Here is a 288,358-nt window from a genome sequence, read left to right as displayed (position 1 = left end):
TCGTTCACAGACATGAGCATTCTTGCCACAGACCTTCAATCAACATCTGTCTCCTTATGAATCTGTTGTTACATCTTCAAATGAACAAAGGAAAAAACGATAAACATATCAGCTGAAAGCAGCAAAAGTATGTGACCAGTATATGGAAAATGCAAGATGAAAACATGAAGGAGAACAACATACAGGCAGGTCACATAATTTGCCAAAGTGCTTCCAACTACCAGCAGCTACATGGGGATCACTGTTGCATAGCTCCACGTCGGATCTCTTCTACTTTTCAGCAATTGTAGTTAATTCTCTTTTGTCTACTTGTTTCCTTTATTTCCTGACATAATTGTTTTTTTGTCTCATGTTTTAAGTTCTGCTATAGCTTCTAATATTTATTTCACTCTTTCCATATTTTGTTTCCTCCGTTACAAGATTTTCAATGCAGCTAAGATTTACTTTTTAATGTTAAATATTTTTCAGAGAGGAAAATGATTTATATAGGCCACCGTCCATTTTTTCAAAAGTAGCTTTTCAAAATGCCTTTTAAATGGCCATCTGTCTAATATAGTTGGCCCTTCTTCAATTAAACCCATGTCTGTAGCTGAACAAGTAGAGATTTGAATACAAAACATCACCAGAACAGAAGAAAGTAGTGTATCAACTTTGGTAAACAATAGAAAATACTTGAAGGCCAAGTATTTAAAATGTTCTAACAGAGTTACATTTTTATGATCTAGGGAATATGTTTACAAAAATGAGAGACCTAAATGAATGATGGACCAATAAATCATAATCTGCCATTCTGCCTAAATTCATTTCAGTAAAATTGCTGAGCAGTGACATGGGATTGGTCAGGCCCATGAAAAAAGCTTAAAATAGATACTACTTTTTTTGATATATTGGATACATTAATTAAGATTATCTATTGCTTTTAATTATGGTACTTGAATTCTTCTAGGCAAATAATTGACTTTTTTACTGTAGAAATCACTTTATTGTAATTCGATATTTTCTTGTAGAAATTATTGTATAAATTACTTTATCTTCAACTCAAAAGCAGCTATCTAAAATACACCTAGAAAAGAAGCATACAAAATATCTGAATATGTCTTTTTATCCTACTTTCATGCAAGACTATAATTTGAGTGGTAAAAAGTGTGATTTGTCACCTGATTTCTTCAGATAGGTAATAGAACGTTGGCTGATGGTTACCTTAAGTGTGTAAATTGACATCGCTTTACTTGTGGAATGTAAAAAAAGAAGTAATGGACATGAGGCACAGTACAGGAGGATTTGCTTTAATGTAAGGAAAAGATCTCTACAATAATGGTGCTCAACACTGGAATAGCAACCTAGAGAAGCTGTGAAGCTCCATCCTTGGAGATACTCAGTACAGCTGGACAAGGCCTAATGTAACCTTGGCCCAATCTGTCTTTGAGGCTGGACCTGCTTTCAATAGCAGGCTGAACCAGATGACCTTCTGAGATGTCTTCCAAAATAAATCATTCTATGAATTGTGGTCTCAGTCCAATCAACAAAAGCCTTTCCTGTAAGCAGGATATTTACCACTTTCAGTATGGATTTTCAACAATTATTACTAGCATATGATGCATTTGCAGAAAAGTGCCATATCACAAATACAGTCCTTTTGCCACTCTCTGCACATTTTGCCACACTCTGCATGCCACACATGCAGAAAGCAAGTTTTGAATCAATAACCAATGACCAGACATCTTGGTGGGTTTGCAAAGCCCTTAACTCATCAGGCTATGATTTTCATACTAAATATTTGTGTTCTTCCATGAGATTCAATAACAGAATCTACACCACCATATTAAAAGCAATGTCAATGGCCATGTTGTCCTAACAGTTGCCTATTCATAATTGTCTACTGTTATGTGGAGTTCATCTATAAATATGATCAGTCATTCCCATGTTAGAAAATATCTGAACTGAGTTTCTAAAATATGAGTGAAAAAGATGCTTTGATTAAAGCTTGCAGCTTGTAGCATACTCCTAAGGATGTTGTCTGGAAAAGATGCGGGTATACATATATACAGGCTGGAGAAATGGGCTGACAGAAGCCTCATGTAGTTCAAAAAAGGGAAACACAAAATTCTTTGGAAGGAACAACCCCATGCACCAATATATGCTGGGGATGGCCCAGCTGTAAAGCAGCTTGGCCCAAAAGCACCTGGGCACCCTGGTGGATACCAAGTTGAACGCAAGCCAGCACTGTGTCCTTGCAGCACTAATAGCATCCTCAGCTGCGTTGGCCAAAGTATTGCTGGCAGGTCAAGGAAGGTGATCCTTCCCCTCTGCTCAGCACTGGTGAGAGCACCCCTGGAATGCTGTGTGAAGCTCTGAGCTTCTCAGTACAAGAGGCATTTGTTCATCTCAAGAAACAAGGATTGACTCTGTTTTGTTCTGTATCAACGTAGGCAATATGTTTATTGAAGAGGCATTAAGGGAATTCCAGATAACAGTTTGAACAAAACACTATGAGGCTGTACAAAGTTTTGGAAAGATTCACAAATCTTGATCTCCATCAGTACATAATTGTGATGTCTGTGTGCATCTACCAGGTGCTATTGCATTTGGTTATCATTCTAAATTGACTTCAAAAGGTCAAATGAAAAGTGACTTTTTACTTTCTTTCAGGAAGGAGTGAAAGGTTTTTTTTCTTTAAGTTTAGAAACAAAATGTGTGCATTGCACCAAATTCTTTAGCTTAATATTTCACTTCTGGTTACTGTTCAAATAATAATGCAAAACAGCAGGTAATAAGATGTGGAGTTTGAAATATTTCGGAATAGAAAGTCCAAAATTAATTTTCTAATATTTATAATCTATCTTACAGTATCTGCAATTTACTTTAATGTCAATAGTATGATGTTTCTTTGTTAGACTGACAACGATCAATGCATCTGGCGTTCTTAATACATTCACAGTGTGTGCTGTATTGACTGGGATGCAAGAAAGTGTGTGGATTGTTGTATTATAATTCTGTTTGATGTGCTGTTCAATCTTTTGTTATCAATCAAGCATTCTACTTTATCTAGTCTTGGCATCACTGAAATAACAGTAAATCAGGATGTTTTGATGTGTTATTGTGAAAGGCAGGAGGTATCCTTTATATTAGATTTTTTTTTTATCATTGCAGAGAGAATTAATGAGAATATATATTTGCGGATGTGTGTGTGTGTGTTGCTGAGAGAAGGTTAAGTGCAACCATACTGTTTGTTGTTGATTCTTGTTACATCTTTGATGGTTCATTTTTGTTTCCAGACAGAACTTCCTTGAGGGAAGAGTTAAACTGGCCAGTAGTGGACCATGGCAAGTGATTCTTGAGGTTTGACTAATTGTCCAATTAGAAAATACTGTGTTTTGTTGGTGGGTTAATAAAGGTGGACATGTAGAAAGGAGTGAGGGAGGCAATGACTATTACTTAATGGATTCCATTGCTAGCTGCTGCTAGCTACACAACTTGAAGCCTACATTTGAGGTGGAATTTATCTGGTAAAATATAGGTGTCAAAATGTCAGCATGGACCTCTGAGCAGGTCCTCATTATAATCACCTTTACAATCAATGGACAACCTGCTTTCAGTTAAAAAAAAATAATAATAAAAAAAAAAGCATATCCTATATCTTGACTCATCTATTCTCAAAGTAGATGTTCCCATGTGGTCAGATCAACTGATTCCTAAATTCCATTGACAATGTTGACTGCATCTTCATCAGCTGCCTCTGATACAGCTGAGTCTTCATAGTCAACTAGGACGAGTTTGATGCCTCAGGCTTGCCAGGAGATCCAGAAGAAGCCAGGGGACCTGGTAAGTGTGTTGAGCCCAGGCCAGGGTATAGCTGGATTTCACTCCATTACCTTGTTTGTCCTCAGCCACAAGCACATGGCATAAGCCAAAATCAGTTACCATCAAATTTATTTCATACCATGGTATAAAGGTGATGAAACATAGCCAATGATCACCGTTTAATTGGACCTTGGCTTGTACTGCACATGATCTTTCACTGAGTGGAAAATGAGAGCCAATATCCTTATAAAAGATAAAATATCCACATAGGTGAGATCTCTGCTGTAATGACTGAAACAAAAGGAGCAGTAAAACTGTCACACGTTGCATTCTCCTCATTATGCTACAGAAACAGCCCACATTCCTCTATAAAAGATATATTTGGAAAGCTGTTGAGTCAGGCTTACAATTTAATTAAGGCAGAGACTAAATGAAAGGAGAACTATAATAAAGTATTAGCGACAAGGTATATACTCCTACTTCTTAATCACATTGCCAGATTTGAAACACCACCATGCGACAGTGTTAAGAAGTAAAGCAGTGCTAATGATGGAAAATGGAGGAAGATCCTCTCTTATCCTGAATTAATGAGCATCTAGATAGGTCAATGGTTTATCTTCATGAGACTTCCCAACAAATAGGCCATAATATTCCAGTTCACTTAGAAACTACTTATAAGCATCTCAGCATACCTACTCAGCCTTAATTAATAATTAATTAAAGGTTTATGGAACATTCTAGACTTCTCTTGTGATTTTGCCTGTCTGGTAAATGTTTACCTAGCAATGAAAAGCTGCTAATGAAAGAAAAGCTTTAAAATGTCAAGGCCCTTGAAGCTATACTGAATTTTAAGTTATTGCCATTTTCCTCTTGATCTTCTTTGGAAGTAATATTTTATTTGCAATAGTCCCTTCCAGAGGGTGAGGAGAAAGCAGAGGTTTGCATTCTGAAGTGCCCTGACCAAGAAATAAAGTTTATCAGTGTTGTCAGGACTCCTGCACATACTCATTTGATATTTTTAATAGCTCTGGTTCATAGAATCAAGGACTCATAGAATATCACATTGGAAGGGACCTCAGGGATCATCTGGTCCAACCTTTCTTTGCAAAAGCACAGTCTACACAAGATGGCACAGCAGTTTGTCCATCTGAATCTGAAGTGCCCAGTGTTGGAGAATCCAGCACTTCCCTGGGGAGATTATTCCAATGGCTGGCTGTTCTCATTGTGAAAAAATTTCCTCTTGTGTCCAATTGGAATCTCCACAGAAGTAACTTCTGCCCATTAGCCTTTGTCTTTTCCAAGTGACTCCTTGTAAAAAGGGAGTCTCTGTCTTCTTTGTAACCACCCCTTAAATACTGGAACATGGTGATAAGTCTCCTCTAAGCCTTCTTTTCTGAAGGTTGAACAAACCCTGTTCTCTCAGCCTTTTGTCATATGGCAGGCTTTCTAGTCCTTTGATCATCTTTGCGGCCCTTCTCTGGCCCCTCTCCAGCCTCTCCATATTTTTTTTGTATAGTGGGGACCAAAGCCGAACACAGTATTCCAGACCTGGCTGGTCAAGTGCTGAGTAGAGTGGGTTAATGATAATAACTTCTTTCTCGCTGCTGGAGATCCCCTTGTTGATACAACCCAGCATCCTGTTGTCTTTCTTTGCTGCAGCAAAATATTCACTCATATTGAGCCACTTGTGCACCAGGACACTCAGATCCCTTTCCATAGAGCTGCTCCCCAGCCAGGTAGATCCCAGCCTGTGCTGCATTCCTGGATTATATTTTTCCGGGTGCAAGACCTTACATCTGTATTTGGTAAACTTCATATAGTTCCTGTTAGCCCACTCTTCCAGCCTATCCAGGTCTTCCTGAAAATTATCAGAAATTATGCACAAGCAAAGTGAACAGTATGATGAAAGCACATTTCATGTTATCCAACCCAACTAGAACCGGTTAGAAGATACATTTAAATAGTTGCAAATTTGTTTTCAGCCTCAACTGTATCAACTGTAATTAATAGGTAAGTGTGTGTGTGTATGTGTACGTGTGTCTATTAAAGAACATGCAATTAAAATATGCTTTGGAAATGTCAAAACATGTTGTTCCAGCATGGTCTGACATTGATCAGCTTCCTTGACAGCTGGAGGACCTCACAGGAGTTTCCATTTTAATGTTTTACAACACTGATGAGCTTCCTTGACAGGTGGAGAGCCTCACAGGAGTTTCAGTTTTAATGCTTCAGGCTCCTAATCTCTCATGTGGATTTGACTTTCCAGATGGACAATTCCAGGATATGCTATAATCTTATTGCTCCAGGGTTCAAATAAAGCAGGTCAGTGTACTGTAGTGTACTGTGAATTTGATTCAGGCCAAGTCTCTCACCTACAGTAGAAATTGAGGATAAGAGGCAGTGACCTTCAACTTCCATGAAGGTGGACATCCAGAAGGCTGCACTTTAATACTGAGATGACACAGAATATTTCAGCTCAGTGTGACAAGCCAAATGTGTCAATTCAAGTTGACACAATCCAAAACAGAGACAGGACAAAAATATCAAAATTCAGATTTTCAGTGGAATGGACAACAATTTCTATCCAAAAACAACCAATCATTCACCACAAGATTCCTCAGCATCAGTTTTTTCTGTGCTGTGGTTTCTGAGAAACCACAAATTCAGTGGTTTCTCAGGCATCACTTTTTCAGGTGTTCTGGACAGCTGGCAGAAAAAGGCAGCAAACTGCCTGACTCAGCGAGTCTTTCAAACCTTGAACCAATCTTGCAAAAATAGGAGCTTTAAACTTCCTAGCTGTGAATATTTATATGTTTTCCTGATCTTTTTCACCTTTCCTGGCTTCCTCACTATCTCTTGTTGACACAGACATTCACTTACATTCCCACCTTTTCATGTTGGAGACCTTCTTGTGCTCTCTCCAGTCTCATGCTTTCTTTCTTGCTTTCAAGCAGAGATTCACACACACACACACACACACATGCACACAATCCTCTACATAAAGTAGTTTCTGTCCTTTTCTTTAATCTCTCTTTCTCTTAATGATAGCTAAATCCTGTAAGATAAAAGATGATCTTTCTGGGTACAACTGAAATGAGGAATAACATGTTTGCATCTCATATCTCTCCTTCATTCATACATACTGGAGAAGATTAGGATTGTGGCAATTGTGTTGTTTCCCCTGAAAGCAAAAGGACGTATAAAGCTATAACTGCTTGTTCTTTTCATTTAAACTTCATTTCCCAAGACTGAACCCAATTCAAATGTGATGACTTATGAAGCATTCTTGTCATTATTTTACACCTCTTCATACTTCCAGTGCAGACTTCTTGGGATGTCAGGGTTTAAATTTTTTTTGAGCTCTGCCTGCCCTCTGTTTTGTTTATGCTTACCAAAGTCAAGTGAACACAAAGTGCACTCTATTTATACAAAACTGAACTGTTGAATCTACACTTTCCAGAAAGCAAACAAGGCCAGTGCCCTCCCTGTCTGGTTCCAGGGATGCTCTAGCAAACATCTTGGTTGGTGTTTCAAGTATACCTGTCTCACGATGTGCCCTCCAAGACTCTCACTGATGGGGTGGCAGGAAATTACACACACTTACTAGTCTTCCAGATCTTACTTCAAGATGCAGAGCTCAAATTGCTGTGTCCGTATGACACACCTGGGCTCTCCTAAATGTTCACAACAGGCAGGATCTAATCCATCATCTCCTTGGCAGTACCAGCCTATCCTGCAACTCAGGACGACTGCCATCTCCAGAATCCAAAGCATCACATTGCACTCTCACTATAGCAACACTGTTCATAACATTTATAGCAGATGCTAACTGATGTCATCAACAGGTCTACCATACCTACAGCCTGCCTTACCACCATAGTTCTGAGCCAAGCATCATCCACATCTACTAATGCTGCTGCAGCATCCAGCTCTGCAGGACAGTGCCCTCTCTCATTGTGGGCTCTAACTCCAACACTGCCATCTGGTTAAAAAAGTGCATATTGGCAGAGAGCCATAGTCTTTCCCCAAACCATCTATATATGAGTAGGCTTTGAATAGCCACAAGCATGCTGAGAGCTTATGAGTAAGAATAAGAGACTGAGGCCACAAACGGAACCTTGTGGCTGGTGTTTACTACCATCTGCCTAATCAAGAGGAGCCAACTGATGAAGCCTTCTTACTCTAGTTACAGGAGGCATCACACTCACAGGCTGTCATCCTGCTGGGGGACTTCAACAACCCCAGCATTTTCTGGAAAAGTAACCTAATGAGCTGTAGGTGATCCAGGAGACTCCTAGACTGCATTGAGGATGACTTCTCAAGCCAGGTAATAGACAACCCCACCAGAGGGGATGCAATACTGGACCTGGTAGTCACCAGCATGAGAGCTAATCAGTGACATCAAGACTGGAAGCATCTTGGGCTGCAGTGATCACACACTGATGGAGTGTGCAGTCCTGAAGGATATGGGAGAGGTGAAGAGTTAAGTCAGGACCCTGAATTTTAGGAAGGTAAAATTCCAGCTCTTCAAGGAGTTAGTCAAGAGGAGCCCCTGAGATACTGCCCTCAGGGGCAAGGGAGCAGAAAAGAGTTGGCAGCTTTTTAATGGTGCTTTCCATAGAGTGCAAAAGCTCTCCATCCCCAAGGGTAAGAAGTCAAACAAGGAAGACAAGAAACCAGAATAGCTGAGTCGAGACCTGTTGGTCAAACTAAAGGACAAGAAGGAAATTCAGGGCAGTGGAAGCAGGGACAGGTATTCTGGGGAGAGTTTAGGAATGCTGCCTAGTTGTGTAGGAATGGGGTCAGGAAGGCCAAGGCACAGCTGGAGCTGAACTTGGCAAGGGTTGCAAAGAATAAAAAGAATGGGAATGTCGGCCAGAAAAGGAAGTTCAAGGAAAGTGTACCATCTGATGAACAAGACTGGCAAACCGGTATCAGTGGATGAGGAGAAGGCTCAACCACTTTGCCTCAGTCTTCACTGGCAACCTCTCTTCCCAAACCTCTCAAGTGGATGGACTGGAAGGCAGGGACCTGATGAGATGCATCCCTGATATATCAGAGTCCTGAGAGAACTGCCTGATGTAGTCACCAAGCCACTCTCCATGATATTTGAAGAGTTGTGGTAGCCAGGTGAAGTCCCTGGTGACTAGAAAAAGGGAAACATCGCACCCATTTTTAAAAGGGTAGAAAGAAGGACACTGGGAACTAGCAACTTCAGCCTCACCTCTGTGCCTGGGAAGATAATGCAATAGATCCTCCTAGAAGCTATGCTAAGGGACATTGAGGACAGGGAGGTGATTCAATACAGCTGGCATGGCTTCACCAGCAAATCTTGCCTGGCCAGCCTAGTGGCCTCCTATGATGGAGTGACTACATCAGTGGACAAGGGAAGAGCTATGGATGTCATCTATCTGGACTTCTGTAAAGGCCTTTGACATGGTCCCCCACAACATCTTTCTCTCTAAATTGGAGAGTTTTGTATTTGATGGGTGGACTGTTTCCGGTTTGATGGTCAGATCCAGAGGGTAGTGCTCAATGGCTTGATGTACAGGTGGAGATCAGTGAAAAGTGGTGTCCCTCGGGGGTCCCTATTGGGATCAGTACTGTTTAACATCTTCATCAATGACATAGTGGGATCAAGGGCAGGCTCAACAAGTATGCCAACAATACCAAGCTGAGCGATGCAGTTGACATGTCTGAGGGATGGGATGCCATCCAAAGGCACCTGAACAAGCTGGAGAAGTGAACCCGTGCAAAACTCATGAGGTTCAACAAGGCCAAGTGCAAGGTCCTGCACCTGGGTCAGGGCAACCCCTGTTATAAACACAGGCTGGACAATGAAGGAGTTGAAAGTAGCCCTGTGGAGAAGGACTTGGAGGTACTGGTGGGTGAAAAACTGAAAATGACCCAACAATGTGCACTCGCAGCCCAGAAAGCCAACTGTGTCCTGAGCTGCATCAAAAGATGTCAGCAGGTTGAGGGAGGTGATTCTGCCCCTCTGCTCTGGTGAGACCCCACCTGGAGTATTGCACCCATCTCTGGAGCCCTTAGCACAGGAAAGACATGGACTTGGAGCAGGTCCAGAGGAGGGCCATGAAAATAGTCAGAGGGCTGGAGCACCTCTCCTGTGAGGGAAGGCTGAGAGAGTTGGGGTTGCTCAGCCTGAAGAAGAGAAGGCTCCAGGGAGACCTTATTGAGCCTTTCAATACTTAAAGGGAGCCTATAAGAAAGATAGGGACAAACTTCTTAGCAGGGTCTGTTGCGATAGGACAAAGGGGAATAGCCTAAAAGTTCCTTCAGGGGAGAAGCTGAGCTATATCAAGGAAATAATAGAGAAAGTTTGCAAAGAATATACCACTGTGCCCTGGTCCCTACATTCTGGAATGGACTAGGAGATCTGTCATACATAGAAAGCCAACAGGTTTTAAACTTAATACTATATAGAAAGAATGCATGGTCATTTGGAATAGGTGAGAGCTCAGAGGGCAAATTAACTGCTAGGCAAGTTTATTGAAATAACCCCCACTGTTTTTTACAGCAAGGCAACACCATATTATTTTGGTGTCAGCTACACCTGCTGTTTGGAAGTGCACATCTTTTGTCACCATGAACTATGGATTTTAACTTTGACTCAATTTTACCCATATATGGGGGGGGGGGGGGGGGGGGGGGCGGGATGGGGGATGTGTGGGGTGTGGCAGGGGCTGTGGCAGGGGGTTTGGGTTGGGTTGTTTCGTTTGTTTCTGCATCTTTCCTACTCTTTCATTTTCCGGTTGATGCTGTTTGTTGGAACAATGCCATGAAATACTGACACACTGTGGAGACAGCAGCTCTGAAGAGACAGACATGGAACCATTCTGGTGCCCACTGGTGGGTGTTCCCTGGTGCTAAGCTCGGTACAGACCCATTCCTGAAGCTATTTTTTCCTCTAATAAACAGTTAAGATTTTAGACCATAGAAAACCTCAGCATATCAGCATCACACAGTCTATATCCTCATCACTGGAGAACACAGCTATTCTTACAGTGTGAAGGAAATTTCTTTCTTTTCTTCCTACTCTGTTCCATTCTTGAATAATGCACCAAATTTTCAAGTTCTCCTGTTTCATACTGGGAATCGTTGCCTCAGTAAGAAGTAAATTACAAACCCCAACTCATTTCAGATAGTTTCCCAATATTGATTTATAGAGGATCACAGAGAGATAAAGGTAAAAACTATAGAGCTCTTTATGCCATTACAAAGGTCTCCCATTTCTCCTTTTGCTATCATAAACTTCTATAGAATGACTTAAATAATTTATATAGCTTACTCGTTATTTAGCTTTGCTTTTGTCCTCCAAATACACTAAACATGTCTGTCCTCTTCCTTTTATATCCCTCTTTTTACAGTCCTGTAGGGTGCTTTACACAGAAGAAATAACCGTAAAGCAGTGATGTTAAGAAGTTTGCCAACGACACATAAATATTTATATGTACTCCATACTGAAGACTTTCCATTGAGTCCAAATACATGTATAACTCAGACAGTTATATGTAATTTTTATATAAAAAGCCCAATAGAGATGAGACAGTTTCATACTCTCTTTCATTTAATACACTGAGCTTGAAGGTCAATGTTCTTTTACTTTGCCTTTGAAGCTTTGTATTTGTGTTGGCTTTTTGTCTTGTATAGGGCTCGGTTGTAAAGATGCTTTAAAGCACCAGCCTTCTACCTCAGGGTACCTGGTTCCAGTCCTAATCTAGATCAAACACAGAGAGGTTAGTGGTCTCCACATGCTCTCTAGTGGCTGCTTCTTTGCTGAGCATCTGCCATGCTCCAGGGAGGGCAAGTTGACAAAAATAAAGCTGGCTAACAAATCTGGTGTGGGGTTTTTCTGTTATTTACCTGAACCTTTTCTAAAATTGCAATGAAAAGAGCTATTGAGGTTAGTGGGAAAGGCCTGGCTGACTTCAGTAGGCTTTGAACCATGAGGCCAAACATACTTCTGGTTCTCACTGGCACTAAATTTCATGAGTTTGCAAATTGGTATGGGGCCCTTCCAAGGACAGTTTTTTTTCATGCATTTTAGAACTACAGATTTGCCGCTGAGCAAATCCTTGAATTACAGAACTAATCCATGGAAGTTTATAAGGAAATCAGATTTGCAACCTTTAAAAATCTCAGAGAAAGCTCTGGTTCAAGTTCTGAGTGACAAAATTCTCAGTGAGAATTATTTTCAAAATAAAAAAAAAATATGCAGTGGCATGAATCTGAGATTCAGCAAAAACAAATTAATCACTCTTTTGATCATACCTGTAGCAGAAAGAAAGTAAACAGGCTTAAGGAGACTACAATTTTGCTTTTCAGGGTTACTTCAGTTTAGCGCTAAAATACCATGTTAGCAATATGGAGCGGTATCCTGATAGAGTTGTGACTCTAGTCCTGGACAGTGGCGTGACCCCACTTCTCCTATGTGCTGGAGCAGTCCATTCACGCACTTCTTTCATTTCTCTGACACCAATACCCTTCAACTACCCACCCTCCACTATTTCCACTGCATGGGGCTGCTGGGAACGCACCCCTTCTCTGCATGCTGTGACTGAATGGGCTTGCTGACTTTCTTCCCCCAAGGGTGGGGGTGATACTGTGGGGGCTTAAGAGAGAAAAATAAAAGTGATGCTTTCCATTTGTGGGATGTAGGTGGTCAAGAGAAACAAAAGCCCTTGTAGAAGTTTTACACGAGATACACAGATGGCTTCGGGGGTGTGGCAGACTCTGTTGATGTTAGAAGGATGAAGGAAGCCAAAAAAGACTTGTGACAGATGCTTTCGAGCTATGGAGTATTTAAAGAAGATTGCATTAACTTTATAAATGTTAGAAATGTTTCCTAACTAACTTCAAGCTTTTGTTAGTAGCTGTGTTCCCAGATAAATAAGACATGAGATGTTTCCTTCAAGACAAAAAAGATGTAGAGAGGTAATTAATACTGTTTTCAACTTTTCAACAAATTCAAGTGGAATATGTTTGAAGCTCGCTCTCCAAGGGAGCTACCACACAGACTGCTAAGGCCTAAAGGCAAACCAAAGGAAGCTTCAACCATTTTTACAAATAATAGTCCTGACTGGGGACAGAGATGTCTTCTGAAGACTCACTATGACTACTAACAAGGACAAATGCTTCAGAGGCCTAAATGTACATAAAGCCTGAATGGGTAACTGTGTTGGAAGATGGATAACCACTGAGTGGGTGCGTTGGGTGGCTGTTGTTTTGAGACATTTCCTATTAAATGATTTTGTTCTGTATAAATAGTTCAGAACTTTGGGATATCTAGAGAGCTTGGACAAAAGTGGAAGAGCAGCTACTTGCTTTGAGTTAGAGCTACTAAGAGTTGCAGGGTGGGGTAGCTAAGGCCCAGTTAAGAGAGCATGTGCTATGGGATCCTACCTCAGGAGATCTGATAAGCTGGGATATCACAAGGGAACTGCAAGTGTGGTTACCTTAGAAACTGGAATAAGAACTTCACTAAATTATTAACACATCTGAAAATTAAGAAAAGACAATATTTCCAGGTTTTAGCAAACTAGGCTAAAAGATCCCTTTTCTGAAACAAGGACAGGTTTAGTAATGAGCCAACCAAGATTTTTTTTTTCTTTTTCTTTACCATAAAAAGGGGAGGGTTCCAAGAAGGACCGAAACAGCAGTTAGATAATTTTCTTTTTCTTTAAATTGACACAAGCTAAATGTGTTTTCTTCCTACATAGACTTCTTTTTTTACTGACCTGCCGGATTTTGCCTCCCTATCTTTCTTCCTTCGATATAGTTTTCTTGGGATGGGTTCTTACAGTTTTGGTTATAGGCAGGATTTCCGGTGTCATTGAACCAGGGACAAACTGCAGTCCTCTTGGCCTTTGGCTTGGGTGATTCTTCTCCAGCAAGGTGCTTTGCGCAGCAGTTCTGCCTTGGAGGGTACTTGCTGCAAAACAAGGAGACCAAACAGGAGGGTATTACTCTTCTTGGAGATAGTTTGTAACTGGAAAACTTGATATGTCATCGATCATTAGTCTAAAAAAATTCCAGAAGATTTGCACTGTGGAAAATCTAAATGTTCATTACTGTGGAATTACCTGCAGTTTTTCCCTCTCAAGACCAAATATTCAAAGACTTAGGCAAGGTAATTATGTCTGTTTGAAGACCCAGCCTGATGACTACCTACCTCACTGGCAAAGCTAAAAATAATAGGATTGATAGAACAGTACTTCCGAGCTAGATGTACAGGACTGAGATTCCTAGGGGGAAAAAAATAGGACAGAGGAAGCATGTTTCTGCCTGAGAATCATTGGGCTGATCATCAACAAAGAAGTCCAAATATTTGCTTGGAAATATTTTCACAGCTTGAGAATGTCATGCTGGAAATTCCACACTCTGAGTCTCTCTATCCAAAAGCAGACTTGCTGCATGAGTGTGCATCTTGCTGCCAGTGAGTCACCTGGAAGATCTGTCGCTCGGTTAGATTATCGAGGAAAGGGGCGATTGCAGTTTATACTGTGCAGGATTCCTTTAATGCAATCATTTCAGCAAATACTTCAAAATGTTGTGCCTGAAGCAGTGGATTGCTACATTGCTCACTGGTTATTTCTATTGCTTACTTGCCTGCTGGATGCATGTTTACAAAAGCTAATTAGAGTGGACTATGTTATTTACTGTGTTAGATGTTAAAAGGAGAAAGTTTACTGTATAATCTCTTTGCCTCAAGTGTGTTTGAGCAAAGATTACTTTAGGGGATCTGAAAGGAGCCAGCAGGAACAAACTCAGTGATTATTTTGATGCTGTCAAGCATTCTTATATCCTAAGTGCCAGTATAAGGTATTTCCATGCTGGTTACCTAGTACAGGATTATACAGAGCGGAGATTTCTTTCTGTATGTATTTTATCACTTCGGTCTACAGTATATAACAGAAATCAGAACTAGAAAAGGTCACAGTTTTTCCTTCTTGTCCTTTCTAGCCCTTTCCATTTAAAGTTTAGGAAACAATTCCTCTCCCACAGCAACTTTTTAAACTGCTTTTGTGGTTTCATATGATTTCTGCCAAGGTTGGTAAGAGGTGAATCAAACCTGGGAAAGTTAAAACCTTTCCTTTTTTTTTATGCTACAAAGGCAAGAAGCTGCAATCCAAATAATTTCTTTGGTGGAAAAGAAGCCCTGGAGAACATAAAGCTCTCTATCATATTCACCAGGAGAAGATTTTGTTTAGCACCCCTAAGTTTTCACTCAAGGAACCATTGGCAGTGAAGGGAGTCAAGAAATATTAGAAGTAGATTCAGTCCTACTTTGCACACAGTTCAATTAGTGTTTCATGTCGTGAAGTTTCAGAAACTTCAGCTGGGTCTCTTCAATACATGCCAGCTACACTGCTACTCATGCCTAAACCCTAGTGAAGTTGGTGGAGAGCTTTATGTTTTCCAGAAAGGTCTTTCATGAAATAATAGCACACATTTTTCACCAGGGCCTTCACAGGGAGGCACAGAAACAATGAAAAGAAGTTGGAAGGATTTGGCAACAGTGCTGGCACTACTGCTGCAGCCTCAGTGGAAATCCAGTTGGATCTAAACAATAATAAAGAACTGGAACCGTATAAAGCAATTTAGAATATTCTGATTTCCAGCCCACATGTTCAGTCCCAAATTCAAATACCATAGATTGCACTCAGCACAAGGAGGAGAGTCTGAGCAGGGAGGTAGGGATAAAATCACTTCCCTTTTTCCCTTCATTTGGATAATCCAGATTTCTGTTCCAAATTTACTCTTTGCTGCAGAGGTTGTAGCACAGAATGACATATCAAAGGAAGGGAACAAAATTTACCAGCAAGACCATGCAAGAGAGGGAAGCTAGACTTTGATAAATAGGAATTTGCTCATGTTTGGGCTTTCAGCACTGTACTCTGGTGAGTTCAGCATCACGAGAGCCTGTTTTATCAAGTTCTCACATTCTGCTTGGTGATATTAGGTGTGTGTAGGTGGATGAACAGAAAATTTTGGATGCTTTTCATTTTGAGCTGTTGTGGAAGCCAGTTAAGCCACTTTTGTTGATTAAGATTCAGGTTTTGGGGGGTTTTTGGGTGTTGTTTTTTTTTTTTTTTAAGGATTTAATTTGTTTTACTTGGTCTGCTTTTATATCAACATATTTGTTAGGCTATGCAAACCATTCTGGAGCAGCTTTCAATGTATGTAATACTGATTTGCCACAGTAAGGTTAATAATTTCTTAACATTCATTTAGTTGTCCCAGAACATTTGATGGGCTTGATTAAGAGAATATTCTGGAGACATCTTGCTTGCCTTCCCCGGTTCTGGAGAGCTTCCTTTTAAACATGAACTGGGGCAGCTGACTGTGCAGAAAAAAATGGGGTAAAGCAAGAATCACATGCCAGGCTGTAGAAACACTCCCACTAACAAATATGTTATGTAATGTATAGGGTTTTTATATGTGTGTATATATATATTTAGGAAACAGTCTTAGATACTTTTTACAATACACTGTACCCAGCCACTGTATATGACAGAGGGTATCAGAGCCTTGCCTGATGTGTTAAAAACAAGTTGGAGTACCATTCATTTACTTCTTGCACTGATGTGCTACAAACATTGCAGTAATGTGTGTCTATGTGGAAACTTCTGAGTATGGGTCCAATTTAATGAAGAAGTAACAAAAAGAACTGCTCCTTTGAGGACTATTCCCCTATCCAATACATACCAGAGAAAGCAAAACTTCTAAATCAGGATAAGTTGTCAAGTTTGGCTACACCTGGAGACCCTGTGTGAATTTCAGATCTACTTGAACCATGCCAGAGTTCATAGACTTGAAGTCCACACTCTCCCAGCTGTTGCTCTGTGGACACTGTTTGTTGGGTATTCCTCAGCCTTGCTTGAGTATTCACACAACTGTAACTTCCTGCAGCCTCCAAAGCTTCTTTCTCAGATATTTCTGTGGGTTATTTTCAGTGGCTGTCCAGCTCTGACACAGCCATCGAGCGTGACACATGTTGTTGTTTGCAGCAGTGTAATTAATGCTCCAGTGACAGCCACCCTGTGACAGAAATGCCTTTGCAAGTCAGGACGCTCGGAGACTCATAAGCCTAGGGAAAGCACAGCCTGGTGAGAGAGAGCTGTGGCAAGCCAAGAAAGGCAAGGACAACTGGAAAACCTGACATGAAACATCAAAGGAGAAATATGAAGCTGAGATTTGAAAAGGTAAATTTCAAAGCCGTTTCCATCTGGCTGCACTGATTGCACTGGAGCAGAGCAAATTGAGGGCAAGCTGTTTCCAAAGGGTAATGAGACTTGCAAAGGCACGAGACAGGCCAGGGACACGGTGCCAATTTGCTGGGAGTGCAGAGCCCTGCCTGAAATCCTTGCCCAGGAGGAAGATAAGGAGGCTGGGGTATTAAGAACGTTAAATACACACATGCATAATTCCACTGTCAGCTAATTGCCATACTCCTTCCAGAATCTCATAGCCAGAGGTACACGGATGCAGAGTCCCCCGCCCAACAGGAAAGAAGGTAAATGTACATCTCTGGAGTGTGGGTTGTGCCTTAGAGTAAGGGATTAGTCCTCTGCTTCTCTGTATGTCAGCTCTGAACCTAACTAACTTTTCTTAAGGTTTGAACTTACTATCCCAACTCAGAGCCATTTTGGAAATTATCTGTGTCTCTAGGCTCTTACCAAGCTTAGCAGTTGAACGGAAAGTTTCCCTTCATATCTACAACACGTGGCTGATGATGCTGGCTTCAACGGTGGCAACACCACAATGTTGGCAGAGCTTTGCCTTTGGTATAGATTTGGGATTTTGGGGTCCTTCAGGAAAGAAACCTCCATCCTGATGGTGTATCCAGACAAAAGAATATGTTTTTCAGGCTGTTTCTGCCCACTGCTGAAGAGCTCTATATCAAACCTCTAAGCATGGGAGGTAGCAACTTTAAAATGGGTGAAAAGACTGCTTATTCTCCAAAATCTGTTTTTATTACTGTTTGGCATTTTCCTTGACGAAGCTCTAAAGGTATTCATACATGTTTGAACAATGTCTGTCATACTAAGGGCACTGTCAGGAGAGGGGAGGTAGGTAACAGATGGGGATAATGATGCCTGCAGAAAAAAGAAATTGAATGCAGCAATATTGAAAGCCAAGAGCTAACAAATGAAAAGACATCTTCAGGATCTGCAGTGAAAACTGAGCTGTCAGTGATTTAGCACCTGAGTGGAAGAGCTTGGATATCACAGGCATGCAGCCAGTGGAAATAAACTGTGCAATTTACATTGGGAAAGCTGCAATTTAAGTTTAGTTTATAGTCTCAGGACTACAACTTAGAAGCTTTCAGAGAAAACCAGGAGTGATGCAAAGGGTTTATAACCTTTTTTTCTTTTTATATAGAACAATTTTAACTGGATGTGAGGAGCTCCATGGTGGCTGACAAGGTAATCAACAAACAGGCAGAGATCAGCCCTTTTTCCCAATAGAGAGTCTCCTGTTTTCCTTCTGGGGGAAAAAGGCTGTCCCATCTCCTTCTCAGGACTGCACCAAAGCAATTCTGTGCTAGCCCTACACTATGAGCTCCTTAGTGCAGGGATTTGTCTTCTATATGTCAAAATCATTCCAATCCTCAAATTAATTTTTTAATAGTCAAACCCCAGAGTCAGGCCAAACTCTAGCATTCATCCCTTTCTGTGTAGACTACATGAAAGACTTGTATAAAATGGGATAGAGGCATCTTTTAATATTTCCAAAAGCAGAGTTGATAACTGAAACCATAAGTATTAGAAGCTAAAGAAACAGAAAAAAGGTAGCTGTCCTCATAACATGGCAGAGGCTGCTTTTGATTCAGCCCTGTACATCAAAACCATCCTTAAACATAGGTTTTTTCCATGCTTTAATCAGAGACTTTTTGTACTCCTTTAAAGCACTAAAGCCGCAGTCCCCATACAAGCCCTTCCATTTTCAGTAGTAGCATTTTTGTGATGCTTGTCAAATTTTGCTGAACACCAGAGGCAATGACCACTCTGTTCAGCTATTTTCCCGTGTAGTGCTCTCCATGCAATTCTGGATTCCCTCCATTTAGCCCTCTTCCCTAGTGAAATGAAGGCAGTGATTCAGACATGACTTCCCCAAAAGACATCAGTACACGGAGCCTCAAAAGGAGCTGCAAGCCCATTGACCTTTAGAAGCTATAAGGCAGTATGACAGCACCTCCTCCCCCCAGCAACTTGCGCTGGGGACAGATCCAGTGGAAAAGGGATTTTGTAAGCAGAAGGGTTTATAAATATGAGGATTCATGTTTGTTGACTTGTAAAAAATCAGCGTCAGCACTGCAGACTACTGAGTTGCTGAGGATAAACCCTCTATTTTAAAATGTTGCTTGTCCTCTTGAAGTGTGGTGGGGTTTTTTTCCCTAATTTTTGCTGAACAAGAGGTCAGCACATTCTGTTGACTCACTATATCAATAGAGGGAAGACCCCCACCTCCTTAAGGAATTCTGCTGACTCATTGGAGTAGGGAAGGAGGACGATGCAAGTCCCAGAGGAAGCTGTAGAGGCAGCCAAGCTCAGGGTAGAGAGAATAATTGACAGTTTTTACTTTGCTGTCGTTTTTTGCCCAGTATATACAACCACATCACAGGAAAGGGATATGTTTTAAGCCAACATGGCTAGACTGCAATAGGGTTTTAGCTTGTTTGCAAAGCTGGCTTTGATTATAGACCTGTGATGTGATGTGTTGTCTGTTGAGCTTCTCCTTGATATCCAGATCCTAAGCTAGAATTAAATCCTCCATTTTTGTTTCTTTGGATCCTGAGACTGGGCCAAGCTACGCAGGAGGAGATACAGCATTTATATGTGGGCTGGGGCTCTATAATTTGCTGCCTTTTGTTCTCTGCAGGCTCCTTAGTTGGCATTTCCACTATAGCATACAACTTCCTTGATAGAAACAGCCTCCTCTGATGTAACACTGCATTGTTCAACGACTTCCTTGACCTCATACGAAAATTCTTGTGATCTGTTGTGTTGGCTGCTGTACCTATTTAAGGAAGAAGTTTTGGCTTTGAGAATTCAGCAGTTACAGCAAATAGAAAACTTACCTACACTGTAAGGAGCAAACACTCTAGATATAACCATGTATAGATTTGTGTGTGTATCTACAGATATACACACTTATATGTTGTATATATGCATATGCAATTTGTATATAAATTGTATTCATGTTGTATGCACTGATACTTATATGAAGTTAAGATTACATATAAAAGATTATAACTAGATCTGTCAGGTATGTGCGTCTTACATATATAACATCGTGAAATGAACACAAAGAGCAGCGTATTTTTAAAATGTACAAGTACAACATTGCTAGCAATAAGACAGTCTGGACAGTTGTGTCAGCAACATACGCAAGTGAGCAAACCAGCAGCAAAGGGGGGGATATTTTGTGGATCACTGAGAGCTTTAGCTCTTGCAGAGTTGCAGAGAGAAAAAAATCCAATGGCTAGTAAAAAAAATATATTCTTTCATACAGTATTTCTGGTTGCTTCTTTCAGAATCAAAGGCAGTCAGCTATAGCTGCCCTCACTATCAATCATGGCAGCAGGAGCAGAACTGTTAAAAATGAACCCAGGAAAACACAGGTGATAGGTGGACAAGCCAGGTAGAAAGTAATAGGTTCTGACAGGGGTGCCCACAGCTGTCTTCACAGTTACCTAAAGGCCATGTGTAGAGGAATGAAGGCAGGTTAATTAGCATTGATAATATACAGCTGTGGGCTGGCTTCAGGGGTGGTGGGTTGGCTGATGTGGACAAAGTGCAGGTGTGGCTGGTTCTGTGAAGTGGTTGGGCAGCCAATGAAGAGGGAGCAGCTGAGGGAGAGAGAGGAGGAAGAAGCAGAGAGAAGAAAGAGAGAACATGTGCCCTGAATGAGGTGAGACCAGGAGAAGGCAGCAGAGGGACTGGCATGAAGAGTATGTTGGTATGAGATGGTAAAAGACCTTGTTGCAGCTGGCTAGTTTGGAGAGTGCTGTGATAGTCATGTACCTTCCCTTCAACTTGCACTGTGCTTTTTCTCCTGGCAATAGCCTTGTTCAATGTCAGACTGCAGGAGATAGCCTCTGGACCACTGGTCTTGCTTTATAATAAAGTAGATGTGGGAAATTGGTTATTCCTAGACTGCAGGTGAGGAATGAAGCAGGACTTTTGTTGATTTTCTATAGCTTAGTAACAAGGTGAAATGTGTATTCCTGCGCTTACAAACAGACACTGTCTCCTCTGTCTTTCAGACATGGACTGAACTGAAAGAAGCGGGGTGCTGTGGTCTTTGTGTAGCTTTTTCTTCACGGAGAGAGAGGGGTTTCTGAATTAAAACCTTTAAAAGAAGGGGTTGATCCCTTAACTGTGTTGTACTTCTTTCTGTCCTTCCCCTCCATAGCACTGAGGCTCACAAATATTAAGAGCATTATGTAATTAGTAGCTCATAACAGTCTTCACCAAGTAGTCCTTTCATCAGTCTTTGGTCTTGTGGTTCATTTCATGTTATGTAAAATATCATTTGAAGGAAAAAAGTTCATGCAGTATTAATGTTTAGAGTCTGATTGACTGCAGGATTTCAAAGGGCTTTTGGAGTATCCAAGGGAAGAAATGAATGCTCGGTTTCTAAAACTTATTCCCACCAAGTCAACCAGAGCTCTCAACCTCCTGCAGGCTGTGCTTAGCAGTTTGCAGTATTGGCCCCCATTTCTACGGTTTTATAGTATCTGGGAACAGGAGGAGGGTTAAACAAGAAGTTCTCAGAAATTCTACTTATGAATAAAACATTAGAAGTTATTCTTCTGCACTTAAAATAAAACAGCATTTTTTTCCTTCATCTGTGTAAAATTTTTCTATTAATGTCTGGCTTTGTATTTTCTGGAGACTATTTCAGTGCATCTATTATAAATATTTATGTGATGAGAAAAAATGTTGGAACTCCTTCAAGGAAATTAGATGAGAATGCGTCCACACATTTCAAAAATAAATGTATAAAGTGTTCAAACTATGCTATTATTAAATCACTATATCCAGTGAGCTTAGTGGGAGATTATTGCGGTAAGAATGGATTAGTATGGTTACCTGGATGTGAGTCCAAAATTAGATTCCATCAACAAAACGGTTTTAAGTGAAAAAGCAACACTAAGAGTAGTCTCTCAGGTACATTTATAAATCTATCAGTAAGGCATCTTATAAATAGCATGGTTAGTTTAAAAGACTAGCTTTGCATTCAATAAAATATAATCTCCAGAAGGCACATGATGATCTCTCAATTTAAACTGCTATCTTTAAAGATGTTTTGCATAACACACTGCACACAGCAGTTAATGGAACTGTTTAAAAGAACAAAATTAAGATGGTTTCAAAAAAGTAAAAATTCCTCCCAAAAAATCAGGTATACGTGGACTATTTTATGTAAGTAAACTTTATTTTGTGTTTTATTTGTGTCAAAATCTTGTTAGTTTAGCTAGAGGAAAATAGATGAGAGTAGTCCATAAATAATTTCTTTGAATTATTTTGTTGTCCCTGCACTCTGTTCTCTGTAAATAAAATAAAGACAAATCTGGATTCAAAGAGCCAAAGCTCGCCTTCAGATGTGGGTGTGCATCTCACTTAAATGTCAGGTAGAGTCAGGTGCTCAGATCGGAGGAAAGAATTTAGCACCATGATGAGAGAAACATTGGGGATAAGAGGCTTGCGGGGGATAAAGGTCTGTGGGTATTTTTAAGGGAGTAATTTATAAACCAGATTTGAAGCTGCAAAACACTAAAAAACCCTTCTATTTCAAGGAATTGTCCAGTCTGTAGCTTTTCTTCTGTTTTTTTTTTTTAATTATTTGCTTATCAAGACCAAGCAACTATCCCAGAAACAGTTCAAGCAAGCCAAACCAGTATCAATGAGATTAATGGCAATTCTACTTCAGGAAGTAGATGATCCCCTCTATATTGCTTGATTTCCTAATTTCCTCTAAGGTTCTTTCTCCTGCTGTCAGCTTCAAACCCCATGGACATGTCAATGCAAAACCATTGACTCAACCTGGCCTGTGATACAGTGATATCTATTCTGTTTGGTTTAACCTCCCGTATTCACATCACGGAAAGCTTAACAGGTTATTACCAGCTGATGTTAATTGTCAAGGACATTTAAGTATAAATGAGTGCCAGAACAACTAGAGTCTTGAAACTGAATGTTCTTGAATCTTCATTTTGTCTCAGAAAGCGACCTCTTGGGACTGGTGTGGTCTGTTGCCCTGGATAACTGGCTAATACTAGTCCAGCTGGATTGTCTCCATCTGAGCGACCGAACAAGCCCTCTTCAATGTTTCATATAGTTTATATATTATTGTGATCTTAACTTTGACAGTCACAAAGCAGAGGTTACTGCGGTGGTATTCACAGCTGAGAGAAAGAGGATCAACTGTTTATTTTAAGCAGTTTAAAAGAGCTCATTCTCACAGCTGCTTAAATTAAGAGTTTCTGCATAATGCCTGCTCAACATATCTGGATATACACGTACTCCATACACCTCAATTAATTTGATTTCATAATGCCTCTCTTAGAGAGGCAATGTTCTCCCCACTAACAGGTAGGGAGACTTGATGAACAAGATGTCTCAGTTGTGCCAAAAGATCATGGCAAAAAAAAGTGTGGTATCCAGAGGGCTCCGGTGCTGCCCCACGGCTCAGCTCAAGGTCTCTGCAGTCGGGTCTCTTGGCGGTGGGGGGGGGGGGGGCAGGGGGACGAAGTTTAAGGCTGAGCAATATTCAGTCTGGGCATTTTACCTGCAATGAGTATAAAGCAGCACAAGGAATTCTTGCATGTTTCTGTGTTTTGGCAAGTTTATTTTGTAGCCATGGGTATCCATTATCATATGGATGATGAAAGGCTTCAAATGCAGTCTCAGAACCCAGGTGCATATTTCAAGTACTGGGGGGAAAAAAAAAAAAAAAAGGAAAAATCCTTAACACTGCTATTAGAGGGTGACCACATGCAATGTGATAATTTTTGAGGTAATTGCCTTGCATCTGTAGCTATGTACCATTTCTTTCCTGAGTACCTGCTAGCTTCTGCTGCACAGAAGGCAAATGTACATTTTTATGGAATTGTACAATCAATTTTAAAAAACAGGACATGCTAGATTTTGGATGTTGGGCATGAATTGGTACTTTATCTAATTTTTGGTTACTGAATTGCAACTGTTTCATCCCTTGCTTTCTGCCCATTTGAGATGATGCCACAATGGAGCCTGTTTAACGACCTGGGGAGAGTGGACTGCTACACTGTGAGACGGCCTCTTGCTGTTAGTGGGAGAATCAGCGGAAAAGTGAACTAACAGAGGGTCACTCACAGAGCTAACTCTGCATCGAAATAGGTGATGTAAAGTTCTCCAGCATTACAAAGCACTTGCAGCAAGATTAATGAGGGTTTGGGTTCCCCAGCTTCAGAAGAGATGAAGTGAAAGTAAAAAGCTTTTTTTGAAAGATTTAACTGGAGCTTGGGACCCAGGAGATGATCAGGGATAAGGATGGATGGAAATTCCCATTTGCTTTTCAACACCACCTTAATTTGTCCAAGGATGTTTGCTATCAACTGTCTTTGACTGAACCAAGAGAAAACAATGTTTCCATTTTCATAGATATTTAACTTTTGAAACCTGATAAGATGATATATTCATAGGAACACATGACTGGAAATAGCCTTATCAAGTACTAGTAGATATCCCTCCCAGGACAGGGTGGGATCCACTGTTGCAGTTAGTCAGGTTGTACAATCTCATTCACAAAAAGGTTCAAAGTGACTAGGTTTTGGGTGCTGTGCAGCTTTTTCATCCACATTCTTACTAATACATTTTAGTCAGATTTTCTGTATAATACAGACTGAAGAACATCTCTGAATAAAATGTCCATCAAGTTGTATTACAATCTGGTGTTTCTTAGAGGCAGGTATCCAATTCTGATTTAAAGAGATCCAGAATGATAAAGAGTTTGCCCCTTTCCTGAACAAACATTTTCAAAGGTTAATTACAAAAACCAACCAACCACAAACAAAACCCTGTATGCCTGATTTCTTGCCTCATTTCATCTCACTCAGTTTCCAGCCTTGGGATTTCCTCTTGCCATTTTTGAGTGCCAGAGTTGTGTAGCATCAGAAATCTCTTCACTCTGAGGTACTTACGCACAGTGCTCAGGTCACATCTTAATCATCTTTTCAAGTAAATAATGGATTTAATTGCTTGAATTACCCGCAAAAAGTGTTATTTCCATATCTATAGTCATTATTTCACATTTATAGTGCTTTCCAAAGTATTTGCGGACTTCCCTTTTCTCATGGTTCTTCTTAAAAGCACATTCTAGATTTATCTAGAATAGATAGTTATGTAAACACCACTATTTAGAGATGAAATAATTCCCTCTTTCTTTCTACATAAATTAGGAAACTTGCAGAAGAGTGCCAATTTCACAGTCCCCTGCACTCCCAGTGTCTCAGATTGCCGGCACATGTGAACAGACCCTCTTACATAAGATGACAGCCAAGTTGATTTGTTGCAAATATAAAGTGCCAGAGACATCCTCCATGTCAGAAAACATTTTGTGTAGAACACTGTATAGAAGAACCAAAGAAAGGAAAACAATAGGATTACATAAAGCAAAGGTAAGGTTTGACCTTCAGACCCTTCCAAAAGAAGCTCGCCATACTGTTACAGAAGAAAACATGCCATATGAAATCTACCTTTAGCTATCATAAACTTGTTTGGAAGTAAGATTCTTCAGAAAACAAACCATCAATACCCTGGGTTAAGAGGTTTTTTGTTTCCAGACATGAAAATGTGAATATTCTTTCTCTAGTGCAGCCTAATGGTAGCGACGCTTGCTGTACTTGTGTTATGTCCTCTGAGTTTTATGTGACAAGGTAGCAGTTCAGCTGATAGATTGCTACAGCAAAGAGATGGTTGCCCTGAAAAATTAAACTTAGAACGTTAACGTGGACTGTTAATACAAGACCTTTCTCCAGCTGTAACTTTGTTCCTTCTTTTGATGTGCACCTCACATACTATACAAGAAGGTTTACTGATTTTTGTAAATACAGAAAGTAGCATCTGTGATTGTTATAAATGCTTGCAGTGAGATGTTTGATGTCAAATTCACTTTGCCTGATTGCAAGTGTTTGTAATGCAGGTCTATCTGAGCTGGTCATACAGGGATCACTTCATAGTCAATGCAAGAAACTTTCATTCTTAGCGTACATCTAACCCATTTCCATTGTTTAGGCTAGAATAAGTGCTGATACCTCTCCACTGACTTTAGATTTTTGAATGTGGTCAGATGCTGTGACTGATGATTAGGAATTTGTGCCAATGGATTTGGGGGTCACACCTTCCTCATGTTGGTGTTTAGCTTCTTATTAACTTAGGAAGACAAAACTCAGGTGAACCGTTACCTCATTCTCCTAGAGAGTGCCATCACTGCAGACTTCACACCTCCTCCCTGCTGGCTGTCTGGTTTGAGGCCTTCAGGTCAGAGTCATACTGGTATGACTTTTGCTGTTATTTCTTGAGGAGCCTGAGGACATGCCTATGTGACCACCAGCTGTTGTGACAGCAGCTGCTGTCTTCCTTGCCACCTGTGTCTAGGTATGGTGACAAACTGATCAAGGCCACTTTTGGTTTGATTCTGTTGCCAAGGTCACTTCCTCAAGCTAGAAGTGCAGAAGACAAAATTTTACTCTTCACAGCCATTCAAAGTACACAGGTTGACCAAAATGATGTGAACATAATGATGTGTCACCCTGCTTTCCCCTGAAATAGCCTTTAGGCCCTACAGCTGATTTTCATCATGCCAAATCTTGCTATCGAGCTGAACTTTGTATCTGTGCCATGGGACTTAGAAGTCTTTGTTTTTCAGGAACACATCAGATTAAATTTGGTTTCTTTGCAGTGGCAGAAGTTGGTTGCTCCTTGGTCTGTGTGGGCATTTTTTCCTGCCCCTTACTACCTAAATAATACAGGGAGTATGTGCCGGCCACGCAAGGCATTTCACTAAGTGCAGTTGCTCTGGGTAGTTATAATGGCTACATACTAACAAACCCTATAAATAGAACTGTTTTTCAGCCAGGGAAGACTGATTGAGAAAGGTCACTAAATGCTTCCTTGCTGGAGTGTGAAATCAATGAAAAGTTTAATCTGATATGATCTGGCAATTTGTCAGGTTTAGAAGATGTAGGACACAGCAATGAGATGAGAAGAAAAGAAAGAAACCATGGACTCAGAAACCAAAAGCCACCAATCCCAGGCTTGAAGCAAAGAAGAGGGAGGCTGAACGACCTGTTCAGTTAAAAAAATAGCTATTTGGTTTTTTTCCTCCACTATCATATTTCTTTTTTATGTCTTCTGCTTACTCATGTCTTCAGAGCAGTTAGGCATGATGGACTAAAATCACTGAGATGGATATTTTGCTTCTTGCCTGCTTTCTTCTGGATGGCAGGTAGGCTGGGATTTACAAGCCACAGGGGCTTACCCAGGGATGCACAGACTTGAAGACTGTGAGGAGTTCTGAAAAGTTTTAAAAATAGGGAAAAGCCTTTATCCTCCAGTGGGATCTATTTCAGCTGACTCCTGAAAGGCACAAGTCACCAATGAAGGAATAAAAAAATTATACTTCCAGAGCTGGTGCCACACATTAGAATGGGGATGCCCAGATAGCAGCCAGGTTATGTGAACCAGAATTGGGTACTGCCTTTGAGATATTTATCACCTCTTAACATTTGGTGGGATCTGTGGAGTCAGTGAGTTGAGAAGTTATTAAACAACCAGACTGACACACAGAGGTGTGTACACAACAAAAGCTTTGCTTGCAGTTTCTTAATGTTAAAGCTAAGCCAAGCAGCAAAGAATGATGTTACACACTGCAAGCCGTTAGTGTGATGGAAGCTGATGACAAAATTTGATGCAAAAATATCCTAAAAAAAAATTACTTCTAACTTTAACACTAAAAAAAGATTTTACTTATGGTAAAATTACTTTTCTCTAGTAGATTTTAAGTTCTTTGGGGAATACTTTTAGTCTGGTTTTTTTCCTTAAAAATTTGACTATAAATTTCTCAGTCTGTATATGTGAATGCTTGTCTGTTATCCCCAAATAACATTTGAACTACTTAGCCAACTTCAATGAAGTTGACAGAGACATAAAAATCCCACAGAAAATTGAGTTCTTGTGACTTTTATGAAAATAGGCCACCAGGCTGAGAGCAGATCCTTGTTAAGTGCTTTATCTGAGAGAAATCCTGCATCAATATTAGGCCCCCGAGACTTAGCATGGGAGAGAGAAAAGACCTTATAAATATTCCACCTACTAAGAAAACTTCAAATGGACCTTGAAATGAGCCATGAGACATACATATCATATAGGCTTATAAGTTCCAGCACACACAGCAGTATTTATCTTTTTTTTAAAATTATTACTCATAAAGGACACAGGGTATCCATGTCTTAGTCTAGGATGGGCTGTTAAATAACTCTGACTTACTGGATGTGGGCAGATAAGCTGATTCTAAGACATCTGATGAGTTGTGTTTGGAGTAAGTTTTCACCTTACCTAACCATATCTATTTCTTGCACTGTACATTTCAATTACAGGTTCATACTCTGCTTAATTCTGGTTTTAGAAATACCATATAATTTTATTTACTGTGACTTGAAAGTAATAACATCTCATAGGAGATTCATTTACACTTAATTTTTTTGTAAATGGTATAACTTCAGCACTACACAGCTAAGCAGGGTCTTTGAGGAGATTAGTTTTACATTAAGGGGGTTTATTTGGAAGTGGAATGAGAACTGATAGTCTGAGACATTCTGTGGATTTGCTAATCTGTTCTCCACCAAAATTAACAAAAAGCCTCCCATTATCCTCATTGGCCTTGGGATCAGGCCCTCAGACAGTGGTATACACAACATGAGTCTGTTTTTTGTTGTGTTGGGTTTTTTTCAGAAATTTAGCCAAGATGCACTTTTTGCCACCTGCCAAACTAAATGACCAGACATCATGAACTGTTTATATAAAGTTTTCTTACAAATTGAAAATGTCACAGTAGAACTGTCCACCTACTTCCTGACCTGTTAGTGTAAAAAACCCCAGAACACATGCTTTATTAAAGCCCATGCATTTTCAATAGTAGCTTTTAAAAGCATTGCTCTCATACAATTTTTCTGTTGTATGAACAGGGAAACTTTCAGTAAATTGGATATAACACTGCAACAACAGCTAGCATGCTATGATTTTAAATAATGATAATGCTGACATAGTACCATTACAGAGTACGTTCATTGAAAGCTATCTAAATTTCTTTTGAGGACTATTTAATTCAGTATCATGTAATTGGGTTTGGTAATAAAAGCACAGAGAGACGATTAATGTTTAGATGTTATTGTTTGAACACGGAAGAGTCATGAACTTCCTTTTCACACAATTCCAGGCTTAATTTGCCTATTTAAATGCTTTTCTTGAATTAGAGCAATGCAAATGACCTTCCATTGGTCCAAGAATTGAATGGCAGTAAATATATCACTGAGAAAACAGCTAAAAGCAGCAGCACTGGAAATAAAAATATGCAAGTTTTGGTTTTGGGGTCATTCCGAGATCTTTTCACTAGTATTTTAATATGTTTGCTGAAATTAATTCACTATTATTTCATAATGCCACCTACCAGCCAGAAGTCATTATATTCCCCTTGAAATTATTCGCCTTTTATTTTGCCTTTATTTGTCTTTTGTTTTGTAAAGATGCCCAAGTACTTCACTGGAAATTGGCATACTAGAAAAAAATTGTGGTGATATACCCATTACTGATGTATGCAAATCTTGCTTTTGAAACGCTTTTAAAATTGTAACTACACCAACAGAACATAAAACCTGATTGTGGACAAATTTTTCTAAGAAACTGCTTTTGCATTCAGGAACACATAACTGCATTTTATAGTATCAATAAGAATTGTTTCTTTTTGAAACTATTGAAAATAATTAGTCCTATTTGACTGTAAGCACAATTTTGCTGAAAAGTACACTAAAGAACTTAAGTTGCTTGGACAGTACTTAAGAATGGAAAAAATGAATAGATAAACGCTTAATGTTTTTTTCATTAAAAAAATTTAATGAAAACTCTAGTCTTACATCTAGTCTATTACACAGACAAATGTAATAGCGTTTCTTTTTTTTCCAGTCATTTGAAGAAAGATGCCACATAGTAGGTACTTAGTGAATAGGAAAAGAGTAGCAAAAGTAAGGATCGGTTACCCAAAGTGGAGAGCATTTATTCAACAACTTTACTCCAAAATCGTTGTGCTCCATGAGTAAACAGTGCTTCATTACAAAATTGTTAAAATATGTGTTCACAAGAATTATAACATACAGAACAACAAATTATTGTGTCTACAACTAATCCCTTTAATGCTGTTTATCAGCAATAGCCAATGAATCAGCCACACTTCCAAAACACCCAAAATGGCTTTCTCAATGGAAGCTGAAAGTTATCGCTTTTACACTGTACCAGGTCAAGGGAAAGAAGGGAGTTCTTCAGTCCAGTGATGTGAGACGGGTCATCTGGAACCACAGAGCAATCTGGACCAAATTTCCCTACAAACTCTGGTGCTAGTACTGATGCACCATGACAGATTCCTTTCAGCAAAAGTGTCCAGAGGCAGAAATATTTAATCAACAGACTACAGTCTTCAATTATTATTTTTTTTCCTATTACCAGAGTCTTCAGTCCTGCCCCAATAAATGTCTCAATGTTTGTGTCACAGTCTGGCCAAGCACCACTATGTGCCCAGTGCATTATTGTGAATGGAGCCACTTCCCCGGGTACCATCAGCTTCTGAGTTGGTCTAGGAGGAAAGCTGTCACTGAGGCTAGCTCCAAGCCTATAGAACATATGTGTAAGTTTAGATCAGCTTTCTGGCAGCTTTCTCTAGAGTATCAACGTACACAGCCACCCTGACTAACTCTGAGCTCCTAACCTTTCTCCACGGTCTCCAGTACATCTTTCTCCAAAGTGCCAGTGAGGTCTTCAGTTGAACTGCTTCAGGCGAAACATAAGGAAAAATTAAGACACACAGAGATATTTGGGAAATTTCTTAACTGTGGTCATTCTATTCTTAAAGATACGCCTATTAATCATAAAAATGTTCAATTATCCTTGATTTTTTTAAGAAATCCTTTCTCCATATATGATTCTACGGTAAGTGGGAGACCTAGATTTTTCAGTATCTAAAGCAAAGTTGAGTCTCTCCTCTCCGTTTTCTCTTGCAGTCTTGGACACAGCAGTTGCCTGCAGCTTTAACCTTCCTTCCTTCCCTACACTAAGTATAGCACATGAATCTTTAAGAGAGGATCTTTCTTGCCATCTCTTGGACTTCTCCAGAAGTATCAGAGCAATATCTTGGCAATGGACTGTGGGTAATAATCCATTTTCTAGAATGAGCTAACTGTTTTGGGGGGAATTCAACTTACTTTTAAATTTATATGTTCACTATTAAGTCTGAATTAACAAAGTATTTTCCCTCAAGAGCCCAATGAGATGGCTCTGTGGTGACAGCCACCACCAGCAGGTCAGGCATTTCATCTTGGATCTAAAATGAATGATATGAACCTGTGGAAGGACTTGTCAGAGTCCATGTACCTGTGTTGATTTTCAGTAAGGTGACAAGCACCCTCTCTAAACAATCCATCTTCCTTCATGAAAGTAAGAAATACTTATGATAAATTATCCAGGTTCACTATTTCATATAGATCCACCTCTGCACTCTGACAAGGACTTCTGAAGTTGCAACAAGCTACTGAAACAGGGTAATTATATATATATATATAATTATATATATATGTATATGTATCTCAATATATATTCACTTTCCCTCTCTTTTCTAACAAGGAGGAACCCTGACTGAGATTTGTAAAAGTGCCGATTCATTTTCACATATATGTTCCCTTTTGGACGTGATTGGAACTGGAAGTCCAAGTTAGAAAAAATTACGTTGTGGTTATCTGCTCAAACAGAAGGGAGATACTGTTATTTTTCAGCACAATTCTATGGTCAATAAGATGAAAACATACAGTACTTATTGGTTTTTTACAAACTAAATATTTTGATTTTTGATACAGTTAGCAATGTAGTGGACATACCACATCATAGTGTGTTTTAATGACTGTGTGTGCTGATGAGCTTAAGATCAGAAAGTAGATAACTAATGGGATCTGGCTACCTCTATTCCTCTCTAGAAAAAGAATACTGGACCAACCACAGCATGAATGCCTCTACCTCAAAACCCATGGAAGAAGGATAACTTGAGCACTTTATTTATACTGAAAATTATATAAATGTAATTCATACACAATTCGTGTGTTGTTTCCACAGCTGGAGGAGTATAGAAGGGCTTTAGTGTAAATGACAAGTAAGGATCTTGTCGTTTAAAAGATGATTTAAGGAAGATAATGAGTTCTTTGCTGTCATTGTTTAAAGTATTTTATAATGTGTATATCATTAAATTTTTTATTACAGCCTAACTCTAAAAGTGAATAATAAAGTTAACAATAGAGTCCTAAAGCAAAATTACATCGATTATACAGCTAGGGGAACTTGAGTCTAAACCACAGAGACTTAATCGAATCCAGGTTTTCTAGAACTCCTCCTAAGGATTCCCATAAGTAAGATTTCTAGTTTTTTCTTTTCTGAATATAAGATCATGAAAATAATTTTTAACTAACTGGCACTGCAAGAACAGCAGCACAGTGATGGAGGACAGGCAGGTCAAGCACTAGTATTTAACTGGTCTGAGCCTTCCTTTGCATTGGGCTCATACTGCCCACATGAAACCAGCAGAACTAGGCCACATGCCTCAACAAGACAGCCTGAACACTTCTAGAAGCTGCAGAAACACTTAATGTCATGTGAAGATTTTTAAGTTACATTTAATATATACAGATATAATGGAATATGCTTCTAGTGTCATTCTGTTTTCTGTTAGGCCATTTCTCTGTTGCAAGTGAAAGTGCTAAAACATGATGACAAAGAGCTGCAGATGCAGATCACATCTTCAAAATCTAAGATCTTGATGTATAAGCAAAGAGCCCAAAGTCTCAGTTTATGGTGCAACTGCAATAGACTTTACACAGGCTGCACAATGGGTTTCCATGCAGCCCTAGGGAAGAAGTGGCTCTCCTTTTCAGCAAGCAAGTACTGCAATGCCAAATGTAAAACCTAGACATCACGCAACATAAATGCAGAATGTAGAAAGATGCTGACCCAGAATGGACATCATCATTTGGCCTTGTTCCACTTAATAAAACCCAGGGAGCCGCAGGAGCTGAATGACAACTTTGCAGACCTCAGTATGTATCCTTTCCTCAGTGCTGGTATTTCTTCTCCGTATCACATCTGCAGGATTCTTCCCCAGCTGCAGATGACCCCCATTTTTACCTTGCCCCAGGGAGAAGGCAATGTTGTGTTTTACTGGAACTTTCATATTTGGGACTTCAAAGTCCTTTAGAAATAAAGGCATTTAGCCTCACGTTTTTCTCTGAGGGTGAAACTTACTCCTACAAGGATTTGCTGATTGTGATTCAGCCCTAGCAACAAACCGGTAGGGAATAGGAGGGTGTGAAAAGGGCAGGATTCACTGCAAAATGTAACACAAACAGCAGACAAACATTTCTCAGGCCTAGGCAGTCACGAGAAGCCTTGCATGTCATTTCTTTTATCTCCAGACTTCAGAAAGCAGATCTTTCTCTGAAAATAGCTGAAGGTGTTGGACTTTGGGGTTTCTCTCCCAGGATGAATGGGAAAGCAACACATTAGGAGGCAGGCTTATAATGCATTTTTCTCTGTTACAGAGCCTTTTTTCTATAAGGTTTTCCTTTCAAAATCTGCAGACGCTTTCTGCTACACTCCTGAAAGGATCTGAATCCATGTCCATTCCTGCTTTGCAGAGACATACCTGGTAGCCAACAGGTACAGGCAGCTGCCTGTCCTGCCTGTTGATAGGCACAGGATCTCTCTGATCACTGCAGCCTGTGATTCTGCCAGCACAAAGAGGCACCAAGTGTTAGACACCTAAAAAGGTCAAGGTCACAACATCACTCCTTCCCTGTGTCCCTTGGAGCCTATCTCCTACCTGTGTCTGTGTGAGGCTCACAAACAAAGCACATGTGGGCACAAGGTGAGCATCCAAAGCTGCATCCACTGCAGATGCTGCAACCAAATTTTTACCTGATAATCTAAGTTCCACTTGAATCCAAATGACAAAGTAAATCCTCTGAACTTGCTTAAATATGTATTAGCAGTAACAAATCTCCCAAATGGCTTCTCTCTATGCTAGAAATTGTACTCATATTTTTCAGATTTTTGTATATAAAGGTATTTTGGAGGATCTGTTTATGACAGAAGTACTTGATCCAAATAGCTACTGGCCTGAGTGGAGAGACTCTTGTTGCTTTCAGTAGTCTTTTCATCAAACCTGTGGAGGCACACTCATTCAGCAATTTCTTCAGAGTAATCTGAATATTACCTCTGAGTACAGCTGTTGCACTTGACCATGTACTATCAATCATGGAGATACAAACTGTGAAATAGATTGACACCTACAAGGACTTTTGTGGTGTTCGCAAAGCCTGAAATTCCTCTAAATTCTACACCAAACACCAGGTAGCCTGAAAGGGAGAGGCTCAGCATCAGGTCTTGGGCTGAAACCATTGCTTCCACTCTCAACTGGGCACAAATGGAAAGTAGTAATTAAATTGGTTAGCCACACAACTGAGGAATGGGACTATTTATGTCAGAGTGCCTAACTAATCATAAAATATTTTGTGCCCCTTTTGTTTAAGAAAATAATCTATGTTCAGATGAGATGGAGTGGTCAAAAGGATTATCTAGCACCATGGATTATGGCTCTGGTCCACTGTGACTGGAGTCTTTTCTCTGTTCCTTTTCCTTGCCACTAATTCTAGAATGCTTTGTACCACACATTTATCACTGGTTACTCTTCCATTGCATCCCATATTGAGCATTCCCTATTACTCTGACCTGTCTTAATGCACACAAATAACAAACTGCTGGTTGATATGCTGTTTTTTAGAGTAGCTGCTGGGCAGAGATCCACCATAATGCTATGAAGCTGTTAAAGTAAGATCAATGACTAAGTAGACCAAAAAACCCCTCCCAACGAAACGCACAGAAAGCATATGATAAAGTGCGGGTGTAAATGTGGGGCCAAGTATGGAGAGTACTTTCTTTTTTTTAACTGTTTTTACTCAGGCAAATCCATTGAGCTATTTGGAGTAGCTGTTTTTAGCCTGTCATCAAATGCCATGTTTCTTTCTTCATCTGATTTCATATAAAAAAAATTCACTGTGAGTTTTCGTAATAGAATTTTATTTTTCAACAACAGGAAGCAGCCCCCGACTACCACCTGCAACATTCAGATTTTTGCATGAAAAAAGCTTTCCTTAGATAGAAAATACAGCAGATCACAGATACGCTTTTCCATGGCATTTAACTCTTGCTTGTATAATAGTACTGCTCAGTAATTTGCAATTAATTTATGAAGGATGCTCTGGGAATGCTACCTATTATTGGTGCTTCACTGCAAGTGGACAGTCACCCTTATTCCAGCTAATTGTTGATGCACTGAATATTCCCCTGCAGTTTGTGTTGGGGAAGTCTCCCCTGTTTCTTTTATTTCAGTTATTTTTTCTCCTCCTTCCAAAGTGAATAGTAACCCTCTGTGTTTATGGCATTTTCGGAAACAATGGAAAACTGGCTTGCTTTGCTGTCAGCCTTCAGACTTCCAGAAGGAGGTGTTACCCACCCCATGGCCTTTTCTTCTACTAATAGGTAGAACAGCACTTTCTGTTCTGCACAGGTGGAGCAGAATAATAGCCTGTAGGAGAAGGAACAATGTGGTAAACACTGTGTGAAACAACTCTGCAAAGCTGTTGCTATTACAGTAGTTTTCTTTAGGAGAAACTTTTAACTTTCTCAAGCAAAGATGGGTCAGACTAGCTTCCTGTGCAGCAAAGGTGCACCATATTGCTGCCACACACTCCAATTTCATTATAAAGACAGCAAAATTGAGGTGTGAATTGGAAACTTCTAGAATTACTTCAGTCAGCTGCACTGTCCTCAGCAATACAAGGGCAACAGTACAGGGTTGGGCATTTTTCTTTAAAATGCTTTCCCCCTCACCATACACCATCATCATTGCCTTTGTCAATGTGGCCCATTAGGGCTCTGAAGGCAAGCATGAGATCCTGAAAGTAGGAAGTACCAAGACTGTCTTATGGATTTCTTCTCTTGCTTTGATCAAAATAGCAAACCTGTTCACCGTTGAACTCTCTTCTTTAAAAGTATTTTTGCCAGCACTGGCCTCTGAATGGGATAACGAGCAGGAAGTTAATCTGGTGAAACACAAATGTCTGAGAAACCTTCTTAAAATGCTTGCTTGATGTCACTAGAAATTATCTGTTAAAATCTGTGGAGGTGGTGCATAGGTACACAGAATGGAGATGGCAATTTCAAAACACATAGCAAAAAACGCTTGTGGAGAACTTCTCTTATGTCCCTGTTGAAGCCAGCAGACAGTGGGCATGTGTTCCTGAACATGTTACCTTGTCCAGCACAGAATCAACAGGTACATATAATGTGCAGCATTTTGGACATCAGTGATGAATTTCTCTGGCAAATAAACTTCTGGTTTCTGGTGTGTGGAGTTAATAGGAGACCTGATGCGCTCTCTCCATATGTTGCTGTTGAAATGGATAATTTGCATTTGTAATGCCAAACTTTTCTCCCATCTAATTAATATTAGATTTTAAATGTTCACCTGTTTAGCTGACAGTAGCTATTTTTGCAATCTGTTGCAAAAAGGAGTCAAAGTATCAGCTTTTAAATGCTGTTTCCAGCTAGACTGTCTCAAAACAGTGAAAGTGTTAGGCTGGAAACTTACTTATACTTCAGGGTATGTTCAAAAGCTGTAAATGTAGAGATTCACATGGGCAGCTACAACAGCTGTAGCTAATTCCCTCTTCTTTTTAAGGGACTAAAAAAAGCAGAATTAGCTTAATGCCAAAAGTAACAGAAAGTGATAAATGTCAGCAGCTTCTACTCTTACATCATAATCCACAGGGGCCAAAGAGAGGATGTCTGAAGGCTGGTTGATACCTGGCACAACCACATAGCCCTGTGGGATGTCGCTATAACTTACCGTTAGATTCCATCAATATTTCTGTCTCCCTAGAACATGTTTCCTAGCAGAAAATCTTCAGACAAGTCTTGCTGAAATCATTCTTTTCTAGGGGTTCACACATTGCACAGAACATAATATCCTGAAGTTTAAATCGATGTGTACCCATCAGATCTTTAATTTATTCTGGCTTCATGTGTCTCACCTCTCATCTAGGGTTAAAATAATTCCATAAGTTAAGGTTGCCTAAAGCTTATCTGTAATTTTTAAAGCTGTGCTTTGCTCACCTATAATAACAATAAAAACAAGATTAACAAACAGAACAGGGATGAATAGTTAGGGAAATGAGGAATTTATTTTTAAATGGATTAAAAGAACACAATTGGGGCAATCTGGAAAAATGAGGACTGAGAGGCAGATGCTTACATTTGGGGCTTAATAATAGGAAGTAATACAAAGTCAAAGAACTATGATATGGGAATAAATCTTTCTAAACTGAAAATTAGAAATTGTTTCACAACAAGGGAAGTTCTGTAAGGTGGTCCCAGATTGTCATGGATATGAGGAACTTTAATTATTTCACTGGAAGGCATTAATTCATGGAAACTTGGAGTGGGATTTCTTCAAGAGGAGATTGTAGGATAGGAAAATGATGAGATAGGAGCTTGAAATTAAATTGTGTGGTATGAGGATAAAATAATTTGTTTGGCTTCCCAAAAAGGGAATGAAAAGAGACAGATCATGGTGAGTTTGTTATGCCCTGTTCATAACGGTATTTAATTAGAACACTGCATACTTCCTGGGTCTACTGTTGCCTGTAGGCAGTGGAAAGAAATATTATTTTCTTGCTTGATGTCTAACTTTGCTTTTGGGAGACAGAGAAAATAGGTTTTTTTCTGAAAATTCAGGGCTTAGCTACAGCTGGAAAAGGTCCCCTGGGCAGAGTATTTTATTGCATCAGTGACAGCCAGAAGCTTTTCAATGCCCTGTTAGTAGTGTCTCACTCACATGTTCATCATTAAATGGACCTCTCAGCTTGAGGTTGGAAAAAAACTTACCTCTGACCAGAATGACAAGGACCTTAGGGTTGGTTTTTTTTGCTTTCTTCTGTGCTCAGGGCGTGATCTACTTTCTGAGATTCTCTGCCATTTACAGCTGTCATGCAGCTGCGAAGACCTGGGATGTTGTTGATTATCCTGTTCTTTCCCTGGGGCACAGTGGGGCTTTCGGTCTCAGGTTTGTCAGGGGGGTGGAGAAACTATCTGTGGTTTATGGTAGGCAGAGGTCTGGGAGTAGTTCATGTGGACCTCTTGAAAGTTACTGGCTATTACATGGTATCTCATAGCTGTGTGGATGGGTCTCTGGGTCCTTGATGGTCTCACCCAGATCTGTGGTCCAAAGTTATTCACCTGCACAAGTTCATTCGGGATGAGTGTTCAGGATCAGACTTAGGTCACATACAACTTCAGAGTGGTGATGAATTCAATCAATCATGCACAGATCCTGCAAAGACTTTTATTTGTATCGATACAGAAAAAGGCCTTGTCTACTTTTTCGATTGTAGGAAAGTGGGACCTTGATGAGATGCATATGGGACAAAAGGCAAGAGGCTTCTTGATCTTCTGATAAGGAAAGGTAGTAGGTTTGTGGGTGTTCTGGGGTGTTTGTGTTTGGTGTATTGTGTTTTTTCTTTCACTCTTCTTTCACAGAATTTTCTCCCGAAATCACAGTTACAATATTTTCTCCTTGTCATTAAAAAATCATTATCCTCTCATTGATGGATTTAATACTAGCAAACAAATAATGAAAGAAGTGGATATCTTTCTGTGTTTCCAGCTGGTTTGCAATACCAAATACAAATTCTCTTATACAAGAATATTTGGGTTCATCTCTCTTTTCCACTGACCATGACATTAAATTTGCAGGGAGCAAATATTTTCAGTTTACTTTTGCATCCTTGATACAGGAGATAAAAGTGAAACAGAATGCATGACTAATTTGCCAGATGCAAAGTCCTTTGTCCTCTATGACCTACCAAAAAGTTCATGCCACCTACAGCAAGGAAACAAGAAACTTTTGATGTGTTTTCATCTTAAGACAGGCATACCCAGACTTACATTTTAGGATGGTTGAATTGCCATCTTCTCTCCATTAACTATGTGGGGAATGAAACGTGACTTCCTGAATGGTGAGATTCCTCACCGAATGCCCAAAGTCCTAGCTGTGGGCTGTCAGTCTTCATCAGCTCCCTGTATCCCCAATCTAAACAGTGTAAACTATTCAGGGTCAAAAAATGTCACTTCTTTTGGGTTTCTGGTGGATCAGGTATGATAAGTAGCGACCTCAGTGGGATTTTTTCCATGATCATAATCTCACCCTTCCTTTTGGGCCACACCAGAATTACTCTTAATTTCAAAATTCAAAGCATTCATGGGTGGTGCTTGGATTGTCTCTTTAGCTTTACTGCACACATCTGTTCTCTGTGGGATAATAAGAAGATAGGTCTATGCATACTCATAGGCATTAATAGGCCTTGACACTCAAAAAACCAGAAATCTAACAGCATATTTTACGGTGCTACAGCCTGCAGTTGAGACAAATTCACAGTGATCTAACAAATTGAAAAAAAATAGCAGTTATAATTAACTCTTATTTTAAATGTAACCAGCATGACATTTTCGCTTAAATAAATCTCATGAGACAGAATGTGTTATATTGAATTAACACCTTTACAGGCTATGTGCTTTTTAAAGCAAGTACATAAATTAACAATATTCCAAAGGACCAAATACTGCCTTTCTTGAATGCACAATCTGAAATCTTATTTTCCAAGTTTTCCATGGTGCCAGTGATTATATTTTATTTTATTTTATTTTATCCGAGAGGGGTTGAATTTCATATCCCTTGTCCATGAAGGAAAAAGCCCTCAGACACATCAGTGGGTCATCCCATTTCTGTGGTTGCCTTTGGAGGCTCTTACTTTTGCTGATGTCCATTGCCTCTGCTGAAAGCATCCTGCAAGGGTCAGGCTCCGTGACCACTAGGCTGCAAGGCCATCAGTCGTTTGAAAATTTGTCATGAGCAAGATGAGAATTATGTCAGTTCATCTGATTGCCATATCTGATGTCACTAGACTTTGTATAGTGTATCCTAGTACCTGGGCATATGCAGGTGGATATGACAAACATACTCATGAGGCGAGGGAATAATGGCTTAAAAGCCAGAAAAAAAACAACTGTGGTTACTATAGAAACACAACTTTCTTGGGCCTTCTGCATACCAACACAAAGTTTCCTTCTGAGATCTTTGTAGATCTGATCTTCTTTTCCTGTTACTGTAAGGCAGGAGTGGTTTCATTCACAGTATATAACAATTTAGCTGGCACCAATAAAGATGTCATCCACAGTCCATCTTCTATTGATGTTGTTAACCCATACTGTTTGCAACCTGAGTGATGTTGATTTTAAGGAGGTGCAGGTAGATTTCAGGGACTGTAACCGATCAGACAAAAAACTCATACGATGCAAGGGTATGTCAAGTATTGTGAAACTGGCTGTTTCTGGGAGTTATGGATTATTATTCTGTTTACTTTACAAAACTTTTGGAATTTTAAAGGTTAAACACAAAGAAAGAAAAATGAATCTTTCATTATTTTATTATTTTATTCATTACCAAAGAAACTGGAACCAGCACTTTGCTATGAGATTTAAAAGTCTCATTATACTTGCTTAGCCATTCTCTGTTATCTTTTCTTCTTTTGATGTTAATCACATGCAGCCAGAACCAGAAGATAATGAAGAATTAAAAGACTAGAGATAAAGAAGGTTACATATTAAAAACAAAGTCCAGGAGCAAAGAAACCACAATGACTGAGATAATGAGAGTAGGAATACAATTCCTCTTCAGCTAGCCAGAAGATAGAAAAATATCCCCATGGCACTCCCATACAGTAGGAGATAGTGCTGCTTACCTCTGGTGGGACAAAAATAGCATCTAAGCTGTACTGAAGAGTTAAGAAATTAAGTTGAACTATATTAGGTAGAACTCAGTGATGTTCTCCACAGTCTCCTGTGGGGTGTTTACTGAGAAGAAAAAGAGACTTAAAGGTCTCAAAACAAGTGACAGACTACCACAGCATCTAAAGATCTTGAGTATGAACAAGTCCCACTGATAAAATTTGGGGTGCTAGAGTCCCCTGGATCTTTAGCTGTATTAAAGTTAATAGACCTAAATGTATACCTGTAAATGGATGAACCATGAGTGAAAGGAAGAAGTTTAGGATTAATAGTTCAGATGCAGACAACCAGAGAGTGACTTAGGTGCTCAAGTATTAGATCCCACTTCCATTTTAGAAGCTCTGTGTTATCCCATGTGGTTTTCTACCACATCCTTAGAAAGGCATTGGTCTTCTATGCATTTGGCATCATAGCTGCCAGCTCTGTCCATGTCTCAGATACTTCAAAGCATCCACAGTAACACCAAATGTTTAGACAAGGAGGAATGCGAAGGCCCAAAACACTGGTGAGCTGAATCCCACTATAGAGCAGAATGGTCCATTGTCACTGTGGGAAAAGCAGTTCCCTGGCCCCAGAGGCTCAGCCTCCTTGTATGTCGGATGTTAATGCTTGGCATCTCAGTAAGGAGCTTTCTGCACTTCAGGCACAAACTGTTAGCATGGGAGTAATAACAAAGCTGCACCTCAGCATCTGAAAACACAAGTATGAAGGTCAGAATCCTTCCCTATGTGTTCAAGCATCAGAGAGCATAATCATTTCTAAAGCTCACTTTGGGTCACTTTTGGAGTATTTTTTTCAGCAACTATACAAATGAGTACAAGGTCAATAAAATGGGCAAAAATATTCATTGTCTGATAGTGACTTTTAAAAAATTTTTTTGGTATAGCCTAGGGTGAGTATTGAAATAAACCTTTTGAGCAATACATTTTTTAATCTGCCTCTTATATTTCTCCCATTTTTTGATACTCTGAGCTTGGTGTGCACAGACAGTCCTTTCATTTCAGGCTTGTTCGTATGTTGGATCTATTGCATTGTAGTGGCAATAAATCATGCCAAATCAACCTTAGAAATGTGCCTCTCTTTCTAACCACTGTTTTCACTGGGAAAAACAAAGGCAGACAAAAAGATCATGGACAATCTTGTCCTTCCTGATGGAAGGGCCAAGAAGGCAGCATTTGTGGTGTTCAGTCATGAAGCTGCTGGTTGAGTGACTGATGATCGTACCCCCTCCCTCACTGTTTAGCAAAGAGTAGTAATTTCGGTAGTGACGACGATTATGCTTCTCTTCTGTGTAAGAGGATACTTTTGAGTCTGACAAGTTCTGGGAAAATGTGTGGAATAAAACTTTAAAAGATATCTACTTGCTGTTACTGGTATTTCTACTTGGCAATTTTCCACTTCATAAACAGACAAGTTTTTCCAAAAGAATAGCTATTCAACAATAGTAGCGTTTTTCATTTCCACCACGTATAATGCAGAGATCTTACTGTGAAAGTTTGTGTGCTGTATTCCGTTAGCAATCATCTGTACCATCCAGACCATGCAATAACTTCTGTTGTTGCTGCTCTTGAGTGACATTTTTAATCTCAACTTCAAGCCAGAAATAACATTTTGGAGCCTCTTGAGTACATGAAGGATTTCTGGTACAAGTGTTGGAAAAAATAGACCTAATCAGCAGAAATTATTTGTAGAGGTCTTTCAGTCTATGAAATAATGAAAATTTTGTTGCAGTCATTGTTTAAACTTTGGAAGTTCAAAACTGGCCTGACAGCAATATTCAAAATTTGACGCTCCTATAAAGATTTGAATGTTTCACCAATATTTACAAGATTTCATTAACCTTCAGTGTTTCCTTCATCTAGTAAGCTGTACTCTTGCCACAGTACTACTGAACACATATTTTTAAGTCCCTTTGACTACACTGGATTTCAGGGTATTATAAATCTTTCAGAACTGATTTATTGCCAGTCTATTTTGAGAATTGCCAAACAGTTTAAAAAAAAGAAACAAACCACAAAGCAACCAAAAAACCCAAATAAGAAGAAAGAAAAGGAAGAGGTATGACCTCAGAAAATCCAAAGGGTCAGCAATATAGTTTAGATACAGTCCAACCATGGTGATGTCCATCACCAGTGTTACAAAGGCAAGTCACGGAATGGTACCAGGTAGGGCTTATCAGTACAATGAATGTCTTTTCTCAATTATTATACACTGGATGCATCAAATCTCTTCTCTTTCTATGCAGAGAGAACACCTACTGAGTATGGTTACTGTGGTATTTTCTTGTCTCAGAAAGGAGAGTATTAAACTCCCATTTTTTATGTTGGAATTATTTTCTTCTTTTGGCTGATATAATCAGCTGTTTGAGATCTGATTCAAAGACAAGACACAGTCAGTAGGTGTTCTTGCTCAGAGATCCTAGTGAGGACACTAATTAGGCTATCTGCTTTGAAATATTTTTTGTGTGCTCTCCATTATCCACTGAAATTGCCATTAGCAGCTCTGCTAACCACAGGATGGTGACTGCATGTGTTAAATGACTTTCAAATGACTTTTATTTAGGAGAATGATTTTTAACTTTTTTATTACTTTTTAATCATGTAAGTATGGCAGGAAGATAACATCTGATTTTAGAAAAAGATGTTTACAGTAAGTATCAGATTCTCAGAGGTCTTTTATCTTAATCCATCATATGAAATCAGAAGTACCTCACCAGTCTCCACTTCTGAAAATCAAGCTGGCTTCATATTTTCCTTGGTTTGGTGTGTTTAAATGTGCACCCCTTAGAAAGTCAAACTCTTTTGACCTTTAATGAAAAAGCCTTGCTCAGAAAAGCTGTTCAGGGGTATCACTCATATTTAAATCATCAAATTAAGTGAATACAGTTAAAACTTACGGTTAAATTTGGATCCAAGATTGCTACTTTGTTATTTTGGGGGTTTCATTTTTGGTTTTTGGTGTTTTTTAAAATTGATAATAACATGGAAAGATTAAAGGTATTGTGCAGAGTAACACTGGGACAATTAATCTTTTTCATTATTCTTAGAGATTTTAAAGTTTATCATTGCTTCCAAACATTTAGCCAGTTTATGGAATATATATACATTTTTATTATTATTTTTTTTTTTTAATGAAATGGACCCATAATCTACAGAAAATTACTTCCCCCTGCAGTGGATATGCCCTTCAGGGAAAAAACAGCTTTTGCTGAAAGAAAGAATAACTAGGGTGCAGAGAGATGAGTATCGAAAATGCACAAGAGACATTTTAATGAGATTCCATAGCAGATACACATTTGTAAAGCAGTAATTACTTACATTTCTGTGTAAAGACAAACATGGAAGAGACATAATGACTTTGAGGGTTTTTCAGTGACAGTTCCTAAAAATAATATGAGAGCCATAAACACAACCTACAAGCAGCCTTCTTCATCAGTCTGGCAATTTGCAAACTCCCAAGGGATTTCTGATAATATTATGCCCCAAGCTGTTGATCAGCATCCTGGTATGAGTGGGATCAGCTAATTAGAAAAGGCCCATAATCTTGGTGTGTGTAGGGGTGGGGGTGGTGGTGGGGGGGGGGGTGGGGCGCGGTGCAGGAACAATAACATGGGACAACACACCAAAATGTAGAATATGATAATTTATTTTGACAGTAATATAGAAATTACAGCTATGTTGTTACAATGATGTCAACAAAACCTCCTTCCATCTGAAGCAAGGCAACAGGAGGTTATTTGATTTTTTGTCAAGAATAGCTTGATTTGCTAAAAAGGTAGTCTTAGAATTACAGGGAAAAAGTAGTAATTCTATTCAAATTAGGCAGAGAAATCTGAGCAAGATAAGATATATTTATTTTATTTCCACATATTTTAGTAGAAAAAGTTTGACCTTTCATTTTGAAAGAGCATGTATTCTTAAAATGCAGCTTAACTTTATTTTTTTAAGTATATAAAAAAACCCTTAAAAATTAAGACATTCTCTAACTTTGTCCATAATTGATTGCTTGAGGGGATTTTTTTGTTTAAAAGGGGGGGGAAGAATATTTAATTTTGAAGCAATAGGGAGTTTGTTTGTGGTGGTTGGTTGGGGTTTTTTTTCTCAGCTTCTTCAGTTCACCTGACAAATCAACCTCTTACTCATGAATATCATGTTCTGTGCTGGGGAATGTTACAGAATTCCACCTTGATTTCCCATTTTTAAGAAGGTGGTATACATGTAGACTGGCTCAGATAAAGGCAAGTCTAGTACTTTTAGCAGATCGTTCCTGATTTGCAATAGTTTATAGAGATAGAACAGTCATGTTTTGTTCTTGTTTTGTTTTGTTTTAATACAGTTCATTTAGGTAAAATTAACAGTTGCTATCATGGCTAAAAATGGGAGGGAAACTGTAAATCACTAAAGCTGAACATATGCCCCTAACCTTGAGCTGAATTTTCTAATCACAGGTTATGAATGATGCTTAGTATTTATAGAATTAAATGGAATGTAGATGCCAAACAGCTATTCTTTTCTCACTCCTGGTGTAACAGACTCCTATTTTTCTCTCATCAGAGCAAAGAGAGAACTGATAATATGTCAGTGGTTAATGAAAAGATCCTGATAATGAATAATTTACTGTTCTTGGAGATGTTTATGAAAATTAAGTCTCATGAAGGGTATAAGTCTACAGCAGCTTAAGTGAATCAGAAAACACACTGCTGTAAGTAGTTTCAAAATTTGTCTCAGAGCAATGAGAACTTTCTTTCTGGTTGACAATTTGTTCTAACATAGCTGAAGGTTGTTGTTTGTGTTGTTTTGAATTTGAATACAGTTGAGCTAAATGGCACTACAGACAGGGAGACAGACAAGACAACACCTCCATTATTGGGGAGGTAAAACGTGTTTAAGAACTCATGAGTCCACAACAGAGATCTCCAAAAATGCCTAGTGATTTTGGACACCTTGTTTACCAAGCACTCCACTTCCAGAAAAATTGGCTGCAGGAAAAGTCAAATTTCCCTTAACTTTTCAGGAAAAGTAGGCCCTTGCAGATCAGGCACGTTCAAGATATGTCAAATTGGAACTCCAGTCAGGTGCTGAAAATAGCCACATACTTTTGGAAGCACTTAACTTGGACAGAAGTGGGTCAAATGGAGAGCATGCCCACCTGCCTGCTAGCCAAGAGCGCAGATATATCTTGGCACTACTAGCTATTGCTGCGTGCCTGCCCAGAAATGAGAGGCTGCAAGCCTGTGGTACCCAAAGAAGCAGGCAAGTGGTGATGGAGAAAGTGAGAAAAGCCCAGGTCGCCAAGCCTTGCAGGACATGCTGTCAGCAGGGACTCACTGCTAGGAGTCAATTCAGAGCTCAGAGACTCGCTGCAGGTGTGGGAGGTGGTAATTCTCCACTGCTTCTGACCCAGTCTCAGTCTGTATATAACACATCAAGAAACCGCAGCCCAACAACAAGTAATACTTCTTCCTGATGCAGCCAGAGGTGAGCGAAGGTGAGTGAGGCAGCATTCAGCAAGGACCCTGCAATTACTTAAACCCCTGTTCCTGCTCTGTGAAGCAGTTTAAATGCAAGTGCTGCTCCACCAAACAGCCTCTTAAAAAAAACAGCTGGCCAGTTTCACAGCCATTTCTCTCTTTTCCGTTGCTTGTAACTTCAGTCTATACAACTTGATATTTGTTGCACAGGCATCTGATCCCTCCCTGCTTACGTGCAGCTAATGTTGTAACCATGATTGCAAGCAACCTGCTGTGTTCCTTCTCACCAGCTTCTGCACTGTTATGGATTTATATTTTTTTTTTCTATGCTGAAACAACAGTTCTTACCTGTTTGACTTTAAGCCTTTGCCATTAATTCTCCACCTATTTTTTTGTCCTTAAGATCCCTTCCTTTGCATGACCGTGTTGAAAGTTGGGGGTCCCGGAGTCTGGAAGATGAATGAACTGTATTATATAAAACTGACAGCTTCAAGGTTTTTCTGATGTTGTGCAGCTGTACATGTCGCCTAGAGCAAGGAGTGTAAAAACAGTCACCTAAAGGGATAGCTTGGCCATCTCACTGTAGAGCTGAAACTGCCCAGTTCATGTTTCCTAATCCATGAGCACCAACATTCACTCACAGCAATTTACAGTCTCTTTCCTATTTCTCTAAAACACATTGCTGTACTATAAACCTGAATTACTTACAACTATTACTGTTCCTGTCAAAAAAATAAAAACCTCCAGCCAGATTTATTAATGTCATATGAAGCATCATAAATACTCTCAAATCAACTGTATTCTGCATTTCCTTACTGTGCCTGAATCATAACTATTCAGAAATGCTTTACTTTCATTTTTTAAAATTGTGTTCCCTTCCAGTCATAAGATCTTTAGACTAAAAAGCCTCAGATCTGATTCATTTTCTTTTTGTAGGAATTAAAATCCAAGGCATGACCTTAGAGGACTGAAAATTGCTTCCTGATTTCATCTTTAAATCTGCATTCTACTTTTTTAATCCTCTGGGTAATAGCTAAAATAGTATGACAGTTGAAAACATTAATAATATGGGTGTTACTGCCATACCCTGGCTTGGAAAAGGTTTTGCTTTTTAACACAGAAGAGTACAATCTGTCACAACAACAACAGTTGCAAGAAGCCGAGGGAAAAAGCTTCCTTGTAGTGTAAGCAATGGACAGCCTTATCTTCTGTCTCACACAGCACAAAAACTGTTGTCTAGTCACTGTGCAGGTCTTCAGTCAAGGAAGAGCAGATGTTAGGTCTGAAATGAAGAGAACTGTTTCATCCCAGATGAATATGTGGCATCTACTCCAAGCGGAAAAGCCTCAGAGATCAGTAACAACACCACTAAAAAAGGGAAACATCTCCACCTTCCCCTCCCCCGGCCCCCTTTTTCTCTCTCACACACACTGACACAAGCTCTGAACGGTATCTCAGACAACTAAGAGCTTTGACAAAGTTGAATGTAACGTGGGTGCTGGGCTAGCTTCAATGAAAATTGCAAATATCTTATGGTTAGGGGATACAAATTCTGCCTAAATTAACTGATGGGATTCATGCAACACTTGGGAACACCAAGTCCCTTTGCAGTTCCAGGAATGACCCAGGTTTCTCAGGAGAAGATAAGAGAGTAGTTAAACTAAGCCCAGAACTACTGAGATGCCCTGGTAGGGGATGTTAACCCAGAGTATAAACCCTGGGCTCTGATTGTTACTGCAAAGATAACTAGCATCGGGATTTTTTCTTCCAATAGCTCTTTAATGTAAAATATCCACAAGTTCTTCTCAGCAGAGGTACAACCCTAGACTTCTCCTTTCCCAGTTTGGTACCCTAGCCACCAGGAGTCTTAGCCTGTCTCCTTACAAAGACACACAGAGCCCTGTTATCTCAACAGTTACCTGGGCTCTGGCAAATAGTGAGCCAAGCACAACTCTCTTTGGCTAGCAGAGAGAATTGTTGCACAAAAAAAAATTAACCTGATCACCACTGAGAAAGTAGATCATGTATTCATGTAAGCAAGAATGTACAGAGTCAGATCTGTACAGTGTGTATAAAAAGCAAGACCCATGGGAGAATAAAAACCCTTTTGGCACAATGTGTGAGATGGAATATTCTAGTCAGCTTAGAGACGTTTTTGAACAACACAGGTGTCACAAAGACCATATCTGATGGTGATGGAGAACTTCAGCTTTTTTCAGGAAAATTTTACAGCAGTATAATCACTTTATCAGGTTCTGAAATGTACTAAAACCTTTTCTTTTTCCTTTTTTTTTTTCCATAAGGGGTTAATGAATTCAACTAGAAGAATGACTATTTCACCTTTATTTCCAGCTAATTAGGAGGAATTGACTGAGGATCCAAAGGTAAATAGTAATTTGGGAGAAAATGACTGTGAAGAAACATTCACTACTCTAAGAAATGGGTGAAAAGCATCAGTTGAGTGAGATAGGGAAGAACTTGTTCACCTGGTAGGCAAGAAGGTAGGTAGGATCTCTAGGGAAGATAGTCCAGTTCAAAGCAGGCAGGTGATCTGTTATAGATTGTATCACATACTGAGAAGTAAACTCTTCTAATGCAAAGAATAGGTAGGTAGCGAAGCACAGTGTGAAGTGGTTATGGCAGAATGGAGAGCCCTTAAAACTTTTGCAAACAGTGTTAAAAAATTGTACAAAATGTAAAAGTAAAACCAGATGACTTGGGATGAACGTAAATGGATAGTACATTGTGAGAAGAAAAAACCCCAGAAAAATATACAAAATAAGTTATTCCTAGTGTATAAACATTTTGAAGCAAGACTGAAAAAAAAACCCTACAGGGAAAATAAAAGTTCATTACCAGACAGGAAAGGAAATCCTGCAAAAGGCTAGTGACACACAGAAGGAAGGCTTCAGTGGTCTTTGCCTTCTCTTTTAAGGCGTCATTAAAAAGGTGACATATGACCCAAAGTCAGAATGAAGTTCAACAAAGACAGAGTGAAGAAGCAAAGAAAAAAATATTTAAAAGGACTGTTTAAGGAAGACTGGTATATAAACAACTCAGCAGTTCATCTGAAATTTGCTCTGCAGTACTTATGGGAGTAGATGGCTAGTCGCCACATCATTTGTTTGTATCTTTGGTACCACTTGAGGGATGGGTGGTAGTAAGAACTAAAGAGAGGCAAACATCTGATCCATCTTTAAAAAGAGAGAAGGATCTCACAGAGAAGTTAAGGTGGCTCAGCCTCACTCAGGCTGTTGGAATGAAACTCCAATACATCGCTACTGCATAAGCATTAATAATAATAATGTGGTAAGAATGAGCCAGCATGGAGTTTTCAAAACAAATCAGATCAAACCATTCTAATTTGTTGTTGTGGGAGGAAGGCGAAGGAGTTGCAGATAGTCTAGATAATTTGCATTGCAGATAACTTTTAAACTTGAATGTTTAAGGATTTGACGCTGTCTCCCTTTATATTCCTACAAACCAGCCAGGGAAAAATGTTCTAGATAAGATCATTATATTTGCACAAGTGATTGGTGAAAAGCACTTGAAGAGTATTTTACTGGGAGGTTACAGCAAACTGGAAGAGTACTTTACTCCATTTCTTCCTCTTTGTGGCATTTTAATTAATAAGTGCTGGAATCAAGCACGTAGTGATGAAATATTAGGATGACCTCCCAGTGAAATGAAAGTTAAACTGTGCACATCACCTTACATTGCAAATTTTATGTCAGCCAACACAGATACACTGGCACAGAAAGGGTGAGTGTATCTCTGTGTGGCATTAACAGCTGTATTGCATGTGAGAAAAGGGGTAAATATGATTTTATGAGGCCCAACTGTAGTACTGGGAAACCTCAGTGTAAAGAAAGAAAGAGAGGTATGTTTTTTGAAGGAAAGTTAACACACCTGGGCCTGTTAGTCAAGAAAAGGGAAAAGGGAGGCAGATGCAGAGCTGTAGAGCTGAATCCGCCCTCCTTGCTTTGCCTAAGGCAGGCTATATCTGTCTTCTTGTTTCTTAAAGATTAATATTGATAAAAATTCCGCTGCTTCCCCAAGGCATTTATTACAGCTCCCCATTATTTCTAATGTTGTATTTTCTCTTAATCCCCCTTATCTTTAAGTTAGACCCCATTTTTCTCTCTTCTCTTGCAGGCTTTTTTTAGATCTGTGATAATTTGTTTTGCTCTTCCTCGAGTTCTGTGCAACTTCTCTAAGCACATTGCCCAGCCCTGATTGTTCTCTTTAATGTAGCTCTTTTAAAGAACTGCCAGTTCTTTTTAACACTTATTGTGTAGACTAGCCTCCCACAAGCCCTAATCTGCCAATTCTCTAAATGTATTGAAGTCTGCTCTCTTCCACTCTATTGTTTTATCTCTTTTTGTTGTTCATCCTTTGCAGTCTAAGGGTTGTGAAACCTGTCATTTCACTGGCTCTCTTAAGCTTTCCATTCTTCAATCATTATTCCTTATTAGAAATAGATCTGGTAAAGCCTCTAACAATTTGCTCTGAAGTTTCCCTACTGAAAACAAACCCCATTTCTTAGTGCATTGCAAGGACTGGATGAACAGATTTCTCTTTCCAGATGTCCCCTAGGGAGTGAAAGTTTGGGTTTTTCAGACAGGCCAAGCCCCATTTTCTGGAGTACTTCACCAGTTTCTCTCAAGGAGTCTGATCCACCTGGGCTTCACAGTTTGATGTTCTTTACGAGATGCCCTCTATGACAGCCACAATGTTCTCCTTCCTTAATTACTAAGACATTTTCAGCAGTTCTAACCCACTAGATTTCTGATCTATACTTCCGATTATATAAGAATGCAATCAAAACATAAGAATATGTGGCTTCTCCTAACAGGTAGAGATGTGAAAATTTTTGCCACAAGATTTAGCCTTGATGAAAGTAACTGTGAAGAAAGCATCTCCATTTTGCCTTAGTTTCTAGGCTGTCAGTCAGAGCACCATTTTCTTTTATTTACCCTTTGAACTTTTCATGGCTACACATATCTACTCTTTTCATATCGACATACCCTATTGGGAAACTCTTCTCCAACTTCAAGCCTTTGCTTTCTTTCTGACTTTCATCCCATGACATACTTGATTTTAATTAAAAGGTTAACAGGCTAACCATCTGGGGCTTGATGAAGCAGAAGTGTCAGCCATCTTCCAGTATAAGGAGGACAATGATATATTATTCTATGTCTTCAGTAGAGGAGGACAAAAAATATTTGGGTCAGTTTTTCAGCAAAAGACACAATACAAATTAGAAAAAGTTTCCAGGTTTAAGACAGATGAAACATAGGGGTGGATTTTGTGGAATATGCTTCAGTAAGAGGTTTAAAAAAATGGGTTAGATAAACATCTGTTGGCAGTCATTTAGATCTATTTGAAAGATTAATATCATTGTGACCTATGAACGCAGAGCTATACAAAGTTCTTGGAGACCATTACAAAGTCCTGTAAATATAGATATAATTAATGGCTTCATGTCATGCCATCTCAAAAAGTAAATAGCCTGCATAAATAGAGAAGACATTGTGTCTTCAGCATAAAAAATATTGAAAGAAAAAAAGAACCTTTTTAACATTCAAAAGAGATTTCACTGTTGTGATAAAGAGATATCACAAAGAGTAATAAAGAAAATGTGAAATGTCAATAAAATAAAATGTTCCTTAGACTCTTCACAAGATCCTGATTGAGTTTGAGCTCATTATATAAACAGGACCTTCAGCAGAAGGCAGGAGCTTGCACAGAAAATCAAAGTAAAAGAACGTTCTGCTGGTATTAATAACTCTAGAGGGCAAGATCAGCATTGTACTTGAATATAAAATTCAAACCTCTCAAATTTCATGCTTAAAAAATAAATGGCTGAAAAAGTGTTTCTTTGGCTTATTTGAAATTTCAATTTTTATATATTGGGAAAACACATTCTAAGACCTGAAAAAATAGATGTTGAAAGACTGTTGTGGATATGTGGCTAGGCTAGAAATAAAGCCTATCGTCTCTTATCTTGTACTCTGCTATTGCCACAGGTAGCAAATATGTATCAGTGTGTTATAGCAGGTTTAGCAAACGACTTATCAGTTTGCATGATGCCCTTTTTTTTCCACACAGCTGGTACAGTAAGAATAGGGTGATACCAAAATACTTGGAACTATATGAAAAAATATAATGAATTGTAAAAAACAGTGCTTTTTTTTTTCAGCTTCTGGACTTAAAGCAACTGATCCATTAAAGTAGTAGGACCCTGTCAGGTGATTTAATTTGGCTGAAAAGAGTCCTGTTTTCCTTAGATGTTTTTCCTCAAGCTTTTTGATGCCAGCCATTACCATCAGATGGATCTTCAGACTGCAAATCAAAAGTCCTGAGTATAAAATCTGAATTGTAACCAGAAAAAAATAGGCTGTCAAACCTGTCTCTTTTTTTAGTAGCGTTTAACAACATTTGTTTACTTTTATTTGCTCAAATGAATTTGCTCAAATTTGCTACAAAATGAAGATCTGTTATTAACAATCCCTAGCGATCTGGGATGGAAATCATCATCAGCTGAACCATAGGCATTAGCTAGTAGCTGTTCTCCAAGCTCTAGTGAAGACATGACAATTTGCCACTGAAGCATGGTCCTTCCTTCATGACTAAACAAATTACCCATTTTGTTCTTCACATTTTTTGGCACTTTCTTACTCTTCTAATGTAGTAATATAAAGGCATATATAATACAGGCATGCAAGTATACAGGCACATGGTATAGATATGTGTAGATATGTACATATGTACATGGCATCCCATCCCTCAGGCATGTCAACTGCAGTACTCATCTTGGTGTCATCAGAAAACTTGCCAAGGATGCACTCAATCCCACTGTCCATGTTACTGGCAAAGATGTTAAACAGCACTGATCCCAGCACAGACCCCTGAGGAACACCACTCATCCCCAGACTCCAGCTGGACCTTGACTCATTGACCGCAGCTCTTTGAGTGTGACCATCCAGCCAGATCCTTATTCACCAAGTGGTCCATCCATCTAATCCATGTCTCTCCAGTTTAGAGACGAGGATATCGTGTGTGACAGTGTCAAATGCTTTACACAAGTCCAGGTAGATGACAGTGATATTCCATTTATACACATCGGTTATAGCATATCAGCATTGACTTCAGCACCATTAATCTACTTTTACTGCAATGTTACAAAAGGTGTGATTGAAGTTGTACCTCTGTAAGAGTCAATCCCATCATCAGGAAATGGTTCATTAATAGGACCTTTAGGAACAGATGATGTTAAATGCTTGGTTATAACTGCATGAAAATAACTTATTTTATTATTACTTTAGCTAGGGATCTTTTGGGGAATACTTAATGAGAGAAATACAATCTTATTTCCGAAGAGTTGCAAAGTATTTTAAAATCTCTTCACAAAAAAAAAAAAGGGCCAAAACACTGGGTTCTCAATGTGTATCTATTTTTCTATCCAGCCTTTTGCTTTTCAGAGCCAACATTTAAATCATCTTCTTGATTACATGGAATAATGTGTGCACTAAATTGAATGTTAATGTTGTTTTCTGTGCTTTACTAGGAAGAAATGGTTCGAGACACCTGTTTTATTTTCTCCAGACACATCTGGGAAATGGTATCATTTGTGGAATTGTGCTCAGAAACTGATAAAAAAGCCTTTGGTTAAAAGGCATTTTAGCTTAGACTTGATAAAGTAAATGAAATGGTTGTCGAATCTGGTAAGGTTGTTTCTGTTTCTTCAGGGTTTTTTCGTTTGTTAGGTTGTTGTTGGGGTTCTTTTGTTGGTTTTTTTGTAAGAAACAAGCAAGCATGTAATTTAAAATGCTTTTTGTTTCAGAGAAGGTGAACAGCAACAGCAAAAGACAAAATGAAACCACCCTGACCTCCCTACGTGACTGAGAGCTGCTAATTCTAAGAGTCGCTCAAATACCAGACATTGCTACAGACTGCTAAAGTGCATGGCAGAATTCTTGGAAAATCAAGTATGCGGGTCTCCTGCAAATAAGAACACATCAGTTAATACCCATATACATGTATATCACACAGAAAGCATTTACCTTCTAATCCCTACTCATAGACATTGACCTTCTGGAGAAATATGTGCAAACTTGTATTACAGCTTGTGGTAGCAGTAGCACTTCGGTAGGTAGTCTCTATGGCCACACTGCATGCTTCTTTGGTGAGAATATAAGAATAATAAAGCATAAAGGTCCCTGATGATTGTGGAGGTTCTCCGAAGCAACAGTTACATCCCATATTCAAGCACAGTTGGTCGCTTTGTGCACACCAAGAAGGTCTGAGAACGCTTCTGAGGAGAGTATCTCTTAATGTGGGTGCACAAATAGTTCAAGTGACATCCTGAATAAAAATCAATAAGGTGACAAAGAAAAGTATCAACATGAACATGACATTTCTTTCCTGTTTACTGAGTAGCTCTGAGCTCTTGAATGCATCTGTTGCTTGAAATATGAGCTATTTATGCAGAAACAATAAATATTTGCATTTATACATTCAGTATATGATTTCCACTAATGAAACAAATAGATAACCTAGAGCTGTCTTAGTCAGAAACACAGGTAGTTTAAATAAATAAAAATCTACACTACAGACATTTTCACATATTTCAGTTAATATTACTGGCATTTGCAGTAAACAGAGGAGAAAAATTTATTTCAAAATGCACCTGACTTTAACTGTTCTTCCTCTCATCCCCTTTCTCTCTGAATAGAAGACAGCTGTGCAGATATTGAATGGTAATTTCTTTCTGGATTTCTCCACTGCTGATGTTTTATTTATGTAATTTTATTTTTTTATATTACAACTTGCTTGAATTCAATAGTTTTACAGCAAGCTGTACTCAGTAAACTATTTGGAAATAAAATTCCAACTTATTCCAATTCAATTTATATGATGAAAAACTGAATATTAACTGAAAGTATTTATTGCACCTTTGCTAATGCAGCACATCTTATCACTGTCATAGATAATTTGAAGCGATCTGATGCAGTGTAATAGAAGATGAACATTTTGAGGGGGGTCAAATTTTATCTTCACTAATTGGGTGCAAATGTGTGTAGAAAGTGATCCTTACAGTGAGCACTAGCAACTAGTGTAGTCCTCCTGAAGTGTGACAGCAGATGTTATTAGTCCCATTAGGTAGTACTAGTTTGGATAAGACTAAGGTGTGGGTTTTTTTATTTGATGGAAAAGCAAAAGGACATTAGATTCCATTTTGAAGGATTTGCCAAACTAAAAGATACTACAAATACAAAGGACAAAAATAAATTCCTGAAAGTTTAATAAAATAAACAGAAATCAATAAAAACAACAGTCTCAATGCAAGAAAGACAAGGTTAGAAAGGAATTATAGCTAAGAAATCTCAGTGCAACAGGCTATAGGAAATATGATGTGCAGTAATGGGCCATGGTGGTTAGGCAGACATTATTGGACTAAAAAGATAGTTTTGCAGTTTCTTTTGAAATCTGTTCAGAAAACAGATTGCTGTTCAGATGGCAGGTGTCCAAGGGCAGCCCTAGAAGACCTCAGGGTGTCTCATACAGTCTCAGGACACTTGTGTCCAAACAGCTCAGGATTACTTTGGATATGAAATTGTAAAATGCTTTCTTTTTATGCAGCACTACTGAGATTGCAGTTTGATTTCAGCCTGCTGTCAAATGTAGGACTGGTCATTAAAGATATATGGTTTCAGACAAGACACAAGAAAAGACACAACTAGAGAAGAGGAACAGGCAAAGTGGGTTTCCAGAGCTAACTGGCCAAGCTTAGTTAAAACCTTACAGAAAATGTAGTGCTACATATTCACAGAAAGAGATGCTGTTGTAAACCTATGATTGCAGTCTCATGCAATTGATAGGAGCTTATTTTATGTGAAAGAAACTGGTTTGATTGCCATTTGAGGTTCAAAATCGATGTGGGAATAAAGACAATGGAGGTGCAAAATGTTCCTACTGGGTGTACTGTAAGCTTGAGTTTCCTTTCTCATTCAAAAGAATAGCATACAAAAAAACCCCACAAACCAACCAACAAAAACCCATTCAAACCAGCTGATTCCCTTTATCATAGAATCATGGAATTATTTGGGTTGGAAGGGACTTTAAAGATCATCTAGTTCCCAGCCCCCTGCCATGGGCAGGGACATTTTCCACTAGGTCAGGTTGCTCAAAGCCCCGTCCAACCTGGCCGTGAACACTTTCACGGACGGGGCATCCACAGCTTCTCTGGGCAACCTGGTCCAGTGCCTCACCACCCTCACAGTAAAAAATTTCTTCCTCATGTCTAATCTAAATCTACCCTCTTTCAGCTTAAAACCCTCCCCCCTTGTCCTATCACTACAGGCCCTTGTAAAAAGTCTGTCCCCATCTTTCTTATAAGACCCCTTCAAGTACTGAAAGTCTGCAATAAGGTTTCTCCAGAACCTTCCCTTCTCTGGGCTGAACAACCCCAACTCTCTCTGCCTGTCTTCATAGCAGATCATCTTCATGGCCCTCCTCTGGACTCGTTCCAACAGCTCCATCTCCTTCTTATGTTGGGGGCCCCAGAGCTGAGCACAGTGCTCCAGGTGGGATCTTGCAAAAGCAGAGTAGAGGGAGAGGATCACCTTCAGGTTGGTGGTCACGCTTCTTTTGATGCAGCACAGGACACAGTTGGCTTTCTGGGCTTCAAGTGCACGTTGTTGGGCCATGTTGAGCTTTTGGTCCACCAGCACCCACAAGTCCTTCTCCTCAGGGCAGCTCTCAATCCATTCTCCACCCAGCCTGTATTGATCCTGGGAACTGATCCAACCCACATGCGGGACCTTGCATCTGGTCTCATTGAACTTCATGAGGTTCACACAGGCCCACCCCTCAAGCCTGTCCAGGTCCCTCTGGATGGCATCCCATCCCTCAGGCATGTCAACTGCAGTACTCACCTTGGTGTCATCAGAAAACTTGCCAAGGATGCACTCAATCCCACTGTCCATGTTACTGGCAAAGATGTTAAACAGCACTGATCCCAGTACAGACCCCTGAGGAACACCACTCATCCCCAGACTCCAGCTGGACCTTGACTCATTGACCGCAGCTCTTTGAGTGTGACCATCCAGCCAGATCCTTATTCACCAAGTGGTCCATCCATCTAATCCATGTCTCTCCAGTTTAGAGACGAGGATATCGTGTGTGACAGTGTCAAATGCTTTACACAAGTCCAGGTAAATTATACCAGTTGCTCTTCCCTCATCTGCCAGCCCTGAAACCCTGTTGTAGAAGGCCATCAAATTAGTCAGGCATGATTTGTCCTTAGTGAAGCAATGCAGGCTTTCACCAATTACCTCCTTATTCTCCATGTGCCTTAGCACAGTTTCCAGGAAGATCTGCTACATGATTTTGTTGGGCAGAGGTGAGACTGACTGGCCTGTAGTTCCCCAGTTCTTCCTTTTTCCTTTTTTAAAAATGAGTGTTAAGTTTCCCCTTTTCCATTCTGTGGGAACTTCACTGAATTGCCACAGCTTCTTAAAGATGATGGATAGTGGCTTAGCCACTTCAGCCACCAGTTCCTTCAGGACCTGCGGATGCATCTGATCAGGTCCCATGGACTTGTGTACCTTTAGTTTCCTCAGATATTCTTGAACCTGGTCTTCTCCATCAGTGGGCAGTTCTTCATTCTCTCAATCCCTGTCTTTATTTACTATGACTTGGGCAGTGTGGCTGGAATACCTGCTGGTGACCAAGGCAAAAAAGTCAGAGTACCACTGCCTTCTCCAGATTAGGGGTATCCAGGTCACCCAGTTCCTTCCAGAGACAGCCCATTTTTCCCCAGTCTTCCTTTTACTATCATGGTACCTATAGAAGCTCTTCTTGTTGCCCTTGACATGCCTGGCTAGCTTTAATTCTATCAGGGCTTTACCTTTCCTAAGCTGGTCCTTGGCTGCTCGGACAATTTCTCTGTATCCCTCCCAGGCTACCTGACCTTGCTTCCACCCTCCGTAGCCTTCCTTTTTCTGTTTGATTTTATCATCATCCCCTTCTCTTCATGAAATGATTACTCTTTTTTTATTATTATTTTGAGTTCAGGAAATAATTAAGCTGACCTTAAATACATAGTGAAAGTTTAATTTGCATGCAGACTCAGACAGACACGCTGATCACTTTCCATCCGGCACCTCCTTTCTTCCAGTTAAGAAAGGACACAGATTTGGGTTTTTTTCTGAGAACCTCTGTCTGTCCTGCAGGCATTGTCAGGCCTGAGTCCTGTTTCTCTTGCAGCATTACAGCCTGGGGATGGTGCACAACACACATTATCTAGGAATGGCACCAATGAAATGGTAACTCCATAGGAAATGAGCAACTTGTGCCTTTTGTTCTCGGGATGGTTCTATCTGGTTGCTGTGCCCTGGCACTGGTGGCAGAGCACTGGGGTGGACTCTGCGGGGGGGGGCCGGGGCTGCCCCGGGCTGGGCCAAATGGGCCCCCGCAGGGCACAGCTGAGCCCCTCAGCCGAGCCGGGGGCGCCGGGGAGGGGGAAACAGGTTTGGGCAAGGGCCAGAGGCGGCCCAGGCAGAGGAGGAGGCAGCCGAGGGGGGAGCAGCAGCAGAGGCAGCCCCAGGCCGCAGCAGGAGGAGGGCAGGAGGTGCCGCAGGCCCGGAGCAGGGCTCCCCTGCAGCCCTGGCGAGCCCCCGCCGGGGCAGAGCCCCAGCCCGCAGCCCGGGGAGGGCCCCAGGCCGCAGCTGGGGGCTCTTTCCTGCAGGAGCTGCGGCCCTGGCGAGCCCCGGCGGGAGCAGGGGGTCCCTGAAGGGCTGCAGCCCGGGGCAGGGCCCGCGCTGGCGCAGGGAGACGGGGCAGGAGGCGGGAGCGGGGCTGAGGGGCTCACACGGGCTGGCGCACGGCCCACACCAACCCGGCCTCCAGGGGAGACGGGAGCCAAGGGAAGCACCTGGGAATGCGAAGAGTCAGGAGGTGTATAGGTTTTGTCTTTGTTTCTCACCATCCAGCTCTGTTTTTGTAGACAATACATTAAATTATCCCCACATCAGGCCTGGTTTGCCCAGGATGGTAGCTGTTGAGCGATGTCTCTATATATTGACCCATGAGCTTTTCCGTCCTTTTTTCTCCTGGTCTTGTTGAGCAGGGAAGGGATTGAGCAGCTGGGTGGGCAGCTGGCAGCTGGCCAAGGTCAACCCACCACAGCAGTTAATGAAAGCTGAAAGATTTAAGAAAAGTAGCTGCCTCAGCACTGGCAGATATGCTGCTGACACCTGCAAATTCAGTAGTTACCGTGTTAGTATTAATCATGGAAAACGTCAATGATTTCATCATTTTGAATGCTGTCACCACTCATTCTTCCTCTCCTTTTTGGTAATAATTGACAAACGTCAAATTTGTTAGTTGAAATGTAAGGTTTGTTGTGGGACTCGAGAAATCTTGCCAAAATGGCATGGAAAAGAAAGAAATGCGTTCAGGTATTCCTCTGTAGATTCCCCTCTTGATTTTATTGCCTTGAAGATGTGGGAGCCACCTTTGAATTGTAGTATTTTTTATGAAATAGGCTATTAACTAATACGTTTCAGCAGGAAAAAAAAAAAAAAAAACAACCAAGAAAACAAGCATTCACTCTGCGGTAAGCTTCCAATGGACTGATTCTTGTCTAAATAGTGTCCAATTAAGTCTTTGTTTTCCTGTAACTATTTAGCGGCAGAAGAAAAGAAAAAAAAACCAAAAAACCAACCAACCTACAACCCCATCAAACCTATACAAGGCAGAGGTAAAGGAAAAACTAAAGTGTAGATGATGTAATTCAATGTATATGATGGCCACAGGTATGCATGAGACTCAGTTTATTGCAGATTGAAGCTAGGTTCTGTCATTTTCACCCTTTATAATATCTATCAGAAATCATAGCAAGGAGATTATTAAATCCTGAGCTAATATCTTAAGTGATGTTACAAAAGCACCACTGACGTAAGAAAAAAAAAAGCCAAGCAGAATTTAGAGGTCTCCTGTATTAGCAAAATAGTTGGATAACTTTATTCAATTACTATTTAACCTGTCTAATATTCATCATTAACTTTGTTTTTATATTGATTTCCCTCCCTATGTTTATTATTACATTTGCAGTGTAGGTACAAACACAGCAATCATCTACCATATTGCAGTAAAAAAGGGTTTAATCTCATCTTAACTAATGTGTCTCCAGTGCTGATAACCTTGTCTGTCATAGCTGTCTAGGCTTCTCTTCTAGTAAACACAGACTGAATAAATGGTATTAATGGTGTATCAGGTGTGTTTCATCACACAAAATGTAAGTAATAGCGCATGCTTTATGATAAGAAAATAGTGTTCTGAACTTCCCTGCTTAATTTGACAAGCTGTCTGTATTGACTAGAGGGGCTTTGAGTCAAATGCTCAAATGTATTTTGTATTGGGATATTAAATGTCATCTCATGGTCAGCTGTGAGTTTCAAGCATAATTTTTGAAGTATTTTTGGACAAGTGAACAACTGCTTTATGTGTAGTTGGTACTTGCTTCCTTTTCTTTGCAGGGTAGCTGTACAGGCAGGAGTTGGTTTCAGTTCTCCAATCTATGTCTTACCCAAATAAAATGTCTGAATTAAAGTAATTTTTCATAGTGTCAAGGTTCTGAAAGTGACCGTCTGTGTCTAGGAAAAGGGTAACTGATCTCCCTTGCGTTAACCTTCAAAGTTAAAGAAGATATGTCAGAACAAAACTAAAAAAGGTTACTGCAAAAATCAGTAAGTTCTTCTTCAGATTCTTCCTCTTCAATCTAAGTATTTAAGAATTGGAGAGACCTTTCCTCCCTTGTAAGCTGTAACTTGCTAACTAAAAAAATCTTTGTCTTAGTATGAGAAGCCTGTGTATCTTCAATAAATCAAGAATTGGGGAAACACATCAGTTCTCCAAGTCATGCTTGCTCGAAATTTATAAGTACAAAACTTCTGTTTTCACCTCTGCCTGTTGTGCAGTCTGCTCAGAAAGTACTTTTCCACATTGCAGCACAATATAAGCACTGATATGGCCAACAAAGACAATAAGCAAGGTAGGTAGGTAAAAGCTTCTCTTTCTCTGATTCAGTTTTTAGCACCTTCCCATAAGATGGCTATGAATAAAATAATGTGAAGTTGGAATAACAGTTGAGCATCACATGTGGATACAAGAAGATTTTTTTTTCAGAAAATACGTGAAGAAATTGTTCTAAATGTATTATGACAGTTCTTTTTGTATTTTTGAGACAACAATGGCTTTTTCATTCTCTACAAAAAAAATCTCTGCTAAAGATACCTAAATCATTCCAGATACGAACTTCTTATGCTCAAATTCTGTTAAGAATTGACTATTCTTAACCATTGACCATTCTTCCTAACTTTGATCTCATCACCCTCTTGGTTTTGCAATGGGTTCCATTTGTCAGCTCATAGCACTGTAAAATTCAAATAATACAGATCTCTGAGTGCATAACACAGAATATTTCTTTTAAAGATATAATTTTTATTATATTCTACATGTTTTTGGGTAATAGAATTTCTCTTTCCAACAACTTAAATCAGTAGAGTTCTATCTTATGGTCAAATGACATAAACCTGTTCTCTTTCTCCTACAAGGTCAATAGCATAGGACCGTCCTTTGACTAAGTATTCTCTTTTATAATAAAGAAATCTTGAAAACAGTGGAATCATTTTTTCCCCCTTCAAAAGGAATCCAGAATGAAATAAATTAAAAAGATCTCTCTTGTTTTTATAAACAAGAATATGTTTAATTCTTTTACTTAAATTGAAGTTTTTATTTAAAGTTAAATCCATTTCAATATCTTGTATATGCCCTTTCCATGTTCTCCTTTACAGTGATTATTAGTTACTCTTCTCAGCACTCCAAATTAGCTCTTTAACGTTAAACTGGGCATCCTTCTCCTAACTCAGCAAAAAAGTTATCTTATAGAAAACAAATTATTAAGTGAGTGTTAGCAAGGCTGTATTCTTCAGGTATTCATAATTTAGATTTTGATGGAGGATGCATAAACATAGCTGACTAGCATTCAAAAAGCTTCAGTACTGTGGTTTAAGCCACATTCCCGCAGTGAGTACCAGCTGTAGAATCTGAACTGCCAGCACTTTAAAATACAGGATCAATAAACAGTGATGTATTAGAGTGAAATCATGAAGACTAGAGTTTCACTAACCAATAAATTGGTCCACAAATACCTACAAAGAGATTTAGACCATGTGCAAGGAAAATTGAATATAAGGAACAGTTGCTAGTATATGAAAGGAAATGTCAAAATGAAGCAACAGAAAATATACAACACAAATGAAGAAGATTTACTTAAGGCAGAGAGCAGATGCAGCCTCTGTGCTGTGGTTACACAGTATTTAAGGAAACAAATCTTAAACATGGCAAAAAGTAACAAAGCAGGCTAGAAATGCAGCTCACAAATCTGTTTTCAGTGTATATTCAAAATCATATCATCTTTATTAAAACAAGTGGTTTTCAATAGTCTTGAATTTGGTATCACTGCAGCTCTAAGAGAATGAGTTAGAGTCTTGTCTGGCTCAATTGTCATGGAAACAATTATTTACTTGATCATTATGGACCTTTGAAAAAAAAGGAAGACACATTGCCTAGATCCTACTACACTTACATTAATAAGACAATTGTGTTTAACACAAATTTTAAAAAGATAAATGTCAGACCAGCCCTTTATTTTCTGGATCTCTTTTCAGGTGCAGATCCTGCTGTCATTCTGATTTAGGATTACTCTGATTTGATGGCAAGACCTACTGCAACATTGAGGTTATCTCTACTTTAATGAACCTAGCACTGTATGAGAATCAGAAGTCACCTGAATCCAGAAGCCTATCGATGCATTTGGTTAAGACATGTGACATTTTCTAACCAACAGCAAAGGAGAGAATGGCTGGGAAAATTTATAGCTAGGTCCTGTAGGGATAGTCTTCAGCAGGAGTCAAAAGCGAAGTTCATACATATGCTCCTGAACCATAACAAGAAACCTTTCTGTATAAGAAAACTCTCACAACTAGCTGGCCATCTCCAGCAGCAACATTGCATAAGGAACCATTGTGTGAGTTGTGATGCATCACACTTGGACAGGGAAGTCATTTAGTTAGCAGTGCAATGAACACGCTTAATCTGGAACTCATTGAGTCATCTCATTAAAACCTATGTTGTCATTTTTGCAAGTTGATTTGTCAGACTAGACCTCCACTTCAAAGAAGCATCATTTTAAACCCTTAAGTGAAACACATTACGCTTATCTCTGTGTAAGATTGTTTGTTATGGGCTGACATGTAGGGGATTAAGGAAAAGTGAATGCTATGTTTATGTCATTAGAGAATGATATTGCAAGAGTCGTTTATTGACTGAACAGTCTTATCGGGGAATAATTTGATTCTGGGAAGTGTTCTTATTAATTTCTGTTGTAAGTCAACCATCTGGATCAATGATTGTTTAATTCAACTCTACTCCAATTGAAGTAAGGCTGCTAATTCCCTGTGCTGGTGGGTAAATATGGATTGGTATTTTCCAAAACATAAGGTAAACACAATTTTCATTCATTTAAAAACCAACCAAACAAACAAATTGAAAGGCTGGTAATGGAAGAGAATGACAAAAAGAATTTGTTCTTTAATTATTTCATAAGCGAATGAAGGGTTGCCTGAAGGTGCTGAATGCAGATATTGAGTCCAGGCCCTTGCAGCGCACAGGCTTGAAGGGTCTTCAGTCCACCTGCTGACTTGGATCTGCAAGACAGAAGGAGTGCACTGCTGTTTGACCACCAATTCAGAAACAACATTTTATGTTTCCATTTTATGGCTGTTCAGCAGATGCCATGAGTTAAAGTATCAGTGAGGTGCCGTTCAGGTCCTAAAGGCTGAAAATGCACTGCAAAAGCCCCTGAGCTGAAATGTTCCCTAAAATAAGAGCTATTGAGGTAGACCTGTGTGCTGGAAAAGTCTTGATATAGAATGGACCATCCATTCACTGATATTATTTGCAACACCAAAAGCCAAGTGAAGGTCTCAGTGATACACTAAAGGCAATCAGGGTCATACTTACAGTATAGTAAATCTGGTTCAAGAGGAGTACAGGCATATACACATTCGTATTTGCCACAGTCTGTAAAGTGGCACACTGATCACTCCAAAATATCTAAAGACAAAGCATAGCACAAATAGATGGTTTTTTGAGTGGCCATCTCCACAACAAGAAGCCAAAGTAGTTTAAAATAGCCACTGCTTCATGGAAATGTGTTTGGTTGCAGCATTTACCAGACGTCATAATTTATCACGTAAGGAGGAAAGAGCCTGAGGTTGGAGGCTGAATTATCAGGTAATAGTCACTTGCAAGGTGTTTTAGAGAGGGCAGCTGAAAGCAAAGACATTGCAGCATCTCAAGTGTACCTGAATGCCAGCACAGTGTTCCAGGCAGAAGGAGTGGACTGACCTATAATACGAAGTAGAATAATAAAACTTGTGCAAAAATTACCAAGGACACAAAATCTTGATGTCTATTAATAGACCTGGAAAAGATCAGCTTTAGCCTTGCACATAGCTAAAAAGAGGACCTATGACCCTGATGGTCATTAGCTAGTATGTAGGAACTTTCTACAAAACCCACAAAATCATCAGGTCACGGAATATTAACATTTTTCATCATGTTTTTTCCTCAGTCATTTGCAACTGGCAAGCTTACCTGCTCCAGGTTACAGATTTTTGGTATATGGTATAAATTCTTGAATATTGTTCTGGTTCCCTCACTCCACAAGGGAATTGGCAGTCAGACATAACATACTGCATTTATGACACAATTTTTCATAACGAGAGCAACTCTATGGGTTAAAAGTCTGAATTCTAGAACTTCCAGCCAAGAATATTATTACTTTCTCCATGTGCATGTGTTCCAATATTTTTAATGTGACTTCTTTCACACTTCACATAGTTCTGAAAGCTAGGAAAGGGACAGAAATTGTGTTGCAGCACCATGATGCTGATTCCCCTTTCATGATCCCTTTATTTTCTATGAAATCAACACATCAAGGACAATGGCCAAATTACATTTTGTATAATTCACCATGGTTACGGGATTCCTATGAAGTACTATAGTGTTTCACAAGCAGAGATTGTCTCAGATGAGGTTGTCTTCATCAAGGACAATGCTGACCAAAACATCCAATCTGTTAATTTTACAAGACATTAAGATTACAAGGATATAGATTTTAATTAGTTTCATACTAGAAGAAAACTTTTAATACAGGTTTTGTTTATTGGTGGGAAGGGGCTCAAAAAAATATTTTGCCAAACACACTTGACTGCTGAAAGAGCACAGTCCATCAAACCCCCCTAGAAAAACATTCTCATTATATATATGTCATTCTACTTATACTGGCTTTTGCTGTGTTAAAATTTAATGTGCTCAAAGGAACAAGTCATATATTTTTGTGACTTATAATAGAATTCACTATATATCCTGAGCTATAACGCAAACTTTTAGTTTTGAACAGCTGCAGGTTGGATGTAGATGATGTAGAGCAGATTTTAAATGAAAATAACATCCTTGACACAGAGCTCCTAATGGGAAGTAATGTGGCCCCTGTTATAAATGCATAAGCTTTTTAATATTTGAGGTGCAACTCCCCATTTCAGACAATGGGGATATACAAGAGTTAGCATTTGCAAATACTCAGGTGTGTGCAGAAGTGAGCTAGGAGGACCGGCTGAAGCTCACATGGTTTGATCATCTAGGATCGTGTATCATCTGAGTGCAAGTCCACCTCAGTTTTGTTTCCCAGCAATGCCCAGGACCCATAGGAAGACGTTGTTAGCTCCTGCTTGTGTGCTACTCCCAGAATTCTTCTCTGGATTAAAACTGAAATGTCTGGGTATGACCACAAGCTGTCAGTTAGAAAGACTTTGTTGTGTGTCTTCTGGTAGTAACAAAATGGGCACTGCTAAATAGACAACCAAAATCTATCATGGCCCCAAAATGTGATTGTTGGCTTTGCTAAAACAGATTGAACACTTCAGAAACCAGACAGGGACTCTGGGATACTATACTATCTAAATGGTCATAAACTTGGTGAAAAAAAATTGCTGAGAACCGCAGTGAAAAAGCCTACTAATAAGGAAATAGCCTAGATTTAGTTTTCAGATTCACTAAATGTGACTGGTATTAAAAGCACCAGAAATGCCATACTGAGTTGCAGTTAGATTGCATTGCTCTGGTATCTTGTTTCCAGCTGGATAAGTTTGGGGAAGGTTGTAAGAACTTGCAGTAGCTGAGTTTATAGCATAGTAACCTAGAAATCAGAATACGATTCACAGATTAGGTCAAGGCTGGAAGCAAGAGATTTACATCCCTCTCAGTCTTTGCTGTAAATGTAATGAATTATGATTTTCATAGCCAGAATTATTACCAGTCCTTTTCTAAAACCTCTTCACTTCCAGCCTGCCATTGCTTCCTGAAGCAAAGAGTTCTGTCAGATAATTACAGGAGGAAAATGCACTTATTCCTTCTTTACAATTTTTACTTTGTCACATTTCAACTTCCTTTAACATCCTCACATTCATTTGAGAACAGAATTTCTTGTCTGACTTTTTCCAGATATTTCAATATATGTACACTTTTTTCTTTTGACTTAATTTACTTATTTCTCTTCCGTTCTAAACAACCCTGTTGTTTTCACTTCTTTAGTTTGTTAGTTATTCCAGGTTAATGGACCCTTGTTGGCACTTCTCAGGTCATATAGCTGTGTTCCAATACCTTCATTAAGGTGAAACGAGGAACAACATATTCCGTTCAAGATTAGGTCACTTGTTACATAGAGAGTTTATGATATCCTCATTCTCTGTTTTCATTTTTTTTTTTTTTTATTTTGGGTTTGGGTTTTTGTCCTGGACCTGAGATTGAAAGTAAAACAAGGATTTCTACTGAATTTTCATATCAATTTAGTATATAACTACTTCTATTTTATTCCTATATTATTCACTACTTTGCATTTATCAACAGTTGGTTGCATTCAGAATTTTCTTGATTGCTAAAGCAGCTTGTTTTCTAGTTTCTTTCAGTCAGCTCTGGATTTGACTAACCTATCAATTTTTTCTCATCTGTGAGGCATTCTGTGTTCTTACTATATAATTCTAAACGAAAGGTTTTCATAACACTTACTGGAAAGTGGAAAGCCTAAACTTTACATTTCGTTAGATAATTGCAACATCAAAATAAGATTCATCACTGGTGCAATTGCAGTGACACAGCATTTTACCTAGGATGCCTTTAGCCTAACTCTAATGTTAGATATGTTTGTACATAAACCCGAAGACAATAGTGACTGACTTGGATCCTGATTCAGGATGCCATTTGAAGTGAACAGCTTCTGAACATTTTCAAATGTCTTACTGAAGAAAGACCAAAAGATTAATAATTGCTTTGAGATGCTTATCCCATGCAGTACTTTCCTGGTCCCAAATACCAAATGCCATGTTCTTATTAAACATGAAAAATGATGCTACACAGAGAATTACAATTACATATACCAGAAACAAAAAACAACCAAAAGTTCTCCTTCACTTTTCAGATGGCAGGCAAAAGAAATGTAATAATTTTAATAAATATTTGAGATCAAAAAATAAAGCTTCTATCCTCCACCAAAATCATTGACAGGATTAGTCTAACAGGTTTTCTTCTGTAAATTGTTCAAGTGTCTGCGTGTCGATTTGTTGCACTGGTTCCTTAAAGAGATGAGAGAAGTGTGGTGGAATTCATGTTTTATAAAAGAGCAGCTTTTAACCTTGGGGTTAGGAAGCACTTGGAGATTTTTTATCGCGGATCAGTATCATAAAACAGCAGTACGTCACATGGAAATCACATTCGACGTAACTGTGAGCCATAAGTGAACGTTGGTTTAATGTGCTGCAGTTTTGAATCTTATGATGCAAACTGGAGACCTGTATTATTCAGGTAGGACAGCTTTATTAATAAAGACTTAACATTAAATAAATTTCAGCCTCCAACATGGTCATACGTCAGAATTGAGACACTCAGACTTGCTCAGGAGAGGTTTTTGCCTACCACAAAGATTTTTTTCATTACATGGCAATTAATTAATCATGTCTTGGGAGATTTGCAGACTCCAAGCCTGGAAATCCTTGCAATCAGGTATAAAATCCTCATGACATAGTAGTTACAACATAAAGGATAGTCCTAAACTTCAACCCAAAGCTGACACATGTCCTTTTCATTTAGCAATACTTCTGGCTGTCAGATTTCAGCAGACTGCAGAAAGCAGGTGAAGCTTGTATGTTACGCAAAGAACATTTTCTTTTCAGTGTGCATCCCCCCACTTTTCTACAGTTCCTAATAGTTTTATTTTTCAAACAATGACAATTTCTCCATTACCTACAGGTACCTGGGGACTGCTTCCAGCTCTTTATTTCAAGATGCCCAGAGGGAGACAGCACAAGTGGTAGTTCTCCTGCCTCTGTGACTTTCTCAGGGAGCAGATTCAGCTGGTGTTTGGCACACGCCTGCTTTCTTCTAGTCTGTTATTTCTCAAATGTCTTGTTTTCACCGAGACTGAGAGCATTAGAACAAAATAGGAGCTATTTCTGCTGTAAATCCTTTTCAGACATAAGTGCCGCTTTTAGAATGTTTCTGCTTCTTTGACAGAGCAGAGTAACCAAAGGCAAGGACCCTGGTCACTCCTAGCAACTGAAGGTCCAAAAATCTTGTCAGAGTAAAGGTTACAGAACGTCCTCCAGAACTTAACATAGCTGTGGTCCTAGCTGGACCTCAGACATTCATCTGGAGGAGAGTAGGAGTTTCACTTCTTTAAGGACCTTGAAGCAAGCACTTCACTGCAGAGAAGAGGTGGAATCCACTGACCAAGAAAGCGACTCACATCTTCATCACTGACATCATTAACCCACTTGATGGGGCTTTAAAAATGTTCACAGGAGAGTGGGGCTACAGCCCACAGGTAGGAGAAGACACTTGTTAAGTCTCTGGGGCAACATCATAGAAGAAAGGTGCTGCTGGAGGAAGATCATCAGCTTATGGGTTTCTCTGACCGTAAAGAGCACATCCCACAGTTTATATTGCCTGGCACAGTCCAGAGGATTTGTACCCATAGTCCTGTTTTTGGTTGCATGAGCATCAGGGAAACCATTTCTGGCTACACAAATGCATGGTGGGCCTTCTTTCTCTGGCGCTCTTTTTCATTATCACCTGCCCCAAATGGCTTATAGTAAGATGCTAAAGGGGAGAGAGCACCTCACTTGTTTGAACACAGAGAGGCATGGAATAGTTCTCCCCGAATGAAAAGCCCACACAGCACTCCTAAGAAAAGCACAAATATTTTTGCTAGATAAAATTTTGAGATAAGCATTCAACAGCATCCTGAGCCTGAAGTCTCTCTTTGCTACCATTTCCTTGGGGCCTTCATCACTCAGTCCCTCTCTCTCTCTCAGCTTGGACACTATAAACACTATTCACCCTATTTTAGGAAATCCACTGGCAGGCACAGCTGTTGTGGGGATTATATCTGTCTGTTGATCTCTGAAAAAAGAATTATAAATGCTTGTATACCCTTGAAGTATTAACAATCTAATTTATGCAAGCAACCTCTCTACAACACCCAGAATACCTAACACCAAATGCTGCTAACAGAATCAAGCAGATACTGTTCCTTCTCTCAATCTACCCAATGTTTAAAGATAAACTGTTGCAATCTAATACTCCTACAGTCTAAACCACCAGTGACTGAACAAAAAAGCAAGGGAAAAAACAGTTTAATAAGTGGTCTATACAATGCGTAGGTTGTGGGCTGGTGGAATGTGAGTTGGTTTGCTTTTAGCAATAACATTTAGATCTGATTTAAAATATGAAATACTCCATAAATCTTAAATTTTATTCTTCGGGAAGCTGTGATGGGAGGCATCAGATGAAATTTGAATCTCTAACAATACGCACCTAAACCAACACAGGCTCCTCTGACAGAAGCAGAGATCTATTTGTCTAGTCCTGAAGTAGGATTTGGTCATTTGATTCATATCCACTACCGATTTATTGACTATAGGGAGATCCCAGCATCTTAAGCTAGGTGACAAAAAAGACCCACACTGATATTCTGCACTTGTACAGAACAGAGCCGTTTCAGAATTTCTAAGGAACTTACAGAGGAAATCTCAAATATTCATAAAACTGTACGTATCATTTGGGGTAGCTGAAAATTCAGTAAAAAAGCATTTAATGTAGTATCACAAGAATTAGCTAAGCTGGAAAGCAGGGAGAGCTAAATGTTAGAACTCCCAAGAAAAAGGAAAGTGATAATGTATCATGTTGAAGCATCAGGCTAAGGGGAGTCTGAACACAAAATCAACAACACTGTGGAGCACCTCCACAACATCTTCATTTATAATTTAGTAAATAGAAGAGAGTATTTGCAGAGGAGGTCAACCTAAGAGACATTATCAATACAGTTAAATTGAGAATTACATAAAATACAATGATCTAGAGCAATAGTGCAATAGAAATTGGATCAAGTCTTATGTTAACAAATGCAAGATCAGGTAACTCAGGACTATAAAATCTGCAGCTATGAGCTAAACAAGGTTAACTGAAAATTACCAAGGAGAAGAAAAAGAAAGAAAAAAAAAAAGAGATAAAATTAAAATGTATTTTGTAGCAGCAGATCCAACATGACAATGTTTGACGTTTTATCTAAGATCTAGATCTCCAATATTTGTGTTTCATTACATGTCACACATTTTAGAGCATAGAATACTATGAAACCAAGAAAGTCCTTGAGTCTTTTTGTCAGAGTGTTAGAGCAGACCTACTAAACATTCAGATCACACTGAGCTAGGTCTATCAGTCAAACAAAAGGGCAGAGAAAGGACATGTGTTAGCTGGAGCTTTATGAAAGACTTATGGCTTTCAGTAAGATTCTCCAAAGTTGTTTTCTGCAGCATATTTCAAATATATTCAGAGGTGGATCTGACCTCCACAGGTTGATGATGCTTCCACTTGGCAGCTGATTGGCGCATCATTTTTACTCTCTCGAGCAGAATGGGGAAGACTGTACTGTTGCATAGAAAGATTTTTAATCAGGATGTGCCATCATCCATCTTAATCTGTAATATGCTGGATCAGCTCTTGACTTATGAAGAACTGTACTGGCAAAAAAAAGTGGTTTCTCCAGAACAGAATAGAGGACACTTCCTTTTTAATCAGGTTGTCTACCAAAAGAAATTCACCTTCAAGCATGACAGGAAACTTCATGTTCAAAAAATCAGTGGTTTCTTTGCTAGTACCAGTTTTCAAACACATACCAGAAAGGTTTATGCCTCTCTTGCTGTAACATTGATCACATTGGTTTCCAGAGTTGTTCTGCATTTCTTGGCCAATGCATATGGACCTTTCTAAGCCCCTTCTTATGATGGGGAGGAAGAGCAGGGAAGGAGCAGTAATAGGCTAAGAACTAAACAGAAATGTCAGGCTGATGGATATGGTCAACTGAAGAAGAGGGATTTCCACAGGTAAGATCTTGATCCTATTTGAGAAAAGTGGAAAAAATTGTCCATTCAGACTTTATTTTCAAATATTGCCATATTTTGCATGAGTTGCAGAAATCTGTTCAAACAGGATGAACAAGTTCCCATGAGCCTTTTTAAAGGATCCAGCACAAAAATGCCCTTAGGATCCTATGACACACAGAGCTGGAAAGCACTTTCCCTCCTTCTGAAAATATTCATCATTAAATTTAAAGCAAAATTTGCAGCCACGAAGATTTTAAACAAATTTTAAATTTAACCAAAACATGATAAAACTCAGAAATTTTACCATAGCTATTTCTTCTGTGATGCATATACTTTTTAGTAGCTGGTAAAGCATCTGGGGGGGGGGGGGGGGAGTTTGTCTGAACAAGAGCTGGAGAACTTGTGGAGGGTCACAGCTGCTCAAGGCTCTATTCACAGCGGCAGACAGTGAGCAAAGCAGGGGAGGCATTTTTGAATTAGACTTCATGAAGCCCCTTGCCACCACTAGAAGCTGTTGAAGACAGAAATGCTGTAACACTTATGGAGTAATAAACATAAAGCTGTAAATAACGTCCCCCTGGGTGTCACTTTCTAGAATTCATGCATTATTGATGGTAGAAAAGATAATTTCTGCATCCTCTTTAGGGACTGGTTTCCTAAATACTTCACAGTAAATTAAATATACTATTTCAAAAGAAATCAGCCTTTTATAGCTGTGTTATCTACAGAAAAGCAGCTACAGTTGAACAAGCTATGGTACAGAACAGAAAGACCAGTCTCTTTCATTCTATTCCAGTTGTTTTCAATCTCCAGTCTTCCCCTGGAAATCCACTGACTGCTTTTGGAAAACCCACAAAAGATGAAAAAGAAAACTGTATTTTCAGGCCGTCTATACCAGCCCAGAGTCACCAGAGATGGAAGTTCACACATCTCTCCGGCCAGCACTGTTCCAGTGTCTGAGTACTGTCTATGTGAAGATTCTTTTCCCTTCTACTTAATGAAAAATGCAGTTTCTGTGCATTGCCTCTTGTGCCTATCACTGTGCAACTCCAAAAGTATGGCTTCATCTTCCCTGTAAAAATCCATTAGGTAGCTGTAGAACCAAATAAGGTTTCTTCTCAATCTCAATTTATTAATAAAAATACATGAAATGTATTTGAGTAGACATAAAATCCATGAATGAAGTTTAAAAAACATGGTCACTATTACAATGACAGAAAACTGTGCTTTATTTACTCATTTATTACATTCTTAGTCACTGCAACATTGCTTGTGCACACTATACCAACCAAGTCAATTCTACTGCGTATTCCTACCTGCTGCCCCAGATCCGTGTGGTGTGTTAGTTCAGCTCCAACATATCTTGTGAAAGTATTCTGCCACCTAAAGGAGACATTTGAGACAATGCCTCCTAAAAATAGTTGTTTTGCCGTGATGAATTGAGGTTATATATAGTTTACCCAATTTTATTTTTATGATTAAAAAGATTCAGTTTTCACACCCTGAAACTCTTTCTCCTCAAAACAGTTAGTCCTTTACTGAACTTCTTTCAGTTCAGTAGACTTCATGGCCTCAGCCTGTCGTTATCGCATTTCCCCATTTGTTAAATGTAAATGTCCTAGAATTAAAACAGTATTTTAGGGTTTTGTCAATGACTCCTATGTCTTCAGAAATGACTGCCATTTTTTCAAGCTCCCACTGAAAATTAACTCCTTCCATAGCATTTAAAACAAACATCTTCATGTCCTTTGGCATTCTAAAGAATTACTGTTGTAGAGTTAATTCAAATATGTAGAAATTCTGAGAAGGTGGCTGAAGAGATGAGAAAAGGCATACTTAAAATACTCAGGACCCTGACCCTAGATATGTATGTAGATATAGAGATGTACAGATAGAGATATAGAAAACTCTTCAGTTCCTTGACATATGAAGTAGTTCATTAAACCAGCTAACTGATAACAGATTCCTTATTCATGCTTTCACCTAATGAGCCAAATATGCTTCGCATTAATTCTGTTACCAGAGCTTCCTTAGTCTGAACAGAAAGCAGTGACATCCAAACCAATGCTGAACCTGAACATCCTCAAAGCTTAATGTTCAGATACAGCCCTGAGGTAACCAAGTTTTTACTTACCAGGTGAGTCCCAATTATGTTAAGAGAAAGGATTTGGGAGTGGGGAGAAAGTGGGTGGTCATACAAACAGAAGAACATATTTGTATTATCTAACAGCTTTGCATAATTTTTTTTTCCATATCTTCAGACTGGTTGAATTCAACAGTAATTCTTACTGGAATCCAATCGTAAAATAAATGTATGTTTGGGTACACTAGGTTACTATCATTATAGGCAAATATTTATCAATATAATGCTCATTTCTTATATTTTGTCAATTTTGTATACATTTGCAAAATACATGATTAAAACTTTCTCAGAAAGAACTGGGTTTTGTTCAATATGTAACATACATTGTAATTCAGAAGTAAAATTGGATTCAATCATTCCTTTTTTTTTTTGATTAAACACTGGAGTACCTATTTAGACTTTTGCACTGGGGCATTAAGCAATTGCTTGTAATGAGATCCAATGTTCATGCTTGCAAAGAAATAAAATCAAAGCCTTCCCTTAGTTTTATGTATATTTCAATAATCAGAGTTCTAAATAAATCTGTGCAATGGCTAAGTGATTGCAAGAATATTTAGCTGTGTGTAACTAATTTTCTTTCTTCTGGAATCAGTCATCAGTGGTTACATCATCCTTGTGGTCCTAGGAGGCATTGCTTTTGCAGTTTTTCAGGTTTTTTCTCTGTTGTCTTCAGTGAGGCAAAATGCATTCATTTACCTATAAGATACCTGTAAGAAAACCAATTCATTCTTGCCCCAATTTTTATGAAAAAAACCTGAGTGAGTGTTCCATATTCATAAACATTACAGGTTTCTGAGTTTCTTCTTCAGCAAATCACTTAGGTTATTTCTTTTTTTCTTTTGTACATTTTTGCAGTGCAGGGATAAAACTCAGTATTTTCTGATGATCAAAGCAAAATGTGTAAATTTAACATTTTGTATTAGTATCAACACTTCATTTTTCAAAAGCTTATCAACACTTTCTATTAGTAAACTAATCCCATTTCATCTAGACGTGGCGAAGTTTTTCTTAAAACTGTAACAAAGTTACTCAGTTCCATTAATAATTTATGCTGGGACAACTATTCTTTGTACTTATATGTCTGTGCATTTCATTTTCATGGTGTCATCCACTTAACACGAGGGGAGAGGCTACTTTCTCCTTTTTTGGGGGCATACATGTATGTTCAAGGAAAACAGACCCAGCACTTTGCATAGCCTTTTTTTTGGCCATCTTCATGTAGTTGCTTTAACCTTCTTTGATTACAAAGAGGAGTCAGGCAGGAACATAGAGAAATCAAGATCCTCCTAAAACTGCTTATGTGTCATACTGAATCCCAAGAAAATCAATGAGCCAGAACAATTTTTGCAAAAACATGGAAGTGCTTGGTAGCAATATCATCCCCATGCAGACATCCAAACAGATTTTTTTTGTTTATTTTGCACACAATTTGCATACAGTTCAGAAAAGAACATTAGTTTCGCTGATGCCAGCTTAATCTTCAGACTTCAATGTGACATCGGCTGCTATCTGAGATGATAAATGTTTGTAATGCTCAACAAATGCAAAGGATCTCCTGAGGAAGTGTCAACAAATATGCAATGTAATTATAATTGATAGGTACAAGTTTCTGGGGCAGCCTGAATTCTTTCAGAACATCTTTTAGCTAAAGCCTGAAAGCTGAGGTATTGCTCTAGATCATCATATCAGCTTTTAAAAGCAAGATTTCTACATTTTCTGCTTACACAGAGAATGGCACAGAGGAGTCCTGACAGGAGCAGGCTCATTAGCAGTTAAATAGTTATGGACTATGCCAATCAGCTATTTCTTCCTGATGAGGTTGAAATCTTTGGGAAAATTTTTCTTTGAGAACTGAAATATTTTTGCTCTATATTTATCAATATTAGTAGTTAAAATAATAATAAAAAACCAACCAACCTTTTGAGTTCCCTTATTTATATTTGGGATCCTGTTTTCATGTCTTTTAAAACTACTTTCTATATCTGCTCTGGTGGAGAATCTTTTTACACAGCTGCATTTGTAAGATGTTAAAGATTACTGGAAGTGCTGTAGGGAAACCAAGCAAAGGAAGCACAAAGCTGACTACCAGGGAACTCTCCCCATCAGTAAGGGTGAATGAGGAGCTGTGTATAAACAATAAGGGAATAGGGGAAGTTTCATTACAAAACATGGTGAAAAGAGGAAAGGACGAAACCATGGAACTGTGGAAAATCACCCTGTATTTCAAGAGTGAGGGATCACTTAGCTCTTTTGTTTTTCTACAAGCCAAATATTGATACCTTTTAAGGTAAATGCCATGCTGTTATCTGTGGGAGTCTTACTTGTGTAAGGGCATCTAGGTTTTACCTTATGATTTTACATACCTAATTCAGTCTGGGCATGAATGAGCATAATCACTGTTGACATCAATGAGATGAGACTTAACACAGTGCATGGCTTAATTGGATGATAGGATTTGCATTTCCCATGTGTGCAAGCACTGCTCGGGGGCACACAAGTGTGCTTAGAATATTATCAAGTATTAACCTTCGGTTTGTCTGTCTATTGCCTACAGTGTCTAGAATAAATGGTTGTACATTCATAACTAAAGTAAGAGCAAGCTTGAATATTGATGCTGCTTGCTTTTTTTGCCTTTTCTTTCCCCCTTCCACATTCCTGCAAGGACAGGAAGAATATTTATCTATTAGGAGTCCTGTACCACATACTGAACAAGCACCCTCGGCCCTCAGGTCTATGAATATCCTAAGATATCTAGGAGTATCTTAAAATCTCACAGTCCTCTTAAGTTCTGCTTTGGATATCTCTGATTACTTAAATTCCATCAAATCCCAGTAGGAACCGTAGAAAGAAGCACAAGAAATCTGCATTGCTCAGCCTTGAAGAGTGCAGCTTAACTGCGTAGATAGAAATATTTGCAAGTCATAGTTGCCAGCTTCACTAGAAGGCACAGCTGTCCGCTTAACGCATCATAGCAGAGATTGCAAGACTGTGACTATATAAAAAAGACAATGTAAAAATAACTATGTTTCTTCTAGCAAAAAAATCACTGTGGCATAAAGAACACAGCACAGTCAAAGAGATGGATAATTGCTCAGGTCACTGCATTTCTGCTCATTATAAATCAAAGCCAAGAGGCAGCCTTGTTTGGCCAGCCTGTGCAGTCCATGGCTGTGCATATTAGGCTTTGTGTCTCCTTTGTGTTGCCTCTATTCCTGTGCAAACAATTCAAGTTATAACACAGCAGAGTCCAGGAAGTACTAGGCCAGCAGCAGAAGAGCTAGGCTCCTAGCTAGGATAAAATCATAAAACATGTCTTTGCAGCTCTTGCTCTCTGCCAGCTGTTGTGAAGATTGATTGCCCATTCACCTTCTGAGCTGCTATTTCACAACTCCGACAAAGCTGTGCACACTGGTGTTATGATATTGCATTTTGTCACATAAATTGGTATGTAAAGAAGGACTGATAGCTGTAGAGTTGTAGAGATAGGAAGATCAGCTGAAAGGCAAGACCAATGCAGATTGAGCTCTGATTAGCCAACATATACTTACAGTCTCTAACAGCATCCCTCTGAGAGAGGAGATCAGCTATTATTGGTCCCCTCCATATGCCTTTCCAACATGACCTGAAGAATGAGATCAGGAAGTCCCTGAAAATTATATCCCTTCCAGTCAGTAACTGTGGAAGCTGGATTTTTCTGTCATGGGCACAGCATTTTAGTGTCACCTGCTAATCACAGCTGTTCTGGATGCTCCTTGGCATCTAGAATGTCTCAGACGGCTCTGAGAAATGTGCATATATGAAAGCATGACCCTTATTGAGCAAGCAACTGAAAAAGAAATGTAGATGTTCTCTTCCAGGTCCCTGGGCTTCTCAACTGGGATTGTTTCACCTGCCTCCTGAGTTTGATGGTGGCCAGGTTTATGGCAGAGTCCCTCTGAGCTGAGCCTACTGCAAGCTGCTGGTGAGAGTCCTAGCTCAGGGAACCAAGACAGTCATGATGGAAAGCAGCGCAGAGAAGTCTGTGAATATTCACAAGCATCACAGAATTAAGTAATTTGCCCATGCTCAGGTAGAAAGTTTGGGGCAGAGCTGGGTGGGATCCAGGACTGCTCCATCCTGGTCCACAGTCTGCCAGTGTGACTGTCCTTTGCTCTGCTGAATGCACCAAAGCAGGATAATCTGTTATCCTGACTTCTGGGGCTGTCAATGTCGGGTGGTAACAGTAACAGCAATAGTTAAAATGTCATCCTCTGGGACGTCCACTTTACTTTTCCATGCAGGAGCTGATCTATGATCAGGGGATATAAAATTCTTGAAAGAGAAGCCTGCTAAGTGCAGAATCATTGTCCTTTGCTGGAGTTCTGTATGTCATTGTATGACTGCTAAGCACAGTTAAGAGAAAAACAGTGGATCTATTTCCTGGTAATGCAGTCACCCTGAACCTGAAACTCACAAAAATACGTTTAATTTCCAGTTTAAGTAAGTATTATGAATGCTTTTGTATTTCAGTAGTACCCCAAAATGACCAGGTACCTTCATGAGCCCTAAGAAACAGCCCCATTGTGCAGGCTGTTGGCAGACTTTTACAGACATTCAGCTCCTATTGATTGCACTGGTGATTTAGCACTTGGCAGGGGGCTGGGGGCGTGTTCGTGGGTCCTGGGTGAGGACTACTAGCTCTTGTACTGCTATTTCAGAACAGTTAAGTGCCTAAGCTCAGTCATGTAATCTGAGACAAAAGCAAACAAACAGCAATGACAAAACACAGATGTGAAAGGGAGAAACACGGGATCTGTTATAAATCTTTTATGCCTAGGTATCTTTCTGAACCTATGTTACTTTTTATTTAATAAGGACACATTCATGCTCACATGACTGAAATTATGGTGGTGCTGTTAAAAAAAATGCCTATCTTGTAGCAGTTGTGTTTGTAACCATTCTTCTTCCTTAAGGGTGACAGTTGGTTATTTTGATATCCTCATCATGATGTTTTCTTAACAAGGTTGCAAACAGACTTCTTATGGAGCATTTCAGAAAGTTTAATTTTCTATTGTCCTTTCTGTGAAGTCAAAAAATCCTGCAAAACCAAAATTTTGCATGATTATAAAATTCCACCATCCCTTTAATGCCTTTTAGGTTTTGGAGAGACCAATTTTCTAATTTCTCTGTTGTAAACCTGCTTTCAGTTCCTGCTTTCTATTGATATCATTGTAGTATAAACTGAGCAATGACTGTAATCAAAGTTTCAGTGTTTTCATCAGAATGCAGCAGGTTGCTATGTGGGTGGCAGCAGGGCAAGGAAAGTCTGCAGGAATGCTTTTTTGGGGACTTACTGTTGTCAGCAAAAATTGTATCTGGGGGCTGTATGGATGGAAAAAGAAGCTGGACACAATAAATTGAAGTGACCTGTATTTTCACAAGCTACTCTCTGTTGGTCACAGTGAATTTCATGCTAAATAACCACTGTTAACAGGTCACTGAGCTCGACAGCACCTGTTATTGCTTCTTCTTGTATCCTATTTAAATCCATTGAATAAGAACCTTGTGGAGGCCATTTAACCCTTTCTGCAGGAGGTCTCCTCTCAATTACAAATATGTTTCCCTTTACACTAGTGAAGTTGAGTTAGCATGTCTTTAATGGTTTTGATGTCATTTTAACTCCCACAGACCTGGATGAATATGTTATTTTGATAACTCAGAATCAAGCCATTTAGGATTCACAAGTCCCAGAAGTTGCAATATTTTGAACAGACTAAGACTCACTGACAAAATAATAACCAGATACTTCATTTTATTTAATAACATATGCAACTCAGCAAGCTTATTTCTTCACCACTAACCTGCCAGAGTTCTCCCTGCTAGTTTGAGCCTAAGTTTTAAAAAATATATGCAGTATTATGACAGCCTAATACCTTTTAAGTGTTCCATGATGCTGACAGAAATCTCCCATTTCCTATACAACGCTGAGTATGTGTCCCAGATTTACGACTAATGAGTGTTTACTGTTCAGTATCGAAGGTAAAGTTTTCACTCCCTGTTTCCAGTCTGTAAAAGCAGTACCTACATTACATGTCAGACATGAAATCAGACCCTCACCTGAGTCCAAGCACATTCAATGGCCATGCTGCACCTCTCAGGCTCTGGATTTCATGGATCCATCTCCAATGATGCCTTGGCACAGGCGTATACATATGCTTAGAGTGCTTTGTACTGCAGGAGACCAACTTTACTGCACAAGCTGTATAGGCAGTGATTATACTAGTAAATTAGATAGAGCTGGGGAATGTTCTTGGTCATGGAAATGTGACGGACTGTACTACCAAGCTGTTTGAACAGTCCCTGGTGCAATTTTAGCCTGTGACTATTAGCAGTTTCCCAAAAGCTCCAGAGCACTGTCTGCAAGTTAGAGGAGTCCAGGGACTGTTCCCAATATGCAATGTGTATGGAGCCACTCTGCTTTGGAGGCTGAGAGTTTATTAAAACACATGCCAGTTGGCTTTAGTGCCTATGGATGTTCCCAGGCACATTCAGCTTTAAAGGTTGCTAGAGGATATCTTCAGTAGGCACAGATCAACTGCAAAGAACACGTATATGGCTCTAGACATTCCATGCACTGTTTCAAACTGGCCACCTCAACCAGGGCTCAGAAAGACGGGGCTTTCTGTCTTCATTGCCTCTTCTGGGCATGTCCTGGCCAACTTCTAGATACCTATGAAGTCTTTGCAATGCCTTCTTACGGCCATGGAAGTCATCCCCAAAGGGCTTGCTCACAAAGACTAATGCAAACAGGACCAGTAAGAATCCTAAATTATTATCATTCAACAGAAGGCAACATGGCACATATAAACAAGCTGGGCTGGATTTACAACTTCCTAGCCCAACACCTTAGCATCAAATAGGGTGAAATCTCAGTGGCAGCAAACCAAACTGAAGCCCGAGCAAGAAGCCTCATGGTGACTGGTATCAATGGTCTCAATGCTCAGCATAAAGTGTCTGTGTGATGGCTGAAGGAAGAGGAAACATCTGTGTTGTCACAGAAGCTGCAAAGTTCAACAACTTGCAATGGTTCACACAAGAGAAAAAAGCCTTCTTAAGGAAACAGAAGCAGAAACTTCTGATTCATTCTGGCAATTAAATCCAATTTGTGAATTTGCGCTATTATCAATTCTTTTCACAAGCCAGTAGATTTCTCAGTTAAACATAGCATAATTTCCCTCTGCCTTACTTATTTTCTCCCTAATTATTTCTAAAGAAAGAAACTGCAACGCATATAAAAATAAAGTTAAAGCATGCATGCAAATGGCAAGACCTGGCCTGAGGTTAATCCTGCAAAGTAAAAGTATGAGAAATTTTTTACCACAGTAAGCAGTGGAAGGGGAAAAGCAAGTGGCCCATGCCAAACTGCAGTTAAACTAATAAAACAATAATGGACAACCTAGAACATAAAAGGTATGAAATGAGTATTAGGAACTCCAGTGACTGAAAAATTATAAAAGCTACTAAAATGAGGGTACTGGCTTACCAGCAATCACTCACAAAAGCCAAGATTATCATATAAATCAGAGCCCATAGGAAAACCGTAATGCAGGAGTGGGCTATTCATTTGCAAGGGGAAAAGGGGGGGAAAGCAGAATGTAAGGTAGAGCAAGCAATGCGGTCATGGTTGGTTGAGGAGTCCCTGTTGAGCAGTGTGGCATCTGATCCCTGCAGCAGAGAGAGAAGTAAAGCTCTGTTCTCCCGTACCGTATGTATCTGCCTTGTTTCCTCAGTCAGGGGCACCTGGGGTGCTTTCCTTAACATATATTGAGGGATACTGTGGAGATGATGGAGGACAGACCAAACATCCAATGTCTAAGCAATCAGCTAGGTGCAAGGACTAGCACAATGTTACTCAGAAATTTTGGGCAGAACTCAATGCAACAAGCAGAACTGAACTGTGGTGTCATTTACTTAACATTACTGGGGATAAAGCTGACCTGGGTTTAGCAGATCAGGTTTTTTAAAACAGTTTTGATTTTCTGTGGGAAGAGAAACATAGGCAAAGAAAAGTAGGAGATTGCCTATCTAGGCCCAATAAAAGGCAAGGTAAAGCCTAAATGGAACATTCTCCCTTCTGGTAAATAAGATTGTAGTTACAGAGTACACACTTCTTGCTGCATCAAAAGCTGTTCCGGAATAGAAAGTACACAAGTGCACTGAAGTGAAATCTTCGATTTGAGTTGTTTTACTGCTGCAGGCTATGAAATTTGGAACTGTGCCATATAATTCAGTGCACAAACACTAAACCTGAGGTATTAGCTGATAGAAAAAGGAGCTGGGAAAGACTTTGCAGATCCATCTCAGAACAAGTCATTACCCACATTATCCCAGGAAGACAACCCCACTCCACAAACCAAACACAGCACCAAGGAGCACTGTCATCCAAGATTCATTTTTTTTCTCTCAACAAGCTTAATATTGGGCCTTTGTTAATTCCACACTACAAGTGAGCCAGGGTCATGATTTTCCACTGTCTGCATCTGACACGAATGATGGGATTTGGTTTGCGATTAACATAAGTGACTTTAGGTACCAGCTTGCAGGTGTGTGCTGCTTGAGTATGGCCAGTGGAGATGAAAGGTTCAGTGCCAGAGCATGAATTTTCATTGCCCATGGAGGTGCTGCAGGCTGTGCTGGCTGGCCTCCAGCTGTTGCTCCAGAAGAGCACAGATCTCCTATAGATCCAATATCATATCTGCCATCTCCATATGGATGTGTCTGGCATCCTCAGGCATTTCAGCTGTCAGCAGACACATGCCAGGGTAGGTAGATTCTGCACCAAATGTCTACCTGAAGGTGACCTGAACAGCTTTAGGGACTGGATCTCCATTGGAGCCTAGAGCCTAGGTCACAGGCAGGCACATACAGCGCTTTTTTTTTTTTTTTTTTTTTTTTTTGCCAAACAATAGACACCAAGTGACATCTAAAACACCCTCAGATAGCCAAGACATCCACATGGGGATTAGATCTTCCCTAAGACCTATAGGTGACTCAAGCTTTCTTGGAGCTGAGACATCCTACAGAATCCCAAAGGACACGAGAAGCCTATATTTGGGCAACTCTGTTGAACTTGCCTATACCATTGCCTACAATGAGATGTTTGAATTGGAACAAGAGGAGATGTGTGTTGCTCCCAGCTGTATTGCAGATGTCCTGTAAATCTTCAGTCAGGCATTTTTAATTTCTGGGTTTTCATTTCCCAATGTATAAGGTTCATAGGAATCCTTTTCAGACTTAGCTGAAGAAGATGAGACAGAAGTTAAATCATTAATATTTAGAAGGTTTTATGACATTTTCATATACTACATTGCTGAGGAGGTAATTGTTAGCCTTGAGGCCTTAAACATCTTTAGCTCTTTTATAACCTATTTGGAGACTAGTAACAATTTTCAGAATTCTCTTCCATTATTGTCCTGACTTGTAGCAATGAAATGTTCAAGCTCTACTCTAGAAAAAAGAAATATGAAAGAAAAATAAAAAATAAATGACTGATGACAACTTCTCATGCATCTTCTGGACAGTTTCGGGGTGGGGGTGTGGGGGTGTGGCGGGGGGTGGGGTGTCTATTTATTTTATTTTATAATGATACTTACACTCTTTCCCACTATTGTTTCACCTATTCCATCCATATCAACCCATTCCATTAAGTAATTAAGTGTTGTCCAAACAGTCTCCATTTTTCTTAATGCAGCTGTGATTTGGAGATAGAAATGGAGGTAAAGGCAGTTGTAAAAAGTGCTTTTACTGATTTTTAAAATGGCTGATCCAGTGGCTTTGGATAGACTATTGGTATTAGAGATTTAATTTTGACCTTTTTTTTAGAAAATATGCATTATATATATCTAAACTAGCAACTAAGGCAAAAAAGAATTTCAGCTGTCTGTGGGTTAGCTACTGTTAGTACTGAAAAAGCACAATGTGTGCAAGGGGCAGATCATGTGTTTGTATTCATAGGCTCATTATGAAGTTTTGTGTCTATTTGTAATGCAAGGTACCTGTCACAAGAAAAAGATACTGTCTTGCCATTGGCAGTCTCAACGTGTCTTCCTGACATAACTTATGTACATATGTGTGTACGTATATGCATATGTACCATAAAACTTTGAAACACAGTTTCAAGACCAGACTCCAATAATCACCACGGCTCAGAAGCAATCAATCTACCTTGTATAAAAATACAAGTTCTGTAGGACCCATCAGCTGGCAAAAATTCTACCCAAAAAAGCCCACCAGCCCCAGAACGCATCCTGGCATTACAGATCAGACGTTTCCTCCTAGTATCTTCCTGAACACATGTAGAAACAAGCAATTAAATGTGAAGTGGCATATTTTAAATCAGCATCACTAAAACAAAGGAAAAATATAGCTTAGCTCTACCATTATTAAGAATAAAACAGAAGTCCAGCACTGTGATGTGAAGTTAAATAGTCACAATTTAATGGACTAAAGCAGATAAAACATGAAGATGTTTAGAAAAGCTGAGAAGCCTGACATCACTTCTTCAGCACTAATATTTGGTAAGACATACATGGAATTTGACACTAACCTAAATGGAAGTTTATCAAGGAAATCTGAATGAATGGCTAAAAACTGTATCCGATGAAGGGGTTCTGACGTGCCTGCAAAAACAGAGAAAGTGTTTACAGAGCTCTGTGAAGAGTGCAATGGATGTGACATCCAAAGCAACATGAGACAAATATAATGGCTTCCAAATAAGAAATGTACTGTAAGTTGGATTGAGACGAATTAATGCAGAATTGTAATAGGAACTTTAGAAGGTGACAGCAGTGGAGTACAGACACTCGGTCAGAAAGGGGTCTGCTCTGCGCTTGTATGAATGTGGCACATTTGTGTGTGTGTGTGTGTGCATACATGCCTCTGACTAAGACTGTGCCTGATGGAATGCTAAATCTTCTCACCCCTCACTCAAGGCTGCTTAGAGCTGGTCCCTCTCTGGACCAAGTCCAATGTGAATCATTGCTCTAAATTACCGCAGCTGCAGAGAGGCAGATGCAGTTTGACAGCCATTTGTTACAGCTCCAGTTAAAGTCAGGTATTGGGTTTGTCATCACGGAGGCTGCTAATACAAGGTATTATCCCGGAAGACTAAGGTAAATAAAAGCAGTACAGGCAGCGCTGGCTCAGGTCTAAGAGCAAGTCAGTGCAGCATGGTGATACAGACAAAGCAGCGGGTCCTGTTCTTCATCAGAACTAATTATTTCAGACACGGAGACAGGCTGATTAGTTTATACAGCTTCCTGTCCTAAAGGTAGTGCTGGCATCTCTGCATCATTTTCCACCACATGGAGAAGACATTGCCTCTAGTGACTCTACTCAAGGCAAACCAGCTCAAGCAAGGGCGTTCAGAGTAGAATATAGAAAGAACTCTCATGAAGAGATTAGATCTGCACCCAGATAAAAGGGTGGATGTAACCAGTGTCTGTATTTGCGGTGCTGCATCCCGTTGCCATACCCAGCACACCAGCCAGAATGACTTGAGCTTCAGTTCACCAGCAGCAGCTCGGGGAGTCAGGCAGCATCACCCGAGTGCATCTACGCTATGGTAGGTGTGACTGTAGCATGGCAGGTTACTTCAGTTGACCTCAAACTTACCAGCTGACAGCAGAGCACTTAAGGTTCTACTGATCCCCAGGCAGCAAGGGGCTATGGTGTTTACCCTTCTTCTTGGGTGTATTTTCAGTTTGTATCTACACACCTCCAGTAGTACTTGATGTAACTATGAGGACTTCTGCGATATACATGTTCCCAAGAGTCGTGACTTGCAGGACTAGAATCAAAACCTGAAATACACTCCAAGCTCAAAATATTACAAGACAAACCCCTTCTAGTAATTTGCACCCTTCAGGAAAGATCTGAAACAAGCTGCTAATTCTCCTGGACATTAATAAACTAATTCTTTTCTTCTGTAGTGAGATGGACTTGGTTTCCTGAAGAAAACCATCCCCCATCTGTCCTTAACTATTAGCTGAAATAATGGATCTGACAGCAGATGGAATTTGTGCCTAGGAGACGTGCTGACCCTTTCTTGAGAAATGAATAAATCTTCCGTTTACCAAGCAGACTTTATATAAATAGAATGGCAGTCAGTAAAAAGGAGGCAGTCTCCTGGGAAGACAAATAACTGGTTGTGTTCCTGAGAGTAGGAATACAGTTCAGAGAACGGTACTTTAATTTATTTCACTTATAACAAAGGGGAAGTATTACCATGGAAAGCTGTTTTCTGAAGTGTTGTCTGTCTGCCTTGGCCTAGTCCATCTGGAAATAAAATTCTAAAATGAGCAATGGCCCAGATGATATTTATTTGCATTGTAAAACATGGCCCTACACAATTTCAGACAAAGTAGGACCTGATTCACTTCTTGTGAGGCAGTACACCTATTTGTAGTGATTTCCATGGGTTTGCTCTGTATTTTCCCCAATTCTAACGGCCATCATCCCTATAGCATTAGTGCTGACAGAGGCTCAGTACTGAAAATTAAACAGCCCAGACATTAAACAATTTGTGCTTGGCTTTGCTTTACTTTCTCTGCTTTATCTGAGGTTTTCCAGATCAACATGAACTGTCTGAACATGTCAATGTTCTCAACCTCTTAGATGCAGAGACTACCATCAAACAAAATTGAGCTTAAGCCAGCTGGGGTCATATAACAGCATTCTCAGTTGCAAAAGGGTTTAGATAAACTCAAAGACTTGCCTGGTGGCATTCAAGTTTGTTTCAAGCATGACTAAATAGTATTGCACTTGAGTCAACCTATTGCTAATCATTCCTCTGAGCTTTGATTTATAAGAAAAACAAATGAAATTTTGCTATTCTGGGGTATAGTTATAATTCTGCCACACGTCTCAGATGGATTCTCAGTTAATTATATAAACACAGTTCCTCCTCAGTTAATACAGCCTTTGCTTTGTTGTGGGTTGTTTGTTTGTTTGTGGGGTTTTTTTGGGGGGGTTGCCTGGATTCCAGTAACATAACTTTAAGTTAAATTAGCCCTGAACTTCACTCTATGAAAATCAGTCAAATAAGAGGAAGAATGATTTTGGTCTTCTATCTTTCTGTATGGATATATTGCTCAATATTTTGATTTGGCGTTAACAATTACAATCTCATCCAGCTTTATTTTATCCTCCCCTTTCCATTAATCTAGACTTTCAACTAAAACTCCCACTGGTTTCATTAGGAGTATTTCAGTGAGCACATAAAGAGTAGTGATAATTTTAGAAATGAGCTAACTCTCTTCACATTACGTACAGTGCACTGAAACTTAATCTCATCCTAAACTGTTAATAAATTCAGCCCATTTTCTTAGAATCTCCTTGATTTGCATTTGCTTTCCCAGGCCATGCAGACTAATAACTGAAATACTAAAACAGTACACAGCAGTTTTCTTTAGCCAACTCTGATTCTGATAAAAGGACATTTCTTCCTCCAAAAAATACCGAGCAATCCCATACGTGGTACAACTCATCTAAGTTCTTGACAGCTGCTCTGGTCATAACATGCTTTTTCTGGACTTTCTTTTACTCAGAAAATGTAGCTCTGAATTTCACCATTTCTGATGACACTTACCAGTTAGCTGATTGCCAGAATGTTCAAGGCTGACTTTTGGTGAGGAAGAATGTGAGGCAGACATAAGCATCTTGCTGTAGTCCAAAAAGGATGGACAGAAGTTGGAGTTCTATGGAATTAATTACCCTCAAAAGGAGGAGAAGCATGGTCTGAGGTTTAGGATTGTGTTTTTCAATCTCTGTTTAATTAGAGTTTCTTCCCATCTAATGCTATATTACAGCCTATGAGAAGAAGCTAAAACTGGCCTGATTCCTCCTTTGTGGTGAACGTGAAACCCAGATAAGTTCACAGTGCACTGACTATAGAAGTGGTATTAAAAAATAATCCCAACAATTCCTCAGGCAAGGAGGAGAGCAGCAGAACTGCTACCTGCTTCTGTTCCCTGAGGCATTCTCCAGTGTGGCAGTCTTTATCAGACAGAAGTCTGGAGTGCCAAGCAGGGCAGTTGCTCTGTCAGCATTTTGTTGCTTTTCCTCACATTACAAAACAGAGCACAGGTTTAGAGAGAGAGGGAAAAGAACAGGACTAATAGGAAACTAAATGAAACGTGACAGGCCATGCACTAGATGTGAACACACAAAGCTTATTCCCAGTTGGTTCCCTTTAGGAATACTTTGTTGAATCGTTTTAGAAACTCTGATATTTCCCAGAGCTGCTTATGCTATACTGAGTCTGTCTTAGGAAGGCCTGCACAATGTAAAAAGTTAAAATTGATAAAACTTCCTTGTTGCAGTTTCCATTTTAAATGTCCGTTGTCCTGTGACAGCAAATGATTTCTGTAAATATCTGAGGTTTCATATGGACCTAAAGAGGCTGAACTAAATGGAAATAGCCTCATTGCCATCTCCTATAAATGGATAGTTAGAAAATAGAGGGAGGTTGTTGGTCTCCAGGATCACTGATGTAGGTATGTCTTGTTTAGGGGACTTACTCAGATTTTCCTGCTGCAGTTCTGTCCATTCCAAATGTCTTTCTTGACACTCAGGGGTGCTGGGGCTTGTATCAGCTAGAGATGAATGGGTGAATGCTGCTGCGTAGAGATTTCCCCTCCTTTCTTCCCTTTGCATGGGGAACTTTTACTGTGATATTGCATAGTTAGAATTGATTTTTCTGTTGACTGCTATGGAGTCATATCAAGGATACTGCACAGTGTCCTATCTGACAACTTTTGCAGGTTTCTTGGTTAGATAATTATTAGCTGAAAGCTTCTTGACATTCCTTCCTGCAATGCTACTTTGGTAGAATAGATATCCATGTAATCTTTTAGTCAAACCTCTATTTTTTTCAAGCTTTTATTTGCAAAATTCTTAATATTTTATTTAATTATCCTTTCCACAGCTTATGCTTTTGTTCCTGCCGTAAAAAAGGTTGTTGTAATGAAAATCCTCTGAGGACTTCAGTCTGGAAAGACTTATTTATGTAAGAACTCCCTTCATGCTCAGGTGACTTCAGTGAACATCGGCAAATCTATGAGAACGGGTATGGATTAGCCCATGTAGGCAGGGCATCGTCCTCTCCCTTGTCACAGGCATTGAAAATTGTCCTGGTTTCAGCTGGGATAGAGTTAATTTTCTTCTTAGTAGCTTGTACAGTGCTGTGTTGTGCATTTAGTAGGAGAGTAATTTTGATAGCGCACTGATGTTTTAGTTGTTGCTAAGTAGTGCTTACTCTTAAGTCAAGGACTTTTCAGTTTCCCATGCTCTGCCAGTGAGCAAGTGCTCAAGAAGCCGGGAGTGAGCACAGCCAGGACAGCTGACCTGAACTAGCCACAGGGACGTCATGCTCAGTGTAAAAACTGGGGAGAATTGGCTGGGGGCTTCCCATTGCAGTCCCATTGCTGCTCAGGGACTGGCTAGGCATCAGTCAGCAGGTGGTGAGCAACTGTACTGTGCATCACTTGGGGTTTTTTTCCCTTGGGGTTTTATTCCCCTCTCTCCCTCTCCTTTTTATTACAATTATTATTGTTGTTGTTGTTGTATGATTACTTTATTTCAATTAATAACCTGTTCTTATCTCAATGCACAGGTTTTACCTTTTTCTGAATCTCCTCCCTATCCCACAGCCAGGGGAGGGGGAAGTGAGCGAGCAACTCAGTGGTACTTCGTTGTCGGCTGGGGTTAAACCACAAGTATGCTCAGGGATGGTAAACTCATTCTTCCAGTGTCTAGGAGAACAGCCGAAAGATCTAGATATTCAGCCGAGTTGCTAAGAAACCTAAAGAATTTTAAAGTATGCAGGGGAACAAGGCTAATCTAAAGTTAGACTAATACTGTGTAGCATCTCCATGGCAACCAGGAGTGAACGGCATGTGAGGTGAAAGTAGAGGGAAAGATAGAATAATAATCAGCAATAAATAAACCTTGACAGGGTTTAGTGTGATTATGTTGTCAATGAATTAAAGAATGCTGCTGCCTTGCTGTAGTTCAGCCACATTGCTGGAGGTCTTCTTGCAGATCCAGAGGAAACGATGGGTGGCATTTGAAAAGTAACACTATAACGGCCAGCTCTGTGGCTGCTAACTCCTGAAAGGCTCAAATGAAGGAGACAAGGTGACCTGCACACATGCCATGTACCAAAACACTTCATTACTTAATATCCAGAAACAAATTTCCACTGCAGGTCTAATAGCGTGCCCCCCACACACCCCTTTCAAGCTCTGGCAGTCCTCATCTGTTTGCTGTTATCTCCTCTAAAGTACACTGTACATAATATTGTCAGCACTTAAACTATTTTGCATATGTGAACTGCCTCTAAAGCATAACCTGGGTACAGAAGTCAGTTCAAAAAAATCAACTTTTTTCCAATTATTCTCTTACAGCACTGGATTTTATCTGTTAATGTTCATTCTCCCCTGTAGCCAAGGGGCAAGACCCCTGGCTGAGCAGGTGTTGTCTAAATGCCCTATGGACCAGGGGGTCAGCGACTTCAAACTTCATAGCCAACACCAAGGCGCAGCAGCAGAGCTAACATTTTCTATCCTCAGCCTCATGATTCAGACACTAGCGTACATGAGCTAGTACAATGTTTCTTGACACACTGAATGTCATGAGCAAAATTCTCCTGAGCGGTCAATAAAAAAAAAAAAAAAAAAAAAAAAAAAGAAAAAAGCAATGACCCACTCCTGAGGTTCATTTATTCTGAAAAGGTCTCATTTTGTGCTTTTTGAACTCAAGAGAAGTTTTTTAATTCATTCTGTTGTACTGAATAGTACATCAAAACACTCTGAAAGCACTTTTCAGTCCTAGGTAATGCTGACCCTAAGACTTCACCCGAAATCTTCTTCTCTTCACAATGACTCCTTGAGAAGGTAACACTGATAAATTTGAGGTTAGTACTGTTCACTGCAAAGATACTAAGGTGAGTTTCTTAGTCAGCCATCGTCAGTCATATGCTTCTGAAATCTGGATTTACACAAATAGAAAACAGAGACTAGCTGACACTCTCAGCTGGACCAACTTGGATGTCTGCACGTGCATATAGTTACATGAATTTTCTTTGGGTCTAGCCCAGCAGAGTTTATTTGTGTTTCATAGCTGAGTGCCACTACAGAGTGGAGATCTGAGTTCTTGTCTGTCTTGTTCCTTCTCACAGGTCACAGACATGGGCCCTGCATAGCAATCTACATGGAAACACTTTCTATCCGTTCTACCTGAGCTGTAGTGCTTAATGTGTTTAATCCTCATTTTCTATGCTTTTCTGCTAAGCATTATGAAGAGAAGTAGAACAGGTACAGTATAGTAATCACCTGTTCTTAAATGCCCTCTGTGAGAGTGATGGGTACCAAAAGCTGGCACCCCTGAGCATCTGAGACACTGAGACTCCTATTTCCTGGTTGTGAAACAGTGGCCCATATAAGCACAGCAAAAGACCCTTTCCAGGTACCTGTTGCAGCATAACATCAGGGCATCTTAGAAATTGAGTTCTGATTAAACATGGATGTTTCCAGTGCAGGCATCTACACCTGACCCAATCACTTGAAATTCCCATTCAAAGTCATTGCAGGGTGAACCTTTCATCTTAAAGCAGGTGCATACAGCTGGTCAAATAAATCACATCCTTGACTTCACTGACCATACTCACTGTATCTCCATCAAGTGTAATGAAAGGCTCCCAAATACTCCCCTCACAGAGTGACAGTGTAATTCTTTTCACTGTACCCATCCAAAAGATAGAGATACCATTTTATCTAGAGAACAGGATTTAGAGAATACTCTATTTTCTGTTTTTGAAAATAGAGAATTTAGCTATCAACTCCATATGGGGGTAACCCTGGACATTTTTGGCAACCTGGCACGTAAGCAGGTTGGGTATGGAAGCTTAAAAGAAGTAACAAGTGATCTGTTTGTACGACAGTAAATTACTTGCTTAAGGTTACACAGTAACACTGAGGCAGAGCAGAGATCTTAATTCAGTTTCCTACAGCCTGTAGATGTCCCGCAACCGCTCTATCCTTTTCTTTACTGTGTTTGTCCCTCCTCAATCCAGTGACCACAATATCGCTCCTGTTCATTGGGAAAACTGCTTCCTGACAGATGACCATTTCACTGGCTCCTACTGACCTAGAGCCTCATTAGGAGCAGGGAAAAAAAACCCACCGTGAAAATATTGAGCTCAACTCAAAGCTCATAGGAGTCAATAAAAGTCTTTCAACGAGTTTCAGTGAGCTATGGATCAAGTCCACAATGTTCAGGAAATAAAACACTCTGGCATTCTCATTAGATAGTCAACGGTCCATGATGCCACATGTGGAAGTTCTCTTAACACTGTAGAATTAATCTGTTCCATGATGATAGTCAAATATTTGTTATAACCAGACAATCAAGGATGCGTGACTTTTTAATGCTTCAATCTTAAGTGCTTTCCCTGAAATTATTTATATTTTTTATGTTATACCCTAGTTTTCCCATACTTCCCACCTAACACATTTCATATGCTATTAATGCTGACTTGTAGAAATACCTAAGGAAAAAATCATCCATGAAATCATTAATCAAAGTAAAAAGAATAAAATAAAAATTGAATTGAGTTATTCAAAAAGCTCTTATTTTAATGTAATTGAGTAATTATTGCTATGTTAAGTAAACAAATTACTTAGAAAAGAACCTAATTACATTTGCTGATTATAAATCTAAATCCAGAGAAGTTGTCATTATAATATTACTGCATAATTGCATTATTATTTCGAGACTTGGGAAAAAAAAAAAACAAAAACCAAAACCAAACACCACAGAACTTCATTTGAAGTGTGAGGAAATAATCCATTGACTTTCTTGAGTTTTCAGACAAACCCTACTGCTACAGGTTGTGAGGCAGGATACTCTGGGACTCATACTACAAGCTAAAAATAGATGATTTATTACCCTTAAAGGAATCTGCTTCAAAATTTGGTGGAAGAGCAGGATGCTTTTTAAAAAAGTGGTTAGCTTTAAAGTATTTCCAGCCTGGAAGATTCATTGCCTGAAGTTCTAATATGTGATACACAGAGCTGGCTTATTAGGGGAAGAAACAACCTGCTATTTTAAGCCTGTGAGGGTAGTTATCAAAACATTTCCAGCCCTTAATTGGCTCTCAGCATTTTAAGCTTGCAATGATTTTCTAACTAAAAAGAAAAGCTTAATTTCTAAAATTCAGTTCTGCTTTGAGGTTTTTTTTCCTTTTTAAAATGTTTCCTTTCAATATATTAATTTCTCCAAAGTAACCACAAGCCATTATCAGGAGAGATGTCATTCCCTCTGCCTGGTAATGTCCTCTGCCTTTGCAAAAGGCTTTTCACAGATTAATTATCTGCCCATGATTCTGTTTCCAGTGTACTTTACTAAATCTGGGTTTAAGGGTTATTTTTCTCTCCTGTTTTTTTAAAGAGATTTCTTCTTAATTTGGAAGCTGCTGCTGCCACAAGCCATTCTTTCACTCAGCTGCACTTCCCAGGTCTGAAATTCATCCTGGCATCTGTTCCCTGAAACCCAAGCAGACGGAAGAGTCCAGGAGGGAGTACTTGTGCCAGCATAAGGTAGTTTTATCTTTCTGTGGTAAATGTTCTCCAACAGTAAAATTCAGCCCCAGATAAACTCGTAGAAAAGCTACAGCAGTTCAGAGAAGGGTTTTACAAGTGCATACAGTAGGATATACAATGCATCTTGTGGAGAAAAATAAATAAGTTAATATTAGCTAAACTACAAAGCAAAACTGTATTTTCAAATACATTTGTGGCAGTATTGAGTCATCTTCTTTTAACTCTTTTGTAATTACCCAGCTGGTAACCTGAAGTTCGTTGCAGATGCCTTTACATGTCTCCTGAGTAAGAGCAGAGTGGATTTTCTATACACATTTTCAGGCAAATACAAGTAAAATAGGCAGTTGTCCTATATATTTAAGAATTTAAGGACAACTCAGTGCAAACATATGCAAGGACACAGTACACCCTGTAAGATGGACAGAAAGGAAATTCATGATTTTATCTGCTTCTTTGCTCCTTGCAAGGCAACCCAGTAATCCTGAGAAACCCCAAAGAAATATGAATCTTCTCTGCACCAGATACTTGGGTGGTGAATCACGTCTTCTAAGGCACAGTATCTTCTGAGGGTCCCTTTAGGATGAACTAGCCCCATACCACTAAAAACGTGGTTCTGTGCTTTTTTAATTCATTAAATATGAATCTGTATTGCCTAAGAGTCCAAGAAAAACTCATTAGTTAGGGAGAGGCTTGGCTGCTGGCTGCTGAGATGAGCAGAATGAGGGACATTAATTTTGCATGGAGGCACTGCTAAAGGAATAGATAGTAGCTTTAGCTACATATTATTACATTTCAGCTGTCCAAGTTTCCCTTGTTTCTTTTGGATGGAGTACAATACTAACCTTCACAGGGAGACCAGTACCGAACCCTGGGAGTGCAGAGCTTGATGAAAGGGATCTGTCTAATTGACGAGGGCATTCCCACTTTAAACTCTCTCAAGAGTACATTTATTTTAATGGTTATTGTTCCAATTGTGCAAACAGAAAAAAAATATTGATTTTACTTCATGTACAATACAGCATAAGAAAACATCAACAAACATCTCCCATAAAGCACAATAGCTCCATTTTATGACTGAACCACTGACAACAGAATTCGTCAGGAATCAATTCCCCTCATTACGTATTCCTTGTATTTCTTCACCTTTTAACATCTTGCATTTACAGTTTTTACAGATTTTTCCTGTCCTTGTTGCATCGTGATACAAGCATACATGCCAACTTTTTATTGACTAAATACCCTTCTGTCTCACTTGACTGGTGGTTCGTGCTTAAGCCATAGTACCCTCTGAAGGAAGAAGTGCTGATCCGAACACTGTGAGTTATACTCTATGATGTAGAGGCCAAGATACAGTACAACACTTGAGAAACATTTGTTGATACTCTCTTAAGACTTGTGCTTCTTAGAAGTCATCTGCAATCTTAAAAATAATATGAATTGGCATATTTTGATCAGCAAGAGCCCAATTACTAGGGATGTTTTGGGAAAGAGAAAAAGAAGAAGGTTTATGTTATCAAAGAGCTAAAATTACCCCATTCCATTAACAGGGTTTTGTTATTAAACTAATAGTTATTCAGAGACTTTTTGCATTCATACCTGAGCAATTAGACCAGTATTCTTGAAGTTGTGTTCTAGCTGAGCTGTAGTGTTGACTTGCTTTGGGAGTTCAGACAAATCATCAACATTTTGGTGTAAACAAGAGAAGATAAAAAGTTTGGTGGAAGCACTAGGATTTCCATATTTCCTATGAGCATCCAAGAGAATTATAATGAACCTGTGTTCCTATTTTTTGACTGGTCACATTGAGATAATCACAAGTCATTTTCCGCCTGGATTTGTCCAGCTGTCTGCATTTATTCAGGCTATGATAAAATGTGACACCTTTTATTCATCCTTATTTAATAGTGACAGATATGAGTAGATTTAAGAATACAAGGTGTTTCCCTTACACTGTCTGAATAATGAGAGATTATTCTGTCTGCTAAATTTCAGAACCTCTAGCACTCCAAACCAAAGGATGTTATTTTACTACTTTCTAAATGACACTTAGAATTTTTGCTTAAAAACTTGATCCAATAAATTATTGAAGAAACCTTATTCTTACAATTCTCATCTAATAGGAAGATACCATTCCCATGCCACCTTCCACTTACCCATCTACTAGTTATTGCTGGAAAGGTGAAAATACACCTTTCATGGCCATCCACCTAATGAAGGATGAAAATAACTGTCCACATGGGATCACAGTGAAGAATAATCTTCAGTGATATGAACAATTTTTTTCTGACTTCAACAAGTCTTAAAGTCCTGTAAGGTTCATTTCATCATGGTTGCCTTCATGCTTCCAGTCCATTGCACTACGGCATGATTAGCCATCACAAATTTACCAAAGGCAAATGATGCCAGACAAACTTGGTCACCTTCAACAACAAAACTCTGTCTTCTGTTGACATGGGGAGAGCAGTGGTTATTGTTTACCCGGTCTTCAGCAAAGCATTTGACACCTTCTTCCACAGCCTCCTCCTAAACAAATTAACAAGATACAGAGTGGGTAGGAAACTGATTCAGAGGGTGGTGAGCAATGGTTGGCAGCCTGTCAAAAGTGGGTGCCCCAGGGATCAATACTGAACTCTGCACTGTTCAACATCTTCACAAATGACCACGATGACAGGATTCAAAGTACCCTCACCAGGTTTATTGATGAACTGGGTGATGAGGTGGACGTATCAGAAGGAAGAGCCATCTTACAGAGAGACCTAAACAAACTGGAAGAGTGGGATAGCAAAAAATGTATGAAATTTAACAAAGACAAGTGCAAAGTCCTGCACCTGGGATGACATAACTGAAGAGCCCAGTACAGGCTAGGCTCTGTGTGAATTGGGAGCAGCCTTGTGGAAAGGGACCCAGGCATACTGCTGAACAAGCTGCGCCACGGCAGCAATGAAGGCAAGTTGGATCCTGTGCTGCATCCACAGCCCATTGCTAGCAGAGATACAAGTATGGCCATCCCACTCGGCTCTTGTCAGGCCTGGAGTACTGTCCAGTTCTTGTCCCCACAGTTAAAAAAAAAAAAAAGACATGGACAGACTGGAGAGGGTCCAAAGGTAGGCAATGAAGATGATCAAAGGGCTGGAGAACCTGCCCTATGAAGAAAGACTGAAGGAGTTAGGTCTTTTTACCCTGCAGAATAGACGTCTTAGAGACGACCTCATCACAGTATTCTGATACTTAAAAGGGCAACTACAAAGAGGATGGAGGCTCTTTCTTCACAAGGAGCCACAAGGAGAGGTCAAAGGACAATGAATATTATGAGGAGCAGCTGAGGGAACTGGGGTTGTTCAGCCTGGAGAAAAGGAGGTTCAAGGGGGGACATTACTGCTGCCCATAACTACCTGAACGGAAGTTGTAGTGAGGTGGGTGTCCGTCTCTTCTCCCAAGTAACAAGTGATACAAGAGGAAATGGCCCCATATTGCGCCAGGGGAAGTTTGGGTCGGATATTAGGAAAAATTTCTTCACAGAAAGGGTTGTCAAGCACTAGAACAGGCTGTCCAGGAAAGTAGTTGAGTCACCACCCCTGGAGGTAAAAGACATGTAGATGTGGTACTTAAGGGACATGGTTTAGTGATGGACTTGGCAGTGCTAGGTTAATGGTTGGACTTGATGATCTTAAAGGTTTTTTTCAATCTAAACAATTCTATGATTCTATAATGATTCTATGATTCCGTACAAGTTGCACTGTTTTCATCTCTACATAAGAAGTAAATGTTTTACAGTGAGAGCAAGCAATCACTGGAACAACCTTCACAGGGATGTGGTAGAGTCCACATTGCTGACTATACAGGGTGCTAGATAATCTCATCTAGGTTCTTTTTTCCATGAAAGGTTGGACCAGTTGATCTTTCAAGGTCTCTTCCAACGTGGGCTATTCTATGATTCTATATCGCTTTGCTTCAGTCCCTCGCAGTGGTGATTTAAAACAAAATTCTGACTTACTGCTGTAGAGTATAGGCATACCCAGTTAGGAAGTCACACCTCAGCTGATGATCAACAGTAATACACCACACCTCAACCTTAGCTAAAACTTGCGTGGCTGTAGGACAGATCCAGAAATCCTTAATGAATTTTGCCAGATTATTTTTCTAAAAAACAGTGGCTGTTTACCTGAGTCATTTCATTTAGTGGGAGTAAGGGCTCCAATGAAATTTCTGAAGATGGATTAAAACATTTGGCCAAATAAAAGGAGAAGGATCACATTCCTCTAACCATCCCACAGCTGAACAGGGTCTATAGTGCTGATATTAACAGAAAAAAACAGAGATAACAGAAACAGATCCTTGAAAAAGGATGCCTATAGTAATTTTCCCACTTAATTTTAATGTAAGCAAGAATCTCATCTGCATGAGGAGCAGCTGAGTGATTCTCAGCAGACATAGGCATGGGCAGACAGGGAACTCAATCTGTGTTTTGTGTTACATATGGCTCCTGCAATTTTTACTATTTGAAACATTAAATTTTCCTATGTCCCTGAGCCTCCAGGGTCCTAAATATGTTTGGGAGTTTTTTATTTGTTTATTTAACAGACATTATTTTCTCCTCCATTTAACTAGTGGAATAAGGTCTTCAACCAGGAGCTCTGCGAAGCTGAATAAATTTGTGTCTGTGGAGAACTCTGAAGCACTGTGGGGAGACATGTCTTAAAACTGCAAAGTATTTTTGCTGTTACAGTCAAACTCTCAGCGGAGTGATCTGAAAAGAATGTTAAGTGTGAACAAACCTGCAGTTTGTGAATGATGCAGACATTTACTGACTATGGCAAGCAAACGCTGGAGGTCTGCCTCATCCACTCAGCTACAGAAACAGTCACTCAGCAGTAATTACAGCTTTTCTCCTCGGCAAACAGGTGTGCTGTGCCCTTCTTAAAACTGGGGAAAGACGGTGGCAGTTTATTGCTTTGGTGCTGATACGTCACTGCATTGGATTTCACAAGGTAATGACATACTGTGAAATAATTAAGTGGAAATTGGCATGTTTGCTTCTGCTCCTCTGTTTTCTGCTTTGAGTAAATGCAGTTTCCCAGTTTTTCCCATTTCCCTGGGTCACTTTTTAGTCAAGGCTTGAAGCAAAAACTCCTGCAAGGTTTTATTGGCTTTAGCAGGCTTTGGTCCAGCTTTTCAGTACCAGGTCAAGGACAACATTGGCTGTAGTGCCCGGTATCTGCTTCCAGAGCTAGGTCAGGATTTGTGCGCAGGTAATGCTCGGTCTTTCTTCACAAACAGAAACCAAGAAAAGATGCTCAAAGAGAAAAATCTGATACAGAGATTGGTCATCTGTAAGCGAGGCCAAAGACATTAATGCCTCACCTACAAGCAATGATACTTTAGCCATCAGGGGTGTAGAAGGCTTCAGGATATTCATCCCGAAGTGCTTTTGCTCATAAAGAGATTGGTATTAAGCATTTAATTACCCTGAACTGCCTGATAAGCCCTATGCAGGTGTGACATTGGGTACTGGGGAATCTCAGGGTTAGATGGCTACACTCGGGATCATTCCAGTTTGACCAGCCAGGAGGTGTTAAGTATGCAGGAACCCCTCTGTCCACAGCCTATTGTGTTCACAAGGGAATGGCTCTCCTCCTTAATAATCCTCTTTGGCACCAGTGACTCTAATTGTGTGGTCCCCAAGCCCTTGTTATCAGGGGACTGCAGAGATGACTCCATGACATGCTTTCACAGGCTCCTTACAAAACTGAGAAAAGCAAGTTTATGGTAATTTGGAACAAATTCCTTATGTAGAGGTCTGCACTAAAACACTTTTAGGGTTATGCAAGTGAAAAATAAGTGATAACGTGATCTGTAAATACTCCCACCTTTACTTACAGAAGAAATGAGCCTAAGTTGCTCCCTTTAATGAAGGCGGTGTTATTTATCTTACTAGAGAGCTCTCTGTGGCTGGACATTTTCCTAAAACACAATAGGGTGGCAAATGTAAGGTTAGTGATCACAGATTTTGTAAGTGGGCTGGAAACTGCCGCTGAACTAATGACTCATTTTCTCTAGCTGCAGAACATAGACAGAAACAGCAGGTGTTTATTTGTTGGTGTTGGTTGTTTGTTTTTTTTCTTTCTGCTGCTGTATCATCTAGGAAGAAATATGTGTTGAGAGAATGAGAAAATAATGAAAAGATAAAATCTTTGGACATGACACAGCTAACTTATGATAAACTGGCGAAGACCAACAAAAGCATCAAAACTTTCAGAGCAAAGTTTACAAAGCAGTTAAAAAGAGAGAAAGCTTGTCTTTCACATTCTTTAACTACAGTAAATATCATCACCCACCACCCTCCCAAAATGATTCTGCCATTTGCCTTACAACTGAGAAAGAATGACAGAAATCCTAGATGAGACAGAGGATAAAAGCAAAGCACAAAAGATTAAGTGACTCATGCAAGATCACTCAGGAAATCTGGCAGAGATGCTGCAGGGTTCCCAAGTTCTATCCCATCCACATCAGTGCAGGAGTTTTATACATCCAAGCAGGGTACTACACAAAACTGTTTGGAAATGTTCAGGCAAAATATTTTTGTTGAAAAATTACCATTCATTGCAACTTTTCATATGACTACAAGAGTTTTAAACAAAACTTTGGCCAGAAGAGATTCTTCAGATCCAAGATGGAAATTCTAGCCAAAACCAGAGTATGAAACAGCAGCTAGCCAGTGTCTCAGAGTCTCACAGTGCCTTAAGATGGAAAATCAGACCAAATCCCTGATTCAATTAATATTCCACTACTTAGGAAGGATGAGACAGCGGTAAGAGGAGAACCCAAGACAGCCTGGAGGGTAAGATATTAAGTATGAGTACAGATTTTCATATCACAGGTTCTTGCACTTAGCCATCAGCTAAAGACTGTCCTGAAAGGCTTTCACTGTTGGTTGCTGTAGCTGATCAGTTAGTTGGATTCTTTAGGGTTTTAGTTTAATATTGTTCTTTAGATGGGGAAAAAATATTGTCATCCTGAAATACCATAGAACTTCCTTATTTTCAGCTTTAAAAAATGTTCCACATGGAGAGACAGCTGTATCCTACTTTTCTTCCCCAGGTTTACTGTTAACAATATGTTTAGAGTTACACATGAAAGAAGGTATACTGGGCACAAAGAGTGTGCATGCTTTAAAAGTTCAACCTACTGCATGTTGCAAACAAGCCCTGTCCACACACAGTAAAAATGTCTATGCCTTGCACGCTTCGGGCAGCCCATTTTGCAGATATAGTTGTTATGTACAGCTTTTGACTACTCAGCCCTCAGCAAGCGGTGCCTGTACAACTTCACTGCTCCTGCAGAGAGCTTGGATAAATTTCCCTTCCTTTCAAATGTGCTTCTGGGTCATGGTGGTTTACACTGTTTCCAGTCTCTACATAGTGATTTTTTTCCTTAGATGGAAAAACTTCAGTGCTTAAACTGACAGATGTGTTGTTTGTTGCTGTTGTGGTTGCTGTTACCTTTTGTTTATGAGCTGGGATGCCGAAATTCCAACCTCATTTCTCTCGTGCATTTTCCGCATCATTAACTGTTTAAATTTCCTGTGCTTGGACCGCTGTTACTTCTCACTATCAATTCCTTCCAACATGGTTGTGTTAAAATGCAGAAACTGTTATACAGTCAGAACAGGAAGAAGACCAGATGGCATCAGTAACTTCTAATATACCCCCATGTTTATGCTCCAGCATGTGTCTGATAGATGGGATAAGTGCTAGCCAGTGGTATTCTGTTCGTGTCATTGTCGAGTTTGTTTTTTAATTAACCACATGCTGCCAAGCAAACCTTGAAATCTTGAGGACATTTCACATGGTTCCCCAAAATATACCTGGAATGTACCTTAGAAATGGAAAGATTTTTACAACACAAACCCTTTTTCTTTGTAAAGAGGAAGTATGTCCCATGAAAAGAAACTGAACTAGTTTCTCTCCTGAGTTTCTATTCCTGCTTCTTCCCAACTGCTTTCTAATGAAGAGATATCAGTTCACCTGTTTATTGGTCTCTAAGCTGCACAGTCTCCAGAGCTGTGGTTATGGTATACATTTTCTTTTTATCCAAACACCAGAAGAAATGTTAATATGACCAAACAATAGTTGGCATCACTTTCATTGTTGCATCTCCTAAGACACCTAAGACTCTTAAGACACCTCTTAGATGATTGTGAAAGCAATGCAGGATTCAGACTGTCACACACTGACTCTCTGTGCAGTCAATGAAGAGAACCAGTCACGTCCCTGAAATCTGGGATCTGTAGTGAACGACTAAATATGCCATCCTAGTTCTGCCTTTCCACCATTCATGCAGTCAGCTTCCATCTGGCAGCCTTAGGTAGCAGGCTGCTGGACTTGTCCCACGGTCTCGCCACTCTACCGTGCTCTCACATGTGCTCAAAGCGGAGAGGTCGTAGTCATGGTAGAGGGATTGTTTCTGTGGTCTGTGACTACAGATCATTCTTAGAGGGAAGGGACATCTTGTCATGGCAAAGGGGAAGGTAATTTTAGCCAGGTTTTATTGGTATTTGTTTGATTCTAACAACAGGGTTAGAGCAGCCTGGTTTCAGTGGGCTTAATGGGGATCTGAAAGCATGTTATTTGTATTCCCTTGTGGCTTTTAGGGCAGGGTTTGTATTTCCTAGCTTCCCAAAACTTCCTTAACTAAATTACCAGCAATGTAATCATTGACATCTGACCAAGTTTCTTGTGTTCCTATTATAATTAATAGAAAACAAGTCCACAGAGTCAATGAAGCATAGGGTGAGTCATTTAACCAAATGTAGGTATCTACTTTAGGATGACATGAATCACACCCTACGCTTCATTGATTATCTAGAAACCCAAGGGCAACTTATAAAGATGCTGATGCCACCTTACATTGTCTCATATGGTAGCTTAATTAGTGTGCTTTGCCTCCCACCTTAGTTCTTTGACTTGTGAAAGAGAGATCATACAATCAGCCACCCAGTTTGTGAGAGATGCAGATAATGAGTTCATGTTTGTAGAGTGCTGAGGAAATATTAAATCCAACAAGCTGTGCCTTAACGATATAGTCTTAAACCATACTGATGAAGACATACTGTTTACATGTAGACAGCAAGAGAGCCATAAGCTCTAATTATGCTAGCAGCCCTTCAAGGTCTCTACATGGCTTTCAACATTAGGCAAATAGGAACGTTAGGGCAAATCTGTTGGAAAACTTGCCTAGAGTAAAGCAGAAGTTTAGCAGCTGAGCTGGGGTAGTGAATTTTTGTGTATAGCTCCTGTGACAATTGCTAATTGTCAGCTATAATGTAACTCTGCCTTCAGCAACCCGAGATTCCCTCATTTACTCCTGAGGGAACACAGCTGACTTTTATGTCTCATTTTCTGTGTTGGCTACTGAATGTCTAAGACATGTCTTCAAATCTTTCAGGATTAAAAGAGCTAGATAAATATTATTAATTATCGTTGCAAGTCAGGTAATTTGTGCCAAAATTTCTGCAGTGTTCATGTATCTAATGAGTCAGGGTGTTTCATAACTCATCAGTCTTCAGCTGATGTTTTATGGCTTTCCTGTGTCAGAAGGAATAATTGATTATGGTTGTTAAAAGCACAGCTCAGTACAGAATTATAGCTATCATCTATATATTATACAAATATCTTAAAACAAATCTTGGCTATAATATATCATCAAGGCAACTGAGTACAGTAAATCAGTGTCTGCAGTAATAGTTGAAATTTGTGGTATCGGGCCACCAAAATTGTTCACTTATTCTCCCTGACAAAATTTTCAACAGCAGATAAATTTCCATGTCCTTGAAGGTGGGGTAAGATACTGTAGACATGAGATAATCTCTGAAGTGATAAAGTCAAATGATAAAACTTTTCATTACAGCCATGTACATAAAAGATGACCGGACAGGATAATCGCTTTAGGAGAGTAACATTACCCACATAGACCTAATCTATTCAGGAACAGCCTGATTTGCCCTTCTCCTCCCCAAAGTAATCGTGAAAATTACAGTCAGAAAACCTAAACTGCACAACCACATACAGCTGTAATGGAATTTAAAAAAGGCAATCGGGATAGCTTGTACAAACACATCAGGAGTAAAAGCAACAGCAACAAAGGGAAATGTACGTCTATTTCTGAGCTTGAAAAACCAATAATAGCAGAACAAGAAAGTAAAATTAATCTTCAGTCTTCAAAACCAGTAAAGTGAAATGGAAGTATTACATCTATTCTATTTAAGAAGAGGGTAAGAGTTCAAGTTAGAATAAGAAAGAACAGACTAAGGAAATTTTGAGTAAATTAGGTGTATTCAACATAACAGTATATTCAACACCCAGTAATGACTAGTGTCCCTCAAGAATCCGTATTGGGACCAGTACTGTTTATTATCTGCATCAGTGACATAGACAGTGGGATCAAGTGCACCCTCAGCAAGTATGCCAACAACACCAAGCTGAGTGGTGCAGTTCTTCATCCAGAGGTACCTTGACAGGCTTGAGGAATCGGACCATGTGACCCTCAGGAGGTTCAATGAGGCCAAGCGCAAGGTTCTGTACCTGAGTCGGGGCAATTCCCCATACCAATACAGACTGGAGGATGAATGGTTTGAGAGCAGCCCTGCTGAGAAGGACTTGGGCACACTGGTGGGTGAAAAATTGGACATGAACTGGCAACATGCTCTCACAACCTAGAAAGTCAACCCTATCCTGGGCTGCATGAAATGAAGTGTGGCCAGCTCGTCGAGGGAGGTGATTCTGTCCCTCTACTCTGCTCTGGCAGCACCCCCAGCTGGAGTACTACATCCAGCTCTGGAGTTGTCAACACAGGAAAAACAGACTTGTTGAAACAAGTCCAGAGGAGGACGACGCAAATGGTCAGAGGGCTAGACCACCTCTCCTACGAGGAAAGGCTGAGAGAGTTGGGGCTGTTCAGCCTGAAGAAGAGAAGGCTCCAGGGAGAATTTGTTGTGGCCTTTCAATATACAAAGGATGCTTATAAGAAAGATCAAGAAAGACTTTTTGCCAAGGCCTGTAGAAACAGGACAAAGGACAAAGGTTTTAAACTGAAAAAGGGTAGGTTTAGCTTGGACATAAAATTTTTATGATGAGGATGGTGAGACACTGGGAACAGTTGCCCAGAGAAATTGTGTATGCCCCATCCCTGGAAGTGTTGAAGGTCATGTTGGAAGGGGCTTTGAGCAACCTGGTCTAGTGAAAGATGCCAGGGGGGAACTGAAACTAGATGATCTTTGAAGGTCCGTTCTAACCCAAATAATTCTATGATTCTATGATTCTATGACTCCAGTGTTGATTCCTGCTACAAAAAGCAAATTTATTTTTTAAATTATCTTCCACGTATAACATATGTACAACATCAGTCATCATTATTCCACTCTTAGTAGTAGTAGGAGAGGCTGAGCTAGAATTCAGTGATTACCTCTGGGCAACATGTTTCTGAAAAAACTGAGAGAGTGCAGAAAGTAAAAAAAAAAAAAAAACCAAAAAAAAAACCCCAAGATAACAACCAATGTGGTAAGCATGATCTATGAAAGAGTCAGAAAAAAGTAAGATTAGAGGAAATTATGACAACAGTCTTCGAACATGCAAAAAATTAGTATTTCATGTTCTCAGTGAAAAGAACAAGAGGAAATCAGTAATAATTTGAAGCAAAGATGACTTCAGCTACAGAATGCCATGTGTGAGGATGGTGACACCGAGTGATAAAGTATGCTGCAGACTCGTTCACTGGATGGCTCTAAAAATGGATCAGACAAGGTCAGCTTATCTAAACAAGGAGATTGTCTAAACAATCACTCAAAGTCCCAGACAGTTACAGTTCTATTCCCCAAATATATTCTCACTCTTTTCTGTAGAGAGAGGATAGAGGGCAAAGGCTGACAGACAGACTCTGCTCATAAGAAGCTGCAACTGCACCTACACAGATTATCTGAGTTGTACAAATGGACCATTTTCAAAGTACTCATTGCACTGTTCGCAGGGGAGCTAATATGGAAGATGTCAAAGATAGCATTCTCGTATGAAAGGCACTAACAAAGAGAGGCTGGATTAGCCTGGGTTTGGAGCATCCCTTCAGTTGCTATCCAGAGGCTTTTCTTACAGCACATAGAACAAGAAAGTATCATGAATACATTCTGTCTGTAAGTAGGAATCATCAACTGAAGAAGTTTGCTCATTCAGACTGTTTTGTAAAGGCAGGTTTCCATAGATATTATTGTAAATTTGACATCCAGTTGCATTAATTTCCAGTAGAACTTGGTGATTTGCCATGGAAATACATTTATCTTGTTTTAATTGAAGGCCACTGGGGAAGGTATATCCTCAGCTAATATCTCAGCCCCGGGTTCCCCTCCAAGCAGTCTGCTCCATCTCAAAGCCTGTACCCACCTGCTTGCATCTCCTTAGAATTTTCTTCAAGTTGCCACCTATTAATAGATTCCCTTGAATGGTGCAGCACCCTCCTCACCAGAGCCTATTCCTGCTCACCCCTTCCCTGGTTCACCTCTTTAGTCTACTTCACTGCCTTTAAGCCTAAACAAACATCAACTACAACTATCCTTTTCTCGTTGTCTTCCAGCCTCCAGAAACCAGGGACGCAGAAGTGGCTAATTGTATATGGCATCTTGCTGGACTTGAATGGCATTGAGGAAAAGCAAGTGTGATTAAGCTAAGGGCTGTTTGGGTATGTCAGCAGTTATGAAAACCCCACTTGGACAGTACAGGAGTGTGAAATGATGCTTCTTTTAGGAAAAGTGTGAGGCCCTTGAGGTTATTTGTTTAGCTACATGCTCATTAAGCGCAGTGTTGCCCTGAAGCTGTTTTGCTTTCAAGCCTCTGAACAGAACAAGGTCAGTCTCTACGTTTGCTTCCCTGCTAAAGGAATTTGTTAATCTTGTAATATTTATGGTGTTTTAACAGCATTGCTTCTTTTGAGCTTGCTTCTTTTGTGACACAATATTTCTTGTGCTTTATGTGAGGTAGGTACTTTGGGACAAACCAGCTGTGGATCTGGCTACTTGGCAGGAGAACACAGGGTATCAAATCTCTGCTTCCCTCATCCTTACAGAAGGCTGCTTCCAATTTTCCACCCATACTACCTTCTACCTAAAACCATCAATAGAATCTCTTCCCATGTACTTCCCAGTAGACTATATCTGATTTAAATAAATTATATTAAATAATTTACACCTTGTAAAGAGATGCAAGCCCAGTCTACTTTCTAGCGTGCTTTCATCTGAAACAGAGCATACTTCTATCGAGCAAAGACCCTTCAAACTGCAAAAAACCTTTTTCTACCAAACAGACTTACACAGGAATTTGAAGAAGTGAAAAACAGACTGGATGCAGTAAAATCCTGCCTCATCTCCTTAGGAGAGGATAGAAAAAAAAAATAGAAAAAAAAAATACTATACTGTTCAGTGGCAGCTCCTTGAGGAAGCTGGAGATATGTTTTGGAAGGATGTGTGGAAAGAGACAGTGTAAAAAACTGTGGAAGACAGGTTATATGAATAAAAAGAGTAATCAAAGTCAATTTTTGACACATATCTTATGAAGTTCAGTAATGCAGTGGCTTTCAAGTAGCCCAAGAACGGACTGTCATATTGACCGGTCTCAAATGGTCAGCTTGACAAACTCCTTCATGTCTACTTACCTACCACATGTATGTGGTATCAGATCCATATCAGACCCAGTTACTTATTTTATGAAGTATTTATTGCCTTTCTATTGAAGACTAGTGCAGCAGCTTCCTAATTTCCATTTTTATTCCTAGCTGAGGAACTCAGAGCACTTGACACTAACCAATTAAGCTTCTCCTTTGCCTAAAGCAACATATATCATTAAATAGACTAGGCAAGAGACCCGCTCAAAGTTGTGCAGTGGTTTTGTGACTTGAAGTTACAGCTTTTAACAGCTGGGTAAGGTTTAATCATCAAGCAAGACCTTATTACATGAACTCATCGGTAAGACAGTTGCAGATCTCGGGCAGAAACTTTTAAAAGGCCCTTTAATTAAGATGTAAAGAATGATTGACCTAATCAACAGAGACTGTGGGCATTTCTCCTAACATAATCAGCAGCCACTGCCAAATCAGGATACACTTTCCTGCACCGTGTTTCCCCTTTCAGGGTGTTGTTTTGTGAAGAACTTATGAGAAGCAAAACATCTCTTAGGAGCACCTCCACATTGCCTAATTACACATTCTGCAATAGCACACACTAACACAGTCTCCTCTCCTGGCTGGAGATACACAAGCATACGTAAATGAATACCCCTGCCTGAGCAAACTACTCATCTCAGAACCAAACCTCCTCACAAGAAAATCAGCTGAGTGATTCCAGGCTAGTTCAGACCCTAAGGATGAAGTCCTGGCTTAAATAAAATCAAGGATAAAAGCCACACCAGAATCTGTAGCCTGTTTGAAGTAAACAGGAAACTTTCTATGGATTTCAGTAGGCCATGATTAAATCGAGAAAGCAAGCCTTCTCAGGTAGATAGTAAATATAGGTGTTGAATAGGAAGACAGCCTATCAGTCACAACCAGGTGTTTTAGCACAGAGCAGCTGCATGCACTAATGACTGCTCAGCACAGCTGTCCAAAGCTCTTCCATGAAACTATATGAAAGGGACAAGGCAGAAGTTCAAGTGTTCTGAGGCAGGAAAAAGGGGAGCTGCTTTCTGCAAGAGAAGAGAAAGGACAATGTCCTATCGTCTTCAATTACACATGGACAAAGCAGCTGAATGCCTACTGAAAGATTAAACCTTTAGAAAATGGTCTGCTCTCTTCATACATCCATTTTATCTTTTACCTACTGTTTCCAGGACCTGGATAGAGATGTTTGTTGAGAAACATCTTTCAACGTACTGATGTGGTCCAAAGCCAGATTATGGGGATGAGTCCTCTGCACCAAGCCTTGTCAGACATCTCTACAATCTCCTGGCAGCAAACTCTGCCGCAGTTGTATTTCCTCTGCTCACCTCCAGTTACTTGTCTCCCATTGCTGGTGAGTGACCGACTGAAGTCCTCTTCCCTCTGCTGCTGTGATGTGCCATGCAGTAGAGGGTAGCGCTGGCTGCATGAGGTCAGCGATGAGCAATGTGCGGTTAATGTGAAGGAGTTGGGCATGGAGCACACAGGGCACGCAGAGTACTCACCATCTCAGAGAAACCCAAAGCTCATCAGACACCATCCATCTTGTCCAGGCTAACTGGAGAATATGCTAATGTCCAGACGGCAGGCAGCCAAACACACACAGGAAAAACTGCTGAAAAAAAGCAATTGCTTCACGTGGAAGGCAGGCTGATCTGGCATTTTGCACAGTTTGTGCACCCAAACCAAACAGTGCAATTGTTTCTACTTTAATCTGGGGGAAAGAATGAGCCAAGAACATTATTTTTTTACCAAAGTTACCTCTAGCTGATTACCTGTCATCCCCGCTCATTCCTTTGTTTTCTCAGCCTTCACCTTTCTGTCCTCACCTGTACTGGAAACGTTCTCATCTGAGACCTCCTCTTCAGTTGCCCATAGGATACTGTGTACTTTACAGCCCAGATTTCTCTCACACTGAGCTTTAATTTAACACACATGATTAATCTTACTCTTCCCATCAATTCTCAAGGGAGTCTAAAATTTGCAGGTTTATTTAAAAAATAAATAAAAAATAAAAAAAGAAAGAAAGAAAGAAGAAAAAACAACATAACCACAACTTTTCATGGCCCAGAGCTGAAAAGATGATTGCTCCTGGGATAGCATTCTACCGAGAAGGCTGAAAATTAGCAAAAGGCCAGGGGATCACAAGCAATTGTGTTATAGCAATTTAATGAGCTCCCAGTCACCTGCCAAATCACAGTAACTTTTAATAATTATTTTCATACACTATCCCACCTGCTGCATAACATACAGTCTCTAAAATCAGTTTGACTTGTTAGACTGCTTGTAGTCAGTTGTTAACGCTCTGAGGATGTTTATTTACAATCAGGACTGTCCTCATTTAACATGCATATATGAAAAGCAATAACAAAACATTAATAGATGATTCATGTTGTTTCTCTCTGTTTTGCATGAAGGTCTTGATGAATAACAGAATAAATTATCAGTAAATATCCCCTATGATTTTGAAATTAACCCATTTCTTCTTTACTGATGCAAGTTTCATTCTCCTTTGTGCAAATATGCAAGTAATTGCTTTTTCCTGTCCATGGAAAGTGAACTTAAGAGATGCAGTTTGCACATGACATTATTTGTGCTGGCAATGATTGTGTATGTTCAGGAGCACTTTGGGAAAGAGGTGTGAGTTATCTGAGACAGCAGCACAGCTCAGACTTTGAATATACCAAATCAGTCTGTAAAGCTAAATATTAGTAAAAATAGTCATTAATTAAGTTCTCACAGCAAGTTCATTTGAGAAAGTGAGAATCTGTTTTCCAATGTTCTAAAAACACTTTAAAAGGCTAAATTAACATATTATTCACATGCACATCTCTTCAGATCTAATTACTGCTCTCTTTACATGTCTTATATGCAGGAGGATCTAATGACTATGAATAAATAATATGCTTTTGGGGGAATGGTTACATGGTTTCAGATTCCACTTCCTTGAGTGAAGAAAGAGGTGGCAGATTAAACTTCATGAGCTGTTGTTACTCCACCCTGTCTGGGGCAACAGTTTAATATTAGGCATTTTCCCATGTACTAGTAGCAAAGGCACAGCCTGGGAGAGACATTTGCTTCCAGATAAGAATTCATGCAAAGTGCAGTGGCATTTCTGAGAGGGGCAAGTCAGATCACATCCGCTATCACACTTTCTTGGTCTCAGGAGAGAGAGGCACTATGGTTTGACAAGGGCTGTGCAGGAGTTACGTGCAAATTACATGTGAGCCATTTCAATACGTCACCTCTACTCCTCATCTCACCTGCTTTCACCAAGTTACATGGCCTGACAGTTCCTCTGAAGTGCATTTGCCTCGCTGAGTACTGAATTCCCTGGACAGTAGTTTACCTACACACACTAAAAAAAAACACAAAAGAGAAAGTAATTCTAGAAGGATATTATTACTCACGGAACATCATTACAATTTTGTCATCAGGAAATTACTGACCTACATAATTTATACTCAGAAGTGTAAGTGATATTGTAGACAACCTATCTCCCATTAGATCCCTGCATGGCAGCCTGGCATCTTTTTAACTGATACATTCGTATGTGTTAGATTCAGACAGCCATCTGAAATTACTAGCCATGATGAGTATAATTAATTATCTACCATTAGGTGCGCCCATATTTTGGTAGGACCCTTTCAGAGAGTGAGCTAATTAGATGTATTAGCTGAAAAACATCCGGACAGTTTATATCTAAAATTATTAGGAGGTAATAAGACACATTTCCTGCTTTCACAAATAATTCTGTATGTGAGGTTGTAGAAAAACAATGAAGTTTACAAGTAATAAATCAGGGCATTGTTAAAGCTGTTGATAATTACACTACAAATAGAACTTGGAAAAATGTTCTGGCAAAGAGTTTGTCATTGCTGAACAATACAGCTGTGAGGACTGACCCTATTCACAAATTCAGGCAATGGTTTGATCAAAGGAAGAGGTGATCCTTTGGTGGAGATGACAGAATATTACACACTGATGCTTTATTTCTGAAAATGGCTTTTTGTTTAAAAAGTGAATAAGTAACTTGAAAAGGCTAACTAAACCCAAATCAAAATTACCTTTCCTTTGTGATCACTCTCTTCTCTTTGTGACATAAAAAGGGGAAAAAAAGTGGGTTTGTTCAAATAAAAGACTGTCAACTCCAAACCCAAATATTTTTCTCTTTTTTTCTTTTTCAAGGAAAAAAAATCATATATCTAAAATAAATTGCTTCCTCTCATGCTTTTTTTTTTAATGTTCAGATGAACAACAACAATTCTTTGCTCTGCCTTAGGCGTGACCCCAATAGAAATTTTTTACACTTCAACACAATGTGTAAGCTGCGTTTTATATTCCAATAAGAAGCATTTCAGACAGAACAACGGTTTCTCCATCGGACTGTAAATTTCACCAGCCTCTGCTGTGCTGCTCATTGAAACCCATCTGTGAAAAAGAGGAGGCAAGGCATGAAGGTATTACTGGATAAACACAAGTAAGAGATGCACAAAGGTTATGCTGTCCTTATGAGCAATGCAATAATGGCAATATACTTATATTAATAACTATATGATGACAGAACTAGGTCAAAACACACTACAATTTCATAGTTGCAATCACACCATGAAATGATGAAGCCATACCTCACTTGATACTGTCTCCACACTGTACAGTACCATAGGGCAAGGTACTGGCTCAGGCCTGAGACCTATTTACAACATCCATGTGACTACTGACAGCTCTGATGTTTTTTAGCTGGTGGGGATCTCAACAAAATGATGTAGCAGAACTGAGTCTGTGTGCATGTGTATAACACAACGTAGGCTTAAGAAAATGATATCGTACAAAGCAAGAACAGTAAAAGTTATCCTTTGGCAAGATACAACTAACAAGACAAGAATATTCATTTCTTATAGATTGGAAAGCTGAGAACATGGCCGTTACCTGTAAAGTACCTTATAACTTCCTCCTGCAAACCCATTTTTGCCCAGTTTGTCTCGATGCACCTCATGATAGCTGGCAAAATCCCCTCTGAGGGTTATTGTGCTGGCACACAGATGCACAAGAGCTCTGCAACATGTTGAAGCCTTCATTAAAGATATATGAGTATGTAGGTATATGGACATTGGTTACATGTTGTAACAAGCTGCTGTATGTCTTCAGTTTTGCTGGCCCCATCCAAACTCACAGAAGATGAGAATGTAACAACAGACTGAGCTCAAGAAAGGATGTGTAGGATGAAGCTGTAAAGTCCTTTACAAAGTATTGGAACTTTTTTCCCTCTCAACACATAACAATGTAATATTCTCAACTTGTTAGTATTATCTTGACAATTAATAGTATCTATTGCTGCTGCTTTGTACAAAACCGTTCTCCTAAATCTTTGTTGTGTTTTGCCACTGCTGCATGCCATTGTTGAGGCAGAAAACAAGGAAAGACTTTTGTGAGGTTTATAAAGTTCTGGTGGGTATGAGCCCTGCTGTCACTGAGGTCAGAGCCACCCCTGCATGTGACAACATGCTAAGGCTAATTCTGGCTTTGAGTGGCTCACTGTGTGCTAAGGGCATTACGTCATTGCACAATTGGGATCATCACTCGAAGTATGACAGGCTGCTGCTCATATTAAACCAGGCTATTTGGGGTCAGACTATCTAGCAGAGTATCCTGTCTCCAACGAGGGTCAGCAAGCGGATACAAAGGAAGGAGCATAAGAAAAAGGCAGACATGCAGTGATTGCTCTCCAGCCTCCAAATCACATATGACACAGGTTTCATAGAGGCTTGTCTTTGCTTTTAACAGCCTCCAGGAGATCTGGACTCTATGAAGTTGCCCAGTCACTGCATGTAAACTTTTAGTACCCACAGCATCTTAAGATGGGGAGTTCCCTGTTCACTGTTCCCATGGGCTCTCTCATCAAAGGGCTTGCTATCACACTCCAGGAGGTTCATTTCCTTGCCATTGCCATCCAGCAGCTCAGACTTAAAACCAGCTGCAACTCTAAAGAAAGGAAAACAAATTCCAGATGACCAATAACCTGTCTTTTGAAAACCCGAGTACCCAGCATTTTTTTCTACCTCTGTCTGTGCGTAATCTACACTCATCACCAGTTCACCCACACATCTCTTCTGGCTGTGAGACAATTGGATTTTTTTTCCCAAGGACAAGAGAAATGCTTCCTAAACCAGCTGCCAAAATCTGCCAACTCATTTGTCCTTCTGCCAACCCTTACCAGCAGTAGGTTCCTTCTTGCTCCACCAGAAAGGAGCAACTCCATCTTTTCTGCACTCCCACACTGACCAGAAGTGGAGAGGAAGGGTCAAGACACCAGGAAGGACTGGTTGAGGCAACACTGGGGTCATAATTACCAGTGGAGTAGTTAGTTGCTCCCAGCAGTCTCCTTATCCAGGCAGCTGCCTCTTCTTCTGATGCCTGCAGCCAGACCCATTTTATTTTTTTTCCAGGACACCTAAGACCTCCATCACAGATTAAATGCCAGCAGAAAGACTGATTTTAGAAATGTTTTTCCACCATTTTCTGCTTCTAAATTTGTAGCATGATAAATATTTAAGTACAAACGATTCTTCTCCTCCTTCAGTAAAAAGTTAACTGTAAACTTTCTGCGAATGAAAAACAATGTAGTGATGAAAAATAATTATAACAGATGACTCACGAGTCTACAGTGGGTTTTGCATCAGCAAATAAAACTGGTCAGGGTAGATGGAAAAAAGTGCATTGAAATTGAACTACCAAATGTATCTTCCAAGCCCTCATTACCAATCCCCTTTCAAACAAAGTCTTTTTCATCATAGATCACCCAGCTACATTTTGCATTTGCAATTTTTTTTTAATTAAAAAGTGAAAAAGAAAAATGTAATGAACACTCAAACTGACACCTCTCCAGAACAAAGGGCTCTCCAAACTTCAAAATGCAAACAATTACGGAGGTCTTCTAAGCTGCGTATTCACTCACAACTCACACACAAGGGGGAAAAACGGTGAAGGAGGAATTACTGTGACAAGGGAAAAACCTTGCCAGTTTTTACCTATTCACTGTTTCTCCCTTACAGTCTTCTGTTGAAACTCTTGTAATTTATCAGCTTTTTAACTCAAGGGCTCTTTTTCCCATAGGATCCTAAACTTTGCCAGATTGAACAAAAATGGCCCATTAATATGGTACGCTATTGCCTATGTTCTGCGAAGGAGTTGCCAGTAATGACTATTTGAGATGAATATTGAGTGGGTGGGGGTGAATTAAATGTTGGCTAGAATACTAGGGTATTACCTATTTTCTATTTTAAAAACATTTTCTCCCATTATCTAATATTTGAGAACAGGAAGGAAGGAAGGACTCCTTCCCTTGAAACAGACACCTTTTTCCTTCATAGTCTTTCCTGGACCTGTTTTTCTTATTTACTAGTCTGTTCTCCATTATAAAATTATTTGCATCCTAATCAGTCCAGGGAGAATGGGACCTCCTATCCTTAACAAGTCACTGAGAAGACAGTCAAAGAACAGGTGGGAAATACAAACATAAAGAAGTTAAATGATTTGCTCAGTATTGTGTCAGTAATAGAATATTTAATGAGGACCAAATCGTTAGCTTCCTATGCTAGGGAACGGCTTGATATCTAAAAAGCAGCTGCTTTATCTCAACCAAATGAAGCAGCAGGATGGAGTCAGGTACTTTCTTCAGCTAACACAGTCTGCAAAGAATGATCAAGGAGCCATGTAGAAATAGCTAAAGGAAACAAGTTATCACAGAGAAACACTAACCAAGGAAAACTGAACTTGCACCCTTCATGGAGCTTGTATGTTTACTTTTCCCCTGAGCACAGATTACTGAGCAGGACTCGCACTGCTGTTGCCATCACCCATCTCCTGAATACAGCATGGTGCTTACAGCATTCACCCAACAACTTCCTAGACTGAACTCCCTCCTTAAAAAAGAGGATTCATGGCCACATTTGCCCCATATTTAACCACCAGGATATATCAAGTGGATAACAATACCTCCATCCCTCAGTTGAAGCTGGGTCACTGTGGCCAGACCACAGGACGTGGATTACTCAGCTGAGTGGGTGTTAGGGTCATATCCCTCTTTCATGGACTGTTCATGCACTTTGCATCAAACAGCTGTTGGCTGTCTCACGACCACCACTGTTCTACAGCCTGCTGATCAAAGTATCTGCTCAGGGTCTGAATCCTTGATGGCTGCATGCTAGAAACCTCCCAATGAGATCAGTCGAGCCCGTAGGAGTTAGGATTGCAATGAGTACTCAGGTTACCACTGTACTGAACACCATCCCTCTGTGTTTTCCTTGAAGTCAAGTATTCAGTATCTTAGTGCACTGCCTTTGGGGAGTTTTTCTACTGTCAGCAGTAACACAGTGCTATGGACACAGGAACCATGACAGCCATCCTGCTTCTCACCCGCTACAGCAAGGATATCTGGTTCTGTGCTTATAGGACTGTTCTACATCCAACAGGTAAGGCTGTCCCAGGGATCTCTGCATGAATATACCACCTATTATAAATATATGCATAATGCTGACTGCATTCAGCCTGCAGTCACCCTTCCCTGTCTCTGTCATACCTTAATGTTCCTATCACAGTTGTCAATGGGAACTTCCTAGACAGCATTCTGAAGATTTCTCCCTGCTTCTGGGCTGTCTCTATCTGTGGGTAAAAAATCCAGCTCTACAGGAAGGAATTGTAAAATTGTCGCTGGCAAACTGCCCATGCTCAGTGCCTGTAGCACTTCCAAAGTTCCTAGGTGTGACAGAAAACATTAGGCCTGGAAGGTGGAAGGACGGAACCAGACTCAAACTTGGGAGTTCAGCAGAACCTGCAGGGTCGAGCTAGATGGGCCCCAGGAGATGAGGCTGGGAGATTTACAGTCAAGACAGTTGTTGGCTCTGGGCATCAGGCCAACCTCATTATCCTAGACACAGGCAAAGAAGATGAACTCACAGAGTACAAACCTTGCACTGCAAACCACCTATACAGCTCTGCTGTACCAATTATGTTAGTACTGGCTTCCCTTTCCCTTCCCGTCTAAGCAATCGCTGCTTTTGTCTCACCTGGCATTCTTACTCCTCCTCACCTCCTGCACAAGTCCTGCCATTTAGTGACCTGTTCCATATTAACGGCTGCTGTGCTCACACTAGCATGACATATATTTTGGTTTGGTAGTGGATGTTTACAATTTATAAAGGGCTCTGGGATGAAAGACAAGACACTATCATCAATTATTGAGGTTTATCTCTGAACTTTTTTCCAGGTTCCATAAATGTGTCTTCTCATAAAGGGCTTGAAAAACTTTATCAGATGAATAAATAACTCCAGATTGAGGGGTCTGCACCAGTTCAGCCTACTCCTGCTAAGAAAGCTCTGGATCAGCACGTGGGAAGAGCCTCAGAAAACGTCTCTTCTCCCACCAGCTGTTGTCCTGGCTAAAGACAATAAGCTTTTTTCAACTGTCTGCTACTTTCCTTTCTTCATTCCCTGAATAGCCCTGTTCAACTTTGAAGTCACAACATGACCAAACCAAGAAAATGCTTTCTTTGCTTACCCCACAACCTCAGGAAGGAGAGCCCACATAGAAAACAAACACATAAGCACATTAACATCTTCAAGCATATACATGCACCTATCTTTTTAGACAAAGGCTCGTAAAGAGCATGCACACAGTTAATTTTTTGGTTGAACTGGGCTCAGTACCTTGAAGATTAACTCATGGATTAGGATTTGGAAATCACTAAAATATTGTTTCTATTTGAATTACTGGCACATGCATCTGAAATACTAACTTTTGTCAGAGCACCACGAGGCCATTATCATATAGGTGGCTGGGCAAGAAAAATACAAGGCTTTGCAAGGAAAACCAAATGTTAGATGAAATGTCTTCGTCAGAGCCAACCTCCCATTAATCACATAGCATTCATATTACTTGGGGTATCTGGCATCTATCTTCTGGTGTTTGCTTTGGGTAGGATGACATTGCTTCAAGTCTCTACCATGCAGATAGTCCACCAGCAGGTGCTTGGTTAAACGCAGTGCAGCATGTTTCACGCTTCTAAATGCTTTTATCTAGGGAGCAGGACTAAGTTAGAAGATGGCAGCTGGTTTGTAATAAAAATGGAGTGTTCTGTCTCCACAAGTTAAAGCTCTGGACTGCCTACTTATTGATTACAAATAAACATTAAAAATGTTATAACCTTCCTGGAACTTAAAATGGGCACTCAAGACATTGTCACAGTTTGAGGAAAGAAAATCTTGTTCCATTGACATCTTCAGAAAATCAAGGATGTCTGCCATTCTCCCAAGGACACACAAGCATACATACACAGTCCATCATTAAAGTGTCTTAGCTTTGTTTTATAATAAATAATGTTGAGAGTAGCAACCACTTTTATTTCGGACTGGAGGCATTCACTAAACAAGGCTGAGGAGCATTGATCTGAGCTACTTAGCTAATCAATACATCTTTTGCATGTCTGTCTGAAAACTTGTGATCCTCATAACTCCAGTTTCATTTCACCAATTACAGTAAGAAAGGGTAAGCTTGGGTTTATTTTCATAAGCAACATGATCAAGAAAAAATAATTTTTTGCCTTTTTTTCAGTTCTTACAAAGTTCATAAAGCCATCATCTAAGTAGTAAAGTTCATATTTTTTTCTGAGGACTGCATCTCTTTTTGATGGCTCAGTATTGTAGTAAGAACCCTTCAAGGAAACGGAGGTGTGATGCAGATAGCACATTAATTACTTTTAGAAACTGATAGCATATTCCTGCATATTTGGCAAAACTGTGAAGTCTGTTGTGCTGGGTAGAAGGATGCAACGATTAGGTATGTTTCCACTGCACCCTGCCTAAGCAGGAAGAAGTACAGGATGCCTTCAGACAATGGGAAGAACCCAAAAGGTCACAGGCCTTAGTATTCATGGGAGACTTCAATGATCCAAATATCAGTCGCCAAGGCAAGCAGTGCTGGTGCCAGCATGATTAGCAGCACAGGGAGAGTTCCTGGACCAGGAGAACCTGAGGTAAGCAGACAGATCCACCAGGAGCCCACAGCTTGGGCCACCATGACTGAGGAGACCTGGGCAGGGCCAGGAGCAATGGCAGGCAAGGAACCTTAAAAGTAGCCTCTGGCAAGTGGTAGCAACCTGGGCTGTTGCAAACAGCCTTTGTCACTAGTGCCCTGGCCACACCAGGCCCATAGTTCCCCTAGTCTTCCTTTCACTGCTAAGATACTTGCAAAAGCCCTTCTTGTTGCCCTTCACATCCTTTCTCAGGTTCAAATCCAGATAAACGTTGGCTTTCCTAACCCCATCCCAACTCCCAAACAATGTCTATACCTCTCCTGGGTCACCTGCTTCCACTCTCTCTATGCTTCTCTTTTAGTTCAGTCAGGAGCTTCTTGTTCATCCATCCAGTCTTCCTGATGCCCTTGCCTGACTTCCTGCACATCAGGATTTTTAAGCTTGTAGGAGGTCATCCTTGAAAATCCACTAGCTCTTCTGGACCCCTCTTTTCTCCAGGCTTGTATCCCATGGGATTCTTCCTAGCAGGTCCCTGATCAGCCTAATGTCTGTTCTCCTGAATGCCCGGGCTGTGATCCTGGGTTGGTTTTTTTTGTCTTGTTCCATTCTGTCATGATCCTGAACTCCACTATCTCATGGCTGCTGCAGCCAAAGCTGCCACCAGCCTTCACATCCCTGACTAATTCTACCTTGTTTGTTAGTGCCAGGTCCAGCAGAGAATCTCCCCTCAGCAGCTCCTTCATCGTCTATGTTAGGAAGTTGTCATCGGTGCGTTCCAGAAACCTCTTGGACTGCTTGTGCCCTGCTATGTTGCCATTCCATCAGAAAGAACATAGAATCATAGAATCAGTTATATTGGAAAAGAGCTTTAAGATCACCAAGTCCAACCATAAAATTAGCACTACCCAGTCCACCACTAAATCATGTCCCCAACAGCCACACCTACATGTCTCTTAAATTCCTCCAGGGATGGTGCCTCAACCACTTCCCTGGGCAGCCTGTTCCAATGCCTGATAACCCTTTAGGTGGAGAAATTTTTCCTAGTATCCAAGGATGATAGGATAAAATGTTCCCTCAGCAAGTTCACAGTTTTGGCCAGACGGGAATCTCATTAAGTTTAACAAGGGGAAGAGCAAAGTCCTACACCTAGGGAGGCATAACCCCATATGCACCTCAACAGGCTGGGGAATGATCAGCTGGTGAACAGCTCTACAGTGAAGGACCTGATGGTCCCAGTGGATAATAAAATAAAATAAAAAATAAGTTAGCCATAAACCAGCAAGGTGCCCTTGCAATAAAAAGACCAAAAGGCTCCTGGCTAGCATTAGGCAGAATGTCACCAGCAGGTTGAGGAAGGTGATTCTTCCCCTCTGCTCAACACTGGTGAGACACATCAAGAGTGCTGTGTCCAGTGCTGGGCTCATCAGTACAAGAAAGACATGGACTTATTGGAGTGAGTCCAGTGAAGGGCCGTAAAGATGATGAAGGGACTAAAGACCCTCTCCTGTGAGGAAAGGTTGGGACTGTTCAGCTGGGACTGTTCAGCCTGGAGAAGAGGAGGCTCAGGGGGGATCGCATCAATAGGAACACATACCTGAGGTGAAGGTGCAAAGAAGATGGAGCCAGACTCTTTTCAGTGGTGCCCTGTAACAGAGCCAGAGGCAATGGGCACAAACTGAACTTCAGGAAACATTTTTTTACTGAAGGTGACCAAGCACTGGCACAGGTTGCCCAGGGATGTTGTGGAGTCTCCATGGTTGGAGATATTCAAAACCCAACTGGATGTAGTCCTGGGCAATCTTGTCTAGCTGATCCTGCTTGAAGCAGGGCCATTGGACTAGGTGATCTTAAAAGGTCCTTTCCAACCCCAACCATTCTATGGTTCTGTAACAAGAAAAAGTCACAGAGCTAGCAAGCAATAGAGCACAGCATGCCCCTTCACCCAGAGACCAAATCTGTTTCCAGAATGTCCTGTAAGCCACCAGTGGTTAGTCTCTGCTCTCTGTATTACTCACCACAGCTTACTATCAAGAAGCTTGCACAGCTCAGAAACTTGTAACAACTCAACACATCTTTCTGAGGACTGAAATCTCGGTTGCTGCCCAACCAAGGAGAAATTGTAAGGCCACTGAAAACAGAACACCCTGGCTAAGGCATGCTGTACCTCTGCCCTTGCTTTAGTGAAGGAGTTTTTTGCCACTTTGGCAATGATGCTAGACCTGGTGACCTAGCAGCAGTCTTCTTTCTCAGACTGAATAAGAGTGAATGATCAATTCCAAGCCAGCTACCAAGAGCAGGTTTTGAGGATGATTCACAGTCTCAGTTCAGGCTATTTGGAAGAAAATAAAACCATTGCATTTTGATAAGGGATCTCTGAATTAGAAGTCTGGATTTAGCAGTTATGGGGATGCCCTATATCAAGGAGATTACCTCATATTTCCAATCTTGGCATCTCCCCCCAAAAATGCTTGCATTTTCCACTGCATGGTATTTGGTATGGATGTCACACTAGACTGCTGCAGTGGCATACAATCCAGCCACTGCATTACTTTTGTTGTTTCTCAGTGTCCTGATACCCATTCTTGTCCACAGTGGTTGCAGAGCAAGTCAGACCAGCAGTGGAAATGAGAGTAATTAAAAGACGGGGGTTAGGAGTTTGAGGAGGAGGGTCTGAGTCCTGCATCTTCACTTACATCAGTGGACTGCAGATGAAGCTGGGGAATTCACAGTAATGGATCCTTGGCAAAATCCAAATGACAGGACAAAGTAGAGTGTACAGGTTCCCTTTATTTTTTAAAGATATCCTTGAATCTGAAGCCTTTAATTTTTCCAGTTTTCATAAAAGTGACTATCTCAAGTTTGTATTGACAGATTATTTCTTTATGTTGCTGTAGATGACAATGCATTTGATTATTTTTTCCAAATTTCATCCTGAGCCTTTTTTTCTTTTAAAGCTTATTTCACTACTAACATGAAATAAACAAGTAATTTATGCAAAAGAGTTTTAAATAAAGAGAAGGTAAATGGCCTCTTCTACCTGGTTTTTCCAGGTCAAAATGGGCAGTCAAATAATGTCACAGTGATGCTACCTTTGTCAAATTCAACTAAACTTTACGGAAGAGTAATAAAAGCATGCTTAGCAAAGAAGTTAAGACAGGTGTTTCTGAAAAAGAAAGAAGTCAGGAGTTTCAAATTATATTTCATTATTATTAAAAAAATGCATCCTTGTTTGAGTGGGAAGAAAAGACTATTAATATTTTATGAGCTAACTCTAAAAATAAATTAAATGTTCTGAGTACTTTAGTAGTTCAAATACAACTGCCTTTGCTCAAATATTTTATGCTTTTCAGGGGACAGAGAGCACCCACTGTTCCTATGTCTCATTGTAAGGTTCATCATAAGCTATATTTGAGTGATATTATTATAAAGCCTATAATCTGAATCATAATAAGAAGAAAACAAACCAAAATGTTGCAACTATAGACTGAACATGGAGACACAGTGATTGTTCAGTTTCTTTTATGCATTTATACTTTCTAAAATCTAGAGGGATTCCCTAAACATGTATTTAAGCAATGTCTAATTGTACTAAAAATCTAGGAACATTTTTAATGAAGTACGAAGTAAAGTAGAAAGCCCATTCCTCAGGACATTAAATGAATGATTCTGACATTTATTTTTCTTCTGAGGCAGGACCCAAAGCTGTTTCTTCTACGTGTTTTATTTAGAACTAATAAAAATGTTTTCTTCCGAAAGAATCAGAATACTTTCCTCCAATCATGATTTTTTCCATTTTAATTAACTATATATACATAATTCAAATTGGTTATTTTTAGGTGAAAAATCAAAAACTATCCTGTTCTGAAAGCATCAGGACAGAACATTAGAAGTTATGAAAATGCATTCATCTGGGAGACAGGGTATTTCTCCACAAAAAAAATGTATTTCTCCAAAATATTTCAACACGGAGTCATTTTCAAATGGTAAATTGTTTCTGTTGATGGTATCCAAACTGGCTGAAGTTCCTGTCTGTGATGAACTGCTCAATTTGCTTATCTCCTTTGTACTTGCAGTCCTCTTTGCAATATACTGCTTGTCAGAATGATTCAGAAAGTGTCTCCTTCTCACCTCAAGCTTAAAAACCCAGCACTAAAAATCCCATGAAAACTGAAATGTATTAATCTCCTGCGTCTGATCTGAATCCTAAAAGGCGAAATGAGGAAAGAGATAACTTACCCATCGTCTTGCCTCCAACTAGGGTTAATTGTATGTAACTTCATATAAATCAAGAGACATTTGTAATATTTTTCCTAAAAACATCCAGTGATTGCGACACCAGAACTCCAGACAACCTGCTTTCTACTTCGTGATTCACTCAGTGCGCCATTATGAAGTTTTAAAGAGTGTCTAATCTAAATACTGGAAATTTACCTTATTTGGAGTTTAAATCCAATAGGTCTTCTGTTGACCCCAGCCATGTCAGCAAACATATTGTTACCTATTCTTCATGGGGTTTTTTATACATTTGAAAACTGTTAGAGTGTGTCCAGTCAGTTCCCCTTTCAAGACCAAGCAGCTGTTGTTCATTTAATTATTCCTTGAGAGTCATGGTTTCTATATGTCTGATCATCATATTTAGATTGTCATCATCTAGTCCAAGTTAGTCTACTTCTTTCTTGAGCTGTGATGCTGAAACCTCTACCTTGAACTTCAGAATATGTGGTCCAGGTAATTTATTTCAAGTGTCTAGCACAGTACCATCACAATAGTAATTTGTTGTTATTTTTACTTGGTGGGATTTGAGGAGGAGATATTTTGGGGTTGGCTTTGGGGGTTTTTGTGGTTTTTTGTTTATTAACAGCATGACATTCTTGGATCTTACTAATGTCATCTAATTAATTAGTAAAGAAAAGAAAGTTTTTTTCCTCTGTTCCCAAATTCTCTTAATTCCTCTGAAGTTTTTAAATTGCTCTGAGAAAGATACATGCTTCAAAATCAAATCACATGATCTGATATGACATAGCATCTAAAATTGCATCTCTCTTCTTATAGTGTCCTCATTTATGATCCCCCAAATGCACTTGTATTTGCAGGTTTTCCACTTCAGGAGAAAAATACAATACATAAAGAAATAAACTGCATGAAAAGCTTATTAGAAATGCCCCAAGTTGCAAATAGGTCTGGAAACAGGCAAAGAAAGCATATACAAGAAGTAATTATATCGTACACTTTTAATAAAGATGGACTTATTTGTGTGTGGGAAAAAAAAAAAAAAGCTGCAGGCTCCATTAGGTTGTTATTAGAAACCTCACTCTAAAATATAAAAATGTTAAAATTTCAGAATAATTTATTAAAGTTATTAGCATCTATTCAGGCAGAAGTGTTTATAAAGATCTGAATATTAAGAATTTTTTTGTGTGAAGCAAATACTACTGACAATGGCATTTTCTCCAAACTTAGTGAAAGGACCTCTAGACAAATTATGAAGAGAAGTGTTACCTGCACAGGAAGGTCTTGAACACTGACAGCCTGGGGACTCCTAAAACACATCATGGGGGGTGATGTCAGGGATGCTAGCGTTCATATCTGCTGTGGAAATCAGACCTTCTGGGCATTTCAAGAGCTAAGGTGATTAACCACTGGAGCAACATGGTAAGCACCACGGAGATTTCTCTACCACTAAGCAATCATAGAACCACAGAATCATAGAATGGTTTGGGTTGGAAGGGACCTTAAAGATCACCTCGTTCTAACCCCCCTGCCATCGGACACTTTCCACCAGACCAGGTTGCTCAAAGCCCCATCCAACCTGGCCGTGAACACCTCCAGGGAGGGGGCGTCTACAGCTTCTCTGGACAACCTGGTCCAGTGCCTCACCACCCTCACAGTAAAGAATTTCTTCCTTATATCTAATCTAAATCTGCCGTCTTCAATTTTAAAGCCATTCCCCCTTGTCCTATCACTACAGGCCCTTGTAAAAAGTCCCACTCCAGCTTTCTTGTAGGCCCCCATCCATGTGAGATTTGGTTTTGTATTTCCCATGAAAATTATGACTAAATTTGAAAAATAAAAATTATTATGGCAATCCTCTGGGCAGTGGTGGGCTGGAGCCATGCCAAAGTTATTGCAGTCTCTGGCCTTTTCATCTACCATGGAGAGGACACTGGAGAGGTCCCCCTCTTTGTAGGAGCTAGTCTGAGGACCTGTGATCAGAATCCAGCGATCATCTCAGTCTGCAAGTGCCCACCTCCGATGTAAAGGCAGGCTGAGCTAACAGAAATAAAAAAACCCTGCTTTTCTCAGCTCAGCCTGAACTTCCACTCTCACCTTTACCTGCCTTTCTAAAGTAAGCAGTTAACTTGGAAAAGGAAGGTTGTCTGTTTCTGTCTCTGTGTAGGGTTGGGGACAGTAAGGCTTTGGTCTCGGTGGGACATCCCTGTGCTAACGTAGCACAGGTGTGGACACAGCCCTGTGTTAACCCAGCTGTCAACAACATTGACTACAGGAGCTGCATTCATCAACACTGAGACTCTCCCAGCAGCTGCCATGTAAACCTCTGCCTGTAACATAAGCACTATTTAAATCTCTGCAGCTTTTGAGATGGGGAATAGAGTATAACAAATAATTTAACCTCAGAGTTGGAAAACTCCCTCCCCCTCCCACCATCTCATCAGGATAAATGAGAAGTGGTTTAGAGAGGCTTCTCATTTGCCTTTCTGTGTCAGCTGCGGTTTGATATTATGTGGTTAATTTCATCAGCACATAAATAGAATGCAATAGAAAAACATGTCTTCTAAATGAGCAAGGTCGCCTAGGTCTCCTTGGGCAGGTCCATGTCTCACCAGGGGACAGCATCACCATCTGCTCAGCAGTGCCAGGCCTTCCCCTAACTCATCCGTGCATAAGCAGAACATTAATGTTGCTGAGACCTATGTGTAAAAGGCTGGGAAAAAAACAGAAGAGAGGCAGTCCCAGGCAACCATACCTCAATCCCCACCCTGCCGGCACGTGCATTGTAATAGACTCTCTAATGCAGGGATCACTTCTGGGCAGGACCTTGGTCTTACAGATGGAGTGCGCTGGGGTGATTTGTTAACAGCATCCCCTCCTTCGATGGAGGGCTGGGTGGGGAGGAGTGGTTGCAGGTTTGTAGACAAGGGAATTGTGGTGAGGAAGCTGAGAACTGACCCAGAGAGTGGGATCTGACCTCCATCTTTACAGTGGCATAGGAAGGGGTAAGTATTTCTGCTAGGTGTTGTTTTGGGAGGTAGTGGAGGACTTGCAGCTTACCTGAAAACTCAGAGCTCCATTTTGTGACAGTGGGAACTGTGCTGCTGAGAGCCAGACAGGCAAAGGCACAAGCTCTGAAAACAGAAGCACCAGCCAGGTCACTCCAGGTATCCCCAAATTAGCCTGTGTTTCTTCACCTGTAATCCTCTGTGCTTTCTCACTGTCAGAGAGAATTATGTCTTAGTATCTCAGAAAAGTTCATGCAAACTAAGTTATTAATATTTTTTAAATACTTATGTAATCTAGAAGAGCTAGAGAAATACCCTGAAGAAACCTAAGAAGAGCAGGTTTTGACTGATATTCATTCTGCAGGGCGGACACCACACATTTAAGAATATGACCAATGCAGAACAATAAAATCTCATGAGAACTTACAAGGTACTACAGTAATGCAGCCACAGTGGACCCTAAGACAGCCCAGCCTGGCTTGAAACGGGTGTATTGATGGTGTCAATTTATGCCAGTGGCAGAACAGCATAATCTTTTTTTCAGGATTCTGGCTGAGAGACTATATGTTTACACTGGGGGAGAAATTAATACGTACAAAACTGCTGACCACCTAATGTAAACACTGGCATCTCTGGAAGTAAATTTGTAAGGATTTGTTGCCTTGCAGGCAGAAGCCACTACTGCCTCTGCTGCTGCTCATGCTTTTGCCATGCAGTGGGAGATGATTAAAAAAAGTTTCAGAGCTCCAAGTAAGGAATCATCACCCAGTCCTTTAGCAGGACAAGGTAAAACTGTTAACTCTCAAAGGTCTCTGAGTACTTTAAGACTGTAGAGTCCCTGCTGTGGACGTGAGCATTTGTACACTGGACACACTTAGATGAGCATCAGGGGGCAGGGTGTGAGTGGATCACAGATCCTGAGCATCCTGCCCACCCCACAGAGACATCGCCGTTCCCATCAGCCTCTTTGCAGCCACACAGGGAGGACCACTGTCAAGAACGTCAATTTTTCACTGCAGCTGCAACAAGAACCTTTTGTTTTGTAAACACAATAATCTGGTGTGTCAGGCATGAGATTTTCTTGGAATTTCCAGTTCACAGCAAATTCTGAATATTCCTGACCAATCCAGCCTGATTCATACTGAATGTATTTCTTAGGTGAAATTTCCCAAGAACTGGGAATGCTGCTTGTCCACGCATTCAGCCAGAGAGCACCAGGGAAATAATAATAACAAAACAAAGAGATACAAGAAAACAAGCCAAAACTAAAACAACAAAAAAAGGGAAGAAGGATAATTTTCTTCTTTTGCAGCAGCACAGCAGGGAAGCCCAAAGGAATCACATCACTCTCATTCTGCTACTTGAAAAAGATCGTCATATCGGTTCAAAACACCAGTGGAAGAAAGAGACCTGCAACAACTCCATCACTTTTAACCCTCTTGAAAGAATTGAGAAAGGGGAAGAGGCGGGGGCGGCACAGGCATGGGAGATGTATGCACACAGATTGTGCTTCACAGAAGCCACAACACTGGAAGACAGGGAGTGAAAAACACGTATTTGCGTCAGCACTGGATAGAGACTTTGCACAGCAAGACATGTGGGAAGAAGCAAGGAAGAGACAAGACAGAATGTCCCTGTCCTCCAGCCATTATAGGGACAAGAGTGTCAAACTGATTAGACACGAAGTCTAAGTGGCATCTCTGTTTTTCATTTTCTGAAAGTCAGGTCCAGAAATATCACCCAGGTGATCACAAATCACATCACAATTTGATTGCCATTCCCACAGACTGTGGGTTCTTCTTTCAAAGGTGCCAGCCATCCTGGACATTTCACTGTATAATGCTCTGGGTGAGTAGCTGTCAGAGCTGGAAAATGAACTAAATCCATTAATTTTTCAGGTCTGCCTGTGGCTGTTAATTTTCAGCCTCTAGAAAGCAAATGCCTTGTTACTTTATCAAACTGTTATGGCTCCAGAGAGCTTATATGTATATACAAAATATATAGAAGCAATAGTCCAGATATTGTGCACAGAGATGCAAGTATAATCTACTAAACCAACTGGAAAAAAAGCATGCTGAAAAATGTCATGTCTCAGACTAACTGGTGGATGCTTATTAATTAATATGAAATACAATTAACAATTACATGGACTGTAGAATCTTTTTCTGTTTTGCTTCTTAATTAGCACAATAAAATGTTAACTATGAAAGAAATTTACCTTCCAGTCTTATTAAACTGGAATTTTCCACTGCCGTGTTGAACACTGAGAAAGGAAAAACTATGGTGTAATTCTGCAATGATCTATGTCTTAAATAATTCAAAAGGGAAGTTCACTGTATGCCTGCAACTCTGATTACAGTGAAAGACAGTGACAGCAGACTGCCCACTGACTTAAAAGCATCTGCAGGCACCTTATTTATAATTAGGGACCTGAAAAAACACAGTGCAGGAAAACTTGTAAGTGATCCTCAGATATCACAAAAAATACTGAGGCTGTAAAGTGATAAATTACCAGACCTGTAATTCAATCTCAGTTTTCTAATGATCTCATCGATCAATCATTCTTCATGGCTGCGATTCATGATATCATCTGAACCCCTCTCTATTGAGTTATGGCTTTGTTATAAATCCCACATTATCCATTATCCTTACATTGAATATACACTACCTTATTACAGTAGCACTCAACAGCACTGCCAGACTTGAGGGGTTATCATATCAGTTTTTCCCATTAGAAATTCTGGTTTTCAAAGGATTACAGATCAGATGGGACAATACACTCTGAGTTCAGCTTCTCTGTGTGATCTTAGGAAGGGGAGGATGGGATTGTGATTAGGTTGCTAGCATTGGCCTGGAAAAGAGCTAGAGCTTGTGCAAACCCTTGCTACGCACAGGTTATACAGACAACTTGGCCCAAGTGACTTGGGCAGCTGAAGTGATTAAAAGTATGGCTGTATCATCTGGCAGACTACAGAGCAGAGGGACCTGATCCTGATCCTGGCACTGGCTAGCGATGTCCATGCACAGCTGAGTGGATTACCCAGGCTAAGAGGCCCTCTAACCAAATGGCGAAAGGGTCCAGCTGAAGCACCCCTGCCGCAGAAGCAGTTTTACTGTGCCTGACTGTAATTACATGGGAGAGATGGGGGTGGACCATACTGTTTATTTCTTCACTGGGAAAAAAGTGTGCTGATACTAGCAGTCCTTTTGCAGAGGGTAAGTTAGTAAAACATTGTCGTATCCACAGTGTAGCTGAGCCACATGCATGCATTTCACCACTGTGCTGAATCTGACAGCCCGGTGAGATGCAGTTAGTTTAGGAGGAAAAAAATGGTTCTTGGTGCTTTGGGGTTCACCTACACGATGCCAAAAGATGGGTCTGTGAACTCCAAATGGGCCTAAAATGGGGCACAGCTAAGCAGAACCCTCTGTGCCTGAGTGGTAGCTGGAGAGCTGACCAGGGAAGGTACCCATGAAACTCATTGCTGCCTCCTTGCAAGAAGGCAGCTGTGGACCAACTCCAAAAAAGAAGGGCTTCTCTCCAACACTGAGGACAGCGGGTGGGTGAGCTCCTGATTTCACAGGTATCCATGGTGCAAAATGAGACATGTGCTGACATTACCTAACATCAGGGAGCAACCGGAGTGGGGCTGCTCTAGGAGGGATGCAAGCCAGGAGATCATGCACAGGCAGAAACCGTCCCCTCAGCAACAGGGCATAGTCCCACAGCATCAGAGTGGGGCTGGGCTAGTGGCAATGTCCAGCTCTACCAAAAGCCCCAGACAAGATGAGGTGACAATTCAGATCCAGTGTCCATCACAGCCGAGTCAGGAATAGCAGGAGGGAGGGCTGGCAACAAACTACTTTGTCCCTTGTTCCCTTCTGCCCCATGGATGTCACCACTATCACCTTCTAACCAACTAACGTATAACAACATGGCCAAAGACCTTCTTCTCTTTGCCCTCCCGTCCCAGCTCACCTCTTCCACCCTTCTCTTTGGTCACACAGCTGAAGGTAAGTGTGTGTATGAGTGTGTTGAGAGCATGCTAGAGCATGGCTTCAATCCACTGAGCCAAGATGTTTTCTGCTAGTGGATTTGAAGGAGGCCCCAGTGGTGCAAACTAGTAGTCTGAGAGCGCATGGGCTGTATTGAAACGGTTTCTGTCATGCTTTGCAAAAGCAGGAGTGGAAAAGAACAGGACTCATTCCTGCTTAGTACACTAATGTCTTCCAATAATGCCTCTGCACAACCTCATCCCTGTCTGAACTGTCTCTCCACTTCAACGGAAAAGCACGTTACTTTTTTTTCCCAAAGCATAGTGATTAATTAAACGTGTCTAAGCCAGTTTAATTCCTCTTTAAGCCTTTCCTCTATTTTTAGAGCATATGATTCTGGTACTGCGACATTTTAAAGTTCAGTGACAGTTTTGGGTAGCCTGCTCTGAAACGCCAAGGTGAATTTTCAGTGAGCAATTCAATGGCTTTTAAAAAATTCTCACCAAGGTACTTAACAAATCCTAACTGAAAATAAATTTCAAACTAGTGTCCCTGTTACAGCCATGAAAAAATTAGCCTCACCCGCCGAATGGCCTAGATGCCAACCTCTGTACGTGGGATAAATAATAAAAACCATGTAGATGGAAAATCATAGTGACCTGTTCATTAGTTTTTATAGAAAAATGTGTGGATGTTAAACAGATACAACGGATGTCCGTATTTATTTATTTATTCCCCATAGCTGCAGCCATTCATTTCTTTTTAATCTGAAGTGCTCATTTGATTAAACAGTAATCATTTACTATTAAATAGAAATTATGATTGTTAGTAAAATTCAGTATCTTATCCCAATTTTTGAATCATCGTAAATGGATATCCATCCATCTGTTGTAAGTAGACAGGGTGGTAAGTGAGTTACCTGCCCACCTTTACTGATCAGCTAGGGAATCCTTCCCAGAAAAAGACTAGTTCCCTGAAGGCATCATTAGTAAAATTCTCAGAGCTTTGCTATGTTTGAGGTCACACTGGACGGTTGTATTGTTCAATTTCAACCTAAAAATTTGTTGGGTTTTTTCAGTCACTTCTACCACATCAGTCTGCTTTTAGTAAAGAAAAAAACCTCAACATTGTGTACTCATTTGGATGTGCTACATCTAGTGGAAAAATGTGATAAGGTGGGAAGGAAAAAACAAGGCGTGATTCCCAGAGCCAGTTGACATTGCTGCTAATTAAAAGAAACATTGTTAGTTTTTCTGCCATGTAAACTAAGCACATTTGAAAATGAGGGCAGTGGGCAGGGGGGAAGCTAAAGCTGTTTCCATGAATCACACCTTAAAGCACAAATATTTTTTAAGCACATGTTCCAAAAGCCATTGATGAATCTGCACCAACTTCTGCAAACTTTGGTGCAAACTGGAGAAGTTTCCAGTTTGCTTCCAGCATCCGGTGTGAATTGTGGTCATTAATGTTCCGGGTAAAGGGATTCAGCTCCAACACATCTTAATTTAAGTGTCCACCTCTACAGGTGTGATTCAGTGGCTTCAGCAGAGGCTAGGGCCATTTGAGATGCCCCAGAGGATCCCACCTGGACTCTAGCTGCCGATCCAGAAGGCCACAGGTCAGCCACAGATCTACCAGCCTCATGTGGTTACCTGTCCTGCAGTAGTTTAGATAGCCTAAATAAGCCTTAAGTCTCTACTGACTTTAATGGGACCTGAAATGTCTGTCTGACATGGACACGTGAATTTAGGCATCTAAATTCATTAAACACAAGCTGAAGCCCTTCTCAAGTTTCTAAGTGGGCTCTAGAGAAGCCAGCCCCAATGCAGTGTGCACAGTTCTCTTCAGTTAGTCTTAGGGACACATGAGGTATTCCCCATTTGCAGCCTCCAATGATAGGAGCAGACACAGCGGACGTTATAAGCAGCCTGATGCTACCTCCAGGGAAGCAAAAATGCTTAAAGGCATTTCTTTCCCATATACGACATTGCCGAGCTAATTCAGTACATTGCAGGGAAAGAGAAACTGCTCTCAATACTTCTGATTACAAATTCTTTTGAAGGCAGGAAAACATCACATGATGTGCAAGGCATGACGTTAGCAAGAAGCAAGTAGTTTTCTGACCTGACACAGAGCAGGAGGAATTTTACAGACCTATAATAATAGACTAAATGCTATTTCCTCCCTGACAAAGCCATTACAAATAAAAGCTTCTTATTGATCTATACAATACAGTGATAAACTAAACGCATGTTTTACCAGACAGGGCCAGTAGCACTTCCATTGAACTGCCTGTAAGGACAAAAAGAGATGCTACGCTCTTTTCTGGCTCTTTTCTGGATCTGTGTAGTCACACCAACCAATGCAAATGCACCGTGACAGCCAGACATCCTTAATCACCATCACAAAAAGCTGTCATTGCCACATATTTATCCCCTGCTGACAAGACAGATTCAGGTCCTCTGGTTACCGAATCCATTGCATAGTCTGCTTCAGCAAGATAACAAAAATGCCAGCAGGAAGTGTAAAATGTGCTGCCCCAATTATCTATCCACTGTCACGCTCTCTGGGACTCAGGGCTTGCTGGGGAGTGAAGAAGGGACAACCAGACAGCTACCTTTTGGATCTGTGCTGAAACTCAGATTAACCACCATACCAAGGAAAAGTATATGGGAAGCACCTAGTGCAGCTGTTTAATTACTCAGGGACATAAATCAAAGAGGTCAAGTGGTCCTTTAAATACATAATTGGATAAACACTTCTCATTGTAAAAGATTACATAACTGGCTGGTAGGAGGACAAACTGCAAAGATTATTACAAGCCTGAAAGCATTCAGCTCAATCACTGACATTTTTTTTCAATGGTAAAAGTGCTCATCAGAGCTGGAATAGCATGAAGGCATCCCCACAGACATATATTTTGCACCCACTAGAGAGCACAGGAAGCAAAAATCCATGACTTCTTCTCTAGCAGCAGAAGCAGCCAGAAAACTATGTCAGAAAGCTGTGTTTCCTGACAGCACTTTTCCTTTTGGGATTCCTGGTGGTATAAACCATGGAGTTGTGTTTCAGTCTGGATCACGTGAGCCTAACCTAGGCTATACTATCAGGCCTCGAAGTGAGGGGTATCACCCCTAATCGTCTACAAGTCCAGCAGCCACTGTTACTTCCTTGTTTATGCTTCTCCTAGCAATGATGGAGAGGAGCCTGTGGGCACAATTAATTCTTTCTGGTTTGGGATGGGTTATCCCGTATCTGTATTCACTTCAGTTCACCTTGGAGCAGCAACTGCAATCACTTCCCAGCCAAATCGGTAACTTACCCTTCCCTTCAAAGGCTGGCATAAACAGGCTTTGTTTGTCTCTATGAATATAAGTTTAGAAGATAAATGCAACATCTTGTACAGTCGTAAGATTAATGGTTAGGAATGGACACAGTTGTTACGTAATTTGTTTATGTGCCTACATTGGCAGATTTCTATGGGAACTGGGTATTTAAGGATGATGATCCTAGTGAAATTTCAGAAACACCAAGATACACTAGAGGAAAATTTGGACATTTGAATATGCAACAACACAGTTATTGGCAACTTTGATGCCCAGTTATGTGTCAAAAAAACTGGCCCAGAGTACAATAAGCAAAAAAACTTGGCATGTGCCTCCCTCTCTCTTTCACCCAAACAGAGCTCAATGAGTGGGCAACCATGAGTATGTGGAGCATGGTTTGACCTACGTAGCTCCAGAGGTTGACTGAAACATACACAAATAAAATAAAAAAGAAACAATAGCTATTGCAAGTGTAATTGAAATAGTAGGGTTTGTAGTTTCATGGCATCCATGAGTTGCCATGGTGATTCTATAGAGAACTGCCATAGCTATAGGTGTAGCTAAGGTTACAAATTTAATTCCATACCTTTGGATTCTTATACCTTTGCCCTACAAATACTCCCACTGAATTAGGCATGTACAGTCATTGTGAAGCCATTAATCTGAATCTGCTCACATCTCTGTTACATTTGCACAGCACCTGAAAATAAAACAAAGCTCACCTACAGGATTAATGTTTTATGATTGCTTACAACCATCTGATTATTTCCTTAATTTTTTAAGTTAAGATTTACTTTAGCCATTTTCCAGCTGGATTAGAAGAGTAGGAAAACACCGGTTTGCTTTTAAAAAAAATCAGATGAACCTATAAACAACTTCAACAAACACCTGCCTTTAAATGCACAGTTATAATATCATGTTAAGTATAGGATTGCAAATTTAATTTGTGCATGTATTTGCTAAATTTGGTGTCAGAGCCTGTAAATGTCATTTGCATATTCCGTTATCAGTTCTGACTACCCCCATCTCATGGAATTCACAGCTGCATGCCTTTGCCCTAATGTGCATACAAGAAGCATTCCCAAAACCATCGAATAGCTAATGAAAACAGAGAACCAGAGGCAGAGCAATGAAGCAGTTACATGTACTTCTGAGCACAAAAAGGCCCCTTTGCATACACCTATCCCGTTGTTTACATTGTCACAGTACCTGCCTGCTTGGTTGAAGCTGAGATGAAAAATGAACCCATCAAAAACCTATAACTGTAGCATCAGACATGGGAATGAAGCAGGTTATTTTACTAAAAGAGCTTCCCTGCTCGTTTTTTTACAGTCTCCTTATTACACAATCCTGTGCAGCGTCCCAGTGGGTGACAATGCACACCCCTACCCCTGGTGAGCCTACTGCAGTCAGATGGTCGTCGAGGAACTTGCCATCACATCATTCACCCATTAGAAAACCCAGATGTGTGCCGTCACTTGAATGGGGGAAAGCTGCTCTCATGATCCTGGGAAAACTGTGTCATTAGCGATAACAGAAATCAGCTCAAGGAGAGAATTACCCAACAGTGGACTGTTTTCTTTAGTACTCCTAATGCAATTTGAGGGAAAGAGAAAATTAAAAAACCAGAGATTATAACAGCTGCAGTTAAAAGAGGAAAGACTCCAGGAAAATGTGATTAGCTTACTACAAAAATAAAGAGCATTAAGTACTGAAAATACCTGGTGGTGGTGTGATACCCTAATCTGCTTAGAATCATTTTAAGATGGGTCTCCTCAAAAGGTCAGCTAAAAGTCACAACACAGTATCAGTTCAGGCTATTAGGAAACCCAAGCACCTACCAAAATGCTCCTCAGCGAGCTTGGCTTCTTCCACCCTCCCTCAGGCAGCCCACCTATTGCTCCTGAGCTTGCTTTTCTCTCCATGTGGACACCTCTGTGCTCTGCAGCCTTCCTGGTGATCAGTACAACTAACCAGAACTAAGCCAACATGGAAACAGATTATATTTATGGGGCAGCCTTTAAGGACCCTGGGCTCATGACTCAGTATTTACGTTTCTCAAACTGTACTGAAGTTTGCTCAACTTTCAATGCTCAGATGTTTTCCCAGTTTAGAAACTGTGGAGAGTGGAAAGTGTGAAGTAATAGCTAAGTAAGAAATTTGCTACTCCAAATTTGTAGTAAATTAATTACACAATCTCCACCTCTGGATATAAAGAAACAAAAAAAGAAAAAGAAAAAAGGTGTCCTTTTGGATTCACACCAGCATCAGTGGGAGTTAGAGCAGGGCTCAGTCTTGTATCCTGGCTGAATTGAATGTGGACATCCACAAAGACCATACTCATGCCTCTCACATAGTTTCAGATTGCTATCTCCGTACCACAGCTGGAGACCTGTTATTTGTAATAACTTTTCAGTAGGTTCTGGAAATTCCTACTGTAAGTTCTCCTTAGTGACTGACATCAGCTGTCATTTACTAGCATTAGTCTTTTTTCTTCCAGTTTTGCTTGGGGTTTAATCAAATGAGGAAAGTCAACTTGACTATTATCTGGTGAGTACAGGGAAAATCTAAAGGTTTATCTCCTCAGAGACCTGGACCCTTGGGACTGGGAACTGGCTATTGTAGTGGCACTGAACCCCAAATAAAGTAAGAGTTTGGGCACACAGGGCACCACAATGCTTTTTCCGTGGCTCTGCTCCAGCCTCCTTGTAGCAGAGAAAAGAGGACAATAGGAGACACTTCCATCCTGTGCTGCCTTACAAGTATGTCAGAAATATTTTAATTTTTTTTAATGGGATGCAGGTGCCAAGCAGATGCCCAGCTCTGAATACACCTGCCTGTGAGAAAGCCAATTGTCAGACCCGAATACAGTGGGGATATCACAAACTGGGAAGTTTGATCCTTTACCTGATTTGGATGCTATAGTATACCAATACCTGTGACATTTAAGGACTATTTTAAATCTATTACATCCTGAAACTGAATTTTGCATCATACTTTTTTTAAAATTCATAAAATTAATTTTCATAAATCTACACGCTCAGCAAAGAATTAAGCTGAGTGCTAAGAGAACTTAGCAGAGCTATTCATCACATTGTACTAGCATCAGCCACCATATTACATTTTCATGAAACATGAAAATAGAAAACTCAAGACACTAGTCTACACCATGAGCGTGGTATCCTGGACTGACGCATAGATCTTTATGGATGGATACCTGACAGCATGATCTGTGCATCTCGTTGATTTCTTGGAAGATCACAACTGTCCGTATCAGAAGTTGAAATGCTATTGCATTGTTCAGCTTGTTTTTCAAGTCCCTTGGATGAAACTCACTCTGTTTTATGACAGACGCTTATGTGTACGGGTTTTGTAAGAGGTGGGACATTCAAATTAATACCACGTACAATGCTTGGCAACATTTAACTGTTCTTTGCCACCAGTTTCCAGCTTCTTCTGTCCTAACTTGCCCAGCCCCAGCTAAGCTCAGGCTTAGCTCCGGAAAGAGCTGATTTAGCTTTAAATACATTTCTACACTTCTTCTCTGTCTGGCTCCCAGCCAAACTCAACTTATATAAGGAGAGATGCTACTGTTGTTGCACACAGTTCTTTCCAGAAAGATGAGTCAGTGAGTCCCCTTGTTTTGTGGTTCACTTGTACGAATTTTGTATAAAAGGAAGTTTATCCTTGTTACTCCTTCTGGAAAAGGACATCAAACTGACTTTTGATTTCTCTTTAGTTGATTGACCGTGACTGCTCCTGCCCCAGATTAAAATTGGGGGTGTATGCATTCAACAGCTTCAGGCACCTCATCTCTTTTCCTAGACCTCTAACCCACTGAAGCAATCAAATGCATATCTGGATTTGATTTAGGTTCACTCCAGGCACACACACAAGCAGGAGGTCACTGCTGAGGCTGCGGTAAGTGTAACCGTGATGGGAGCTTAAATAGAGGCAGCTTCCTCAATGCTAGGAAGCCTCATGGCCCCTGGCTTGGAAGTAATCCATGTTGTGCTAAACCACAAATGAACCTCTGTAAATCTCAACCATCACAGCAACCCTTGACTCCACAAGAGCCCAAAAAGCTGGAGCTGAGGGATTTCCACATAGTAAACCTGTGGCTGCAGAGAGTTAGGGAGGCATTAGTGACACTGTTTGGTAACACACACAAATCAGTTCATTACAAGCTGTTGACTGGACACAAATTCATCACCTTGGTGATCCCTCCATTCCCACATGATTATGATTTATTACCAAACCAAAGTGTCAAATTTACTTTTGTGGTGTCATCCTTGGGGTCAAGTGCATACAATCCAAGAATGGGTTTGGTCCTAATCATTTTCTTGTGGTTAATGCTTTACAACAAAATGTTGTCATGTTATTCGCATCTCCATGAATCAAAGAATGAGTTTACTCATGTATGTTGATGCTTAAATCTCTGGCTGGAGTCTCTGGACCCTGTCCAAAGCAAATGTACATTATTTGAAGTAAACAAAATGCTTATTCATATGGGACCAGGGTCTGGGCACTTCTTTAACACTAAGTATAGAAACCAACTCTGTGAATTGCCAGCAGCTCTCACGATAAATGACCTATCTATGATGGAGTGAATATGGTTATCTGTCATTTTTCCAAGGAACTGTTATACCTTACAATCCAATCTATAGCTAACGTTCATGCAGATGAATATTGTTTTCTTTGTTTTGACCACTGAAAAATATTTCTGCCTCCTTCTGCCTCATCCTGTTGTCTCTTTTGTGCTGAAGTTTTCTGCCCTCTTAGTAGAAACATGTAAATAATTGATCCAGCATTCAGCAGAACTAAGAGCGTGAAAATCTTCAGGAAAAGAAGAGACTGAAAGAGCAGGAACCTATTCCTTTGGCTACTCCTAGATCTGTTATGTTTAATATTAGAGACATAATAAACAATTTTTATCCTATACATTTATAAGAAGGAAAGCTGTGGAAACTCCAGGGCAAAACATCTTGGACAGAAGGAACGTTATGTGCAGGAGGTCAGGGAGAACTGGCAATTCATGCCAGTTTGATGTGCATCAATAATAAAACCATTTATTCATGAATCTGCTATATTGCTCAGGCTGGAATGCATCTGCTTTCTGAATATCCCAAACTTTGGTGTGTCGAATCTTGCCCTGGTGCTGGCTATGTACCTCTGAAAAAGAAGGGCCTTAATTTTCTATTGGAAGAGCTGTTAACTTTAGTTCATTTTTAGTTTTTCTTGGTAAAGGCAAGTCACCTACTGCTTACAAGTTTTTGGGCAGTAGTGAAAAGTGGACCTGAATGAATCATGGAGCTAAAACTCTTCCATGAATCATGATGTTTCAACTAAGAGTGAGTCATGCCAGGATGAAAACAGCTGTACTGAGTACCACCAGTTTCTTTGTCAAAAGAGCTCTCAGGAAGAGCGTGCTGTCATGCTGGCAACCCGCTGGCAGGGTCTGGGAGCTTTTGGCAGCAGGGCCATGACTGGTCCTGCCAGTGCCATACAGGAGGGGCATTTCCATCTCTGACAGTGGCAAACTGCTGGAAGACACTATGCACAACATTTATTGGATGCAGGTCCTTATGTAAACATCTAAGAAGGAATCCGGAGAGCTGCTGTTTTCTGAATACCTTATCAGCTCAGTTTCTTGCAGCAGCCCCAACTCCTGTCAACATTGCTGTAGTGCTGGACATCACTACTTGATCCTGACAAGAGATGTCCTGTATGCTAGATTCTTCTCTGAAAGCTTTGCATGGTTCAGGCAATAACCAGTAGACTGAAAGCTTTCTGATAAAGCCAGCTGGGGATTAACTTTTCCTTTAATTATTCGCTATAAGCAAGACACTGTGTGACTACTCCAAGCAAGATGGATCCCATCTAGCTGCAGTTACCCATTCTGTCTGCCTGGACATGGGCAGCACAGAATGTAGACCCACAAAAGGCACACCAGCTTTTCATCCCATTTGTGCCTTCACTTCCAAGCTGAAAAGGCCCCAGCATGGAGCACAGAGCACAGCAAGCACTATGGGCTTTGCCAAGATCCCATCAACCCTCTGGAGCCAAGCTGTAGTCTTCAAACACACCTGCCCTGACCCCAGCTCCAGGGTTTGCTAAAGTGGCTTTGCAAGGTAGTCATACAACTCTCATTGGAAATACTCATCTAATCAGGTAATGATTTTCAGACATCTCAGATTTTTCACTGCTACAGAATAAGGCTGCAATAGTTAGGATTATCTGACTGACAGACTTCCAGTGTTTAACCTGTCTGGCCTAGGGACCATCTATGTTCAGCGCTAATTCTATGGACACTTTTTTTTTTGCCACGAAAGAGTCTGCCCTCCCCTCCCAGGCTGCAGGTGCTCTCTGTGATGACCCTGACTTGCTCAGACAGTATGAATAGAGATACTGTCCATATAAAGGATGGGAAATAGCTAACTGAAGATTCAAAGGACAAGAAAATAGCTCACTAGATATGTCCACTGGACATCTGCCATGGTTCAATCCCAGCTGGCAATTAAGCACCACACGCCACTTGCTCAGTCCTCCATGATGGCATGGAGGGGAGAATCAGAAGAATAAAGGTAAGAAAACTTGTGAGTTGAGATAAAACCAACTTAACAGGTAAAGCAAAAACCGCATGTGCAAGCAAGGCAAAACAAGGAATTCAGTCACTGCTTCCTATCAGCAGGCAGGTGTTCATTCATCCTCAGGGAAGCAGGACTCCATCATACATAATGGTTACTTGGGCAGACAAATACCATCACTCTGAATGTCCCCCCTTTCCTTCTCCTTCTCCCCAGCTTTATACGCTGAGCATGACATCCTATGGTCTGGGACATCTCTTGGGTCAGCTGGAGTCAGCTGTCCTGGCTGTGTCCCCTGCCAGCTTCTTGCCCACCCCCAACCTGCTCGCTGGTGGGGTGAGGAGCAGAAAAGCCCTTGGCTCTGTGTAAGCGCTGCTCAGCAATAAGGAAAACATCCATGTAAAGTCAACACTGTTTCCAGCACAAATCAAAAACATTACTCCATATTAGCAACTATCAAAATTAACCCTATCCCAACCAAAACCAGCACAACATTCTGATACATTCATGGCATTATGGCAATGAACTGGTTGGAAGGTGATCTCTCTCTGTTTGCAAGTTTGGTAACAATTCATTTTTTCCATTATAGTTTATTTGGCATCGTTATCTCAGTTTCTTTCTTATGGGATTTGCTTTCATTCTAAAATATGATATTATCAAGCTGTTATGAGTACTCTGTTTTTTTGACTGAATCAACACATTGCCTAGGTAACCATGCCAATCAAAAGAACCAGCCTCTCCACAAGGACTACTTAACATTTTGTACTTCTGCATAGACTCACCAAGGAGAAACATGCAGAGCGGGACATACAATACACTGACTGCTCTCATTTTGTCCAGTCCCATACTCATGTGTCCAGAACCACTAAGATTTCAGGTCTAAGCCTTCCTGTAAACCACTGCTGAAATATGTGTATCTTCCCTCTGCATGGAAAGCCACAGCCTCCTTCAGTAAGGTCCCCTTTCTGAGTCTGCTTCGGATGGATTCACAATTAATTCTTCCTTTTTTTTCACTGCAGCTCATTCTTGCATCTTGTAGGCTTCTAATAATCACCCCTGTCATCCTCCACTGACCTCAGTCTAGAATAAGATGCGAATGAAGGGCCATTTTGCTAAGAAGCTTCTGTTTTAAGGCTGTTAAAAGAACAACGTCTCTAAGCTGCTTTTGCAGCTAGCATCCATTCTACTTGTTGGCCTTTACATCCCTTGAGCAGCTTGATCCAAAGCTTGTTTTAACCACATTACCAGCTGCTCTCTGACATTTCTCTACTCCCTGTTATTGATTAATATGTCAGTGGCAATCATGTTTCTTTGATTTCTGTAACAGCAAGCCTTAAAATGAATGACCAAAGGAAGCCAATGCTATAGCTTAGCATTGGAGGTGGTTATAAGTAAAAGTTTAAGAAGTTTTGCTTTAACATCCTTCTGTCTTTCCAAACCATTCTGCTTTCCATGCAGCTATAGTTGCTTGAATTCCTGTTTTGGCCTCTCAATAATGGCACTGCATTTTGTATAAGCCTAACTGTTCTTGATTCTGGTTTTGTAAAGCAGTATGGCCATCAGTACAATAAGTCCAGGATGAGGGCTGAATCAAATTTGCCACTGCCACCTCCATCCACAGAAAAATCACCAAACAAATGATCTAGAAGCAACTTGAAGAAGTCACCTAGTCGCCCGCCATGTAGCTGCCAGTCTTGTATGGTGACATCATTTGTGACAGATGGAAAAGATTTGCTGTCTCATCCTAAAAGCTTTTAGGGAATTTAACTATCCTACTTTTAATATTTATCCTAGAGGGTAATCTAAACGTCCCTTGTTATAATTTAGGATAATCTTTCTCGTCTGTTCCCAGGCAATACATTCACATTTTCACTGAAGCTGGAACACCTAGGTATTTTCATGTGTTTCACAGACATTTTCATAATTTCCCTCTCTCCAGCATTATTCTTCCCTGAAACAGGGTCAGCGTACAGACTTCTGTTCTTCCCTGTTCTCCTCCAGCGTCTCTTGAGGAAATCTTATCTGGATGTTCGTCTCTTCTCATACATTTGAGCAGTTAATTTGTGCAATTGATTGTACACCTTCCTGCTCTTAGCTGTTTCTCCCTGATCTGCTGTTAGACATGTTTGCTGAGTAGGATGGACCATATCAACAGCGTTACATGAGGTGTGGGAATTGCATAGCTGAGTTTTGGGAGATTTGTGGATCTCTTTCCCAAGCTGAAGCAATGAACCAAGGACGTGATGCTGTTATCAAACAATTTCTGTGCTGTAATAACGCAGGCCATAATGTAGGTATCTTCACTTCAGAGCTGGCAGGAAGTTTTATGTAAACTACAAGAAATGTTGAGTAACTTCTTGAGGTTTCTGGCACAGTTCTGTGTTCATCTACAAGTGACCCTAAAATTCTTATTTTTACATCTTTAACAGTTCAGAGCAGCCTCAAAGCTGGTTTCAATGGTCTTCATGGATTCATCCAGCAGAAGCAAGTAGGCAGTGAAATCCTGCTTTTATGGTACCATTATTCAGAAGAAGTGGTGTAACCTACCTGTGAACTTTCTCCCTTTCTAATCTAGCTATGCACAAAGTAGATCCCAGTTTCTATGTAGCAATAGAAAGAACAGGCCAATGCTCATTCTTGGACCCTAAGGCCAAGCAGCACAGCACTGCTGTAATCCACGTGGATAAACTCCCCATCACCACCAGAAGAAAACCAAGGTGGCTTCATGTAAAGTGCCAAGTGACATGGGTCCCTGGTGGGGACATGACAGAACCATGCCCAGGCAGCACTCATGAGAGTACAGGCTACACCGTGCCCAGTCTGCAGTAATGATTAAACAACATGAACAACTCCTGGCCATTACTTCAGCTAATCTCAGTCTCTGATTAACGTACTTACTTAGACGTAGCTGGTAAAACTTTCAGGTCTAGCCCAGGCTATCAAGGAGTGCCGCATCATATTTTACTGATGTGCAGCACTTTTAGATCAGTCAAATGTCTTACAGCACTTGAGCTTAAATAACCCCTTCAGTAATCTGAAGGAAGAAAAAGAAGATAAAAGATAAAACATCTATCAAAGCATGGCTGAACCAGAAGGTCAGAATTGCTTGTTATGTGACAAGACTAGCACCATACTCCAACTAAATCGATTTTTCCAAGCCCACTCACTTCTCTCATCCCCTGCAGAAGTTTGCAGTTTAGTTAAATTTAGCTGCCAGAAATTCTCTTTCAGGCTAGTCTTCATGATTATATGAAGTCGTTCTTTGATTAGGAGTGAGGAAAAAAATTAGGATGAGTATAACCAGAGTAAAAATGGAAACACAAGTTAGATTGTGAAATGAGTCATCCGGCAGACGTATGTAAACTAAAAGCAACAGGAAACCCAGAATAGTTCTCTGTGAAATAAACATCGTACTGGCTGAAATCTATCCATGCGACTATCAGAGTAAACTACAGATGTGACACACTTTGGATCAGATTTGTAATGGGTTTTGTAAGCTTTAGAAACGTTTTGGAAAAAAATTAAACTAAAATTTCCAGATTTGCTGCAAAATTGTAACAATATCCAAAGAACAGAAAATAAACAAAACAAACTTTCATCATTTACTTATACCAGATCAGACTACAGCCAATATTTTGTCATGATTTAGCAAGTTATTTCTTCATCAGATAAAAAATATTGTATGTAATATTAACAGATGTGATTGTTACAGTGGTTAAAAACCCTTTAGCTATTCACCTTCATAGAATGAATTTCTTCACTGACTGCTTGACAGGTATGGGTAATTGATGGATCATCCAGGAATTCCACATGGGCAACACCATATGCCACAAGGCACACTAGTTCCTACCCTGCTGCTTCTCTTCTCTCTCCTGTCATGTTCAAAATTTTGGCAATCCTCAGTGGAAATTCTTGATGTTCAGAAAGTTATGTAACTTTCTATAAATTTAGCATTTCCAACACATAAACAACAAGTGTCCTAGCTGATGCACTGATAATACAATGCAACCATATGCTTCCTTTTAAAGGCAACCTGTATAACCATAGATGAATACGTAACACTAAGCACAATATTCACCCTGCTTTGTCATGAAGCCCTTAGTCTGTTTTTGGGAAGTCTCAGCTTCCAGGTTACTAGGGAGCACTCCTTTTGCCACTGCCCTGGATCATTCCTGATCCATTAAATCACTACAGATTGCAAACAGACAGTATGAATATTAGCTATGTCTGTTTCCAATTTAAATTAAAAAAACCCCAAAAAACAACACAATAAGAAACAACAAACAGCCTCCTAGTGGCGTATTCTTAAATTTTCTGTGTCCATTTGGAGAGTCCTAGCTCAGATTTGTGAACAGAGATTTTTTGCCAATGCAGTTCCGAAGATCAATCTTCTACAGTATGGGACCATGCTGCTTCTTTGCCTTTCAGTCCACAGTGTTTCATTCTCCATAAGAAAGAACAACTTTCTTCTAACTGGCATATATCAGATCTTAATAAAAAATAGCCTACAATCTACCAGGGAAGAGAAATCATCAACAGAATCAGTTCTGAGCATTGTCATTTTTATCAGAGAAAAAGTGTGTATTTTTTATTTTCCCTCTGGAGGCTGGTACACATGAAAGATGAATCAGTTCAAAACAAACTCCAGTGGAGAAGCCTTGTTCTTTAGCTAAAATGCAAAATCTTGGGGGTTTACAAGCCCCTCCAAAAAATTCTGCTGATAGCCTAAGTGAGAAACATTGCCAAAAAACAACCCCAATTAAAACAAAAAAAAAAAAGACACGTGCCCAAGTCTTTCCTTAGAGTGTAATTTAGCAGATACTCTTTTGTTTTGCTTTGTTGTTTTTTTTTTAAATATATCTGAAGCAGTAGTATAACAACTCCCCATATCCTAGCTAGCAACAGTGCTCATCTGGACTTTCCTCTTGGTCATCTTCACTTTGCAGCATGTCTCTATGACTTAGCTTGTACAGATAAAATCAAATCCTTCAGAGCATGTGCTTCCAAGGGCCTGAATGGGTCTAAACCACATCTGATAATGCAGATTCATCTCTGATCTGCACGTGATAACAGCAGATCTAGTTTGGATTCCTGTGCCTGCAGATTAAGTTATTAGTCACAGGTATTTTCTTATTGGTACCCATGGTTAATAATAGATGGAAGTTTTCAACCTGTCTGTCTGTGCCTGTGCAAAATTATGGTCTACTGTGGAAAACCTGGTCCTCTGCTTTGCCTGTTTGTGCTGCTACTTAAGGATGCAGGCAGCGTTGTGTCAGCATTGTGCACAGAGTTCATCGGAGCTCGCTGTAGCCCTCATGCGTGCAAAGGAGGAGCAGGAAGAAGACTACGATTAAGCTCCAATAAAGGGCAGAAATTCATCTTTTGTGAGGGGTTTTATGATTTTTGCATTTCAGTTTCCCTCCTAGGGAGAACCTTAACCCCACCTTCTGAAATGTTCTGTGATTGAGATCTGTGAGTATGACAAGTTAAGGTACTCATCATTCAGGAATCTAAATGTTCCTTTCAAAGTGGATTCATCGTAGTTTTCGTCTTCAGGTAACACTGAACATGTATTTTAACACTTGCACAGGCTAAAATTTATGAGGAAAACAAAAAATAATCTCAATTCACTGAAAAAAAGGAAAATATAGAGGTCTCTTCCATCTTATAGTTCTACCAAATAGCAAGGATCCCAGAAAGATCTGCTGGTGTTCATATAAAGTCCCAAGACTGGAATAAGGCTTGCATGTAAAACAACCTTGGGATTTTGTCCTGCCTTGGTGAAACCATGATGAGTAAATTGATGTTGAGGTTAGTTCTCACTTCTTTGTACTTCTTTAGTGAGGAAAGACACATTCCCAGGGAAGACTTAGAGGAAACTTACGCTCTAGGGTTCAAAACAATATACTAAATATAATATATGGCATTACTGTTGTGATACATGAGGCACAGAATATGCCTGGAGGTGACAGAGTATTGCCTATTTTTTTCTGCTTTGAAGAATTTCTCATGTATTCTTCCAAGTCGAGCCCAGCATATCTGCTCAGAGCCTAGTACAAGGCACCTAGGGAGTGAACGTGGTTTTCAAGATCTAAAACATTCTGTCAGATTTCCTTTTATCCCACCTAAGAGACTATAATTACTATCTCTTGCAAACTTCAGTTACAAGGTGCTTTGAATGCTGTAATGCTATGGAATCCATAGGAAAGTGCTTTCTCCCACCTGATGCTAGTCACTATACTCATCTCTGCCTCGGCATTTTTATATCTCCCACTCTTTTGACTCAGGTATTTTCAGGTGCTGTTTTGGTAGCAACGACAAGATGGTGCTCGTATTTGTTTTCTTAGTGCAGGATTAAGCCTTTGAAGAAATGGTGCATTGTGTGATATGAACTATTTTCATTACTTTTGACATACAGCATGGGATTTTCTTCACTACTTTCATGTGCTTTATGACAGTTTCTGAGACACCAGTGGGTCCTGGGAGCTGGGAACTGGGATGCTGTCCATGAGCCTTGAAAAACATCCCGCTCAGGGGCAAAAAGCAGTGCGAATAATAAAAAATAATACATGACCTGCTTGATTAATTTTTCTATGTCAGGAACTTGATCAGGAACAATTAGATATTTGTTACTTCTCATCAGAAAAACAGGGAATGTATAGCAACATCAGTCTGGTATTTCAAAACTATAAGATTGTTAAAAATAAGATCTTACCTTACCTAGGTGAGATTCTTCATAAGCATGCTGTTTCAGCCACTCCCTTTGATTATCCTTCTCATTAAAAAATATCTCCTAATTCCTATGTAAAAGGTTTATTCTCACAGTTTCAGGCCATTTCTTCTCATCATATCATCCTCTGAGAATTACCTTCTTTATATTTATTATTACTCTGAAGTGATACATAAACTATTATCACATTCTTCATGAATCTTTACTGTAATAGATTGTATAGATTCAGCTCCCTCCATGTCTCCACTGATAGTTTTGTCTCTAATACTTTTATCTTTCTTGCTACTCTTTTAATTTCTTTGGTTCTCTGCTGCCTTCCTAAATGGTGCCATTCTTTTGCTCACAAAACCTTTTTTTTTTACCAATGACAGAAGAAAATGGACAAAGAAAAGGCATGTTTTAAAACTCTCACTTTTTCCTTTACAAAGTCAAAAAGATTAAAGGTAAAATTCTCTTGTTCTATTTCTACCTGTGGTTGTTCCTATCTTCTGACCACCAGGAAAGATCATAAATTGCCCAAGAGTTATATAACCACAGTCGCTGTCTACAGCAGCTGTTTCATACTCATTACGTTTTCCTTTCCAGAACATTTCTCCAGGGACAATGGTATAAAATCTAATAACAATAAAAACCATTGTGGGAAAAATAGTCCAGGGACACTCTTTTCAGTATATTTTTCAGAGATATGTCCAGCAAAGGTCTGTAGCAACTTAACATTGCTGTCATCAAAGATGAAAGTGTGTCTGTATATAACAAATGTTCTCTGCAAAGATACTCTTTCACACATACAAATGTGTAAATTTGTAGAATGAGCAGCAGATGGAATAATGTTTTCAAACATTTTCCACAGAAACTAATTTAGTTCCTAACGACCCATGGCTAAAATTATAAATATTATATTTTGTCTGTATTTCCATTGTTCTACTTGGCAGAATGAGTATCTTTCAGTCTTTTCCTCTTATGCTTGCATTTTGATGTAAACTTGATCACTAGCTTTGCTAGTATTTTTGTGTCCTGGTTCAGTCAAACCTCCTCATGAAAGCACCAATATTTGTCATCTATTTTCTTACCAGCAGTTACTCCTTGGCAGTGTGACAAATATCAGGCGTACCTGATTCCCATTACTTTTCCCTCTGCGGTCCAGATTACTATAGTATTAAGCATACACATTTTTGTATGGTTTTTGTGCACTGGAAATTCTTTTGAGGAACCTGTGGAATTTTCTGCTGTTTCTGGTTCCCCACTGTCTGCTGGGGACAGGAATCTGATATTATGCCAGGATTTGGGGTTTTTCTTCTCTTCTGTTGTCAGAGGGGAATATGTGGATGTAGAACATAAGGAGAAACAAAGATAATTTATCTATAAATATCTATAATAGGTAATTTATCTATAAATCTTGTGCTATTCTTAACTTCTGATCTCTCAAATCTGTAAGAATAAGCAATTTTTGACAGCATGTTCATCCTAAGTTCAATAAGAGAAAGAAAGCCAGGACTGAAAAAAACAATGTTTCTTTTTCCACATCCATAATCTTTTCTCTCCCCCAAGCACTCACCAGGCTCCACAATGCATAACAGCTGACACTGTTTTACTGTATTCTCTTCTGCAGCAACTATCAATTCATCTGCAGATTTCACAAATGGGAGGCACATAATATTTGTCCCTTTGATACATAAATACTAACTAATCATGAGGTGGGTTGGAAATATACATTACTTCACTAGGAAGCCTGTACAATACTAAAATTGAGGAAGGGTTTTAGGCTTTGAGAAAACTGACTTTCATTTTGCCCCATTACCACAAGTACAAACCTCACATCAGTGAATCCTCACACAGGGCGTGTATGATATAGCAAAATTGTATGAAAATGTGTAGTAGTGGGCAGAGAAACGAGATTAGCACACCTGCAGGGAGACCCTGGTTCAGCACTGCCAAAAGCAGCCCTTTGACTATAGTAGGTTGTTTAGATCTTTAAACATTTTGTAATTGTCTAGTACTGTGGGTTATCTGTTATATTGCTAATACTGATCCTGAAAGTGCAGTTGACTGATTGGCTTTTAATTACGTATCATTAATATAATCTATAAACAGCCTTGATCCTGGTTTGAAATAAATCACATGAATTGAGCAGTTTTCCCCTGCAGCAGTCACCATCATTCATTTTATCTTTCCAGGAACGAATACTTTTTATGCAGTGAGTTAATAAAATAGTTTGGTCTTTAGTACGGTACAGTGTGTTGTAGTTAACTCCAGTAGAAGTCAATTTCACCTAACAAGAAGAGAACTGAAGTTCAGTGTTAGTGTAATTGAGGGATAAGGAATATGACAGCCACGTGGGAGACCCGTGCTTTTCTCTGTTTTCCTGCTGCCTTTCTCCAGCATCAATAACAGGAGAATTTGCTTCTCCAGACCCTGAAATCCTGAGCCTTTGTAATTAAATACAACAAGGTGAGGCAATGCACTTTGCTGTGTGTCATACAAGAGCTAACTCAGTGAGGACCCTGATGGTTTTGAGGCTGTCCGGGTGAACTGAAACAAAAATACTGAAATTCTACAATTTACTGACTACAATATGGCTACCTGCAATTCATCCATAAAGATAGCGGGATGACAGAGAGCACTGAGGAGTTACCTCTGTCTTTGCTCTCTCTGACTTTCTTTGATGTGCAATAGTTAAGGATACACCTATTCATACATATTTATATTTTTCAGACAATATAAATATTCTCTTTAATCTTGGCACTAACTGTTTTCCTAGGGATCTTGTTTGGTAGGAAATGTTTCATTAACCCTTCCTGTAAGTACAGAGACATCGGACTTCCCAGAAGCATTTTTTTAGGTTCTGAGGGGTTCTGTGAGGCATTGAACAGCAGGTGAGAATAAAACAAAATAGCCAAGAGCTGCATTTTTTTTTTCCAAACTATGGCTGTGGGAAAGTAACAAGTTTGCTTAATTTTTTTCACAGTCCTCGTTAAAGGGTTTGTTTAGATATTGCTCAATTGTCAAGAAGATACTGTAGAAATGAGCATGGCCTGTGTGGCCTCGAGAAAGTAAATGGCTTCATGCTTGTTCTGAGAAATGCTGTTATTTGGATTTGAACCAAATAGCTTCACAGGGAAAACACTGCTGCCTTCGGCTAGGGAAGGCTGCAAATAAACACCATGGCTGAATTTCGTCTGAGTATGGAGAAAGCTAACCTCTGCGACTGTGCTCTTCTGAAAGCTTTATACACAATACAAAACAACAACTGCACTCTTCTCTCTTGTTTAGTTCTGAATGTCCTTCTCAGTTCTTAGAACTATTAATTATGAGGATAGATTTAATTGCGTCTCAAACTGCATTCCAGATCCTTACTGTTGATTTTTGATTTTTGACCTTAAGATGAAGGATGTAAAGTCTGTATAACCCCACAGTGGGTTGCAACTCTCGCTGCTTATACACCCATAGCCACCATAAACAGGACATCAGATGGGAATATAAGCCCTGTCAGCAATGTCCTCACAGCTCAGGAACTCAGAGAGACTAAAATGCTGGACGATTAATCAGTGCTAGGCACTGCATGAAGGTAAAGAGTGGGAGGATGACCCCACACATCTCCACAACCACTTGGCCTGGAGTGGATGTGACTATCCCACTAACTAGCTAATGGCTGGTAGGTGTTGGGGGGCTGTGAGATACCAAAAGGTGATACAGCCAGACTTTCAACCACAGTAGTGGGCTCAGAACATTTCATGTGGGTTAGAAGCTTGGAGCAGGTCACAGCAGAGCACCTTAGATGCTGCCTCTCCTCTGCTAAAACTTTTGCATCCACTGTTTGTCACCCTACAACCAGAGGATAGTGCACTCCCCCACACTCAGCTCCCAGACCCAGAGCATCAGACTGATCATGGGCAAAGCAGTTGTGATGGCAAGGACTCCCAGGGAGCCATTCTGCCCATCCTCCTTCTCAAAGACTGTGAGGCCTGGGGCAAGGGGAGCTCCTTTCATTAATCATTCATTAATGAGTGTGTCCTGTTGCTCTGGATGCAGGATTCTGTTCTCCATTACTTCCATATGACATCTTGTAGTGCAAAAAGCAAAGTGGGAAGATGGAGAGGGCAACAGGTACTGGAGTTACTGGAGTGTCACTTGTAAACCACAGGAGGAATTACAGCATATCTTTTCTCCATGAGTGATGGTAGCAGGGATGCTGACCTGCTCTGACAAGCCCCTGCATCTGCAGGAAGCAGCCACATCATTTGTAGAGGAGTCTATTACCAAGGAAGCAAAGGTTTGTTGGTTGGTTTCCCTTCAGAAAGTTTCACACCACATGTGCAGAGATGATGTCTGGACCAAGCCACTAGACTTAAACTAACTCATAGATGTTTCTTTGAACTACTTGTAAAAGAGATTGTAAAAATTCAACACAAATCACTTCAATTTACTGATCCACTTCTGATGTGCTAAATTACTTATAAACGTAGCTGTAGCCCCCAGCACCTGTGTGATGAAGTTTTGTCAAGCCCAGAGCCTTCAGACAAGTTTTGGAGCAGGAAGTTCCTCTGCCATTGCCCAGGTCAGAACGGCCATGGGACAAGAGCCAAGAGCTATCCGTGAACTGTTGCAACATTCAACACTGTAAGCACTGTTTCCTTTTTCCAAAGGCGTAATTCTGATGTGGGTTTCAACAGTCCCATGTCAACAGAAGCTCTGGTTTACGCCAATGTCCAAAACCTAAAAATCCACCTCTTACCATATGTTCTGTTGAGTGAGAAAACAGCCTGACTGGCACTTTTATTACTACATTCTCCATGCCTTGATGAATAAATCCAACACAGCTGTCATTCATGGGACAGCATGATGGCAAAACACAGTGGAGTTTCTCCATGATCTTTCTTACTGAAAGAGAAAACAGGGATGGAAAGCAAAAAACTTCAATTTTGCAGAATGCCATTTTCAGTTCGCTCCAGAATGTCATTACGATATAACAAATGTGAGCTGGCAAGCATCTGCTTCTTAGCAGAAAATTGAAGTATTTTGTTGGGGCTGGGGATAGTTTAATATCTGTGATAAATCATCTGTAGGAGGTAGGGAAGAAGGAAAAAATTGCTATAGAGCTCATGCAGAGAAGCAGGATTGGCTGTGCCTGCTTAGAATTCGGAGAACTGCATTCATATCAACACCAGGAGCTTTGAGAGATCACACCTCTGTAGACAAATTTTATTCCACATCATAGGAATTTAGCCATCTAAAAATTAAGCTAAATTTGGTTACTCTTGCCTTTTTTTTTTTTTGTGTGTGTGCGTGTGTGTTAAGAAGAACAAAATACAACCAATTAACCTTCTGCTAAAGGGATCACATGAACATCTATGGATGAAAGAACATGGGTCAACACGAAGAAGAGACTAGAAGCTAAATTGAAGCAACTGTGACAACAAGTCAAATAAACAGAATAGCTTTGGACAGCTTGAACTGAAAAGAAAGGCAGCTTGTGCCAGCGCAGGAGAGCTAGTCTGCTTTGTCATATTTTTAGATTATACAATAAGAGAGCATAAATAGAAAGACAAGCAGAGGTAACCACAGACCCAGAATAAATATGAGATCAATGAACTGTTCCACACTTAAGAAATCTCACCCAAATGACCTTAGCACATTAAAAGCTATGTCTATGCCTTGTGCTAATCTGTAATAAAAATAATTGCAAAGAGTTCATCCTGATCTGGGAACAAAACTGTTCTTTTCTTTATATTCATGTCCTTTACCCATGCTTAGTAGTCAGATTATAGACCTAGTGTGACCTTTGTACTGGAGTCCTGACTCCTGAACATAAGAGGGAGTAAAAGGTGAGGATACTACAAACAGAAGATAAGCTATGCCTTATCATGTCTTCCAGCCTCATAGTTCTCTGGTTTCTCCCTCACAAAAGAAAGCAAGAAACAAGAAACTAAAATTTGTTGAATCCCTTACTGAGGATCAACTGCCAAGAAACATCACAAGCCTTAGATATTTCCACAGCCTGGTGGAGGCACAGTTTCCAGTTCCCTCTGGAGAAGAAAAGCATGTGGTCCAATTTTGTATTTGAAGAAGAGGTAAATCTCTGTTACAGGGCCAAAAGCATACAAGTAAACTTATCTGGTAGGAGATATATATATATATATATAATTTTTTAAAAAGAAAATTAATATGCAGCAGTCTGTGGATATAATTTCATTTCCTTGGATATTGTAACACTCCATCCAGCCTAGACAGCTTTTAGGACATAGTTTCCAATTTATGAAAAATTCCCCCAAGGTTTCTCCAAGAACACTTTGAAGTACTTTCACATACCAAAATATCCTATATTTCAAAGAAACAAATGCACGTCTAATACAGTTACAGTCATATTGAAGAATCTCATCTGATTGTTCTTAAAATCAACAAGAAGACATTACATTTTCAGCAGCAGATACTTCATGCCAATTGTCATACAGCAATCTTGGCTGAGATTCCTCTGGACTAGATACTGTAACACTTTCATTTTAGGCTCTTGTCCCTCAGAATAGGATCCAAAATAGGATCAGAGCTGGAGGTCCTGAAGGAGGGTGAGGAGGCCCTTTCCACTGGAGCCTGACCCAAGCTCATCATGTCAGAGCTGGCCTTGAGGACCACCAGCCAAACCTTGGGCAGGGGGGAAGAGGTTGTTGAGGCCCTTGGTATGCTCAGGACCATGACACCCCTCTGTGGATCCAAGCTCCCGAGCTACTCAAGAGGAGTATTCTCTGAGTTTGGTTTCATCTGAGTTTCATCTGCTGTTCTGAGAAATGCCTCCTTCTACTCATAGAGCCAAGGCTAGCCCAGGGCTTAGCATACTCAGCTGGAAAAATAAGGGAACCGAAGCATGAAGACGACCTCTTCTTAACCTCAGGGGATTCAAAGCTATGTTCCCTGGGAATATGTGAGTAAAGTATCAGGTGAGTCTCAGGTTGTTGCTGGAGAGTATCTGACCATCCTGCTTAAACCACCTCCTCCTCCAGTAATGACTACAGGATTTATTGAATAATAAAAAGAAAGCCTAGAAGAAGCTTCAGTCAATAGGATAATGTTCAGACAATTTTGTTATAATAAAGAAATTCCTGGGGCCCTGGTCTGTGTTTATGTGGGGAATTGTTTCTTTTTTTTTTTTTTTTAACCTGTAACTAATGTAAAATGTGTATATAGTTCCTGGTAGTTAGGATTGAATTCCAGCCTCCCTTTCATGGCATTTTTTTTTTTAATATTATTTTCTGTATAGTGCACAACCTTAAAATACCGCCGAATTTAATTTTTTTTACCTGTCAGATTGAAAATGAAAACAAAAATCTGAATGTGCACAGTCCTACTGAGTTGATGTGCATCAGTATTCTCATGCTGAAGTCAAATTATCACTGAAGAAAGAGACTGGTACTTAGGGGAGCACTCAGGACTGGGATTTGCTGTTTTGTCTGGTACCCAGACATCTGCCTATGTGCACCTCCTGAAAATACCCTTCCGTTGTGGAAGAAAAGCCCTTTCAATAGAGGAAACATGCTAATGAATGAGGCTGGGGAAGTCACTGATGTTTCTCTGTCCCTGTACAGCTAGTTTGACGATAAAAGCTAACAGGAATGACCTGTTTGTACATAAACTTTTGCTGATGGCCAGAAGCAAATCCTACAATCCCTTTTGCCTGTTTAACCTCTTGGGTGTCAGATTCTTTTGCAGATTCAGTCTTCCTGATAAAGGGGTTTCTTACTAAAGGAGGAAGGAAGCAATTGGCAATTTTCTGATCATGCAGAAAAGCAGGGATGTGATCCTTTCAGGGACTCTGAGCTATTTCATAAAAATTATGAGCTTGCTTCTCATTTTCAGCAAGAACTCTGGGCTCAGGTAGGCCCGCAGGCACCTGATTCCCAGCACACTTTCCAAAAGAACCTTTTAAAGTAAGACCAAGCCCACAAAAGTATGTGCCAGGCACTGGTAGATTACTGCAGGTATGCCCCACTGAGGTTTGTCCTGCAGCCGGGTTGCTCCTGTGAGGTTCCATGGTCATATGTGTGGATGCTCCATCCCTTCAGTAGCTGTTCATAATCAAGACATCTTCAGAATGCCTGACTGAGCCCTGGAAATGCCACCAACACCCTGGAGGGGGGCTCCACAGAGCAGGCTGGGTGCTGGCCCCAACAGTCCACTCCAAGCACACCATCAAAATTGTGCTCTGGCTTTCTTCAAACTTGGTTTCTAGACTCCCTTCCCATCGAAACAGGGAATGTTGGGGGTGTCCATGCCCCGGGCTGGGCCAAATGGGCCCCCGCAGGGCTCAGCTGAGCCCCTCAGCGGAGCCGGGGGCGCCGGGGAGGGGGAAACAGGTTTGGGCAAGGGCCAGAGGCGGCCCAGGCAGAGGAGGAGGCAGCCGAGGGGGGAGCAGAAGCAGAGGCAGCCCCAGGCCGCAGCAGGAGGAGGGCAGGAGGTGCCGCAGGCCCGGAGCAGGGCTCCCCTGCAGCCCTGGCGAGCCCCCGCCGGGGCAGAGCCCCAGCCCGCAGCCCGGGGAGGGCCCCAGGCCGCAGCTGGGGGCTCTTTCCTGCAGGAGCTGCGGCCCTGGCGAGCCCCGGCGGGAGCAGGGGGTCCCTGAAGGGCTGCAGCCCGGGGCAGGGCCCGCGCTGGCGCAGGGAGACGGGGCAGGAGGCGGGAGCGGGGCTGAGGGGCTCACACGGGCTGGCAGGCACGGCCCACACCGGCACAGCCCGGCCCGCGGGGGGAGAGGGGCCGGGAGCTGAGGGGGCAGCTGGGCAGGGTTAAAGGGGGGGGTGGGAAGGTTTTTTAATATTTATTTTTTTCTTTCCCACTACCCAAATTGGTTTGGGTTTTATGGGGGTTGTTTTCCTGTTTGTTTGTTTTAATTGGCAATAATTTTCCTGAATTTGAGTGCTTCTGCCTGCTATGGCAATTTGCAAGGGATCTTCCTGTCTTCATCTTGATCCATGAGCTTTTTTATTCAAATTTCTCTCATCAGTTCGAATGGGGGAGCAAGCGGCTGGGTGGGTGTTTGGCTGTTATCCAGGGCTAACCCACCACAGCACTGAGGGGTGTAAGGGAAGGGACAGGCCTGGTCTGTCCTTATGTGGAGCTGCGATGTGTCCAGAACATTAATATGGACTGAAGAGACCAGAAAGAGAAGTTGCCTCCACACTTTTAAAATCCATCAGTAGGAGAGATACAGTTCAAACTTCCCATGGAAAATAATGAACAGCTTTTTCTACTTCACTGTGAGAAGTTTCCTGAGGAATACCCTTCATACAGGTGCTCTTTCATCAGAGCATGCTCCTCCAAATCCTCTCTGTTCCAATGGCTAGCGGAGTGTTTCATTTTTTATACCAGATCTTCATCCACAATTTACAAAATAAACGCTGAAAAAGCTGTGTCAAGAACATCATGCCATTTCTCCTGCCCATAGGTTCTTGTGGGGTTTCAGGGCACTGGGGGATCTCGGTCCATGTTTTCATGGCCCAGGCTGCTAGATGCAGTGGTTTCTGTGCCATGTTTTGGAATGAAATAGGGACTTGTCTGAAGGGCAGAAGACATGGAGACATTTCTAAGCTAAGAAATGAGCCAAAAAAACTCACTGGTGCCTTTGGAAACAATTGCACCAGGGCCTTTCAAGCTTGTGTCATATGTTTTATTAATGGATGTACATTTCAAAAGCTGTTATTTCTCCTCCGTAGTTTCCTAATGCACTCTCCACTGCACTTGCATGAGTTCTCAAATGCATTTCGCCTTTTGGGCATCTTGGGCAGAAGAATATTCCATTAAGGACTGGCAACTTGGAGCGGTCCCAGGATGGCATCACTCTTGCCCACGCCTGGCATATTGCTTAGCAACACCAAGGAACATTCATTGCACATCCTGCTATTTATGTTTCATGCTTCACATGTTGACTTTCTCTCCTGCCTCCAAGCTGCTCTGATGGAATTGCTGTGTGAAATGCCCCAGTAGTGATGGACAAACACAAGCCCCTGTTCTGTCCCTACAAACTAAGCAGGCACATGATTTCACCTGCTGTGACAAGCCTGTCAGCTTTTCCTGTTTGTTATGGAAAGTTGTAGCACCTGATTAACATCAAGTATATGCTCATTGTTAAATTAACACTATATTCACAAACACAGGGATACAATAAGGATGCTTCTAATCTTTAAAGCTGATGCTTCACCTAGATTGTATTTTAACATAGTAAGGTGCAGGTCTTGCCTTCATTGCCCTGTTGGCAGACTTCAAAAGATGTCCTTGCCCTTTGGTGTCCCTCTATTTTACTGGTACGGCTGTACCTCCTCCATACTGGTATTCACCCCACACACTTCTTTCAAGAACCACAGCTGACAGGAAAGACTGGAAATGACAGGGCAACAGGAGGCACAACTGGCTAAAGGTGACCAAGAACACCAACCCTACCCCCAGCAACTGCTGGCTAGGGGTTTTAAAATATTTTTGCTCTTCCTGTTTTTCTACATCTAGAGTGCACATCAGCAGAAAGCCCAGACTGGCATCATACTGTGCTATGCTACAGTGCAGCAGCTGCAGTACACATAAAAACAATAAAGTGTAGGAGTTTCTGTCTGAGGGGCTTCATGTTTTAAATATGTGACTCTCTTTACAGTTGTTTAGAGAGGAGCTCAACAGTCAACATAGGCTCAGACTAGAAATTTACCCTGATAAACCCCCAAATAAATGTTTCTCAGGGAGGAGGAGAGGAATTTCTCTTTAATATCAAGCTGAATTTCTTCACAGTAAATTAAAATGTCTAGCAAAGAGCAAAAACTATACATGTTGAATATAAATAAGATGTGGAAACATAGGGGAAAATATCAATGATAGTTGTGTGAAATGCAATGGGCTAGATTCAGAGAGGTGTGTGAAAACCTTTTTTTTTTTTGCTCATTTTATTTAGCATCTCTCAGATTTCATTTTGGGATTTGGGGCTTCAGTCTGGTTTTAAAGAACTATTTCTGGAAGCAGCTGAGCTACATTCTGGGAACCAATCCCAGTAATTGAACATGAAAAATAAACTATGACCATATATCTGATGCACTCTTTCCATTTTCCTTATGCATTTGACTGGAAAGATGAGAAAGAGCATCTTATGAAAAATTTTACATGAATTTAAGATAGATTCAAGAATATGCAATATGGGGCACTATGACTTTAACACAATAAATCAATGTGAACCTTGATGTAAGTGGAAATTACTTCTGTATGTAGTCAAATACTACATTTCTGGGGAAGAATGGAAAACTTTGTGGGAGAAGAATAAGCATATAGTTCAGAAGAAGGATATTAAGTATAGTTGGGAATATAGAAAATTTCAGATTAAAATCAGATAAATTACATTGATATAAAAATGGGTCAGTTACTGTCATTACAAAATAAAGGAAAGCACAAGAGTGGCAAAAAATATATGAGCTTCAGGAAGCTCAGTTTCTCGCAGTGTTAAGTGCTGTGAATCAGAGTATATGCACAGAAGGTATTTCAGACTTTCTACAGAAAATGCAGTACAATTAGACATTTTGTCAATGCTTCTTTGAAGTTTTCAAGGCACATTAACTGAAATGTCTTCAGGATGCAGATGAAGTTTTTAGTTGTTTGGATGATGTCTTGCAAGAATCAACACAGATTTGAAAGCTAACAATAGATCACTAAGAAAAAAAAGTGCAAGGGAGAAATTGCCATGTGTATCTAACAGTTCATTACTAAATATTGTAAGCCATACAGTAAGCCTCCTCAACAAAAATCTAAACTAACAGTAACATCCTACTCATAATATGAAATAAATGTGGGGAAAACAACATGGACATATGTATCAGTTAACATCAGCATTTTTTCTTCTGCCAGTGCTTGCATATAGGAATGAGTGGACCAGACAGAATGATTGTGTTCAAAACCCATTCACTCAGGGAAAGTGGCAGCTCACTCACTCTCATGCAAAGCCGAGATGTGAGGATCAACACCAAGTGCTGCAGTATGGGCTTAGGAGAAAGGCAAGACTCCCTGTTTACAGCAGCGGCCGCGTGAGTGACAGTGGCTCAGACCCTTCTGCTCTATTTTGTCAATGTGCTACCTACTGGCGGGATGGGGAGATCCAAGCATCTAAGCAACACCATCTTCAGTGTAATGTATTTCTTCCTGTGTAAGGGAGTGTGTCCAGCAGCTCCCCACTGAGATACGGCTGCCTTTGTGCAAGACTCATGGCAAAACCTTACCAGAGTCTCAGGGTGAGTAATCCGTATGCCAAGCAGGTTGCATAGTTCCCTGCCTAGTTACAAGAGGAGCTACCTGACTACTCAAACTTGTTGGGACTACTACCTCCTTTAGAAACGAAAGCCTTTGCTCTCAGTTGTGCTTTGATGTGGGAGTATCAGTCTTGAAATCACAGTTGTCATTCACACCGCATAGGAAACTAGGGTACCTGCTGGCCTTTTTACTTCAACAACTGAGTCAGAAGTCCCATAGTAGTCACAGTGTTCATAAATGATACATACTGATCATGAAGTAACAACCATACACCAGCTGTGACCAGGAGCAGTTCTAATCAAGAAAAGATGGTAAGAACAGAAAGACATACTCCAGATTCCTGGTGTGGTCTCAGTGAGCCTGAGAAGCTCAGCCCCTGATCTGTCTGGCTACTGCCATCCCATTATCTTTCAGGACAGAAGCTTTCTGAGGCCAAAGGCATCTGAAGACAGATAATCCGTAAAGTTCAAATTTCAGCTTGGGCTGCTGGAGACTACCACCGATGGCAAAAACCATGTACCAGCTATCAATAAAGTTAGGGTGCAAGGTCCAGTGGGAACCACTGATAGTCAGAAAATGCAGATCAAGGTCATACAAGCCTTTAGGAAACCTGATGTTCCTTCAGGTCTCCCAGCCAAATATTTCAAAGAAGCTGATAAACACTTGCTAGTGCAGGAATGTTCTTTCCTTCAGAAGACTGCAGAAAGTGCAGATTGTTTTTAAGACAGACTCACCGCCTCTTCCCCGCCCCCCCCCCCCCCCCCCCCCCCCCCGGAAAGAATTCCAAATATCTGCTGACACCCTCAGGCAGAAAGGCAAATTTTCTTTTAGTGTAAAAAGAGTGTGCTTTTCTCTAAAAAAAAACCAGCAACAACAAAAAATCCCAAACCAAAAAAATACATGCCTCATCCAAAGTAACCCAGGAGGGGGAGTTTGCCCCTTTTACCCAACTCAGCTGCAAAAACATCCAAAAGTAGCTCATCTATAACATTCTGCGCTCAGGGCTGTGGATAACAGATCACAGTTCCTTTTCTGAGCAACCTATAACAGAAGTCTGAAATGTGACTTATTTTCTTCTTTATACGTGGTTACCCAGAGTTTTATATCCCACTACAATTTCTTCTCTCACTAGACAGTAAATTCCTTCAAGGTAAGGAGAACTCAGGAACCCAGAGCATGCTTTCAGAACCAATGAAAGCCAGGCACTAGGTGCCATCTTCTCCAGGAGTAAGAGAGAACCAAGAGAATTATACAAAGAGGCAGAATGGCTCCATGTTCAAGCAGTAGCAATAGGGCTACTCTGTTCCCACAGGTCTGGCCCTGGGCACTGCATCAGTCTGACCGTATCGAGGTGATGACACCCAGAGTCCTATCCTCAGCCTCCTGCTATTTAAATCATTCTTTCCAAAGTGCCAGCTCTGTGTGATTAGGTGAGAATTTAACTACCTGTTTAAAAATGTTTCTTCACTTGCAAAATTAAAAAGAAAAAATATAGGGAGAAAAAAAAGAAAGAAAGCAAAAAAAAAAAAAAGCTATTTATTCCAGTCTCGTTATCTTAGATTGGTTTGCTCCTTCTTGGGTGAGAAATTTTGCACTTCTGAGACTCGTTTGAACCTTCAGCATCCTCATTTCCGTGTTTTTCACTGCTAAAAGGAAACAACAGGGACACTGCTCAGTTTCGATACAGGTTTTCCAGATAAGGAAACTACCTGTTACTGTACACCAAAAAGTTTTCAGCTTTGCTGTGATCCTCCGTGCAACAGGAATTAATCAGTAATCTGTATGTACTGGAGCCAGGGTCATACCCTCGCATGTTACCACCACTGAAGACAATTCGAAAAGGTCTTTTTTATGAAAATGTAACTCAGAGTAACCATTTTTTCTATCCCTGTTTAACACATATCTCATAACACTTGCTCTGGCTTGGAATTTTACTCTGAGGGTAGTATCTTGCTCAGAGGAGTAAGTGCCAGCTTGCCATGTGCAAATATCTACCATTGACTTGCGAATGGCATAAATGAGTAATAGCAAAGGCAGACTTCAATAGCAAAGGGCACACAGGACGCAGTAAGAGGATTGTTACAGGACAGCAGAAAAAGACCATCCTTTTTTCTGGGAGAGACATGATTCATTGGAAGGGAAGAAAAAGTGAAATGTGAGCTCAGGAGGATCAAGGAAGAGCTCCTGCAATGGAGCTAAACCACTGTAGGCCAGACAGGACCACCCAGAGGGAAATGCCGGTGCAGAGATGACAAATGGAATATAAATGCGTTTCTACACATTGAAAATTTGCGATCAGTCAATACTTCTCCTTCAGGTTTCCAAAGGTTCTTTGTGGGCTTTTGTGGTGTGTTTTTTCCAAGTGACAACCACATTGTAACAGATATCCTCTAATGACCATAATTCTCCTTTCTTGCCCACACAAACTCTCCCTTTCCCCATCTGTGAGGAACAACCCAGAGAGAAGTCATCACAGGCATCAATATCCAGTCTCAGCACCTTGACCTTGTACATCAGTGGACACAGGAAAACAATACAAAACAGAAGGAGAAACCTCAGATGCTCAGAGGAGTTTTTTAGAGGACTGAGGTGATTTGCTTGATGGAGTTACTCACCTGGAGTTAGCCCATAACACTTCCTCACGGCACACTGCCTTTTAGGGGAGAAGTGCCCTGAACTAGCTCAGTTGCCAAAACTAGTGTAGCTGCTTCATATGTTACCTTTTACTGGTTCTGAGACACATTTATCCTAAAGGCATGAGTCAGGACCCCTCTGCTGAGCTGAGATTTGCATCAAGTCCTTTGCCAGAAGAGCAGCTATAACAAAAATGATTGAGACCTCATCTGAACATAGAAAGTAAGAAACACTTCAGGAGGAAGAAAATCTGGATGTGTAAATGGGAACAGGGGAATGACTGGGAGGACCAGGATCATGGGCATCATTAAGTATCTGCATGAAGTCCAAATCCAATCTTAGTGGATTTTCCCCATTGTCAACGAAGCATTCAAAGTCAAACAGGATGGCAAGGACAATTACGTCCCTGCAGCTATGATTATGTGAGCTATTCTACTAGACAGCAAGAACTTTCCAGAGGTGAACAGATAGAGCTGATAGCAGCCATTGGAGGAGGAAACAAGACTGAAAGATTAGGTCCAAGCTACAATTAGAGGGTTCATTTCATGTTGGTCTGAAGAACCCTGCAGTGGTATAAAAATAAGGCTATTCTTCTGCAGTTGGTAACCAAATATAGGATCAGTGGGAAAAGAAAAATATGGAACCATTGTAAGAGGAAGCCCTGAGGGAAGGTGCAACAGTGCAAAGAATTGCTTGGCAACATCAAAGAAATAAATGAACTCAAAAAACACTAGTGGGCTTATCTGGAGGGCTCATTTGCACAGAAAGTTACTTTTTAAAACTTGCGCTCCTTTTAGCCAAAGTGTGTCTCTGACTCTAGTTCAGAAAGAAGGGTGGGGAGTGAAGGAAGGAATATAGCAGAGAAAGAGGGAAAAAAAAAAAAAAAAAAGAGTAAAACCAAAGCTGAAAAGTCAAATCGAAATCCAAAATGCAGGTTGAAAGGTTAATGAATGCAAATAGCTCAACTGGGGTGCTGCATATTGAAAACTAGCAATCATGTTGAACAAGGGAATAATCAAGAAAGGATGAAAGAGGAGCATACTGGGCCATGGTAAAGGCACAATTAAACTGGCTTGATGTAAGTCCAATGCTTTCTTATGGAGACACATCCAGTGCAAATGTGATCCAAATTCGGAAAATACAATTTGCCGCCTTTTTCTTTTTCTAAGGAAAATATTTCTGCTGTTCTCATTTTTGTATAAACAGTTGTTTGCACAAATATTGCTAGTTTTATACAGCCAGTTTTAATTAATTATCTTCCCTCCTAGTACTCCCAAAGCTGAAGGTGAAAACGGCAATCCCCTACAAAGTACTTTCCTAATTACCGCAGCTCAAGGGCTAAGGGTGTGAATGGACACAAGGCAAAACAGCAGTGTTCATGGACTTTTCAGGAATGGACGCCAACAAAAGTGAGAGCCTATAAACCAACCTTATAAATGGGTACAGGAAAAAACAGCGAGAAGTTTGTTGTATTTGAACAGCAGGTCTGCGTGCAAATGTTCTGCGTTGCAGAGTGAGAACTTTGCAGCAGGAAAAGGTTTAAATTTATGCTAAACTTGGCAGCCAGGTATGTTGTGCCTGAATGTAAATATCTGGCAGTGGCTTTCTGTGATGCACATGGGCAGCATTCAGCTTCTAAGTGAAGTTTCATTTGTGCTGACCTATAATGCCATAAAGAGAACGGGTTGACAGAGGCATGTAAGGAAGTTGTAGCCTTCCCCATTGACATCACCTGGAGCACAGGCTCTGCACCCTGTTATGGACAGGACACACTGCTGCAGAGCTAAAGCGCTCCTCCTTCCCAGCTCCTGGTTAAAATGCTTTGGATGCTTCCAGTCTGAGAAATCACCTCTGTACTTCCCTTGGACATTGCAGTATGACATTTAAGGAATGTGAAACTAACTTTTTAAAAAAAATTCATTTTAGCACTCATGGTTAAAGCACTTACGCATAGGTCAAGATAAGGCAAACAGTATTACTCCATCACTGAATGATTCTACTAAATAAGGATAGTTTTCTCAGTAACGGTTATATGGCTTCCCAAAAATCTTTCTTTTCACTGCTTCTTTTATTCTGTTTTTGTTTACCAGTATATAAAAAACCCCACCAAAATAAAAACAGCCCCCCCCCAAAAAAAAACAAAACAAAACAAAACAAAACAAACCACATTTCTGATATAACTGGAGAATCCTGATTCTAAATATGATCAGGAATTTGATTGTTTGCCCCATACAGTCTGGTCACTTCTTAACTGTGAACTGTCATGGGAGAAACAGCTTTTAACAGTTTTCTAACTGAATGAAGCTTCTCAGGTAAGTACTTTTAATCTGATAAAACCTGGACACCAGTAAAATTGTTTGGCCTAAAGGAGATGAGATGGTATGTGGTTTGGTACAAGACACAACTGGGGACATCACTAAAGCCTCTGGGAGACAGAGACTGCCAGGGCTCACGTCTTGTAAGAGGTCTGGGCCTTATCAGACTATGTGCTGTGGACCTGCCATATTCAAGAAAATGAGACTTTGGTTTGTATTTGTTTCTTAAAGTGTTTCTAGGAAAATCTGTCCCTTAAAAGAAGCTACCTAGTAAAGAAGAAAAGAGTATCTAACCAAAAAAACTCAGTGTGAAATTATTTATTTCAGGCAATAGCAAATCCCAGAAAAAAAATGCATTTTTCTCCTTCAGAGCTCAATACTAGTGTGGGGTTTTTTTAAATCTACCCCATCGTGGCACAAGTTCAACGCCCAGTTCTGACCTTGGGTACTGGCTTAGATCTCACTGATGCAAGATTTCCAGTTCAGGAGGATACCATATAGAGATACCAGAAAATGAAAACAGAATAAATATATAACTTATCTTTTTTTTTTTTTGTACTTAAAAAAAAGGAGGAAAGAGAGGTGTCTGATGACTCTGTATGAGTTAAAAAACCTGCCAGTAAAAGGAAAGAGAAAGATCATCCTCAGAGTTCAGGGTGTGCTTTGTAGCTAAGCTTTTGCCCTGGGATTTTCTTTCTAAGAGAAAGGCAAATAAAACAAAGAAAAACAAGCTCCAGTCTGAGGCCAGTAAACAGACCCATAAATGTGCACATTGCTTCCAAAGCAAGATGGTTGAGGCAAAAAATATTGCAATCATTGAAAACAGATTAGAGGCTGCCCTAGGGGAAGTGAAGCACGAGGGCTGGACAAACCTTGATGGGCTGAGGGACCTTCACTCATTCCCAGAACGACTATACAGTTTCCTTCTAATAAGCCATTAAGTTACACTGCTGAAATTATGTGGTTTTGAGGTCTGAAAGGGGCTATTACTCTTTCTCAGTAAACCCAGTAGTAAGTAGATAGACTCAATGACACCTGCCTCAACAGTGTTACTTAACACATTACACAGAGCACCTTTAAACAGTTTACTTTTTAAAATGGGGAGAAGATGATAGAATTGCAGTCCACATAAGCAAAAAAACAAGCATGATGTGCAAAGTCCCCAAGAGTAAACAGCAAAACAAGCATTTTTTAGTTCATTCTTTGTTGTATAACTCCCACACCAGTAAAACAACCCTGAAAATGAATCAGCAGTATTACCTCCCAGCATCAATCTACTCCTTTAGCAAAGGAGTGCTGCAGGGAGGAGGTTCTCCTTTCTCCTGTATAGTTAGGAAGTGCATGTGTTTTCCTTTCTTTTATACAGAATGTACTGCTCTCTGTCCTTACCAGAAGGAGAAAAAAAAAAAAAAGAAAAAACAAAACAAAACAAAACAAAAAACCCCAAACCAAACAAACCAATCAACAACAACAAACCAACACCAACCCCAACAGACCCAATGAAGTCAGAATTTAATTCTCTAATAGTAAATGAGTATCAGAGACTATTAAGAGAAAAGATGGGGGCCGGGGCTGGGGTGGGGGTGTGGGGGAGCTAAACTAACAATTCCATAGAGCCTTTTTTATGCAAGTTCTGGAAAGAAGCTTTATTAAATGATTCATTCTTACTTTCAACACAGCACTTACCTTAGCAGAATCTGGTCGGCAGCTGTCTGCAGCCTGCTTCTAAAAACACAGCCGCACGCCAAACCAGAAGCGCAGAAAGAAGAGACGAATAGACCCAGGGACTCAGTTCTGCCTTCGCACTTTGAGGTGTTTGACTTTGTTCATAATGGGCTTTCAGCAGCAGATGCAGTTAGTGCAAACACTCTAGTGGCTTTAAGTGCAAGAGCAGGACATTGTCAGCTCTGGTCGCAGCACTGGTGGCAGCAATACAAACTGTGTGAGTGGGAACAGCAAGTGGGGAGCTGTGCATGGCTGACAATTCACCTGGACCTGCTACTTTTTTGTCCATATCGTATCTCCAGGATTGTTGTAAGTCTATTTACTGCTGCAATTACCATCCTGCTTTGCTACTCTAGGTCTGCTAATTTTTCTCACACCCTAATTCCCTAGAGGAAATGCTAGTTTATTCTGCTAATCTTCAAAGGTCTCTAGTTACTTCTGCCCTACCTGTCCTTCTATCAGTTTGCAGCTAGGTTGGCTCCTTCCTTTGGTCCTTAGGTGGTTCTGTTGTTGATTTAAATCCTCCTCCCTGCCCCAAGTTCCTTTCTGCCATCTTTCTTGTGTGAGATAAAAATAATTCTGAAAGTTTTAAGCCTGTCTGCACCTCAGCATTGCCTCAAAAGCCACTTTGGCTTAAAGCAGCAGCTGCCATGAGAAACCAGCTGGTGCATTGCCACCAAACCTGTTGACTAGGAATTAAGAGCACGGACAATTTGTGTTAATGTGTCGCGTTAATCTTGTTACCCAGACCTTTCCACTACTGCTTGTTATTACCTTCTCTCCTGTTATAATTTCTCTGAAAACTGAGGCAAATTCTCAGTGTCTGGATTAAAGTCCACTGTGCAGTGGAATGAGACTTGGCCAACAGACGGCATGGCATGCAAAGAAGGGAAGGGATCTTTATGTTTAGGGCTGTTAGTGGAAAGTTGTGGACTCTAGCATTGAAAAACTTAACCATTTTTAGCTGTCACATCCTAGCACTCTCCAGGTGATGGGATGGTAGCCTTTGTCCTACCAGGTATCACGGAATTTTGAAGACGGATATACTAACATATTAGTATGTTTGTAGCCTAGCCATGTGGAGGTGGTGTTTGTTGTTTGCCTCACAGCTTGATCCTCCACAGCCTCTCTGCTCTAGAGGTTGCCTGAAAACAAAAGGCAGCTTATTCAATTTTTCCATATAAGAAGCTCTTCTTTGAAGAGATGCAAAGAGGTTTTCACAGCTGTTCAAAAAGCAATTCCAGGACACTTAATATCCCTTCCTTCTAAATTATCTCTGGGTTGCAGAAGGGCTAGAGTATTTGTACAAGATTATGGTGTGTTGCATCTGCCTGGGAAATATGATTTTGTAGGTTCCTTGTGAGCTGTACTTTGAAATACCAAAGACTTCACACTTGCTTCTCTTATTGTTCTTACATCCTCATCTTGCTATTTCATGATCTTCCCCCTAGCTACCACACACACACCGCCCACTGTTCTCAAACTGGTCTTTATTCATAGAGGCAGAGAATGAGCTGCATGAGATCACTCCTGTGATGCTTTGGTGCTGTGTCAGTGTCAGGCTGAGGGGATGAAGAGCTCGGTGGATGGTCTGCAATAATCCTCTCCTGCAGGCCTCAACCTCATGTACCAGATGCATGTGGGCTGTGGACCTGCAGGGCACAGATCAAGCCCTGCATGCCAGTCTGAGGCAGGGGAATTTGTGACAGTGAGTGTTCCTGAAGTGCAGCCAGCGAGAGCAACCACCCCCTTTCTCAAAGGCATGAATGGCCACACTGAGAGTTTCTCCTCACCACTGCTGCCTAGCTGCTCACCCTGGCTATAAGCAGGGCCTATCAGAAACGATCACATTATGTACCAGGTGGAGGCACCTGACATGGTGCCCCTCACACTGTCCCCTGCTCTCCTCTGCCTCTTCTGTTAAGCTCATCTCAAGCAGTTGGGAAGTTTGATAGTCAGGAGGAACCAGGAGACCTGAGGTGAAGAAGAGCTGTGCAAATGTCAGCTCCCTGGAGCTGAGGAAAGCTGAGGCTTTGAGGAAACTGTGAGGTTTGTGCTTTCATAAGGGTGAGGTCATGAGATGTCCTCACAAAGACCACCAAGGGAAGAGCTGGGGTAGGTAATGGGTGATCTTAAGAAGTTTTGTACTGTGGTGCTGTTTGATGGAGGAATAATTCTCAACTTTGTTGACAAACACACAGATCCTTCTCATTACCAACGCCCTGCAGATTGCCCACCCAAGCTGGTGTGCACGGTTATGTCTATTGAGGCAAACGTTTCTTTGGGCAGTAGTCAGATGGGAAGGGGAGAATCCACATTTCTGCCAGTCAATAACACAGTCCCAATATAAAGATATCCCCAGCTCTGTGCAACAGCCTGAACTTCTTGTAGTCTGCTTCTTATTCCCTGCTTTTTTGGAGATTTTCAATGCCATCTTTATAGATCTCCATTTTCCATATATAAAGCAGCAATAATTATTTATTCTTTCCTTCCTTCTTTACAAAGATCAACCTGTTAAAGTTTTAGTTGCTGGGGTGCAGTACTACAGTCATAAATACCAGAAACCAGGTAGACACAGATCAATCATATGTGTTTGGGTTAATAGGAATTTTACTTTGCCTTTCAGCTATTGATGATACCATTGACTACAGGTGCATTAGTAACCCTTTGAAAATCTCACTGGTCTCCATGATACCATATTTTATCCCATTCTTTTGCCACCATCTCAGAAGCTGAGTAGTGGCTAAAGAAAGGAAGACAAAAAAGAGCTGGGTTTCATTGGGAATCCAAGTTTAGAGCCTCTGAGAAGCTTTAGAGACAGCATAGCATCTACCCTTGCTAGAAAGATCCCTTTTTCCTGCCCAGAACTAACCTTCCCCTCTATAAAATGTCAGCATCTCCCTCAGCAGCAGCCATCCAGTCTACTTTTTCAGGCTCTAGAACAGGCACCAGGCAGCAACAAGTTGGCTATCTTTCCTGCCAATACTAATGTTTCAAATATTTGTGCTGTTCTTCATGTAGGTTTAATTTCACTCATTGTGGTAACGTTGTTGCTAATGAAATAACAAGCTGCATGACTCAGAAACCTCCTCTGCAAGGACCTTGAAAAACTGTAAAAATATGCAATTTCTGCATGTGTGAGAGAGTTTTCTTTTCTAACAAAAGGTGTAAAGTGCAGCATCTTGTTAATGCAAGTAACTTGACTCATGAGAGCCATCTCACTAATGTGAAGGGGACAGCTCAGGGAAGTACACTTGTTCCTATTTTACTTGTTCTGTTTCACACGGTTCAGGAGTTGTTATTGTCTAGCTCTTCAGAATTACATGCTTTAAACTGAAGATCTAGCAGAGCTCTTAGCTGTGCAATTCCCTGTTCAATCTACATTTGGTATAATTTTACTGGGGACTTGCTAGAAGTCTAGCTTGCAGAAGATTCAAAGACAACTCATAAGCTACTGCGCACCAAACCCATGGGCAAAGGTGTAAAGGTGTGCTGTGACCCTCCTTCCCTTCTTTGCCCTCCACGCCTACCTCTTATTATAAAACTTTAGTTTGAGTTCAGTTTGTGACAGCTGATAAATTTCACTCTGGATATTCAGTGATTGTTGCCAAGAGACAACTGTCATGTGATAATTCCAACATCTGCAGAACTGGCCCATTAGATATTTCATTGATAAATAATGCTGCTGGCTATCAAGGTCCAGATAGCCTTTAAATGAAGAGTGTCCGCAACAGAATGACTGGAATCTGAAAACTGAAAGACATGTTCATTTGTTTTGAGAAGTGTTTGAAAATACAATTCAGCATGTGCTAAATTAATGATCACAGGCATGGATCAGATGGTTGGTACAGGAAAAAGAATCCACGCGCCATGTGCCTGTTTCTGCTGTGATGTGTTGGTAATTAGTTTAAATATATCTGTTACATCTGTTGATTTGCGGTTCTACTTTTGAGCAAGAGTCCAATCTGCATCATTATTTAAAAAATAATTTAGCTCCATACTGCAGCAAGATTTATTATAATAGTGTAAATAAACCAAAGTTAAGATTTCCCAAGTCCCAAGACTGTAACGACATAAATGAATAGGGATGGATAACTCCTTTTAACACACACATGAAATATTATTTAAACTGGCAACCTGCTGAGTTTCTTCATTATATCATAAGCAACCTTTAAGATTACGTAACAGCTGTAAATATAGCACTGAAGCAATTCATAGCTAAGAGAAGATTGACAGAATTGAATTAAGTCTTTCTTAATTATTCAGCTATCAAACTCAGAGAGGCTTTTTTGATCCAACAGCAGCAGACTTCTGCCCTCCAGTGTAATTCTCACTTGTGCTGAGTACCTAGTAAAACTGAAGTATGGTTTGAAAAAAGGTAAATGTATCTCCTTGTCCATGATAAACATAATTTATTACTCTTTGCCATATCTGATTGCCTTTTTTTTTTTTTTTTTTTTTTTCATAAACAGTGAGCTAAGCACTGTGTTGGAGCCCAGCTGTCCATAGAGACCTTAGATCTGCAGCATCATCCCTATAGCACCTGGTATTTAATCACACACAGGTGCTTTCCTGAGCTGGGAATAGCTTAGTATGTCCATACCCAAATGAGCTTCACCTTTTTGGCCAGATCAGCTCTGAAGATGTTCTAGTAGAACTGTGTTTCTGCAGCGCTAAACAGGCTCACAGGCTCAGGCTAATGTCAGACTGGTTTTAGTTAAATCCTTCTGGCCCTAATGCAGGATAGGGTTTTTCCGCCCTCTTTCTTCTCTGTGCTTCTCACATACTATTAGAGCCACATCAAAACCAAAAAGCTTGGTAAGGAGTCTAACCAGGACCATACCAAGCCATGGTTCTGTGACCTGACTGTCAGGGATTTGCAGGTTGAGGTATGAAGTGTTGGATTTGATGTTTAAACCCCCAATGTATTGAAACCCACTATCTAAGAGGAGTGTCTTCCCCTGCATGCCCTCCTGCCAGGGTGAAATCCTCAGGGATGCAGATATGAGCTCCTGTGGAAAGAGTCAAAGAGGACACTGCCCTCCCTCGGGGACTGGCTGGTGTCAAAATCCATTCTCCAGGTGTGTCTCCAATAGTCCAAATATTTTGCCTTATAACAGCAAATTATGCCTCTCCTTTTTCCTCAGATAGTCAAAATTTGTGGAGTATTCATTAGCAGGATCATTTAAGTGGAATGACACTGGAGCACAAGCTTAACACCTTAAATGGAACTGGATGATACATTTTATGCCTGACATTATGTTAGTGAGCTGTAGGATATATTTTAAAAGTATAGCAAAATTCTGGCTTTCAGAATTCTGGTAGTTCAGGATTTAATCTGTAAAATCAAAATAGATTCAAAACGCTTCATTTTCAAAACTGAAGAACTATATTGATTCATACAGTAGTAAAGTCAAGATTTTTCCATATTCAAAAACATATTCAGAACACAGGGCAGTAGTGAGACAGATATGTTTAAGAATAATCTTTCGGTTGTTATATCCCTGAGGACTGCTGCAGAATTGGTCTCATGCAAATGAGTGGAAATGGCATCTTTCCTGAAATAGATTGTCATAAAAAAAATACTTGTTTTGAAAAATCCATTTTCTTGGAGGGGGATGGCTAGAAGTGGAGCAAAACCAGTTTCACCTTAAACCTTTGTAAACAGCTATACTCTAAGAAAAAAGTCTAAATATTAAACCAAATCTACAGAGTGTGTGAGCATGGGTGAGTAATTATTTTGGTTTTTTACCTCCACAATAATAGACTAGACATTTCAGTAAGCATGCTCAAAAGTTTTACTTCTAAAACTATTGACAGTTTTATATGTGTTTGATACTAGAGGGATTCATATTTCTATTAATGTTTCAGGAGCCAAAACTACTTATTTTCCCAGTATTTATTGGATAAGCTTGTCTTGTCTGGCTTAAATAAAATATTTTCCTCCAATGTTTAAGAATGTAGATGAGGGGCAGGACCGTTTTTTTTTGTGTGTGTGTGTGTGGATAGAAAGAAACTTTCATCTGACTTTTATAAATCTAGGACAAAAATAGCAAGCAATCCAACTCGCCACAATCTCAACTGCATACTATTTAGATTATCAGATTGACAGAAGAATAAACGACATTCTGGCTGATGGATTTCTCTCTCCTATAGATTTGAGTAATTTAGAAAAATTCTCAGGGTGCAGTTCTTTTGTATGGAATTCATGTAATTTTCAAAATGTCATGGTGTGGGGGTACCCTCTTTGGTGGGGAGATGTATCACTACCTCGTTAGTTAGGAATGGGTCTAGAATATTTTGACCCTTGGCAAAACTGCGTTGTCATTTCTTGGTGTATCAAAGATAGATCTAACTGCATTATTCTCTCAGTTAAGGCATCACAGCTTCCCACTGCTTCACGGAAGCAGAAACAATCTACCTAAAATATTCTCCTCTGCCAAAGTTTTAATTTTGTTTCAATGTAAATAATGCATGTGCGCAGGCACTAGTGCTGCTGTCATTAACTGGGAATAAAGCTGGAGCTTTCAGCTCTGGAAGTACAAGCCCAGACCATTTGAGCAAAACCAGCAATTCTGTCACGTACTCTTAAATAACAGGCTGCTGTAGTCACTGTTACTCACCATAGAGAGGGCAAATCTGCATGCATTAAACACTGTTTATAATATTGATCATGGAGGTGCTAGCAGACAATGTAGAGCCCTCATTTGATCAGTTTTAAAGGGTAACAATCAAGCATGGCATGAAGACAGGTTGCATGTAGCTTTGCTTGCAAGCACATCTACCTCACTGTTGATTTCTCTGGCTGTGCTAGAGTTATTAACTATCATAGCTGTGCTATTCAAAACCAAACAGGCTAGAAGTAGCAACTGCAAATGAAATAATTAAAGTCATCTCTGTTTTGCTGAATGTTAAGAGGCTAATTGTTCTACATACACTTACCGAAAGCCTGAGTCTTTTTTGTGTGTGAAGTAGTGAAAGCTTAATTAAATGCTGCAATGTGCTTCAAATGATCCAGACACTACGTGCTGTGGTGGGAAAAGCAAAAAAAAAGTTTTTTTCTCAAGTCTCAAAGTGATGAAATCTCAATTTCAAGGGATGGCTGTCTTGAAATGCCTGAGAAATTACCCAGTCCATTGATATTCTGTCAGAGCCTTCCACTGCTGAAGATACAGAGGTAAAACAAATAAATCCCTTCGCTAAGGAGCAAGCCGACGTCAATACTGTACACAATGTTTGCAAGGTCAACTCCATGCTCTTTACAGGCAGGTCTGTTTATAACTGCTGTGTTCAAAACCAAAGCCTGCTGTCGATAAAGCCCATGTGCTGACAGCAGTTACTATCACACCAAAACCAAAATAACAAATTGCAGGAAGCATTCCTCAAAGGAAGACCTGTATTCTTCAGGGTTAACTTCAGAGAAGAGGAAAGTGACGTCAGCATGGAGGCAAACATTAAAACACATGCTGGAGAAGCTTTGAAGATCACTTGGGCTCTGGGAGGGGAAGAGTCCAGAAGTCACACTGCTTTTTCCATCGCTCTTCTCTTTCCAAACAATCCCTGTTGCTCTACTTGTCATTCATGTTTTCTGTACCTTTCATTGTATTCTTCCATGACTAAATTGGAAGAATCCCTTACCAAAACTTTTTAGGATCTCTCTACCTGGTTCTTCCCTTTCCAAGCTACATGAAGGGGGCAAAATTGATTTGCTGCCCAAGGATCAGTGGATCCCCCTGTCATGTTCTGGATAACTATATCTTACCCACAGAGACACATTCACTCTGTGAATATACAGATTAAACCACAGGTTTAACTGATCAAACACTCACTACCTTCCCTGTCACTCTGCTGGAGGCTGAATGATGTTCCCACCCTCAGAGGTGTCTGTTCCAAGGGAAGGGGACACAGCAACAAGGTTTAGGGTCCCCAGTGACTCAAGAAGGCAGCCGATCCTTATGCTAGGACACCAATATGCAGGTTATGCAAATAAACCTTAAGCCCTAAACCCTCCTGAGCACATTTTCAAATCAAGGAGAGAATAAATGATTCAGGCAGAGAGCAGATGTTTAGGCTGTGGCTGCTTAGTTTGAAAGAACGATGTTTTCCTTCGTTGATGTCGATAAGGTTGAATTATTTTGTTCTTTTATTTGAGAGAAAATAAAAGCTGTTTTGAAATGCTACCCCTGACTTGTGGTGGCACCCACCGGTCTGCTGAGGAGTAGTCACGGCCAGTCAACTGCAACACATGAACTGCGTAGGGCAAAATGGGCAAAACTATCAACCTCTGCAGTATGGAAGAATTCAGTGAATACCTTGCCAGTCTTCTAGTCTCATTAAATTAAACTAAATTAAATCAAATCACCTCTGAGGTCTAGATGATAGAAATGTGCACAACAGAGATCTGTCTATGCTTTAAATTCTGCTTGAAGTGCGGATAAGAGGAGTGTGTCTTTGCAGCTCAGTTTCATTGATGTGTGAGCTAGTATTCATGTCAGGTTTTCTTTTAAGGATACTTGAATGACTCTATTTTTAGATTTTACTGTGATCTTACTTCATCAGATATTGCATGCATAATGCATCATCAGCAACAAAAATTTTAATCATAGCATAAATCAGCCAAAAGATGCTACCAGAAATCAAAGTCCAAATTGCTTTGCTTGGAGACTTGAGTAAATGGATTCTGCTTTTTAATTCTGAAATTCAGAGGCTTTATGGGGGATGCTCCCCAGATGTGTAGCTGATTGGGAAATGTGTATTGCAAGGCTCCTCAGGTGCAAGTCCCAAAACGTGAAACATCGTATTTCAATCTGAAAGCAGCTTTTACCTTTACAGTTTTTGCTTAAAAGAAATTGAGACCAAAATATGGGTCTCTCATTTAAATAATTCAGGTAAAAGTACAGGTCCTGATTGATGGCTGAAAATCACTTACTGATCATTCACAAATTCCAAACCAAGGAAGAAAATCCTGCAAAGTAATTTCAGTGCAGTCCCCCATGACCCAGCAAGTAAATCCTTCGCAGGCACAGGAGGCTCAAATACTTCCAGTTTCATTTCCAGCAGCAAAGAGTAATTACCTGGGGCTGTGTCCTGTTATTAATGTGTTAAGGAAATGGAATTAAAATCAGACACCTTATGGAACAGCAAAGAGCACTGAAAGGGAATTAACAGACCTGTCTTTCAGCTGGGAAGGCTTTTTATTCATTGCTGGTTTCGTTATAGGCAATCCATTTAATCTAGCTTGACACCTTTAAAAAGTAGGTCAAGTATGTTATTTGTGGGGGGGCAGATTTTGGGGGGAGGGTGTATTCCTTTTCTTTGCAGGTTATATGGATGTGACAGCACCAGCCATTTCAGCTAGACAAGGCTTGACTGCTTGGGCAAGCAGATGTCTGCTGCTTGCTTCACCCTCTCTGGGCAGCAGAGGCAGGACCAGCTCATGTCACACTCCATACAGAGACACTCTGGGCTTGAAAGAAAGCACTCAGGGGTTAGGGGAGCTCCTGCTGCCTAAAGAGCCACTCTGGGTTGGATGGACGAACCAGATCTAGACAGCAGGTCAAGGTCAGCAGCTGGACCTCTCCATCTTAAGGAGACAAATCTCGAGTGAAAGTTTCATTTAATCTGAGGGCCATAACTATGACAGCAGAAATATTTTTTCCTGATCTCAGTGACTCTTTTTCACGTGGTGTTTTATCCTTTACAGGGAAAAGCGTTCTCCTCCACAACCTCTGCAATCTGGAAGAGCCTTTTGTATTCCTCTGGTTCATAGTACCATCACATTTTATCTTCAAGTTATCTCTCTCCTTTGATTAGGCCTTTTATTTCTCTTTCCCTGGGTTATTCATCTCTGTTTCCTTGAGCTGCTGAATATTCATTATTAGTCCCTACAGTCAAATAAAGATCTCCAGAGCATGATAAAAATCTCCTTGGGTGTGTTTTGGTTAGATTAGCGCCAAAGACCTAAACGGAACTGGGAGATGCAATACCTCCCATTTGTTCATAAAAAAAAAAAAAAAAACCACCACAAACTAGAGAGGGAACATTTATCCTTTCATAAGGGAAAGGAGGGAAAGAAAGAATTGGAGAGTGAGAGGGAAGGAGGGAGGAGGAAGAAAACAGCCATGGAGCTAGCAAGAAGGGGAGAGCAGACTACTTCAAATCCAGCCATCATGATGTGACACCACTGTGTTTGCTGAGGGTATTGTGTCACTACTTGGTAGTGATGTCACAACACACAAATTTTCAAAGCAGCAAGAGTAAAAAATTCAGTAAAAAATTCAAATTAGTCAGTCAGTCAAGCATACCTGCCAGAAACAAGCAGAGGAGTAATAGTGCTTCAGACAGCCCAGCCATTAATGTGAGAGGAGATTATATGTGCCTGAGCAAAGCATCAATGTGTTATTTCCCTAAAGGCATGATTTAGTTCCTTGGGGATCCCAGCCCCACCAGGGCATGAACCTGTAGCAAGCGAGGGAAGGCTGTGTGCAGCCTGCTACCCTGCCTGCTTTGAGCCCTGTACCAGGAGGCTGGTTTCTCCAGGCTGGGTACAGAGGCAGCAGGGAGAGCAGCATTCCCAGATGGCAGTTCAGAGCATCTGGAAGTCCCACCCTCACCATTAACTGCTTGATTCATCCTTGATAAATTCCCCATCTGATATTGTAGCTTATTAGCTTAATAAATATGTCAGGAAAACATGTCAATTTGGAAAACCAAACCCATCCCTTTTTTTTCTTAATAAAACAATCTGCATGATAGAGGGATTTGAACAGTTTTGCATTTGTCAGGTAAATGCTCTGTTTGGCTGCAGTAATTGCTCCTAATATTCTCATATAGTAGGATTTCAGTTTGACCTTTGCATACTTTCCACTCAGTGAAATACCACTCCATCACTGTTGCTGGGACGTGAACCTAGGAACCACGATCCTAGATATACATTACATCCAGAGATATAATGAGTACTTAAAAGCATGAACAGGGGAGAATGAAAGTCTGCAGCCTTTCTAGGAAGGTAGAAGGGTATATTCCTGACTGGGATACAGCTGGACCAAAGATCCCACAAGTGCTGGGTTAAACCAAACTTGATCTTTCTCTCCACTCTCTATTACTAGTGCTTACATCATTGCAACCTTCTGATGTCATTGCTCAGGCCCTTCCCTCAGTACAGGCCATTTATCCCAGCACGGATCTGTGCAGTCAGCCAGTGTGTTACATATGCTACAGTTATGTTAAATTCACCATGAGGGTTTGCAAACAGTTTCTTACATTTGTATACACAAAGTCCCATGGTGAACCTCTGCACTTACAAATGTAGACATGCATCATTTGCATACTGAGAGGCAACGATGGGTTGTATCCCCATGATCATCCGTCTCTGTACATACCCAAAGTGATTCCCTTCACTTCAAAGCTGCCTGTAATGCTTTAAAAAAAAAAAAAATGAGGCTCAGGACACATTGTCAGTCTAAAAAAACCAACAGTGTGTTATAAAAGTCATATTAATTGCAAAGCAGTGCCTTATGGATGATGATCTGTCTGTATGACATTTCATTTGCTGCCTTAGGGAGTTTGCAGAAACAATATATTTTAATGAGTCACTGTAATGACTTAAAATCAAGCAGAAAAAGATACTTTCTGTAAAAGGCTACTTTTAATTGGGAACATGAGATATTCAGGAAATAACAAATATCTGTTGCTCATGTAATGATTTTTTACAAACCTAATGTAAAACTTTTCCTCGATAACTGCTGTGTTAAAGGAAAATATAAACCTTGGCCCAAGTTAATAACTCTTATCCTTATATTTCAAATTACAAAGGGAATAATTTTTACTCAGATTCTTTACCATGTATGCTTAGAATCTTTCTTTCAAAACAAACAAAATTTAAATTACTAAATGTCCAGAACAAGTCTCCCTAAAAACTGACAGTGCCCATGGGCTGGTACTGCTTGGCTTAAGCATCTTTCCTTCATTTCACCATTGGTTATACTGTGTCTGGTGTCAATATGGAGCTCATGACAGAATGAATGTAAATAATTTAATGAAGTTATTATAATTATTTTTTTTTTGCCTGTGTGGTATTATTTCTTCAAGGTAAGCATACGTACTGCTGAGCTTTCAAAAGACTGTAAAAAGAAGTCAAGTGGGCAGGAAAAGATGTGCAAAAAAAGAGCAACATAATGGACCATAAGAAGGACTGAGAAAGAAATGAAAGGGTATAACCATCTGCCTTACCAGGAGATAACTCAGTAATCAATTATTAGGACCAGAGGACATGCTTTTTACATCAGGGACCTTCTCCAGGCTCAGGTAACAGAGAGAATAAGCAGGAAGAGGCTTTCCCAAAGAAAAAGATGCGAAAATGCCATGCTATGAGGCACCATTTTGGATGTGACTGTGTGTCTCCAAATCTTCTGTAGCAAGCCTAATGAAAGAAGCCTCTTAAAGGAAATAGAAGTTAAATGCATAAACCTGCATGATACAAAAATCCATTATGACTATCCTACTACTTGTTTATAGACTTTCATCTGTAATTTTGCTGGCCAAAACTGGAGGTGCCCAGAGCTAGACATCTAGCCAGTCTGTAAGGAAACAAACCAACAGAATTTCACAAAACGGATGCTTTTTTCTCTTTCTGTACTGGACAAGGCATCACTATTTGGTGAAATTAAAACCAACTTGGAAAAAATCCTTTTTTTTTTTTTTTCAATTTTCATTATGAACATTTTTAACAGATCAATTAAGACAACATACACCACAGAAAGAAGCAAGGAAAGCACTTGAGTTAATTGTGTACAAAGTGGCGGGGAAGGAGAACAGGAGTCAGGATTCCTTCCTAAAATTATCAGGAAATCATTTTGCACTCTGAAGCACTTACCAGTGTTTCTCAATTGATTTCAATGAACTTTTTTTAATGAAAAACTGAATCAGTTTGGTCTTTATTTCCAAATAATCCATGTTAAATTTAAACTAGTAAAGCAAAAGATAATGGAGTCAAAAGAAAAAACTGAGATGTGCCAGGAGAATGAAACATTACATGAAGTATCTCTTTGATTCTTTTTAAGACATAATTAAACCCAAGACATTTTTTGAATCTATGCATTAATAGTCACAAGAAAGAGACCACTATACAAAGTATTGGAAGTGTTACAGAAGCAAATAATAAAAGGACAAAATACACTAGTCCTGAAACTTATGAAGTGGAATTGCTCACAGCCATCAAATCTCTGAATGAGTTCTAATTAACTTCATTTTTCAGCCTCATGATGATAAATAAAGGATATTTTGAACTATTTTACATAACCAGTTATAAAGGAATGTATTGTGGAAATGTAATGTATGGGAAGTGCTTAAGTATTGCTATAAATAAAAACCAAGAAGGAACCAGGAAAGGCACAGCTCCCCCCAAACACTTTGGTCAGGGAAGGATGGTTCTGTCAATTTGTCTGACCTTGCTGCACACAGATGGACCTGGTGAATATCTTTTTATTCATGGCAAATATCCAAATACGCAGCACTCAGTTGCTGGTGTTTCAGAAGGTGGCACTGTGAGGCTGAATCAGATCTTCCCTGGGGGGCTGAGGAAAACAGAGTAGTCTGCAACTCTAACAAGATTTACAGATCTTCTGAACCATAAAATATATGCATCATGTCTGCCATGAAGAAGGTCAAGAAGGTATGGAAAATTCTACAGAAGGCATAGAAACTCAAGCTTTAGTGACTTCTCATCATTAAAAGCCATGTAATCACTAATCTATTAGCTGTGTCTAGAAGTGCAAGTCCCAACATTCCAAGCATGCTCCAGTTTAGATAATTAAAGACTGCACAGCTACAACCCCTCTCCTGGTTAAGTGGACATCATCTGTGCGCCACCCTTTTCTTGGCCTCCTTTAGTACACTTGCTTTCCAGGTTTCCTTTTCTGTTTGCATCTCTTTGTTTTGAATTTCTTTCCCCATACATGTGTTAGCTTGAGTCTTTTTCCATGCTGAGTTTCATTTTGTTATTTTCAGCTCAGCTCTGAATGAGTTAGATGATGCTCATGCTGTAGAGCATTGCCAATCTTGTCATACCATCTGTTTCAAAAATTAGAAAAGAAGTTGAATCCCTTAATGGGATGAAATAACTGTACTTTGCTCTGGGAGTTTTCTTCATGGGTTATGTTTTTTACTCACTTGTTGATCGTTCCATCCTTTATGGCCCAGTAATTTAAATACCATTATGTTCTCTGCCATTATGGCTCCCTGAAATCCTTAATTTTGCCTGACTGCTGACACTCTATACAATTCAATTTATTTTGCACTTCCAAACACAAAAGCCTTTACAGATTTTGTAAAAACTCAAGCACTAATGAAGAACAGCATGCTTTATGAGATGATGAGTAGATGGCTCTTCTACTGATATTTAAAGCCATAAAGATTTTCATGTTATTGCCTAAAACAATAAAAGGAAATAATCTTAGCACTCCTCTTTAAAAATGCTTGTGATTTTTACTTAAACTGAACTTTATTCAGGTTCCCTTGTGCATCCAGTTGTTCCTGCCTGAAGTAAATTAGATTTGGAGGATTTCTGACAATTCAGTGATCATGTGCACATCTACTCCCACAGCAAACAAATGGAAAGCAAGCTGAAAAAGCTCCAAGAGAGAACGAGGGGCACAGGAGCATAATTAAAATGTGACTATGGGAACAGGTAAGAATTGTTTCTCCTGTGTGTACGTCTGAGCATGAACTTGTTGCGTATCAGTTACACTCCATCCTCTTGCTCATCCCAGCAAACTGTCAGTAAAGGTGAGCTCACAGGTCTGCCGCAACCAGACACGATCAGGAAATTTTTTTTATTTTTTTTTGCTAAGGCAGTAAGCATGTATAATACAATTGAAAAATATATTTTCTAGTTATACAGTCCTATGTATGTATGGGAGTGGAGGTTTTTTGGAAAAAATCATTCATTCATTTCAACATTTTATAATGACTGATTTGGACCTGTTTTCTCTAGGGGATGGTATTTCCCTCACCTGAGGGAGAGCAAGAGACAGAGCAGAGCTGATAGAACCCTTCATGGCACGGGCCTTCCAGCGAAAGGGACACCAGGAAATTTTCAAGTCCATAAATAAACAGAAAAACCCACTATTTTTTTTTAATCTGAGACTGAGGAAGAGTACAGCAGTGGCAAGGGGATTCAAGAGGAGCTGAAGACTTCAACAGTTGTAGGAAGTTCATGTAGCAGCTGTTGCCAGATTTCTTTGTTTCAAGCCCAGCTGCAAGCTGCTATTTATGCGCAGTATCACAGCTCTTGTAGTCCTCACTCTCTCCTAACTAGGTTTATCTTTAGGACTTCAAGCTTTGTTTCTTCAATCGACTTTTTTCTTCTGCTGGACTTGCTGGCGCTGTTCTGGGAAAATGGAAGATGGCTGTCGTTTCAGTGTAGAAACATGTAGTAGAACAGAAAGGGAAAATAGGTAGATGCGAGTGAGTAGTAGGAGTCTGTGTGTTCTCTTGAGCACGTACACTGTCTGCAGTTATCTGCCCCACAAAACACTCACAGTGGGCACTGCCTTAGCCCGCTGCCTGTGGACAGCCATGAATTTCGCTATTCCCTGGAGTTTGGCACAGAAGAAAAGTCATTCTTCCATTCTCCCTCTTTGCTTCATGCAAACAAAACAAAGATTACAGCTGAAGTCACAGGCATAGATCCACTTTAAAAGAGTCAAGCGAACTTACAGAAGTAAAACTAGCAAGCTCTTATGGCATCATCTTCCTTTGGAAATCACTGTTCTTGTATTTGTTTCAAATGATAAGATGGGGGAAAAAAAGGATTAGAAAATAATTGTGACTATTAGAAAGGATTAGACAGCTGCTTTAATTCAAGAAACAGTTTTTCAGATTGGATCATATTTAATAAATGTTCATTCTTCCTTCAGCTGATCTCATCTCCTAAGCCCTTAAGTCTTCTCTTCTTTCATAGGAAAACTTCTTGTTTCTGTGGGAGTTTTGATTGCATAAGGACCGCACATGTTCACAGGATTCGAGTTACTTTTAATTTTTTATATTCCTCTTTGATATTAATTATTTATATGCACTGTTTAGAAACTTTCAAGTCTGGTGTTACTAATTTAATGCCTCTTTTCTTCCCCGGATCCTTTTGATAGTGCAGTGTTATGCAGCTCCATTCAATGAATAATGAAGCTACATTTTTTCATTCTAATTAGCCATCACATTTTTTAATAGCCTACAAAATAAAAATGACAAAGTGATTTATTTTTCTGAGACAATGACCAAAAGTTTGGTACATATAGTCTACACTGTTTATCTTTAAAGCATAAATCAGCCTGTGGCATTTTATTATGTTATCTGTACAAGGCTGTATTGTGATGGATAACAGAAAGAATTTTGAATTCCTGCAGTGTCACATGTTTTGGTAACAGAATAAAATTATGATGATACCATAGATTTCATGCTAACTACAAGCATGTATTTATGTTTTCCCCACGGCAGGCTCTGTACTGACAGAAAATATTTTTATCCTGTTCTTTAAATGAAAATCAGCATAGAATTCAGAACTCTTTAAGAAATCTGTTGCTGCTAGGATTTTCTCAGAAAAATAATGTTATTATGAGGATCTAGTCAGCCAGCAGGTTGATTACTTTAAGCATCAGGTCCTCAAAGTTCTGAGCTCATGTTTCTTTGTGAAAGAGACAAGACATGCATGAATTACTTTTCTTCTGAATCTGCGTATTTTGGATTATTTATAGATACTGCCTCATCATTAGGCTTTTTTTTAAAATTTGGTCCAAGATGGCTAACTTATTTGCAAGTGTGCCAGAGCAGTAAACTGCCTGGAAATACCTATTTATGCCAGTCAGTCTGCAATGATACCTGTTAACCTTTGCTGCTAAAAGAGAACTAGTTCTTGACAAAATTATGCAAATACAGACAATAGCTACAAGAGATTCTCACCTAGTATCCACAAAATTTTAAAATTTTCTTGGTTATTTATATTTGTAGATGCCTGAATTACCATGGATCCATGTTGGATTTTTTTTTTACTCTTTAGATGCTAACAGATTTTAATGTTCCCTAACAAAGGCTCCTATTTATTGAGGTTTTAGTCCTCTAATGTCTGTTGAGGAAATGTCCAGCCCAAAAGAAGAATCCATTTTCATACCAAAATAATAACATTCAAGGGGGGAAAAAACATATAAAAATAATGTGGGGTAACATCCTCAGGATGTCTGAATTATGTAAAAATACAGTTCCATACAAGGCTGGCACCCATGTAACTTTTTTGGTGGTAGCAGTTCAAATTTAAGAGATTCCTATTCCTGCTAAACCTACCTCCTTGTTAAAGCACATAAACGTGGGTTCTGACCTCCCAATAGAGGAGCTGACCCAGTTGCCCAATCCAATGTTTCATTGAAGATGCTGTACTGGTTTGGGCCGATAGAAAAGTTACCGTCCATATGGTGCTGTTTTGAATTTGTGACCGAAACAGTGTTGATAACAGAGGGTTGTTTTGGTAATTGCTGAGCAGTGCTTATGCAGCATCAAGACTTTTTCTGCTTCTCACACCACTGGGGGTTGGCGAGAACTTGGGAGGGGACACAACTGGGACAGCTGACCCCAACTGACCCAAGGGGCATCCCACACCATATGACATCATGATCAGCATATAAAGCTGGGGAGAGGGAGAAGGAAGGGGGAGGGGGGGATGTTTGAAGTGATGGCACTTGCCCTCCCAAGTCATGGTTACACAGCTCATGAGGCTTCTCACTTTCACTCTTCTTACTTTCTTCCCCATCGCACTGGTGGAGAGAAGGTGAACACGTGTGGGACTGAGTGGATAGGTGTAACCTCAGGGTTGCAAATGGCAACTCTTTACAGGCCTTGTGCAGACAGATTGACCCTGCAGCCACCAGAGATGGGAGAATATTTACACTTTCACAGAATTGTTATCGCAAAATACTATGTTACTTGTCTCAAATTCTCACTACATTCATCAGGGGGGCAGGGAGCCGGGAGGAGAGGAACTCCAGAACGATCACGTTGCAGAAAGCAATCCCATCGAGAGGTGGTGCTGTATGTTCATTTTAGAGTTAAGTTTTACCTGATGCTCGCTGCTGGTTAGGAAGGAGGGGTGGGAAGCAAGTGCTATCCTTCTATAACACGGCTGTTAACAATCAAACCATTGACTTCTTTACAATACATTTTGCCCTACTGCTGCCCACAGAATTTATATCCACTCTCACAGAGAGATTTGTGCAGTATAAAGTGTGAATCACCTAATTTCCACTTGTACTTCACATCAGCTGTGGTTATAAATTCAAGGTGACCTCTGAACCCTTATTTTCCACTGAAGTATTCTACAGCTTTAATAGCAGAGGGTTTTGTGATGCAAAAATTGAACCTCTGTAACTAAAATGATATTTCATAAGCATCTTGGCTCAGTTAATCATTACAAGTAGCTGTTCTACAAAACTTACAGATAGAAGGTTGCTTTTCAGGGACTTAAGTCACTGTATTGGACATGAAACTGGAAGTTATTCTTAAAACACAGTGGTTATGACATTTGGCCAACAAAATACAAAACCTTGTTTGAACCAACATCTTGAGCATGATACTGAGCAGTCGATTTGCTTGTCTTGTTTTGCTGAAGCCACGCTTGTACAACTGACAAAAGCTTTAACTAGTCTGGAAAGATCAAGAACTAGGAGCTACAGGCTGGTCAGCCTCACCTCAATCCCTCAGACAGTGATGGAGCCAATAATCCAAACCACCTCTACACGTATGAAGGATGAGGTGACTGGGAATAGTCAGCATAGATTCATGAAAAGGAAATCCTGACCAACCTGATAGCTTCCTAAAACAGAATGACTAGCTTGGTGGACAAGGTGAAAGCAGTGACTGTTTTTTATCATGACTCAGCAATGCTTTTGACATCATCTCTGTATCGACAAACTGATGAAATATTGACTAGATAATGAACAGCCATGTGGAAGGAAAACTGGCTGAACTGCTGGGCTCAAATGTTTGTCAGCAGCAGCATGAAGTCCAGCTGGAGGCAAGTTGCCAAGGGTGTATCCTAAGGGCCAACACTGTTTAACAACTTCATTGATGACCTGGATGATGGGACAGACAGCACCCTCAGCAAGTACACAGATGATATGAAACTGAAGGAGTGGCTGATACATTAGATATGTGTGCTGCTATTCAGAGGGTTTTCGTTAGGCTGCAAAAACGGGCTGACAGGAATCTCAAGAAGAAAATAAAATGGAAAGTCCTACGCCTGGGAAGAAATAACCCCATACACCAGTACAGGCTGGGGGGCAACAAGCTGCAAAACAGCTTGGCAGGAAAGGCCCTGGAGATCCTGGTGAACACCAAGTTGACCATGACCCAGAATGAGCCCTCATGGCAAAGAAAGCCAACAGCCTCCTCCGCTGCTTTACAAAAAGGGTTTCTGTGGTTGATTGAGGGAGGTAATCCTCACACTCTACTTGCCCCCCATGAGACACATCTGAAGACACAGGTCCAGCTCTCATCTCTCCAGTCAAGAGGGACACTGCGAAAGGTCACAAAGCTGATTAAGGGACTGGAGCATGTCATATGAGGAGAGGTTGAGAGGGCTGGGACTATTCATTCTGGAGCAGAAAAGGCCCAGGGGCACATTATCAATGTGTATAAATACTTGACAGATGGAGGAAGGGCAGAGGCAGATTCTGCTCAGTGCTGTCCAGCAACAATATGAGAAGCAATGGACACAAACTGAAATTACAGGAATTTTTATATTTAAACGTAAGAAAACCTTTTCACTGTGAGGATGGTCAAACTGTGGAATAGGTTTCACAGAGAGATTGTGGAGTCTCTATCTGTGGAAATACTCAAAACCTGAATGGACACAGTCCTGAGCAATGTGCTTGAGCTGACCCTGCTTTGAGGAAGAAGGTTGGATTAGACGATCTCGAGATGTCTCGATCAATTCTGTGATTTTGTGATCATTTTCTATCAGTGTATATATATTTTTTTTCATTTCTCTGCATGTCTGTACCAGTTAGGATCTATCCCAGTAACCCACTCTCTATGGACTCTCCTTTACTACAAAATACTGCAGATCATGATGATGTCAGCTACAAAACAACAGTTTCTGGTGTGTAACATCAAAGTTATTTCACCTTTTTCTCAACAATAAGATATGAATTTCCCAGACAAAAATTATATGAGTACTTAAGATAAATACACTCCCATTGAAACTGTTTTACTAGTTGTTTGGGTTTTTTTATGAAAGACTCACCACTGGAACTCACATTTGTTTCTCTTCTTCTTTTCAGAGGTTATTATAGTCAGAAACAGCATATGTAATATTTGCTTTCCTGTTTCACATCAGATGTTTCAGCCTTCCTGGCTGATGCTCTTGACATCTAGACATGACAGATTACTGAGCAATGTATTTTCTTTTTTAGCTATTACCACCTGTGGTGGTCTGACCTTGACTTGCTGTCAGACCCTCACCCAGCTGCACTGTTACTGCCCCTTCTCAGCAAGACAGGGGGAGAAAGTAGGATGGAAAAGCTCATGGGTCAAGATGAAGACAGAAAGATCATTCAACAGGTACCACACTGCAGGCAAAGCAGGCTCTAACGGAGGAAAATTAATGTATTGCCAATTGTTCAGGTAGTGACAAAGACAAATATTAAAACACTTTCCTAGCACCCTCCCTAAATTCCTGTTCCCAGCTGCCCCCTCAGCTCCCGGCCCCTCTCCCCCCGCGGGCCGGGCTGTGCCGGTGTGGGCCGTGCCTGCCAGCCCGTGTGAGCCCCTCAGCCCCGCTCCCGCCTCCTGCCCCGTCTCCCTGCGCCAGCGCGGGCCCTGCCCCGGGCTGCAGCCCTTCAGGGACCCCCTGCTCCCGCCGGGGCTCGCCAGGGCCGCAGCTCCTGCAGGAAAGAGCCCCCAGCTGCGGCCTGGGGCCCTCCCCGGGCTGCGGGCTGGGGCTCTGCCCCGGCGGGGGCTCGCCAGGGCTGCAGGGGAGCCCTGCTCCGGGCCTGCGGCACCTCCTGCCCTCCTCCTGCTGCGGCCTGGGGCTGCCTCTGCTGCTGCTCCCCCCTCGGCTGCCTCCTCCTCTGCCTGGGCCGCCTCTGGCCCTTGCCCAAACCTGTTTCCCCCTCCCCGGCGCCCCCGGCTCGGCTGAGGGGCTCAGCTGAGCCCTGCGGGGGGCTGCTGGGGCCGGCCCCCTCCCCCTTTCCCCCCCGAGGCTGCCCCCCAGCCCCACTGCCTGGGCACAGGCACCCAATGTAGTACCACATGTACTTCCCCCCTTTTCTCTGCACAAATGCAAATATAGTCTAAATCATTGAGATCGTTCAACATTTAGGTCAGAGCCCAAGAGTTTAAAAAACCTGAATTTCCACTGACTGCCCCTGGCAGGAGGATTTACAATGCATGGCGCTTGCAAAAAGGAAAATAAGAAACAAGATGCTTTCTTCATTCCATTTCTTCATCAGATACTGAGAAATAAGTTAAACTTGCCAACAGCATATGAAGTTAAGTGGAATGGACTGCAAATCATCTACAGAAAGAAGCTGACTTAACATCTAGCTAATTCGGTTTCATAGGAATTATTTTCAGTTGAGATTAGTCTCCAAAGAACGTGCATGCAACATTTTTCTTTTGTACCTACTCTAAGATCAGCGTCCACTCAGGACACGTATTGATGTGATTATGATTTCATTAGTATACTATTTCAAAAAGTACTTTAATTGGTTTATTAAAGTATTCCACTGGGGGCAAAGCGAAGCCGCATGCATTGCAGGGTGTAATTTGTGCTCCAAAATGTATTACCTGCTGTTTGTAATTTGCTTAGTTTCACGATACATGCCGTTTCTGGAAAAGTGGGTTGTTTTGCTTTATTAAGCCTGTTTGAGCTGCCACAATTAATATGTGAATTCTTCTAGGTATCAAGATAAATGTTCAGGGCCAAATTCTAGGAAGCAAAATTCCTATTCCTTGGGTTGTGTGGTGGGCTGACCTTGGGTGGCTGCCAGCTGCTCCCCCAGCTGCTCCCTCACTCCCCTGGCCTCTGGAGGGGAACTGAATTCAGTCTGCAAAAGGAACACAGCCATTCAGAAAATCAGAATTCATCTGCAGAAAAGGAGCAGTGGACCTCCAGGAACTAAAACTTTATGTGAAATATGAAACTAGGAATAATGCAATGCGAAATTACACTGTAGTGAAAAGCAGGCTGTGCACCAAGTGCTGTGGTTTTAGACACTGTAGACTCATGGTATTTTATTTGTGTGGCAAAGCCCTGACTACTGGATTATAGAAATAAATTTTCACATAAGAAGCTAAGGCTCTGATTGCCATGAATAAAAAGCTTGAAATAAGACACAAGGGTAACCGTAAGTCTCAAGCATCTGAAGGAAAAAAGAAAAATCTAATTCTTGTTATTAAATCTATTATCTTCTTATTCTTGCTTTAACCTTATAATAGTTAAGCCAGTCTCATGGTTTGGGGGAAGCAGGAAGAGAAGCAGAGTGGATTAATAAATTTTTAGTGCTTGGATGGCTGATACTATGAGTGATATAACAGCCCAAGATAGGAGATGGGAGGATGGACAGTTTGCAACATTATCAGACCATCTTGCTCCAGTACTAGTGCTTTGTATCACTGGAAGTAAATATTCTTTGTAGAGGATGTAACAATTATTGATCGCACTTCGAATATGGGGATCAGGAGAACAGATAATGTGTCTTGCCCCTAAGCACATAGCAGGGTAAGGGCAGAGTCCAAGCCCTGAGTCTCTGTTCACAGAGAATGCATTCCTTTATGACAAGAGTAGTTTATACAAATTGTATTTTTCAGCCAGCCAACAAGTTTGACAGGAAAGGTAAATTTGCAACAAAATGTTCTGATGTAAGCTTTATTTCCTGCAGATACATTTCTTAATCAGAACTGGAGAATGTGTAAAAATGTTGATGCAGTCTGGCTGTGTAAGATACAACATAAAGTAATGAAGGAGCTAGGCATCAGTGTCTCAGCATATCCCTAGAGATCCTGAAATTAATAGCTATATTTATAACTGAATTACATTCTGAATCTTAACAATGGCAAGGGACATTGTGTATGAACTGAACCATACTGTTATTCTGGTGAGATACTGTCTTGCTAAAGGAAGAACAGAAATGGGTCAGCCCTAGCAAAGGCAGAATCTATGTCAGGGAGAGGGCTAGTGTTACCCCTTACTAATTTTTGAAATTTCAAGTTTTCTTCCTTGTGGGCAAAACATAAGGGATTCATTCTGTGAAACAAACCTTCGAAGACCAGGCATCCTTCCTTGCTTTTTGTCTCGCAGTAATAAATGTGCCTTACAGCTTGCAGGCACAGCCTCTTGTCTGTCCCCGCCTGCACTTCCCTTACTCCCATCAAATGGCAGTCCCTGAAGGGTCGAAGAAGTACGGCGGAGAATGGTATTGCAGACTCCCTGGTGCCTGAAACCTGCTGATGGAGATAAAGAGACTTTTGCAGGATCAGTAGAAGTGGGTGATAAAAGAATGGTACCAATGTTCCCTTCACCCTTTATGTTCCTCTCACCCCAGCTTCATCTTACTTGGGTTCCTTCCCTCCAGAGACAGACGTTACTTGATTAAGGCAATCTTCTGCAGTGCTAGAACACTTCACGTAACACTGAACTGTGAGTTCATGTATTACAAATAAGGAATCGTGTACCGCTTATCAGCTATATTCAAATATTCCATGCACTTCAGCAGATGTAAAATGGTCTGTACAAATTTCTTTTATAAACATACAGTTCTGTAATACAGGATTTTTTAGCACATCCCTCACTACGCTGAATCAGCTTGAACCTTAAGAGGACTTCATACATTAGGGGAAAAGCTGTGTAATTGGTGGCCTTTCTGAGCTATTCATCGTTTTGAATTCAAAGTCACAATATAGCAGTGTGGGTGACATTGGTTACTGGTCTCAATTCTTTCTTCACCAGGCTCACCACATAGAAAACTGACCTTCACATCAACTAAATGGTATGAGTGTTCAGCTGAGATTTTAATTCCTTAGGGGACTCTCCTGATCTTTTCAGTGTTCTTCCTCAGCAAGGCATGGGATGGGAATGTAAGTAGGTTACCTTTCCAGACAGCCATCATGGCTGGGGACACAGCTGGGAGGAGACGCTGGGGCTAAAACGACATTGAGAGAGCGGCACTGAGAAATTATTCCTAGTTCTGAAGTTCTCCACCAACCTTTACCTCGTTTCTTGTCCCCTACCTTGTCCCTGCCATAACTTCACCCAGCTACCATTTAGTTAATGACAATACAGTCATCTATTCTCACAGTTAAAGAAACCACCTTTTCAAGCTATTTTGATCAGAAATTCTATCTGTTGAACGTTTCAAAGACAAGGAGAGTTCTGGGCAAATATTCTTCAAGCTCAAGTTGGACATGCAATCACATAAATCCATTCCTAATGAATGCTATGGGAGAATAAACGCAACTTCGTATGAAGAAAACATAAAAACCTACCATTTGCACGTGCTTTGGAGAGCTGTTTTGAAACTCCATAACACAAACCTGAGAGGCTGATGGAGTCCTTCAGTTTCTCAGTCTTCTTTAAAAAGTAAAATTAAGGATGAAGTCAAGATAATTGTCAAACAACACTTGTATATTTCTCCATTTCATCTTGCTTCAAATACAGGTTACTGCCTCTCATTACCCTGGCTTGTAAGCAAAGTTTCTTCTTGTCACTATACAGAGTTCCTGGAAAAAACTGTACCTTTATTTATTTTTATTCCTCCTTTCACTTTAAGAAGTCTAGCCTTATGCAAGAAAGCAAAAAGATAATCTGTTGCAAGCCAAGTGGAAAGGTATAATTTTATAGACCAGTTCTCTCTGGAATGGGATGGATGAGGTAGGAAGCAGTAAGTCTCTCGTTCAGGTACAGCACCATAGCTGGGAGGGAAGAGAGGTTTATGCAAGTCTGTTCCTCTAAAAAGGTCAAATAAGGAGGCAAACTTTTTCTTTCAAGATGGCTTTGATTATGTGACAGCAATGCTTTCTACCTACCCTTTGAAAGAGTGTATAAGAATACAGGGAATATTGAAGTATCTTCTGAGCCAGTAAGAAGTAGATGCAACATGAAAGTGAATAAATAATCACATCAGAATTTTGTAATCAATTACAAACATCTGTCTAAAGGTAGTAGGAGATGTGGGATGGGTTAATCTTTTGCGTTTTATACAATGTTAAAAAAATATATACCTAGCTTGCCTTTAATCTTGCCAATAAAAATTTTATTCTTAGTACAATAAAAATGTGTTTCACACAGTTGCCTTGCACTTGACAATCAGATATACAAGTACCAGTTTTAAACTAAGGACTGTTGTCTCTACAGTTTTTGTGAATAAAAAGAAAGCAGCACTGAGGCCATAGAAGGATGATGCCTGAGACCACAGCCCACTTGTGTGGCATCAGAACACGTTTAGATTACCTGACAGAAGTCAGATCAGACATTAAAAACAATGAATCCTTTGGACACTATCCAAAATGAGCTCCTGCATTTGGAGATAATTTTATTGCCAGTGTAAATCACACTGAAGATGGCTTAAGCTATAAATGCTATGTTAATAAATCTGATGGGTTATAGACATCAACTATAAGCAGTAACAACCAACCACTTGATCCTACACCTGTAGAGGCTAAACCTGGACTGATTTATTTACAAGTGTATCTATAATTGCAAGACATCTGAAGATGGTCAGAAAATGACTGAAATGGGTCTGAACTAGATCATGGCATAGTATTTTTGGTTATAGCCATGGGTTTCTCTCCAGTACACATGTTGACAGTTATGTTTTGTTTTAATAAAAGTTTTTTAAAAACACATGTAAGCTCTCTTGCTTCAGAAACTTTGAAGTAGAAACAAGTTCAAGTATTGCAAAATACAGTTTTTATACTTCAAAAACAACAACTTGTTGTTATTCCTGAAAATAATGTAATTTCTTTTGCAGGCTATTAAAAAAAAATAAAGCAAATATCTCTTTCATGTTTGCTTTAGAAGGACATATATAAAGCCATCAGAACATAGAAGCAATTGGAATTTAGAAATGCTTGTCTAATCTCAGTAATTACCTATTCAGCAGAGACAGGATAGGTTATAAAGGACTATAGATATTTTTCTATTTAACACTTTAAAGTTTCCTCAGATGTGCTAAACACAGTATAAATGTCATATCTGTTCTGCTGTCAAAATTATACCAAGATAAAGCACAGAATATGATCAAGCAACAGATATTTTCTGCGTAGCAGTCACAGCAGATGAACAACTCTGAGCTAAATTTTGTTCATTCACATGTATACAGCCTTGCTTTCTTCAGTGAAATTCTGTAAGGCAAGGTGACGTCAGAAATTAACCCTGTCAGTGATCTCATGAATAGCATTTCTTGAAGTGGTTTTAAAAGTCAGCAATATCAAAAAGCTGCATTTTAACACTGCGTTCTTTTTAAATGTTCTGTGTGTTTGGGGTTTTTTTTTCAGTCAGATTATCTACTATTTAAATACATGTTCGCTCTTTTATTTTCTCATAGGGCATCCTGATTAGCTTGGAAGTCATATGAATTTGGGAATCCTATCTACTTATCTACTAGCAGATAAGGGTCAGGGGATTAAGAAGTACATGGCAGGGCACAGCACTTGGCTGTGCAAGTTCTAGATCACTTTGGGCAAAATTAATAAATTCCAGTGCCTAAAGAAAAAGAATATGAATGATAGACAGCATCAGGCTCCTTTACTGACAGCAGTAACCCAGCTTTGGAAATGTTAGCCTTACTGGCTGCCACCTTTTCAATCAGTTTTGGCCCTAATTTTGTCTTCAGGGTGACACCTCATGTGAACCCTTAATGAAGGACATACGACTCACAGAATCAGGCTGTCAGCACGCAGGGCCAACTGGCATGCTTGAAAACAAATCTTAAACTAATTTCAGATTTTGATAGTCACGTATGTCATGTCAGGGCATGGCCTCTTCCCAGGCTGCTGAATCTAACAAACTAGATAAAGCAACACTTTTATCACAATTTTATATTTATGAACTTGGCATATTGGCATAACTAGACAGTGCTCTCCCAGGAAACACTCTGGGGGTAGCACAGGCCAGCCCTCGTTCCCAGCAGTTTGGGAGAGGCAAACTTATCTGGGGAAAGGAAGGGGAGGGGAGGATGCTAAAGTTGGCAAATACTCTCAATATAAGTCTTTGGTGATGGCAGCTTTTATTCAGCTTTTCAGCTCTGCAGGCAAAATTCAGCTTGGTAGCATGTGGCAATGTGGGTGGCAAATGGGTAACAGGAAAGCTGGCAGGAGATGACTGAAGAAAAACATGAGAAATACATGCAGGGGCTGGGAAGGCCAAGGGGCTGCATGACAAGCAGGTGAATTTGAGTGGGCATTTGGTGAGGGATACTGAGTGATGCCCACATGGCTCTGGAAGAGTCTTGAGAGAGAGAAGGGCACAGGGTCTTTGCCTCCACCTACCCTTTTCCTCTCTCACCATCTCCCATCCTTCTGCTTTAGTTCCCCTGAACTACAGGACTCCCCACCTCTCCCATAACGCACAAAACTTATCTTGCCCTTAGCAACTATTTATTTTTGCATTTTTTCCAGGAAAGAAGCAACATCCACTCCTCTCCCTACATGTTGCTGCAGAGGGATTAAGAAAGGAAAAGTTGGACTTTAGACCAAGGAGACAGGACTGGAGTGGGAAACAACTGGAGATATTGGAAGGGAGCGGGTAGGTATTGGCAGTGACTGTTTCTGCAAGGGGCCATTTCATGTAGCAGTAGCAATTGCCCTTCTAAGACAAATACTCCAGAAACCCCAAGTTTTCTGCATTGCAAACTCTATATCCCAAACCTTAATCTTTCTGTGATTCAGTTCAAATGAGGTAAAAGTATCTTATTTACTCATCTCAAAAAAGTGCTGGGTAAAGCAAATTAACACATTACATTTTGTGAGGAACTCAGACAAGCATCAATGAGCACTAAAGCAAAAGTCCACAAGGAATTAAGTTTCAAAAGCAAGATCTGAAGAGGTAACAAATGCTCAACTGGGACACACATTGAACAGCAATGAGCAAACAAATTAGAGAATAGTTTCTCATTTGGTAAACACTAAATGGTACGTACCATTTATGTAAATTGTGGCAGAAGTCCAAGTGGAAGCAAATGCACGTATTCAGGTACCTGCAGCACAAAACTGTGCTTGAATCTGAAGGAGCAAATCAAGTAGGCACACGCCACCTCCTGGCATTTCTTAAACACAGCCTGGTGACATGTATTTCCCACATTTTAAATTTGCAGGAAAATGCAGATCTGACATATGTACCAAATAATGACTGAAAAAAAAATTGCATCTCTATTATTATTTACAAAATTAAGTCTACCAGGGTCTTTTCTCTGTATAGCATTATTTCAAAATGGGCCTAAAAAGACAGAAGTGGTTAAACATTCTAAACCAGCTGAACAGAAAGTTCTGGATTTACCTGCTGTCAGGAGGGGGATTTATTTTTTAAAAGAAATGAAATCATGTGAGTTGATCCAAGTCATCTGTCAGCTACCTCTGACCCCAGTATTCCCAGTATTTCCGGTTAACCGGTACTTCTTACAAAGATCAGCTAACAGCAGAGAGGCAGTGGGATTCCTGTGCCTTAAGAGTCTGTTCCTCCAACAGAGAGGAGATGCTGTAGTGAGCACAGTTGATCCTCTGCATTTCAACCAAGAGTGATTCCCAGGCTCGGGTCTCCTAATGCCACCCTGTATTTCACTTTGCTACTGACTCTTCCTCACAGTCCTGGTCACCTCCTTGTATCCATGCTTCAGGCTTTTTATCCCAGCCTAGGTGTTCGTGCAAAACTGATGCTACTTCCTGTAACAGGGTAAATAAAACTGATAAATGTTTTGGGATAGAAAGGGATGAATATCCTACTTAGTTTCGATACCAGATCTTAACATAGTTAATATTTTACCTCCCTACCATCTCCTATTACACCGTAATGGCTTTTCATATTGTAATATTATGCCCATTTTCCCTAAACGTATTCCTGCCTAAATTTTTTGTTTCTTTTCTGTATTTGCTTGGAAGTATTTTTAACATCTTAAAACAGTAGGCCAATTGGCATTAAGTCAGCACAACTCAATTCATTTCAGATTAATCCTGCCAGTTCACGCAAACTGAGAATCTGGCCCACTGTGATAGGAAATTAAGTCTTTTTTTTCTCAGCGGAGGCTGTCACCCACAGGCCTTTTAGAAACTTGTTTGGTTATTAATGGGTGTGACATGTCTTTCTCAAAAAGGTATTAAGAGGAAAAACATAATTTTTTTCTGTGATTGTTGGAACTAGTGAAACCTCTTTTCCCATGGATTTGTGTCCCACATACCTGTACCTCCACTGTAATAATCCTAATTCCTCTCTTATTTTCATCATGACCTTACTCATCCCCTAATACTTTTAATAGCCCCCCCCCCGCCCATTCCCTCACTGCCATCTGCGAAGAAAGGAACACACGTCAGGCCCGGCTTGGTGTTGTATTTGTGCTGTCTGCTGTTGGCTGTATCTGTAGCTCGCAGGCACAGCATGCCTGAGCAGACCAGGCCAAGCAACATAAAAAATGTTGAGTTCACATGATGCTTTTTTCTCTCAGTGAGGTCACTAATTCAGTTTGCTTTTGCCTAATCTTCTACAGATTTTCACAAAACCTCCAGAACCCATTTACCTTTAAGACTTCTGTTTGTGTCTATCTGTAGCTGAAATCAGCCTGTTGGTTCTCAAGTTATTAGGGACTGACCAATGTGATTGCAAAAGCCTTAGAAACCAAGGAAAAATAAACAAAAATAAATTGCATGGAACATAATGTGCATTATTTGTTATCAGTACGTTAAATGTCACAGAATAAATATTCTTTGCAGCAAAACTGGAGCACATTCATTCTTTTCAAGAAGGTTTTAATTGATTCTCAAAAGAAAAAAAAATCTAGCTGAGACCAAAAACAGAAGAGAATAATTAGATTCTATTTTTGGATGTTACAGTAATAAAAATAAATTAATATTACTCTCCTATTATATAGTAGAGGGAAGAGAACACTTCAAGATATACAGAATACCCTGAGGTACATCAGTAGCTTACTGTAATGGATTGGGAACCTGTCACTGATTTGGAGTATGAAAACCTGTAGTATGATCAGCTGGGACCCATATACATAGCTAGCTCTCTTTACAGGCAACACTTCAGGAAATCTGGGTTTCACATACAGTATTTGAGACATCACATTGTGACCCACTGTGTTGGTGGAAGTTCTGTACTTCATTCCCCTTCTGCCCCCAGCTGGACAATGAAGTTAAATTTTAATAACACAGACCTCATTTAAGTATGGTAGTATAAACCCATTTACTTTATAGAAACAGTACCAATCCTAAAAATAGAATCAAAATTGCTCCAATTGGCCAGAAAAATTATAACTGTAGATGCTCCTGATGCCAGAGGAAAGGATGAAGAATATGTAATCCAATGGAATAAGCATGTCTCCTCCTCTGTTTGATTAAACTTGTTGTAAACTCTTAAACTTTAGGACAATTAATGACTCAATAATAAAGCATCTGTGAATCATAACTATTATTTGTTATCAAATATATACAGGTATGTATATATGCGTCATATGAGAACTTTTCTTACACACTTGAGGATTCTATAATATTGACATCTTTAATTTTGATGTGGAATTCATTCTCAATCATATATGGCCCCAGTTTTGAAAAGTATTTGAGGATTTTGGATGCAATTTTAAGATTCTTGCTCTAAGACATCTGCAAGAGGCTAACTTTTCTGACAGCAGCTGCTCAGCACTTTCTCAGAATTTCTAAAAAACTGTAATCATTCCAATCTATTTTTGCTGTCCCCCTGACAGCTGTCTTCCTAGTGAACATAGTTGTCACTGACAACTCTTGCTTGAGAAGAGCTGGGGCAGGGGGGGGGCGCGGGAAGCATCCACCAGGAACTACTGGATGGTTTGGGGGGCAGAACTCTCTACTCTGCTTTCAGGGCTGGTTAATACTGTTAGTTTGCATCCACTGTGCCTCCTGCCAAAATGAACAATGATGGAATAAATGTCTTAACACAGGCCCTGAGGATGTGATCTCTGCAGTCTAACTACACTCGGTAGAAACATCTTCTATCATCAGATACATTTGGAAGGTCGTAAAATACTGTAATTGCTACCCATTTATAGAACCAAGAAGAAAAATACTAAGTTGGAAAAATACGCCACTGAGTAAGTATTAACAAAATTATTATTTAATTGGCAATTGATTATATAGATAAAACATACTTAAATGAAATTCCTGTGAATGGTAGGAGCAAGCCACAGAGTCATTGCTATGAAAACTACTGTTTTCTCACTATTGAAAGCCAGATTTAATTGCTATAATGGATTTTTTCAACACAGTGGTGAGCTGCTGTAAACCACTCACCAGTCCAGCTTTTAGTCATTTCTGTTGAACGCTGTATATTTCCTTATCTATTTTCTCCATCTAAAACATTTTAAACTTAACTGTATCTTTCCCACACAGTTATAAAAGTAACATTAACTTTCTACTATTCCTGCATTTTACTGTTGTCGGTGTACATTAATTCTTTGGGGATTTTTTAATTTGTTCCTCTTTTTTCTTCAAAACTCTTTGAAAAGACCTCATACTTTAGATGATCTAAGGCTAACTAATCATTCCTGTTACCCTTTTGAACCTCCACTAGCATTTCAAACTAAGGCACTTTTTACAGCTTGCTGCAGACACTAAGCATTTGATTGTACTTTTAAGTGAATTAGTAATCTAATTAGAAAACATAGAACTGCTACTGCCAAATTACTAATGCAATTCACATTTTGTTATTGGTCACAGAACAGGAAGTTTCTGTCTCACACTTAAAATGCTTCTAGACTGAAAACTCTAAAAGCTATGCCTATGTAGTAAATATCACTTCTTTTAAAAAGATTTAAAGGCAGGTCACATGGGACATAGAGTTTTGTGCGTGTGTGGATTCACACATATATGAACTGCTGCTCCAGAAGATTTAGATGTTCAAGCAAAACTGGACAGTCCACTTAGATGGGACTGGGATCAGAAGTAAAACCAGACAGTCTGGCTGCAAATTAGCCATGGAGCAATTTTATGTGTGTAATTAAACTTTTTCTTAATCTTACTGGTTAGTTTGATTGTCACCCTAGATGTAGTCAAAGGATCAGGTCGCTCTTTCATTGACAGTAAATTAAAAATTGGTGTTGGACAGAAAGGTGCCTATATACTCTTCTGATGTCCTCAATAAAGGAAAAAATTCTTCTAATGCACAACTAAATTTGCTACCCATTACATAACACATAAGGAAGCCCAGAGAGATCAACACATACATATTCATAGACTCCAGCTGTTTGCTCTGTTTTGAAATTGAATTAGGAAAACAGTTGTTTTAAACAACAGCACTACAATTATGCTAAGGGCTTTACTGACTTTTATTGAATATTAGGTACCACATGGTTTATGTAATAACATCATAAAAGAGGCCTGCTTTAAAATGCATCAGTTCTTCAAACAAACATCAATCCCAACGCTGTATTTATTCAATGATTTGAGCTGTGTAAGTCTACTCCGTATTCACAGACGTTTGTTAACACAATAAAACCGGAGGAAAACGTTTGAAAAACCCTCAGAGAAGAAAAGGTATTCATCACAGACACAGGAGTTGTATGTCAGACAACTGAAACTTTGGCTTTAAACTGTTTTGGTGTTTTTTAAACCAAAACAAAAATAGAGAAATCAGGATGTTACTAACAGTATTACATTTAAATCTAAGAGTAGTGACTGAATGAACACCAACCCAGCTTGCTGCTCGTCTCATTCACACAACTAGTAAGAACTAGTAGCTTTTCCTACACTAGCCAGCATTTTCCTGAAACCATATGGCATGACAAGTACGTTGCAGCCTGCAAACCCTTATGCACAGCTAATCGAAAAATGAGACAAACAGCTTGAAGGAAACATTTCAATAAAGACAGCAGGCTACCAATAGCTGATGGTCGGAAGAATGATCTTTGAACTAAAGCTTCTTCTGACATGAACTGAGACCATAAAAATTCATTTGTATTTTTGGCTGATGAAAAAAATTAAAACTTTCCTCTAGATTACAGAAAAGAACTAGGAGGATTATTATCTATCACCAGCTATACTTAAAGGATAAAGGACAAATGTAGCTATACAGAGTATCTCAGTGTTGACCACTGTTGGCTGAAACATTAATAAATTACACTCTAATCTTCACAGGCTATGCTTTATAGGCAGTGACTCAATACACCTTTCTATGGAAGGCAGACAGTTCGTTTTTTTGTTATTATTTTCATTATGTTTGGCACCAAGCGTTCAAAACCATAAGCTGTATTTCAGAAAACAAGTAAGAAGGACTGTAGGTTACTCTTTTAACTCCCCCAGTTGCACCCACATGTGATGTCTTGCTAATTTTCCCTAATTAATGAATCTTTTTTATACTGCCGAAAACTGAGACATAGAGACATCTCACCTCCCAAGTTTTGCATTTTTAGGGATTATTTCCAAGGAACACAAATCAGAAACACTGATCCTGTTTCTGCTGTTGGTGAAAGGAAGAAAAATAGACTCAACACGCTTATGAAGATGAAACACCAGTTTTTTGCCAGATGTAACATATGCAAACCCAAAGTCAGTGAAACAGATAAACTCTAATGTGGAGAATGACTTGGACTCACCCACCTAATTAGACGGTTGGCCTGGCATGTTTTCTTTCAGAAGGAACTATCTACAGCTGGAAACAAATTTTTCAGATTTCCCCTTGGCTGCCCAGAAAATAAGGCATCAAAGACATCAGGTTTTGAAGCTGGACCTATTATTTCAAGGGGAATGGATTAAGAGATTACGCTGCCTCAGATGATCAGTAGCTGTGTCACGGTTTCCCTTTGGGTTACACATCACAGTCTGTGGGTGCGCCTGAACGCTGGTTTCAGCCGAGCTGCCAAGCGCAGCTTGCCCAGCCCCTGGGCCCTGCCCTCAGGCCCTGGGCCACAGGAGCCGAGCACAACCGCTGCCCCTTCCTGCTGTGCAGTTCTGCCATTATTTGGCAGAAAGACACAGCCAGGGCAAGGATCTTGTGCCACCACAGTTTTAGTGTCCAACTTCGACTAAGCATTGCCTAAAGAAAGAAACGCCTCTTCCCCCTCGGGCATCCTCCTGTCCTTCACAGACAACACCTGTCGGCGCCGCCACCACTGCAACATGGAAGTTTTAGCGACAGCACAGCCTAACCGCCCTCAGAAAGCCTCTACATCAGGGCTGCAGCTTGAATGGTGAATGCTGTACCACTTATCTAAAGGATGTTTAGTTAGGGTCGGGAGATGTCCAGGGACCCTTATTGCAACATGACACATGCACAGACTGCTAAGTCCTTGGGTTGGTTATCTTTAAAAAAAGGACATTTTGTCTTAGATTCCTGTTGTACATGCAACGTGGCGAAGATGGAGACTTTAAACGTGACTGCTAAGGAATAGAGTCTGCATAGAGACAGCTCCTCAAGGACATTGTCCAGGCACAAGATATGTTAATGTTGTTAACTTGAAAATATACTAGGTCCTTGAATGGAATGTGCTAATTGTCCAGGCACAAGATATGTTAATGTTGTTAATTTGAAGATGTGCTGGGCCCTTGAATGGAATGTGCTGGTTGTCCAGGTGTGAGATATGTTAATGAGTTCCCGGAAAGCTAATGAATAGACACGAGTGACTTGTATAAGGAGAGGGCTGAGGGGTTCCCTCGGTGTGCATGCCTTTGGTGGAGCGATCCCCCATGCACCCAGCGCTGCCAATAAAGGGTACTTAGTCACTAAGAAATTTTGACTTCTTTCTTTAAATCAAGCTCATCCGGGAAACAAGTGCGGGGGGCGCCGCGGCTCCCGCCCGGCAGCGCAGAGAACCAGTTACCGCTAGCCGGCCACCCCCCTCCCCCGGCTGCCGCCAGACCGAGGCGCCGGCCACGTGACCCAGGGAGAGCGGGAAGCCGGCGGCGGGGCGGGGCCCGGGCGAGCTGCCCCCGCCCCTCTGCCTCCAGGGGCTGCCGAGCCTGCGCCGCAAAGGGTGCTGGGAGTTGTGTCCTCCCGCGGCACCCTTCGTCCTCCCCGACCGCGCTTCGCGCCGCCTAGGCGGCCCCTTGCCCCGGGGCTGGCCGCGCGGCCGGGGTGCGCCTTCCTCCGCCGTGCCCCCTCGCCCTTGCTTGTGTGTGGGGAGGGATGGGCAGACAAAGGTTCCTCACAGAACTACCAGCTCCCGGCGTGCGTTGCGCCCCAGGCAACTTAATGGGGGGGGTGGTGGGGTGAAGATGGCGGCTGCTGAACCGAGCCGGAGAGGTGGATGAGGTGAGTCTGGGGGAGCCAGGAAGCGGGCCGTTTACTTGTCTGCGCCTTCGCAGCCGTCTCTTTTTCTCGTTCGTCCGTTCTAGGAAGCGGCCTCTTTACTTGTCTGCGCCTTCGCAGCCGTCTCCTTTTCCCGTTCGTCCGTTCCCCTGCCCGCTCTCCACGGCTGGGAGCGAGGAGGACGCGCCAGATGGGCGGGCGCTGAGGGGGGGAGCGGGAGGCTGGGGCCGACGTGCTGCAGCGGCACCCCTCAGGGCGGTGGGGGCCGCGGGAGAAAGAAGCCTCAGGACATCGCCTCAGCCCATGACCCGGCGCCCCGCAGGCTGTCAGCGGGGCAGCCGGCCTCAGGTGCCCCCGTGGGCGCTGCTCGGCGCGGTTCCCGGGGGCGGGCTCCTCATCCCAAATGCTGTCCCGGCCCGGGGGCTTGCAGTAGCGAGCGGGACCTCGTTGCCTTTCCCCGGAGATGGCTTGAGGCCCTGCCGCCGCTGAGTGGTGCCTGCGTGACGCTCCTCTGGAGGTAGAGGCCTTCCACGAGTCTTAAGTCAAAACCTTGAAGTGGTCAGTCGTGTCTGATGTGGTTGGGCATACCTGTGGTAGCGGTGGGAAACCAGGGAAGCGGTGAAGGACTGTGGCTTTGGGATTTCCCTACGATGGACCATAACACAGTGAGGTATTGCTAAGCATTAACCAAACACAATGCAGATTTACACAAGGACTACACCGTGAGCTTTCCTAAATAGTCATTTTCTACTTTAAAGTTAATTGTGCAGCACGGAGCCATACTTTAGATGACTGAGGTGTAGGTTCACAAAACCTGTTACCAAGAACTAATAATAGTGCAAATTCTTAAGCTGAATACATCTAGGAAGGTATTCTATGGCATTTTGAGCTGAGATACTAGGAGAAGATGCTAGCTTGGATTGAGACATCTCTCCGCTCTGTTGGCGAACTTGTGGAAAAGCCTGCAACTTAGAACCAGATTTGAATTCCTATGTCAAAATCAAGTTTGCTAGCACCGATGTTGTGCTTTGTAAAGCTACATGAGATGTTGCTGTGTAAATTGAATAGGTAAGCTAAAATGAGAGTAACGGCCAAGGCTTTGGCAAGATGCAGGTAGTCTGCTTCCTGAAGCCTTTGTAATGTGTTCAAAATAATTTGAAGTGTTTTCTTGAGTAACTTTATTATTCAGGGCATCTTGTTGGAAGACTCAGGGTATGGATTCTCTTAAGCATGTCTTAAAGTTTTCCTGAATAATTGATGGTTTGGGGATGAAATCTGGTTGTAGTGCCCTGATATCTGTAAAGGCTTATGCATAAGTTTTGTTGGAGCCTTTTAGTAACACTTTGTATTTGCCTAAAAAAATGCTGGTAGATTTGGATTCATTTCAGATTCAGGAAAAAACTCACAAAAATGTGAATTCAAATACCGTTTGTAATTAAACAACTGTTTTCAAAATAGATATTTGTTTGGCATCCTGTTATGAAAATGTTTGCTGTTACTGATGAACAGTAACTTGTCTCTACTTCTGATCCAGCCTTCGGCAGGAGAAAAGAATAAACAAATTTTATAGTACATGCAAGTGGAAGGAGAGCTTAGAATACTAATCAGACTTGGCAATTGAATTTCAAGTATAACGAAAGGGGATTGCACTTCAAATTATGAAATCTAAATTGTAAAATACACAGCTTAGAAACAGCTTTGGTTGGTATTAGTGATTTAACTGCCCAGCCCACCTCTGTAGTGAACTAATTTTTGTAAAATTACTCTTTTATTTTTAAACCATTTTGAAAATACGTAATTTTTTTTAAGTAAAAGCAAATCATGTTTTCTGTAGTTGGCATAGAGCAAAACCTATTTATCTGATAGATTTTTAATGCACCACTGGTAACGTAAGTACCTAGGCATAGGAACATTGCTTTTAATTTTGCCAGTGAAATGGATATTGGGTTGAACTAGCCTTTGAGATGGTGGGAAGGGTTGCTAAGGAACACTTATTTAATGTGCAGGGTTTTTCTTGTCCTAAAACCATCTGCTCAAGACCGAATTCTCTTAAGGTGAGGCAGGACAAATGTCCTTTTAGGTACGCCTGTTTAGCTGAACGCTCTTCAGTGAGAGAACAAGATAGCCTTATTGATACAGCCAAGCTCCTCTATTGCATTGCTTCTCTACCCGAGAAAGCTAATTCAAAATAAAGTTAGCTACTTTAACAGAACTGCACTGTGCTATGTAATTCCATCTTATATTGCATTGTTTGGATTCTGGGAATATTAGTTGGAGCCTAACTGTCTATGAAATGAGCATGTGACTAATCTTGCATTGCACTGGCCATTTGCCTACCTTCAAAACTAAAGGTGTTGATTAATTTTTCACATAGGAAACATGAGTGGGGAACCAAGTGATGTAAAAACTTCATGTGCAGTGTATTTTACTTTTTCAGTTCATGACTGCCCAGTTTGGGTTGCCTGACTGTCAGAGGTGCTTAAACCTGTATTCTTCTTTAGCTTAATTTGGAGGAATGAATAGGTGCCCAGCTGGCAAAGTCAAGTTGATCATTTATAGTGTTACATAACAGAGTAACATAATGGTGTGCTTAGTAAAAGAAAATAGTAAACCTTGGGTATGCTGACTTCTGTTTCTCTACCTGTAGCACAAAGATCTATATACGTTTTTCCATTTTAAGTCTTTTACAGAGATCTGTTGGTTTAGGGCAGAAGGGAAAAAGATGTCTGCTCTTCTGTTTGGCTTTTATGGAAGAGCCTTATGGAATCTTGTGATAATAAATAGTTTCTGCTTATAAACTATCCTTTAATTTCAGATCCCAGGTTAGTTAAAGTAATGAAAAAATTATTCACATGTAAGCATGTAACTGGAGGAAGAAGATGATCAGAACCAATAAGTTGAACAAAGTGTATTTTTTTTCCTGTGTTAGTGCTCCTTGAGTCAGATAGAACAATGAATTGACCTTGGATTTCCTTATCCTAGCCAAATTGCATAGACTCTCCATGAAACTAAATGAAAGTTTTTATTAAGAAAAATTATGTTTAGGTGTCATAGAAATGTTGTTCTGCCTTTTAAGGTACATTCACAAGCATTGCAGTTTGATTATAATTGTGTTTAGAATTATTATGATTATTATATCCTTAGGAAAACAAAATAACATTTAGCCCTCTGCAGAAAAGTAAACATGTCACTTACCTCTTTAATATCCAAGAGTCAGTTGCTTTGGTGCAGGAGATGTTATATAGGTACATAACATTCTTAAGTTGCTTCTGGTGGTCTGTCAGATATCACAAAATGACATGGAATATGTTTAAACAGGAAGTGTTAGACTATTTAGGAAACTAAATTATATCTCATGATTTGCCATACCTGTCTTTTAATTGTAGCCAAGTTCTACATCATCAAATTCTGGTTTTGGGTGTTTTTTTAACTCTGTCTTGCTATGTAGAATTTAATTCAATGACGAACAGCAGAGCAGACTCGTGGTGGGAAACTTCTTATTCTGTTTCTGTTCTACCTGAACAGATACCAGCATCTGTGGACTAAACTTTACCCTAGGCCTAACAAGGCAGTGATTGAACACATGGAGAGGAAATTGTTTGCTCTGTTCTGCATACAGGAGCAAGGCGATCTCCATATTGAATTTTTGGCCCTGTTCCAGATCATAATATAATTAAAAATCCAGTAATTGATTTAAAAACAGAAGCAAGATTCTTCAGTTTGAAAACTTGACTTAGGGTTTTTTATACAACTTAACTAGTAATTTCTGCATTAGTATCTTCTAAAGTTAGTTGACTTTGCTAGCAATCACAGTGATAATGTTCTAGGAAAATGTATTGAATTCTGAATTGCTAGCGATGGTCAGAACACTCAGTTGAGTGTCTGGCATTTGACTCCCTTGAACCTCTCATCAGATTCTGCATTTATAATATGTAGTAAATCTGTCTTCTGTAATCTCTCAGCTAAATTCTTAACTACACTGTAAGTTAGAGAATTCATTTTTCCGTGTGTCTGTTGAACACCACAATCCACAGCACATGTTTCCTTTTATAAAATTATTCTGCTTCTAACTGTGTCCTCAGAGGGGGACATACAGCCTTCTAATAGGATAGGATATTTTAAAGAAATTACTTTGAAGCAATATTTTTAATCACAGCTGCTATCAGCAAATTGGAATCTGATTCTATCAGCAAATTGTAATGTGATTGAAATACATTGGAATATATTTAATGTGAATGAAAAAAGTTTGCTTTCAGTAATTATGAACATTGCTTTAGTGTGTGGTCATTAAAACAGTTTGTGACCAAATAAAATGTTTATTCTCACATTGTCAGTATCTGGAATTACTTTTTTTGGTGTACATATATAAGCAACTATTAGCTAAATATCTTTAATTTTTAAATTTTGTCCTTGAAAAGCAGCAACACTGTCTCTAACTGAGATTTTTTTGTCTTAGTTGTGAAAAGGTACATTTGCAGGAAGGTTGCATTTGGCGGTTAATAAAACCCAAATGCACAACTTTAATATAGAAACATCTTCAAATGATTTTCATTTTAATGCTAATTAATGAAATGTAGATTAGGCTATTTTTATCCCCAAAATAGATTCTTATAAGTTCAGTTGAGTTAATTATATGAAGATATCTAATTGCATCAAAAATTATTTGAGCAGCTATTGTTTATAGTAGTTTATAGTAGTTTATATTAGTTTATATATATATCTAAAAAAAAATCTGTCCTTTTTGATACCGGGACAAAAATGTCCTAGAAAGTGCTACAAATTTTTCAGCATCGTTTTTTTTGTATAGAACAGAAACCTTTCTCGGGCATTTTTAACAGAGAAGTGCTGTGATTTACGTTTGGAGTGTAAGTACCCTGTAAGGCTATACATCATTTAGCATCGTAAAGAGTGGCAGTTCAAGAAGTCATCCCAATGAATAAAGAGAAAAATGTTTACTCAGGCATCAAATGCAAGAACAGAATGACTACATTTCAAGAACTGGCGAAACCTACATAGAGTTTGGTCAGATAAAAAGATACCTGGGTTACTGTGGTAACAGCCTCTTTGATTTTGGAGCTGAAGACTGTCTTTGGTTCATTCTGTGTAAGTTACTATGCATATTTGGACGCAAATTATCTAAAGCTATTGTCTTGACTTATTTTTTTGTTTTCTTTATAGCTTATTATATTTTTGCATGATTGAGGACAGGATCCTGATTAACAATGCCTGGCAGTAAGTATTGTTACCTTAAGTATGTTAAGACAGTATTTAGGGGCGTTTACTGTAATGATATTTTCTTTGGGAGTTAAAAATCCTACCAAAATAAAAAAGGAACAAAATCCAAGTTATGATACCTGTTGTCATTTTTAAGATATTTAAGATGTCAATATTATCCAGCCTCTGCCTTTGTAAATCTCTGTATATTTTTCAAAGGAACCTAGTATGAGCTCTTCATTTTCCTCTTTGCTTAGAAGTTCACAGCTTAACATTGATGATTTTTGTGATTTAAAGTATGTCCTGAAATAGTTGTATTCAAAACCTAAAAGATGTTCTGATGTAGCTATAATCCCATCTTTGGAAAATTGCAAATATCGTTTATAGAAGAGGGAATTACTATTTAAGATATAAAGTGATAAGACTTAGAAGTTTTAACATTCAAAGTTAAATGAGATTTTTTGAGGCAGATGTTTCTAAGAATTAAGTTATTTACCTTGAAGAACAGCAAATTTCCCTAACACAAAGGCTGAAGTTATGGAATGTGTTACAATAGAAAACAGAAAAATAGGAAAACATTTTAGTTGGAATTAATACTATTTAAAAAAATCCTGCATGGTCTCTAGTAAAATTACTAACATGAGTCTTTGGATAAAGAAATCTTCATAAATTCAGTAGTAATCATACTGAGTGCACTTTATTTATAGGTTTGTAATGAATTTCACAAATGTTTAGTTTTCATGAGGGAATGCCTAAGTATTTTCTTTTGCAGTGACATAAGATTTGTAATAAGCTGTGGCTACTGGGTACTAAAAGTGTCTTACAGTAATTCTGTGTTGTGTTGTTTGAACCACTGTCATGTAAAATACCCTTACTGTAAGTATTTAGGTGTTTTCTGCTTTTGTGGTAAATAGTTGAAATTATTTCTCTCCAGAGACATGAGGTTTTTTAACAAAAAGGTGGCAATATGTATGTATTATGTTGTATATTTGCATGAGAAGCAGCTGGCACAAACTGTTCCGATTACTGTGGTTCAACTTTTGTAACACGGTGAACTGCTGCTGTTTCGATTGCAGTGTTTAGTATTATTAAGGCCTCTAACATGGGACTTACTTTTGCTGTGAAGGAGTGTGTGGCTTTTTTAAACAATTAAACTGGAGAAGTAAGACTTGTTCTTTCTAAACCAGGTATGCTTATGTTTAGAGTCATTATTAACACTGTTTACCCTACTGCTTATAGTATCTGCATTACTACAGTCGGATGGAATGTAAAGGAGACCAAAAGAACTAATTGCAATACTTACCTGTAGAGACATTAAGAACTACGCAGCCATTTATTTTTCCTCTGTGTGTATTAATGGGCTTTTTAAGTGTATGGGTGAAGGGAAGGTAACCTAACAGATGCATGTGTATTCCAATTCTTACAAAATAACAGTACTTTCTTTATAGTTTCTTTCAAAAAAATTGTGTTGATAAGCTATGATTAGATTTTAATGCAAGCAACGATTACTTTGTGGCTAGCTGTGTTTATCAGTGAGCATAGCAATAGTCTTCAAGACTTCAACTTTGTTGCATGTGAAAAGGGAAAGCTTCTGCCTGCTTATTTAGGCTTCAGTAGAGATTCGACAGGATTCTTTTCAGAGCATAGTGATGAAACAGGTTGCTACTATTTAGTTTGAAATCTTAAAGTATTTGTCCTTGAAGTGTGAAAAACAAAGTTGTTTGTAAAGACTGGGATTTTTAATTTTTTTTTTCCTTTAACATGGAGTTCTCTCATCCCACACAAGAAGTGTATTGAGCATCTTTTGGATTTTTTTTTTTCCCCAAAAAAATTCTTCTGTCATGCTTCAATGAGTTCTTTATAAATGAAGTTCTTCATTAACAAAGACAGTTGTAGGGTCATGCACCTAGGGAGGAACAAGCCCATGCACCAGTACAGGCTGGGGCTGACCTGCTGGAAGGCAGCTCTGCAAAGAAGGCCAAAAAGGCCAATGGGATCCTGGGGTACATTAGGAGGACGGTGCCCAGCAGGTCGAGGGAGTGATCCTCCCTCTCTGCTCTGCTCTGGTGGGGCCACATCTGGAGTGCTGTGTCCAGTTCTGGGCTCCCCAGGTCAAGAGAGACAGAGAGCTACTGGAGAGGGTCCTGCGGAGGGCTGTGAAGATGATTTAGAGGACTAGAGCATCTCCCTGATGAGGAAAGGCTGAGAGAGCTGGGCCTGTTTAGCCTGGAGCAGAGAAGACTGAGAGGGGGGGATCTCATTAATGTCTACAAAATATATTAAGGGCAAGTGCCAAGAGGACAGGGCCAGGATCTTTTCAGTAGTGTCCAGCGACAGGGCAAGGGGCAGTGGGCACAAACTGCAGCACAGAAAGTTCCTCTGAATATGAGGAAGAACTTCTTTGACTTGAGGGTGGACGAGCTGTGGCACAGGCTGCCCAGAGAGGCTGTGGGGTCTCCTCTGGAGACATTCAAACCCTGCCTGGACATGACTGTGCAACCTGCTTTAGCAGGGAGTTGGACTATATCACCTCCAGAGGTCCCTTCCAACCCCAACCAGTCTGATTCCACAAAGTAAAACAATAATATCTAGTTAAAAGGAAAGTTTGATGGACTTCTTGGGTCAAACTTACCAACTCCCTCTTCCAGTCTTATCCTCATTGCTTTCCTGAGTCTCTGTATCAGTTCCAGGTAATATTTTACCCCTTTTTTGCAGTGCAGTAGTTAGGGAATGTCTAGGTCTAAAGGTGGTTTTGAAGGTCAGGAGAGGCCAAGATATGGTTTTATGGCAAGACTGGACAAAGAGACCTAGTCTTTCTGGGGATTTCAGCTGTTCCTAGAGACATTTTAGAAGTCAGTCTTGAAGTTATTGTACATGAAATGTTCACATGACTGTATACTTTTAATCTCCCTCAATATTAACTGTTCAGAAAATAGGCATGCCGTCAGAACTGGGATGTGGTATTGAGAGGGAGAGATGAACATAGTTAAGCAAAGGTAATGTTTTATTTACACTCATCTCAGTCGTGTTCTGATCTCTGCACTAGTTGTTTGTTACATATTGGATTATCAGATTTTTCTGTTGATGTTGCTGTTTAGTGATCCCATTTAAGAATATGAGGATATAGTACTGCATTGAGTCCTTACTGAAATAAGGTTTTAGTCTCAATACAGTAACAGGCCATAAAGAGAAAAATTTCTATCTGCTCCCTTAATCTTAAGGTGTAGAAGTGCTTGGTTTTGACTAGCCATGGCAGGGCATTTGTGTTGACATCTAGTCTGTAGTGGAGGTGTAACACTATATACTTGCTGCAGTACGTGCACAGCCTTGCCAAAGCATTGCTTTTCCCTATATTCGTTGTAGCTATGACTTTATAGTTCATTTTGTGCAAATAATGTGGGCATTGATGCAGGGTGTACTTACAAACATGGTGTCTTTATCTGAAGTTGAAATGCAAGTTCTAAACTGTTGAGAAAGCAAATGTGCTTCCTCATTGCTGTTATGATACAGTAGGAGTAGACTGGTTTGAGTCATGGCTGCTTTAACTGATTTAGCTGTGACTTATCACAAAGAAATGGTGCATTAAAAGATTAATTGGCCCTTTTATTTAAGAACAAAACCAAAGAACTTGTAAACAGATAGCCTTTGCAGTACAGACTGTGTATTTTTCATTTGTCACAAGTGTGCTCTGTTTCCCTATCCAATAATTTGTCCAGATACTTTCAGTGAATGTACTTCTGTTATGGAGCATGTGTGGTTTTGATAGGTTTTCTTGGCTGCATTTGGGTTGAAATGTTACAAATGCTTCTGTTAGAGGAAAAAAGCATAGCTAAATCAGGTATCAAAACATTTGTTTAAGACACTTTTCTTTTTGGACATTATGTTCCAGATATTCACACTTAATCAGATGCCTGAAACAGTTTGGTAGATAATGAGTTTTTTCTGAAACAGCTAACCTACTTACTGGCTGTATTCCCTGACTTCAATTAATTATTTAAATTAAAGGCAGATTTTGTATAAAATGGGATTGCTTGGACTAGAAAAATTGTGTGATACAGGTGAGACCACCTGTTCACTATAAGAATGTACATACTTTTGGTAACTCTGATTTTTTTTTTTCTTCTTTATTCTCATTCTTTTCTCTTGTTATTACTTATGCCATTAACATAAATGTATCTTTGCTTTTCAAGGTTTTGTTAATAATGATCGTTATGTTAAACTGGTTTTAACTGCTGATTAGCAGGTCTTTATATGACTGACTAAATGGGCAAATTAGGAGAACAAACAAATAAAAATAAGGATTTTGACAAACATAATTTTCCCACATTCTTCCCTTGAAGTACTGCTGTGAAATGTGGTAATATGAACATCTCCTGTGCTATTCTGTCAAATATTTGCTAGTTAGAAAGGGACCATTCTGACTTAAGAGATACATGTGTTATATAGAAAATCTTCCATGGCATATCCTCCTCTTGTTACAGTGAAGTGACTGTTTTGTTAACTTCAGAATGCTTCTCCAAGTATGCTCAATGCATTGATTGCTTCTCATTAAAGTATGTAACATTTGGTTTCCTCAGCTTTCCAAACACCTTGTGTCTTTTTGCCAGTTGTCTTAGCAGAGACAGCTAGTCTGCAGTTGGTGTGTACTGGTGGCTCCCCTAGTTTGAGCTAGATGAAAGTAAATGGAACAATTGAATAGTGATTGTCAGTCTTCATTGTCCTTGAATGTTACTACTTTCAGTTAAGTTGCTTCATGGTCTTTAAACAAATAAACAACTCGCCCACCCCGCCCCCAACCAAAAAAACCCAACAAACTTTTAAAATTACAATTTTCTTTTTAAATAGAGGTTCCTTACCAAGTGTAGGAAGGAAAACAGCACTTGAAATGGAATTTGAAATGAGTGAATACTTAACTCCTGTTTAATGTTCTTAACACGTTTTAACAGGCAGATAATCTCCTCATTTTGCCCTCAAAACAGTTTTGGGAAATTCATTTATTTGCCTTTTGTAATTCTATTTTTGTATTCTGTATATAATAAGTAAGTAATAACAACATTGTTAATGAAAAGGGAAGATTTATTTCCCTGTGAAATACATTTCTAAAACACCCATGGTGGCTGGAGATTTAGTCCCAAATCTGTTTACCTAAATATTTCATGGGCTAAGCATCCTAATGTTTTTTAAGTGAAAATTAAGCCATAGTTCCAATTAATAACTTTCTCCAGTGTTTTTTATCTAATGCACTCTTTTTCCTCATCTGGAGTGTTTCTCACGTACCCTTGATGCTTTAAAACCCTAAATGGAACCTTCCACTTCATGAAGCATTTTTCATATATGCTTTAATTTCTTTTGTAGGCAGGTGAAACCCTATTATTTTTCTGACAGTATTGTTGACTACTTAGGACAGTGTTAAATTAAATACATTATAATCCTATAGAATTTTCAAATTTTGGCTGTTATAGAAGAGTTACATGGGGGAGTATCTCAAATCATTGTCTGCTGCTTGATCCTAGTACCTTAGGAGGATGAGAAACACAAGCAGCCCTGTATCAAGTCCATCTTTTGAATACTATCCTAACTACTGCAGGAACTTGAAAAACAGCTGCCAAGGGTATGTCATAGTTGGGCTTCCTTTGGCTGTTTGCCATTTGTTAGACCTTGGCCAGTAAAGAAAAATAACTATTTCAGTGTATCTGTAACTCCTGTAACACTGTGGTTACAAAATATGTAATGGATTCTTTACGAATTAATATACAATAAATGCTTTCAATATGTAAACACAGATCTATTTTTTTTCCACCTGATTTTTAGGTGATTCTTTTTTCTACAATGAAAAGAAAAAGTAGTAACTTCTCTAAATGTATCCTTTGATTAAGCTAAGAAAAAAACAAACCACTGGAACTTTTAGCTAGAAAACTGTAGGTCTTTGTAGATATTTATTTCACTCGTGATACTCTAAGCAACTTCGTGTGCCAGTGGGGTGGCTGCTTCCACATTCTTTAATGAATCCGCATGGATTTCTTTAAGACTTCTTAATTTTGAACAAGTGTTCATTCTTTTGTGTTCTGTTAGCTGCTAATTCATTCTATGTACACATCATTCTAACCCCATTTGGGAAAGTTAATGTTTAGGAGCAGTTTTGTAGAAAGTGAAAATCACCAGTCTAAACATGTTGCAAATAATTCCTAGTAACATCATTAACATTGTTCTTTCTTTCATTCCTTCCATTTGTTTTGGAACACTCTTCTGTGTGGCCAAGAAATGAACAACTTTGTTTCAACCATTCCTTGTCAAAACCTGAAGAGTTTATTTTTTCAGCTGTTGTCATATTTATGTGTGCGCAATCTGGACATATAACATAGAAAATCAGATGGTTTAGAAATTAATTTAATTCTGTCCCCATCAAAGCTTTTGTGTGCTTTTAAACTGTACGTGGACAGTTCACTGAATGTTCAAATGTAGTTTAATAATTTTTTCAGGTTTTATTAAAATATGGCTATCATTGTTATTTACAGAAATCACTTTGCAACTGGTTTTCCTATCAGTCGATTAACCTTCATGTGCAGCATTGTTTGCTATTGATTTCTCAATCATGGGACGAAAGGGTAAGGCTCATGCTGATTATGCATGCAAGTGTCCTATTTTTTTGTGCATGACAAGAAAGATATATTGATTTGTTGGGGGGGATTAAGTTTTCCCCTATGTGGAAATGCATGTCTCTATGGAAATACCAGGGTAAGCTGCTTTTAAAAATATTTTGGCCTTCCTTTTACATGGTATATGGACTTTCTTTCCTGTCATTTAGGGATCCTCAGTGGCTTTCTAGAGAATTGGGTACCTTGTGAATTGCTGAAGTTGGAAGTTAGCTGTGTACATAACTCTTGGCTTTCAAAGAGTGCTGTTTCATTTCTAGAAAGTTACATTATTCAGGATTGATTTGTGCAGGAATTAAGACATGAATGAGTAGAAAGTTGGGGTTGGTAGATGAATGAGACTCTTCCTTATCTACTAACTTGTAGATTTCAGCTAATGATCGCATCCAAAGATGAGCAGTTCCAGATTTTGCTGTTTTGAAGATGTTTAGCTGTACAGCCAAAGTTCTGCTTGATTCTGTATTCTGGAGTTTGTATCTATGAAGTATACTAGCAAATTTGTAGCTGATGTGTTCAAGGGAATGACCTATGACTTTTACTGGTTACCCAGCTGGCTCAAATAGTACAAGCCTTTTGGTACCCATGTAGAGGTGAGCATGAAGTTTTCTAACATAAGCGACATCATAATTGTTTACATTTCAGAAGTTAAAACAGTTACAGAATTGTTGTCTTGACAGATATATTTAAGAATCTTGAGACTAGCAAGTCATTTGTAATCTAGAAAACGTAACACTTTGCCTAAGGTCAAGATATAAAAAGCAAATTAATTAGATCTGTTGATGGTGTACTTGCTGTTTTCTTGAACAGAAGTTTAAATCAGTAAATGTATTTGTGTAGAGTGAATATTGCAGTGGTCTGACTTGCATGCTTTTAATTGAGAGCAGAGGTTTCATTGGCAGTAAGGAACTGTCTAGCCTTTGATAATTTGCATGTGGAAATAACTTAGCTCATGAAGTGAATGCTACTGAAGTACTGGTATTTTGTGTTTAAGAACTTTAGCTTCTTTCAAAATATTGAACTGTTTTCCTAAACTGGAAACATGGTAGTAAGAATCTTTTGTAAAGATGTGCAAAATCCCCAACAATTATGTGCGAAAAGGTAAATATTTGATTTCAAAATAAACTTTTTTAGTTCTTTTTAAATTCAGTGGCTTTTTAAAAAATAAATTTGTAAAGTGTAAAGTCTGAATAGAATACTAGATCCTAAGATTTTAAAAAAAAGATAGTGCCTGTATAACTCAGCCTTTCTTTTCACGTCCAACGAGATCTGTTAAACTTCTCAGTCCTTCATTTTTCAAGAGCACAATTGTAATTCAATGTTGTACTTGAACAGGGTACGGTATTTTGCTGATTAAAGTCTGTACTTTGTCTTGAAATGGATACCCTGTGTCTTTAATTGTGGTTGAGAATGCTTACTCATGCCTTAGTAAGAGCATGAATAAGGAAATTTCAAGTTAGCTATATCATCATACTAAATCAGTACTCCTCCCTGATACTTTCGTAAAGCTGTTAATAGGTAAGGAAATATGTGAAGATAAATCTTCACAGATATTTTGTTGGTGTATTTCTGTAGTTCTAACATACAGAATAATTTATACAATTAAAACAGATTATCAAATTTTCATTAAAATAGGACATAACTGGTTAATGATTAGAAAAGGACTTAAAGATGCTGATACCCTACTTTTGAACTTCATAGGTAATAAAATATGAATAGTTACTAAATTATAATTTGTCTGATGTGTTTGAGCTAGCGAGTTCTCGCCCTGTAATAAATGCAGGGCAAGCTGTATCCAAGATTTTTTCTGTGTGTGGATTTTTTTGAATGAGTTTGTGATCTGTTATTGACGCTAGTTTAGATGTGAGCTTAAAGTTCTTCAGAACTGCCAGAACATTATTTTTACAAATTGAATCTGATGTTGGAGTTGCAGCATGGTGAGAAGTGCTGGTTGTGGGGAAGGGTACTTGGCTTGCGCTAGAAATCAATGAGCTGGTATGCAATATTCCATTTTGTAAATACTTTCTGGGAAATTCAAACAGGTAGGTATAGACACAAACAGGGTACTTGATTGGTGAGACTTGTACAAGAATTTTGAGTTCTTAAGCTTATCTATCTTCTGTGACTCTTTTTTCAAAGTAACATTACAACATTTTTGTTCAGCATTTTATTTTTCAGTAATGTCAATACAATTTAAACACTGTTGCTGGACAGTAATGGATGTTTTGTTCTGTTTTGAGCCCTGTGTATGTGCCTCAGAAGAATTGCTGCACTTGGTTTTCTCAAAGCAGATACCACACTATGGTTCCAGATTCACAGAAGAGTTTTCATTCATTCCCTTTCTTATATTGCTTTCTATGCACAACATGTAACTGTGGGGGAAATCAAAATTATGTAAGGTAGTATTGAACTACTTGTACACAGAAAGTTTTCTGTTTAATTAGGAAATGTTTTTCAAAAATCGTGTATATGTACTGAGGTCTATAGCTGAGTGTGCTCAAATGAGGGTAAAGCTTGTTTTTGAAGCTCTGGGCATGCTTATGTTGGCATTTGGGGGTTTTTTTAACAGAAAAAAGGAATAATGTAGAGCAACATACTCTTATGTGCCCTATATATAGTTCAGTGGTTTACTCTGAACTAGCTAAAATCTAGTTCCCTGGGCTAAACCTTCCCACTGCATTAGCTTTGACGCTGCCAGAAAGGCAGCCTGTGAACCTTTGCTTCCTCATCTTCAGGGCTTTTAATCATCACACAAATGCTGTTTTCGCTCCCAGAAAGCTTCTCATGCATTGTTTTTCTTCATGCAATTCAAGTGACAATGTGGTACCTGTTCCCTGATCTGTTTCAGCACTGTGCATTTGGGCACGGCACCATTGGGCAGGAGTGGGGAATTTAATCTTCCAGCCTAGATACTGCTGTCATAGGATACCTGTGATAAAGAGGTGACGTAACTGTTCCAAGCATCCTTTTCCACTGAGGAAGAAGACGGGCAGCAGCATAAGCATTACCAGTGCAGCTGTGTTCCTCCCTCATGGATTGGAAGAAAACAAGCTGCATCATCTTAAAGTTGAAAAAGTAGCAGTAGTCAGGAAACTTCATCATCCTTCTCTACATTGAGATTTTTCATTGCACAAAGTTTCCGGTGTTTATCACCCTGAGAAGACTTGCAGCCCTGAGCACTTGGTGACCATTTACTCATTAGTTTGAAGTGAGCTTGTCTTCTGTAGGGTGGAAGGTGGTCAAAGTTTACCAGTGTCATCCTTCAAGCTCTCTGCAAATAGTGTAAATGTGTAGTATTGACAAAATCTTCGTGACCTTCCAAAAGCAGGGAGTGTTTGACACTGTTCCGTCTGTTGCTTTGTGTAGGGAAGCCACAGGTTCAAAACCAGAAGAGGCTGCTATGTAATACAGATTTCAGTTGATCAGCAGGGTAGATCTTTAGATATTTTGGAAACTTTCCCATGTATCGGGAGTCATTCCAGTTTCTTTCCTGACTCTGACCTTGGAATCAAAACATCTGCTGAAAGGCAGAACTTTTCATGGTGTTTGGGTGACCATTTGTGTTCGAAGAGATGCTAAGTAATCCATGTGTGCTACTTGCATAAGCTTGAGACTTTAAATGTACCATTAATTGTAACGTTGCCACATTTACAATGGGAGCTTGTGTAATCTGCAGTATCACTGGGAGATGGTTGGCTTTGCTTTGGCCCCTCCTTAACAGACTACCAATGTACCATGTCGTAATGTTCTGCCTAGAGTTTTATCCATACCCATGCTCTTGTCCCAGCTTCCTGTTGATGCCTTCCTCTTCCTCTCCCCTCTCATCCTCAAAATACACATGTATACAAGGGGTGTTGCTTTAAAAGCAATGGCTTAATCCACATGAAATCCTGTAGGGAAACAGAAGCGAGCAGCAAGTGTTAAAATAACTTTCTTCCTTTCTGAGAAAGAGGGCTGTGTCCAGTAATCTATGAGGAAATGCACTGGAACAGGGAGTGTGGACAATGTAGTTTAGAACTTTTAAAACTAGAACTGGGCATGGGAAGAGTGGCATGGAGAAAGTCCCTGTTGGCTGTCTGCCTTGCTAGCTGGAGCTGGGACTGGGAAGAAAAGGTATGACCAGCTTGAGCATCTGGCAGGGATTCTGTAGCCTATGCTTAAGTAGCAGTCACCAAAGCTTACCAAGGTATTTAGTCAAGTATGTGTATTTTTACTTGTAGTTGGCCTACCAGATCAGAGGTATGGTTTGAAAGCTCCAGAGGGAAACAGTGACCCTTTTGGAATAGTTTTGCCCCTGGCACCCCTCAAGAGCTGCTTGTTACTGACCTCTGGCCTCCCTGGAGATCAGCCGTGTGGTATTTGTTCTATTACCTTTCAGCCATGCCTTCCATAGTGTATTTCCTTCAAGCACAGTGTCCATCTCAATCCTGAAGTGCTGCAGCATCTTGTGTAGGACAATCTTCCATGATACGTGTTGTTCCCTACCTTCAACAAAGTGGGAACGAGGTGGTAGGGGAAGTGCAAATGTTGCAGCCCCCTTCCTCAGTAAAGCAAGTTTGTCGGCCTTTGCCTACAAAGGTTACAGCATGCTTACCTGTCACCTGCAGCTGTGAGGTGTTCAAGGATGCAGTATTCTGAAAATTGTTTATCTAGGTTAGAGAATAGTTTGGGGTCAAGGTGAAGCCAGGCTTTGAACAAAATAGACTGTCTGGTACTGGGAGCTTACTTCTATGCCAGGGTCATCAGTGTACTGGGGAGATTCTGTTCACCTGTACCTACTGATCTTGGGAGGAGCCAGGCATTTGGACAAGGTGGGACAGATGAAAGTATTCCTGTTAAGCAGTGGGAGTAGGGAGCTGCTGTGATAATGTCAATCCTTCCTTACTTTTTCATTCTGAATTAAATAGTAGGTAAACAATATCCTTCTGGCTCAGTGTGTTACTGGGTGAGGCCTTAAGTATAGTGGTTATTCTGTCAGTGTTTGTTATAAACCTGCTCCATGCTCTACTGCTTGTCTGGATGGAAGAATAATGCCAGTTCATGTACTTCAGAGATTACGCAAAACACTATGAGCCTCCTTTTCCCTCCCCTTCTTCTTTAGTCCAGTAGTTTGCTCATGTCCCCATCTTGAAACACCTTGCTATGAAATCAGTATTTATTTAGAAACAGGAGTATTATGACACAAAACCTCTCTCTTTTTTTTTTTATTTTTTCTCTCCTCTGGGTTTATCACCTAGAATTCATTTACTGACTGTGAATCCAGTATTGAAAGCAGGAATGGAAGTTGGAGTTTACCCCATTTTTTTTTTTACCATGAACAGGTTATCAGTGCCAGCTGTGATGGAGAGGGGTCAGGGAGATTTACGGAGATGTGTCTTTCCAAGTGTCTTCTGAAATTGGAGTGACAAAATTTCCTTTTTGTATTGCTTTAGTGATGAGAAGTAAATGACCTTGTTATAGCCGGCTTAATAGGAAGATAAGTAAGGACAAGAACTAAGAAGCAAAATTCATAAGCCGTAGAACTTCTTTCACTGGAACCAGATTAATTTTAGATATTCTTAATGCTGTATTAAAAATAGTGCTGTTTACTGTCTCAGAGTAGGAAAGGAGGAGGTGGTGTTGAAGAGAACAGAAGTGAGCAAGTAAAACAAAGTTGCTATGTGAGAACAACAAAGGTGCAAGGAAGAAGAGACAGTATGGAAACACTGCAGGCGGTGGAACTTGTGAAAAAGAATGCAACCAGAGAACTTGATGTAATGAAGAACTTCCTTTTAATGGATTAGAGGCCTTCAAAAGGCACCATCCCAAAGATAATACCTTCCCTGGGGATAATTGCTACTGGTTCTGAAAAGAATACTTCATTGAAGAAGCTTAGTGGTAAGCCTTGGTTCCCCTCCCCCCGCCCCTACTTCATGTAGCTTGACATGCATTGTCATTCCTCCTTTTTACAAAAAGTTTATATTCAGATTATTTTTGCATGCTTTCCACTGTAACATGCTCTGCATCTCCATGTTGATTCAAATATAGAAGAACATACCTTAAAGTCCTATGACACGAGAATTATTACAGCTTCACTGTAAGAATTAAGTTATAGGGATAAAGTTGTTTGTTTTTTTCATTTGTTTCAAATTGAGCACCAAAATAATTTTGAAAATAAATGTAAAATTGCCAGACTTAGGTAGTGGATGGAATTTTCCATGTTAGCTGTTACATAGCTTTTGCTGTCTTAGGGCTCAGAAGTTCATGTCAAGATGAATATTGTGTTGTCAAGACAGAAATTTCATCTGCATGTTGGACATTTTCTTTGCTGCGTTTTGGTGGAGGCTAAAACCCAGCTGTTCAGAAGTCATGTAGCAGTAGGGTGAGAGGTGGAGGAGAGGCTTATCTGGAGGATGGGACTTCATCCTAAGTGATGAGAGCCCTCTGTTCTCTCTGGGAGTGCATTACAGGGACATTGCAGTGGCTGATGAGTGTGTCCTTACAGCAGTTGTTCTTTTTATAGCAGGTTGAAGAATATTTTTAATTAACTCCCTTATATGGCCAGAATAATTTACCTGTTCTAAAACATTTGATGTGTTTTTCATAGTGGAAGAGGAATGCCCTTGAAAATAGTTTTAGTTCTGAATTAATGCATCAGCTGATATTAACAGTTCAAAACTAACTGGGTATTATTTTATGCACTTTGGGTATTTGAAATAAATTTCTCTTTGTTTACATTCCTCATCTCAGATATAGAAAAATAAGTAAAATGAAAGTTTAACATGTAAAAGTGAAGTACTCAATTTTTACAGTTATATTCAAGTACATTGAGCAACCAAATGCAATTTTAATATTGTTTCTTGATATTAGCAAAAAATGTGTTTATCTGTAGATTCAAACTTTTGTATTAATTAATTTTTTTGATAGAACAAGATTGTTTTAAAAATCCTGGAAGACAGACAATAAAGATATGGACTATCAGATCCAAGCTTGGGATGTAACAAAAATATTTAGTGAGTGAACGTGGAATCTTGGTTCAGGTCGTTAATGTTCTGCAAACAGTTGACAACAATATTAGACAGCATTACAAATTTTTGGAAGACATTCTAGCATTAGATAAGTAATGCAATCCACTTGTTTCCTGTTTTGCTAGTTTCTGATGAAGAGGAAAATAATCTGGAAGTTTTAAACTTGGTGGGCAGAACTTGGTGATTTATGCTTAAAGTCAGCTTGAAGGTGGTTTTTTTTCTGTAGTTTTGTATGACTAAGAAGTAGCAGTTAATAATCAGGCAAACTCATTTGACATAAAACTTTCTTGTAATGTGTATTTTTCTAATTTGCACCATAGGGTTTCTTTAGTAAACTATGTGGTGACAGTTTCTGAGCAGCTCGGTGTTTTCTCTGAATTTATTTGCAGTGAATGCTAGTTTATTAGCCCTGGTCTCTTAAGTTTAGAATTGGTGTGGTATTTGTTATTTAGTGGAAATTATTAGTTGTGAATTTTATTAAAAACAGTGCCTTTTAATTTCCAGGGCTTATAAAAATATAGATATGAAACCCCTGTATTTGTGTTACCCAACTGGATGTAATGCAGGAAGCAGAACAATAAAATGATGAGAAGTGATGAGAAGTAATGAGAAGCTAGAAAGTAACTTGAGAATTGCTTAACTGAAAATAATTTCTACCTGATATGTCACAATCCTTGTGAGTTAGGATGTTGAAGATTTAAATTCTGTGATCCTTGCTTCTTAAATCCTGAAGTATTAGTAGAGATAATGTTAATTTCATTAATCTAATAATTTTCAAAGTGCTTCTCTAATCTTAGGAGGGCGAATCCCTTCTGTTTAAAAAGCCTTTTTGGTCAGCAGCTTGCACTAAGCAATTTTTTTTCTGGCTGTTCTTCAGTAAGATCAAGTGAGAATGTTTTGCTAAAATATTTATAACTCTATGGTGATATATGGCAGCTGACTGAGCACAGTTTTTTCTGAAACCATACTGATTTTTTTTCTTCTGGTCACAGAAATAATGAACTGTGGTTCAGAGGAAGTTGAAGTAATGAAATTGACTCCGAGCAGTTTCATTCCTTGAGCTGTGACCCCATGTTGACAATGTATCTTTTTATGCTTTTTTCTTGTGCCTGGCCTTGTTAACAGAATTTGATACTGAAGTTTTTCACGTGTTTGGTAGCTTTATGTAGATGTCACAGAGCTAATCAGATAAGCGTACAGTATTGCAGAGCCCTCATGCGAAGGAACTGCTTCTGTGCTAGTGTGAGAGAGCAAATTTCTGAAATAGGATAGAGTACCTGGGGAGTGAAATCATATCCAGGATGAGGCAGTATGTTCAAGTTCCAACTGTTGAGCAAGAAAAAGCCTATGATTATAATTCTGCTTTTGAACCAAGACCATGTATGTGTTTGGGTAGGTGAAATTACCATTTTCTGATAATGTGAACTGTTTCTTCTTACTGCTATTGTGTAGAATAAATGTGTGTAAAAAGAAGTACGTGTACAGCTGGTAAATATGCATGGTCTTGATGTATAAAATGCAGATTACAGGATGATTTTAGCAAAAGAGAATATACATGTTTAAACTTATAAAGTTCCGCTATTGGAGAAATAAATAATAAGGATTTTAAACCTTTTACCTTGATTGACATGTTAACAGTATGTACTTCTCTGTAGATACTGCTTTAACCTTTATATTTTCTTGTATAAAATGACATGAAGATGTCTTCATGGGGAAACCATTAAACTGGAAATTTTGCCTGACACTGAAAGGGAATTGTCGTTGGGTTTTTGGTCGATAAATCTGCACAAAATGGAACAAGTTATTTTTTACCTGGCTTAGTGACTGCATTCTTTAGACCTGCAAAACAGGTTGTTTCTCTGAATTGAATGTATTTATTTGGATCAGCTTTTATCTGGGTTAGGTTTGTATCCAAGAATGTATCTGTTTTCAATTGCTCAGCTTTTAACCATCTTTTACAACATTCATCTTTTCTGGTCTATATAGTGATATGTTCCTTGATTTTGGTTTGGTTTTTTAAGTCTGATCTATTTCTAATGTTTGTTGTTAAGACTTGATTTTTGTGTGGTGTTTTCAATATTTATATTTTTAATAAAAATGCTATTCCTATGTTTTTATTTATCTTTCCTGGTTATATCAAAACACTGAGCAATGATCTGTAGTTTTTTCCACAACCTGTCTTGTGGCTGTTAATTGTTTGGGTTTTGCTTTTGGTTTTCTTTTTTTCTGTGTTCTTTGGAGAGCCTGTCAGTTTGGGGTTTTTTTCTGACAGTGTTCTACTTAAATTTCTCTACTTAAAATATCTTTGATGGCTGAAAGCTTTAACAGATTAACTCTTGCTGTCTGATACTTGAATATTCTGTTTAATTTAGGAAATTATTTTAATTACATTAACATACACATTAATTTTATTTTTGTATTTTGATGATAAGAGAATTCTTTGAAAAGTTTGGTATGTTTGGGGTTTTTTCTTTTTTTTTTTTTTCTTTTCCATATAAACTGTGCTGTAATGAAGTACATAGCAATGCAAAGATACTACTGAAAATCCAGGATGGGGAGAAGAGAAAATTTTTGAATCTTACGCAATGTACTTATTGTTAGGCTTTTTTTTTTAATGTCAAAATTCACTGTGTGCCTTATGTTTGAAGAGCAGTATTTGAATGATACTGAGTTTCCATTAACTGAAACCATCTGGTGAGGCTGCCTGGATGAATTGGTGCTGTTACCTGATATTCTTTTATCCTTCTCAAAGGAGCAACTGTATCCAGGGTTTAGGTTGAATTTATGTAATTAACATGGTTCTAAAACAGTGTTTGAAGATCTAAATGGTTCTTTGCAAGGATTTTTTTCTTCTATCACTTAAAGAAACAGAAACTAACTCTAAAAGTATTTTACTTGCCTCTGTCTTGCCTATAATATTTTACATATTTTTTACTCTTAGTATGTGATAGCTGTAGCAAAATAATTTACTGCAGTTATTGTAAGAATACTTTGTGTACTTAGTAGTAATCAAATATACTGTTTACTTTGGACCAGTGTTAGAGGTCCAGAAGGTTGAAAATCAAGTAGGAAGACACAAGTACAAAGAGTGTTGAGCCAGGTACAGAGCTGCGTACATAACTGAAGAAACATTTCACAATATTAGGTCTTGTTTTCTTGGGTTTTGATGGTTTGTCTTGAGTGTCTCAATCCTGAGTGCTATACTAGACACTAATGAAGTACTCCTTTCTTACTATGATTTTATTTACTTTTAAAAAGTTACACAATGTTGCTCTCTAAAGAATATTTTTGTACAAGTGTCTAAATTACTTCAGTTTTAAATCAAGTAGGTTTTTAACCTCTTGATACCTATGTTTTCCCAAGACATACAAAATAGCTTTGATTTTAGCTACTTTGTACCTGCACCTTTTATGTAAACATAGATTTTTACATTGGTTAGACCTCTGTGAGTAGGGGATGTCAACAGGAGTCATATGAAGAACTTGACAGTAGTAACAAATTACTGTTTCACACAAAAATTCTTAGTATTTACAGTTGTTTATTCCTTGAATGTTTCTGTTTTCATAGTTACATATTGAAGTTGTATGTCTGTGTTCCTCTTATTGGTGATATGTCTCTAATGAACTGAGCTAAAAGACCACTGAGAACTTAAAGTGTGATTTTAAAATCATACTCTATTCAATAATTGTTTTTGATTAAATAAATTGCAAGAATTAAGTTGTCAGACTATGAGCAGAATCAATTTTTTTGTCCAAAAGACAAGTAGTGTCAGAAAACAGGTGGAATGGAGGGAGAATGTGCTCGTGTACCGTCTTGTAATAAAAACAAGTACAGCAGGGGAAGTCTTTGTCTTGAATCTCCCAGATGTTCTGATAAATATGATTAAAACCAACTCAGGTTATATCTTAAGAAATACAAATCCTGATATATTTGTCTAATACTTCTTCACAGCCTGAGAAATTTGCAGATAAATTGCGATCATCAAAGTCACTGGCAAGATACCCTTTATTCTTTTCCCTGTTTTGATTAACAATAAAAGCTGCTGCAGCTTTTACTATTTTTAGCAGAGTGTTTTAGGATTTTTTGGAGTACATAAATGAATACTTTTAATACAGTGTTTGTAAGATATTTAGTTACTCTGAATGCTCTATGTATTGAGATTTGAAAGACCAGAAAGCCACTGATCTGCATGCATACTGAATATTATTATTCAGTTTACTATTTTCTACATAGTGGCTCTTGTACATCAGAGCTGCTTTAATGTTGATCTGAGACCTAACCTGTGAGTTACTCTAATAATATGTCCACTGAAACATGTAAAAACTCATTTGTCAAAACATTTAAATTCCTTGGGAATAAATCTGTACTTAAAAACAGTTGGACTGATATCTAGAAACTTTTTTATTTTCTTTGTGTGCTGAGTTTTAGTTTCGGGTGCTATTTTTTGGTATAAACTGGAATTCCTCTAAAGTTTTAGCAGTCCTGAGTGCTAGGAAAATCAAACCATACTTTGTAGGTTTCTATCTTTTTAGACCAGGCAGTATGACTCTTTAAATGAACAAAAATGCAAGTTACATGTATGGTTCTGATTATCTTTGTATGAGTATGGTATTAGTAGTAGAGTAGAAATGAGGAAAATTCTTTTCTCTATTTCAAGTGACAGTCTCTTGTCCAATGCCTAGTAGAATAGTGGGAGAAGGAAGGGAGAGCTTGTTTAGTATAATGTGGTTTATGTTGCTTTACATGGGTGCCTGTAAAACAGAAGATTTTGCAGTTGACTTTTTCGGTAGAAGAGTGAACATAATGCATGTATAGATACGTCTTGAAATGATTGTTCAGAATGAAGATAAAACAGCACGTGAAGTACCCTGGGTTTTATTAATACTAAAGTTTTAAATGTCTTGATTTTTCTACATGTTTTTGAGTGTGGCTGGATGAGAGGTGCATTTCTAGTGCCCAAGATGCTTGCATATTTTGTCATGTGTTACGTTATAACAGTAGTTCTGCTTACTTGACTTGTCAGTCATTTTCAGTTACCTTCATTTTGCTTTATGCTGCTAGTAACAAGCAGCTGAATTCACTATCTTTTTCCTCCTTGCTTGTCAACTGTTTGCTTCAAATGAAAATACTGGAGTTCCTAAAACTTAATTCTAAATGCTGTTGGGTAAATCTCTCTGCAGGAGTGTGCTGTTGCTGTGCTGCTTTGCGACCTCGCTACAAGCGTCTGGTAGATAACATATTTCCTGAAGATCCAAAAGTGAGTGATGATTTTAAAATTTTAAGGGATTGGCATTTGAAAAATTCTAATAGTAACTAATGCTTTAGCAATTTTTTTTCTTTTCTATTTTAAGATTTTATGGAAAATTCTGCTTTAGCACTTGATAGCTTTAAAAGCAGGTAGCAGAATAATTTAGCTGGAAGTGGATCTCTACAGATCATCTGGTCTAATTCCCTTTTCAAAGCAGGGCTGTGCATATTGAAAAGAAAAATTAGTAAGTTTCATTCAGAGGAACAGAGATTTAATTAAACAGGGTATTCTGCAGCAGAGGTAATACAACTTCATAATTGCTTAGAGCCATAGGCACTTGTTTTATTATAGTTGCAGATGTCAACAATTTCTGGTTTTCTACAAGATTTTTATTTTCTAGCTCTTGATGCATTGACTGTAAGTTTCTATAGTTCTGGTGGACTGTTGTGGTGCAACAGATTTTTTTGTTGTTGTTGATTTTTAATTTCTCCAGTTATTCATACAGAGTTTTTTCTATTCACTGGAACAGTCTTGGAGCTATATTAAAGCTTTGCTCTTAAGCTCTGTGAAAATCACTTTGTTACCATTTAGTAACGCCTATATAATGGTGACGGTTCAGACTGATCAAGAGTTTATGTTTCTGCTGCAGTATTTTTTTTAAATGTGTTACCAGAATTTGTTGTCTTGTGTTACAGTAAAAGTAAGCAGAACAGTCAGCATTTGTATAATGTTTGGCTTCTATCTTACAAAGGACATGGGCTTTTCTTTAAACTGTGTTGTTACTGAGTGCTATTTACCATTTATAAGTTTTAGTTACTGGCTTTTAAAGGAAGTGGTTTCTGTGTATACAGTATGTTGAAAGCATGGAAGAATACGGTTTTATAGATCTATTTGTTTTAATCTACTTATTTGGTACAGGTGTAGAAACACTCAGAATTGCTACAGTTGTAGGCTTACAGCTTTAATCTCACTCAGTAACTCTGAGCTGGCACTCCTTCGTCTCTGCTTTTGTTTATGTTCTGTGGCTCAGTGCAGGACATGAGCCAGTCCATGATGTTTCATTAAGTTACAGACCTTTTCTAAACTATAAGACTTGCTTGATGAAATCCACTAACTGAGTGTGTTAAAAGCTTCAAAATAATTTATTTGAAACAGATAATTTCTGCTGAACTTCTAGGAAAAAAAAAAAAAAAAGACTTATCCTTCTTACCAGATTGTTTAATTATAACCTCACCTGAGGAGATCCATATCAGATTTTTCATGTTGGAACTAATATGTAAATCTTTTATCTTGTTGTAACAATTAGGTTTCAGGTACCCTGTATGTCAGCCTTGTCCAAGATGTGATACTGAAGAAATAAAATATTTAAACTACAGTCTAAAGTATTTAAATTACAGTCTTGTTTGTATATAGTGTCAAAATTGAGCATCAAATACACATTTCTGGGGGGAGTGGGAAAAGAAAAAAATTACATTGTACCAGTAGGGAAAAAGCGTGTCTTAGTAAGGTGTGTCACCTGTTCTAAATACTTTCTTTTGGAATACCCGGCCCTCTGCCCAAAACATTGGGGAAGACAGTTCAGACAATTGCTTCATTTCTTTAAAAGATATTTTACTGAATTTTATGTTGCTGGTTTCAGAACTTAGCTAGTAATTTTGCACAAAATTTGTGGATTTTGGGGTTTGGGTTTTCTTTCAGTATCTTATACCTATCTGTATGGCTCAGATCTTTAAATGTTGAGTAGACAAAAGGAAAAAGACTTCAAAATCTTTATACATGCTGTGAATTTTTTATTTTATATTTTGCATGGCTGTTTTTAGGATGGCCTTGTTAAGGCTGATATGGAGAAGCTGACTTTCTATGCAGTTTCTGCACCAGAAAAGCTGGATCGCATTGGTGCTTACCTAGCAGAGAGACTGAGCAGAGATGTGGTCAGACATCGCTATGGGTAAGGAAATAAGCCACAGAATTATATATGGATGCCAACATGTAGCAGTATTTCGTCATGGTTGTTCTAATCAAGTTTAGAAGGCAAGACAGACCCAGTCCCTTTGTGGTGAGTTAGCCTTGTCTGGCTGCCAGGTGCCCACCCAGCCACTCTTTTGCCCTTCCTCTTCAACCAGGTGGGGGAGAAAATCAGATGAAAAGCTCATGGGTCAAGAGATAAGGGCAGGGAGATCACTCAGCAACCACAATCATGGGCAAAAATGACTCAATTTGGGGAAGATTAATTTATTGCCAATTAATTGTAGAGTAGGATAGCGAGAAATAAAAACAGCTAAAAGCACTTTCCCTCCAGCCCTCTTTCTTCCCAGACTTGACTTCACTCCTGAATCCTCTACCTCCTCCGCTGGAGCAGCACACAGGGATGGGGAATGGGGGTTGTGGTCCACTCATAACATCTTGTCTCTGTCATTCCTTCCTCCTCACACTTCCCCTGCTCCAGCATTGTGTCCCTCCCACAGGAGAAGTCCTTCAAGGACTGCTGCAGTGTGGGTCCTTTCCATGGGGTGCGGTCCTTTGGGAATGGACTGCTGCAGCAGGACATCCCCTGTAGATCACAGGTCTTGCCAGAAAAGCTGTTCCTGCATGGGCTTCTCCCCACAGGGCCACAGCTCCTGCCAGGAGCCTGCTCCAGTGGGGCCTTTCCATTGGCTGCTGCTTCCTTCAGGGCACATCCATCTGGTCCAGTATGTGGTCCTACGTGGTCTGCAGCGTGGATAGCTGCTCCTCCAGGGTTCTTCATGTGCTACCAGTGTCAGTGAGGGCCTCTGTTTTGGGCAGTGGTGGGTCGGTCCATCTAGGCACTGGTTCTTTCTGACCTGGGGCGCAGCTCCTGGTGTCTTCTCACAGAAGCCGCTCCTGCAGCTCCCTTGCTACCAAAACCTTACCGTGTAAACCCAATACATCCTTGAATGGCATTCAGGGTATTGGGAAGTGGGGATATCTTTCTTTTTAGACCTTTTGGCTAAATTGTATTTAAATGGAAACTTTAAAACTCTGTCATACTCTTTAGTCCTATTTGAGCTAGAAATTTGAAAGAATGTTGAGTCAAAAGAGGAAGAAGATTTTAAAGTGGAAATGGAGTAAGAAAATATTGAGTCAAAGAAGTAGCAGGAATTGGAAAAAAAAAAAAGGCAACGTCCATCACAGGCCATTGTTTTTAGCCTTCAATATGTCAAAAGCTATTTTTATAACTTCATAGAATGGGTAAATGGCCATTCTTTAGGGTGATCAATTTTGGTCACTGCTTTCTTTACTATCTTTTTCATTTACTTAGCATATTGTCTAACCGTAGAGGAGCATGGATAAGTTGCTGGCTTTCCGTACTGGGATTTGGATAGACAGAGCATCTGTAGACTAGAAAGCTGGGATTTATGATTGAAAATAAAATATGCTAGGAAAGAAAATTGAACTGTATTTATTATGTTATCAAGTATTATGACATCCCTTCTAAAACCACTCAATTACACACTCTTCTCCCGCCTCCCCCCCAAAAAAAGAAAGAACATGAATGTAAGAAATACCAATAACTTTAATTTTTAGACAGTGGGAAATATATGCCTTCCATTCTTTCTTTTCTAATTTTTATAGTAATAAGTACCTAAACTGATTAAGATAATCATAAAATGTAGCATGTCTTTATGTGATTCTGATTAATTTTCAGGTATGTTTTAATTGCCATGGAGGCATTGGACCAACTCCTAATGGCTTGCCATTCTCAAAGCATAAAACCATTCGTGGAAAGTTTTCTTCATATGGTGGCCAAGCTTCTGGAATCGGGCGAACCAAAGCTTCAAGTTCTTGGAACTAATTCTGTGAGTAAACTCGGATACTAAATCAAATCATAATAAATCTTTATTTGCTGTGGAAAAGTAGTTTCAGAAGTTACAAAGGATCTGCCAGTTAACATGAGTTGAGAAGATTCTGTATGTGACAGGGTATACACCATTTGGGTCTAAACACAGAGCAGATAGTGGCTGGAGGCAGAAAAACTGTTTCCTTTCAGTCTCAAGTTTTTTTGATGTCTGGGCTTGTCCCCTGCAGAAAGAACTTCTGGAAGGAACAGCAAAGCCGTTCTGTGAGTTCATATTTTGAATCTTTAAACAGACCTCTTGGAGCCATTGTATAGTTAAGACAGTGTTTGTTTGCCGTCCAGCGACGAGAGCGATGGTGTGAGAGGAAGGATTCAACATCCTTCTCCGCAGCATTGACACTACACAGAAAGATTCCTGTTAGCTGAAAAGTAGCCAGAAGTCAAAAGCTTTCAGTATTAACAACCTCACCATTTTACTAGCTTAAATATTTCAGGATTGGGATCCATGCTTGGAGGACATAACTAGAAGTGTCAAAATGAAGATTTGGAGATGCAGTTTTCCAAATAGAGTGATGGGTGCAATCTGTGTTATGGTTCTGCCATATTTCCCTTCAGCCATTGTGTTTCCCAGCTTGTGCATGCAATAGGAATCTCTTAAATTCCAGGATTGTGATGTGGACTGTTTTCACTTGAGAGTGGTTGGTTTTACATGAGTAAAGAAGTAATGCTTGCTTTTTGTGTATACTGCCATTGTTAGCTGCATGTGGATTCTGTAAAACTGTTCGGCTTTCCTTTGGGCCTGATTCCTGGCTGATGGAATTAAATGGAGTTGCAGTTCAGGGAGAGAGGAGGGTATAGTAGAGTGCTGCTGTTCCTGAGTAGAATTTCTTGTTACAGTAGAATGCAGAGTTCTTGTTCTGATGTTGGGGAGTAGTGTTCCCTTGTGCCCCAAACTAACAGGACAGCTTTACAGAGAGTAATGAGATATGTATATATATGTGTAAAAAAAAAATTAAATATATTCTATGAATTATGATGTTTATTTACCTTAATATATTTGAGCCAGACTATCCTGCTTCTTTTGATTTGTTTGTATAATAAAGTCTGGGGGAGACCTCTTAGGGAAATAGCTTTGGAACTTATTTCCTGGGCTGCAAAATAGCAAGATGTGTATTTTTTCCCAGTTGTTTAAAATCCTTGGTGGCAAATGGTTACTGCCACCCTCCACTTTGATGTACAGGACACACGTCACTTCCAAATGAATGTTATTGAACAGAACTCCACCTTACAGTAATCTGTTTGATGTCCCTGTCAGTTCCTAATGAAGTCTTCCATAAGCAAAGCAGATTAATGGACTTCCTAAATTAGGAGATAATTTGTGTTTGTCTGTTGTAAAACTCAGTAGCCAAAAATAATTATATTTTCCTAAATAAGATGTCAGATTCTGTGAAGGGAGTGAATATGTATGGCTCTTCCAACAGTATTCCAAAAGCTAATTTTAACCTAATTATGCTAATTTCCCTAGGTGCCTTCTGTAGTCAATGAAGAGAAAAGATAGAGTCTTTTTGTGTTGACTCCAAAGGAACAAAGTGTATTGGCACTGACAGCTTGTCTGTTACCAAGATCACTGACCTACTGTGTTCTTAAATAAATTTTGTTAGACACGGAGAAAGTCTGCCATCACATTTAGCCTTTAATAGCTTTTCCTCTCCTCCTGAAGGAAAAAAATAAACAAACAAGCAAAAACCCCAGAGGAGTAGAGATGGTAAAGTGACTGTATAATGTTCCATGTGCTTTAGTTCTTCTGATAGTACCCCTTTGGAGTGGAAACTGGTATTGTCTGGGAAAGAAGAATAAATTGCATGTGAAGTAAATGTCTCTAAACTTGTTGGGAAAGTTTCCGTAATACTTTTAGGTTAAACTCAATTTCAGGCCAAAAGAAATTTGTAGTCCGCTTAGACTTAGAAAGATATGGAATATGATTGTGTCCATAAGTAGATCTTGATTATTTTCTATCCCAAAAGCTGACTTTCAAAGCTTAACTGGGATACAAAGGCAGTGATGTCTTTTGAGTGAGATTCAACTGTCTGTTTTATGTTGTAGGCTTTTTTTTGCAGCCTCACAAACAGATTTTGCTTCAGCTGTGGGGACTCTTGTGATTGCTCAGAAGTCAGGGTTTCAAATGAAACAAATCTTTACTGAATGACTTAGTTTAAAGTCTTGGAAACATCTGGAAGCTCCCACTGTTTTTCAGGTTTCTTTCCCTGACTTCCCAATATCTGCTTTTAAATGCAGAAGTAATTCTACTTGGTGCTCTGTATCTTACAAAAAAATGAAAGTTTCATTCAGCCATTTCATTTTGAAATTAAATTTCATTTTTTAATTTATTTCTAAAAACCAAACCTGAAGATTACCATTTTAGATAATTGTTTGCTTTTAATTTATATACTTTTATGCCTGATCATCAGGATACATATAATTAATTCCTATGACTTTTTTTTATATGTTGCATTTGTAATTTAAGTTCACTTATTTGCTACAGCAGCAATGATTTTTTTTTTTTTATAACATAATTTTAAATCTACTTATATAGGCAGATACTTGAAAACTGGTGAATTCAGTAGTGGATATGTTCAATAGTTTTTTACTTTTCTTTTTAATGTAGGCCACGTTTCAAATTGGCAGTGTCTATGAAGTTCAAAATAGTTTTTTCTATCATGGAAGATATTTTTATTAACAACGTGCTAGGATAGCATATGGTGGTGAGAAAACTGGAAAAATGTGGGGGGAGAAAGTAAGATTTCCTTGGCTTAAGTATTACAGAAACTGAAGGCTGACTGCAATAAACTTTTACTTAAAAACTTATGGCAATACTGAATTTCTCTCTAACCATTTTGCAGAATTTCAGTAACTTGGAAGACCATGTAAAACATCTTATCTCTCATCTACAAATAATTAAATGTATTACTTAGATACATAGTGGTTATTACTAGGATAGAATGAATTAATTAATTAAGCTTGTTCTTCCTGTCTAGGGGTGAAAGGCTTTAAAATCTTTGAAATTCTGTTCAGAAATTTTTTGGACAAGAGATGATGATTTTTTTAAAAAATATCAAACTTTCTGTCATTTTTATTTGGAGATGCTCCAGAAAATTTCTTTAATAAGCAGCTGATCAACACCAATGGGGTGCATAATTTAGTAAAACTTTCATTTTAAATTATGTTGACAAAACCCAGTTGAATAAAAAACATTTTGAGCTAATCTGGGATGCTGACAGGGAGAATTATTCTTGTATTTTTGGCAGTGAAATACTGTGGGTTTTTTCATCTGCAAAACAGCAGATAAATGTGGAATCCAGTATCACCACATTTTCAATTATTTCCACAAATGCTTTCTTTAGTTGATGGGGTGCTTCATTTTAGAAGGGCAATGTTGTCTTAGGAGCAGTGAAATAATGATGCCATCAGTGACAGTGCTGGGCTTCCTGTGCATGATTAAGTAACTGCTATTGCTGGTTGTCATCGGCAGCACAAGAAGACAAGCAGTACCCCCAAGTGGAAAGTTGACCGGTCATTGCCTGATATTACAACAAGATTTTTATATTTGTTAGTGTTGGCTTATAAAAGCAGTTGGTTTTGGCAGAATTGAAGTGCATGTAAATGTAAAAATAGTATAAAATGTCAAGGCTGTGAAAGTAAGGAATGTCAGAATTAACATTCCCAGCAGAGTACTACTTTTGCTTGTCTGCAGCATGCTAATCTGGAAGCATGTGATGGAAACTTATCTTTGTTACAAGATGCTTCTTTCATTCCATGTACCAATACAGAATTATGTGCTAGTAGTGATTTAATATACAACGCAACTATTTTATCTCCAGGTTCCCCACTTGATCTTTTTTTTATATAGCACTTAAAGCTACAGAAAGACAGAATTATACAGAGCACTCTTTCTTATCCTGTTGGTTATAAAACTATCTTCTAAATTCTATGCCTGCATCTACTAGAATTTGAGTGATACTGAGTACATCACATTAGCCAGTCCTTTTAGGGTCATTTACAGTTAAATATTGCTTCCTCCACCTCATGCTTACAGTTTCTGGTCTTGCAGTTTCATAGCCACACTAATATGGCCCTGTAGGCTAACATACCATTGCTGACTGTTACACAACTGCACACGTGGCAGTCAGGATAATTTTCATACAAGTTGCATGAAGTAGAATGTGAAACTATTCATCCCATTCAGGTAAAACTCGAAGAAAAGTGTCAGGTGACCTTAACTATTAATAACTAAACTAAATCACTAATTTCTGTTGCTGAGAACCTTATTTTATTATGTATTATGATAATTTTAATACTGTTTGTGCAGTTAATGTATCAATCCAATGTCAGAAACTTTTCTATTTAGAAAAGCTGACATTGCTCTTTTTCTTTTTTTTTTTTTTTTTTTTTGCAAAGTCCATATATACATTCACACACTTCTCATTAATTCATAGAATTGTTTAGATTGGAAAAGACCTTTAAGATCGAGTCTAACCATTAACCTAGCACTGCCAAGTCCACCACTAAACCGTGTCCCAAAGTGCCACATCTACATGTCTCATAAATGCCTCCAGGGATGGTGACTCAAGCACTTCCCTGGGCAGCCTATTCCAAGCTTGACAAATCTTTTGGTGAAGAAATTTTTCCTAATATCCAATCTAAGCCTCCCCCGGAACAACTTTCCTATTCTCCTGTCCCTTGTTACCTGGGAAAGAGACTGCCGCCCTAGCTGCCTACAGCCTCCATGCAGGTAGCTGTAGACAGAGATAAGGTCTTCCCTGAGCCTCCTTTTCTCCAGGCTAATCAGCCCCAATTCCCTCAGCTGTTCCTCATAAGACTTGTTCTCTAGACCCTTCACCATCTTTATGGTACTGTGTAGTTTATAAGTCTTATGCTTATAGGATATCATGTCTTCCTATGTGGTAGTTTCCTAATAATGAAATACAGTAGCTTTGTCTATAAAAGATGGTAACTCTTAGTCATCAGCACCTCCTTTCCCTGGTCTGAAAACTGAGAAAATGCAGGCTGTAAAAGACAGACTGTGGAGCTCAAATATAAAAGCCCATGCTGCTCAGATCCAGCCTGCTGTTTTTACAGGAAGCTACTTTAAATAATGTAACTCAAACTTAGATGTGATGCATGTTGATTGCTTGTTCTTGAATTGCTGCAAAAACCTGACCTTCTTTAAAGCCATTCAGAGTCCATTAAAAGTTACGATTTTTCTCCTACTGTACTTGCTACATAAGAGTGATAAGACAGCATTTCTTATATATATGTACAAGAAATTATGTCCTTAAGAATTTAATTTGAGAACTTGCATGATCTACTTACAGGACTCACACAATCTCTCTCTCTCCCTTGTAATATGATCCAACTTTCTTGACTCAGTCTGGAACAAACATCTTCTGAATAGATAATATGTACCTTCTTTATTTTGTGTTAGATTTATATGTTTTTATACTGATTGAATTTTATTGGTTTCAAAATTATTGGAAATGAAATATTACCAATGTAAGTACCTTTTTGTACCTTTTGTACCTTCTGTATTTTACAAATATAGAGGATGCTTGTACTGACAAAAGTTCCATAAATTACCAGTGTGAGATTCAAACATTTACTATAACTGAATGACATGTTTATATCTGTAAAAAGTTTGTAAGTATACCTTAGGCAAGTACTTGGACTTTCATAAGTTTTGTCCTTTTTTACGTTGAATAATTTTTATATTTGAAGTATACTTGAAAATATCTGAGGTGCTTAGGAGTAAAATATTCTTTATTTAACAACAATAATGGCTTAATACCACCACTGCTAAGCAAGGAGAAAGCGTAGGCTAACATGTACTGTAAAAACTTAAAATTTCTGTAATGAAATGGAACTGTATACTTGCAGTACATGTCAGAAGTGTTAGCACACAGCTTCCCTGTGGCCTAAATGTTCAGTCATCTGAATGCTAATCCTGGAATATGTTTCAGAAACGCTTTATGTGCAGTGGGTGAAATTGTTTTGTTAGGCACATGAGGAAATTAAAAAAAAATTGCCTTTTCTGGACATTTAACTGTGTGCACCATTTTGAGAGGTAGAACTTCTGAGTTGATTACTTGCTTCCCTGCTATGAAGCTACGTTGTGGTGCAGGAGAAATGTCCAGCATGAGAGAGTCCCTGACACTTTTCTTGGCCTAAATTAATTATTTATTCTTACAAAGCAATGTCTTGGTACAATAAATCTTTCTTCTGACAAAACAGTTATTAGAGTTCTATTAAGTTTTCATGTTGGAAGATCTTGTCAATCAAATAATTTTGTATTATAGATAATACTAAGATGCTAATACTAGATGGTAAATGGGTTAATATTCTCATGGCTGCTCCCATAGTGTTCTTTGTTCTTTAATCATTTTGCTTCTATTTTTTTACATGCTTATATGGAAGTTTGCTAGGTGAAACAATTGTAGCCTTGAATACTTGGATGTCTGGAAACTACTAAGATCATATTGATTTTGGGGTGGGTTTTTTTTTGTTGTGTGTGTGTGGATGTTTTGTTGTTTTTTTTAAAAAAAACAAACTCTGCACTTTATCCTGTATTGTAGGGACTAATTAGGTTCCTGTCCTCAAAAAGCTTCAGAAAACCTATTTCTGTTTTGTAATTAACGACTCCATGAAACAAACCAGCGAGATATAAGACATTTAAAGCATTTTCCAGGATCTCATGGGAGGGGAATGAACGTTCTTGTAACTCACTGTATGGAAAAGAAGTATGGTTGCTGTTTGTGGATTGTCTTTCAAACTGTGGTAATAGACTAAACAGAATTTTTTTTACAGTATGTCACTTTCTTATCACCAGACTATACAGAATATTCTTTGCTGAAGGACACTTAAAATGGACTAGTACTATACAATTTTGCTCCGTTTTCAGTATTGGCTGAGAATATGATTTTACAAACTGTATCGTTCTCAGCTACGCCTGTAGCTTTCCATGTGTGAACTGCTGGCGCAGTTGAAAGGGATGTGTTCTAGATAGAACAGAAAAAGGACTAGAAAAAACAGTAAAAAGTAGTGTGTTTTTTTCCTGAAATAAAGTTTTTACTTTCAGTTTGAAAACTACCTCAAAACCTCCACAAATCAATATGGTGTAGGTTATGCTGAAGTGCTTTGGGCTTGTCTAAATGTTTATGGGTATTGTGCTGATAAAAGCAGGTTCTGCATCGCAAAGTATACAAGAAGTACCTCAGCCTGTGCTTAGCAATTGGTATGAAGAATACTGGGGTGTGAAAAAGCAGAGGGATATTAATGGGGCACTTCTCTGCTTCAGGGCAAAACCAGCACTATACCCAACCTTTCCTGACACCTTTCATTTCCCTTTTTTCTTCCCTCTATAGCCTGTTCTTAAAACTGTCAGTGTTGTAGAGTCCAAAAGGTCTTTAGGCAGTCATCTTGCTTTAGAAGAGGGTTTTTAAAATGTCTAACTTAGGGGACCATTGCTTCTGTGTAAGGCCATTATTGCTTTTCCTATTACTACTGAACAAAGAAAACTATTTATTTCTTTTCTCCTTTTATAGCTGTCTTCTGTATATTGTAAGATAAATATTTTTAGGCAGCTCTAGACCAGATAATTTAATGTCTTTTAGTTTTTATTAACAGGTGTTAATATAAAGCTTTGTTCATCCCTTGAATAACTGCAGGACTGTACCAGTTAATCACCATCTTCAGCTGTGATGCTTCAACTGGATGCAGTACTTCATCTCGGAACTTATTAATGCCAACTAGATGACCAAAATTTCCATATAGGTGTCATGGGTAATACAGATGTATCACGATATATTTTCTTTTTCATGCCATTATAACGGCATTGACTTCTGTTGAATGTGCAATTCATTATAACCCCAGATTGCTTTTCTGCATTCAGCTGTGTCTGGATTGTATTTGTACAGATGTCTTAAAATGGTACGTTGCGCTTGCCATTCATAAATTGCAGCTGTGATTTTTCAGGTTCTCAAGAATTGGGCATCAAATGTGCCTACAGCTCTGGTCAGCTTAGTGTTCTTTGCAAATTTGATGAGCTCACTCTCTTATCTAAGTCTGCAGTGAAACTCACACACCTACTGTATTCCAGACAGGCCCCTTCAGAAGTTCATTTGGTGTGTTATTGTAGTTTGATGATTTACAAGTGTTTCAGTATTTTTTCCAAACACTTTTGCATCTATCTTATGAGGAATGTTCTTTTGACAGTGTTTTTCTAGCTCCCGTTTGAGAATTTTTTGTGGTTTTTTTGTCAACAGCATCACTGAAAAAATATGACAGATTCTGCTTGGTCTGGATTCACAAAATCTATTTCCTTGTCACAGGAATAATTTAGGCTGTGTTGATGTGATTTGTTCTTGACAAATACATGTTGACTGTATTTACCCCTTTGTTGTGTTGTAGATGTTTGCAAATTGGAACTTTTTTTTTTCAGTGTGTCTCTGCGAATGGAATTTAAGTTGACTGGGTATAATTCTATGACTCCTTCTTTTTTCCCTTTTGTAAAGATAGGCAGAATTGACAGAATGCCTCCAAGTTTATTCGCTTTGAATTTTGGTAAGTCAGGATGTTGCTAGTTAACCTGCTAGTGAGAGTGTACCCTTTGATTGCTTGGGCTGCTCTCTGCAACTACCTGAAAGGAGGCTGTAGCAAGGTGGGGGTCAGTCTCCTCCCAAGTAAGAAGCAATAGGAGAATAGGAAATGGTCTCAAGTTGTGCCAGGGGAGGTTTAGAATAGATATTAGGAGAAATTTCTTCACCGAAAGGTTTGTTGAGCATTGGAACAGGCTGTCCAGGGAAGTACGTGAGTCACCATCCCTGGAGGTATTTAAAAGGTGTGTAGATGTGGCAGGTAGGGACATAGTTTAGTGGTGGACTTGGTAGTGGTAGGTTAACAGTTGGACCCAATGATGCGTAGGGTCTTTTCTGACCTAAATGACTCTTAATATTCTATGAATTAATGACATTCACTATATTGCATAGTATGTTGTATTTCATGCAGTTGTACCCTTTCATAATGGTCTAAATGAAGTTCTAGTGGAAAGGCTTTAAAAAGAAAAGTCTCCAATTTAACTTTTTCTTCTCTGAAGTTAAATACTTGAGTATTGTCAAATCTGGATTTTCTCCTATGCAATATTTTATGTTACTTTCTAAATGAAGCTTAGTATTCATTATTCTTTTGGGGGAAATTGGTATCAAAAGCTTTTTTTAATGTATTTCATTTTCCAGTTTGTCAAATTTGCCAACATTGAAGAAGACACACCTTCTTACCACAGACGCTATGACTTCTTTGTGTCTCGATTCAGTGCCATGTGTCATTCATGTGACCATGATCCAGAAATACAAACTGAGTAAGTGTCATTCTGTATGCATTACAGAAAACGGTCTTAACACGTTAATACAGTCTGTAATACAGCTTGTATTATGACATTTAGTGGAATAGGTTATTCCATAGGAAGAAAATGAAAGTCTTGATGTTTAAAACAGCACTGAATATTACAAATCCTACATGTCTAGAACTCCTAGAATACTTAAGTGGAATTTTACCTGAATAACGCCTGCCAGATTGCATGGATTTTCTCCAGAAAGGCACTACTTACTACTTTAAATGTGTGCAAGTTGCATAACTCATTTGAGAAATTAATGGGGCTACTTATATGAATAGCAAAAGCATATTTTGAGTCTGCTGTTTGAGAATTACTCATTAGAACTGAATTTTCTTAGATGTCTGCAGTACGATACTGTGTATGAAACTGAAATGCCTTCATGAATTAGTATTACAGATTTTTCACATGATTATGTAAGTACCACAGGTTTGTTTAACTTCGGCTCCCCCTAGCGGGATTCTGTACCTGCAGCGGTAGTGCGTGTTCCACTCCTGAGCATTTTAGAAAACTGAAAGCTTTTCAGCTTAGATTATTTGCATCTCTGTTGTACTCATCTTTTCTATTTCTATGCATTAAATTGTTTAGTCAACTGTAAAAAAATCCACGTGCTGAACACTTACGCAACCCTTTGGGTGTACTGTTGTTACGTTAGCTGCAATGCATAAGGACTTTTCTTAAAGTTTGCAGTTTCAAAAATCTGTGAACTGTATTTTCAAAAAAGATGAATACTCTGTACATTGGTTAGGAGAAAAAAACCCAACAAAACCCCAAAAAGTCATTCCTCCTTATTTTCTGTAATTTGCTGCCATCTTACTAGTGTGCCCTATTGCTGCTGCATACGGTTCTGCTGTAAACTTTGTCTCTGAAAGCGTAAGGATTAAGTTTGCCTGCTTCTCCCATACTTTTCCCTTGCCCCCACCCATTTTCCTTAGGAACATTTATTCCAGTGAATGGTTTTACAGGATGACCCTGTAAAATTGTTTGGGGAAGAACTGGATTGTACTTGGGGACCAAAAGGCAAATGGCATGGAAACTTCTTAAGCAGGTGTCACTAGTGAAGCCATTGTGTCATGGAATTAACTCATAACTTAGGCTTCTGCCAGGTACAGTCTTATTTACCTGAAGCTGATGGTTGCAAATTGTATTCATGTTTTAATGAGCTTTTTAAGATTTTGCCTTTCTGGGCTTAGTGAAATTAAAACAGACATGTTAAACTACTTACCATAAAACATTTCGTAAGAGGTTAGGATACGAAGCTCAGGTCAGGATTTTTAGTAGTACTTTTGCCTTCATTGCCCCTTGCTAATGGGTGGTTATATTAATAATGAACTAGAACATGGAATGAATTAAGAAATCAGTACATCCCTGATTTCATCTATCAAGTATGATCTACCACTCACAAGGATGCCTCAAAGTAAAATACCTCGAAACTGATTGCTGTAGGAGCAAGAGAATTGTGTTAATCTTTTGCTCTTCAAATTGTCAGCCTGCACCATTACCTGTGCTTCAGTCTGCAATGTTGATGTACCCTTAGACAAGGAGGAATTTCATCCTAGTGACATAAGACTGTATATGACCTTGATTTAAATGTAATCTCTGCTTTAATACCTTTTATTCTTTAGCGGAATGAAACCTCTCCTGTATGTGCTGGAATTTGATGCTACTCCATCCTCAGTTCTTTAATCATCATTTTTCAACCTCCTATACAATAGTAAGAATGTAAAATTAGTGCTAGTGGCGCTCCATTAAACAAAAGTGTAGCCTTTTTTCCCCATGCGAATCAATTTTTTTAATCGGGTTAACCAAATGCATAGAAATGCAACTTCTTCCACATCATCCTAGATAGTTTAAATGCATCGCTTTTGAAAGAGATGTTTGTGAACAGCAATCATTCTTGGAGTTGTCATAACAGATTTGCTGTAGGCACAGGTAATTCAACAAAACAGAGAAGCTATGACTACAGGTTACAATTCTAAATGCAGATATCACAAGTAGTCAATGCAGTTGATGGGGCTAGGGTGTGATTCAGCTGATGCTAAAGACCATCTGGAGTCACTGTTCACCTGCATAGCTTGAGGTTCCACTGAACTGACTGGCTTGAATGGGAGCTTGAACATCTTCTGCACACATAGTCAGGTCATTTAGGCTTCAGAGTCTGAAACTGAATATCACCTGTTAAGTAAGATTTCCCTTTCAGCAGGGGAATTAAGTGCTAGTATTGAATGTATCTGAAGCCAAATATCAGCAAAACTTGATTACCTTAAGAACTAATAATTAAAAAGAAAAAAAATGTTTCAGTGATGGAAGTTTGGAAGCCCTGTTTCTTAAAAGTCATTCTTAGATCCTTATATTGAAAACTTAATGTTGGAATACTGCACTGCAGTTTTAGTGCAGTAATACCAAGTGCTTTTCTAGCTGTTTGTGCATCACTCTTTTCCCTGTTTTGTATTTAATCCTGTTAAAACTGTCCTGAAAGTTCTACAATGGTATTGTATCCATATTGGAAGGCACATGGCTTTGTTCAGAAATAGCTGAAAAACAGGAGGCTACAGATCTAAGCTTTTACAAATTGAATTCTAACCAAAAATATTAATTATAGAGTTTGGCTAGTTCATCTAGCAGACGTTTTAATTTAGCGAACTTGACTGAACAAAATATAGTTATGTGTTGTCCATACTGAAATTAAGATTTAAAAAATGAGGGATAGATTTTAATAGAAATAGTTTAGAGAGGCTTGTGTTTATTTCTCTTGATGGCTCTACCACCCTTTCTTCTACTTGTTTTCAGTAAGTAAAATTCTATTCCTGCCATTTATTATAACAACTAATTTGGTATTACCACTTCAAAAAATAATATTTTGCCATTTGTTTCATTGCACAGGTCCTCCTGCAAACTATTTGTTTAACAAAATAATGACAATAGCTAACAGCTAGACTAAGTCTTTTTTAGAACGTACATTAATTTTTTATTTTTATGGGTTTATTATTGTTGATTAGTTCTCAATTTCATTCAAACAGTTTTAGCTTAAGAGTGATGGTTCCTTTTGTGTGTCACACTTTGGTTGATAGAATTATCCTTTGCTTTAAATCTTGTGAATCTTGCACAAATCTTTAAAGATTTGTTATGATACTGCTTCAGCTCTACTATGGTAACTTCACAATATTTTTCTTCAGCACTGGAGTAGGTTGAGATTGCACACAGTTTCAACTAATGGGTAGTAAATCATGTGGAGTTGGTGGGGTTTTACCCATGTGACTTCTGTTGGAAGTGGCGTACACAGTTTTGAGTATTCATTGATCAGTGTCAACACTATCCTTACAGATCATCTGTTCAGTTGTTTTGTCAGCTTCATTATGAGTTTTAAGGGCATTTAAAAACAATATGGGCAAACTTAACGAATTGGCCAGATTTCCAAATTACTATTTGTGAGAATGTAATGGGATTCCATACTACATAATTACTACTGCCCAAAAGGTAGAGGACCATACTGTGAGGTGCTGTGTTTCTCCTTTTCAGTAATTCCTTTTTTCCCTTCCTTAGGATACGAATTGCTGGAATCAGGGGCATTCAGGGAGTGGTTCGAAAAACAGTTAATGATGAACTTCGAGCAACTATATGGGAACCTCAACACATGGACAAGATAGTACCATCATTGCTGTTTAATATGCAGAAAATAGAAGATATTGACAGGTATTGATATTCCTGGTCACCGGAATGTTTTTTTTAAGCAATCTTTATGCTTGTTTTTTATGGTATATACCTTTTTCTTCCCTTTAGTGGAAACAACTGCGGACATTTATTAGCTAAGTCTCCTTGAAACAGCTCTGCTTATCTGTCTTTAATGTTTCTTGCCTTGGAGTCTTTTCAACCACCTTCATTTCACTTGTTCTAGATTTTATTGGCCTAAAAATTGCTCCAAAAATTGTATAATCATGTTTAGACTTCTTAAAAATTGTAAAATCTGTGTTTTGTAACATCAGATGCAGAGATTAGTAAGTGCACAGGCTTTTAGGTGACTCAAATGATTTTGCTAGTTGTTTGTTAAAAATTGAGGGTTTAATTCCCATTTAGCAATTAGTAACAAGTGTCTGTCCTGTCTGCAACAGTACTTAAACTGAGAACTTAAAATCTATTTATATGTAGACACCCTTCTCTTTTTTTGCTTTCAATGACTCTTGGGCATATTACCTGCCAGGTATGCCTTCAGAAAAGATCTCTGTGATAACTGATGTTGAGGATATGCCAGTCACCTTGCAGTTGAAAAGTCGCTTTTTCTGGTCCGTGTCTTTATTTGTGGCTAAGCACTATGTAGGTATAAAAAGTCTTTATTGCTAGAACTGGGAAACTTCCTTAAAACCAACTTCAGCTGTGCAAACAAGGTTAAATGTTTGTTTCACGCCCAACTCTAGCTGCTTTAAAACTTGCTTGGTAAGTAGGCTCAGCAGCCTTCCCATAACAACACGCTTCTCATGCTTCCACATGATGCTGTTGCTAAATCTGACAGGATTCTCTTTTGGTTTGTTGGATTTTGGGGGTGGTTTTTTCCATTCCTCACCCTTATTTGTCTTCACTTATTTCTGACTGCTAGTACCTGTCCCTTCTCCAAGGCAAAATTTCAGACTAAATTACTAAAATCACTCATTGTCTATCTGTCCATGCTTTATCTATTCACTGCATATAACTGAGGGCCCACACAGTATGAGCAGAAATATTCTCTCACATGTTACATCTGAAGAGTGATCTCAATAAGAAACAAAGGTTTCTGAAACTGCTGTTTGAACGAGAGCCTAGTTAGCTTTTGCTTGCTCTTGCAGAGCTTCTAGATGTAGGTGAGCTCTTTCCTTTGCTACTTTTTACAGTGCCCTCAAGCATATGCTGTCCTTTATGTAGCAAAATTAAACTACTGATGGAAAAACTGACTGAAATAGGATTTGGATCAACCACTTAAAGAAGATCAGTTTATATGTACTGAAAGAATTTTTACCGTTTGTTGAGCAATGCAGTAGTGGTGGTAGAAAAACAAATCTGTCACAAAGAAACTGTTAATTAAATATCTGAACTGGCTGCTTGAAACTTTTTCTATAATGCACATTCACCAGAAAAAAAGACTAATGACTTTCCAAGAGGCAAGTAGGGGCTTTGTGTGAAGCGCATATGAGAGAAAAGCTGAAAACAGTATTTATAAATTGTTGATCTGCTGGCCTTAAATGATGTTATAGAAAATTTCTCATCTTGTTTTATATGTGACTTCATATTTGCGGAGCACAAACAGAGGCATATTGAAGAGTAGGAGTAAGAAGCATATTGTTCTGGCAGATGGAATCAAAGCATTATTTGAGAAAGAGCAGAAGTTCCAGAAAATACCCTCAACTAAAGTCCATAGAAAATAACCATTTTTAGTTAAAGCTGAAGTACACATAGGTAAAGCATACCTTAAAGATCAGTGTAATTTTTACTTGTAGAACCTTACTAGCTTAATTTAAGATTCTTCTGAGTACATGTCAGATGAGACAATTTTTTGGAGTAAAGAAATTAATATTTAAACAACATTTTTAAAAGATAATTGTAATTGTGGATGTCATTATTTATCCATATATCTGAATGCACATTCTAGTTATGTGACTATCAGACAAATCTGCAAGTGTAACATATTCTAAAAATCAGATTGGGTTTTTTCTTAAGCTGTACTTCACTATGATTCTGTATGACAAAGTAATTGTCATGTGTACTTCAGTATAGTATAAGGCATTGCCTGAAAGACTCTGCCTATCTCCTTCAAGTTTCTGGAAGAAAATTCAGAAGAGTTGATCATGTATGTCAATTTACATGCATCTCTAAAATGGGAAGGGGATGTATGAAATTGGAAATTCACTTAGTTTGTAACATACTCCTCGTGATAACTGCAAAGCTAAATGTGAAAGCCTTATTTAAGGCAGAAGGACATCGAGCATTTGTGGACTTGACTTCAAATCCTTCTAATGGATCTATAGTGTTCATATAAATTCTGTTTTAGAGGTAGATCAGAATATATTTCTTTCTCAGAGTGAGTGAGTCACAGTCAAACTTTCCTGTGGCTGCTCTGCTCAAAAGTAGTGGTTAAGTCTTCGTCTGCCCCATCATATTTTTTGGCCAGTCCTGGTTTTGTGGTTTTAAAATTGCTCTGAGCCAGTTTAAGCCTGTGATTAGATGTTTGCTGTGGAAACTACTGTACCTCAAAATGTCCCTCCTTCCATTCCTTGTTGCCACTTTTTCTGATACAGATTACCCACCAGAAAGCTGGTAGAACAGCTAAAGGGAGTGCTTCTTGCCCATTTCATTGCAAAATGCATTTCATGCTTCACTCCTCTGGGCTTGAGGTAGTACAGAAAGTCTGGATGCAGAGGATGCAAATCCAACTGCAGTGTTGCAGTTGGATTTGTCAGAGGTTTTGTAACCTCTGCTTAAAAACCAAGTCAGTGAAACAAAATAAGTAATGAGTTGCTGATTTGAATTTAGAAACTTGAGGGGCTGTACAAAGCTTTCCTTTAAAACTAAAACATTAAAAGAATAGTTTTGTGTTCATTGTTTTTCATCTGATAACGCTGAGAAATACGTAATGAGGAATACTTGGAGGTAGGTACTATTAAAGTTCAAAATAAAAATGTGATTCCTACAGACATATTCCTACATTCCTATCCTATGAGAAATAATTTTGAACATTCTGATGCGATCTAAGACTAATATTTTAGACTAGTAAGACTGAATTGCAATTTCTTTCTTTAACCTATTCTAAAATGAGATTCCTAGCAATGCTGAGAAGTCACCTTCTTGTAGGATTGCATATACAAACACTTAAAACATAACTTATTTTTACTACATTTAACTAGAATTCTTCCAGATAGACGAACTCTTGTGTGTTCTGCTTGCTTTCCCCTGCCCTCCAACACCCACCTTTAATGCTGCTGTGTTCTAGGGAATCTGTCAAAAAGGCAATGAGAATGACAGAACTGCACTGTCTTTTATACCTTCTCTGCACTGAGAAGGATGCCCATCTGCCTACATCAATCTAGGCAGTACAGGGAAAAAAATGGGGAGATTGAGGGGCACAGCAGCTGAGTAAAGCTGCAGTTTAGTGGTACTCATGGTGGATTATATACAAATTGTCATGCCTTTTAGAATTCTAATCATTGTGCATTTATAAAACTATTTCTCTTTACTTATCTAACAGGGTGCCTGGGGCTTTTTTATTATTAACATTGCTAACTTATCAGATTTTATGGTAACTTCTGAGACACTGGTGTTACCAGAGGCAACAGGATTTTTATATTGGAACTTTTAAGACTGTAGTAGTCTTGAAACACTAGAAGATCTCTTGCTGTCAGAAGATACTACAACTATGATGCTAATGTGTCCATTTAACTCTGGCATTTCAGTATTTGACTTTTTATAATGCTCTAAAGCTATGGTTTTATGGTGCTGAAGAGTGAACATTAATTAAAGTTGATGCTCTTCGTGAACACTTTTAAAAACATATTTAACGCACAAGCTTGTTCTGCAGAACTGAAAGTATGTTTACCGTTTTAGTGTACTGATTTCTGCAGTCTTAAAGTCTCCTAATGCATACATGCATAATGTTAATGTAGGTGAATGAATTCTCACTTAAGTTTCTGTTTTTTGTGCAAAAAAAATACTTGACACCTGTAGGAACAGTACTTCTTGATACCTTAGAAGAAACAGTTTTCTTTCTTTCTCAGTCTTCCACCTGTCAAGTGCTCAATTTACATGAAATACTAGTAACAGCTTAATGGTATGATGTGTGAAGCACTTCAGAAATAAATTTCAAATGCCTTTAATTTGCTCTAAGGAGGTAACTTCGGGCAAAGGAAGAAAACCAAACAAAAACCCACAACCCAAAATATGAACCAAAAAACATTACCAAGACCTGCATCAAAAATGAGAACTGGAAACTCTTCAGGAAAGGCTCTGCCCTTCACTGTTCACAGTGCAGGTGCTGATTTGAGTTATGCCAAGGTGAGGAACAGGCTATTCCCTTCAAAACTTGGTGATAGAATTTGGGCTTGAGCAGCTTTTAGGTTGTCCAAAATAGTGTGGAGTTTCTGTAGTTCTCTTGTATCTGAATTCAGTCTTTAATTCAGTACTCTTGCTTCCTTTTTGTACCATGTTGATTTTAAATAGTCTAATTCCTAGTCAGAGAGAGAAAAGAAAGAAATGAAAATGCCAGTATTTGAATTTTACAAAAGATTGGTCATTGCTGCTGTGATGAGGATGAAACATTAAAGCCTTGCTTTGCACTGAAAGATATATTAACTCATAAGTTAACATTTCCATATGAAATGAAGCTGATATTTAAATGCTGATTTTAATTCCTTCTTACTATAAAATAATATTCATTTTAGTTTAAGTCATTCATTGGGATATTTTAGCAACTGAAGAAGTAGTAGCTTAGGCAATTAAGCAAAACTTAGGCAGTTTAACACTCCTAATGGTGTCTTTATCTGATACAAGGTTTAACAGTGTATGTTTTCACTGTTACTATTTTCTGACTGAAGAAATCAGTTGGTGTTTCTGAGTAATGCCTTTAGTGAAAGAAGAGTCCTTCTTCAACAGGGACCACCTTTGTAAATATGGTATGGGGAAATTAATATCAATATCTATGTCTTAAAAATATATTTGCAAATCTGAAAGGAGTTTATTAGGGTTCCCCCCCCAAGTTATTTGTAACATACTATGTGATAAATATGGGAGTCCAGTTGCCCAGCAGTATCATAGAATACTATAGGACAAAAAACCAACTTGACAAAGGATTATATTATAATAAGGTTAAAATGCGAGGTTTGTGTGTACTGATGCAGACATTATAATAGGTACTATGCTTAACTTTGCAGTCCTTGTGGTTGATTAGCCCTGGCTGAAAGCCAAACTGAGCACATGCGTATGCACGTGCGCACACACACACACACACACGTCCTGCAGAAGCTACCCCACAGCCTCACAACCAGCACCTGGGCACCCCATACAATGCTCTCCATAGTAATGTTGGGAGACAATCAGTTAGTTACCTCTAACCAGATAGTGTAGAAGTTGCTCACCTTCTATGTGGGTGATAATGTTCTAATTAGTTCAGTCAGACTTCTTTTGAAGTCACAAGCCATCTGTTTCTGCATAACTATTGGAGTTTTATTTAATACTCACCCACACAGGGTGGATTCAGTAATGGGCAGGTGAATGAGATCATTAGTCTGAACAAAATGACTAAGATTCTGCCTAACTTTTTGCATGGTTTCGTAGCTTTCATTCATTGTTAGCAATGGGTAGTAATTTGTCAAAATGGAGTGGGTATTAAGTTAAATCAATGTTAACAGCCATTGCTTTTGTCATGTAAATATTCACTAATACAGTGGTCAGTACTGAGTGAGCAAATGGTGACCTGTAGTACTGCTATAAAAGAATAAAATATTTTTTTCAGAATTCTGGGTTGATGCATATTTGAGATACCAATATTGCCTAGATCAGGGGTCCTCAAACTGCAGCCTGCGGGCTGGATACGGCCCCCCAGGGTCCTCAATCTGGCCCCCAGTATTTACAGAACCCCCCGCCAGGGGTTGGGGGAGAAGCCAAGCAGCCGCAGATGACTGCCTGCCACTTCATCCGCACGCTGGCCCACTGGTTAAAAAGTTTGAGGACCCCTGGCCTAGAAGATCGAGAGTATGACTGATGAATGTTGAAGAACCAAGGCTGAGTACAGTAAGGAAGATGAATATTAATCAGTAGTAAAATAAATGTATTTTTGTCTTATTTCAGCAGAACCGGCCCTCCATCCTCTCCTACAGGAGGAGAGAAAGAGGAAAACCCTGCTCTGCTAGCTGAGAATTGTTTCAGGGAGCTACTAGGACGAGCAACGTATGGAAATATGAATAATGCTGTCAGACCAGTTTTCGCGTAAGTTGAAAATTCATGGAAAGGTCTTATCTTAAGGGAATTATATTTTTTTTTTATTTCATTATCCAGCTGTCTTGCATTAAATTCCTTGCTCTTTACAACCCAAAGGATTCCATTCATGTTTCTTCAAAAAATTGCATCTCTTTTAATCTCACCTCTTTGTTGCCTTTCTGTTAACTTGAAGATAGTTATTGAGAAATGTGTTCCATTTTATTGGGGTTTAGAAGTGTAATATAATGATTTGCATGGGTTATTGCCTCAGCTAGTCTTTCTTTTGAGCGTGAAACTGTTTATTCAAGATATTAATGTCCCATAGATGACTGTTGCAGTCAGTAGAGACAAGCTAAATAAAATGCAAGTAGCACAAATGAATACTCTGCCCAGATTAATACATAAAGTTAAGAATTCTATTTTCTTGCAGTTTTCTTCCAAGACCCGTTTTGGTATTCTGTGAGGAATATCTTTTTACAGCTCATTTATTAGTGAATGGCAGGTGTGCACACTGTGTGCACATTATGTACAAATGTACGCAGTACAAATTATAGCTGGTGTATAAACAACCATGAGCAGCATTTTTCAGTTCTCTGCATTGCCCCACTTGCTTCCTTAAAAAAATGTGATGTGAAAAAAAGCTACAAGCATTGAGATAACTTAAATATGCTTCTTTCACCTCTGCTATTGTCTAGAAATTAGACATGTTTTCAGGACAAATCTTTGCAGGAAGCTTTAGACTTGGTAATACTACTTTTAAACCCGGGCTTTTGCTGTTGATGAGGAGAGCTGCTTGCTCCTTATTGTAGATTTTCAAGATACCCACCGGCTATGGGAATATCTTGGTTTAGATGGCCTCATGCTTCCCACAAAGACTTAAGTATTCTATTCATACACTGAAAGACACTCAAGTTACCAAAAGCCATTTTCAAGTTACCACTGTGAAGTAAGAACAAAAATGCAAAAATAAGGTGGGGTAGATACTGAGGGCAGAAAATACTGTAGCCCCTTGTTTTTTCACCCAAAACCATTAAATACAAAGAGTTGTGCTGTTATGTTACTTTCCAAGTATACCTATTATACAGATCTGATAGGAGTTTAACTGTTGCAAAGTTGAGTGTTTTACTTAACAAAAAAAAATATATTCCTCCGAAATACCTGCCACTAGAGTGAATGTTTAGGTACTAAACAGTCTGTATGGACTATTTGGAACTATTGCAGTGCTTTCTTACCGCTTTTCAGTTCCTTTTACAGGCTTATCTCAAAACTTCATCAGCATATGCAGTTACTTCAGTCTTTTGAATGATTTCAGTATCAGGGAAATTTTCCGCAAATAATTCCAGATTCTCTAGATTAGAATTAGTGCTTGGTTTGGGATTTGAGGTGGTGTCACACCTGCCTGTGGTAGAGCCAAAGCTTTATGTATTCAAAGTGCTATTTCCAGCCTAGTTTCTTTTCTTGGTTGCTATGATCATAAGGAACCACTTGAGTCTTTGGGCATCCCAGTGGTGCCACATGCTGCATTTGTGAGCTGAAGTCATTAGATAATGACCAGTTGCTCAGAATATACCATCTCTTCTATGAATAGAGAGTCTTTGTGGTCACCTTTTTTGTGTTCCATTTTAAGGAAGAATTGCCAGATAAATTTATCTTTTTATAAAGAACTACTGGAAATGTTTAATATTTCTGAAGAACAAGAGATGCAAAAAATGCAATTTCCAAACTGATTTTCCTGAGCAAAAAGTGAGTGCTCGCTCTAATCAGCCTCACTTTGTGAATGGGCAGAAATGTTAGAAAGAAAGTTTGAGACAGTGAATCCATTGCACTTTATCTGGTTGAAAAACCTGACTTAGTTTATGTATACTTGATTAGAAAAGAGGATCTCCTAACATTATTCAACAATTTCACAGCTTTTAAGCAAGCTCTGGAAGTAAAGATAAGGCCGCTTATTACAGTGCTAACACTGAAGATGCAGGTTCAGTTCCCCACTTGAAGGCTTAGTCATATGGCATTGGTGTATCGGTCAATGCTGTATCACTCCTTGTGCAAAACTGAGAGAATAGTGCTTCTTGGATCATGAGGCCGAGTACGTTCACTGATTGAGGGATTTAACTATAATGATGACAGTTGAAATCTAAAGTTGGTCTTCTGATGTGGGTTTGGATTGACCTTAATTCTCCTTGTCTTTGGCAGAAAGTCTCCATGGTTTTAAGTGTCGACATGTAGCAGGTAGAAACTCTCAAATTCTCATTTTTAATGAAAACTGACAGATCAATCTGGAAAAGTGCTTAATGAAAGTAAAAAAATTTATATTAATATATGCTATGATTTATTTTTACTTCATGTCAGCAGTCACAAGCTATTTAGATTTCTTAGCATGAGTTTTCAGTGGTGAATAGATCAGGCAAGTCCAGAGGGATACAGGAGTCTAGCGTATATAAACAACTTCCCAAGTATAACAAGTTACGCCTTATTCATCTTGCTATATTTCCATTCTTGTGAGTTATTACATCATCTGTGCAAGTGTTTTGATTATCAAAAGACTGGTGTATTGATTTGATTATCAAAAGACATGTATCAGCAAACATGATACATGAGAAGATTTTATATTCCCATATATGTTTTGTTTCTGCTTTCCAATCATCAGTATCAATTTATTGTTTTGTACTGTAAAGGATTGCTTGCATGTGTGACAATGTGAGCAAATCCAGGGACCGTTAGTGGCTCTCGCTCCATAGAGTAGTAATTTGCAGCATTGGTTCTGCTGTTCCTTTTAATTTGAGAAACCTAATTGTGCACATTTACTATGTATATACAGCAGATCTTAATGAAAGGCAGAGTTTGGCATTTATTAATCCAGCAATAGAATGTTTTGCAATCTTACTTAGATATTCTTTATTAAAAGAAATATAATTGGAAAAAACAACAGGCAAGTTGTGACTTGATTTTAAAGAAACTAAATGTGCCATGGTGAAAATACCATTTACAGTCTTTTACAAAAACAAAACTACATTGAATACACTGCCTGCATTATGACAAGTAAAATATATCACCTACAGTAATCTAATACTCCTTTTCTTAGGAGGAAAGTACCACTGTGCAAAGTATGCTGTCCATGGAGCTATTACACAAAACGTTAACCTAGGCTGTCATCTTCCCCCTGCTGTCTTTCCATCAGTTCAGCTACCAGAAGCAGCTAATACCTAGCCTTTCTGGAAAAAGAAAACTATGTCTTGTTTTGGGAGGAAAGGTTTTTTTAAAAAATCCTGATATGTGATTGTTGACCATAATCTGCCTAAATGGATCTTTGGGGCAGATAAAGAGGAACTGTCAAGGGTAACAGAGAACACATGCTACTCTGACAGATTAAAGGATCAGTTCTAATTGGGAGAAGATAGTGGAGAGCATGATTTTTTTTGTATTTGATGAGACAAAAAGAAAATAAGTTAGCTAAAATAAGCTATCATGTACAAGAAATGATGGACTGTGCTGGAGTGATATTAGGGAGAAAGAAGACATGAATAAATAAATCATGAACTGATAAGCCTTGAAAGATTTATAGAGGTAATTTTGTCTGTCTTTCTACCTGAAGGCAGGATTAAATATACCTGTGTGTTTGGAATGTGGACAAGAAAGGCAGCTATCCTCAACAGGTAGTCCAGTTTGATATTTAGTAGTGTAAATTTGCTGTTATCTTGGCAGAAAAACACCTTTAAATTTCCTGAAATTCTTTCCTGTAGGGATTTCTATTAGAGTATGTAAGTGTCAAAATTTTAAGCTCTGCAATAGGCTGCATCATAATTCAGGGCACAGGAGAGGGTAGCTTTATGCCAGCTGGTTTAATCAATCTTGAAGGAGACCTGTGTACTCAGCTAGGTCACTAGGCTGGTAGCAGCTGGCCAGTGAGTTAATTGAGACCTCCAGGTTCTAGGCAAAGTAGGTTAAAGCATCCAGTCAGTCCTCCTGTGTTCAGAGTACTGACTTTTCACTTGTGTGTTTTCAAGTTTGTTATTTAAAGCATCTTTGTATGTTTACTACGTTCTTTGAGAAAGGGCAGTCCAGTAGTGATTCTGTAGCTGAGGTACGTATTTGGATACTATCTAAATTCAGTTTCTGTAAGATTTCTTTGTGGGTTTTGGGGTGATTTTTTTTTGTTGCTTGGTGGGTTTCTGTGTGGGTTTTGGGTTTTGGTTTTTTTAACCTAAGTCATACCAATTAAAAGGCATCCAAAATTACGTTTTTCAATCTTAGAGATTTGAAAATGCATTTATTTTTGTCATGCTTTTCCAGGTACTCGGATCTCCTTTGTGGAAAATTTTGTGTGTGCCCTGTTCATGGCATTCAGCATAGTGCTTAAGCCAAATTTATTGTCTTTGCTTGAAACTGACAGTTTTTCATCCATGGTTCCTATCCCATTTAAGGAGAAATTGATGCATGCATTCTTCTGATTCTGTTTTGATATTTCTTACAGAAAGTGTTGAAATGCTTCAGAGTGATAAAGGATTATATACACAAAGAGTAGCTCTTCTTTGTTTTCCATATATATTATTCATTAAACTACTGTCAAAATGAAGATACTCCTTAGAGTCTCTATTCTGAATGTAACATTCAGACATAATTATTTTGTAGCTCCTGATTCAAAACAAGTGATTTATCTTATTTAGAGTGGAAGTTTGGCAAGGTATTACAACCATCCTCTTCAGTATATCTTTTTCATCTAAATAAGCATATAATGTCACAGCCATTTTTATGTATGCACTTTGTATGGAAATGGTATATTCTTAACTGTGTATCTTTGATATGACTACGTTCCTTAAATTCTGGAACTAGAAGGTCAGGACTTTCTGTTCCAGCCAAATGTTTTGAGATCACATCCTAAACCTTGGAAACAAAGGCTTTGCTAAAGTTCTGATTTTCTTACCTAGTTAGTAAGTCATTGTTTGGAAGCTTTCTGTAAGGAAATAATCCCTTTGAGGTGAATTTTGAGTATAAGATGCCGTTTATTGTATCTGTGGAATGTCATTATTTGAGTTCCCTTAATTTTTGGTTACAGGCATTTAGACCATCACAGACTATGGGATCCCAATGAATTTGCTGTTTCCTGCTTCAAAATCATCATGTATTCTATACAGGTAGGATTTTCTCGAGGGTTTTTTTTCCTCGCATAAAACGTTTCAAGCACATGAGAGGGGTCTAAGTGCTTACCTCGCCATGGTAGTAATAGACAGATGAAGTCAAAGAATCCAAACTCCTTAGCCTTATCCTTTAAGCTTTTCAAATAATAACCTAATTGTGGTTTGTGTTATCTGATTTACTTGTAATTACTATACATTTGTATGAGGGAAAAAAGATACTAAGGTATTCTCAGTGGAAGGTAGTGGCAGAGTTCCTCCAGCAAGCTCCAGAACAAGGAGCAGGATAGCCCTACTGATCTGACATTGTGCTACTTAAATAGATCTCTCTTAAGTTCATAATTTCTCGATGCCAATACAGCTGTACTGCTTTTACAACCCAAGAAACCAACTTCATGTGGAACTGTGTTGTGCTAATTGGTTTTTACTAGTGGGCAACCTCTGTTGTAAACATGGTCAAAGTCTGGTTCTTGGATTGCGTCAAGAGCAGACGCCCAAAAGATAAAGTCTTAAAATTCCAGGTTTGTGGAAGAAAGGTGAGTTTTCTCAGCATTTATATCAATGGCGCTTTTTTGTAAGACCAACTAAATTCCTTGAACTGCAGTTAGCTGAATGAAGTACCACTTCATGCTTCCTCTGTTCTTGTAAATGTTCCTGGATATTTTAATACTGTGAGCTTTTGTATATGGGGCTGGATGGACCCGGGTGGCTTCATCTGTCATGGTGTTTTTTTAAAAATTTGTATCTAATAATGAATTGATTGAAATTTACATTAATTTATAAGTAAGAATGTTGCAGAATAGGAACATGGTAATGACTGACACTTCATGGTGTAAGAGTTTATTCTTCTTAAAGTCACAGATTAAGCTTTTCTTCCTGGTTTTTTTTGTTCTTTTTTTTTTTAATAGGCACAATATTCCCATCATGTAATACAAGAAATTCTTGGGCACCTTGATGTTCGCAAAAGGGACTCGCCACGAGTTCGTGCTGGCATTATTCAGGTTCTTTTGGAAGCAGTTGCAATAGCAGCTAAAGGATCAATAGGTAAGTCATCTTAAATAAAAGGCATCAAGTCAAAGAATAGATCTGAAGAGTGGTGCTCAGTTTTGCCTTGTTTTCAGACTGAATTAAAGCATATATTTTGAGAAGGTTTGATTTATTAGTTTTTTCTCCTCTGTGCTGATAAAACACTTGAAATCTTACTTGGTTTACAATTATTCAAATTTACTTACTTGGCCATTTGACTGTTTTATAGTTCTTTACATTGAAAAAATTAGTAGATGTGTTTTTACAGCCTTGTAGAAGGCAGGAATTCCTGTTTGGTAGGAAGTCACAAAGCCTTAGAACCTTGTGTGACTCTACAAACAAGAGCACTGTTGCTTTGTGGTGCAGCTACTGTGAGATGAGTGGTAATATGGGAGTCGAGTAGAATGATCTTTGAGAAATTTTAGTAACAGTGAAGCAGCTGAAATAAGGTGAATTATGTCATGTAGGGTAGCATAGTTCCTTGAAGTACAAGTAGTTATGAAGATGTGTACACAGATGTGCTCTGCTGTTTTCTTTTGGTCTACTGCTGAAACTAATTGCATTGCTTCATTAGTTTGAATCTGAACCTGTCCTTTCTCTTTATACAAAACCCACTTGCATACACAGACTTGTGAAGTCTTTTACTATGTTATTAAAAGAGCTCATTCATTGTTATAAATATATATATATAACTAGATTTTAGTAGCAGGTTTTCAAATAACTGAAATTCAGGTGCAAGTACCTGCAGTTTAACCCATTGTTGATGCTTAATTTCAGCGACCACTCATATTTTCTATGCAAAACTTGCATGGCGGGTTGACTCTGGCCAACAGCTTTTGCTCATTCCCCTCTTCCACAGGACAGGGAGAAGGTAGAAGGAAGGTGAGAAGTCTCATGGATCAAGATAAAGACAATTTAATGTGTGGAGCAAAACCTGCATGCACAAGGAAAGCAAAGGAATTTATTCAGAACTTCCTGTTGACAGGCAGATGTTTAGCTGCTTCCTGGAAAGCAGGGCCTCAGCATGCATAAAGGTTATTTGGGAAGGCAAATGTCCTCCACTTCTTCCTCCTTTCCTTGAGTTTTTATTGCTGAGCATTATGTTATATCTTATAGAATAGTCCTTTGGTCAGTTTGGGTCAGCTGGCCCAGTCGGTGTCTCCTCCCAGGTTCTTGCACACCCCAGCCTAATCTGTAGGGACAGAGTGGGAAAAAGAAAAAGCCTTGACACTTGCTAGCACTGTTCAGCAACAGCCAAAACACTGGTGTGTTGTCAACACTGTTCTAGTCACAGATCCAAAGCACAGCACCACCCAGGCTGCTGGGAAGAAAGTTAACTCCATCCCAGCCAGACCCAGTACAACTCGATAGTAATGGATTACGCTTAACTGATTGCATTTCCTGATTCCAAATTAATTTCTAAAATATCAAGGTATAGGCACACTTCAAAAGTTTATCCCTTGAACAGTGAATTTCACTTGTTCTTTTCAGCTTAATCTGATTTATTCTGAAAAGGGATTGAAAATGTTAGTTTTCCTTTTCTTATGGCATCTTTCCCTTTGAGATGTGCAGTCCTTGTTGTGTGTTGTTTCCAGGCCCAACAGTTCTGGAGGTTTTTAACACCTTGTTGAAGCACTTGCGCATCAGTGTTGACTTTGAGCTGGGTGACAGGCGTAGTTCAGCAGGGAGTGCCACTTTCAGCACAAGCTCCAAGGAGAGTGATGAGAGGATTGTTCAGAATGCTATTATTCAAACAATTGGTGAGTAATGGTAGTAATATAGGCTCATTTAAAATTCCTCCCCTTCTCCTTCTTCCTTAATCAGATAGTATTAAAACGGCTTGAAGCAAAAAGGAATTGTGGCAAATGTGGTATCTCTGCTTGTGCTTGCCTCTAAATAAATCAGGCTCACTTTACTTGACTTTGAAAGACTGTTCTTTTAATTGTTAACTGAGAAGATAGTCAAATAGCTTAATTAAAATTGAAAATGCTGGTGAACTTACAATAAATTTGTTGTTTATATTATTATATGGCCCTTGAAATACAGACATCATTCTGTACCTTCTAGTACAGAACTACTGTTAGTCCTTTTATGAAAATCATATTGCCATCATATGCAGTAGTATGTTTCAGTAGGTACTACTTGGAAATTTGTAGAAACCAATGTTAAACACAGTAGCAACAATGACACCTGATGGCCAGTTGTGCTACCACAACTTCAGTACTTTTCAGTATGATGCTGAAAATGAGCAACAACTTGTGTAAATTATTTCATTGAAATACCCTATCCCCTTTTTTCAAATTTTCTCTTTATGGTAGTGACAAATGCAGTGCATTTATGAAGTGTATTCCTCTACTTACAGAACAAGGGGGAATGTAACTTACATTAGTGAACAACATTTATCTGTACCATTGCTTATGGCTTAAAGCTTTCTAAAGAAGTAGCAAATACGTAGTAGATTATTTCTCACCATGACAATAAAACTCCCAAGTTAAGATGTTAAACAACTATCCCCCCCCCCAAAAAAAAATAAAAAATCACCCAAACCCCAGAACCCAACCTTTGAAAGTAAAGCTTCTATCAAAGTTACATTTTTGTACTATTGCATAGCAATAGAATGGAATATCTCAAGTTGGAAGGGACTCATAATGATCAAGTCCCAGCTCCCTACTCCTCACAGCACTACCTAAAACTAAACCATATGACTAAAAGCATCACTCAGACACTCTTTGAACTCTTGAAAGGCTTGGTGCTTGACCACTTCCCTGGGGAGACTGTTCCAGAGACTGACCAACCTCTCAGCGAAGAACCTTTTCCTAATGTCCAATCTGAACTTCCTGTGATGCAGCTTCATTCTATTTCTTCATGTCCTGTTGCTGGTCACCAAAAAGAGGAGATCAGTATCTGCCCCCTTTGAGGAAGTTGTAGACTGCCATGAGGTCACCCCTCAGCCTTCTGTTCTCCAGGCTGGACAAACCAAGTGACCTCAGGTGCTCCTCAGAAGTCTTGTACTAGAGGCCTTTAACCGTCTTCATTGCCCTCCTGTAGATATGCTCTAATAGTTTGTCCCTCTTATATTGAGGCACCTAAAACTGCACACCATACTTGGGGGGGGGGCTGCACCAGTGCAGTGTAGAGTGGGACAGTCACCTCCCTTGACCAGCTCACTGTGCTGTGCTTCATGCACCCCAGGATACAGTTTACCCTTTTGGCTGCCAGGGCTCACTGTTGACTCGTATTCAACTTGCCATCAACTCAAACCCCCAGATCTCTTCCCACAGGGCTGATTTCGAGGCCCTTGTCCCCCGGTTTGTATACAGAACCAGGATTACCGCATCCTAGATGAGAATCCAGCACTTGCTCTTACTAAATTTCATACGGTTGCCCAGCTCTGTAGTCAATGCAGATCTCTCTGTAAGGCCTCTCTACCCTCAAGGGAGTTCACAGCTCCTCCTAGTTCAAGTATTGTCAAGAAATGTACTTAATGTACGTTAGATTCCTGTGTCCAGGTCATTTATAAAAACATTGAAGAGCACTGGCCCTAAAACTGAGCCCTGGGAAACACCACTGGTGACCGGCGCCAGCCTGATGTAACCAATTTACCAAAAGTTTTTGAGACTGACTCCTCTGCCAGTTGCTCACTCAGTGTATTATGGACTTGTTTAGCTGTGTGCTGGACACTTTGTCCAGAAGGATACTGTGAGAGATAGTATCAAAAGCTTTGCTAAAATCTAAAACCACCACATCTACTGGCTTCTCTTGGTCAACTAGATGGGTGATCTTGTCAAAAAAGAAAATTGAGTTGGCTAAGTAGGACCTTCTACTTGTGAACCTTCACTGGCTATGACCAATGACTATGTTGTCTGACGTTTTTTTCGTTAACTCCCGAAACAGCCTTCTCTGTAATCAGGCACTGAAGTGAGACCGACAGACCTGTAATGACCAGGGTCTTCCTTCTTACCCATCTTGAAAACTGGGACAACATTTGCCGGCTTTCAGTCCAGAGAGGTCCCTGGACTCCCAAGACCTTTGAAAAATAATGGAGAGAGGTTCTGCAATGACATTGGAACCTGAGCTAAATCCCATCGGGCCCCTGAGACTTAGGTTCATCCAGCTGGAGCAGCAAGTCTTAAACAAGTTCAGGGTCAGCTGGGGGTTTATCACCCACCCCACCCCCCCCAGTCATGGTCTTCCAACACAGGGCTCCAGGGGTCCCATCATCATCAGTGTTAGACAGAGGTGGAAAAGACATTAAACTTCTCTGGTTTGCCTATGACCTTACTTGTGAGGTGACCAACCTCATCAAGCAACAGACCAATGTTATCTCTGATCCTCCTTTTGCTGTTAACATATTTTAAAAAGCTGATTTTGTTGTCCTCAACAGTGCTGGCCAGCTTAAACTTAATTGAGCTTTGGCCACACAAATTTTCTCCTTACTGTGTCAAGCAGCTTCTCTGTGGTCTGTGTCTCCTGTCCTTGCTTCCAATATCCATACACTTTCCTTTTCCACCTAATTATAGAAGAAGATCCCTGCCTCAGCCAATCTGGTTTTCTGCCCTGCTTGCTTGACTTCCAACACTTTGGAATGGCTTGCTTCTGCACTCTTAAGAGATGGCTCTTAAAAAGTGACCAGTATTCATGGACCCTAATACCTTCAAAAGCAGATACCCAGGGGACCTTACTAACTAGCTCCTTCAGCAGCCCAAAGGCTGCTGACCCCATATTCAGGGTTGAAGTTTTGTCGGCAGTTTTTCTGCTATTGCCAATGATTTGAAACTCAGCTACTTCGTGGTGACTATGGTGGAGACAGCCACCAATCACCTCTGTTTACAAACAACAGATCTAAAGAGGGTACCTTTCCCAGCCAGCTTCCTTAGTATCTGCACCAACTTATCTTCAACGTGCTTCAGAAATTTTCTGTTTTGTGTCCGCTGTACAGTATTGTCTGAGAAGTTAAAATCACCCATAAAGACAAGGGCAGTTGATCTACAGAAATCCCCCAATTCCTTGTAGAACAATTTACTGTTCCTGTCATCCTGGCTTGGTGATCGATACCAGTCTTCCGCAGCAACATCTACTTTATTTGCTTTCACCTTCACCCTTACCCAGAGGCTCCCAACCGTGTCATCACCATCTGTGAGCACTATAGAATCCAGCCTCTCTCTTGTATACAGTGGCAGCCCCCCTCCTCACTTGCCCTGCCTATACCTCCTGAAGAGCCTATAACGGTCCATCGCAGCACACCAGGCATAGGACATCCCACCAAATTTTGTTTATGCCAACGATGATGTACCTCTGGGACTAGGCCAAAGCTTCTAGCTCCTCTTGTTTATTCTTCATGCTGTGCGCATTAGTACTTCCTGCTGCACCAGGCAGGAACTTGTCACCATGGCCCCCAGTTCCTTAAGTCACCGTGTTCTGCCGGGTGGAGAGAGGGTAGGGAATCCTCCATAATGCATCCTGTGGGCTGACTGGCCTGTCCCAGGGAAGGTAGGGTGCCGTTCCAGTAGCCTCTCTCTCTCTCTCTCTTGCACTCTTCCAACACTCCTCAGCCTACTCGCCTCCCCTGGAGCTCTGTCACTAATCGGAGCAGTTCCCCTCCCCGGGCACATCTCCCACAGGAGCGCAGCCCGGCACCTGGGTGGCTGCGCGTTCCCACCGCAGCTCTGTCTGGGTGGCTGCATCCGTCATGGTGGGTGCAGAGCTTAGAGGCTGCGGCTTTCTGCCAGGTGGATAACATTGCTCCCTGGTTGAGCTGGCAGAGCTACAGCACCCTCCTTGCATGCCAGCTGCCATGCTGCTCCTGGTCACTAGTGCTCCCCAGGGGCTTCTTTTATAGATAAAGGCGCTTGCCTGCTGTTGCTCCTGGCCCTGCCCAGATCTCCTCAGCTGCTGTGGCACCAACTGTAGGCTTCTGGTGAGTCTCTCCACTCCCCTAAGGTTCCCCCACTTTTGGAAAGCCCTGTGCACTGTGCTGGAGTGTTTGTTCTGCTGCAACTGTGCTGGCACTAGAGCTGCTCAGCACGGTAGTCTCTTAAGTAAATATGTCTGAGATTCCTGTTTGCAGACCTGTAATATTTAATGATGACTTCAGAACAGACAAAAGTAACAACACTGTTTTTCTATTAGAAGAACTTCCAATGCCTCACTAGTTACAAGTTAACAGATGTCACATACTTAATTTTAAATTATATATTTAAAGGAAGATAAAATTAGAAAGTTTCAGGATTCAAAGAAGAAAGTGAGTGTCATGAAAAGACACTGTCAAGCCATTCAGCAGAAATGAACATACAATCATAGAGTTGTTTTGGTTGGAAAAGACCTTCAATGTCATAGAGTCTAGCACTGCCAAGGCTACCACTAAACCATGTCCCTAAGTGCCACAGCTACATGTCTTTTAAATACCCCCAGTGATGGTGACTCAACCACTTCCCTGGACAGCCTGTTCCAATGCTTGAAATGTGAGTATTACACCCTAAAACAAATCATGGGTTTATACTTCATCTATTTTGACCTTGTTAATACATTCCTTGTATTCATAAGGCTTTTCTTAGAAAGGGAAGGGCCCTATATCTCTTTCCTTCTGTAATTTCCTTCAACTTTTATTTAGGATTTTTTGGAAGCAATCTCCCAGATTACCAGAGATCAGAGATTATGATGTTCATTATGGGGAAAGTACCTGTTTTGGGGACAACTACACAATCACTGGATACCAGTCACCTTGGGTTTGTATATCCTGCGTTTTTTAATTTCTAATTAAAAATTTAGATTTTAGAATGCTGATAAGAAGTGAAAAGCATTAGGAAAAGTGAAATTCAAATTCTCACTCATTAAGGTCTGTATTAAATACTGTGCAGAATAGAGATTTGCACAGTGTCAACAAATGAAAGCAGTTGCCAAACACATTACCGGTAGAAAATAGCAATTGGAATGCAGTTTATTTTTTTGCACTACAACATTTTTTCTCTCCACATCTGTACAAACATTTCTAAAATTATCCACTTAATGGTGGTTAATTCCATAACTACTTATATGTGTATTTTGTGAGTGAGGGAAATTGAACTGTGACTACATTTCTTCAAGTAGGTGCATAATTTACTAATGTTTTTTGCGTTTTCTTAATTCTATACAAGATGACTTCAGATTAAGAAATCAACCACAGAAATTCCAGTGAATTTGTTTTGGTTTAGATTTTCCCTGTTTGTGTAGAAATAGGAAAACGATATAGGTGGGCAGATTTCTGTAATAAACCCATAATGAAAAAGCAGCCATGCACCAAAGTAATGTTTTTCCCTGTAACATGAATAATTATGATTAATGACTCATTTTTCTCGGTATGGGGAAAGTCAGTGGGAAGGTTGCAGCTATTCCTTGCAGGTATGCATGGATACTTTGTGCCGCCTATGTCCGATCACCTGCTGTCTTCAGTAGGAAGTCATTGTCATTCTCCTGGCTGCTTGGTAGCTTTTCATAGAGTATTGGGTCCCTGCAGTACAGGACACTGTTCCATGGAAGACAGGAATCTGTCTGTGCCAGGCAGTTGTCACGTGTTAAAGTGGTATTTGAAAATACTAATCCCTTTGGATTTGGATTTATTTGGATTACCAGCTGGTGTAGGGTTTTTTGTTTGTTTTTTTAACTATACAGTTTTCCTTCATGGGATTTTATGTAACTATGGGACTGAGTAGTATGTTAGTATGATGTGTGTATGTCATTCCAAATAAAGCAGGCTTTCTGACTGCTGATACAGTCTTGTGTTACCTGCCTGAAAATTTGGTCTCCGTTACACAAGAGACATGAATGATACTGCCAACGGAATATAGCCAGGATTATAGCCTGTGAAGGTGGAAATTTCCACTGTTATGTAAGGGATAACTTTTGTGAAGAGGCTTGCTCTTTCCTTATACTGTTTGGTAGACAAAAGGGTTTGTACCTTTTTAACTTTCTTGAAAGAGTCTCTTTGAATGGGCCAATTTATTCCAAGTGCACTTTTATCTTGTAAGATCTTGCAAGAACAGTGCATATGTGACTATATACCAATAGGTATTTAACCTCTTTTTGTACCAGCAGATGGAAATGAGAACAGATGAAGAAAGGTTAAGTGGTGTTCTGTGTTCCTTCCTGTGATCTGAAAACTGAGGGTTCTTTCAGTTTTTCCTATTGATTTTGCAGATAACTTTTTCCTAGTCTCAAAGTTTTGGGGTCTGATTTAAACAAGAAGTGTTCTGGTTTCTTAAAAAGACTCAAATTTAATTCAGAAGAAATGCTGAGCGCTGATGCTTGTGAAAATTAAGTCAAGCATGTAGCAGTTGAAGAGTTCAAGATACAAAGAGGTTTTGGAATGAAACACGAAGATTTAGATCAACTTCCCATATATCACTTACTGTATTTTTTAATTGTATGTGCCTTTGATTTTTAAGCCTTCCTTTAAATGTCTTGTTCAAAAACATTTAGTTATTGCACCTCGTTTAGAGAGATTTGCCCCTTATTTGTGGTCGGCTAGCATCCCTTCCAAGACTGCTGTATTCCCTTGTCAAAAATGGAGGTGTTAGAATGACGTTTGAAGTAGAATAATATTTTGAAAATATGCAAAGAAACTAATTTTCAACTTTTTTCCAATTGTAGGGATTTGGGAACTAGGAGGATTCAAATCATGTTGCTGAGATCTCTACTTATGGTAAGCCTTCTGTGTTCAGTATACTACGTTATAAATGCTTCACTTTATATATTTATACATATAAGTACAGTATTACAACTCTGCATTATGAAATTAAACATACCTTCATATTACTTAGATCCGCAGTTCTACTGCATAAAATTGTGACAGTGTTTTCCCAACTTAACATTACAAGAAGTTCAAGAAATATTTATTCATCTCTTAGAGCACTTTACCAGTTATAAATGGATCTGCAGATCCAAAAGAACATCATCAAGAGGTTGAGTTGACTAGTTCTGCCAGCAATGTTGGCAACATTGAAGTGAAATCACTTTTGTCTCTTGACACCAGGAAACCTGTAATTAGTCAAAATGGGTAATATTTTAAAACTGTAGGAATGGATGCCTACTTCAAAGCCCTTAAAGCTTCAGGCACCATTGTTCTTTCCTTCCTAGTATTTCTCAAGTTTATTGTAAGGTATGGTTAAATATTCTATCACCAGTACATTTTTCAACTGTGAGCCTTCAAGGAGTTTTTCTGGAAATACATCCTGATGGTACAAATCAGAAGTTGGTAGTAAAGGAGGCCCTTGCCTGTAGAATTCTGGCCTGTTTTGTTGCAGAAACCAAAAATTAGTGACTGAAGTAGGGGAAATAGCGTGAAGAATGATTTCATGACTAAAGCAGAAGAGTGCCTTCCTGGAAAATGAATTTCTGTCCCTGCTCTGACATGAAATTGTTGTGTGGTGTTAGGCAAATCAGTTAAAACTGTTCTTTCTTTGTCAGAATATGGAATTCTAGATTCTGGCTTGCAGAAGACCTGAGTATTGACAGTTGCAATTTAAGGAGAGAAAACACGTTAGAAGGGACCTCAGGGGGTCATTTTGCACATTGCCTTCATTAAAGGTAGACTCAGCTATGCATAAACTTTTCCTGACAATAGTCATCTCACCAATCTTAAAAATTTCCATTGAAGTTGGTAGGAATTGTTCTAATTATTCAGGGTGCTGCACAGTCTTAAATATGCTTTAAGGGATTCAAATTATGCATGTGGAATGAATTTAACATTTTTGATAGTGATTTTTGCTTTTGATCCTCTCAGAATATGGAAGTAAAAATCCCATTATGGCACAAAGATGTGAAAGTGAATGTTTTGCTGCTTAATGAATTACTCAGACATTGATAAATATCATGGAAAAAATGTGGGAAGGGTTTGTGTTCAGAGCAAAGCTTTTGTTGTGGCATATAAGGCTTAGTCTACACACATAATAAAGAACTAGAAACTACTAAACCCTGCCTGTTCTGTGTACGGAATGGAGCATTGCACATCACGTATTCTTTACAAAAGCATAATACTTCACAATATAATTAGCCTGTTGTCATGCATACACACAGGCAGACAATGTGGTATATGCAATTAAAATCTGGCACTTCATTGAAAGCATGCACTTCTATTTGCAATCTTACTGTTTGTAATATTAGTAATTTTCCATTTTCAAAATGATTGATTAAATACCTTCATGTATCCTCTGCCAGCTAGCTTCCTTTCAGCCTGTTGAGTTATGCTATAGGAATAGCACTTGCTCACACAGTGTGGTTTAACCCCAGCAGGCAGTAAGGCACCATCCAGTCACTTGCTCACTCTTCCACAGTGGGATGGAGAAGAGAATTGAAAGGGTACAACTGAGAAAAGTGGGTTGAGATTAAAACAGATTAATAAGTGAAAAAGGGAAACAAGGCGGGGGGGGGGGGGGGGGGCGGGGAGAAAAAGAAAAATTAGTGGTAAATAAAACAAAATCAAACACAACGCCCACCCACACAACATAAAAAATGCTGCCCACAACCCATTTGGTCACCACCAGCCAACTGATACCCGGCCAGTCCCTGGGCAACAGCAGCCCTTGCTGAGCATGATGTCATGTGATCTGGGATATCCTTTGGGTCTGTTGGGGTCAGCTGTCCTGGCTGTGTCCCCTCCCAACTTCTTGCTCACCCCCAGACCCTCAGCCTCCTTGCTTGTGGGGTGGAAGCAGAAAAGCCCTTGGCGCTGTGTAAGCACTGCTTGGCAATAAGGAAAACATCCCTGTGTTGTCAGCACTGTTTCCAGCACAAGTCCGAAACACAGTCACATACCAGCCACTATGAGGAAGAGTAACACTGTCCCAGCAAAAAACAGCACAACACAGTTCACTTGTAAAAGCTGTAATGGTTTGAGATATGTATAATGAAGATATAATTATTATGTAAAGTCTTAGATAAAAATATGATTGCTTTTTTAATAATTAAATTTTGAATAATTTTGCTTTGTCATCCTCAACAGTTTATGCTTGTCAGTTTTTCTGAATTCTGTTTTGGTTTTGAGATTGTAAAATTCTGGTAACCTCCATTTAAGAGACAGTAAATTCTAAACATTTCTGACTGCTGTAAATTTTTAGCAAATTAATGTTTAAATTGTCAGAAGTTAACTTTTCCTTATGTACCTACAGAGCTTGCTTTAAATAAAGGTCATTGAATGAGGCAAGTCAAGGTAGTATTAGGTTAAAAAAAAAAAAAAAAAAAAAAAAACCAAACACCATGGTAACAGATTTTTAAGAAAATTATGTTTGCTGCTTGCTTTTTTGCAATAAAGTAATATCCATGAATGTTCAAGTTGTACATAAAAGCCCTGATTTATCTTTTTTTCTTCACATGAACATACTTGGTACCATGTATGAGCAGCTCGGACCCTGAAATAGAAAAATCTCTTGGAATTATTACCATCTTCATTTTATGCCCTGCAACTTTTCATAGGTCATTTTTTGAAAGAATTTCAATTTGTTTTTTCTTTCGGGTGTGTTGGTAGAAGAAGGTTCCTGAGAAGTACCACTTCAAAACAGATGAGGGAGTTCATTTGAACATGAGTATAAAAGTCTTTCCAAATTCATAGTGAGTTTAGGAATTTTCAAAACTAATACAATACTAGAGTATGAATCCACCTTTCAGGTGCCAAAGCAAGCCCACTAAAAGGTGAGTGACAGCTGCAAGTAATTCTTACAATGCAATAATGACACACACTAATTTTACTTCCAACAATGAACAGGTGACTTCAGGATACAAAGCAACGATGATAACTAATGCACTTCCTCCCCCATTTCTGGACCCATTATTGTCTCCTTCACTCATGGAAGACTCTGAGCTAAGGCAGCTGGTCTTGGAAATATTGCATAATCTCATTGATCGGCATGACAACAGAGCAAAGCTCAGAGGGATACGGTAGTTCTTTCTCTTTGCTTTGGCCTACTTGAAATTCTAATTTAATATCTGAATTGATAAGTACTGTTGGTTTTTAAATTTTTTTCCTCATTTGAAATGTTAATGTACTGTTCTGATAAATGCACAGTGCTCAGCATCATTTATTGATGGCAGGAGCTTTACAGGTAAGCCTCAGTGCATGATACCTTAAATGACCATTGCCAATATCGGCTAGTTTAACCGGAAGACAGAATATGGTATTTTATGTAGAGAGAAAAAAAAAAGTGATTGTCATAATTCTGTGTATGTTTCTCCTTCTTCAAATGAAATGTGAATGTCATTGTTAAACATTGATATAATTAAAATGGAAATTACTTAAAGATTTGGTTGAATAGTTCATGTATTTCACATCCTCTTCCGCAGCTACTTTTTGCTAAAACAACGTTTTTGTTTCCTTTGTAGAATAATACCAGATGTTTCTGATCTAAAGATAAAACGAGACAAAATTTCAAGGCAAGACGTGAGCTTCATGAAAAAGGTAATAGGATGAAAAAGTGAACTTTCCTATCTGGAAAGAAGATAAAGTAACTGTTAAATTAGTTTGAGTCAGTGGGGTTGTGGGGGAGGCAGCCCTCCTGTTGAGTCACAAGGTTTGGAAGGTATCCCATTGCTTTCTAAACTCCTTCTCAGAGAGTAGTCTAGGTGCGGCTAGATCATCCTAGTCTCAGACTGTCAACTGTTTTAAGTCAAAAGGATTTATATGTGGAGCCACTCATCAGAGTCAATATTTGCCTGTCAGAGCCCAGTTTAAGGCCTTTCACTGAAACAGTTTCACAAAGTTGAAAAAAATTGATGCTTTCCTAAGGTGACAGATATGACAAGTTCAGCATTGCTGCTTATAAAAGCACTTCCTGCAAAAATCGACCTGGAGTTAAGAGTTCAGCACTTCTGTTAACAGTATTGTCCCAGGTGACATCTGATGTAGTCAAAGGCACAAATCTTAGTAAAGAGACATCCCTTCTTGGTGAGGAGAGGTCCAGGCCCGTTGACCCTGACCCGGTAGTTTGAGTTCTTGTCCTTAAAAAAAAGTCTACAGTGCCAGATTTTATACTCATGGTGAGATGGGACTAAGTCAATTATTGTGTGCTGACTGGCCCTTAAGGAGGTATCAGTTCTGGAAGGTCAGCAGGGTGTGCTGGAGCAGGGAGGATTCTGTACAGACCGACCTGTGGTACAGATTCACAGTTAGAGATGTGTGGGAGCCTTCCTGGACAGCAGGCTGTGAGGCCCCCACCTCAGCCCGGGTGTCCCTCAGTTATTTGTTAGACCACATCCATTACCTGTTTTGTGGGATAGGCATGCTGCTGGAGTCAAGCTCCCAAATCCACTTTGGGCCAAATACAGTTGTTCGTTGTTAGGTCGGGATGGGGGGGGGAGCACAGTGCCACAATAACTGAATCAGTTGATTTGCTTTTCTTCTATAACTCTGTTTGTGCAACAGGTTGCAAAGATCACTGTCGAGCAACTTTAATTCAAATTAGAGTGACTTCACTGTTGAGGTGCCCTAGACTTGAGAGGTGGTTCTGTGGAATGAAATTTTCATTTATATCTTCAGTGAAAATTTTTGCATGTATGAAATTAGAACAGTGTATATCTAAACCATTATTTTGAAAAAAACCTTCCCTATAGTTAGATCCCTATGCAGCATTTTATTTATGCTTGGTAGTAGTTTCTCGTTTGTATAGCTTTTATTTTGTTGTATTTTCAGATTAATTTTTATTTATAAATCTTTTTAAAAAAGCCTTTGTACAGGGACTTGTGTCTTACCTTTTAGGTAAAGAGATTAAAGAAATTTAACTTTGAAGAAAAAATGCATCTCCTTACAAGTTTGTTTTTACAGGACATTATGCCAGTTGACTTTTGAGTATGTTTGGTTCTAAAGAAAAACAGGTGGTTTTTTTTTTTAGATGATGATAATGTAGGGTGAAATTCTTTATAGTAAACACCTTATTTTCTTTGTGGGAAATATACTTACAGTTATTTAGTGTGGTCTGTCATTCTTGACTGTGGTTTATGTGTGTAGATAGGTTTGTAAACAAAAAAATACAAATTACTGAAGTCACCTCTAAAGCAGGCTAGAACATATATCACTGTTAGCTGAGAAAATATATTGACTTCTTCCAGCTATCCCATGCTACTTTGCTTCCTGTTAGCTGTGAAATAAAAAAAATTGTCTTCAGAGTGCTAACTTAATTTAATATTCTAATTATAAAACAGAATAATTGCACTTTAAGTTGTCCAGAGGCAAAAATACTACATATGTAATAACATGCAAACTAGAGTTGTGCAACTTTAAAGTAATATTGCAAGATAAATGTTCTTGCTAAATTAGTACAGTTAATACTCCTTGTAGTAAATTTACACCTGTTTTGGTTAATACTAGAATTATGCAAACGTAAAGATTACTTCAACATTGGCAATTCTTGCATTTTGCCATCTTCTGGGAAGATACTGTGTGTTGAGAAGATCCATGTATTAATCTATTTTCATGTGCAAGTTTAATTCTTTATCAGTGAGATGAATAATTTCATTACTTTTATTTTCCAAATATGCCTTTATTTTCCAAATATGCCTTGTCTTTAAATAGCAAACTCTTACAATGCTTATTTCATAATGGCTTCTGTGCTTTGCTAGTAGCTTGGTTTCCCACTTTTGTAAATAAAACATATATTTGAACATCTATATATTTGATTTTAGAAGTAATAAAATAAACAATGCCATCTTTATTATTTCTTACGTGTATATGTCCTGCTTGAAAAGCAGGTGTTAAAAACGAGTTTTCTCCTTCTGGAGCTGATCTACTTCTTCCAGAGATAAAGCATCAGTCCTTAGATCTTGAAAATCAACTGGGTCAACTGATACAGACCTGTATCCTCTACAGACTAAGAATGCTGGAGTGGTACTGGGTTGTTGCATGCAAAACCTGCTGCTTATCCTGCCTTTCTGTGGTTTCTTTTGTTTTGGGGTTTTTGTTTGTTTGTTTTGGGGTTTTTTTGTGTTAAGATAATAGTTTCTTTACGAAGATTGGTTAGGCACAGTGTTACAAGGAAGGGAAAGTCACTTTTAATTTGAGGGTCCTTCATTAGATAATCAGCGTTCATCACTACAGTTAGTGGAGGCCTCTATGTACATTAGAGAGCCCTACTCATCTTCTGAAACATCCTCTAGAAGAATTTTTTCTTAGTTTGCTATTCAAGGAGACTTGCTTAGTGAATAAAAGTGATATCTTCACAAGGATAACCCTTGAAAGCTCTTCAGTTACTTGAATGTTCTTGTGGATGTTTCAAGATCTTCTTTTTCCCCCCTCCTTTTCATAAATGGGCAGATTTATTTCTGAATATTTCAATAGGAAATGAATGCCAATGTCTGACACGCAGTGCAATATTCACATGCAGTTCTCTGTATATTCCCCACCTGTATAGTTCTACATTAAATAGTACTGTATTTATACAGAAGCTGTTGTTATAGTAGTCTTGATTAATCGTACTTTTTTGTGTGTATATGTATATACATGTATTTTATTTTATCCTTTTTTATTAATTCTTTATCTAAAATAACATCAAAGTTGGCCCTGCCTGGAGTAGGGATAGGAATAGAGGACCTTTAAATAGCCTTTCTAACCTAAAGTATTCTGTGATTTTAGTACTCATTTTCCCTTTTTTGTCTTTTATAGCATGGTCAGCAGTTGTACAGACACATCTACTTAGGCTGTAAAGAAGAAGACAATGTCCAAAAAAACTTTGAGCTACTGTTTACATCTCTAGCTCTTACCACAATTGAACTAGCCAATGAAGAAGTGGTTATTGATCTCATTCGATTAGCTATTGCTTTGCAGGTATGAGTCTAAATCAGTGTTGCATTCATTGAGGGATAATTTGAATTTTTAATTGGAGATGTGGATAACTTTTTTTTTGTTTGTATATTGATCTTCAGATTGGAATTCACATAATTCAGTTTGAATTTGATCAATCCATTAAGGAAGTGTACTTTGTTCTTGCCACTATTAATAGGGAAGCTTCAACTAATCAGATTTGTTACAAACTTCTACAGCGTGTTCTCTTCAGGAAATATAGGAGAAGTGATATTTGTTGAAATATTCCCTAGAATGACTGATATTATTTAACAAATTGACAAGGTTTTCTTACAACCTGTGATCATGAATCAGTATTCCATATACATTGTGTGGGTTGTCCTCACTTTGGGAGAAAGCTTTTTGTTAATTGATCGATTGGAAATATTTGTTGAAACAGGCTATTTAATCTTACTTTGGGGTAAAATTGTATGAATGTATTGACAGCCTTTATTCCTTTACATTTCCTTTACAGGATCAAACATTATTTCATACTTGCATACAGTACTCAGTGAAACAGTGTAACTTAGTAGATTTATCTGTGTTGAAATTAAAGCATTCCAAAAAAAATTGTGCTAGTATGTGCCATAGAAATTTGAAGTTGTCCTGTATCCCCAGTTCACTTGCTGTCATTAACCTTATTCCCTAGTGTGCACCTGCATTATGAAACCTCTGAAACGCAGAGTGCATCCTCAGTTTTAACATGTCACTGAACCAAATCCTTACTTGATGAAAATGACATTGTGAGTTTTACTAGAGCAAAAATAATACAATCTGAATAAACATAGAAATGCTAATAAGCATTAAATAATTCCCTTTATGGTACTATGTATCTGTGACTCACAAGAGTGTTTTTTATTATTAAACTACTGTTTCTAATTTCTAATTTTCCTTTAAAAAGTTAGGATCAGCAGGTGGTAAGGACAAGAGACTTTACAGTCATTAACCTGTACTCTCTGAGAAACAGAGGTTTGAGTTGAGTAGATTTATTTCTCTTCATGGGGGTTGAATCCTTCAAGTTCTTTTAACTCTGGATCAATATATAGATGTAATTCAGGAGTGAGCTAAAAGATTAGGATTTTAAGATAAGAGGTATGAAATGCTAACTAATACCAGATAGTCATCATATGTCAGCTAGTGTTACTAACAATAATTTCAACTTTCATATATTCAGGACAGCCTGTTAACTTGAAAAGTATGATGCTATCCTTTATATTTCAGGACATTGCCATCATCAATGAGGATAATCTGCCAATGTTCAATCGTTGTGGTGTAATGGCATTGGTTGCAGCATATTTAAACTTTCTGAGTCAGATGATTGCAGTTCCTGCTTTTTGTCAGCATGTCAGCAAGGTAACACATAATTAAGTCATTTAAGTCAGTTTAGAACAGTACATATCCTACTGTAAAATGGGTAAATAACTTGTCAAGTAATTGCTTGTGGTGTTGATCTCCTGTACTTGTGTCCACAAACATTGCTCTTTGTCTTCAGTCTCCAATGGCATTACTTGCAGACTCTAAAAATTATGCACAGAATATTCTTCTCTCAGGGTATAGCATTTGTATTTTGTTTATGGTACCATATATAATGGGCTAAATCCCCATCTGGTATAAGACTTTACAACCTCCCTGGTTTTGGTAACAGTACTGACATGCACAAGACCTGAGAACTAGATTTTTAGTCTAAAGGGTGAGTGCCACAATCTTTCTCTGGTTAAAATAAATTCTAAAGGCCTAATTTCTGCTGAGGTAGATGTTAGTGAAGGGTTGGTAATCTGCTACAGTAAAACCTCTTTAGGCAATTTAGTCATTGGAGAAAACAGCTATGGAACTACTCCATTTCTGCTGTTTGTCTTGGGTTTTTTTTCAGGTCATCGAAACTAGAAGTTTGGAAGCATCTTATTTTCTGCCAGAAACAATTTTCAAGGACAAATGCAAGTAAGTACATATAGAATGTGAAATAAGGAACAGTGAAGTACCTATTTTACCATTAAAAATCACACATTACTGAAATACATTGCATATGTGAAAAATAATTTAGAGGATTAATAGCGTACAGAATAGGCAGAAGAAAACCAAGCATTAAAAGCATATATGGAAAAAAATATGTTTTTCAGACTTTTTTTACTGTAGTGAGAGGCATTTACATCCGCCCAGTATGATGCTTGGTGTAAGTGCTAACACAGCAAAATGCATTTTCACTGAATCACAGAATGGGTGAGGTTGGAAGGGACCTCTGGAGATCACCTGGTCCAATGCTGCTGCTCAAGTAGGGTCACCTGGAGCAGGCTGCCCAGGACCACATCCAGATGGCTTTGAAATATCTCCAAGGATGGAGACTCCACAACTTCCCTGGGCGACCTGTGCCAGTGCTTGGTCACTCTCACAGTAAAAAAGTGTTTCCTGATGTTCAAGCAGAACCTTCTGTGTTTCAGTTTGTGCCTGTTGCTTCTCGTCCTGTCACTGGGCACCACTGAAAAGAGCCTGACTATTGTCTTTCCATCCTCACTCCCTTAAGGTAGTTGTATACATTGATAAGATCCACCTTCTCTTCTCCATGCTGAACCATCCCAGCTCTCTCAGTCTTTCTTCATTGGAGAGATGCTCCAGTCCCTTAATCTACCTTAGTGACTCGTTGTTGAACTCTTGTCTCTACTGTTGTGGGGAGCCCAGCACTTCACACAGTACTCCAGGTACGGTCTTATCAGTGGTGAGGGGAAGGATCTCCTCCCTCAACCTGCTGGCAGTACTCCTGGTACAGCCCAGGATACCCTTAATCTTTTTTGATGAAATGGCACGTTGCTGGCAAATGGGAAATACTATTACTCTGCAGGTTTTTCTATGTAGAGACCATATTCTTTCAAGATGTGCAGAATAGGTGAGGAACATACTGATAACCAAGAAACGTTAAGATAATTTAAACTGTTACAGAGGTATTAAATGGAGCAATTCGGGGCTGTATATTTATTCCTAAAAAACTAAGCAATTTTTATTTCCATCAAATCATTGCCATTGACCCTTTTTGGTTGCTTGCATACACTGGAAAAGTACTTTGCGTAATGAGCAAATATCTGTTGGTAGATAATAACTTCAAATATATATTTTCACAGTCTTCCAAAATCCTTAGAGAAGGATGAAAAAAATTTATTTTTCCTGACAAACAAGATTGCAGAATCATTAGGAGGCAGTGGATACAGCGTGGAAAGATTGTCAGTTCCATATGTACCCCAGGTAACAGGTGAGTGGTGATTAGTGGCAAGACTACTAAGTAGCAGTTACTAAGAATGCTTTCTTAAAGTGTTGTGTGCCAATGAAATGTAATGTGCCTACTTGGCAACAAAACTTAATCCTAAGTGTAATTTCGTTTTCCAAGATGTTTTTTTTCCCCCCTCATTAGCAGCTGTATTATTGCTAAGAAGTTTCAACACTGTGCCCTTTAAGATTATTTTTTCCTTAAATTCAGGAGGTGGGGCAGAAAGTTCTTGAACCCACTTCTTTGTTAAAGTCTTTGCTTTTGAAAGAATACCTAAGAAGATAGTAGTGATGATTACTGTTCCTCACTCAGTATTAACTTGGTTAGAAGGTAAGGAAGGATTACACAAGTTGACATAGTTTATCCTTTTTATGTAAAGACTGGATTGGAACATATTCCATCCTTCTGCCATATGGCTTTGTGCTGACTTGAGTTATGGCTTTTGTAAAATTCCTGATGAGCAGATGTTGATTTAATCAAGAATTTTATGTCTTCCTCCATTAGATACCTATGCTAGCTTAATGTCAGGTAACACAATGAAAATAGCCTGAGGAAGATTTGTGAGAGTTTGTGCTACCTGGGATGCAAGCATAGTGTGTGAATGACTAGCTGGTATGTGGCACTGTGTGTTTTCAGGTTTTAATATATTTTCAACAGCCAATTGAGAAAAATGGGCTGAAAAACATTTTCTGAAGAATTTTTTTATTAACCATGTGTTGTTTTTCTGTGTACGTAACTGGTTGCTGTTGTAATAGATGATGGGGCATCCCTGTCTGAAACATGACCTTTTTGTGAAATAGAAGGACCTAGCAGGAAAATGTGATTCCTATGTTTTGTAGCACACACATAGAAAGAAACATAGTACATATGGACAGTGAATACCAGATCTATCACACTTACAGTATGATTCAGAGACATTGCTGCCTGCTCTTGAATAAGCTTTTTTGGATAGCTGCTATGGGAGGGAATGAGTTCTCCAGAACAGCAGATGTGGTTTTGTCCCAAGTGCTAGCAGGCAAACTAGCGATATATTCTGACACAACTGCAGTGTGTTGTGTTTTCTGTTGCTGGTTGTTGTCTTCTAAAAAAGGAAAATGTTGCTATACTTGACGGATTATTTCTTCTAGCGTCCAGAAAAATAGTTAATGTTACATTTTAGTATTGGCAGAAGAGGTAGGTAGCAAGTAAGGAAATGTTTTCAAATTTTTACTGAGTGAACGAGAAAAAGAGCCTAGCGTAAAGTTTCTGTTAAGCCTCCTCTAGAAACTGAGGTTTATTTGTACTCAAATGACCTTGCTAGGGTTTTCATGGGTAATTTGATTAAAATGCATTTCTACAGAGGAAGATAATGCAAGTTCTGATATCAAGGTTAAGTGAGTTTAACTGCAAATATGTGATTAACTGCCTTTTCAGGTGATGAGAAATGGCCATATTTAACACTAAATCTCAGCATATGTGAATCAGATTATTCTAGTTCTTTTGTAATCTTTTTGTAAAGAGCTGTAATCAAAACAGGTTCCATGTCTGTTATCATGTCTAATTAAGATCATTAATCTCTGATCCTGTGGAATAGAACTTCCAAGGTTTTGATTTAACTAAATCAAGATCAAAGTGAGTATCTTGGAATTCTTGAACTTTTCATTTTTTACTTAAGTGAAATGTTTCATTGCTAGTATTATAATGCTATAGTGCTCAAAACATACTATTTAATTTCAGTAAAAGATGGATCCAACTTTTCTATATTCCTGTGAAAGTTATGGTTGAACCCAGAAAGCCAGTAAAGCTTTTATCTTAATTATTTCTAGCATTTGTGAATATCAATGATATAATGCTTAACAATGACTTATAGACATAAAATCATCATCCTGTCTTTGTTTTAGGTTTTGGGACTTCTTATCAGTTTGAATGACATTAATATCTGCAACTTCCTGTACCTTGTTCTCTTCCTTATTTGGGGAGGGGGGAAGCTGATAATTTAAATGCACATTTAATAATTTTTTTGTCTATACATGTATAATTTTTTTTATTTAGCTCTATTTTCATCAGGCAAAAAACCTCATAAGTGCAGACACAAGTCAAAAGGTAAAACTGAGCTGTAGTCAGCCTGCTCTCCTGCTAGCTGTAGTGTGTCTGTATAGGATGTGCACAGTCAAAAAGACAATATGTTTTTAGAAGATCTTTAAGCCAGAAATTGTGTTGTACTTAGTGTATTTTGTGTTCCTTCTGCTTTTTTTTTTTATCTCCTTGATATACCTGTAGCAGTGTTACCAGCTGCAAGGTTTGTCTTTGTGTTTACTCTTGATTTGGGATTCTACATTATATTCTGATTTTCTTTTTCAGAGCAGGTAGTAGGGCTGTAGGTATCATTTTTGTGGTAGTGCTAATTACCTCTGAGTGACGTTGCAAGAACTTGGTAAAAAGTTGGAAGGAGCTCTCAGCTGTTCACAGAATGATGATTCATCTTATTGGCTGGCTTTTCAGGATGAAGGCCTGTTAGTGGCACAGGTATACATGCATATGTTCTGTGTGCATCCCACCAGCAGCTGGGCTTACATACTGCTCACCAGCTGTCTCCTGGTTCGCAGTCTCCCCAGTCACTGGCACCTGAATATGTGAGTCCCCACGGCCCACAGCCCCAGTCCAGCTGCTGATACAGATCCCAGCTGTGCGTAGAAGCGCAGACATGTGTGTACATGTGGGTCTCAATAAACCCCCCAGGCTCCATGGTCTTTCGGACAGTTGGCCTGAGCCTCCTGGTTGCTCCAGGTGCCTCCCCCTCAGAGACACAGAGCGCCAGACACACACAGACACCCCTTGCTCCCAGGCCACTTGACCCACTCACCTGCTGGTCCCGCTTGATATTCCCTCGTGATCACACATTGATACTGTGCACTATCACTTGCTCCAGACACACAGGCCTTCTGACCTGTGGTCTGACTCCAGGTGCTGCGCTCAGACCCCCATGTGCACACCTGCACAAAGAATAGAGTCCCTCCCCCAGGAAAAGAGAAATGGAATTCAATCAGAAGATGGGGCAGGCTGTGCTGGTGATGCTCAGAGCAGGGCCAGATGCAGGTACCGATCAGTAACTGGTTTACATGGGACTGATGCCTTCACCCAGTATTTTCCTTGCTTGCTCCTTCTCAAACCATCTCAGTCCTCCTTTTCCCCACCCTTGCTTCCTCCCCTAAACATCCCTTACTGAGCCTTACGCAATCCCAAGATGCTGTTCCCCTGCATCCCACAATGTGTTCGGTACCCCAGTCACCGATACCGCCACAGTCAGTGAGGTGACCCAGAGAGCTGCTCCCACTGCCCTATGGGTGGGTGCCTGGGACAGCCCTGGCAGGGGACAGGGCAGTGGTTATTAGGGCTCCGCCACTGCCCTGGTGCCACTGGGCTCCTTTGTGTGTGTGGAGATGGCCTTTACATCATACAACAGAAAAAATGGCAATTTTCACAAATTTTTACTCACTTAATACATTGAAATTAGAGACAAATGGGCATTTTTATTAGGCAAGTAGAGTGAGGCATCCACTGCAAAAATTAATTCTATCCAAAGTAGTCCCAGAAATGTATCTTCTGGTGTTTGCATGTCGATTGCAGAGAGAGCAGCAAGATGGCAGCAAAGATGTAGTTTTGTCTTGTGTTTACTCTTGAGGGATAAGGTGCTTTCCTCAGACTGTGTGTACTGGGTCGTGTACCAGTGAGCCATCAGGGATTAAAAATTAAGTAAATCCTTCAAAATGCCACTTCAAATGCTTCCGGGTCTCTGAGAACCTGGCAAAGATAGCTAGAATTCAGGTGTTTTTTCACTAATCTTGTTCTGTCACTGCCTCTTGATCTTAAAATGGCATTTTGTTTATGTGACTTGTGAAAGTTATTTCTTGATTTTCAAAAGCTGAGTATGTTCAGCTCTGCTGGAATGAATCCTGTTTGTTCATACTCAATATTTGCACTGCAAAAGGGCTTCGCTAGAAGCAGTTTAAACAAAGGCTGCAGAAGAACCAGCATAAATTACCTTGCGAGGGGGTGGGGGGTGGTTTACAGTTGCTCCCCTTATCTTAGTATCAGGTGCCTGTAGGTGCTTCTAACTGTGCAGTTCAAGTCATCAGAAAATAATGGCCAGGTCTAAAAGTCTTGATCTCAGCTAAAATATGAAATGTGCCATCACAATTCATGGTTTTGTAAATGAGATACACAGAAGTCAGGCCACTCAAGTCTCCATTTGTCAGAGGATCCTCATGACATGTCTGTAAATGTATTTTTACTGATTTTTTTTTTTAATATTTTGTTAATGGATTAAATGTCAGAAATGAGAAAATTTTATTGGTGTGTTTGTCTCGGGAATGCAATCACAAAAGGAAAATCCATCAACTGATGGATCATTTGATGATGATCTGCTTATGCATTAATGAAATTGTTGTGCTCCTTTTAGTATTAGCACAGTTGGTCTTACTCTGAAGAGGCCAGCTGGACTTGCTAAAATGTTTTTAGGAAGTTAGAAACGGAAATTTTTCTTCCAAGTAGATTTTTAGACTTCTGACTGAATATGGTGCTTATAGTAACAAGAACAAGGAAGGAGTGCTGTTCATTTCATTCAGAAATCTTCATTTCTTCTGTCAATGAGGCAGCTTCTAAGAAGCCCTTTTCTGTTTCAGAATACCTTCAGATTAAGATCTTAATATTTCATTTTCACAATGAAAAAAATATTTGTAAATTACTCTGCAGCAATATATCATCATGTGCTATGTCATTTATTAGGCATTTGATAAGATCTCATATTTTTTTTTTAAAAAAATCTGGTGTTCTAAGGGAAAGTTGGCAAGGTCTGGGATCAGAGGGGGAAGGGACAACAAAAAGGTTATTTTCCTTCATATTTAGTAACTCAGATCAGTAACTGGTAACTTTTCACAACAGTCCAAATGATAAAATACATGATCTTTGGTTAGATAGGCATATAGAAACAAATCAGCATCTGATGCGTAGAAATTTGATTGATCGTGTTTCAACTGTTATACAAAAGTGAGATAAGTTGTTTTTCTTCTAGATGAGGACAGACTCTCTAGGAGGAAGAGCATTGTGGACACAGTATCTATTCAGGTGGATATTCTGCCTGGCAATAACACAGAGGATAAGGTATGAAAATGGTGGAATATTTTAAAGCAGTATATTCAGGGGAGGGGGGGATGCAAATGAAGTTTTCCCAGAAAGTCTTGTATCTAATTGTTTTAGCAATATAAATTGTTTTGTTATTTTGATTTATTTTTTTTTACTCCTGTGTTTGTAGAAATGTGATCTTGCTGTAAAAAACATTTTGTTGTTATAGTTTTTACAGATAGTGCTGCAGAATATGGTAGTAATACATATCTATGCTGAACAACTAATATTTTGTGAGTAAATATCCTGAAATATTTTCTTTGGATTTTGAGGGATCAAATGGAGTCCTGCATCTGTATATCTGCATCATCTGAAGTATCTTGAGCATCTTTTTCATCAGCATGGGGCTGACAGATAGAAGAATAGTGGGACACCTGCTGTCTTTGAGGGTGGCAGGTAAAGGCTGGGCAGGCTACATACATAGACCAAAACAGTTTAGCACACAGTGCTTCATAGTCACAGGAAGAATAAGGTAGCAATAAAAAGTTCATATGTAGTGTACAGGAGCTGATGCTGATTACCCCTTAGGAAGACTGCATTATAAGTTAAATGATCCCACATCTTATGACACTTCATTTGAAGTATGTCTTAAAATAAATTTCTATTTCTGCTGAATCTTTTTCAAGATTCTGCTGATTCTTATTAACCAGATTTCTCCTGGCTGTGATGGAGATTAGCTGTTGAAATTGAGGCGTTTGGACCTGCAAAAGAAACCTACCTTTGCCATCTTCAAGCACAAACCAGCTAGGGATATGAAACAATGTGTGGATAGAGTCAAGGTGAATGTTAGTTAAAAATGCAATATTAAGCTATTGCAAAGGAGCAAGTTTCATTTTAGAACTTATGGACAGAAGTGATTTAGGTTTTGCATCACTGTTATTTTTTCTTTCTGCTTTGTGCTGATGATACCTCAGATGGTATTTTGTGTTCATTTGCTGTCATGCTTTAGCAAGCATAGAGATAAACTAGACACAAGTTAAGAAGAAAGAAGAAAAGCTGTTTGAAAAAAAGCCAGATTATCACAATTTTTAGCTTTCTGAAGGAAGTAAAGGCTCCAAATAGGAATGGGGGTGTTTGCAATTAGTATCCTTTTTAAAAATCTTTTACTATATGTTATTGTATTATGTATTACATATTAAAATAATGTGTTACATGTATGATATTGAACATCTCTCATGAAAGTAGAGTTAAATTATAGAAGTTTCCACTTCAGATTTAGGTGATTATGCTGATGTGTTAAGCATTGATCTATGGACATTTTTTGAAGATGATACAGCAGTTGTAGATAAATCAAAATCTTTGCATGAGTTCTCAGTTTAATGTGGTACAATGTCTTGGATAATGAATTACTGTTTATCTTTCTTATAAACAAGAATTTTATTGATCAGAAATGCATGAAATGAAGCATTCCTCCTTTAGTTGCTTTGCAATGTTTGTTTACAATGCAAAGGGAAAACCAGTACTTTCCAATTAACTAACTGCCCTTTGATACCTATATCATGAACAACTGAAAAACTGGTAGATAGTCAAGAATGAACTTCTCGTTGCCCTTAAGATCACTGAATCCAACTGTTAACTCAGCACTACCCAGTCCACCACTAAACCATGTCCCCAAGTGCCACATCTATATGTCTTTTAAATACCTCCAGGGATGGTGACTCAACCACTTCAATAATGGTGCTCTGTAATTTTGGCTAATCTTGTGCCTTCGTAATGTGCATTTTTGGCCACCTGCCACATAAGGTGATAAACTGGATGTAACTCAAGAGGAGGAAAAAAGAAAAAACTTCAAGTATATTATATCTTGTTTTATTCCTATGTAGATTAGTAAGTATAACATTATCCAAAGGACCATGAGGCTTTATGATTGCAAGGATAAACCACTTAATGGAAGTTTTAGGATTAATGATGTATGGTATCATTGGTACACTGTCTGAGGTAGAAGACTGTTTATTCATAAAATATCTGTTACTGTATACAATACAAATGAAATTCTTTTGTACATGCAATCAAACGTTTTTTTGTTGTGGCAAGTCTGCTAGTGAATCCTGTTCAGGAAGATGGTTTATTCCATAGTTACCACCATTTATAAGATGAAAACACTTGTAAAAGTAGCTAGGTCTTCTGATATTAATAACAAAGTAAAATGCTGGCTAATATCGGCAAGTACTATGGTTGTTAATTAGAAATCTGAAAGGCTGCCATAAACAAGTAATATTTCCCAAATATGAATTGTGTAAAAGGTGATTATTTCAAAACCTGAATACTCTATCTCTAGCCACATCCACAAATATTTGGCATAAAGGGTGTTTTGCTGTGTCTTTGTTAACCTTTTATATATTCAGAGGTAGAGAATACAATGCTAATGTGGTAAAATCTGTTAGAAAAGTATCATTTACAGCTCCATCTCCTGGAACATCACCGATGTAAAAAGGAAACAGTTACTTCTGGCTTTTCCATTTACTATAGGTCAAATCAATGAATTGAAAAACTGAAGGAGTTTAGAGTCTTCTGAATAGGGTAAAATAACTTTTTGCTACCTTACAGATCTTTTATCTTAAATCATATTAGACCATTCTAAACAATTAGTGTTTATAAGGAAAAATAAAAGTGCTGGCAGTTTACATGTAGTTAGTTTTGAAGGATTAAAGTAAGGCAGTCCAAGGCAAGAAACCATGGTATATTCAAGTGAACACTGTTCTGCCACCTAAGCGTTCTCCCCCTACTACTATCACAGTGGTTTCACTGTAAATATACTTAATGATACAGAAACTCTAGGTCTACAAAGAATTGAAACTCAAAAGATCCATGAGCTGGAGCTCTTCAGAGAAAATGTTCGTGCATCTTTGGTAATTTTGCAGCCCCAAGCAATTCCTAATGAAGTACATCTGCAGCAACAAATGGATATTCATATTGCTAAATGAACAGATTTTCTCAGTGCATCAAATAGAGCTTGTTAAGAAGAGCCTTTTAGCTCCAACGTTTATGGCATAAGCACCAAATTATTGGGAGCCCGTACTGGTATGAAGTTAGCCTAAAGCAGTAATAAATTTCCACTCTACCCTTTGCTACCATCTCTTCTTTTAGTACCACATTGCTGGTAGCTCAGCTAGTCTCAGGAAGCAGTTGCTCTTATTCACAAGAGCTGTCCAAGAACCAGTACTGACGCTTAACTATAGAAACACCGCAGCATATTCCTGACCCAAAGGACTGTTCTGCCAAAATTAAGTCCTTTTCCAAAGTATTGTTGCCATAGACTGTCTTGGCTAGAACTTGGAAAGTTTTTCTTGATCTTGTTTGATAACAATTTCCTCACTAATTGCAGTGGCTTAAAAACATGAATTAGTGATCTGTCAGCTGTAATAGAACCTCCAGATAAAGCTATTAGAAACTTGTAAGGCAGAAAATGCTGTGGCTGTTTTGGCCTTCTGTATTTATCACATTCCTTATTTTTTAGAAGCTTATATGTTACATGTGAGGTTTTAAGGGGCTTTGTTTCTTTGTGTTTAGGTTGATAATACTGAAGAAATCACCTTTGAAGCTTTGAAGAAAGCAATTGGTAAGATTTATTACAGTTTTTATGCAGCATAGTTCTAGCTTACTGTGAAATTGCTACAGAAAAAGATATGGTCAGAATAACAATTAAAATACTACGTTTAGGTTTATTCAGTTAGTAAATTTATTTAAAACCAGCTATGTATTTCTAAATTTCTGAAATGATATCTTGATAATTTTAGTGAATTCAGTTTCTGAAGCTAGTGTGACTGAATGACAAGCATCTGGAAATGGCTGTCATCTATTAAATTTGCCCTTATAGTCCAAGCTATAAATAATGTGAGATTTTCAAGTTCCATTGAGTAATTATTTATAAAACAACTTAGGTATTTTTTGCATACCAAGACTTTCAGGTTTTCAGTGCATTCAGAAAACAGATTGTAAGGTACACATTGCGGACTTCAAAAACACTTACTTTTTTAAAAAGAATATTTTTATGACAAGCGACCTAGTTACCAGAACTGAGAATTATCATTGTTCCTTCTTTCATATCACTAATTACTAATAAATGCTGTTCGGTCCACCAAAATCTTGTCCAAAATATGGAATAGACTTTAATGTTTTAAACAATAGGCACTGACATTTTCAGTAAATAAATTTGACAGTTTTCCTTAAATTCATTACATGCTGGAAAGTTCCAGCTGGTTGTAGCTTCACGCAGCCTATGGAGGTTGAACTCACTTTTCCCAAATTCTAATAGAAAATTCTGCCCACCTATCTTCATGATACTGGGAGGGAAGATACTCCGTTCTTTTCTGTTGAACTTGTTTGCAGTGACTGAGAAGTGCAGTCTTGAGTCCAGATGATAAAGCAAAAGGAAACCTGAATGTACTTGTAGTTAAAGCACATAGCAAGAAAGGGGTCCTCACACCAGCTCCCTGGAATTGTATCTGCATTTTTCTGTAGAAGCAATGACAGATGACAGCTTGCTTGCATATGGTTGCATCACTTCAAATACTGTGTATGCTTCTTCAGTGCACATTTGAAGGTTTATATCACTTGTACTTGATAGGCAAAGATTACGTTTGTTTTTTGGTTTTTTTTTTTAAACTTTAAGATAACAATGGACTTGAAGAACAAGAAAAAGAGAAAAGGCGTCTTGTGATTGAAAAGTTTCAAAAAGCACCATTTGAAGAAATCGCAGCACAATGTGAAACCAAAGTGAGTTTCTGAAAAATGTTATACAGCATTGAAGATACTTGTATAAGCATTAAAGGGGATGTGCTGGCTAAAGGTGATTTATATTATCATGTCGCTGCTGCTGTTACTTCTGAAGAAGTTCAGATCTTTGTCCTCAGTTGTTGTGTCCACTATTATATCAGTGTTTGGAGACTCCAGTTATTTAAAGTGTGCTTTTGGTTGTTCCTAGACCATTTGAAAAGGAATGGAAGTCTTGTACACTCTTCATCTTAATGTTTTCCTTGCTATCTTTGAAATCTAGATTCACAGTCCATTCTTTTTTCATTCTGGAATAACTGGAGCAGTATTTAGCTCTTTATATATTTTGAATAATTTAAATGTATTTCAGGTTTGTTAAGCAAACTCACATCCCTCTTCAGGGTTCAGAATCCTTGCAGCAGTGTAAAAAGAAATCAAGACAAGAAATGCTGCCTAGATTTGCCATGTGGTGTTGTGGAACATGCTCACTGAGTGTGGCCTTGCTCATTCCTTTTAGCGGTTCAATATATAGCAGTTAATAATTTGCTATTTCATTTTATTTTTCCCCTAGGCAAACTTGCTCCATGATAGACTTGCACAGATACTGGAACTCACCATTCGGTAAGGCTTTATGCAAGAAGAATATAATAAATGAAAAATTAGTTATAAAGTTAATTGTGACTGCTTTCAGATGGGTCGTGTCATAGTGCTCTTAAAAACATGTAATAGGCAGGAAAGAATTGTTTTATATGAATGTTGTTGTTTAACCCTGGTAGGCAATTCATCCCCACACAGCCACTGACTCACTCCCCTTCAGTGGGATGGGGAAGAGAATTGAAAGGGTAAAAGTGAGAAAACTCATGGGTTGAGATAAAAACAGTTTAATAGGTACAGAAAAAGCAGCACGCGCAAGAAAACAAGGAATTCCTTCACTACTGCCCATCGTCAGGCAGATGTTCAGCCACTGCCAGGAAGCAGGGCTCCATCACACATAACGGTTACTTTGCAAGACAAATGCTGTAACTCCAGATGTCCCCTGCTTCCTACTTCTTCGCTTAAAGCTATTATTGCTGAGCGTGATGTCGTATGGTATGGAATATCCCTTTGGTCAGTTGGGGTCAGCTGTCCTGGCTGTGTCCCCTCCCAGCTTCTTGTGCCCCTCCCAGCCTATTTGCTGGTGTGGTGGGGTGAGGAGCAGAAAAGCCCTTGCCTCTGTGTAAGCGCTGCTCAGCAATAACAAAAACATTCCTGTGTTATCCACACTGTTCTGATCACAAATCCAAAGCACAGCCACATACCAGCTACTATGGAGAAAATGAACTCTACCCCAGCTAAAACCAGCGCGCTGAAAAAAAAGTAGTCTTCATCTAAAACAGTCACTTTGATTTTCATGGGGGTGTTTTGAATCTTTTTGGTAGTGGAGAATATCCAGAAAACATGTCATAGTATACTTACAGTATTTCTATGTATACTGGTAGTACTGAAGAATGCTGTTGTTTTACCATTGCTGTATCTGTTTGAGAAAGTATGTAGATATTGAACACCCAAAATAGTGCATGACGTTATTATAGACAGCTGTGAACATCCTTTGTGCAGCATAAATAGTATTTGTTAGTAATAAAATACATTTTCATAGCTCTGTAACATCAGCGAAGTTGATGGTTTAGATCAAAGTACAAAAAATAAAACCCAAGGCATGATAATTTCATTAGAATTTCAGGAATAGGATAAAATATGATTGGGGGTTGGTAGTTTACTCTTGTTTATCAGCTATTAGTGTATAACATTACAAAAAAGAAAGCAGTCTATAATTATAAATTATATATATTGATTGTTCTTCTCACACAGTCCTCCACCTAGCCCCTCAGGAACGATGACCATTACTGCTGGACATGCTCATTACCAATCTGTTCCAGTCTATGAGATGAAGTTTCCAGATCTTTGTGTGTATTAAGTGTCTTCTGAAGTCTGCTGGACATTATTTAGAGTAGAGTACAATAGAAAGAACAAGATGAGTTTTCAAATTTTATTGTTTATTTCATCTAAGCTAACTTTAAAATAATGATGGACGTGAGCCAAATACAAGTTACTCTAGCCAAACTCATGAGATGGTCTTGAGTTTTTTTCTTCTGTAATACAGATTTGTAGTTAGGTTTTTTCATAGATCATGTTTATTCATTTTCATATTTGAGTACATCTAAAAGTCAGATTTAAAACTTGTCTTGCCATATAGGTGAATATTTCAGTTACTCTAGGATATTGTATTTCTGTAAATTCCTTTATTTGAGGCATTGTAACTAAAGAACGTGTTGAAGCTGAATTGGGTTTGGTTTGGTTTGTTTCTGGTTTTGTTTGTTTGGTGTTTTCTTCCTCCTCTCCATCTCAACTATATATCCAAATAGAATGCTTTTGGCTTGCTTCATCTCGTTAAATGGAACCAGTGGAGCACTAACTTAGCTCCCTTTTGTTCATGCTGTCATAGCTAGTCAACTTGTTTATTTTGGACTATATGGAAAAAACCAATACCTTACATGTGTTCAAGTACAGTAAATGAATTAATGGACACTTCTTAAGTATTTTTTTGATGCATCACATAGGTGTATACACCCAGTGTATGTCATGTGTTTCTTGCTAAAAGTTAACTGCTTTGCCTAAGAGAGGAGAAATCTCCTCTCGAAGCACTGAATTGTGCAATATTTTTCATGTCTTAAGGTGTATGGTTTACAACTGTACTTTTGAAAATGCAGTAGTATTTTACTGTCTGCTTTAGTATAAATACACGAGAGATATATTTAGTATAGCAGAAAATAAACTGAGGGCATTTTAAATCATAAATACAGAAATTACAAATATATTCTCTGAGGTATTTCTCTGTAGTTTAATACAGCTTTTTAATGATATTTTAGAAATTGAAAGAAAACCGGATGAAACCATTTAAAGACCAGAACTCATTATATATCTTGTCAAGCAAAAGCATTTTTAGAGATGCATCTCTGTGTTCGTTTTTGTTTCATTTCTCAAACCTTTCTAGAAATAAGGAAAATATGGTAACTTTCATAGGTTTATGTATCTGAGTATATATTCAAATATAAGTGAAGTAAAACTGATATGGCAAATCACTGACATCTTGATAAGAGTTGTCAAAACTAGCTTTATGACTCATTAAATTCTGCAGACAAAAAAACCAGCTTTTGTTGATGCCATGAATAGTACATTTGAAGTCCCTTAATCTCTCTGAATCTGACTGAAGCAACACAAACATGAATGAATGTTCTCAAATATGTGTAATAAATGTAAAACATTTAAGTTAGCCAGCAGTTTCCATCAACAGCAATCAGGCCGTGAATAAAGTGATCTAACAATCTCTTAGCCCTGCTTTGAGCAGGAGCTTGGTTTTGATGACCTTCAGAAGTTCCAGCCTAAAATAATCTTTGACTGCATAATTCTAAGATGTGAATCTGGTTATCAGACCAGCTAATTAGCTGGTTTGAGCATTTGCAAGCCCACTGTAAAAAGGATTTTAATTTTTTTGAACTGTAGTACAGTATTCCACTGGACTACTTTTAAAAGCCTGATGTGACATAATATCAGCTACTTAAACCTATGAGATAACATGCTGAGACTTTCAGAAAGCATTCACAAAACTCAAAAGGTAATTGAGACCTTCTTTTCAGTTTAACAGTGCAATCACAGCTGTTAGTGGATGACGAAACAGCCCCTTATCTACAGCATTCCGTTGTGATTTTTACTGCTGCAGCGTTATCAGCCTGATCAGACCACAGTCTACACATAAATAGGACTCTAGCTTTTAGTTTTCACTTTTTCTTTTTTTTTTTTTTTTTTTTAAGGTAAGACATAATAGTTTTTTGGCCTATATAAAGAGTGTAATTTTTTAAATCGTAAATTTAACCTAGGGATACAATGTAAAACACTTATCCACTGTAATTTTTTAAGAATAACACTGCACTTTTGTACAAAAAGAAAATGAGGAGTCTAAGAAAGAATGTACTTCTGTTTACACTCTTGCAGTATGGAGACTGTGCTGTAAATACAGGATTGTTTCTGTGATTAAATTCTGTTGCATGAATGCTGCATGTGAAAATAACTAGATTCAGCATTTTGTTTTCTGTTTATGAAGTATTTTTTCATTTATGCTAATAGTAGGTTTCCATGTTTTCAATGTTCAAACGAAGTTTGTTTGGGAAATGCAGGTGTTGTGCAGGTATTGTGCAGGGAATGAAGAGCTTGTAACACACTGTGTTCACATGATATTTAATTTCTTCCTTTCTGGAAGTTCAGGGAGTCTGTAAGTTGATAATTGCTTCACTCGGGCCTTTCTAGAGAGCTGGGAGATAGGAGTGACTGTAAAATGTACTGTTTTGGTAGCTATTGTTATATGTAGCTAAAGAAAGAAACCAAATGGATTAAGAATGCCATTGTACAGTATAAAGTTGCTTTGTTTCACTTACATGTTCTTGAGACAAGTTGCAGAACTTAAAAGCTCCATCTGCATACTGGTCCTGTGTTATCTGCAACACATTGAGTGCTGTCACAATGTTTATAAATCAGTATCCAGCCCTTTAAATGTATTCCAGCTTTTGCTTTGGGTTCTCTTTCCCATTATGTCATTTGAAAAATTATAGCTTTTGATAGTGGGTCACATTAAAGTAAATTAAATCCTTGTTAATTTCAAAAGATAGAAATAGCCTGTTGTCCAAAATCAGAGTAGGGCTAATCTGTCTGTTGTTCTGATGGTCATATATTCTGTACTGTACGTAATGAACCATTTTCAATAAATGTAAGAACACACTGTGCAATCTATATTTAAGCAATAAAATAAATTAAAATTTAAAATTAATATTTCTGAGGTGTCGGTTAATTTTTATTGCTTACAATTAAAATGTCAGTGACATTTTTTTGCATGTAATATAGACCTAATTTTACACACCTTCCCCCCCCCCCGCAAATGTCATTGCATCGCAGCATTATTAAACTACTACTTTTATTTATGATTAAACTATTACTATTACTAAAAGCACCAAAATTTGAGAATGCAACAATTCAAAAATCACT

General features: G+C 39.4%; 1 protein-coding gene and 1 long non-coding RNA gene across 6 annotated transcripts; both read left to right on the top strand.

Moving 5' to 3' along the window:
• Positions 1 to 165,411: 165,411 nt before the first annotated feature.
• LOC130147017 (uncharacterized) lies at positions 165,412 to 193,328 on the top strand. Its single transcript, XR_008821070.1, has 4 exons — positions 165,412 to 165,739; positions 180,033 to 180,116; positions 185,884 to 186,031; positions 193,088 to 193,328. It is a non-coding gene; the product is annotated as an uncharacterized LOC130147017 (long non-coding RNA).
• A 7,314-nt stretch (positions 193,329 to 200,642) lies between these two features.
• On the top strand, positions 200,643 to 288,143 carry EFR3A (EFR3 homolog A). Of its 5 annotated transcripts, XM_056331251.1 has the most exons (26): positions 200,643 to 200,900; positions 206,076 to 206,129; positions 212,627 to 212,716; positions 224,949 to 225,025; positions 226,837 to 226,964; positions 228,684 to 228,834; positions 238,118 to 238,239; positions 241,816 to 241,965; positions 248,077 to 248,214; positions 253,259 to 253,337; positions 254,246 to 254,381; positions 255,959 to 256,123; positions 260,974 to 261,088; positions 262,989 to 263,040; positions 266,098 to 266,270; positions 266,712 to 266,787; positions 269,983 to 270,144; positions 271,381 to 271,512; positions 272,030 to 272,097; positions 273,270 to 273,397; positions 278,463 to 278,551; positions 282,083 to 282,131; positions 283,185 to 283,288; positions 283,857 to 283,906; positions 285,134 to 285,228; positions 286,960 to 288,143. In XM_056331251.1, the coding sequence occupies exons 3-26, from the start codon at positions 212,704 to 212,706 to the stop codon at positions 286,962 to 286,964; spliced, it is 2,457 nt and encodes an 818-aa protein (XP_056187226.1). In that variant the 5' UTR covers positions 200,643 to 200,900; positions 206,076 to 206,129; positions 212,627 to 212,703; the 3' UTR covers positions 286,965 to 288,143. The 5 variants fall into 5 exon arrangements, with proteins under 5 accessions (XP_056187226.1, XP_056187225.1, XP_056187223.1 ...); XM_056331250.1 differs by having other exon boundaries at positions 200,644 to 200,900; positions 248,080 to 248,214; positions 285,134 to 288,143; XM_056331248.1 differs by having other exon boundaries at positions 200,644 to 200,900; positions 285,134 to 288,143.
• The last annotated feature ends 215 nt before the right edge of the window (positions 288,144 to 288,358 follow it).

This window comes from Falco biarmicus, chromosome 3 (assembly GCF_023638135.1).
Source record: "Falco biarmicus isolate bFalBia1 chromosome 3, bFalBia1.pri, whole genome shotgun sequence".
Classification (NCBI taxonomy): domain Eukaryota; kingdom Metazoa; phylum Chordata; class Aves; order Falconiformes; family Falconidae; genus Falco; species Falco biarmicus.
The sequence above is the reverse complement of the archived record's forward strand: the minus strand, read 5'-3'. Positions and strand labels throughout refer to the sequence as shown.

Coding starts and splice junctions, on each gene's coding strand:
- EFR3A (XM_056331248.1), top strand. Junction 254,382..255,958: donor AGCAGCTAAAGGATCAATAG/GTAAGTCATCTT, acceptor TGTTGTTTCCAG/GCCCAACAGTTCTGGAGGTT. Junction 283,907..285,133: donor ATACTGGAACTCACCATTCG/GTAAGGCTTTAT, acceptor CTTCTCACACAG/TCCTCCACCTAGCCCCTCAG.